At 39.4% G+C, this 288358-nt stretch overlaps 3 protein-coding genes and 1 long non-coding RNA gene across 14 annotated transcripts; all 4 read left to right on the forward strand.

The window, feature by feature from the left end:
* The first annotated feature begins 6617 nt into the window (after positions 1–6617).
* On the forward strand, positions 6618–86111 carry DMXL1 (Dmx like 1). 6 transcript variants are annotated; one of them, XM_071802606.1, is made up of 46 exons: positions 6618–6823; positions 16289–16414; positions 21318–21395; positions 23388–23466; positions 24039–24171; positions 26423–26489; positions 29208–29380; positions 30817–31006; positions 32386–32554; positions 34959–35171; positions 35860–36113; positions 36217–36901; positions 37609–37730; positions 38319–38408; positions 38716–38818; positions 40112–40228; positions 41528–41752; positions 42393–44099; positions 44670–44780; positions 46037–46206; positions 47386–47483; positions 48178–48343; positions 49125–49374; positions 50992–52076; positions 52347–52538; positions 53788–53864; positions 54060–54187; positions 55922–56170; positions 56549–56662; positions 64229–64392; positions 65240–65379; positions 65706–65791; positions 67606–67807; positions 69057–69174; positions 70447–70509; positions 72455–72541; positions 73185–73306; positions 73423–73564; positions 77794–77844; positions 78122–78182; positions 78784–78911; positions 79085–79177; positions 79654–79745; positions 80667–80719; positions 81935–82152; positions 82526–86111. In XM_071802606.1, the coding sequence occupies exons 1-46, from the start codon at positions 6737–6739 to the stop codon at positions 82748–82750; spliced, it is 9303 nt and encodes a 3100-aa protein (XP_071658707.1). In that variant the 5' UTR covers positions 6618–6736; the 3' UTR covers positions 82751–86111. The 6 variants fall into 6 exon arrangements, with proteins under 6 accessions (XP_071658707.1, XP_071658703.1, XP_071658704.1 ...); XM_071802602.1 differs by lacking the exon at positions 56549–56662 and having other exon boundaries at positions 35839–36113; XM_071802603.1 differs by lacking the exon at positions 56549–56662.
* LOC139826534 (uncharacterized) lies at positions 6838–11603 on the forward strand. The gene is made up of 2 exons (XR_011736653.1): positions 6838–8609; positions 9528–11603. It is a non-coding gene; the product is annotated as an uncharacterized lncRNA (long non-coding RNA).
* An 843-nt stretch (positions 86112–86954) lies between the features above and the next one.
* Positions 86955–148452, forward strand: TNFAIP8 (TNF alpha induced protein 8). 5 transcript variants are annotated; one of them, XM_065861676.2, is made up of 2 exons: positions 86955–87057; positions 146614–148452. In XM_065861676.2, coding segments are annotated over exons 1-2 (567 nt in total). In that variant the 5' UTR covers positions 86955–87056; the 3' UTR covers positions 147180–148452. The 5 variants fall into 5 exon arrangements, with proteins under 5 accessions (XP_065717748.1, XP_065717746.1, XP_071658272.1 ...); XM_065861674.2 differs by lacking the exon at positions 86955–87057 and adding an exon at positions 127484–127769; XM_071802171.1 differs by lacking the exon at positions 86955–87057 and adding an exon at positions 139851–139871.
* Positions 148453–161064: 12612 nt separating this feature from the next.
* HSD17B4 (hydroxysteroid 17-beta dehydrogenase 4) lies at positions 161065–221819 on the forward strand. Of its 2 annotated transcripts, none has more exons than XM_065861449.2 (24): positions 161065–161192; positions 164201–164254; positions 168379–168486; positions 169015–169074; positions 170071–170092; positions 170202–170248; positions 170964–171048; positions 172888–173075; positions 174984–175075; positions 175672–175696; positions 177448–177576; positions 184544–184650; positions 185330–185563; positions 185791–185842; positions 186548–186619; positions 187919–188022; positions 191783–191848; positions 203185–203254; positions 206698–206804; positions 207117–207203; positions 208580–208669; positions 210714–210852; positions 219453–219580; positions 221395–221819. In XM_065861449.2, the coding sequence occupies exons 1-24, from the start codon at positions 161135–161137 to the stop codon at positions 221482–221484; spliced, it is 2214 nt and encodes a 737-aa protein (XP_065717521.1). In that variant the 5' UTR covers positions 161065–161134; the 3' UTR covers positions 221485–221819. The 2 variants fall into 2 exon arrangements, with proteins under 2 accessions (XP_065717521.1, XP_071658857.1); XM_071802756.1 differs by lacking the exon at positions 161065–161192 and adding an exon at positions 163863–163956.
* The last annotated feature ends 66539 nt before the right edge of the window (positions 221820–288358 follow it).

Genomic DNA, 288358 nt, shown 5'->3' on the forward strand with positions numbered 1-288358 from the left:
TCACGAGAAAGCATTATCGCTCTTGGGCACATTAAACAGTTTACATCACAAAACCACATGCTGTTTCAGGAAAGTCACAGTCTTCATGAAACACAGTGACACTTCACACTCACAGCTAAATTTAAACAAGGAAATTGCATATTCTTTTTCTTTTTCTTTTTTTTTTTTTTTAATCTAGTCAAAAAGTTATTCTCTTTAGTTGCCAAACAGTTGAAGTCTGGTACTAACAGACAGCCCACCATCCTTTAATATGTCTTAAAATGTGCATGTGTAAATTTTAGATCCTGTAAAGAACTCTATTTTAAAAATCTTACAATTTGTTATTTATAAAATGGAGGATGTTTCAATACCATTCTCTCCTATGAAAAAAACCCAAATATTTTATTACCAGTTAAAGAAAAACAGAAGACATACAGGTGATAAAATGATGACAAAGACAGCAAATTTAGTAGTTTTTTTCAAGGCTCGTTAAGTATGGTTAGTTCTGCTCAAAATCAGTAACTGCAATGCCATTTTCTACTCAGCATATAGCAGCCAACTACGAAGCTACTGCCAGGCTGAAATGTTAGTGTTTTACTAGTCTGAGCACCTTTGTTTCTTATCTTTCTACAGAGCTATGAATATACCACCAAACGATGGAAGGAATTTGCAGTAATACAAAGATGAGTTCTCCTTCCTTTGGTTGCTCTTGCTTTCTCTTCTCTACTTTGAGGGATAAAAGCAATATAAGGAAGGTTATATTAGCATTAAAAAAGCAAGTATGCCTAACTGGTCAGGCACCCTACATCTGTGTATATGAATGCCTGAAGAGAGCAACAAGGCTCCATAACTGCAGTGTAGCAAGCAGAAAACTAAACAACTCATGAGCTTTCACTGTATACCACTGAAACTGCTGGCAAAAAAATCAAAAAAGTGAGACTACCTCACAAAGTGGCTCTAAGATAAAAGGGGGTGTATGCATTTGAGGAGAAAACAGTTTATGTTTGAGTTACACTGCAACAGCAGTGAACAACAGGCTTGTGCATTTCATATTTTTCTTTCCCAACACTTGAATGGCAATCTATTCACATCTGTGTATGGATATACAGTAATAATCACACCGCCATCCTATGAGGTTAAAACCTAACTATAGAGAATCTCAAACAGGTAAAAGGTCGAAAAATATAATAAAATAACTATATTTTCAGGCTAGCCCTGGAGGATCTTAAGCCATGTTAAAGACCTAAATATAAACATCTGTATGCAATAAATTTGTGGAGATATGCTGATACTGAATTTGGAAGCATATATATCAAAACACTTGATATAAACATGAAACTAACAGTAAAGTGAATGCATTATACATCAGATAAGCTTGCTAGGGACACCTATAAAGGGTGTCACCCTTTAAAATATGATATGGAAAATATATATATGAAAGTTCAAAATATATAATGGAATATTCTTTGTTAGAATAGACTGGCAGTACAAACAGAATATTCATTACGTGAATGTGGAGTCTAAATACTTATTTACATACCATTTAACATCATTTTTAGCAAATTAAAAAATAAATATTTGCTATTATACCCAACTTGAAATCAATACTATCTTAGAATAGACTTGCTGAATAATTTAGGGTTTACATAAAAAGGACAAATATGTTCTGGTAAATAGTACTGAATAATGCATATTTCAATAGCCTTTCATGTGAATTTCAAGTAACAGACTATACATAAGCAGCCTAATCAGAGTTCAGTGCCAGCAGGTGAGCTGTCAGAGGAACTTCTCCGAGGCCAGATGGAGTCTCCCAGGTCTACACAAAGAATCAACCAACTAAAAAGGCATCTTTGTATGGGTGGAGACAGCCTGGGTCAGTCATTTCCAGGATACTGACTATTGCACCATGGCACAAAAAGTACCCTGTGTGCAACTAGACGGATGACATTTGGAAATTGACTGACACATCTGGAAGTTGTCACTGTTCAGCATTTGCAGTAAGAGAGGACTCCTATGTGCCATGCAAGACCACTGCCAACCATGTGTGGCAGAGTCTACCAGCTCTGTGCCAAAGCTGCCCATCAGGCTCTCACAGCCCTGCTGCGGTGCAGCCCTGAGACCAGGCAGCAGGGAGGCCATGGGGGATCTCTGAGAAGATAATCTGAGCTTATCACCAAAAGCCAAATAAAAGATTAATTGAATAAATGAAAACATTTTTACTAATATCTTGTAAGAAAGGATACCAGTCAGCATTTATCTCCTTCGCCAAGTAAAAGGTCATATCAGATTGCTGAAGTGAAAGAGAATGTACTGCATGCACTGTACATATGAGGAAATGCAACAGCAACATGAGCTGTTACAAAATTTCTTTCAACGAATGAAAAAGGTACAAAAAAATAAAAGAAGCAAATATCACTGTAACCTGCAGGCTATGGATATAAAACACAGGATACTGAAGACATAACAAAGCAAGTGTTTTGCAAAGAAACGTTTCGAAAGTTGTCAACTCTTCAGGACTGTACTACTAAATGTCAATGTTTATGTATTTCATGTTCTCCCAAGATGCCACATTGTGTTTTGACTTTTTACACTGCTAAAAGTTATAAAAGCTCAAGAACAGAATCAAGTACTTCTTCAAGTGATTACCAGTGTGGGTACAGAGGGGGAACTTTGGGTCTTGGGGAGATCAGTAAGGGTTTTTTTCTCTTGACCTCACTATGGTAAGACTTCTGCCTCGGGTATTCACAAACCAAAGAAACCCTGCAGAAGATCCAGGGCAACAAAGACAATATCAAAGAGTATATGAGGTGGAACCATTGTTCCCGGCAGCAGTGCATTGTTTTTGTAAGAAGCAAGTTAACATATAATGAATTTCATATGATAAATTATTTCAGAGTGGGAAAAAAGGAAAAGAGAAAAATAGGAAAAAAAATAAAAAGCTACCTGCCTGTAGGTTGTTGTTAAGAAACCAGGGAAGAAAACAATATTTTCTAGTGTTGTAGACAAACTCTAAACACGCCACTTAAGATGTCACCTTCTTCCAAAGCTGCCTGTGTATCATTGACATAAGCAAGCTCACTGCTGTTAATGAGTGACTCATGGATGTTTATTGTACAGAAAGAACACAAAGTATGTCATTGTAGTTGTGCAAGTGAAATAATTTACAAATATACATCAATTTCCTACTGCATTACACTGAAGAGTATTATTAATATGGATTTGCTTTGCAGAGGTGCAATTTTGAGTTTAGAAGACACTTGTGGGAAGATGATTTTAAATTCTCATTTGGACTTTCCTCAGACATTACTAGGGAAATACAAGCAGGATTTATAATGAAAAATGCATTTATATACATATATATACACCTGGTATTGCTTTTTGGAGCATTCAAATGTGATGCTGTTGTTGAAAAAGCAGTGCTTTGGTCAATAACCAAAAGCAGTAAATCATTCACTTCCAAGCCTTTCTATGTATGCACAAATGCTGAAATTCTGGCAGACTTTCAGAACAGCCATGGCCACTGTATGTAAAAATATTGGGAAGTTATAGTCTTTCTTGTCTTCTTCTATTCTGATACTGAGAATATTTTGTGTAGTGCCTCTTTAAAAAGCCAAAGGCAAGGACTGAGTGATTATGTTCAGCAGCAGTTGTGAATGACAGGATTCAGCAGCTTGTGAGAAGAATTACAGCTGAAAGACTCAAAGATTTACTGAGGTTAGGGAGCAAAACAATGGAAATAATCTTGTGATGGTATTTTGTAATCCTGTAGGGCAAACTCAATGCCTTTGCTGTTTTTTAGATACTTCTGAATGAAAGGCAAAACAAAGCACTTTTTAGAAAAAAAAAATGTTCTGAGAAGGTGAGAAAAATATGCAAAATGAACAAAAAGCACAGCAAACACTTTTGTTGTGTTTATTAGCTGAGATATTATTTTGCCTTCCAAGAACTGTCAAGTTTTGACATTCTGAGCAAAACCAACCTCTGTGTTTTTGTCAACAAAATAGTGCATAAATACACTTTTAATTGTAGTGATTATTTTTAAGCTGTTTTGTTTTGTTTCATTTTTAATGCTTGCAATATAAAATTGCACAGGCCAGAGTTGAAATTTGTCAGTGTCCAACAGTGCATTCACTTTGATATCATAATAAACTGTACAGTGTGTAATTTGTCTGTAGCTGAATTCATCGATATTGCAAGAGAAGTCAGAAGGGGCTCTATACGGGAATATAGCGGAAGAATGGCAAGGAGGTTGTTTAAATGTAAATATGCTCAAGTGACTTGCAGCTGTCTGTAGAAAAAGCACATGCATCACACTAATTGTTTTATTGACCTTGTATGCTTGAGCAGAATCTCTGTGCTAGATAACATAGGCCTGTGAGAAACTCTAGACACCTTATCACTGTGTCTGAGATTCCTGCTTTGTTGTGAGAAAGAGCAGGAGGCTGTACCTGCTTGAAGCCTTGAAATACACAGCAGTTCAGCAGGCCCAGTGATCTTCTACCGGGGTTGAACTTACCAGCGCCTGTGTCCCCACTTGTGTTACCTCTGCATGGGAGCTCAGGTGCTATTTTGGAGATCTGCCAGTAAAGAGGTAACTGAAATAAAACTTGCTCTTTGGAAATGCATTCATGGCCTCTGGCTCTTTTGTGATGTGCCTGTGCTGGTTCACAGGGGCCTCCAACCAAAGGACGTGTGCCCAAGTCCCACTTGTAGTGGCTATCCTTGTGATCCCTGAGGCTGAGAACTGGGAGGGGCAGAGCGGTAGTCTCAGGAACCAGCAGTGAGGAGCAAGAATCCTGCACGACAGCTCACTGCTGACAGCACATGTGGGAATAGGTAAGTAGTGCCCCACCCCTGTGGGGATGGGACTCAGGATAGGGATGCATGTGCCTGACATGTCATCACGTAGGCTCTCTATCCACAGAGGAGCGGATAAAAGTTGATGTCCTTCTATTATGAAGCAATCCAAATGGATTAATCTGGATAGTCACAAAGATGAAATCTAGTTAGGAAGGAAATGAGAAGCTCCACATTATCTTACCATATCAACAGTTAGGCTGTGTCAGTTGTAAACATATCCTATTGCATTGTCATTCAATAGAGATTAAAAAGCAGTTATCAGTAAAACTCTTCCTTCCATTCTTTTACTTCGTGTCCTGAGTTTCCCCTTCTTCCTGAATTCTTCACCTTCCTCAGGCTGGGGTCTGGATTGCTGTCTACTGTTACCCTGCTATCTTGTCATACTGAAAATCCTATGTGCTTTACACTTGTGGAGTGAATAAGGACTAAAGAACCAATATGGTTCTGCAGGATCTCTGACCTTTTCAGTGCAGCATATTCTGGAGTAGTCCTTGTGGGAAGAAGTATCAGCTGGCTGCAGCCAAAGTGGCTCACAGTCTGAGCCCAGAAGTGGATGGCTGTGCTGAAAATCACAAATAAGGTCCTTTTGCTCTTTTTAAGTCATAATTCACTTTCTTGAGTAGAACCCAAGAAAAATAATTGTTGTTAACTTAAAAATCCTCTAAGATTGCTTTACGAGATGCTGCAGCTGACAGGAGGTTAAGATCACTTAACAGTCATCAGCGCTCCTGGCAAGATCCCTGTTTATTGATAGGATAATTTCATAAGCCTTTTGATCCTTTGCGAAACAAAAGTGATTAGGGTGATAGTTTATAACCAGCACGAGAAAACCATGGCTCTTTGAAAGAATGCCTATATACATACAGTACCAAATCTGATGAGTTTTTCTCAACTCAGAAGGCTTTAGAAAATAGGAGATATCTTCCATTCGCATGAATTATTGCAGCAACCAGTATTATGGTGAGACACTTTTCAATTTGCTTTTCAAAGGATGCAAGGCTTATATTTACTGAAATAATGTGCAAGACTCCATGCCCAAAAGGATATGAGGTTGACCTTGCTTGTGTGTAAAGCAATACTCATCCTACAAGGCTCCCATTTTCTTTTTTCCTCACATTATGAGGAAGATCAAAAACCTGGTTGCGTACAGCTGATCTGGTGTCCCAGGACAATGTCTTTGTTCCCTGAGTCTCAGGGAACCACATCTTCCAGTGCCAGGTGCTTCCTCTTGGAATGGCCTGTGGAAGACCTGTGGCCAAGTCCCTCCACTCGTGAAATTATGTGGGCCGGAAGGGGGTCCATTTGGGGTCACTGACTCAAGGGTTACCAGCCCCCGTGCCCCCTCCAGCAAGGTGGAAGGTGCAGGAGCAAGCATGACAGGTTCTGAGTCCCCATCCTTCAGCCCACTCCTTGCGTCAGCCACGTTGATGCCCTTGCCACTCGGCCGAAGCAGCATTTTCCAAAGCTATCTCAATTACAACGTTAAACCCCACGGCTGCTCCAGTGCCCTCCAGACCCCAGCCGGGCAGAGCACCGCCCGCCCCGCCCTAACGAGAGGCTCCGCCCCCTGGCACGGGCCGGCCGCACATGCGCAGAGAGGACCCGCCCCCTCGCCCCTCGGTTTCTCCCGTGGCGTCCGGCGCGCATGCGCAGCGGCTGGGCCGGCTGTACGGTGGGCTGGCCGAGAGGAGCGGGGCGGTGCCGCTGGGACGGCCGGAACGCGCTCTCGCGAGATCTGGCGCCGGGGCAGTGAGCGGGCGGCAGGGGGCGGTGCGATTGGCGCCCCGCCCGCCCGGGGAGGCTCCGCCCCGGAGGATGTGTCGCTGCCTACTCCGCCGCCGGGGAGCGAGGGTCGGCCGAGTGGCAGGGGCCGGTGGGCCCGTGGCGCTCTCTCGGCATGAACCTGCACCAGGTGCTGACGGGGGCCGTGAACCCCGGGGACAACTGCTTCTCCGTGGGAAGCTTGCACGACCAACCCTTCACGGTGAGTGCTCGGCCGGGGCCCGGGCGCCTCCACCGGGCCCGCGTCCCAGCGCCACGGAACGCGGCGCTGAAAGCGGCTGCGTCAGGCGCGGCAGACGGCCCATGGAGCGGGGGCACGGTTTGCCCCCAGTATCGTCGTCGGCCGGTAGCGGCGCTGCCGGGGGAGGACTTCACCGAAGGGCCTGCGACACATTTGCTCGGAGCCTGCCCGCGCTGGGAGACGGCGTGCCAGACTTGCCCGGAGCAGCGGCGGTCCCTAGCACGGAGCTGCGGGCGGCGCTCGGGAAGGGCGGCCTCTCCAGCCGGGCAGGACTGGAAGGGGCGCAGGGCGAGCGCGGCGCCCGGCGGAGGCGGGAACGCAGCTGCCGCTCCGAGCCGGGTTAGCTAACGCAGGAATATGGTGGCTTTGACAAAAGGTTACATAAACGGCAGCCGGTACACGCGACTTTCTGTAGAAGATAATTTCAGCACTCGCTTTCAGTCAAATATGCAACTCAAATCCTTACTGGTCATAGCTGAAGAAGATCTTGAAACACTGTGCCTTAGTGTTAAGATTTTAAAACCATTTGTGAACTCCCTGTCGATGCTTATACTTAGGAGAGAAAACACTTGATGTATTTAGTAAATGCTAAAGCCTTTTATTAGTGTTCGTTTTCCTGCCTTTCACTCTAGTTGTGTAAACAGACATCTGTTGTGTTTTTCGTTCCACTTTCCCCCTGAAATATAACCTTCCTGCCTTCTGTTTTGAGCTAAGGAAGAATAAAAAGAAGACATAGCAAAGTTTCTCAGTGCACCACGACTGAGTATTTTTAGCTTTGCATTATCTGGTTGCCCGTTATTACAGTATAGTGTGGTTTTGAGTTTGATAGAGGAATGATAGGTAGGCATGCAAGAATTAAGAAACTGAAATTTTTTGATTACGTCTGGTGTATACAGTTAAATTCAGCTGGATACTTGAGGCTTTACGCTGTGGCAGCAATGCGTTGTCAGTGCTGGAAACGTTGGGTAGCGTCATCGTCTGGATCTGCTTCCCCAATTAGGCTGGCTTCTCAAAGTCTGCTTATCTACAGCCTTGTCTGGCAATGTGCATGCTTCCAAAAAGAATTAGTCCTGTAAATAAGTTAATGTTCGAAGATCGCAGCATTGGGACTTCAAATTCCAGCTTTGCCAAACTTTCTGATTTAACGTATCCAGAAATTTTAAAGACCCAACAGTGGTGGGGAACTGTTTGGTAAGAGACAAGGAAGTTTGCTTTACAGTGAAATGCTAGTGAGCTTTCGAACTATGTTCTCCTAAGTTTCCCATTTTCATATAATTTTTTTTTTGAGGGAAATAGTTTGAGTTACTGGTGTCACTGAAGTGCTCTCTACCTGTTACGGCCTAGCTTATCAGAAGTGTTAGAACTCCGCAGTAGATAAGAGGATTAAAAATCTCTCTTTGGGTAGAAAGGAATGATTGGGAAGTGCAGTTTTCAATAACTATGTCTATGGTCTCTTTCTCACAAGAACTATTTTGAAACAAATACAGTAACAGTGTTTACTATAGACACATTCATCTTCCTTTGTTTTGTCCTTTTCTCCAGAAGGTTATTAATTACTTTCTTTTCCTGCTAACAGAAATATCCTTGACTAAAGTTTGTTGTTGTTTCTGTTACTCATTTGATAATGCCATGTTAAGTTTACAAGATTGCTTAGGAAGATTAAGAAATGGACGATATTGAGGTGAATTTCTGCCTTTTTGGAAAGAAATGGAGGACTTAACCTTAAGAAAATCAAACAAGAAAAATGGTTAGTTGTTTTCCTATATCTGAACTAATGATATAAGCATTACTAAGTATAAATACTGTTAAGTGATATGTTAGAAATGGAAAAAGATATGTCTTGGCAAACTACCTTGCTTCCAGTTTTTGTGGCTGAGAACTTGAAGGAGTTGATATTTCAGGGTTATGTACTGTACAGGTGGGGTGTGTGACCGTTGTCTGACAAGAGAACTTTACCTACAATACTTTGTTGGTTTTTTTGATACAGTATGGTTCAGCATATTGTACTGAATATTTAGGGTGAAAAGTTTTAGAATATTACAGTTTTAAGATGAGAATAAGGGATTCTTTTCCTAAACTCTGAAAAATTGAAAGAGAAACTAGTAAAAAGTGGCTACCCCCACTGCATGCACCTTTTTGAAAGATGGTATTTCAGATACTTGTCCTAATGATGTGCAGGTTTGTTGTGCTGGTATTCTTTTTTTAGGATGCAAGTGGAGCATGTATCTCCTTGGAGAGAACACTGATTAAGTGTTTTTGACACGCCTTTTATTTGTATATAGAAAAAGGCTCAGTCTGTTGAGAGGGGGTGGTAATAATGAATGGTACAATAAATGAATGAGAACTCGGCCCTCAGAAGTCAAAATTTAACTGTTTACTCTCTGTATGCTTCTCCTGAAATCCATTTGTTTTACTTTTGGTGTACCTGTGCACAATGGAAAACAATGACTTTATTTTGTTGTTTTCAGATCTGAAATATTTGAGTGAAAAACTGTTTGTTTAATAAGTTCATGGAGTTTATCACATAGGATACTCATGTACTAGTTGTTACTGAAGTTATATTTAAGTTATTTGATGACCAAAACTGATACTACTTTTGAGATTAATTGGCCTTGTGCTGTGCATCTGCTTCTGTAATATTTTCTTCTTTTTGTTACTTTTCAAGTATCAGAGGAAGAGAGAGAGTCAAAACGAAACACTGTGAGCAATAACAAGTTTACAAGCACAAGTCCCAAGACTGGTAATAGAAGTCACAGAACAACAGTTGTTTTTAGGGATGGAAATTTGGGAAAGAATGATGAATTGAATGGTTTATTTCAGTGCAACCAGAATATTTTTCTGGACAGATTTTCTTTCTATGTGTGATTAAACTTATCTTGGACTTAGGACTTGCTTTGTATGATTGATAAAACTGTGAACTTCAAATGCTAAGTTGAAAAGCTCTTGGAAAATGTGGAGTTTGGATAGGTTGGTCAAGCCGACTCTGTATTTTTCCAAAGATATTGGGTTGTGGTATAAAGATTTCCAGACCTGTAAATTTTTTTTAAAAAGTAGATTCTGTGGCTTAATAAAGTTGTTGCTTATCTGTGTAGAAAATACTTTACGTTTTCTTTGTATTTAGAACTCCATGTGTATCTATAGTCAAGAAAATTAATGGACTGGTTGTAAGAGTTGCTGAAGATGCTACTGCATTTACACCTGCTTCTTGACTGTAATTTAGAAAAAGGAAGGAAATATTTTTGTACTTTTTTTCTTCACCTCCCATGTTCCAGTTAAACTATTCTGAACCTAGGAAATGAGTTGGTTTTTTAACTGAATTAATCTAAAATACAAAACAAAACAGGATAAAACCTCTTTACACTGCAATGAAAACTGCGGTTTCAGTGAAACTTGGTTCTGAGTGCATTGCCGATCAATTTGCCACTTAAAGAAGTATGTTAGTTCAAGCACTTCTGATAGATTAGAAACGGTTTAGTTTTTTTTTTTTCCCCGAAGTATGATCAAAGAGTATCTTTTTCATTTAGAAGAACAATTAAATTTAAGAAATAGTGTTTTAAAACTAAGATATTTAACTGTAATACTTAGACTAGTGTAAGTTTTGATACAGTAATGGAGATGGCAAGAGACCATGCTAGAAAACTAGTGCAAATTTATATCTCCACATGTGTGATTTTTTTTTTTAAGAGAGTGAATCAGTGAGGTACCTTGTGGTTCATGGTGGCTCTGATTTTTGATTTTGACCATTCTGTGCAGTGGACAAAAATATAGACATTATTGCAGTATCACCTGCCTGATAGATTTATTTGCCTTTAATTTTTATCTTTTCATAAGAGTGACCTTTTTTCCTAGATTTTTCTTGGAAAAGAAACCAGTGAGGAAGGGGAAAAATAGAGACGAAAGAAGGAAATATTCCTCTCCCACCTGTACCTGCTTATGGTGCATATGAGCAGTATTTGGCCCTTGCAGACTGAGAATATATTATGTTTATGTGTCCAATCCAGCAGAAGAAATGGGTACCTGATGTAATTAATAAAGACTATTTTTTTGTATTTTTTTGGTAATAGGTTTATATTCCTAATATACAGTGGTTTTCCTTGGAATACTTTTTTTTTTCCTCAACTGGGAAATGAACCTTCCTTAAAGCATAACAGTTGCAAAGGTTGTAGAAATACTTGTTGTAAACTTCCACTTTCAAATGTGATAGAAATATTATTCAACTATTATAGACTTCCCATAAAAGATTTTTAGTTGCTCAGTTTGTGAGCTCTTGCATATTGACCTTTAGGACTTACGTCCCTTGGAAAAGAAATGAAGTATGACCCTTGAGACCCATCAGTGATTAAAATGGTCTTGATGTGGCTTGAGAATTATCTCTGATACAGTAACTGTTACAAAATGAAAGAAGCAAAAGGTAATGTAAGTGGTTCGAGTGGTAAGCTTAGCTATAGCAGGGAGGGAATGTTTCCAAATAAGAAATGTTAAATGTGGTCCTTCAGTGTGCTCTGGCTAGGTGGTTCTCTATGACCTGGGGCCCAGCATAGAGTTATGCATTATCTTTCTAGTCTGTATGTTCATCCCATATGTATTTGCATGTTTTTCTATATATATTACTCTATAAATACATATGCATGCACACACATACTACTGCATTCACCTGTGGATAATAGCTGGCAATTTATGATAGGTGTACTCATGCCCTTCATGTAAGAGATGTAGTTTAAATAAAGTTTGTGGAAGATAATGTGTCAATCCTTATGTAGCTGTAGTAGAAACTACAGCAAAAACTTTGTATGTCAATACAGAGAAGAAATATATGAACAGGGTCAAGTATAAGGGAAATATTTGCTTTAGAGGTGCTGAGCTACATAAGAGGTCAAGACCATTGCTCATTTACTTCTATTGAGAGTAGTGTCTTATTTGCAAGAATTGTGTGTATGAAACTTTCACTTTAGAAATAAATTAGAATAGTTCATGTAATTGTCTGTACTGTTTTCTTTTAAAACTAAAATACTTTTGAAGCACTGATATTGTCAAAATACTGGTTAATCTTCTCCAAAGAAATATGATTTTAGAGATAAGAGCTGACATCCAATTAAAATAAGGGGTAGAGATTATGAGGAAAGGCAGTACTGCATGCAAAATCACATTTATTTTCACAGGCCTGAAACAGCTTTCACTTCCTAATTTCAACTTTGTTTTGCTGTGTCAACAGCTAGTGAAATCCGTGTTCATGCAGCTTGAACTAGTTCTATCTTGGTTTTTTATGTAACAGAAGAACAAAACATTGTTTAATAAACATCCCAAGAACATGGTAATATCAACATTATCTGCTTATCCCATTGTACAAAGACAAACTTCTTGTAAATATTCTAGGACATTCTTAAGGTGAAAGGCATTTATGGCTTGCCGAAATCAGACTTAGAGGCTCTCCTTGCTTTAAAAGGCCTATTTACTTATTTATTTTTAAATTAAGATATATGTAGAAATTCTTTGCAAGTTGAGCTGTATGGCAGAATTTTGTCCCTTTAGGGTGGGTATAGAATGGGGAGGCACAAGTAATGTAGACAAGAGTGCACATATGAGAAATGCTTATACTCTGAAATTGCTTCTTGCCCTACATGTAGTAGAACACTTGCATTATCTCTTTTTCTTAGCTTCCATAGCTTATACAAACACAATCTCAGTAGCTTCTGACAAAGTGAAAATGAATGACATGACTTATTGTGGACAAGTCTTGCAGTAAACAGTAGATAAAGTTGACTGGTAGGCAGAAGTCATTTGTGTTGTATCTGTGAGATTGTTAGAAAGTATCACTCCTGATTACTGACTTCTCATTATACTGTGATAATATACCTCATGTGGTTTTCGAAGGTGAAAAAAAAGTATATGTGAAATTAGCTTAGCAGTTATTTTTGTGCTTATTTTAGAGAACTTTCTGTAGGACACTACTGCTTAGAAACTGCATTCAGAACTAGAGTCTGGATTCCAGTGAGTGTGTATGACGATGTGACTTCTCTGCACAGAGACAATCTAATGGATGATTTACAGTGGGGACTACAAAGAACCAGAGGAAGGACATCTTAGTAGGAAGGGAACACTCCCAAAGTGTCTGGTCAGTGTGAAGTATAATGGGACTGGCATGGCAGGCATCAGTAGAAAAGGGAGGCTCTTGCAGTTTCCTTTGCCAGGCAGCTTAGTTACCTTCTGTGCAGACACTATTTTTCTTTGAAATATATAGCTCCCTTCTCCTCTGCATCCCTTGCCTTTTGTCTTTGAAATTGTGGTTCTCCTGCAGGCAAACATTGACTACATGTCAAAAATAGCCTCCAAGTCATTATCCTTCTGCTTGACTGTAGTTATATTTGGAAGCTCTTTGAAATACTTTTTTTTCCCTTCTACCTCTTTGGGGCCAGATCAGCTATACAGGCTTAAGAGCTAGTCAGGGGTTCTGCAGTTTATTGGAGATGAGGAAGTCAGCATGACCGAGGATGACCTAATCCGTCTGAATAGCCTGATGTCAGAAGTGATTCTTTTTTTCCCAAATGTCAGTTCTTTTCAGGTGATGTAGAGAATTATCAGAATGTAAGGATGGAATTATCTTTTTCTTCCAAGAATAAAATTTTAAAAGAGCACTCCTCTCGTGTTCTCCTGGTCTGTATTCTTACAAGTGCACTTTTAGTTAATTGTTATGACTGAGAACCACCAGAATGAGAAAATGTTCCCCAGCTTCTCATCAGAAAATTCATCCTCAATTTGAGAAACTTTTTTTTTTAAAACACACGACATACGAAGTTGGGCAAAAAAATGAGTATTACAAACAAAAGAAGAGCTGTGTTTAAACAGTAAAAAAGGGGAGAGCTTATGTTCATAAAGGGGACATTATCATGAAATGGCAAGTCTAGGATGTTTGCATACCTCTTTGAGCTGCTGCACAAGCCCGGGTTAGCAGGAGATAGCCTGACTTTAGATACAATTTTAAGTCCTTGTTACTGATACCTTGATGAATATAACAGTTCCTAAAAAAATGAGTATTACAAACAAAAGAAGAGCTGTGTTTAAACAGTAAAAAGGGGAGAGTTTATGTTCATAAAGGGGACATTATCATGAAATGGCAAGTCTAGGATGTTTGCATACCTCTTTGAGCTGCTGCGCAAGCCCGGGTTAGCAGGAGATAGCCTGACTTTAGATACAATTTTAAGTCCTTGTTACTGATACCTTGATGAATATAACAGTTCCTAAAGACTCCAGTACGTTGTTTGAAAGTTACTTTAGAGTTCTTCCAGTGCAAAATGCCAAGTGTATTCATGACTTTTTGTGTATGTTAAAACCGGTCAAGTTCTTGATCCCATTAAAATGAGATCTTCGGGATCACTGCTAATGGTATGAGTTCCAATATATGCTAGTTCTTGCTCACCATGGTGGAAATATTGTAGTATTGTGATCTCAGACTTGTATGTGAAACTAGAAATGGAGAGAACCAAATGGGAGAAATCTAGTAAATCTATAAAATACTGATGAGGTCTAGAGAGGCATACATAAGAGCAGGTGAGCTTCATACAGTCTTTGGCACTTCAGTCTTTTAAAAACTTTTCTAGTAAAGCCGTGTTATCTCTTTAAAGTGAAACACTTTTGTATGGAAGCAATTTTAAGGAAAAAAACACTAATTCAACAAAATGGCTTTGAGAAAAGTTGTATGTATGATACTCCTGCATAACTTTTGTCTGGGGGACTATGGACTTGATCAGTGAGTCACCAGGTGAGATGTTTTTTAACCAAAGAAAAAATCTTCTGTGAGGAATAAGTCCAATGTTCATGTCATTGTGATATGAAAATCACTCTAACATTTGAACATAAAGTAGTACTCAATCTCCTCTTTTGGAATGAGCTTTAAATTAAACTACTTTGGAGCTTGCAGTTTAATATGTCAATTTGTCATAAGTGCTTCCCTTCAGCAGGAGGAATTCTACTGCTTGAGCCTCTTCTTCAAGATGAAGAGGGGACAGGACAGGAAGAGGCTCAAAACCCTGACCAATAATAAATGATCATAAAGAAATATGTGGTTATATTTAGTCTGCAGAAGCACTGTAGGCAGCATTTTCAATATCAGGTTATTTTAAGCATGGCTACTGGTCTGCTGGTTGGAAAGTAATAACTGAATATTGACTGAAAATAGTGATCAGAGTCTTCTGGGCAAGATTGTTTTCTGATATATCACTGAACCCTTTGCGGGGAAAATTGTCTTTGGACTGAAATATCTTGTTGTTGTTGTTTGTTTCAATATATGTAATGATATGATAGTCTAGGTCAGTCTTGGTAAAAATACTCTTTCATGTGAAATATCTGAAGACATGACAAGATTTCACAGTTGTAAATCTAGCGTTTGTTTTTTTTCTGCTTTTTTTTTTAAAGTTGAAAGTGTTTTTAGTGAATATGCTAGAAATTAGTAGAGTTGGTTGTAAGACACAGTCGTTTATGTCATCATACAGAAATCTTCCATCTGTCATCTGCTCTTGAGTCGTTTGACCAACTAAAATGGCATGTTTGGCCCTTCTGTCTTTCTTTGGCTCTCTAACAGAATGCTATTGTTTGTGCTCTTTACTTTGTTGCTGGCTTCCTGGCTCTAAACTTAATGAGTGTGCATTCCTTGTTCTAGGACTTTCAGCCTTGAATGCTATATTCTTATGCTTATTGGATGATTCTGCTCATGATTGTTTCCACAAGTTTCTCCAGTGTTAATCTTTCTCTCAGTTTTAATCTGTGCTCAGTTTCTAGCAAAACTTGTATGAAAAGAGGAAGAATTTTGACTCAGCCGTTGCACTACTCAATCAGCTGGATCTGTGAATGTGTTAAACATATGAAGTTGCTTAGTGACAATATGAATGTAAGACAATGTAAAATTAATCCATGGATTGCAAGTAGCAGGACACTCAAGTCTGAAAGCAGAGTTTTGCTTTTCTATAACTAAGCTTAATTCTGTTACCCTTTTGAAAGTCTCGTTTACCAAGTTCCTTACTAAATGCTTTGTATGATATTTAGCTCCTCAGTTCTGTTCCCCCTTTTCAAAAATTTATTTTTAGATGTCTCTATGTACAGTCTAAGAAATACGTTACTTCTTCCTACTTTCCATGAACTTGTTTTTTCATGTATTTTCTTTTACATGTTTTGTAACTCCATCATTTTTGCCTCTTCTGAACCACTATATGCTTGTTACACAAGTGTTGTGTTGAACTAAGCGTGGAGACGGAGTAATTTGCCACTTCTGTTGCTTGATTTTAAATTGTAGACAGCTATATGATCTCTTCAAATACATACGTACTTCTGTCTTTAGTGTTCTACGTGGACAGGGTACGTGGACTATACTGTTCTATACTTCACTGATACACTGTAAGTAGCTAAAGCTTTACTTAATTCTTATTTCTTTTTTAGGCATATGCATCAGGATGTGATATTGTGGTACTCGGGACTGACTTTGAGAGATTACAGATAATCCCTGGAGCAAAACATGGAAATATTCAAGTAGGATGTGTGGACTGTTCAATGCAACAAGGAAAGGTATGTAGAGCATTGTTTCTAATAATGTTCTAGCAGTGTCATGTTAAGCATATTTTCAAGTGTGTGGATACTTGCAAGTTAAGGCAAATACACAAAAGTGAATTGTAAAATGGCTAATTGCTTCATGTCTTAGTTTGAGGTAAGCAGCACAGTGAATGTGAAATAGTAACTATAGATGTGAGATTGTAGAAGATAAATTGGGCTGCACAGGAAAATGTTAATACACACAGGGCTGCATAGAGGAGATAGCAAGAATTTGTCTAAAATCTAGACAAGTAAGGTGGAAGCAAAGGTAATTTATTCACTATGGCTTCACACTACTGGGCATGTCATTGAAGAACTTTGACACATTAGTGGCTGGCAGCAGACAAATGCTTCCACAAAAAACACTTTTAGGACATCAAGAAAAATGTCACTCCTTTCAAGCAATTCATAAAGGCTTAAAATTACCCCTGGTCGGGGTTTTGTCTTGAATTCTCAACCTTTCTGTTTCTGATGTAGGTAAACTGGATGAGAATTGTATTTTAGAGACTATTAGGTTTCAAGTCTGTTTTTACAGAGGTCTTTCTTAATTGTTCTGTCACAGTAAAAAAGAAATAACCAGGTAACCACCCATTGGAATATCAAAGTGTGATTAAGCTATTCACCAATTCAGTAGGAATTTTGTCTTGGCACACGTTGGCTCATATAAGATAATTTTTTTTTTTTTTTTACTTTGTTGCCTTCTGTGAGCCTGTCCTAGTGAGGAGATAACTCAGCCTTCTGCACAATCACTACTAGCCTTATGACTTGATGAGAGCTTTTGTTAGATTTTGGTGTTCATCTTGAGACAGGATCTCTGCATGGAAACCAGTTCATGTTTACAAGGGAAGTCCATGATGATGATGATCCCCAGCCGCTCTTATGTTTGTGTTCTTTAATGTTTGAGTCGTGAACTCTTGCAGTGATATTGAAGGAATGTAGATGAAAATGAGCAAATGTTTACCTCTGTGTGTCTGGTACCTCATAGCCATAAAGACTGTGTATGTTTCTTCATTAGCTGCTATTAACTTGTTTTTGAGTTCACTGGCCACATACTAACAGATGGTGAAATATACTTGCAGATTATGTATCACAGTTAATCTTACAATTTTTTTTCTGCAAATTTGCAAGGTAATCTTGACTGCACAATAGCAGTTCTGTTTCCATTTAAATGACAAACTCTCCTTAAATTGTGAATCAACACATATGAATATATCAAACAATCAAGCTTACTAAGCTTTTGAGTGTTTTCATTTCTTGAGTAGACCTGTCTGGTCATTTTGATTCTGCAAGTTGATATTGTTTGCTATTAGCAATTATACTAGATCTGTTTGCAGAGTGTTGCAAGCAGTGAATGACTAGGAATCTACTTATTGACCAGACTGATCAATACATTTCCATTTCACTGTTGCAGGGATGGAATTTCTTCTTACAGCTTCTTCATCAGTATTGACGTATAGATTTCTCTTCAGTTTACCTGCAGATTCTCTGCTGTTTAAAATCTATAGGAACAAGCAGAGTGCAAATAATGGAGGTTATTTAGGTTGCAATTTTGAACCTTTCTACAAAGCATCCTGTTATAATTTGTAGATTACAAATTAGGTAGCTTTTTAATATTTTACTTTACGGATACCTGCTGTGAAACATTTTCTCCATAATAACTGGCCTGCACTCGCTTTGAAAGATGTCCATCATTATCCATTTGGATGACAGAATTGGCTTGTAAATGAGTTATTTTCTAGTTATGAAAGTAATGAATTGAAATTTTTCTTCATTCTTGCATCCTAAATCTAATTCTAGTTCTAGTTTGTTGGGAAATTAGTGCCTTGTGAAGCTGCTTCAAAGTAGCAATGGTTTAGAAGTTCATATATGACCCACCTCACTCTTGGCTTTGAAAGGCAGAGGGAACATGGCACCATCTTTTCTCTTCCCAGTTTTGGAAGAGTTTTGGAGGTAAACTTAATTCTCTATGTCCAAGAATGAGATGAGAGGAAAAAATGGATAAGAATTTTTAATCATCCCAAGAAAGCATGTATGTATATGTTTATTTTTACATGTGTTTGTATGTATATGAACTTTTTAAAAAGTCTACCATAGATTTACAAGGTCTAGTTTCACAAATAGGACAATTTAATCTTAGGCCACTGAATCCAGTGTATTGCCTCTGGTTGTAGTTAACCTGGTAGTCAACGATTTATTTGTAGGTGGGTACTGTTCTTGATCTTCTCCCACACAATGTAAGCTACAAGCCTCTTTCTACTTCCTTTAGTGAACACTAAATTTAGGGGCTTCTTTGCAATATGCAGGCATGGTAGGGAAAAATGTATCAATAAACTATTTGGATTATACTAAAGCTTCATAAAATGAGAACCTGATGCTGTCAGTTAAATTCCTACTTTGGACAAAGTGGTGAGGGTGGACAAAGTTGTTGCCCCAAGGACTGATGCTTTTTTCTTGTATGATGGTGCAAGAATTATGGAGTCATAAAATGGCTTGGGGTGGAAGGGACCTTCAAAGATAGTCTAGTCCAGCCCTGCCCCCTATTGTGGGCAGGGTCATTTGTCACTAGATTGCATTGCACAAAGCCCAGTCCAGCCTGACTTTGAGTATTTCCAGCAATGAGGCATCCACAACGTGCCTGGGAAATCTTTTCCAGTATCTCACCATCCTCGTTGTAAAATATGTTTTCATTACATCTAATCTAAATCTACTGTCTTTTAGTTTAAAACTGTTACACCTTGTGCTGTCGTTACAGGCCCTAGTAAAAAGTCTCCTTCTTTCTTATAAGCCCCCTTTAAGTGTCCCTGGAGCTTTCTTTTCTCCAGGCTGAACAATCCCAACTCTCTCAGCCTGCCCTCACAGGAGAGGTGTTCCAGCCCTCTGATCATTTTTGTGGTGTCCTCTGGAACCAGTTCCACAGGTCCATGTGTTTCTTGTGCTATGGACATGAGAGCTGAACACAGTTCTCCAGGTCAGGGAGCCTCACTGGAGCAAGGGAATCACTTCTCTAACCTGCTGGTCATCCTTCTTTTTATGCAGTCCAGGGTACAGTTGTTTTTCTGGGCTGCAGAGTGTTCAGTTTTTTTGTTCACCAGTAGATCACAGGCAGACAGACAGGGTCCTCTCTAGATGCCGGCTATGGTCAAAGAGAACTTGACCCTCATGGTCACCCTCTTATACAGGGGGTATGACGATTATGGGATGGAATACTTAATTGGTCAGTTTTTAGTCACCTGTCCCATCCACACGTCCTCAAACATGCCACCCTCAAGATGGAACGTGGGAAAACTTATCAGTCTTTCTTGGCTACCATAGTAATAAATCTAAATATGAGCTTCTTCAGCATTCCATTGGTCTTCTTATCAGCACCAAGTACAGCATCTGAGGAAAAATATGCAGGCTAAAACTCAGGAAAGTACAACCACCTAGAAGAACTTAGCTGAAAGAAAAAATCACTAAAAGAGGTCTGGTCTTGTTTTTAACAAAACCAGGACAGCATGCTAATGTTAGTTTATCTTACTAACCAATAAAAATTGAGGAACTCTCCACACTTGGAGAAAAGGAAGAAGGAAAATCTACTCAATATGAGTTTTTTATAAACTCGCTGTTGCGGTGTGGAATGGAATTGTGAGGTAGTTAAAGAGACTTATGGCAATTTTTGATCTGAGATGTAAGAAAGAGGTTTCTTCAGGCATTTTGCAACTGACAAAATTATTCTTGTCATTTTTGGGTCAGGCTCATGTTTAGGTTTTCAGTGTGATAGAAGTTTATTTATCTGTTCTTTTAAATACAGTTTGTTTCTACTGAAGCTACAGATCTATGGATTTTTAAAATCTTTACAGATCTGTACATTTGTAGCTCTGTACATTTGTACAGGTCGTGTACATCTGTAATTAATGAATCTGACAATAATATTAACAGCTTAGGTATGACAGTTCAGTGATTTTTTTTTTTTTTTTCCTACAGTTGCTGTGGCTGATACTAAAATCAAAATGTATTTTATAAAATAACTTTCTCTTTAATGTTGTTCAAGGAAAATTGTGAATACTTTCTCTGCCAGAATTTCACAGAATGCAGGATGTCCATTATGCATGACCTATGCAAACTCCTTCATTCTCTAAATCTGTGTTTCAGAGAAGTTTTACATAACATTGCTTTGTGATGGCTCTCTCAGGCTGTCCACCTGAGGTCTTTAACATAGATTTGGCTTGTTTTGGCTCTTAGCAAGTTTTTTAAGCTTCTTTTTATATAGATATCTTGAGATAAAATTATTCTGATTTTGTCTTAATGCAAGGTTGGGGTGGCTGATATCACCGATGAAATAAGTCTTTCAAATGCTGATTAAAGCAGACAGTTTTTTGAAGTATTTTGTGTTAGCATTTAGTAGCTCTTCTGTTTTTCGGTTCTCTGCACTGGGTGTTTAACTTGCATAGCTTGAGTTGTCTGAATTAACTGTTTGTAGTGTAGCGTGTCCTCAGGCTAAAAAGTCCACAAAAGTACCCTGAACTGATGTTGGTTCCATTTCTGAGAATGTGAACTCGGCAGACTTCTTTGAGTGTTTACTTAATTTGATGTGGAAGGAATATTGATAATAGGTCTGACCTTTTTTTTTTTTTTTTAAATATGCTCCTGTCCACCTGTACTCTCAATAGATCTTCAGGACTAATGTGTAAATAAAGAATTGTGCTTTTAATGTTGTCAGCAGTTGCTTCATGATTTTTGCTAGATACTGTATTTTCTGTTATCAAAGGGAATATGGATGTGAGCTTCAAATTCATGTACAAGGAGGGTTAATTGTAGAAGCAACAATTTATATTTTATTCTTGTTTGTTCTACAGCTTGTTTCTTCTGTGTATGCTTATGTACATATAAATTGTTTTAGATTGCAGCTTCTTATGGAAATGTGATTTGTATCTTTGAGCCAGTTAGCCTCTTGAAGCACAACAGCAGTCATCATAATGTAAGTAATTTGTCACTCCTTAATTTACTCAGTTATAAAACCTGACTTGTTTTTCTCGTTTACTTTGAAATATGACAAAGAAATCTTCAACTTTAATGCTGCAATAAAATTGAGGTATAAGATGATCCTTTGGAAGTGAAAGTGGTAGATGGAAGACAAAGACATGTTACTTGAAATAGTTCTAAAAGTAATAGGTTTTGCTGTCGTACTTCGTATTACTGATTTATCTAACCCTGCGATTCATAACTGAAACATTCCAGAACCATAAAAGATGTGCATGCCCCATTTTTCCAAAGGGTAGAACCGTGAAAAAAAGGAATTCCTTTTTGAACCATCCTGTGTAGCCATTACATTCTGATGTGGTTTACAATGCTTTTTTTAACTTTGGTTTATGAAATTGCATGCTCTTGGTCAAATCTGTAGTTTCAGAAAGTGATGGCTTTCTTAGTCAAATTTGACCGAATGCTTATATCTCAGTATTATAATGGTGAATAAGAACAGTATCTGCTCTTTTGATATCATGGCTTAGTTTCAGTGGCAGTGGTTTAGTGAATTGGTGGCCAGAATCTTAATATCTGTCTAGTAATAAGATATAGAGCAAGTTATTCAACTATGCTTCTTAAATGGAGCGGATTACTCTTATAATTAGAGTCTAGCTGCAGTCCGTTTGAGAGCTTTGGCGATTGCTCAGGAAGCTTCTGTCTCCCTCTTGAGAGCTCTGGTCTCTCCATTTGTATTAATTAATTTAGATGGCCATATAGTGAACTCCTTTACACTAACCAACTCAGTCATTTGGCACCTGGTCATTCATTAAATAGCTGCTATATTGTGTGTGTGTATATATGTGTGTGTATCTATCTATCTAAAATATTTTATACCAGTGGAAGGCAGTGGAAAAAAATTATGGTAAAATGTGACTTCTTATGCTCATATGAACTTGTTAGAAGTACTGTTTTTTTATCGTTGGAGCCATTGAATTCATCCTGAATGTTTTTCTATACTGCTAATCACTATGCTTACCTTGAGACTTTGAATTCAGTGTAGTAACTGTAAGCAATAGAGGAAGCATTCTCCACCCATGATTGGCTTTCATATATTTATAATTGAAGAAACAGTTCATTCATTCTTACAGTTAACCTCTAGTCAATTATTTCCAGCACAATTAAGTTTTGTAGGATCGTCTCTGTCTTCCATTTACTAGAATGTGCAGCTTCAGAAATATTTCATTTAGATCCTTGTCTGCAAGTACTTTACTGTTTTCTACCAAACTACTGAACGATTTAGTTGTTACATTTTAACTTTCACATATATTGATTTGATATATTTTTGAGAGTTGGGGATGATGCTTTAAAAATGTTTGTGTCTCTGTGAATTAAGAAAATAGTGTTGACTCTCTATTTCCTGTAATAATTTCAGTTTCTTTTATAACTTAAAGTGTCAAAGATTTGCAACCTATTATGAAAACAGACCAGATAAATATTTTGTGAATTTAATCCTCGCTTGTTCCAGTGAATGAAGTGGTGATACAAAATCTAAAGATAGTTGACTGTTCTGTTGTACATTTAAAAAGGACAGAAGTATCATGGGTGTTATCTTGACCTTATTGAAATCCTCTAATTCGACAAAGCTACTGATATAAAATACTAGATGCATATAGTGTGTTTCTTTTCTCATACATATTTTTTCAAAAATAAAATCAGACTTCCCTTTAAAAAAATCTTAGATTCCAATGATGATTTTGTGTACTGAATATTTTTCAAGCTATATTTTTAAGATAGAAATTTAGAAACATCTGCTTGCATGATCAGATTAATGGAAAACTATTTTGTTTTAAAGTCAGAATGTATCTGTTTTTATTAGTCATTTATTTTTAAAAATATTATTCATAGAATCTGGAGAGTGCAGTGAAGGTGTACTATTTCTGTTATAAAAGGGGAAGGGAGGAGAAGGAAACATTTTCATGCTAATGTTTGTGAATACTTAAAATTTCAGACATTACATTATCAGTGGCAAAAGAATGCTCAAATCTTACTGGAAGACATAGCACATAATCTAACATGGGATCCCACAGGTAAGATGAGAATAAAATAACTTACTATTTGGTACTGCAACTAATTTTTTATTTGAATTTTGCCATTCTTTGGGGGCAAGAGTAGGGAACAGCCAAGGGGAGTGAAATCTACTTTTGTCACTTGTTATAGCAGAACCAAAGTATTAGGTGCATCTGTACGGTCTTACGTGATTATCCTAATCTCAGTAGTATCTGATGTTTAAAAACATGACTTAAATGGTAGGTATTTGTTGTGAAAAAGGAATGCCTACAGTAGCTCTAGGTGTTTATTTTAGATAATAACTACTTTGATTAATTTTCACTATTTGGACTGTAGATACTCAAATCAAACTGTCTTACAATCCCTGAGATATCTTCTTGCAAGATTGGCCCAGTCTATATCCATAAAGGGGAATGCATAAAAGGCACACTGCTATTATGGTAACTTTGCTGTAGTAAAGGTGTTAAGATGATATCTGGCTAACTTTGTTCTGCAGTTTTGGCCTCGCAAACTGTTTTCTTTCTCTGTGTTTATAGAAGTCCATATTTTGCTAGTAGTTCTGTAGTTATATTGTTAAAAATATTTGTTTTAGGCACTCGTCTTTTGACTGGTTCCAGTTGTCTTCAGCTTTGGTCCAATGTTCCTTTGGAAAACCCTTCTGACAGTGATAGTACTGAAAGAACAAATGTTGGACTTGGAGAGTGGAGGTGTATCTGGCAGTGCAAGTAAGAAACTAATTTAAAGACAAGTAATTCCTTTTCCTTGCTGATTCTTACTTTTCAGATTATATACTTAGTGTATTTCAATGCCAGCTTATTCTGTACTGTTATTTGATAAACATTATTGATAATAAATTTGAATAATATTCCCCTTGAATATGTGACATTTCTTTTTGTATAAGATCAATTGTAACTTGTTTTGGGGTAGTTTATGTTCTTAGGCAGTTCTTCAGTTATACTGAACACTGGTAAAATACTGAGGGAAGCCTGCTCTAGAGTCTGTTCCAGTAGCCTTTGTTTCTTGTGCAGGAAGTAAGATGAAAGCTGCATATTTGAAAAGCATTGTGCTTGTAGCACTGCTAAAATAAACTTCCTTCTCTGTCCAGTGTATTATGCCTCTTTCCTTCTTGCACATTGCCCCCCTCTCATACCTTTTTCCATGCTTATTCTGTGTATTTGGAACAGTCATGCAAAGATGGGTGCATTCTGGTTTACTGCTTCTCTGAATTATCTTATTGTATTCATGCTGATTAATCATTTTAATCTTTGTGTCTGTGTATTGGTACATTCAGAAGAGTTTCAGTTTAGTATTTGGGTTTATAAGACAATTTAAATCACCGTCTGTCCTGCTACAAGAAGATTTTACTAATGCATCCGGTGCACTGTTCACTTGGGTCCAGCATACCATGTGGCAGTCTCTTTGAAGAAGTGTCTGGCTGGAGGAACACACCTGACATTATTCTTTATGAGGTGTTAAATATTAGTTGGGTAGTTCACTGGATATACCTGAAAAAAAATGCTTTTCTAATTCTTCCGTTGTTCCTTTTTCTGTGTACTCTCTAACTTTTATCAATGATGTCTTTGAAATCCCACATCATCCAAAGGACAACTGAAAATGTTTCCTTTGAATATGATGGACTTATAAATAAAAGAAGTTGAAGACTTACTCCATTTATTGAGACACCTGCAAGACCCTCTCAGCCTACTGAGAGGTGGAGCTAGCCTGTAGATAGAATGCCATGGGCATGGTTTCAGAGTCTGGAGTTGTGGTATCAGTAGTCAAGATCATACTGCTTTTCCCCTCTCCCTTCAATAATATGTTCTACACTTGTATTCTAAACCTTAAAGAAGGCTTCATAGCCCTCCAGCTGTTTCCCTCTTTTAAACTCTTTCATGGAGGAGAGCTGATTGTTACATGTTTTGAACTAGTATGCCCTAAAAAGGGTCCACAGAGCTTCCTGTGTCAGTTCACCATGTATGTCTTCTGGCATTTGTACTTCAGTTAGATTTAGAATAGGCTTTCCTTAAGGAGAAGTTTGAAAGATATGGATTTTGCGGTACTGTCCTTTGCCAGAATAATTGTTAATGTCCAAACAAAGCATTCCCAAATGTTTTTATGTTGGCACTGCTAAGAGAATGTTGCTGAAACTTCAGTGGAAATTGACTTCCTTTGATGCATGGCTTTTGTAATTTTCTTACTACTGTTACTGCATACACTAAATACATCATGCTTTTGTTTGCCTCATGGCTAACTTAATAGTTCTTGAAAGTGAGGTGTTGCAACTTGTTATATGTGTCTAATAAATTCAGGATGGAAATGTACACTGTATTTGTGCTGCAAAATTCTTCTGTGTTCTTGTTGCTGTTAATAGGGCTGTTGCTTAGGCAATAGCTTAGTGCTTCAAAACCTGTAGAAGAAGCTCATTTATTAGTACTTCCCATGAAAGTAAAGCACAGCAGAAATTAACCACGTACTTAGGTTTAGATTGTTTTGCTGCAGCATCTTTTACCGATGTGACTGTTAATGTAGAAACTACTTTAACCTACCTCATAACTCCATTTTTCCTTTTGTTTTACTGAGTTAGAGCTGTAAGAAGTATGAGAAATTGAGATGTTACTGGGGTAAGTTGAAAGACAGCAGAATTCAATCTGAAATACAAATGACTGTGAGGTGGAAGTAGAGCATATCTGCAGAGTTTAATCTGTTAGCAGCCGCTCTCCTCTTACATTTTGGAATACTGGATATTGTAGCATCCTCAGCTGCAGCTTTTTAGTTTTGTGTTTTTTCTATGTGAACACAAGTATGTGTTACACACACTCCTAGCCCTTCCGGACTTTGCTAAAGCCTGAATTGTTTCACACCATACAATGAGCACTTGCATGGAGGAGTTAAATCACTTTCATGAGTACAAGGGGAAGAAACTGTTCTTAAAAAGTTCTTAAAAACTTGTTTCCTGGTTTTGTCTTTATTTCGTAGAACTGCTTCTCAAGTTTGTTTAATGAAATTCTCGCCAGATGGGGAGTTTTTTGCTACTGCTGGAAAGGCAAGTATTTTTTCTAATTGCTTTTTACTAATTCAGATAGGCTATTAAAGCAAACAAATGAAACAAAACCAGTTGTTTGTTTTGTTTGTTTGTTTTTAAGGCTTTATAATGGATTTTTAAAAGATTACTAGAAATATTATGCAAAAAATAGTTATCTCCTATGCATCTTTACATTTTGGTAAGTAAGAATTTGCGAGAAAGGTGGTTTGGGGGGAGCCCAATGAATATTCTCTATTCTATTCGGTAAACATATCTGTATACCCATTTATGAACATAGAAGAGAATTCACATTCCATAGGTATATTCTCACGTAGTTCATGTCAGTGTTTGTGGCTAATCTTACAGATTATTTCTGTATGCTCAGCATTTAGTGGTTTGTCAGCAAAAGCAATAAAACCCGTTAGCAAAATAAGTAAAAAAGTTAAAGCAAAATGTCACTGTCATATCTTTGCACTTCCCAAAATAATAAGGCTTATCTCTTGTTTGTACTACAAAACTTGTTTTTAAGGGTTTTTTTTTTAAGAGAATAGTATCCTAACAAGTCAAAGGAGAAGAAAATGAAAAAACGTGACAAGCCCATATAAGAATGTATATTACTTGTTCAGAGATACGAAACAAGTAGTTGTTTTCTGTAAATAATACTGTTGTATTTATTAGAGAGTAGAGTCACATTGACATGGGTCTGTACATTCTTACCAGAACTTTTGGACCAATCTTGTGAGAATTTATGGGTTGTGGGGGGAAAAAAATTTTTTCAGGTTACTGTTTTTAAAAAAGAAACAGAAAACAGATGCATGTAGGCTTCAAGTCTGTGCTACTGACTAAAGAAACTAGCAGACACTGCAGAATTATTAAAACATGCTAGTATGTAAGGTTAATTGGGATGGTTACTGAGATTATTGAAAACCTGGTTTAAATGTCACAGAATCCAGAACAGTATTAACCTGACAGAATGAGTTTCAGACTTAAGAATGAAAGTTGGTTCTGCAGTTTGGTCTAGTCCATCTCATGAGTGTGAATGAAAAATTAGTATGTACATTATAAAGATTACTTAGAACAGTGTTTGATGTATTAGTAGTATAGGGAACTTTGCTGTTGCTGTTTGGATCATAATGTCCCTTAATACATGCTTAAAGCACAAAGATTTGAAAATTGTTCAGTCTGCAAATAAGTCTTGCTTTTAAAAGGTAGATGTTATGCATATTTTTGCAATTCAGTTATATACATCAAGAACAGATGAGTAACAAACATTTTGTGTAGTTGTTTTGGTTTTCCTCTGAAGCATGCAATTTCAGATCATTATGCTTGCTTAGAAGATTAAGTTAGGCATTTGCTATCTTTAAGGAAGAGAAAAACATGTAACCAATCTGTAAAATAATCTGAATTTCTAGTTAAACTTTATTCTAGTTGGCTATCACTTCCAACACATGAAGCAAAATACTAGCCTTTCTTGATTAAAAAAAAAAAAAAAATACTCCTTATAATACCAAAGTTTTCGTGGTCCACTCCTGTTTTGCTTATGTGAGATGTCATATTGCTTGCTGTATGTCCTGTGATGTCTTTAGCCCATTTACGGTCTGAAAGAAGTTATTTCAGTGATACTTAAGATAACGATTACTTACCAAATTGGTTGAGTTGTACAGGTTTCATATTAAAAGTGTTTTGTCATTGTTGTCAACATGAACTATAAATGTATTTTGCTGTTTTTTGATGGGTAGGAGTTAATATTTATTTTAAAAGTCACGTTTTAGTGGATTCTAGTGTTATAGTGTGACTGAATTTTGAAAAAAATAGATTAATCTCCAAATACCCCCTGTGAGGTAGTATGCTTGCAGAGTTTTTCACTGGAATGTCTTTTGTCCTGTTGCATTAACTTACATTATAAACTCATGCAAAGCACAATTACTAAATAAGTAGGAAGAATTACTAAGTAGGAAAATTAATAATGTATTTTTTACCATAAATTACTAAGTTAATTACTTGGCTTTAGAATTTTTAAAATGCATCTTTGTTTCTGTGTCTTCTTTCTTTGTTTATTTTTTATGAGGGAAGATGCTGGTCAGCAAAACAACGTCTCCCCATTAGGGTCAAGTTAAGCATACTCAGGTTAATACAATATTTTGGTACCATTCATATTTAAGAATTGATCAACAACTTGTGAATCTAGATCCACATTAATTTATCTGTCATAAGGACGAGGACACTAGGAACATGTGTTTTTCAATTTGTATGTGTGTATCTAAAGAAAGCAGAATGTGCAGTACTGAGCTTCATTTTTTGAGGTATCATCTTTGACCTTTGTTTGTATTCCTAGCATTTAAATCTCTGTGTGTAGGTTTTGGGGGATTTCTGTCAAAGTACAATAAGTTGTATTAACACTTGAAGTTGCAGTACAATAAGTACAGTAAGTACAACAAGTTGTAGTAACACTCAAGCTGGTACTGCTTGTGCCTTTGTGGTTAGAAACTGGCAGCTAATTAGGAGGAGTGAAATTACATCCAAGTTAATAATGGCAGGAGAGTTTAAAAGGAAACCCTGCTACCGTGTTTTCTTTATGATTGGGTTTTGAAGTTCTATTGACTGAACTGACTTCGTGTCGTTGGAGAAGTATTTTACTTTAAAGAAAAACGAAAACCCAGGAGACATATCAGAAGTACTACAAGTGCATTATATTCTTATGCAAGGTAGTTTTATTTACTGTCTTTTTTCTTTCTCCAGGATGATTGTCTTGTGAAAGTATGGTACAACACAGACAGCTGGCGGTCAACAATAACACCACCTGGCCCAAGTCCAGAAAAACAAGGAAAAGTTGACTTTTCATTTGTTTATTTGGCTCATCCTCGATCAGTAAATGCATTTTCATGGAGGAAGACCAGCAAATTCATGCCACGGTCAGTAGTCCTAATAACCTGAGTTCTGTAAATTACCCAAAAAAACCCTCAAACTGTGCAGTCTTCCCAGCTGTACAGTCAACGGTTACCCAAGTTGTACAGTTGACTTCAGTTAATATTTGAATTTGCACACCTTGTTTATTGCTTGTGTGTGTTCCTATAATGCCTTCACACTGAAGTTCTTGAGAGGATGGGAAGAATCCTTTTAACTGGGAAGGAACTGCCAAGATAGAAAGGGAGTCCCACAGACTGGATTAGAGATTGGACTAAATATGAAACCAGCTCTTGCAAAATTACGTCTCCTGCAATCCTTTTCATTGCACTGTCTTGAATGACCATTCATGCACTTGGTAATAGCTTGTTTCTCTCTTTCTGCTCTAATGGATCAGAGCAATTCAAAAGTCCTTTCAGTTCGGCATCTTCTCAAACATTTGAATAATTCTATGTCTTTTCGTTTATTTATTTAACTAGTACAAAACAAGACCTCTGTATGGAAATTGAATTAAAATGATCATTTGGAATTGATATTTTGGGTTTGATATTTTTTTTAGTGTTCTGACTATTCCTAAGTGGCCTGTTCCTAGTTTACACAAGTAATTGCAGTCTCAAACTGAAGTAGCATTAGCAATTTTGTGCCCTGCAACAATTTTTTGCCACGTTTTTCAAAACAGCGGACATTTGAATTAGCATACCTTTTATATGCATGACAAACAAGTTTATGCTGTCTTTTATACCAGCTTTTAAGTAGAACACTCTTCCTAAGACCATTACTGTAGTCCTTAGTTCAGTTTTGAAAGTCCGTCTACTCCTTGATGCCAAAAGGAGTTTGCTGCTTGACATTTGAGTTAGATGATCCATATAGTTTTCAAGTCCCAGCTAACACTAAATAGCGCACTTACATGAACTGGACACCTGAGGATCTGCATAGTTTTTTTCAGTGCCTAGTTTAGGTTAATTGGATTTTTTGATATATATTTTTCCAAATGCAGTTTGTATTACTTAGAAACCAAGCAAGTTTTTCTTAATTACTTGGTTTTGAACATATGATTAAGTGCTATATAACAGTAAGATCAGGAGAACTGAGAACAGGTATCTGGAATATGATTAGCTTTTTATATGAAGGACTTTGAAAAGAAAAACCTAAATTTTGCTGTTCCAGCTATGGCATTCTGTAAATTGAAATCCATGATTTGGTGTTGCATAGTTCTGTAATGAACTTTGAGGTAATTTATATTCAGATATTTTAATTGATATTAAAGCCTTTCATACATCATTTGTTTTCCTAAGAATGTATTGTTGAATTTTTTTTTGGTATGTTGAAGTTACTTGGTGCAATTTTGAAAACTTATATTGGAAAACTCTTTGGTACTGTTGGCTTATTTTGGTGCTATGTGATAGTAAGCATCTTTTTCACACCATAAATTTTCTTTCTTTAGCGGTGCTGTCTGCAATGTACTCCTGACTTGCTGTAAGGATAACGTTTGTCGTCTCTGGGCAGAGACTTTATTACCCAGTGACAGTCTGTTGTATGGTGGAGGATACAACAATTGGAGTGAAGCAGTGAACTCCACAAACAACTTTAAGAGAAATACTTCAAGTAAGGAAAAAGTGCAAAATGCGTTAGAGGTAAGAAATGAAATTGAACAGTGAGAATAAACACATATATGCATGTGTAATTTTAGATGGGATTGTGATTAGTAACTTAAACACGTATCATAAACTGAAGTCCTTTATGCCATAGATATGTGTAAAATGTTATGAAAGAGTCAATTTACTTTAGATCTTCCTTTAGAAGACACACAGTCCTTATGTCACTGTCACTTCTGCGTATTTTGCTTTGGTGACTGAAGCAAAGTGCTTTGCAGCATGTAGTTCAAAGGGCCTGGAGCAGTGTATTAAGCACATATTGTATATGGGTTATGTGAAACCCACTAATGATGCTGCCTTAAAATGTATAGTAGGGGCTCATTTGTTAGTTATCTCTGAAGTTGTGGGATGTTCTCTGGCTTCTGCAACTGGAAAAAACGTAGTAGTATGGAGGGAAGAAATATAACCTTTGTTGCCTTTCTGCTGTAATCCTCAAGTAGAGCAGACTGCTAGTGAGCTGTGTCTCTAAGGCAAAGGATTTTTATGGATAGTGTTTTCTAACCAATGAGAAGCAGAGGGAAACTGAAGCATTAGTGCTCTCCTGCAAAGTTATGTGGAGAGTACGTAAACATTGTGCTCTGATGTTGATGGGAAGGGAAGTTGGAGGCAGTTCTGGGTTCTTCTTGAAAAAAAGAAGCAGCATTATAGATCAGAAATAGTAGTTATGTAAAAATTGGGAGAAAACTATTTTACATGAGCATGCTGTGGTAAGATGCAAAGGATAGCAAATCAGGAGGAGTGCCAAGAGTGTAATACCATCCTTAATAAAAATAGTGTACCATTTGGTGCCTATACAGGTATCTACAGCACAATGGCTTTAAACTGTGCAGTATGTGGAGTGAGACTTTTTAATACTGATGTAGTCAGTCTTAAAAATAGATGTTTCCAAGGGAAAAATAGTCAATTTGCATAAAGAGTTAAGACCTTAATACTCATTGGACTGTTACCATGGGAGTGGAAGCACTGATCCAGTTTTTCAGTCTCTGAAATGAGATTATTCAGATTTGCTGCTTTTTTTTTTTGTTCTGAGTCTTGAATAAGCATGGTATACATTTATGAAACACAATAGTATTTTCTGCTTAAGTATAAAAACTGTATGAACGTTGTTTGCCTGCTGAAATGTGAAGCACTTACTATGTCAAGGTACTGTATGGGCCTTCACGAATTAATCTGAACACACTGGTATCGCTCTACTGCAGACACAATGTGAACACTGTGATTTTTGTGAGAAACTATTCTGATGATTCAAAGTAGGTTTTAAACAGAATAAATATTTCATGAGTATCTAAATAAACACAGATGAAATCTGCTTCCTTGTTTTGAAAGGAATTTAAAATGACACCTTATTCTTCACGCAGCTAAACCTGAGGCACTTTCGACGAGGACGGAGGAGGTCGAGTGCTGTTGTAGCTCATACTGGATATGCTCCACATCAGCAAGATCCCCACGAAGTTCACAGGAACGTCCCTCCTCATGCAAATGCACTTTGTCACTTCCATATTGCTGCCAGTATCAATCCAGCCACAGGTAAGAAAGGTGGCAAATCCTTGCTACAGGGTGAGCTATAATTTCTGGTATGTCTATGTTATCTTTAACTTTAACTGGCTCGAGTGTATTCATACAGTATTTACATGACCATGCAAAATTGGTAGTATGTTGGTTTCATTCAATGCATGGAAGAACCTTCTACTGTAATGAAATTATTTGAATAAATTTCCTTTACTGTAGTCCCATCTTTCCTTTTTAGTCATCTTTTAACTGAGATTCAAAGTGGTCTGAGATGCAGAAGGCTAAATATTTGTAACTGGAGTTACAAATTTACTGGGAATTATGGATGATATTGGGAGCATACTGAAAAATGTGAGATTTCTAAGCTTCTTAAAGTGAGCACCTGACACTAAGTGTGTGAAGTAACCACAGATTCCTGCACTTCTGGTCTGTCTGTGAACCAAGCGAAACACACCCTCATTCTGAGTTCTGTGGACTTTAAATTTCTCTTGCACTCAAGCAATGTGTTGATAGACATTAAGGAAAATCCCCTGTAGTCACTAATATTTCCATCTTCATAATCATTTGTGTATACTGAAAATGAAGTGAATGTCTGCTCATTGGAAAACTGTATAGAAATGCAATGTTGAGTGGCCTTTCATTAAGGTTTTATTGCTGTGATGTGATTTTCCTGTGTCTAGAGTTAATGAGCAAACATGTATTCCTTTTCTTAAGCTAGTTAAGATTTGTCCTCTAAATATTATTTTTAATTGCTTTTTTGTTCCTACCAGCCCTTGTTTGAAAGACCAATTTTGTCCTAAAGGCATTTATGATTAGTTCCTATTTGTAGCTGTACAGTCGTTTGGTATGATTGTAAAGAACTATTGGTGCTATAACATCAATACTGTATTCTACAAGAAATGTCTCCAGTCATTACATTTGTTACTGCTCAGTGTTATAAAGGAAAATTTTTCCAAAGCTTTTTGGAGACTTGTATCATAGTTCTTCTCTCTGCACTGCTGCATCTTCAAATTGCACAAGGAGATAGGTATCCTTTTCATGTGGTTAGCACATAATCTTTAATCTTTTTTTATATCTACTCAGAATGCACTTCTTTCCTTGTTTGTTTATATATAATAACTAAGTAAACTTTAATTTTGCTTTTAATAGTCTTTGCAATATAAATGTACCCAACAACAAATTCACAGAATGGGTATAAAAATAGTTTTGGAAAATGGTAGTAGATTTTCCTAGGTGTCTTAACGTTTATCTTTGGCCTTTTTAGTTGTGTATTCTATGTTATCTTCTGGGTTCGTCTTATTCATATTTACTGTAGCTTCATCTTCTGAGGAGAGGTCAACAGAATTCTTCCTTCCAGGTTCTGTTTTTGCCACATATAATATATTTTTGAGACTGGCATTTATTTGGCTTTCTAGGAAGACAGACTATATTTCTTAAGTGCTCTGTGTTCCTCTTGTCCCTCTCCCCTGCTGCGTCTCCTCTCCCCCCGCCCTGAAAAAATTTCTGGTAGTCATGGTGGTCCTTTCTTCTATCTGTGTGGTCTCAGTTATCATTTGCTTGGCCTAGACTGCAGGGTAAGTAGTTAACTGGCTTTGGAAAAACAGACAAAACAAGAATAGGAGTTAAAAGTATTTTCTCTCCCAGGGCATGGAATTTAAATAAGACTGGTCAAGTAGGGAGCAGAAGGAGAGAGATGGAGACATATATGGAGACTTCTAGGTGGGAATTAAATGCAGGTTGAGCTTTTAGTGTGTTGGCTGTATGGCCCATTTGAAGAAATTGCAGTAAATCACCTAGGTGCTTTTTAGCCACACTTAATTTAGATGTTACTCTGCAGCAGTCTGATATTTGCTTCTGTCACTTGCATTGTGATTACTGCTTTGTTTTTCACAGCCACCTGGGACACAAGGTAACATAGGAGGGCAATAGAATCTATAGGAGTCAGAAATTCTGGATTTGTGTGATGGCATTACACAGGACATCATCTGGTTGCTGCCCTAGTTTTTGCTGTTGTAAGCCCTGTCATATGTGGCCCTTGATTGCAGTGTATGCCTCCTGCAGCCTCCATTGTGGACTGAATGTTGGGAAACTATGCTTAAATCATTTGGTTCATACTGCACTGAAGTAGTACAAGACAAGGTAAATGAGCCTGTTTGAACAGTGTTACATGAAGATGTAACAGTGCAGGGCCGTACTATAATCCTAATGTCACCTTACCAAAGAGCTTCCCTGTGCAGTGTCTTGTGGTAGCAGTCAAGTGATTTCGTACTGAAAGTAGGTGATGTTGAAAGGAAAAGGAAGTGGCAATGCACTTAGTGTATTTTTTTTCATGGTAGGGTTTCTGCGTGAAAACAATTTATCTAAAATTATTTTTTGACCAAACTACTTCATTTTCAAAAATGTTAACAAGTTTTTCTGATAGATATTCCTCTGCTCCCTTCTATCACATCGCTGAGTCTTGGTGAAAATGAAGAAAAAAGTGGACCTTTTGTTGTGCACTGGCTAAACAATAAAGAACTTCATTTTACCTTATCCATGGAAGTATTTTTGCAACAACTTAAAAAGAGTTTTGAACATCATTCTCCTGAGACTAACACTGAGGAATCTAATCAAATGGATGGCAGATTAGAAGAAGGTAAAAGACTTATCGTAGACAAATGGCTTTCATTTTATGAAGTAATTTGTAATGTTCTTTCATGTGAAGTAAAGAGGTGGGGAACTTGTAAGGATACAGAGAGATTACAGTAGTATTTCTGTGCGTTTTTCCCCTACGTTATGCTGACAGTACCTAAGTGACTCTTAAAAATCTGTATCTAGAAATTCTGAATTTGCTTATGATTATTCCAGAAGTTTCGAGTTATTTATGCGGAAAATTGTAGTATTTACTTAGGCTGACCTGGACGCTTTTATATGAAAGTGTGTTATTTTACCATTTTTTAAGGAAGCAGATGCAACCTTAGAATTCACGTTTTTTAATATATATTAATGTACACCTAATTTAAATAGCTTTGTTCTATAACATAGTTAATTTAAACATATACAGTTTGGATACCACTGTATTTGTTCTGCCTGTGCATACAAAAATTTTTTCAAATTGGGAAAATAAAAGTATTTCAAATTAAGGTGCGATACAAGCTATTTTGCTTTGTTAGTCATTGACCGAGGTCCACTAGAGAATTTCTCGTTAAAATGTTCATTATTTTTAATTTTTGGTTATATGGGTGGCTTATGAAACACCTGAAGGGTGCTCCAGTGCCTGAATATCACTGCTTGCTGTACTTCTCCTTTTGAATACAATGCAGATATATCTGTGTGTGTTCTAGAAGCTGATGAAAATGGAGGTGAACAAAAGGGAAATCAAGAAAAGAAGGAGCTGGGTGATGATAAAACTACTGCAAATTCAAGCCTTGTTCCTTTATCTTCTGCTATTATTGATCATGAAATTGAAGTACTACTTTCTGAATGGAGTAAAAATGCTGACATGCTATTCAGCATACATCCTATGGATGGTTCACTGCTGGTATGGCATGTGGACTGGATAGATGAATACCAGCCTGGCATGTTTCGCCAAGTGCAGGTACTTTAGTTTTTCTGGATTATGCATTGTTATTCAATGAGAAGTATGGTGAGAAAAATAACTTTAATACTTTTTTTTTCCTTTCATTTCTTTAAAATTCCAGGTGTCATTTGTCTCAAGAATTCCTGTTGCATTTCCGACGGGTGATGCAAACTCTCTTTGCAGAAGTATAGTGATGTATGCTTGTACCAAAAATGTTGACTTAGCTATTCAACAAGGCAAACAAAAACCTCCTGGCCTTACATGTTCTTCATCTATGCTTATCTCTTCTGGACACAGTAAATCCATGAACAGTTTAAAACTAAGTATCTTCACGCCCAATGTTATGATGATTTCCAAACATGCAGATGGGTCATTGAACCAGTGGCTAGTGAGTTTTGCTGAGGAATCTGCTTTTTCGACTGTACTCAGTATTTCACATAAATCCCGATATTGTGGTCACCGTTTTCATCTTAATGACTTGGCTTGCCATTCAGTATTACCACTGCTGCTTACAACCTCACATCACAATGCTCTAATTTCACCAGATGTTGAGAGTGCAAAGCAGGTGAATGGTTCTTTCAAGTCTCAGGAGTCACCAGTACGACTTCAGAGTAGAGGCAATGCAAATGTGACATCCCAGGATCCCAATGCAGTTTACAGTGAACTTATTCTTTGGAGAGTTGACCCTGTTGGACCTTTGTCATTTTCTGGTGGAGTTTCTGAACTTGCTCGAATCAATTCTCTCCATGTTTCAGCTTTTTCTAATGTGGCATGGCTACCCACACTTATACCCAGCTACTGCCTTGGTGAGTTTGGTTTCCTGATTTCTGAAGTATTATAGAATAAAAGTAATATAACCTAATAAAGCTATTAAATAAACAATGCAGATATACTTGAATGTATTGGAAAAGTGTTAAGCATGAGGCGTTTATTTCGCAAGTTTCTGAGCTGCTGATCCTTGGAAATCAGTTATTTCTCTGTGAAGAATTGCTGTGTTCTTCTGCCTTAATTTATGTATTCAATATTTTAAGAGCTAATGCAGTAAAGTTCTTAGATGATAGTGCAGTCTTCAAAAGAGGTAGATTTTGCTCTGATTTGCAAATGGGATTGTCATTTATTTTCATATACAGAGTGTTCAAAAAGATGGACCCAACATGTTACAATTACAGAAAAATTTCTAAACTGTTTAGTGAATTACCAGCTTCTGTAAATGCCCTGTGTTCCCTCTACCTGCTGTATAGACTGGGCGAGTTTCATTGATGAGAGATTTGTGATTACAGAGCTATAGTGATTTCAAATTGGGTCCATCTTTTTTAAACACCCTATACTTAGATTTGATTGCTGAGAGCAGCATTAAGCTTTGTAGTTCTTGCTTGTGAACGGAAGTTAACAAGAGAGACTTTTTCTTATGCTATATTGCTTTCTTTCATAACTTTAAAATTGTCCTTTGCCTAAAAAAGGGAGCAATTTGGTGTTTGAATATTTGACTGATTTTTGCATTCATATTGTTTAGGTGCATACTGTAATTCTCCAAGTGCCTGCTTTGTGGCCAGTGATGGACAGCATTTGAGATTATATCAAGCTGTAATAGATGCGAAGAAACTTTTGTGTGAGCTCTCCAATCCAGAAATTTCTGTAAGTGAAAAGCTGTCTCACATTTTTGGAGTTTCGAACTTCATTCAGTAGCACTAGTTTCAGACTTATTTGTAACTAAGTTTGTTGCTGAGGATTTAATAGATTATGGTAGTTTAGCTCTACTTATAAAAGCAGATATAGTAAATCTTTTTAGCATTGTATTTTATTATTAGCATTGTATTATTAGCACTGCATTCCATTTAACCTCAAACTGTGCCTATTGAGGCAGGTCAGTGTTTGGTTGGGAAGTACCTCTGAAACACTTGTACTACAAGGAATAATAATAAACTGTGTGTGTGCATTGTCCATCCTAAGGGAAATTTCAGATGACAGTGCGGCTTGGGGAAAGGACAATAAACTCCTGAATGTGAGACTTTGCAGATGTTCTCATCACCTTTCAGCCATTGAAAACCATGGGGCTCTTGATAAAACTGGGAGTGTTACCTGTGTACTAAGCAGATTGTGACCACTGTATATTTAATGATGTAGTTAACATTTGCTTAGTGATTGCACTTACCTAGCAAGCTGTGCCACAGAAATGCGCAAAACTGGGTTAACAAGATCATCACCCCGATTCTTTTTAAACAGAAATATGTTGGTGAGGTTTTTAACATCATAAGTCAGCAATCTACAGCTCGCCCAGGATGTATCATCGAACTGGATGCTATCACAGAGCTTGTAAGAACTTTTTTCTGTATTCATTTTATACCATAATTGTTTAAAAAGTGTTAATATTAAAGCCTCTACCTGTAGCTCTCCATCAGGTGAAGATGAGGTATTTAAGATTAATTCTAACATACTTGCTTTTTGTCTCATAGTACCTGTAAATGAAAAGAATGTGACTAATGAAGTTGCATTTTCTTGAGAAATCTTTCATTGATGTGTTTAACTTAACAATCAAGTTAAAAGTTCCCCGTATTAGAGAGCAATCTTCAACAGTACGCTCCATGATGTTAACTTCTTTTGTGTGATTTTACTTTTTTAGCATGGAAGGAAAACACAGTTATTCCATGTTTTTCAAGAAGACTTCATTTTAAGTAACCATGAGAAAGAAGTACCTGAAAAGAAGAACAATTTATCAGACTCCGGTAAAGAATTCTTTTTGATAGAACATCAAAGACAGAATGTTATATTTTTCATTCCACAGAGGAAAAATAACTTCTTATGTAGCTTTTACAATGTTAAGGTCAAATAACTTACTTTATTTCAGATCTCTACATAACAAAGAAGAAAGTCTGGTCTAATGAAACTTGTGGGTGTTTTACTTCCCGTAAGAGTAGCACACAACCAAATTTTAGATAAAGTAGCTTAAGTCATGAGATACGCATCATGTATTGTATTAAACATTCCATTGCTGATGCCTTTATTACATGAGCAGGAAGGGGTTTTAAGTGTAGAACCTGTATCTGTAGAGTAGGACATAGACGAAGCTTACTTGCATCCTTTCATGAGGGATGTTCATCCTTTGTATCAGCTAAACGCTAATCTTCAAGACTTGAGTTACATAATAAAAGGCAGGCCAAACAAATCCCCCAAACCACAACTATAAAATACAATACTATGATTAGTGTGTGGATTTGTACATTTTAGGGCAGATTTGAATTGCTCTGGAATAAGTGATCAGCTTTTCTTGGTGGACTGAGTCAGTGGTTGTGTTACATAGGCATCTCAGTTTTCTTTTGTTCTGTTCAAATGAAATTATGTGGAAAACAAGGGTCAGAGTGATGTTTGTGATACCAAGTCATCTACAGTAGTAAAGGAAATGCTGAATAAAAGGAAGCAAAATTGTGGAACAGTGTCAAAATGTTGCATAATAACTTGGTATACAAAATTTATTGTTGTTAGAAGAAAAGGGAGGTACCTGAACATAGTGATCAGTTCTGAATTAGCTATTTCTAATTGAGAAAGAGATTGGAGTAATGGAGATAATATGTGAAAATGCTAACCCAGCTCTCAGTAGAGTTCAAAAAAATGCGAATGAGGTGTTCAAAATTAGGAACAAAACGGGACAAAAAAGTGTTACTCTACAGGATAAAATAATTGTATGATTGCATCTTGAGTATGATATATATAGAAAGACAGGTTTGTAGTGCCGATGGTACATTCTGGGCTTTAACTTTTAACACAAATTCAGGCAAATCTTTTGTCCTCTCAAAAAGAAAATGTTGACAGTTCTTCATGTGTGTACCTGTATTTGTAGTGGTTATTGCTTGTGATAAAGTACTGGAAAAAAAAAGTAATACAAGAATTGGATGTAATCAGACCATTGCGTTTGAGTATTAGTTCACAATAGCTCGGTGTGATTATTTACTAGCCAGCAAAATTTAGTTCTACTTTCAGGTGAATAAGCCCTAAGATTTTCCTGTTCTGAATTTCATCAGGAAACCAGCAGAATGGATTCTCTGAAAAATTCTACTTAATAGTTATAGAATATACTCAAAGCCATTCATTACTACATATGTGGCATTTACATTTGAAGTCAATTCCTGTCTCAGTAGGTAAGCCATCTTTCTTGTAGTTTCAGTTTTATTTTGTTTTTTTTTTTAAAAAAGTCACTATCTCGTGAATATATCTGCTATTCAACATGTTGTAAATTATATTTCAGCTTTTTGAAAAGAATTTGCAATTCTTCTATTACCAGTTTTTATCACAACTCATTCTTTCTCAATTACTTCTTAATCTTGAGAATACTGAAGCTTCTGAGTTCAGCCTGAGCCCAAAGTTTGGTATTTTTTTGTGCATTCTAGCCACAAATACCTTTATCTGAAGTGTTAGGCTGTATTAAAACCAGATGTTGTACTTCTCAGAAGTTTATTTTCTTCAGTTTTTGAGTTTACATGGAAGTTCTAAATTGGGCTGTAGTGTGAAGCACTTAAACATCAGAGGTAAAATTACAATTATGAACAATTTGAAATTCTGAAATCTGCTGGTTCTCTTTCAGACTACCAAACTACCACAAAAACCATAGAACTTTAAGTAACCTAGGATATACTTCAGTAGTTTTCTGTTAACATGTAAAGATTTTAAAAACACAGAAATCTGGTGTTCAACACATAACAGAGGAATCTATTATAATGCATGTTTGTCTTTTAAAAGAAGTTGTCTTACTGTTGCTTTCAAAGGCAGAATTTCTTCAGTTATTTTAACTATTATTGTGGTTAGTTTATAAGTGGTGAGAAGACTTTGAAGATATAAGACTTACATTTAAGACGTATAAGTAAAGATCCAAATTTTCTGATCTATTGACATGATGAGGACATTACTGATGAGACTTTTCAGCTAACTTGTTGGCAGTTTCCATGTTTCAAATCTATCAAATTCGTACTTCAACTGCTGATTTTTACTAAAAAAAAAAAAAAAAAAAAGGTGTTCATATCACATAATCTCCAAGACCCCTCATTTTAAGCAAATATTAACAAAGCTTTTCTGAAAAATAACTTTTCCCAGTTTGTAAGGTAAGACATGGAAGTTTTAGTTTTCTGTAGCTGCAGATATTTTGTGCTTCATGAAGCACTAATTTCTGTGGATTACCACATACATACCTCTTCATCTGCAGTTTTGTTTTTTCTGGTTACAGTTTGATTTCAGTCTAACGAGTTTAAAGCTATAACTTCTCAACAGTTCTAGAATTTCAGAAATATTTAATCTGAGGTGTGTAGCATTTTTCTTTAAATCTGAATTTCAGAATACTTTTTTTTAATGAAAGTAAAATTTTAAGTTATACTTTATTTGTCTTTTTGGAACTTTAAAGGTGAATGTAAAAGACATAATTGACTTTAACAATGCAAACTTTTTAGATGACAAGATAGATTCAAACACACCTGAAGCAGCAACACAAACAGAAGAATTCTATGCTTCACCAGATCCAGAGAAGATCCAATCCCCTTTCACTCAAAAGTATCGGGCTTGTAGAGCAAACCTTCAGAGCACCAGCTGGCTTACTCTGTCTTCCAAAATGGTGTATAGTCAAGAGTTGAATTTGCCGGAAGGAGTAGAGATAATAAGTGTAAAGCCATCAGCAGGTTTGTAATTTTTTTTTTTTTTAAGAGTGAAATAAGGAATCCTTGCCTTTGTGATGCTGGTCTTAAAAGAGAAATAAAATAATAGTGAGTTTGTTACTGGTTAAAATTAAAACACCTGTAGGTGGGTCCAAAAGGTTTGCTAAAACTTGCTTCTCTGACTTTATATCTTGATCCTGGAACTAATACTAAAATAAAGCTTTTATTTAACCTGTAATACTTATTGGATTTAGATTCTTGCAATAAAAGGAATTATAGAAACACGGATTTAGTTTTAAAGTCATTCATTAAATTTTTGTAGGATGTAGACTTAATATTTAAGGCTTCCATCAGTAGTCTTTCCAAAAAGACTTTATAAAGATTTGTAGATTTCTGAATGGGAAACATTTGTTTCATGGGAAAGTAGATAGATATTAGTATTTGGGTTTAAATCATACAATTTGACCTCTCTCTAGAGCATGACTGGAAACAAAAATACTGTGAAACTATTTTACCTTCTGTCACATTGTCTCCTTTGTGAGACTCTGCAGACAATCATGTTAATATTTTTTCAGAACAATAAAATAACTGAATAAAAACAAGTTTAATTTTTCATAAGTTTTTAATATTTCTCTCAGCAAAAGTATATTCTATTTAATTTTAGGGCATCTGAGTTCTTCTTCCATATATCCTGTGTGTCGGGCACCATATCTGCTGGCAACTTCATGCTCTGATGGAAAGGTTCGATTCTGGAGATGCAGAGTTACCACTGAATCATCACCTTCTTCATCACCTTCTTCCATACAAGAGTGTAGTGCCCATACTGATGTTACATATATATGGGAAGAATGGCCGTTACTGATTGAGGATGGACTTCTTAGTAGTAGCGCTATTAGTGTTCCAGGAAGGCCAACTGAACTTAGCTGTGCACACACAAACAGATTAGCAGTAGCATACAAGCAGGTAACATCTACAAACAGTCATCTTCCTCAAGACTTTATAATGCATGTTAGTATTTTTGAATGTGAATCTACAGGAGGTTCTTCTTGGATTCTAGAACAGACTCTACATTTAGATGAGATAGGCACCATGTTAGACTCTGGTGTTAGTATTGATAGTAATTTAGCAGCACATAACCGACAAGACATGTCTCTGTCTCATGGTGGGAATATTATGTCCAGCACTAAGCACTTGGTACACTTAGACTGGATGTCTAGAGAAGATGGTTCTCATATTCTAACGGTGGGAGTTGGATCAAAGCTTTATATGTTTGGTCAGCTGTCTGGGAAAATGCAAGACCAAAATGGTAAGGAGATTGTAGCAATCTCCCACAGTGGCAGTACAAAGGCTGCAACTGTTTCTAGGTTTGTTCTGCTGCGTTGTGTTGACTTGATTTCATCTGTAGAGGGGTCCCCTCCATTTCCAGTCTCTTTGTCTTGGGTGCGTGATGGCATTCTTGTAGTTGGAATGGATTGTGAAATGCATGTTTACTCCCAGTGGCAATCTCCTTCCAAGCAGGAACTAGTTAGTACAGATTCCTACAGTGGAAGTACGCCATGCATACCTAGCTTAATGAAACAAAGCCAGTCAGCTGCCTCAGGTCTGCATCCACCAAAGAGAACCTTGACCAGATCTATGACCAGCCTTGCACAGAAACTTAGTGGGAAAAAATCTGCCTCTGATCTGTCTTCAGAAATGGAAGATTCTGGTCTTTTTGAAGCAGCTCATGCGTTATCTCCCACTTTACCTCAATACCATCCATATCAGCTATTGGAACTCATGGATCTTGGTAAAGTACGAAGAGCAAAAGCTATTCTGTCCCATCTGGTGAAGTGCATTGCTGGAGAAGTTGTTGCTATTAATGAATCTGAACCTAATCACGATAAGAGGCTCAGATCTCTGACTATCAGTGCTAGTGGAAGTACTGCAAGAGATCCCAAAACATTCAGCAAAACTGAGACTACAGACTATATCGAAATAGACTCTGTTCCACCATTGCCTTTGTATGCTCTGCTTGCTGCGGATGATGATTCGTCTCATTCCTGTTCAGAGAAGTCTAATCAAAACAGTCAAAATAAAAAAGATATGCCCAGTGACAATTACGAGGAACTCTTTCAAAATTCTGTTGTAAGTACGAATGAAATTGTTACATTTGATGCAGATGAAGACAGTTCAAAACCAAAAGTCATCGATCTTTCTCAGTATAGCCCAACTTGCTTTGGACCAGAGCATGCTCAAGTTCTTTCTCGTCACTTGCTTCATTCAAGCTTGCCAGGTCTGACTAGGATGGAGCAAATGTCATTGATGGCTTTGGCAGATACAATTGCTACTACCAGTACTGACATTGGAGAAAGCAGAGACAGGAATCAGGGTAAGCTGTCTCTTCCAAGTTAATAATACTGCTATGCTTCACAACCCTTTTTGGCAGTTTTTCCTGTTTTAGGATATTTTTGTGGCTTATGAAAGCACATCATGGTCTTGTTTCATAGTCTAACCTGTAGTATTTACTGTGCTGTAACAGTTTTTACTGTTTAATGCAAGTTTCAAGACTTCAGACTTCCATAAAATCAAATTTTGTTTTGTTAGCTGTTAATGCCAGTGTTAGTTCATCAGTCCACATACTGTAATTGTTTATAGTTCACTTTTGAAAAGACAACTTCCTTAATGACTAGTGTTTGCACTGAGAAATTGAGAAATAGGTTTATAGATTTTTTTTTTTCATATGATAACACTTTTTCTTTCGTTAAGAACAAACAACTTTGAAACTTTTTATACTTGAAATTTTCCTCTTTCCTTTTCCTTAAGGGGAAGGATTATGAAACAAGTCATTATTAATGTAAAGCATTAGTTGTCACAGAATTGTAAAGTATTTCTGTTGTTAAACACCTTTAGCCACTTCGGGTAGTTTCTCTAAAGTACATATAAAAATGTTTAATTCTAGGTGGGGAAACTCTTGATGAGTGTGGTCTAAAATTTTTATTGGCTGTTCGTCTTCACACATTTTTAACAACTTCACTTCCTCCTGTACCTCGAGCTCAACTGCTTCACCAAGGTAACTGATGTTTTTTCTTAGATGAGGTGAATCTTACTCTGTGATGTTGCTGTACATACAATTGCTGTTTGGTTGACATAACTCTGCAGAACGTCTGCTTTATTTTAGATAGAGGTCTTGAACGGAAGTGATTTTTTTTCTAACAATTTTTTCATGTTTTGAGTTTTTTGTGTGTGGTTTTTTTTTTGTTTGTTTTTTGTTTTTTCCATATCAACTGCTTTTTCTGTACTTCCAGTACCATGTTGTTCCAATAACCTTCTGCAGGAATAATGCTGTAGAAAATAGAGTATATATTTCCTTAATTTTTTAATACATATTTGAAAAAATTCTCTTACAGTCTACTCAGACTTTAAGTGTTGCTCTTAATATACATACTGTAATTATTCCATGGACCATTTCAACTAGTTTTCTTTGGTATAGTTTTAAGTAGTTCCAACCTGATATTGCAGATAGCTGTGATAGCTTTTTACCTTTTCATTAGTAGTCATGACAATTCACTGCATTTCCAATCTCATGGTTTATCACCTCTCAGCTGCATCAGAGACTGGAATTTGCCAGTACTGCCACAACAGAGTATTGCTAAGTTAACTCTCTGGAATGCTTTTAGTTGACATACCTCTCTGCTGCTGCTGAGCACAGAAATTGGTGAGAGTAAGAAGTGCCACCAGGGCATTTGTGGAGGTCTAGTTGCGTGTGCTTCTGTGCAAAGAAGCGTCTCCTGGCCCTTGCTGGAGTTGCACAAATCCATAGCAAGCTTTGGTGCTGCTTAGTAATTGTAATCTTCGTCACGTGATTGATTTCTTTTTTCCTTCCATTTTTTTTTGTACCTCTATCCTCGAACTTGTTTTCTACTGTGATTATCTGAAACTTTTCATTTTCCAGTCCAAGTCAAAATACTGAACCTATGTTTCAAAACTATGAAAAGATTAATCAGTGTATTGCATTTTGTATCATGACTGAACTTAATGCCACCCACTATAAGTATATTTTAAGCGTCAGTCAGTAACTCTGTCTTTAAAAACTGAAATAAAGAGTTTGCAGGTGAAAACATGGTCTCATCCATATGAGCTTTCATTAATATTTGGTATGCAGTGCTTACAAATATTCTTAAATTTCTGTTCGTTCATCAGTAACGCCCTTAGAAATCCAAAATCAACAATTCAGCGTTCTTCCCTTTTCCCTTTCTTCACCCCTTTGACTTCAGATTCTGCATGATTTTTATTAGTGAATTTTTTTTTTAATGTCTTATTGTGTAGGTTTATCTACTAGTCATTTTGCCTGGGCATTTCATTCAGTAGCGGAAGAAGAACTACTGAGCATGCTTCCTGCAGTGCAGAAAGGAGATCCAACATGGTCAGAACTCAGAGCTATGGGTATAGGATGGTGGGTTCGAAATATCCATAGCCTGCGGAAATGCATAGAAAAGGTAAGCATAGTATTCCAAAACAAAATTGCCAGATTTTTTTAAAACAGCTGTCTTCTGGTGTTTATCTTCTTTTTATGTGGTTTTATATTTTTACATATGTTCAGTGTTTCAGAATGTTTCATCCTGCTGTATGTTTTTGTGCAGATAGTTTATTGTATGAATTTTCATTTTGGGTTTTTTTAGTGGTGGTTTGGTTTTTTTTTTTTTTTTTTTAGTACTTCAGGTTCTAGTGTGAATTACAGGTTGGGCTTTTAGATATTCCATTTTGAAGGTTGCGGTGTACAGTGCTTATCATGGATGCTCAAGATACACATTGAGCATATAGTATTCTATAGCAGAATTAGGAAACAAGTTACAGAAATAAATCCTTCTTAGAAACCTATCAGAAGTGGGGTCAACTAAGATATTGTACGTCTGTCTTGCAAATGGATACATTTCCATAGTAGAAACCCCTGCTTTTGTTTCGACTTGGTGTTTTTTGTGGTGGTGTGTTGCTGTTGTGTTTTTTTAATGTATTGTAATCGTCACAGAAGTGGCAATAAGCCTAACCTTATTATCACTTATTTTAAGCTCTTGGAAAAGCCAAGTATGTTGAGCTAGAAAGTGACATGCACAAGATACTTTGACTACAAAGCACAAAGTGGTAAAATGCATGTCTCTACTTCTACTTTTTAATCTTCAGTAATTAATCATCATGTGATGAAACTTACCTGCCTTGCATTTAAAAAATTCGAAGTATTCTAGGCCTGCATTTAAGGTTACCTTACATGAGTCTTGGGACTATTCTTGCTGCCACTTACCCCATTTTCCTTTCTAACCTCCAAAAGTAATCCCCTGTAAACAACTTTTCTTCCATTGTGATTGGTCCCAGCCTATTCTTCCAGACTCCGTCTGTCCTTTGATTACCAGAGCAACTAATAAATTAATTTTATTATGACTTCAGGTATAGGCATTAATGCCAAAAAGCTTCTAGAACTGGGAAAGCATAAGCTAAGTGATATCAAACAAAAAAAAGGGTGGAGCTGTGATACCTTCATGTTTTGGATGTGAAGAGGCGGGATCCTATATTAAAGAGAACTTCCAAGCACTATGGGGCATGGAATACCAGAAGCAACAGTAATCCCATCGAAGTTTCATTTAAATCTTGAGGGGTTTTTTTCTGTTGAACTGTCTTCACAGGTGGCTAAAGCAGCCTTTCAGAGGAACAATGATCCACTTGATGCAGCAATTTTTTACCTTGCAATGAAAAAGAAGGCTGTGATCTGGGGATTATACAGGTAGGAGACATGCAAGCTGTTACAAGGGGTTTCATACTGTCTGGTATAATTTGGGAAAAAAGTTGAATGTGATGGTAATCCAAAAGAAGCACAAATATTACCATTGAAAGCTGAGATTTGATTTCTAAACTAGTCACTACATTGAATGGATAGTTTTTAAGCTTCTTTTATTTACTGAGGTGATTTAGTTGCTGTTTCAAAGTTGGATGCTTCAAGTTTTAGTCTCAAATGTACTGAAATTTAAATAACTTTTTTTTTCACCTTCCTGAGTTACTTGTAATGTGTGGAATGACGTTGACTATCTCTTGGAAAAGAGATTTGTTTACAGATCTTTACCTTAAGGTCAGAGGACTGAATTAAGTCTGTCTTTCAAACTGGCGTTCCACAATATAACATACCACGTTGCAAACTTTTTAAAGTGTAGTTTTCATTGTCACTTACTCTTACAAGCTCACCTGGGGAAAATGAGCTTTTCTGTATTTGTATCAGGTTAATTGAAAATAATCTTAGTTTTTGTATTTACTGAAGTTTCTTATTCTTAAATGTGGAGCTTCCTGTGTTCCCACTGTGATGAGAGCCTCTGCATTTCATAATGGAAAGATCTGTGTAAAATTCTGCTGGCGTATGAGGAAATAAAGAACCATAATGCATGTAGTAGAATTTAATGTTGTTATTAATTCTGTTCAATATGCAGGTCTAAAAAAGACACTAAAATGACACAGTTTTTTGGAAACAACTTTGCTGAAGACAGATGGCGTAAAGCAGCATTAAAAAATGCTTTCTCTTTGCTTGGCAAACAGCGTTTTGAACATTCTGCAGCATTTTTCTTGTTGGCAGGACACTTAAAAGATGCAGTGGAGGTAATAAAATAATGCATTTCTTATGTTAAAGAGTGTCCTGTTGTCGCAAACTTAAAAATATATGAAATGTGACTTTTATTTTGCATTAGTGTGACCCCTGAAGATTCTGGTTGGTTTGGGCTCTTTTCCTACCGTCCTCCCCTCCATATTAATGACAAATACAAGTCCTTGATCTTTACATTTTCATTCTGTTTTATCTCTCATATCAGTGATACTAAAAACTCCCATAGTTAATTTCTCCATAATAATAGCATTAGGAGACCTACTTACCATTAATTTGCTTTCGAACTGCCTACCTTGTCATAGATGAAGACAACATAATTTTTCCTTAGAAAGTTCCAGATCTGAAAATGAAGGCTTTTTGACAGCAGTGTGGGGTAGCTTCTAGAATCCCTTCAAGAAAAAAAGTTATTCCCTGAGTCTGTTTGAGTTGAAAAGTTGGGAGGAAATTAATCTCTTTAACGAAAGATTTGTTCTGTAAAGCTTTGCAATCAAAACATCCAGCCTCAAGATGTGGCATATGCACACTGACGACGATTTATTGAAGCCAGTTGATTTAAAAGAGCTATTGTCATTTTAGTCTTAAACCGAAGAAATTGCAGGTCAGATCTTGCATAGGATAGTTGGCCACATTTATTCTGTATAGTTCCTGCTAATTTTTTATGGGATTGATAGACTTACTTATTAGTCTTAACAGATTGTCACTTCCTGTCTTCTGATCATTTTAACCAGAGGATGAATTATAATGTTTGGTCTTGTGAATATGTTTATTTTCAATTAGGTCTGCCTGGAAAAATTGAATGACATTCAATTAGCTCTTGTCATATCAAGACTTTATGAGTCAGAGTTTGAAGTATCTAGTACTTACAAATCTGTACTCCAGAAGAGAATTTTGGGAAGTGTGTTTCCTGGAAAGGAGGGCTCAGGAAACATGTACTGTGACCCTTTTCTGCGAAGCATGGCTTACTGGATTTTGGAAGACTATAGCAAGGCTCTTGACACTTTGATTAAACATTCTTTTGAAAATGGAGGTAAGAATATGAGTATTTTACCTGTTAGGTTGGTTTTAACTATTTGCTCATTTAAGTAGCAGTTTCTTAAAGGATAGCCCAGACAAGACCACTGCTGCATAGTTGCTCACCATTGCTAATAAACAGCTTGCTGTAGCAATGTATGTGATTTTTACAGTAGATGTGGTGATTGTGTTGTTACTGTCCTATATCACATGTATGGATACTTAATTTATCCTTTGAGTATGTATCAGGATGATGAGCATGGCCCTTCAGTGATGTAACTTTTTTCTAGTAGCAGCTTAAAGATGATGAGGCAAATTAACTTTGTTAGGTAATTTGACTCCATCACAACCTAGGAACAAATTTCCATGTGCACAGTCAGATAGCAGAGTCTGGAAGACATGCTGTTTTGTAACCTTTAGTCCTTGGGAAGAATGGTTGACTGCAATGATAAACTGCCATAGAAAAGGTTTTGATATCTACTGTGACACAAGGATGCCCACATGGTGCCTGAAATAGCATGTAAGTCTCCTAAAGTGATTCTTTTCCCTGTTCTCTTGCTAGATTTGTAGACCTAAGAATCGATTGTGTTGTTTTCTGAAGTTAATGTTCCCAAGGAAGTTAGATATTTCAGGTTCTTAGTAATTAGCATGCCAACTGGTTTCAGTCCTGACTACTGAGAGAAACTTGATGGGAAAAAAATGAAGAATCAAATCCCTAGAGTTGTGTAATTAATTTTAGAAATTATTTCAGTAGAGTTTACATACCTCAAGATAGTTTTGAGCAAATGAGGGATATAGCGTTTGGTTGTTTGCATCTTGGTCACATCCTGGGCAAAATAGTGTTTAGATTATATGATTCTTCTTCAATCAGTTCAGTGGCGTGTTTGTGGTGTTTTGCTTTATTTCCTTACTTAAAAGGTGCTCTTTCTTGTACCTTTTCCTATTATGTGTAGTTAGTTATGCTATAACTCCTAATAGAGGAAACAGTAAGGGTATTTCGCAGCTAACCCGGACTCTTTGAAAGCTCTGTGAACCACCTTGCGCTGATGCTCGTATCTTCATGGTTTTTCATGTTGTAGTTTGGACATGAAAATGAAATATGCACTACTCTATAACTCATTAATTCGTATGTAATACTGATTTCAGCATGTATAAACGTTATGAATTTCCCGATTTTATTATAAGTTTTATTTTTGTTAAGGTGTACACAAAATAAATATTAATCCAAAATTTTCAAATACTCTTAAAGAAAAAAATCTTTACTGAGGTGTAACATCTTATTGTCATTTAGCGATGGAGACTTCAGAAATCTAAACTGAAAATGTGGTCTTGTTTGACTGCAGTGGAACTGTCCTGGCTGCAAGGAAAAGAAATGACAGCTATCGTAAATTAAAGGTCTTACCTGCTCTCCCACTTAAGATTCTCTTTTTAGTAGTGATTAAGTTTGGCAATATCCTCTGTACCAAGGTATTCAGTTTATAAAAGTGAAAAGCAAGCTGAAAAGGGGGATGCAGTGAAGTAAACAACAGAATGAATGTTAAGACCTGATAGCCTTCTAATGAACTTAGAACTTTGCAGATGAATTATTTAATACAGAATGGTAGATTTTTCTCATGATGCGATATCTTTTCAGGTGAGGAAGATGGCTCATCAAGTTGTAACCCTGCAGTGTTTAACTTCTATAACTACTTAAGAACGCATCCCCTCTTGCTGAGACGTCATTTTGGCTCTTCTGATACGTCTTCCACACACATTTGCCTAACAGTAGAAAATGGATTAGCTGACAAAATCAATCTAGGTGAAAGACGGCTATTTTTCACCACTGCATATGCTCATCTAAAAGCTGGATGTCCTATGTTGGCCTTGGAAGTGTTATCAAAGATGCCCAAAGTTGTCAAGAGGTCAAATTCATTCTGTAGATCCTCTAGTTTAATGGATACTAGTAAAGATTTCTCACCATCTTCTCCACTTAAAGAGTTGGAAACAAAAGACCTGTCTTCTGGTGTTGATTGGTCACAGCCAGTATTCAATGGTCTAGGTTCATATTCAGATTGTTCATCAGGAAAACATTCAAGTTCATCTCTTTCCTTTGACTGGAGCCAGACAAGTGTGGTAATCCAAGATGAACACTTGAAACTACAGTCAGACAGTGATGAAAGTGATGAGAGTGAAGATTCTTCCCTGGTAATGAAAAAGCTAAAACCTCTGAAGAAAACTGAAGAGTTACATGAAACAAATTCTAGCTACACAGAATCTTTAAGTGTAGTTGATGACAAAGATATTCTAAGTCCATCAGAAGATATAATATCAGCACAGCTGAAGTTTAGAGCATGCCTGAAAATTCTTACTGTAGAGCTTCGTACGCTGTCCACTGGTTATGAGGTAGATGGTGGGAAGTTGAGGTATCAGCTTTATCAGTGGCTTGAAAGGGAAGTGATAGCTCTTCAAAAGACCTGTGATTATAGTGTTGAAGACATGCAGTCAGGAATTAGTGTGGTGCCGGAGGAAGCTACGTTACATGAAGACACTGAAGACTTAGCTGACCAGCAAAAAAATATGCTACAAAAAGACTACTTTCAGAAAAGACGTCAGTGGCTTCTGAAATACCAGTCTCTCTTAAGAATGTTCCTTAGTTACTGTATACTTCATGGCTCTCATGGTGGAGGTTTGGCATCTGTCAGAATGGAATTAATTCTACTGTTGCAGGAATCTCAGCAGGTATGTGGAGGAGCTTAGCTTGTGTTTATTCTGCTTCAGGTTTGTTGTAGAGTTTTTTCTTTTTGTTTTGTACTGTTGTTGACATTTTCCTATTATAGCATGCACCTATTGTACATTTCTTAAATGTAACACTGTTTTTAACATGTTTTCTGCAGGTTATGTTTTTTTGTTGTATAGAATCTCCTTCCGCTCTTTTGAAAATTCTTATGTTCCCTTTAGGAAGCTGTTCTATCACTTTGTGTTTCTTGCTTTTTTTTGTTTTTTTATTAGGAGCACTCAATACAGATACCTTCCAGCTCCCTACCAGAGCAAAGCTCCATACCTCTCCTATTTGCTTGCACAGCTAGTGCCAAAACAGTGGTGGCTAATCCATTGCTACATCTTGGTAACTTAACTCATGATATATTACATGCCATAATAAACCTGGATTCGCCACCTCATCCAGATACTCAGAACAACAAGGTGCGTATTTTTTTTTATGGTTGATTTGGTTTGTTATGATTGTTGTCATTGTCCAGCTTGCTGTGGTGATGAATCTTTTTCTGATGTCCTGAAAACTTTCTGATGTGCCTACCTGTGACAAGTAATAAAACTGTGGAACATAAATATTTTCTAGTACTTCGGGCTAAAATAATGTCCACTAATTATTACTTCTTGTTGATGCTCAGCATCTGGTTCAACAAGCTGAAGTAGGTTGACCTCTCTCACGACTGGATATTTGTCCAAGGTGACATCTGTTACGGAAAACATGTTGTACTACACTATCGGTATCACATTTGTCTTTATGACAGTATGATCAATATATCTGTTATTTTAAAGGTGAACTCCACATTTTAGTCCTAGACCTAAGTAAAATTAAGCTTTGAAGTAAAAAAACTGTCAGCAAAGTGCAGTAAATCAGACTTTTTTTGTGAAACAATATATATGTTCATACAGTGAAAGGTAATCTGTTTATTAAGTTATGTTTTTGTAAGGTTTCTTCTGTATTGAACCTTGGACTGGAAATCAAACTTAGAGTTTTATGCTGAATCTTTCCTGAAGTTTTGTTCATGTTAGCTCCCAAATCATGTTTACATTTAGTAGGAATTTTTAGAGAACACTCAAGAGATTGCTCAGTTCCTAGTCTGTGCTTCATTTCAGAGGAAACAGACAAATAACTATAACTCGTTTTTTTAACTGCACCTTTTGGATCAGCATATTCTCTAGCTCTTTACATAAGTGTGTTTTGTGATAGAAAAGAATCACCTATAATAAAAATAGTGATCACTGTGGTACTGAGTAAATCGTGTGTGTGTGAGTTTTGCACAAGAATTGGTCAAAAACGCAGCTACATTATAATTTTCATTCTAAAGGAAGACTTTCTATTCTGAGCCAGCATATTACTACTGTCTTAGGGTATGATCACTTATAACTATTGTATAGAGGTTTAATATATTGCTGTTTCTTAATTGAAAATATTGCAGTTAGAGCTGATCTGCTATTATGGATTGGTGAAGTGAGTGCTTCCCTATGCCTTTAATTTCAAAGTGAATTGTTTATCTGAAATGAATTCAGAAGAGAAAGTGGCTTTTTAAGTGATTTTTGCCGTAAGTGCTTATACCTGCTGTATGCAGTGCTTGTTCCACTGTTACAAATCCGTATGCATGAAAGCTGTGGTACAAAGCACTGTTCATCTAGAATATAATATGTTCTATAAAACTTTGTCTTACAGATATATGTTATGCATACCTTAGCAGCATCACTCTCTGCTTGCATCTACCAATGTCTTTGCGATGGCCACAGCTACAGGTAAAGGTCTACAAAAAGTACTTTCTAGAGAACAGTCAACACACTGTCTCACTGGTAGTGATGGTATAATAGATGATGCACCAGAAGGCAGTGCTCACATCTGCCTACATCTAGAAAGGGCCATCACTTGAATAGTTTTAAACATAACTGTTTTTTTTTTTAATAAAAACGACATCCCACTTTTCTGTTTCACAGCTCATTTCAAGCAAATCAGTTCACTGGAACAGTGTATCAGACAGTGCTATTAACTCAGCGCCATTCTTTAAGGACAGCAAGTTTAGAAGAAACAGTGACTCCCAATACATCACCTGCTCAGTGGCCAGGTATCTAGAGTTGATTTGTTTCTTTCCTCTTAAGGAAAACTTAATTGTCTGGATCCACTGTAAGAGCATGTAGCTATGCTCTGGACTTTCTAGTAGTGTTTGTAACAACTGTGTGGAGAAAATAATTTTGTATAATGAAATTTTATCTTCAATTTTCAGAAGCTGTAAGATAGGAATTCTGTTTATTCACTAACACAAGTTGATTTATCATTCTTTCTTTTGCTAAAACAACGTTAATGAAGGCTCTAGTAAAGGGAAAGTAAACAGAAAGTAGAGTGTTGTCCTGTGCTCTACTTGCTCCCTCTGCAGGCAACAGATCAGTCTCACCGTTATTCTGCGTCCTTATTCTTGAAAAGGACTTGAAAGGCTATTGTAGTTTGTGCTCCATCTCAGAGTGATTACATCTTTTGGACTAACTCGAAACTGTTGACAGTGAGAGGTTTATAATTAATTATGTTTTGCTGTAGTTCTAAAACCATGTAGGACTTCAGGTAACTCTTAAAGTGTGCTAATGAAGCTACATGGGTCACATTAGAGGATGTCTAACCTATGAAAAGTATGTCTGTAGGAGTTTCAGTTTACACCACTAATTTTAACGTCAGCGTAACCAAGAAATCTGCTTTCATATTATGCATTTTTTTTTTTTTCCAATAAGAAAAAATTCACATTTAAAAAATCTTCTGGAGAACCTTAAGCAGTCTTTGCGTTTGATCCTATACTGGTTTTCTTTTCCATGGAATGTTCTGTCACTGCATCTACAGATTTTAGAGAGAAATCAGATTGTCATCTGTTTTCTCCTTGTTTCATTAGCTGCAGTGTTAAATTTCTAGTAAATGAGACGAGATTGTTCGCACTTGTGCGTTTAAGCGGTATCACCTTGAGCTGATTTCTCTGAGGTTTTGTGGTAGCTTCATACACTTTCTATGCAAATAGGAGAGTATGACACAAAGCAGAATTGTTAAGCTACTGCTATTTGTATTTTCACTTAGGTGAACAAAGTGACACAAGTTGAAGCCACATATGAAACTCTTCACAACTTTTTGTTGGAGCATAAAAACACTACAAGATGTTCAGTACTTGTCTGACAAGTGTTCTTTCACTCAATATGTAGTTTAAGGTGATACCCATCATTGTTGGTTGCTTTTACCACTGTAAATTGAGAATATAGAATTTTAACTTAGTGTTATGCTGGAGTTATAAACCCAACTGGTGAAACAGGCATCATAAGAAAGTCTATGAGCATATTAGTATTTTAATCTTAATATTTGTATGCTGTGCATTGAATATACTGTGATGCACTGGATTTAAAGTAGAGAATAAAAAGTTTACCCTTTACTGAAAGAATTGAGGAACCAGAAAAGAGAGATTGAGACATGGGGATGGGGAGCTAGATTCATGTAAGTAATGTAACTAAATGTTGTAACTTAGAGTTTCAGTACAAGGGAGCTGAGAGTGTGTTATTTAAGATATATCAAAAAATGTGAGCACTTTTGTGATTTTTCTTTTTCTATTTTTCTTGAAAAGTTGCCATGTATTTCTTTAGTAGTCTGAAACAGGCAACTGAAAAGCTGTAATAAACTGTTAAAAATAAATAGCATGTCAGTGTCTTGTGGAGTTTTCAATTTCCTCTAAAACTTAGAATTTTTATACACTAGAAGGTACTGAGTAACATAGGTTGCTAGTGATAATCCAGAGTATGTTCACACACACACACTTTTTTCTTTTTGCAAACAGGAATAACAGCTCTAATACGTCTCTTGAATTCTGCTGGTGAGGAAGCCCAGCCAGGTCTCACAGTTTTACTTTGTGAAATTCTAACTGCAGTCTATCTGAGTCTATTCATCCATGGCCTAGCAACACATTCTAGCAATGAGTTGTATAGAATTATGGCTCATCCACTTAACATCAAAATGTGGTCTGCTGTTTTTGGAGGAGGAACTCATACACCCAGCAGAGGACAACTGCAGTTAAAGACAAAAACTGGTTAGTTCTGTTGTTTTACTTCTATTTGTCTTCTGGGTTTTTTAAGAAAATGATGTGACTGCTGAAAGCTTAAGAGTGATTGAAGCAGTTCATGTTTGGTAAGAATTCAGTATGCGTTTAGGTCTGTAAAGAGAAACAAGGATCTAAAACTTGGCATAAATATTATGTAGAAGAGAGTAGGAAGCAAAAGTGAATGTTATTGAAATAAGCTTTCCAAGTAGTACAACTGTAATGTGAGGGGGGTAAGCTTATCTTAAAGAGAAAATGTTCGTGTTAATACAGCTTAGTTTTTAATGTTCATCTTAAAGCTTTCCAGTTCTCTCATAACAGGAATATATTCCCATTTTACAAATACAGTATGTTTTCTCTCTTTGGCAGGTAGGCACTTCCAAATGCCTAGCCCACAGCAGGTAGTAGTGTTCTCCATGGAATGCGTGGGGTTTTCCAAATCCCTTACTGCCTTCAGTACTCATAGTCCTACCATATCTTCAGGCAAGATACTAGATTTAGTAATAGGCTTCTACATGCAGTTTGCTATGTGTGATGATTTTTTTTTTTGCATATGTAGAAAGAAAAACTTCTGTTTGCAAGCCATGACATCAAAATTCAAAGTGAAGTTCTGTAGTTGAAGCAGCAGTAAAATTGGGCCATTTTAAAAAAGAAAATTGGCAGTGCTGTTGTATTCTTACTGCACTTAATTTGAAATTAATGTTAAATACAAAATTACTCTGAACATGGTTTGAAAGGATCAGAAGTGTTTCATATCTTTGGAGAGCTGCTTGTTTTGCTTTTTGAATATAAGCATTGTTACGCATGTGGTTTTTTAAGTGTTCATTCTAGACATTACAATGAAAAGGTGTCTTCTTGATATTAAATTTTCATAGTATGAGAAGCCTTTAGAAAAGCAAACAACCTTCACGTTTTAAATTCAGATGATTATAAATTATCCTGAGGTCCAGAATGAATTCTGTAATGCTTTTCTTTTTGGTACAGATTTGTGCTTTGTAATGTAATTGGACTTCAATGAGATTAACAGTACTAAAGATCATTTGACTTTTTTTTTTAAGAGGAAGATTTTTTTAAAGATAAAGTTAGTTAAGCTTTGGTCACTTTGTATATCACATCTGAATATATATAAAAATATAACTATTTTGTTATTATTAGATGTATGTTACACATAAAAATGTCTTACCTTGTGTATATGGAAAGCTGAAAATATAGTTCAAATACAGACCTTATCAGACACTTAGAGTATTTTCAGAGTAGACATTTTAATCAAAAGCAAGTTCTTTTTCTACATCTGATCAGTTTTCTCTGGTATTGAATAAATATTTCTAGTTTTTTGTGTGCCATATTGGAAATGTTGGAAGGTACAACTTGGCTTTTATCCAGGTTTCCTAGGTGTTGGTAATTGTATACTGAGGTGTGTTAATGCTGCTGTTACTGCTGTTTTAAAATTGTTTTTACATAGAAATGTGTACTAAATGCCCATCTACTGCATGTTTGTCTTAAAAATGAACGCTGGCTGGCTGATGGTGGAATTAGTAAAACTGTTGCTGGAAGAACCAATAAGCTGAAAATGAAAATTTAAGGGAAGAAGAGACCTTTCCAAATACTATTTTGTAGGGATTAATCAAACACCAGATAAGGGACCTAAAGGAGTTGTGGAGTCTCCATCTTTGGAGTTATTCAAAACCTGAACAAACTAGGCCCATTGCCTAAGTCAGCCCAGTTCTGAGCAAGGGGTTGGACCAGGTCACTTCCAACCAACATAATTCTAAGATTCTGTAGGTACATTACTTGGTTTTAATGTGTGTTTATCTACAACAACTTCAGGCAAAAGAATTTTGGAGAAACATCTTTCTCTGTCACTTCAAACTAAAAAGAAAAAAAAAATTAAAGCAACAGACTTGCAATAAAGCAGAGTAGTCGGATTAAAGTCAGCTATATTTTTGTGCCTTTACTGTCATATCTTACTTTCTCTTCTGATATTCAGAAAAAATACTGAGAAGTGACTGGAATGCTTGTTCCAGACAACTATAGCATGTTCTTCCATAATATGATTTAGACTATGTATAGCTTCCCATTTTGTTATGCATAACTGCCCTCTTTTTTTTCCAAAGTTTGTTTTTAGATTTTTGTGGAATGTTTTCACTCTCAAATTATGATCAAACCCAAAATTTCTTGACAGTAAAGATTCTAATATAGTGACGCTGTATGTCGTGCACATTGTCATCTTCTTGCTCCTTCCACAACCCTCCAATCCTTGAGCACTTTTCCTGAATGTGGATGTTGATCTCCAAGTTTGAAGCTCCTTTTAGGCCAATAAAATGATGTTATTTCCCCTTCTGTTTTGAACTTTAGGTGACTTAGGCATACAATAGCTTTGGATATAAAATTTCTTTTAAATAAATACAGTCTTTCATTTAGAGACAAAAACAGAAACAAAAATTAGTTCCTGGTAGTCTTGTAAAATCCTGATGTCTATTAGGAATTAGTTTGCATGAGTGAGTTGGTTTTTTTTTGCCTCTCTCACAGTAAAGATCAGACAAAGCATAGCAGTTTGAATGCTTTTAGAGGTACCTGACATCTTATATCTTTCAGATGTGTTTCTTATTTTGCAGTTGCCGAAGAAGATTTTGACAAACTGGGCTAGCGTTTGAGAACTTACATTATATCTTAAAATTGTGGTAGATTTTGTTTTCAAAGAGGCAATTAGCATTTGAAATATAACCCTATTGTTGATTATAGTAAATCTTTTCAGAATAATATTTACCATATAGTTTATTTTCAATACTACCTCAGAAAACTCTTCTGTAACTTAAGTCTTTATAGAGATGGTACATTTTCTATAATCCAGAGGGTTCTTAAGGAAGACCTTGAATTTTACTTTAAAAATTAGAAACCATAATTTCATATTTAGTTATTCCATGCTACAAGAGTAAATTAAATGCCAGGCGACTTCCAAAATTTGAGTATTTTACAAGTACAGTTTATAGACTTAATGTAATTTTAGGTTTCAGATGTAGAAAATCAGAAAGCTGATTATACTTTGCTATTAAGATGAGTTATTTTTCTCTGCTGATTGTCCTAACTTATGAAGTAATTTTAGAAGTTTTAACACATGTATTATTGTCATTGTTGTAGTTTGGTAGGGAGAAATGATAAACTGTCAGCTCTTACTGTGATGAGTTTCACTTAACATGCCAGAGGTTTTGAGAAACAGATGTCCTTATGATGTGGATATGGATATAAAATTTATCTGTAGGATCTGCAGTTCTGCCGTCAGTCTCATGCATGTATTTTCCTTGTTAGATCCTCTGAATTAATTTGTGGGATTCACTTGCTTTTCACAAACCATTGTTCATGACCTAGAAAACATACTGCCATTACAGATTTTATAAATATCTGTCTTAGAGTAAACCAGTATCTAAGCAGAAGATGAATTTAGTGTTTGGCCAAGTTTTCCTTAGGCAATTGTAAAAAAACCCCAAACACTTAGAACTCTTTATTGGCTATTCCTACTGTGAGGTAGGTTTTATACAGAATCTAAAACAAAATAACAAAACACTGAGTTTGTCTAGACTAGAAACTTTCTGCTTCAGACTGGATCCAACAGTGCTATGTATGTGCTACTCAATTGCACCAGCAGATCAGAAACAGCAGTAAAAACTCTTCGTTTCTTGACTTTATTTCCAGGTAGTGCTGAATCTCAGAACAGATGAAAGGATGTAGATTACTCAAGTTCTGGAGCCTTCAGCTTGTGCAAGGACCTTTAACAGCCATGCCAAGCTGTACCTTTTTAATGAAGAATTCCATGCAGTATTGTTAGTAATGGAAACTTTGGCATCGATTTGAGAATAATTGCCTTGAATTTCAGCTCAGAATTAGAAACTGGAATGTTAGGCTTGTTTTCCTATGGTACTTTGGAGTACTGACTACTTTGTTACTCGTGGCCTTTCTATTCTGTGTTGAAGTCTTTGTATTCTCGCTCTTACTGTCTCATTCTTGCTTAAGTCAGGCATTAAATCAGAAGTTTGACTTGAAGTGTTTGCACTGTGCATGATGTAGTTATTTTGAGTCAGTAGAAGAAGCCTTAATCAGTCAGAACAGGAAATGCCAACAAACTTTGTGTATGTCACCAAGTATTTAATTGTGCTTATTTAATTTTTTAAAGGTTTCCATTCACTGATTATTGAAATATCCCCAGTGTATAAAATGTCTTCAGAAACATCTGAGTGTTTAATATATAAATGCTTTGAGCTTTTCAGTGAATCACTACTCATTAAATGGTGCATAAATACACCAAAGAATTTGCAGCCTTGTGTACAAACAGGAATCAAACTACAGCTTACAGAACTCAAATGCTATTGCTGTGGTAGAGCACTAATTCACTAAATTCATCACCTTGGCCAAATGGGCTGTTGCCCATGAATAAGCAGAATATCATGTTGAAAACTTCAGGATTTGTAACCTTGCAAATTTTTTTAAACTTTAAAGTCAAAATGTACAGCAGTGTAGACTGACACCAGCCTGCTGTTCTAGTTGGCTTTCACAGTTTCCCAAAGGTTATAGGAATCTGTGCAGGGCTTTACACTTACAAAAATGATTCGAGCTGTGATTCAAAATTTTACATTTTTTTTTTAGGGAAGACTTGCATTTGTCTTAGGGTGTTGGAGTGTTGATGCTTCATGCCTGTACCCAATATTCAATAAGACACAGTAACTACACATTTTAGGTTTTTTTGGAAACTGAGAGATCTGCCTTTAGCTCTTTCTGGGAAGGTAGAAGGGAGATGACGTGGGCAACACATTTAACTGTCATTATGCGTGTTAGATCCTGGTAGAAACAGAAGCATTTTCCTTGTTTGAAATATTCCAGTATTCTTGAAAAATAACATTTTTACATTTGTCTTATAATTAGACTGAATATAAATGATATGAATGTAAAAAAAAAGTAAAAGTTTTAACTAGAAATACATGAAAAATTTGAAAGTTAGTGTAATCGGTGATCTGAAATCCCAGTTGACAAAGTCAGATTTTTAAAGAATTCATTAATTTATTTAAAGATTTTTAAAATGAAAAAAAAAATGGCATTAATAGTACGTATTCCCAACTACTTATATGGTTGTACTTTCATTTGTCTTAAATATTAGTTATTTTTTCCAATGACTAGCCTGCAGTACTCTTAAAAATGCGAAGAATGATCCAACATAAAGCAAAAGAAATACTATTTTAAAGTAAAGTATTTTCTTCGCTTAGAAAAACAACCTGCAAGCATATACTTGCTTATTTGTATATCATGCAACACTTGCTCCTTATTTTTATGCCTAGTGAAGTTTTTTTTTATGCAATTGCTAAAAAATTCATTAAGAGTTATGCATGTGCATGCTCTTTCTTAGCTGATGAGCTTTACATAATGAAATGAAAATGCATTGTACTGCAGTTTTTATATTTGTGACTTTTAATTACAGGTAAGTGGATTTCCAATAATATCCCCAACAGGAAAATAGAAGAGATGTTACAGTATAGTAGTGTAATACAGATTGTTAAAATATCCTGGTTTCAAGATGAAAGATAAGATGCTGTCTTCAGCTTTTATTAGATTGTATATGTTAATTATTTTATAGTTCAGCTGCTTGTAGTGGTAATGCTTGTCTTCATATGTGGTCAAAAATATTTTTGAAAATGCTTGGAAAAATGTAATTTTTTTCTGGTCCAGAAATAACCAGAAATTGTGAAATTATTCCATCAGCCACTGTGAATGTAGATAATTTGCTCATTAAAAAAAAAAAAAAAGTTGTGAGGTATAAAAAACCCCAAAGTTGTATTTTGGTTTGTTTGTTTTTTAAATCAACTTCCATGTTAACCTCCCTCAGGGTTTACAGTTGGCTCAGTTTGTGTTACGAGCATGTAAAGCTTTTATGTGGAATATAAGTGTTCTTAAGTAAGCGCTGTTTTTGTTTTGCCCAGAGTGTTGGACCTTCTGTTTTCAAGTGATTGGATTACCCATAGGAGTTTTGAAGGAAATAGTCTTTCAAGGATCTGTCAAGACTCAAAAGTCTCCTGTGGCTAAAACATGTAAACCAAAAAAATAAGGGTATAGGAAGTACTTCTTACTAGTAGTTCACTCCAGACGTTCATCAGGCTGCTGGCTCTTTTTGTACCATCTCCAGTATTATTAACAGGAGAAAGCTATTTCAGAAGTTCCCCTGTAAGTTAGTTTTGTGGGCCCTTGGTAGCTGAAGGGAATAAGGAAAGATAAAACAATAAGGCACCTATTTGCATTTGTGATGTTCATATTTGTTCATCCTTGCAACTCCTCTGGCCCAAGAGGCTGATGCATTAACTCAGTGACAGAGATGTCTAATCTGCAGATAAGCTCTTTTAGCCTGTAAATTTGCTTTCTTGGAGCCTGTTTGCTACTGCTCTTGTGTCAACCAAAGACTCAAATTATGAGGCAACATGTATTCCCCTTAGTTAAGAGGTATTTACATGAGATCTTTTATGATTAGCTACCTGGTTTCATTATTGCTCAATGCAAAACAAACAAAAAAGCACTCAACTAAATAAAAAAACTGAGAAGTTTTTTCTATATTCTTCTTCCCCACCTGTTTGGTTTTTCTTTTTTGTTTGTGGTTTTTTTTTTTTTTTTAACAAAAAAGAAGACTGCTGTGGGGTGGGGTGGGACTGAAGTGTATTCTGTGATTCTTTTGGGTGATGTCATAGTCTTCAAACATGAACTGGAAAAGAGAGATTTTGAAATGCTTAAGAAAAAAGTGATTTTATGTTTTTTTCAGTGTTTAGTTAAATAGATGTTGAAAGTTCTGGGGACTTCAGAAGGCAGTTTAAAAAAATCTGCTCCCTAAAAACTAATCTTCATGTATTAAATCTATTTACTTGGCAATAAAAATGAATTTTACAATCACGTAGGAAATAGATTCAAATCCATTTTGTCTCTTAATGTAAGGACAGTGAAGGCCACCATGTTGTGTCAAATCTCTAAACGTGATTTCCCCATCCCCACCACTTCAGAAGTGTTCTGGAGAGACAGAACATTAACTTATTGGTCAGGGACAGTGACAGTTGGTGTCATTGCTCCTCTGCTAACAGGCTGCATTGGAATAGAATTCATCTACCAAGAACCAGAATGATTTCATATTATCAGATGGTGATGTGAGCCTCTTTTTAAGTAAGCCATTACTTTTTCCGTGTTTGTGAAGTTGATACTTCTCAACAAGAAATAAGGGATCTGAAACAAGGCTAGCTTGTTCATTCATTTTGATGTAACTGTATTAAGATATTTCTGATACTTTGGATAAGCTGTTTCCTAGAGTACTGTAATCATCAAGAATAAAATTCAAATAAATCTCTTGTAGACACTTGTTATGCTGAAAAAAATCATGTTGGGAGAAGTGAGGGAGCCCCTCAAGTCCTAGGACTTAGAATAGGATATTATTACAAATAATAAGTCCTTTCCTGTTTGGTAATGGATATATTGGATTGTATTAGTTAAAATGGGATATATTTGCTGGAGAAATATAGGGTCAGGACAAATGGATTTATCAGAATTGTTCTGTTTAGAAGAAAGTATAGACCTTGTCTGGAAGCAAAGGCGGAGTTGATACTTGGAGTACAAATGCAAGCTTAGGTATTTGCACTATATATTCTGAAAGACAAGACGCTTAGATTATCTTAAAAACCAAGCATAGTCAGTATTCATTAGTACTTATTTAAGTTTTGCAGTGCTTTTGCTTGAGCAACAATATTTGTCATCTTGATTGCAGGAAGAAAGCTTCTGATGCAGTTAGGGGTGTACTCTACTATTTTATGCTATTTGTAATGGGGGGTTTTCCCCATCTGGAATTCTAGTTATGTATTATTTTTACGTATTGGACCATTAACATTCTCTATGTTTATTTGCCACAGAAATATTAAGATAAAATTCTGAAAACTTACAATGAGGAAGATACATTCTATTACAAGTCCGTTTATTAAAAGCAGTAGGGAGGTGGAGCAGATAATTTAGAGCAACATACTGTGTTTTCTTCCTCCGTAGATGATGGAGAGAAACAGCAAAAACGTTATAGGCTTTCATCAAAAACCTCTTCAAAAGAGAGTTCTCAGTCGCCTGCATTGCCTTTGGTAGATCAAGAATCTCCATCTTCCAAAGAAAGATTTATTCCCCCTGAGCTTAGCATCTGGGATTATTTTATTGCAAAGGTAATTTTTTGCAATTATGACAGTTAACTATCCTCTCTAACTTCTGGAATGGTAATTTTTTTCTTCTTAGCCTTTATTACAGGTATAAATTTAGATGTGTGATAAAAGTTGCCTGTTTTTATTACTCATATTTAGCTTTTTCTAAAATGCTACCTATAGATATTTTTGAAACAGCTTTCTTAAGTACTGTTCTTCTGAAATTAGTTAGTTTTCAGATATTGGTGTGAACAAACGTTGCTTTTTACAGTTGCGGAGTGCAAATATATAGGTAATTATGGATCAGCTGTTTAGATGAAAAAGGAAACGTGAAAAGCTTTTTATCTTCTATTTCAAATGAGAGAAATGAGCTTGTATGCTTACTAGAAGTCAAATTAGCTTGCTTTGTGTCAAGTCTGCTGTAGCAGATCTTTCTTTGTAGAAAGTTACATAATTATACAACAAGGTGGATTTGTGTGGTACATTTCTACAACAAATATTAACCCTATCAGCAAAATAAATGTAAACGGTATTTTGGGAGCAAGCACAAACCAGAAAGTGCAAATACTGAATAATACGGTGGGGCACTGATGGTGGGCTTGTCACTGAACGCTGTTGGCAGAGGTTAGGATTTTCTTGTTCTTTAGTCCTCTGAGCCTTTGAAAGATAGTGAAGGTGTTAAATTATGCAAGGCTTATGGACAGTTACCCTTTTCCTAAGGTACAAACTCCAGATGTTACTTAATTATGTAAGGTGGTATGCCTGCTTTTTAATAAAAAGCATTAAATACTATAATGTTGCACTTTTAAACAACTATTTAAAAGTAGATGTTGGCTTGAAGATACTTAAGGAATATTGTGTAAATTTTTAGCCTCTTCTTCCATCGCAAAGTAGAGTGGAATATGATTCAGAAGAGAGTCAGGAAAGTGATGAAGATGATGAAGATATTGATGGAAATGTGTTTGCATCAAATTCACACAATCAAGAGCATTCTAATTCAAATTCATACAGGTATGTAACTCTTTAGAATGCAAGATGTTCTGCAATTGCTACTCTTGCATTTCTGTCATTTTGATAAAATACACCAATTACTTGATACTTCATGACAGTGTATTACCTAGACTTAATAGTTAATTTTTCACAATGATTATTTTAGTAATGGTATAGTGACTTTGGAATTCAAAGTATATATAATATTCTAAAATATTGTTTATAGTTCAGCAGTTTATAATGCCAAATTAAAGCTCTAAATTTAAATCCTAATTGTGAATAAATTAGAATTTTATTTTCTTATTAGTAAATTACTCATTTACTCACTCATAGTGCTTTCTTATTAGTTGGTCACTGATGAGATTGGCAATGGTTCAGCTGGTACTTCACAATTTGAAGATTTTCTACCCATTGGCTGGACATGATCTTTCAGGTAATAAGCAGCAGAGTCGTCTTTTCATTCTTAACAACCATACTTAAAATCAGCGTGTTGAATAGTATCTATGTTGTAGCTTTATTTTTTTTGTTGTTGAAAAGTTATAATTTTTCCATGATCTGGCAATAATTATTCTGCTACAGTGGATCATACTAGTGTATTTATGAAATAACATGGTGGGTGGGTAAGATGAGTGTGTGAGAAGGAATGCTCAGTGGCTAGCAGAAGTCTGCATACTTGGTTTTTTCTTTGCCTCTTAGTTGTAGAAGAATGTTTACAATACTAGTTCCTTGGTGGAAACCCCATAGTTGTTTTGTAATTAAAGTTACATCTTTCCTACTCTTTGTTTTATAGAAATCATAGAATGGTTTGAGTTGGAAGGGACCTTTAAAGATCATATAGTTCAACCCCCTGTCATGGGCAGGGATATGTTTCACTAGACCAGGTTGCTCAAAGCCCCATCCAGTCTGACCTTGAACACTTCAGGCATCAAGCATCTACAACCTCTCTGGGCACCCTGTTCTGCTCTCTTTAAAACCATTATTTCTTGTCCCGTCACAGCGGACTCTGGTAGAAAGATTTTCTCCATCTCTTTTGTAAGTTCCCTTCAAGTATTTAAGGGCTGGAATAAGCTTCCCTTGGAGTTCCTCTTCTGCAGACTGAACAACCCCAGCTCTCTCAGCTCGTCCTAGTGGAAGAGGTGTTCCAGCCCTCTGATCATTTTTTGTGGCTTCATCTGGACCTGCTGTAACAGCTCTGTGTCTGTCTTGTACTGGTCACCCCAGAGCTGAACACAGTACTCCAGAGGGGGTCTCACCAGAGCAGAGGGGCAGAGTCACCTCCTTTAACCTGCTTGCCATGCTTCTTTTGATGCAGCTGGCTTTTTGGGGTGCATGTGCGCATTGCCAGGTCATCTCCAATTTTTCATCCACTGGTACCCCCAAGGCCTCCTCCACCAGGCTGCTCTCAATCCCATCATCCCGCAGCCTGTATTGATACTGGTGATTGCCCCAACACAGGTGCAGGACATTGTGCTCAGCCTTGCTGAACTGCATGACATTCAAATGGGCCTGGTCCTCAAGCCTGTCAAGGTCCCTCTGGGTGGCATTCCATCCCTCTAGCGAATCAGCTGCACCACTGAGCTTGGTGTGATCTGCAGACTTGCTGAGAACGTGCTCACTGCCACTGTCTGTGTCATTATCAAAGATAACAGACAGTACCAATCCCAATACGGACCCTTGAGAGACACTGCTTATTACTGATCTCCTATTGGACATGGAGGTTTTGACTGCAACTCTTTGAATGCAGTCATTTCCTCCGGTTCCTTATTCACTGGACATTGCATCCATCAGATCCGTATCTCCAATTTAGAGGTAAAGATGTTATCTGAGACCATGTCAAAGGCCTTACAGATGTCAGAAGTAGAGGACAGCAGTTGCTCTTCCCTTGCACACCACAGCAGTCAGTCTGTTATAGAATGCCACCTTATCAGTCAGTCAACATTTGCCTTTTGTGAAGGTGTGTTGGCTTTCCCTTGTCACCTGCCTGTCATCCAAATGCCTTGACATAGCTTCCAGGTAGGATCTGTTCCATGATACTTAATTTCTGTCAGAGTTGGAGAGGTCTGTTCCTCTAGTGATAGCACAAATCAGTTCACCTTTTTATACTTGTAAATACCAAGGTAAGGTTCAAATAAAACTTACTTCTGGAGATACTTGAAATATACTTCAACTTTCAGCTGTGGAATTATCTTTGTCAATATTGTAATGGAGAAGTAAGGTTTTTTAATTATTGTTCACTTGTCTTTCTAGAGCTTCCAGTTAGCTCCCCAATATGCCATGCAGTTCTGAAAACACTACAGCGCTGGGAGCAAGTTCTCCTCCGACGTCTTGTGCTATATGGGGGTCCACCTCAGCATTATATTTCAGTTCATGCTTCTGAAGATGCTCTAGCTGCTGGTCCAGCATTGCTTCGCCATAAAACTTTACTTGAGCCTACAAACACTCCGTTCAGGTGAGTCTGATTTCTATAAGCACCTACTGTCATATCTTTGATGCACATTAAGCATTATGTTGTTAGTGCATATGATACACCATAATTTCGATAACTATGTAATGCAAGTTTCTAGATTTGCTTGAATCCACTGTGAAATTGTGAGTTCACATTAGAATTAATGCATCTCTGGTCCAAAGCAAGATCAGGAAACAGAATCGGTTTTTTTAAGCTCTTTTATTGAAGCTTAGCGTACTAATTTAGAGTGTGTCTGTAGAAAAACTATGGTTGACATTAAAATAAAGAATAACAAATTTTCCCTGAGAAATAATTAAGGATGAGTGACAATGAATTAAATAATTGCCCCACTTTCTTATCAGTATCTTTTCCTAAAATCAGAGAAAAAATATTTAATATTTATGATAATTGCATGGTTGTGACTCCACATAATTGCATGTTCAGCCAGAAAAGTGTGCACAGTTTCTTGAATTGTCACTTTTTAAATAGATTTCTGCTTTTTTAGTCTATCATCTGTGGTTGCAGAATCAAGAGAACCTGTCTTTTTTTTGTAAAATACCTCATGTTTGTCACACTTAATTTCAGTATCTTGAGTTTATTAAAAAGGAAGAGATTAACATGTATCTGCTGTCTGGCATTACTTCCAAATCATGTTTTAAAGTGATTCAGTGTTTGATGGTTTTTGGCCTGCCATAAGCAGCTATGTTTGTCTTTTACAAGTTTTTCATGAGCATATGGTTTCTAGGGATAAGCATAAATATTGAAGTCTGATCCAATTGTACAATCCTTCCAATTTTGTTACTGAAAAGTCATGGTTGTTTCAGAGATGTTACACAGTTGATGATGTGTTCCTAGCAGGAAGTGTTACTCATTCATTGTCCGTGGGATAGAAGCACTCATAGCAATAAACAGAAATTATCCATGTTGTAAAGAATGAGGTGGACAAATAAATAATCTGTATGATGACCTTATTGTTGTGTAATGTCTTAAAGAGATTTTTTTCACGTGTCCCAAGATCTGAGGTGAAAATGCTGTATGTTCTCTTCCTTCTTCCTTTTGCACCTTCTCTCACATGTAGGTTTGTCAGGAAGATGGTATCAGGATGCTTCCAAATAAATCTAGTACAGTGTTTATAGAGCTGTAGTTTTGCCTCTGTGTTTCTTCTGACTATGATTTTCTTAGAATGTAAGGTATTGTAGTCACTTGTAAGTGTGAGCATGATGTAGATATTTGTTTTAACTTTATTTTGTAGATCTAACAGTCATATTGCACTATCTGTGAAGAGACTGTGGCAGTACTTGGTTAAGCAGGAAGAAGTCCAGGAAACCTTTATCAGAAATATTTTTACAAAGAAGCGATGCCTAAATGAGGTTGGTGTGGTATATAAAATGCATAAAATGTTGCAGGTCTATCTGTGAGCTTTTACTTAACTTATTTGTCTGGCTTGTTTACTTTCTAGAGCATGAGTGGATAATACACTTGGCTATGACTCTAAATCTACAGTATTTAATATTAAAAATCTTTGGCAATTTTGTCATTCAAAACAAAAATAGTCAGTCTTTGTAAGTTGACAACTAACACCATTTAGCTACAGTCAGCCTTACAGTCAGTGTAAGAGCTGCCTCAGAAGAATTACAAACTTTAAAATTTCAAAGGTTAAAACCAGTAACCTAATTGAAGTGCTAAAAGTTCAAGTTTTTTGATACTGTAGCCATCCTGGGCTTATTCACTGGTTTCTGTCATGTTATGATTCAATTTTAATAAGACAAATGGCCATAGAACACTTAACATTTCTGACCGTGATAACTTAACCTAGTGGCTAGCTGGATTCCAGGTTCTGGATACAGTTAAAAGTTGTGGTTCTGCGGTGGAGTTTTGTTTTTTCTCCCTCTTTAATTGTTGCTTTTGTTTCTTACCCTATTCCCTATAATTCAAAAGAATCACTTGTATGATAAAAAAAATTGAAGAGTAGCAAAAACATAGGAGAAAGAAGCACATCAGGACAAATGGAGAAGGGTATTCATAACTAGTAAAAACGATGGCAGTGAAGAGTTCTGTATGAGCTAATCTTTGTCCTGTCATGACTAGAATATTAGCTTGAGTATTTGTGGCTAATTGTATTCACTACAGACTGCAGTCAAAAGGAATTTTTCTTTTGTGATATCCTTTGAAGATACATGTTCTCTGATGTGTTACGTTAATGCAGCAATGTTGCTGTGCTGTATGGAAGGTATTTTGGAATATTGTAGACATGCTTCATGTGTTTCCAAGTAGGATCATTGACAGCCTTGCACAGCATGGGTGTGTTGTCTTCAGTTTGTATCCTCTTATTACAGGTAAAATGTGAGTGGAGATAACGTGGTTTTTGTTTTTGTGTTTTTTTTTTTTTTAAATTTACTTTTTGGATGAACAAGATGCTGTTGCAGTATGGAATAGGTACATCAGTGTCTTCAGTACTCCATATAGACTTTTGAATTTAATAATTACGGTTACCACATAAAATACATGTGTGTGTGTAAACATACTGTTGTGTTTCAGTTGTTCTGCATTGGGGTAAACAAGAAATTAAGGATTTCCTGTAAACCTTGTGTGTTATGTCTATCTCTGTTCTTTTTTCTGTGGTGGTTCTTTGCTTGGTGAAGTCATTAGAGGAGCACAATGAAACCATGAAAAATTCTGTGGTGGAGGAGCCCATCATCAATAAGGTACACACTAGTAATGCTCAAGTTAATTAGATCTTGCATTATTATGAAATATTTACTTTTTGAAATTGTGCTGATCTCCCTTAAAAGAAATCTTTGACATAAGCAAGTAAACTTAAATTCAGATTTGCAGGAATTTGAGTTAAACTAGTCTTGTTATAGAGCCTATCTGAAACTAAACATATGTTAGAAAGCTGGATTAAACAAGTAGGTAAAAACAATATGTATTATTGAAGTCCAGAGCTATGCCAAGTGAAGAGCTGAGGTTCACATTTGCCCACATGACAAAAGTTCAACAGTACTACGAGAACATGAGCTTTTACCAGAATGAGGTGGCTAGAATAGTCACCTACAAGTGAAGGTGGTTAACTGAAATTACAGCAGTTTGTTAGCATGATCTAGTTTACTACCAAAAATTTTCACTGAGTCTTAGTTTTAAGATGACAATGAACCCATGTAACAACTTTATAGGAACTCACTTTAAAGATTAGTATGAGAGACTGAAAAGTTAATACTATTCCTAGAAATGCAAACAAATACTGCATTCTTCAGGCTTTCTTTTACGGAACTAGTGGGAAGACAGAAATGAGAACACTCTGATGTCCTTGGGCTACCTTGTTATTAATTATGTGATAAAGCAGTATTATTAAGTAGGTAACTGGAACCGACTGGGGAAAAATGAGCAGTATTATTAAGTAGGTAACTGGAACCGACTGGGGAAAAATGAGCAGTATTATTAAGTAGGTAACTGGAACCGACTGGGGAAAAATGTCTTAGGGTTTGCTCACTACACAACACAGATCATGTTTTTGTATCTGTTGTCACTGCAGTTTCGTGCAGGTTTACATACATCAGAATCCTGGAGGATCAATTTTGTTTTCATCTTAAAGGTATTCTTCTTCATGGTGTATAACAGCTACAGGCATTTTTTTCAGACTCTGAAACATACTGTTTGCACTTCTTTGACGGCACCATGTTACTGTTTTTTGGCTCAAATATCCTTTGATCTTTTGAAGACCAGAGAATTAAGAAATTGAAGGGAAGGGCTGGGAAATGGTAGTTCTGGAATAATTCTTTGTGTTTTGAAGAAAATACATGATTTTACATTTGTAATTCAGGTTTGAATTTTTATGTCACCATTTGTTTGGCAATGCCTTTTTTTCCACTGTAAAATTATTTTGTAAGTACAACAGACTGGAGTCTGTAATCTTTCAGTTTTACTACTTGCAATGCTGAGGTCTTTATTTTTGAACAGGCGTAGTACAGTGCTGGTAGAGATGCAGTTTAGAATTTTATTGTGTGCTGACATATACCTGCATGGATTTCTAAAACATAAAATGTAGACGAGATACAAATACATAATTATGTCATATTAAGAGAGGGCAAGGGGAAAAAGTGATAGTAAATTGTTCGTGGTACTGGTATGTGCAGGATTCCAGATTTATTTAGTGGTAAAGAATGGTTAATAGATAAGTTGCAAAATTCAGATTTGTTTTCCTGACAGAGGTCTTGTCTGCACGCTTTTTTGGACTATTTCATTAGTTTCAGTTGCAAAAAGTGTTTGCTAAAAGTATGAAATGACTTAGTAATCTTTTTAAGAAAAAAAACATAAAGACTCAGTTTTTTATTATCAATACCCCCAAGTGTGGATGTAAGCTTGCTGGTTTTCAGCCTCCCTGAAAAACTGGAGAATGAACACAGTACTGTGACTTCTGTGCCAGATTGTTTTCTGTGGTGCTGTGGTAATCCCATCGTGGCAGTGGGAAGCTAGAGTATTGCACCTGACACACATTTACCATAATTCTTGCACGTTATATTTTTCATATTTTCTTAGAATTGAGAAAAAATATATGAAATTCCTATGATCTAGTGTCTGGTCTCTACTTCCAGTAAAAAGTGCTCCTGCATAGAAGTTTGCATTAAAATATGCTTTACTTTCTGCATACAGGTAGAAACAGATTTGGGATACCCAGGAGGCAAGGCAAGAATAATCCATAAAGAGTCTGACATCATTACTGCTTTTGCAGTCAATAAGGTGAGTATAAAGGAGGTATTGTACTTCCACCTGATCAAAGATGGTAGTCCCATAGTGAATGGGTGAGATATCCTTTGTCAGTGATCCTGCTACAGCATAAACTCTTAGTGCTCCATTCTCTAAAACACTTCATAATTATCTTTTCATAATTAAACAGTTGTCCTACAAATGGTCTTTTTTTTTTTTCTTTTCTGTTGTGCAATAGATTGAGGGAAGGGAGAGTTGCTTTCCACTTCAAGCTTTTGTGTAGGTGTATTTTTCCTTCTCTGTCAAAGACAACCAGGAAGTAATCTTTTCTTCTCCTGTTTAACTACTTAAGCCTTAAGAAGTGGAGGTGGGGAAGCTTGGTTGCAAGCAGTGTAGTGTAGTTGTCTTCTGTTAAGCATCTGAGGAAAGCAAGGAGAAGCTAGAGCTGCTTGAGAGAGGTGTGTGATGCTATCCCAGATGCAAATTAACTTTTAAAAGGGAAACATCAAGTTTAGACAGTTTAAGTATCTAGATTTGTAGGCATTAGTATTTGGGTTTTGTAAATTAAATGTATGGGTTTGTAAACAACTGTACCATAATCAGATAAAGTTTTTAAAAAGACCTTTTTGAGTTTTTCTTTTATATCTGCCTTTGTGTGTGTTATTTTTTTTTTCAGGCAAATCGGAACTGCATTGCAATAGCATCAAGTCACGACATTCAAGAATTAGATGTTTCTGCGATTTTAGCTACACAAATCTATACCTGGGTTGATGATGATGTGGAAATAGAAAATAAAGGGTATACTTTCTATGTTTCCAATATCACAGCTTGACTATGTATAAATCAGTGTAACAAAGCACAGTATTTAATGTTTTTTGTTTGGAGTCTAACTTATAATGTTGTTTCATTTATAGGGTCGATGATTTCTTAGTTATACATGCTCGTGATGATCTGGTAAATGTTCAGGGAACCACTCCTTATACTCATAGTAATCCCGGCACACCTATCAATATGCCTTGGCTTGGTAGTACACAAACTGGCAGGGGTGCATCTGTGGTAAGTCACTTGTAAGAGATTAGCCGTATGTACTCTTTTTACTTCTCTTCTTCTGTCTGTTCAGTATTACTACTTATATTTTACAATTACTGTATAATTAAATGTAGTTTTTCTTTGTAATCAAGGCAAGCTGGGTTTTTATTATTGTTCAATTAACAGGTAAAAATACTGCACAGAACTTAAGATAGACCAGCTAAGCAAACAAAGTTTTGTTCAAACCATATATGCTTTCTATAGTTCAGATACATTGTTGAAAAATAACAAATCAGGGTTCAGGTAAGGAGTTGCAGCTTAAATTGTTCTTGAATGACTTAAAAACAAATGTTGTATCTAAATAGGATATATTCAAGAGATTTCAGAGTAGAAATTCATAAAGATTGGGTAGAAATATTTGTGTGAAATACAGAGCTATCTTTTATTTGAAGCATAATCTTAAGTTTTGTTTTGAGTTCCAGACCATTCCAGCTTTTATTTAAAAGTAAATACCAACTTTGCTCTAGCACAATGTATAATACCATTGTAGTGCACTGCATATTAGTATGAGCCTTTATTATAGAAAAGACAGCAAATGAATTTTATAGACAGGACAGAGGCTTCAAATGAAACTCTAGAAACAGAGCAACTTAAATGTGGGGATGGAAAAAAGAGATGCTTGGTTTCATAAGAAAAATGAGGAAAGCAATACTGCAGAAATACTACCAGCAACAAATATCATGCATAGTTGGAACTATACATCGCACTGATGTATAACCGTTTATCTCCAAAAGCTGTTGTCAGCTCTGTCTTCTTTGAAGTGCTGCACAGTTTGCCATAGCTCTGCTTAGTAGCATTATTAAATATCTCACTTATGATCATGTTTTAGAGGAGATAATCAGTTTTGCTGTGTGGCATTTCTGAAATACACTAGAGTGAGGGACACCCCATAAAGTGTGACTGCGTCCACATGAGCAAATTGGTCCTTCTGATCATATAGGTGACACCTGCATAAGGGTAGCTCTTATTTTTAGAAATAGCTTCTGTGTCTGGAGTGAAGCTTGGCCCTGAGCAAAAAGCTGTTAGCTCAGACTTAATTTGGATCAAATGATAATTCTTGTCTGGCCATTGACATACTTACTTTAGTTCCTATGCAGCATATATGCTCTCTAATAAAGCTGATATGTTAAGTGGGAGATGCTTATTTGGAGTGACTTATCTGGGCTGAAATTGTCATACAAGATACTTGTGTCTCAGCCTGTCGGCGCATAGGTATGGAGTTTTCACGGATAACGGAATGCATTAAGTCTTGTGACTTGGCTGCGCTTTGTGGCATTTAACAGCTGAAATCAAGTCCATAAGTGGCAGCAGAATGAGAATATCATATGTTAATCTATATTGTAGTTGATTTTTGAAAATATTTGATGATTAGGAGAAGCAGATAAGAGATGAGTGTTATAAGAATGAAAATGTTATCCACACATAGAAGTGGCTATGATGCCAGTACCTATACTTCTCCCTTCTATTTAGGAACTACTGATCCTAGTTGCCAGTTTTGCAGCTCTGATATCGCAATCAGGTCTCTTCTGCAAGTATAGTTCGAATTACTTTGCCACTTTCTCTTCTCACTATCTATGTATAGAATTTGTGTTTTGTGTCTTTCTCAACAATTACATGATCTATTAATGTAGACTCTTTTTACATTACTTTCTATTTTATATGTAGTAAAACTTTCTTACCTTAAGATATATGGCTATGCTTGTGTTGAATGCATTTGCTGTTAAACTTTGGACCTAAATTTTGTTTGGCATACTATTTAACTGTGGTTGAGAACCAACCACAGCATGCAATGACACTTGCCCATGAGGTAGGGGAGACAAAGGTACTGAATGAAGGATAAAGTAAATGAAGGAAGATATAGGGATTCTTGAGAGAATATAGTGTTACTGGAGGAAACTCGGCTTCACCCAAAACCTTTCTGTTGCTACTATTTGTCACTTTTTTCCTTTGGATACTACTTTTGATCCTTGCTTCCATCTTGGCTTTTCCATCATTTGCAGCCCATTTGGTAGATATAGTCCACTGTTCTTTACTATTACTGGCTTTTCAGTGTTATTGTCTCTGATTCACTTCTGTCAGTAAGGGAAGCTGTTGAACGTATGATACTTGGTCAGCTGACAACATTTTATCAGCTCAAAGTTGGGTTTTTTTGTTGTTGTTAATTTTCTTCAGTGTTCCCTGATATGCAGTTCATGAAAGGTAAGTAATGAGGCTCACCACCAGGTCCTTTATACTGTGTGTTTACACAGTTCTTACAGGAGGTGTTTCTAAGAGAGCTCTGAGTTAGATAGTACATACTGTCAGCTTTGAAACTCAGGTAATGTTCAACAGCTTGTCTTCCAAACCAGTATGAGTAATACCAATATTCACCAGTTTAATAACTGGTGGTGCAGATTTTAAGCATTTTTATTCTTCATTCTTACTGTATCTTAGGCCTAAAGCACCCAGCTCTCCAACAAACCAATCAGTGTTCTTCCCATCAGTTATTTCAAAGTTATTTCATTTCTGTAAGCGTGCATTTTTCCAAAGTGTAATCCAGTAGGGGTCAGAAGATGATGATGCATGCTTATCTGTTGAATGAAAGCCTATGATTTCCATTGACTTCTGGCTGCAAGTTAGTGGTTATAAAACTCAACGCAACCCTCCATTTTGGTGAAGAAATAGAATGACCATGAATAATTCTTCTTTCACTTACACATAGAGAAATGGTAACTTTAGAGAGCAAAGTATTGCATTTATTTACTGATTGATGTATGCACTGATGTTTGAAGAATATCCTTCTCTGTTGTCTTAAATCTTATAGTGTCTAAATTGTTTTTTTCACAAATATTTTACCAAAACTTTCAGGTTTTTTTTCCTTGTCATTTAAAGTACTTACAGAAAAAAAGGAAAAGAAGTATTTGAGAAAATCTTATTTTTTATCTTCAGTAAAGTATTTTGAAATCCACTTGGGTAACCAAGGGTCATAAGGCTTTCTTTTTGACAAATAGTAAAGCTTTGAGAATTGAGAGATCTAAATCTGCTTCCAAAATGTAGTCAAGAGAATTGCAATTACTCCCCTAATCCAAACCCCAGGGAATTTTAGCAAGAAAATAGATTTCCCATCCAACTGTTTTTCCTCCTTTTTGTTTGCAAACTGAAAATTTGAATAACACTTTGTTTCAACTCTTTGGATCATATTTAGTAATATGAATTACAAATTTTACTTGCTTCCTATGTTCTTCCACCTCCCACCTTGATATGATTGGAGGCCAGGTGAGAATAGTGTGCTTAAAATACTGCGTTTGCTATCTGCTGTTTTGGTGACAAAGCAGTGGCAAAATGCTGATCAAAATTAAAGCAGTTGAAAGTCACAGCTGGATTTTTGATGATCCAAAAGTTCTCTTCCAACCTAAAAGATTGTATGAAAGTAGTTCTGTGCCAGCTTGCTACTGATGTATAGTAAGTGGTCAGCACTGAAAGTGAGTGCTCTGGCAACAAACTTTCATTTGTTATCATTTGAAGTTAACACCTGGTGCAGATATAAACTTAGGCCCTCTTTGCTCTCAAATGTTCTGGTAAATAATCTGTGGATGAACACACCTAATTAAAAAAATTTCTGAGCGGAGAGAGTCTTCAAAGCAGCCAGATAGTTTTCAGGGGAACTAACAGGAAGTAAAAAAAGGAAAACTTAACTTTCACATATGTTAATGGAAAGAAAAGAAGGGAAGAGACATGAAAGTAATATGCAGCTGCACTTTGTTGAAAAATCCCTACCGTTTCTTTGCAATTGTGTTATTGTGGGTTGGATTTAGGATTCAATTAGATTGAGGCCTTATCTTAATTGTGTGATGTCTCCAGTCTTCTTCATGTGTTGAACTCTTCAGTTAGGGATTAATCAACTAAGAAAAAGCATTTTTGATACTGTAACTTACTCCAAGCAAAATCTGGAACAGAAGTGCTACTGAAAATCAATTGGATCTGTATTTGCAAAATTAGAAATGCATTTGAGGATTTTTTTATTATTATTATTTACCCATTGCTAGGTATATTGCTTATTCTGGATGGCCACAAATAATCACTTCTCAATCAATGACAATAAATTAACTAGACTTGAAAATAAATATATTCCTTCCTATTTTTTACTTCTGTTAAAGTTTGTTTACCTCTTTCTTTACATGCTTCTGCCTCTCTCTTGCTTATCTTACTATATTCAGGAATTTTCCAATAAATTTAATGGAATCAGAAAGGAATTGGCAAGAAAAGAGGTAAGACTGCAGTCTAAGGAATGTTTGTATTTGGATCCATAAAACTCTGAAGCAAAAAGTTGTTAATTACCTACATGTATAAAGCTGCAAAAGTGTTAACATCTACAGTAGTCTTGGAAGAAACTGACCTCTATGTGAATTTCTAAGCCTAGTGATTGCTTTCAGTAGGAATTTTGATAGGAAATGACTCTCTGCGGTCACTAATTGTTCTAGTTTAATAAGTTTTTTGTTGAGTTGTATTGTTTGATTCTTTCCTATTTTTTTGTATATTGAACAGATGCTTAAGAAGGCTATTAATAATGTCAGAAGAATGGCTTCTCATCCAACATTGCCATATTGTAAGTTCAGTTTATTAAAAAAAGGAAGTTATCTAAAGAATATATCTACTTATTGCCTCTGTTTCTTAGTATGCTGCTATTCTGTACTATGACAGCAATTTATTATATGTTTGAAAAGTTGTTTATAAGCCCTATTTTACTGAAACTATTTTTTCATTTAAAAAATACTGGGTGATATAAAATAGTCTTTAGAAACAGTGATACAAAAAGTGCTGTATTTCTGTTTTATTTCTGACTTGGATGAAAGATGGTAAGAAAAAGATACGTTATTATCTCCAAGTAAATAGCTTCATATTTCAGTACCATCTAAACACAATTATTAATTATTTAATGACTTAGTAGCGTTCAATAAGGTTTGCAGACCATGGGATTAAGTTTTTGTGGTACCCACTACTCCATGCCAGGTACTATGGTGCATATTGTGGCACCAGTTATTTTGAGGATGTTGTGAGCTGGTGTGAGATTTCTTAAAATTTTGGGAAGCAACATTCCTTAACTGCTACACGACCTGGGAATCACAGAATGTTTGGGGTTGAAAGGGACCTCTGGAGATCATTAGTCCAACCCCCAAAAGATGTCATGTAAATATTTTCTGTTGCAGACCTGACAGGCGCTCAGGACGGTAGTGTAAGAATGTTTGAATGGGGTCATGCACAGCAAATCACATGTTTTCGGTCTGGTGGCAACTCAAGGGTAACTCGAATGAGATTCAATTACCAAGGAAATAAGGTAACTGACAGAATGCTTCTGTACTTGCCCTCTTCTCTCTGTCCCCCTGCAAATGATTGTAAATTAGCAGAAACATCACATTCTTCAAATCTAAGGTAGTTTCACTGAATTGTGGATAATTTTTCTGTAATACATACATGTGTATTTACAATTAATATAACTTTTTTTTTCAGTTTGGAATTGTTGATGCTGATGGATATATAAGTTTATATCAAACAAACTGGAAATGTTGTCCACTTACCGGCAGTTCACCTAAACCATATTTGGTAAGCTGAAATCTAAATTTGCTTTCATAAACATTTGTTATGCTCTCTTATTTCCTTCCCCCTTTAGAGTAGTTAGGATAGGGCACGGATTGTGCTGCTAACCAGTGTTAATGAAGATTTAATAATAGATTGTTGCCATCGTGTGATCTGTGTGACAGACAGGTTCTTAAATCCAAATCATGCTTACTAACGTAGAGAGTAGAAAATGCAATGTTAGATCTGAAATAACTTTAATGTACTTTGAGACTTGTCAATAACTGTCAATTGTTAATTAATTGTTAATAACACAGGACTAGAAAGTATACTTCTATGAAATTTAAAGACTATCCGAAGGCATACGCATACTCTTCTTTTACATCATCTGTTCTTTAAATTGATTTTGAAATAGCTTGCCTTCTTGAGGATGTTTAAAATTTCATGCTTACGTAAAATCCATTTCTTTTTTAAATAATAATTTCTAAACTGCAATTTTTCAGACCTGGCAGTGTCATAACAAAACAGCCAATGACTTTGTTTTCATCAGTTCATCATCTTTGATAGCCACAGCAGGGTTGTCTTCTGACAACAGGTAAGAACTGCTGTGATAATGCATAAAAATGAAGTGTTGCTGTTTTCTCTCCTTCCTTGGCTACACATCTGCTTTTTTTTTTTTTTCTCCTTAAGCAGCTTAAGACCAATGTGAATACTCATGCTCTTTCTTTATTTGTGGGATGGGGAAAGAAGCAATGTAGGCAGCTAAATTCCATATGCCTGTTAAAGGGGGTTCCACAGGGAAGTACAGATCCTCTGTTCATGCTTCGCATGAGGAGGGGAGGTGGAGACAGATGTGCTGAGCTCTTCTCGCTGGGATCCTGTGACAGGACATGTGGGAGTGGTTCAGAGCTGTATCAGGAGAGGTTTAGACTAAACATCAGGAAGCATTTCTTTATCAAGAGGGTGGTCAAATGCTGAAATAGGCTTCCTGGAGAGGTGATCAGTGCCTGAAGCCTGTCAGTGTTTAAAGAGGCATTTGGAAAGTGCCTTTAATAACTATTTAACCTTTGTGTCAGCCTTGAAGTGGTCAGGCCATTGGACTGATAGGTCTTTTCCAAGTGAACTATTCTGTTCTACTCATATGAACCTGTCTTAAATTATTTTTATGGACACAAGGAGTTGTGCATAGTTCTTCATTTCACATGTATTTTCTTAAGTAAGTTTTGATCAAGAAGGAGCAAACTCTGCTAACATTCAGGTGAATTCAACTACAAAAGATTGTAATCTCAATATGAATCATTTGAGAATAACCAGTCATGGAATAATTGTACATGGTGTGTCCTTGCATTATATGTATAGTTATGGAAGTAACTTGGGGTCTGCTCAAAAGTAATAATTGGAAGTCTGTTTACAGTGCCTTTATGCCTGAAACAATCTTTTTAAGGTTCACATGACTTTTCAAGTGTGCAAAATACTATAGAACACTTCTCACTGAATTAAAACTTTTTTTCTACAGAAATATTTGTCTTTGGGATACTTTGGTTTCACCTACAAATAGCTTGGTGCATGGTAAGTAAAAAACAACCAGCAAAGTATTTAATCACAGTAAAAAATGTGTATGTCTATCTTTATGAAATAGTTATGTGGGAGGTGATTTTAATATTAGCTGTAAAGCATCTTTCCCTATCCTGTTTGAGTGTACCAGCAGGAAAATAAAAACAGATTCTTGAGAAATTATTTAGTGTTACATGTTAATGACTGGCTTCATGGACATGAGCACCTTCCTTTGCATACCTTGTCTCTTTGCACTGGAAGTACAAACACTGACAGCCTGACATCTGTAATTTCTGTTCATTTTTAAAAGATTCTGAGCAACTCCTGCTTGTAGTGACTAGAATGTTGAGAAAACTATAGCTTATGCCAATGTCTTATGCCAAATGCTGTGGAATATTTTAAATGCTTTCTGTGTGTGCATGTGTAGATATCTACATACAGTATTACAAAAATGCTTTAGAAGGATTATTCCTTTAAGTACAAGTTTTGAGCTGTAATAAATTAATAGGGTTTCATTAACTTCGTTACTAATATTTTGTGGCAGTGGTAAAGAAATACATTTCAATGTCTGGAATCCAGAAATAAGCTCAGAGGGAGAGCTGTGAACTTTGAAGTATGGTGAATACTTAATTGTATGTGTGAGATGTGTGGAGTTTCTAAATGTAAATTTAGAGAACCCTTTGAACTACAAGTACAATAAACTGCATGCCATGTGTTAGGATTCATAGAGTCTAGTCTCAAACATACTGAGCTTTGTCCTGATAATTGTCATCTCCATTCACTTCCTCCACTCATTTTGGGGAGCAGACATTTCCAAATAAACATGGAAATCAGCAAATTAGAAGTAAAATAATCACTGGAAAATTGCAAGATATTTGGGCAAGGAATTTAGGAGGACACTTCTTATGGGAAACATATGCCTTAAAATAACAAGCATTAGAGCATTTGAAAGGATCTATTTCTGGTCAATGCTTAATAGAAGGGTAGAAAAAGGATATACATTGTTTTTTATACAGATTGTAGCTGCTTGTTTGAAAATACTGCAACTTCAAGATGTCTGATGTGAACCTAGGCTTGCATATATATGATACTACAGTAAATGAAGTGGTTGTGGTCAGTTGGATTACAGCATCAAAGTCACTGTTGCTACAATCTTGAACCGTTAGAGGTTGATGGAAAATAAAAGTTAGTACCGTGTGTTTATTTAAATTACTTTGCTTTGTCTTTCAGCTTTTATCTGCCATGATAGTGGAGCAACTGTGCTAGCATATGCTCCGAAACATCAGCTGTTAATATCTGGAGGCAGAAAAGGCTTTACCTGTATAATTGATCTTCGCCAAAAACAGCAGCAACAGTTACTCCAGAGTCATGATTCTCCAGTCAAAGCAATTGCTGTTGATCCTACAGAAGAGTATTTTGTCACAGGATCTGCTGAAGGCAACATAAAGGTATTAAGGAGCGGGAGGGAGCAGAGAGATAAAGATGTGTAAATTCAAAAAGAATCTTGCATAGGTGTGAAATAATCAGATATAAGTTCTGCATTAGTTCAGTACTCTTTCACATTTACTAATGTAATTATGAAACATTAATCTTACCTTGCAGTCTTTTATTTAGTTAGTCCTACCTTCGTCCCTGTATATTTCCTTATTACAGAAAATGAATATTCTATAACTGTGTCATTAGATTTCTACATTTCTTTTACAGTTAGTATCAGAAAAATGAATGCAAAATGTAGACCAATTTCTCCAAGACTCATTCCTGGTGAATTTTAAGGTCATGCTAATTACCCTTTGGAGGATTGATGTTTTGATGCTTTTTCAGGTATGGAGTATGTCAACATTTAATCTTCTCCACACTTTCATCAATGAGCATGCTCGACAGTCTCTCTTCAGAAACATTGGGACAGGAGTCATGCAAATTGAGACAGGACCAGCAAATCACATATTCTCCTGTGGTGCTGATGGAACAGTGAAGATGAGAATCTTGCCTGATAGATTCAGCCCTTTAAATGATATGTTAAAAAATGATGTGAAATTTATGATCTAATATTTTTCTCAAAACCATGTATAGCATTCCCCTACTACCATCCCTGAAAATATTTTTGGTTTTTTTCCTGGAACTAGCCAACAAAGCAGATACACAATGATAGCTCATGCTACAGAGATGTTCTTCCCTCCCGTATTTATTACCTGGAGCTTTTAGTTCATGATGCAGTGATGCCTTAAAGATTAACAAAGTCCTTCCAATTTTGATTGTTGCCTAAAAAAAAAGCTATACATGACTCCAAATTATGTACTTATTATATTATTAAGATGTTGGTGAAGTTGTTTACTTTTCCTTTTGAGGTAGTTACACTCCCACCTGGAGTGTACCATCTGGGCCTGGCCTCTGCTTGTATTCAACACCTGGCCGCCTTCTAAAAGCAGGTCTGTCCAGATGGAAACCTTAGATAATGTTACTCTTTTGTTGTGGCAACCATAACTGTAAAAGTAAAAATCTATACCTATGTGTAGAAGAGAAACAAAACCTATATGAGTAAATACTCCTGGCAATGCAAGCTTTCATATAATGAGCCACTATCTGTCTCCATTCCTGGAATCCAGGCTGTTTACCTCTCTAACTTGCATGATGTCCTTCCTCTGATCTAGGGTATAAGAAACTGAAGATGTTCTGTAACTTATGTTCTATAGCTTGAATCACTGCCATCAGGATGGCAGGCTTACCTTTAAAAAATAAATATATTTTTAAGCCTGAACACTCCCTTTACAAAAATATGTAAATATTAATGGATATCTTCCTAGTAAAATAGTAGAGATTGTGTGAAGCTTTAGTCTTGATCCAAAAGATAGAGGAAGATACTGCTTTAGGATATGGCACTAGAATTTCTTCAAAGAATATTTATTTACATGTCTGTAGAGGAAAAAAAGATAATTTATTTTTACATTTTTTTCCAGCAAGACTTTTATTTAGCCCAAAGATACTCTGTTAATTCTTAGCACTTACATTCTTGTTTGTCTGCTTTTCCTAAGGACTTTAAAAAAGGAAAAAGAAAAAAGTTCAACAGCAAAGTACTTAAATACTGTCAGCCTTTGTACTGTATGTTTACATCTAGTCTAAAGTGAAAGAAAAAAAAAATTGGAAATGATAGATGGATTTTTTTTTTTGCCAAAATACTAAACTGCATAACTTCAATGTTTGACCAAATTATTAATGCACAGAACCTTGATTTTTTTTTTTTTTTTTGTCAGCTAAAAACTGTTTCTGTAAGTATTTTGGTTTACTCTTTCTGACTTGAGAGCTTGACTGAGGTTTAATTTGTAAATCAGTTGTGAGGCTGGATTACTTGAATGCCAATGGTGTACTTTTTGCTAAAAGATATTTTGTGAAATATAGCACCAAAATATTAACTGTAAAATAAACTTGTCAAATTAGGAACTTATGGGGATAAATAAAGCATAGCAGAGATGAAGGGCTTTTAAAACGAACTTTGTAACATTCTCAGGATGCTTTTATCTTAAGAATATAGAATAGTTTAAAAAGATTTTGTAAAATGTATTAAGGTCATTTTAAATGTGTTCGCAAGTTGCAGTGCAAACACTATGGAGGTTTTTATGCACATAACCTGAATTTTCAAATTGTGCAATAAAAAGAATGTGAATATTTTGCCATGAAGAAAACACGTGACAGCATTTCAAACCGGTACAGCTGTTCAGTGATTCAATTGTAATTGTTCTTCCACAACACTTATAGGTTGAAATCAAAATTTATATTGAAACAGTTTAAGTACAGTGATGGACCAGAAAAGTGACTAAAAGTGACAGCACCTTATAAAACTGACTTGCCCAATGCGTATGTCATATCTGCTCAGTGGCTGAGTTTATAATATTCCTTATGAAAGAAGGAAAACAATGGAGTTAACAGTACCACACTCATTGAGAACCAACTGAAACCTGACTTTGTAGCTGCTTATGTACATGTATCAGTTTTATGCACCCACTGAACTAACAAAGTTACATTCACAAAAGGAAAATGTGCAAAAATCATGGCAACATTATATAATTATGTCCTTAATGTTTTGTCCTTAAATATTGATATCTCATTAGCTTTAATATTTCAAGCTCAGTTTATTGTACCGGCAATCATGAAGAGCTGTCCTACTGTCTGCGGACTGAGCAGATTTTATATGTTATTTGCCAAGACATAAAATGTTATCATTTTTCTGAGTAGTGCTGCACTTTGAATAATCCTGGCAAATTTATGCTTATACCAGAAAAGTACTGACTGTGAGCAGGCATTTTCAATAATGTTTATAGTTACCATAAGCTACTCACAAAACTAAATTACGTAAAATCAGTGTATTTGCCACACCTTCATAATCTTCCCAATAAATCCTGCAGAAAATGAACCTTCTGGAATTCCATGTTGCTGCTACTTCATTTACAAATCAGTTGTTTGCTTGTATAATGTTTGCTGATGTCTAACAATTATTCTAAGTGAAATTATCAGTAGTTTTCTTGTAATGATGGAGTCAAAATCAGTTAACTTCTGTTGTATCTGAATCTTGTAAAGGGACACTCTCAACTTTAAATCTAGTCATTGAGGAAGAACTGAACTCAAAACTCTGCTAGCCATTGCCCTTAAGACTTTCACTGACTCTTGTCCTCCTGTAGTTAAAGCTTACTCCCTGTTGCTATGCAAGTTATTCAACAGAATAGTGGATAACCAGAGTTCTGTGCTTGAAGTAGCCATGTGCACAAACTTAACTTAAAATATGCATTTACCAGTGCTTAATTGACAGTAGTTCCATGCCCAGACAAAACTCAGCTTGTAGTTGATAATGTCCCTTTTATAATAGACTAGCAGCTGTGACATGTTTTTCTATGTAGCAATACGTAATGCAATCAAAGTGTCATTCTTGTGTTGCTAATTGATTCAGTTACCTCAAACAGATCCAAGTTCTTTACTAGTACTTCAGTAACTTGTGGGAGTTAAAACTCTGGCCATCTGGGTACTTAAGCTGGCTTGCTGTGTGACTTAACCAGAACAACATTCTCATCTGACAGATCATGTTGGAGGATGTTTATGGAGAAAGTTGAAGAGTGGAATAGATGCAGATTTTGTACCACACTGCTGTGGCACAAGCACATGTTCTACTACCTTTTAGGAACCTTGTGACCCATTACAGGAAATAAGCTGTTGAGAGGTACCACTTCCTTCCTCTTTAAGAGCACCTAGTGTTAGATTAGTTGCAAGAGGTGTGAGACAAGCAACAGAAGTAAGCTTGGAGACAAGATGTTCTCCAAGGTAGTTTTTTTCAAATGTTTATTTTTACTAAAAATAGCAATGGCAGGTTCAGCACACTGATCAAACTACTTTATGTAAAATAAAGATACTGATTTACCAAGTTTCTCGGTGTTTCTTATTCCTCTATATTTCGAGGTGTAAGTTCTGTGTAGTTTTGATCTCTCTTCTGCCTCTTTTTTTATTTTTGGCTTAGAGTTTCATGCCTCAGCTTTTTTTTTGTTTTGTTTTCCACCCCGTTTCCCATTTAATTCAGTGCATAACTATCAGTTGTAATAAGCTCCAAGTCATTTATCAGCGGAATAAGGCTGATGTCATTTTCTTCCACAACTATAATAACTTTAACTCCTTGTCTGTTTCATTTGCATTGGAAAGCCTGTGAACGTCTTGCAGAACTCCACATTTTTAATTTTGTCACCTCTAGAAGAGGTCCAAAGGTGAGTGTCTATGCTGTAGTTAATACTAGGTAGCAAGCTGCTGCCAAAATTAAAAGTACTTTGACATACAGCTCAGTAGAACGAAAGAATTTTATTTGGGGTTTGCCCTTGCAAATATTGTAACTATCGTAACTTCTCCTTTGGTCACAAAGCAAGGAAAGAAGCGAAGAAAATATGTACCCAAGATCTAACACCGAGACTGATTTCCTTCGCGGGCGGCTTGAACCTCCTCTTCTCCAACTGGTACTTTCCCCCGTTGCGCCCCGAGAGGAGGCGATCTGACCGCGCTGCCTCCCGCTGCGCGCCTCTGCTGCCGCCCGGGTTTCCCGTGGCCGTACTGGGCCGCTGGCCCAGGTGAGAGCTGGTGCTGAGTTGTGAGTGGGACTAAGGCCGCGGGGGGCGGCCCGGCCTTCCCCCCCCTCTTCCTCCCTGGGACGGGCGGCGGCGCCGGGCGGGCAGAGCCGCCCCCTCCCGCCCGCCAGGGTCGCGCCCCGCCCCGCGGCGTGAGGAGCCGGGGCTGCCTCTGCCGCGCCCGCACCGCCTCGGCAGCGCCGCTCCCGCTGCTCTCGCCGCCAGCCCCGAGGAGGCGCCGCCGCTCCCGCCCGCGCCCACACAGTAAGTGCCGCCGCTCCGCGCTGGGCAGCCCCCTCCCCTGCGCGCCGGGGGAAGGAGCGGGGGGCGGCAGCAGCTGCTCCGCCGCAGGGTGGGCCCGCGCCAGCGGAGTCTCCGCGTCCGGGCGGGCTGGGGCCTGGCAGCCCGGTGGCGCTCCGGGAGCCTCCCCGCCGAGGGGGCGGCTGTGGGGGCCTGGCTGCCTGGCGGCCGCGGGTGGTGTGTCCCGGGCCGGCGCTGGAGAGCGGAGCTGGGCTTCCAGCGGCGCCACGGAGTTACTCCGCTTTCAGCGTGGGTCCGAAATGCGGTGGCCCGGACGGAACTGCGGGACCCCCCGCGGGGCCGGGGTGCGTCGCTGCCACCTCCTGCCCCGGCGGCTCCCGGCGCTGCGGAGCCCGAGCACCGCCTCGGAGCGGCTCTCCAGGTGGGAGCTGCTCAAAACACTCGTTGAGAGTTTCGTCACGCAAAAAATGTATTTGGGTGAAAGCTGTGCGTGGGTTTCTGTGCAAGGAACCCTAACTGCTTGTCTTCCCGATGTCGCTCTTGCGGGGCAGCTTTCTGCTTTTTTTCAGCAATATTTAGGCTTTCTCCAGAAGGGAGCCGTCCTGCTCGTCAGGGTGTGCTTGAGCACGCTCGGAACAGATCCGTAGCTCTTGGAGCAGAGGCAGCAGGCGTGGTAACGCGGCTGGATTCTGCATAGTGCTGGTGGAAGACAAACTTTTCTGAGATATGAGAGTTTGTTTCTCAAATACTGGTACCAAAATTCTGCTAGTAAAACTAGTTTCTATCTTAATTACATACGGCTAATTAAGTGAGAGACATATCACGGTTCAGTGTGGGATTTACCTTCAGAAGCCTGGATGGTCAGGACTTCCCATGCTGGAGGTCTCTGTGTCCCTAGAGGTGTATGTTCACAATCTTGAGCACACATATGCACCCATAAAGCAAAATGCAGTCCAAATGGTGCTTCGCTCTGCACATGTCTTGTTTCAGTTATGCTCCTTTGCACGTTATTTCACGTAACTGACTAGTGAAACTACTCACGTTACAAACTGCCTGGTCGAAACTTCTCCGGGCAGTCGGATTCACCAGATGAGGAGCTGTCGGCTGCACCCACTGGCTGGGTTAACTGCTGCCAGCTCTGCTTGTCTCTTGCCAGCTCTGAAAAGGAAATTTTCTTTGGAAGAGCACTGTTAGCGTAGCCGAGCGCTTGCAGCCCTTGGGAGAGCACGCTGGCCTTTTGGCTGCCACAGACCACAGGTCTGGTCTGAAAAGCATTGCTGGTCTGAACCTCATCGCCTGCGGGCATCGCTGTGCGATCCAGAGTCACTGTTCCTCATCAGCAGACCCAGGGCGGGTGTTGCAGCGGCAGCACAGGCTGTGCCGTATCTGGAAAGGCGCCGCGCCTAGACGGGTCCTGATGGTGCACACCCTTCCTGTTCCCATGGTGGGAAGCACGATACATTAGATGTATGCTGTTTAAAAACACAGTGAAAAGCCACTGACACTGCATATTGCTTATAACTCTTCAATTTAATGGCTTTGGTGGAAATCTGTATTTCTTTGTGGCAGAAGTTTCTCATTGTTATTTCTGCTTTCAGTGATTAGCATTTTACTAAACTTTTAAGATTGTGCAAGTCTGAGCTATTATAACTTGAAATTAGACTGAATGCATTCCCTTCCTCATCATGATACTTACATTGTTGCTATGTGTTAGTGCAAAAATGGGTTAACTGCTGCCAGCTCTGCTTGTCTCTTGCCAGCTCTGAATAGGAAATTTTCTTTCGAAGAGCACTGTTAGCGTAGCCGAGCGCTTGCAGCCCTTGGGAGAGCACGCTGGCCTTTTGGCTGCCACAGATGTGTTTGCTGCCCTCAAGGTTTTAACTTAATTAAGCAAGCATATGATGCATGTACTGCATGTTACATGAACAGGATACATTTTTACCTTGTTTGCATTTAAAAGATGGTAATGAGGAGGGGGGAGAACCTCCTCAAGGGAATCACCTACTCAGGCATTAGGAGGTGTTCACATGTTCCTTGCTGCTTCATCCCATAAGTCTGTTTTCTAAGTGGTGGGAATCATCTGCTGTCTGTCAAATAAACCATGTGAAAGTTGGCTCTAAACAGGAATTGGTAGGAAAAGAAATCCAGAGAGAAAGAGTTTTGCAGTGGGAGGAGGCCCGAGCCTTTTATTTGGAAAACAAAATTTGGTGAACTTGGAACATGCTTAGAACCAGGAAGAAGGAACTAAAATGTTTTGGTACATTTACATAGTTCTTTTTTTTTTTTTTTTTTTTTATCTGGAAGGGAAATTCACATGGAATATTATAAAAATAAATGTCGAGGTGCAGATACTTGCAGGGGCACAAAACACTGGAGCTTGAAATGGAAGTCGCTAGCTGTTCGCCCTGACAACAGGAAGCTGCTCATTTCCGTTAAATAGTAACTAGCCTAATCTGACTAAACCTAGATTTCAGTGTACTTTGTAGGTTAATTTGCCTATTTTGAGTTTTCTTTAGATATTTTCTGCTACGCAAAGAATAATAATTGTTGCTTCAAATGGCTGAGGAAATAATCAAATGGTTGAGAAATCTCAGCCTTGGTCAGCTTCTTATTTCACTATGTCAAGACGAGTCCTCTAAGTGTTGGACAGTAAAATGCCTAATAATCCTTAAAGCAGATAATGTGTCCCTACAGGTTATTTTTATATGAATAACAAAGTATGGTATGTCAACAGTAGCTGATCTGAGAGAAGTTACATGTTCATGACGAATTTTGTGTCAGGTTGCAGATGGTCTCTCTTTATTTTACCTCTTAATATGGGTTTTGACCTAGCATTTTTTGTTTGTTTTAAATTTTATTAATTCCTATATATGAAACAGTGAAAAGATAAAAAGGGGAAAAAAAGTTACCAAGTGATATTCATCATGACCTTAACATTGGATATATCCATGTAAATTACCTGCTTAATCTAAATGGTTGGTAGTGTGTTTTCCATAGTTTTTACTGTATTGACTACCTTCTAGCAGCTTTGTCTACTGTCTGGGTAGATTTGGTTTATAGCTTCTTACACCAATGAGATATAATACAAGACATTTGGATTGTATTTTGTTTACTTTGTGGGGGTTTTTTCCTTTCTCTGCTTCCCTTCCCTCTCTTCCCTCCTTTTCCTCTCTTTTTTCCTTCCTCTCTTTTTTCCTTTCTCTCTCTTCCTCTTGTTCTTTTGTTTTGTTTTGTTTTTCCCTTTATAGGTGCACTTCTTTCAGTTCCTTTTATTTCCCACCTTCAGGTAGATCAAACTTCTTTCATCTTCCTCCCACTGACAAATTCCATATGCTTTGTTTAAGTTAGGTTTTGTGGATCAGAGGAACAAAACACAATTTAACTGAAAATTAAATATATGGCAAGAAGTTGCTCACAGGAAAAGTACACCTTGTATACAGTATATCTTGAACAAGCATCAAGACGTTGCAGTGACACGTATCTCAATTTAACAAATTCTAGTACTCTTGTCTGTTGTTTGGAGTATCGATACACAGCATGTGATGCTCTAGGAGCTGATGATTTAATGACAAAGTAACTCAGGGACTTTTTAGAGTTGGTTTGGAGTTTTTTACTGTCTCAATGCTCACAGCCATGAGCAGCCATGTTGTGTATTTGATCTGTAATAGAAATGTTTGCAACATATTTTGACTCTGATGTAGTGGAAAATCTAGCCTTCTTTATTTGAGACTGGGTTTGTTATCAAAGAAAGTGAGTATGGCTTGAAATTAGTTACGGGTTGTATTTTTTCCTTTGCCTCCAGTATTTCAGATCACAAGACCCAGAATAAACACTATGTGTGGTCAAGTAGACGTCAAGATGGCTTTTTGTCAGTTAGTCAAGCAAGCAAGAAGTTTCAGTTGGCATTTTTACACTCTTTCTTGAGCAATGCTTTGCTCAAAACAGAATTTCCCTTTTTTAACTTAAAGATAGACTGACCTCAACCTGTTAGCTCTGTGCCGAGAGGCTGAGGTATGTATAATTTGCAGAGCAGTAGCACATGCCCATTTCATTAGCATCTCTAACAATCTCAAAGAAAAGTACAGAATACAGAATTTAAATCAGAAGCTGATAATCTTGTGCTCCACGTGCCGTTTTCTGAACTGATCACTGATGCTCTCACCTGGAGACAAAACATTACTTCTTTTTCTTTATTTTACTGTGATGGTTCCTAGCATCTCTGCAGCAGCCTTGAATTTAATAAGGCAGGTGTGTGTGATAGAGTATCAGACCAAATACATACCCTTTAAATGATGCAAGTTACAAGTATTCCTCAATTTCAATTTTGTTTCTGTTTAGTAATCCAGATGATGAAAAGTAAGAGTCTCAGCTCTTGAGCAAACCTTACAGAGACTTCAGAGGTGTTACATGCCTCTTAGATGATAAGACCATTAGTTGTCATTGGTAAATTAATAGGATGTATGTCTGGGATTAAGTCCAGAAGATATCAGTACTAAAATCTGTATTTCTTTCAATGCTTTCTCATTAACTAAAAGCATATCTCCTAAGAGGTAAATTTTAGTATTAAAGTGTTAAATATGTCTGGCTTAATCCAAGATCTCATTTTTCCGGCAGAAACAGGGTTAGGTATTTTTAAATATCTAGTTTTGAAGTCCAATTTGTACTATCAGATCAATGAAACTAGACAGATATAAACCCAGCATTTTCTTCCAATTTATGTGAAGAATACAGTAGTGCTATCCTATGGAAATTGGGTTGAGTGCAGTTGTTGCTAACAGTAGTAGTTTGGTTACATGTCTGACCATGAGTGATAGTTGTTAAATGCTCTGGAGAAGGTGTGTGTGAGCAAAGGGCTGAGCTCTTTACAGCTGCACCAGATTATGTGGCCCGTTTCATGTCTGTGTCTGGAGGCACCAGAATACAAAATGAACTGGTGGAAATAATGTCTGGCTTATGAATTTGATATTTATTAGCTGGATCAATAGCCACATCTCTATTGTGTGGTGTTAAGTCTTCCTCAATGAATGGCTCAATTTTTGCTTTAGTATCACAGTTTAATGGGAGCATGTCTGAATGCTGTGTCCTTGCTAAGGAGCTGTTCTGGGGAGCAATTCAGGAAATGGAAGGGCAACGCATGCTGTTTTAAACAAAAGTGACTGGTGTTGAATAGTTGAAGATTTTATGTGCTTACTTTCTTTTAATGTTTTCATCAGATATTTAAAATCTAACTTGCTGCTAATAAAATATTTTATAGAAACAATGTGTTTTTTCTTGTTTGGTGTTTTGTCTTTAAAAGTTAGTAGGGCTCAAATATATCCAGGATTGACTGTCCTAAGTAGCTGAACTGAAGAAAAATCTGTAACTGTAGCCCATGGTATTCCTCTGTGTAGCAAATATGTGTAAAAGGAAAGAATATATTAAACTGCGAGGTACTGAGAAGTGGGGAAAATAAGCACTAAACTGAGAATGCGTACGTGCACATGGTTATCTTCAAACAGGTTTGTCTCTTGAGCTTTGAAGCTGAATATCTAATTTGTGAAGGAAATAAAAAACCTCTAGTTATCAGTAACTGATTTTTCAAGCCCTCTGTCCTTTCCAGCATCTGTACAACACACAGATTAAGGTCAGAAAACTGTCTGTGTTGAAAAGCACTTTAACTAATAAAGTAATAAGTGATCCAGTAAGGCAAAGACAGTCTTTCATCTGTTATGGAAAAAAAGTGTTTAAAAAGGAGACAGTAATTTTATATGAAGACATGCTAAGTGGAGTTTATCAAACCAAATGCTGCCACGTTTCAGTGGTTGATTGGAAAACACGCTGCCTGTAACAACCCTGATTCTCTGGGAAAATGAATTTTCCTTTAGTTTCTAGCTGAAGTTGTTTTGGACTCAATGCCCATACAGCAGTGTCAACCACTTCCACTTTGATGGGTAGTACTGAATTATCAAAGGTAAGTTCACATTAATGCAGAATATTATACTTGCCTGAATAACTTGCTTTAGCTACACATGCAGCTGAAGTTCTGGAAGCTAATCTGGAAATCCTTAAAAAGAGGTGTTAAAAAGTAGGTTTAAAGTGATGAAGAGTGTTCTCTGTCAGCAGTCTGTTGGTTTGGTGTGCTAGCTATCACTCCAGCCATAAATATATTGCTGCTGTGACTCAGTCCTAAAAGAAACGAAATCTTCACTTCCTGCTGTTGCCAGTTCTGCAGAAATCTAAGACATAGCGAAGTTGTTGGTGTCACTGTAATACTGATGACAGGAGCAGGGAGCAAATCATCTGTACTTTATTCTTTTCAACATGGGCATTGAAAATGTCTACCTTCATATTGGAGGTGGCCACTAAAATAGAAGGTTTGTCTGGGCTCATAAATCTTCCACTGTGCTATTCTGATTTCAAAACTTGTGTTATGCAGCAGATAATTTTTATCCATAAATGGCCCACTGTGTTGGAGAGGCCTTATCCTATCCCCACCAGACATAAATACTGAAATGCTCCTGAAATATGATTCAACTTTTTTGTTACAGTGTCTGAAGTAAATAACTGCCTCTTGACTTACTGGAAACATTCTAGTGTTATTTTTAGACAAATAGTTATGAAGGGGTTTTGGGTGCTGCCTTGCTTTGAGTAATGAAGAGGAAGTTGCTGCTGTGTTAATTACTATTAAGAAAGCATTACAGTTTAAAATGAAGCAGCCAGTTTTTAGAGCTCTCTCTGCTGTACTGTGATTTACTAATATGAAATATGCAGCAAAATTTTACCTCCATCTCTCCCCAAACACTTTGTAGATTTTTGGATTACTTAGTGTGGTTTCAGAATGTTGTAGAGAGGTACCAGTCGTTACTGGAATGTACCTTTGACTTTCTGACTCAGCTGCTGCAGAAGGTGCTCTCCAAGTGGTGAGTATGTGCAGGCATAAAATGCCTAGAATAAAGGTATAGTTAAATATCCTGTAATTAAGCCCTGATTATTGAGCCAAGTTAGAGTAGGCATAATTAGATACACATTTATTTATGATATCCTTACACTTTTTTTTTGGTAGAGGAGTATTTGTTTTGTATATTTGCTTAGGCTACTTTCTTTAGCGTATTAAAGTAATTTTCAAGTACTGTGGATGAACCTTTGCCCAGCTTCAGCTCATCCCACATTTTTTCTCCTCAATCAGGAGCATAAATGATGTATTTTGTCTGCTGGACTTCAGCTGAACTTTTTATTTTGTGCTTCTTTGTACAGTGAAGCAAAACTGAACAAAGATTGTTCAACAAATATATTGTGTTTTGATTTTTTTTTCTAATTCCAGCTCATCTTTGTGTTTTATAGTCAATAAATGTTGATATCAAGATATTACCTAATCCTACTGTGTGTGGCACTGTCTTTGTGACTACTAACTGCAGATCTGTTTTATTTAAAAATAAATCCGTTTTCAAGGATATCTTTCCAACCTGCTTAGAGCTTCATGCTCCTTGATATATTTTAATTGTTGAGTTTATATAGAAGAAAATAATTTGCTACCTTTGGGTCTTTAACTTGCAGTGTTTGGGGTTCCAGACATAAACGCTGTCTCTCAAGTAGTCTAGACTTGGGCTTATTTATGGTATTGCAAACACTTTAAGATGTTTTATCTTTTTGGTATGATTGGAATGATTTTGTAAACATCTGGGGGGGGGTGTCAAGTGGCCTGTGGAGCTTAATTATGCTTTTCATGAGATTAAGAAGTAGAAGCCTTTTGGATAAGATACGGGGAAGAGAAGAAAAATGTAAATAGAGGGAAGATCAAGGGAGAAAAAGCTGAGTTCATTTTAGGGGCTTTGCAGTTTGCTTAGCTGTCCAAAACTTTTTAAGTCAAGTTAGAAGAGGCAGTTGATAACCTTTATCTTTAGTTGTTTAGTTATGGCTATTATTACAGTGAAATATGGAATAATACATCTCAAGGGCTTTTTTGTATCTGTGCTATTCTTGAAAGTTTTCTGTAACAAAAATCAGCGCAGCACTTTTGTGTAACAATATCAAGAAGCTGTGTTGTTTTATTTTAATGTTAACCTTGTGGTGCAAACTGACTCTCTTGAATTTGAGCTGAAGGACATATTTGCATTGGTGGGCTAACACATCTAATATTTCATATTTCCCCCCTCCCTTACTTTTCTTAGAAGTTAATATAAGCAATTATATAAAATATGTGAAGTTCGTGTGTAGGGATATCTTCTGCTGAAGTCTTAAATGGATTCAAGATGATCGTAGCAAAGTTTTTTTGGACACCTTCCTGTGGTTTCCCAGATTTTCAGAAAAATTTAAACACACAGAGGGGGAAACTAATGGCTTTTTTCTGTATTCTTTTCTTTTATTGCTAAGTAATATTTAGTATCAAAAATAATGTGGCTAAATAATAGAATGCTTTAGTCTCCTGTCAGATAAAATAATGAAATAATACAATACAGATCTGTTACTGCAAACAGTGTAATGAGAATCTTCATACTTTTTTTTTAGTTGCCAGCCTTTTTTTTTTCCCCAGTAGCTGACAACATATTGATAGATGGAATTATTTCTCCTTTGAAGATGTCATTCTAGAAATGGTTTAAATGATACTTCTGTATTTCCACAAATTTCGCATCAAGGTCTTATTTGCTACTTTATGTGAATTCAATTGATTCTTTCCAGGCACATTCACTTAATTTATTATCAGTTAAAATGTTCATTGTAGTACTTCGGTGTACTAGATTAGCATCATGTTATTGAAAAAGAGCTCTGCAAATTGAGTTTTGCAAAACTTATTTAAAGTTACATTTAGCATTAAATAATAGCTAAAATTGGATTAATCTTCAAATTGTAGAGAAATCTGTGTAATCCACACTATGAATTTGTGTTGTATTGTGAAACACCATGCTGGTTGGTGATGCAGAAAGTGTGCTGACTGCAACAGAATGCTTTTGTGCAGCTTTGCTAGCAGTATTTCCTGTACAAGTGTTATATGCAGGAGGATGCTTTAAAGTCACTTGAAATGTGAGCTTTGTTGTTAATACCAGGAAGATTAGTAGGGAATAAGTGAGGAGGAGTCCTGAATGTGAAGTCAGTGATGGGCAATAAAATACTGTGTTCATTTTTCTTTATTCCTGTAAGGTGTTCAAATACAATCTCAGATGATAGGCAGTTCATACATTTCTGCCGCTTCAGATACTAAGCTGGCTAGGAGAGAGTACTGGAAGTCTGGATTATTACAAGAAGAGCTATCTTTTGAAAGCGTGTTCTAGGTGACTTCAGAAGATGGAGAGCACAGGATGTGGTCCTTAGTATTAACTACAGTTTGTGCAGTGCTGTCTGCCTGATCTCACATCCCTAAAAACTGGTTGTTTGCCCATGGTTTCCATTAAGCTTTGTGTAAGTTATTTTTAGTTACCTGTAGTTTTTAGAAGGTTCTCACTACTTCAGCATACTCATTTTTAATGACTTGCTTTAAAATTTAAGACATTTGAAAAAATAAACCCCATATTTGTGTATAGGTTCTGCTTTACAAGAAGTATCGAGTTCTATGTATCAAGCCAGGTAATTGGTTTTAGTGATCATAGAACATGAAAACCTTTTCAGACCTTTTGGGTCCAGCTGATGAGGAGTCAGCAATTGAAACCTATAAAACCTGCAAGGGCCTAAAACCAGTGTATGTGCTGCTCTTATGTACACAGGAAACCATGTCACAAAACCAACCCTATTTTCTGATCAAGTACGAGAGATTGTATGTAGGTGACTGTTTGGGGAAGGAGAGTGTGTTGCTACTGTGAACTTTGAAATTTAGTGATAGGAAAGCAGACCTCCATACTAGCCAAGTTTAAATTAAGCATGCACCATTTAACAAGCTATTAGTTTTACATGTGAGAAAAACAGCACAGGAGTCCACAGCTAAAAAATGCCATTGGGACCAATTTCACCTTTATTTGCCTTACAACCACAGTGTTTAGAAAGTGAATAGTTGTAGCACAAGCCTGAAAGTTGTTGTTCTGTGTCTTGATGGCAGTAAATACATTGATGGAGAAAAATGGCAGTTAACAGGCAAAGTGATAATTAAATAATTAGCTAGGAGGACTAAATTCACAATTTGATCCAATACTGGGATAGGGATAAAAAGAAGTCTTGAGGAGCTTAAATGAACTTCTTGACACCAAAAAAAGACTGAAAATAGACCTTCATGTACATTCAAGGTTTTTTTTTTTTTCCCTTAATGCGAAGAGCTCAGTAACACTGTAACAATGTAATGTGAAGGTAACCAAAAACGTTTGACTACAGTGCCAGGCAGAAAAGAGGTCATTCCCAAAGCCTCCTCATGCTACAGAGTGGTTTAGATATTCAGTTTGACAGTCTGAAACTATCTGACAGTGCATTTTTTTCTGTGCTCAGTCAACTAAGGGCTTGCTATGTGAAAGTGGTACAATCAGTGAACTAAAGTTTTCCTAGATATTACTTCTGGTTTGGGTGGATATGAGTTGAAAACAGTTCAGGGAGTTTCATTGCAGTACAAATGTGTTGAAGATACATTGGCTGTAGAGCACACGTGTGCCTCAAGAAAACAGGCATACCCCATCTGTAGCATTAATTGAACCTCATGACTGGGACACGACTCTGTGTGAGGGTCAGTAGCCATGTGGGGCCTTTGACATGTGGAGCAGAAGCACCTGATGTGCTGAGACTGCTGTGAGGAGCCCACAACATTGAGAGGTGGCCTGCACGGGGGCAGGTGCACCATGTACAGTGCCTTGCAAAGCTGTCACACGTCATGAGATTGTGGTTATCTATCCAGAGCAACCATCTGTAGCCTTCCAGTATCAGACAGGGGTATTTGTGTCTCCTGTATTCAGGAGCGTAACCAAGTACAAATTTGAGGTTATGCTGCACAGTTGAGGGAAATGAACATTTTCACTGGGGCTGCTATACGGACGGCATGAAGAGTGGTGACCATTGCTTAATTTCATCCACTCAGGTAAATTCAACTGAAGTTCCCTCAAGGGCAACGCTACTGTGCCTGACTAATTTGGAGGCAGTTTGTTCAGATGCTTAGTGTAGCTGCAGGGTAACCCTGAAAATAGTATGCCTTAAGCTTGTTTATACCTTCAACAAGACCGTATTGTAATGATGATTTTCAAGCTATGGAGTGAGTGCTGCTTGCTCAAAGCTATGTGACCTGCTAACAGAAACCTTTCGTAGTCAGAGCTGGGGAAATCCTGTACTCTGAACAACGCCCATCCCAATCTCAACCTCTTTTGTTGAAAGCAAGTAGTAGGAAAACAATAACTTTCTCCAAAATTAAACATACAAAGATCTGTTAGACCCTGCTAGAGTTTTCATTTAAAAAGGAAATTGTGACATTGTCCACTCTATTCTCCACATATGTCCACAGAGCATTTTTGACCTCTTGTTCCAGTCACCAGTGCTGGTCACCTCAGTTTGGCATTGCAGTCCTTTGTGAGCAGCTGAAGATCAGATCACCTAAACAGATCTACCTGAGAAACAAATAGCTCTCAAACAACAGTTTAATGGTATTTCCCTGGCATGTACATCTGTCTCTATGTCTGTTCAAATAGCATGGTGGTCAAGTAACTAGCTGTCAGAACTTGACATAGCGAAGTTGTATCTAAGTATAGCTGATTCGAGAGCTGCAGCATCCGTTTTGTCTGGTAACAGTTTTAGGAGATGTACTGGTGAATGCACCCACGTAGAAGATGAGGGAGACATATGGTGGGAGATGGCAGAGGATTGTGGGGTACATCTGAGCATGATGGGCTCCCACAGCTCCCATTACTGCTGACTTCTGGGATTCCTGGTGTGTGCTGAGCCTGCAGCAGAGCATAGCACCAGATTATCACATCCCAAAAATCTGAAAATTTCAGCTGAATACAGTAAGGATTGAAATAGGAAATCACTGTACAAATATGATTATTGTGCAGCAGTTATTCCATAATACTTAATGTGTGGCAGCTTATAGAAAAACTAACTCTTGTTTTGGATTTGAATTTTGAGATGAAGCTTTCAATGCAGGATTGTTTTGAGAGAATAAAAGTCAAGTGCTTCAAAAACATGACTTTTTTTTTTTTCCTTTAAAAATACTTCAGAGTGTGGTATTTATGCATAATTTAATTTTTAGCTGTAAACAGGCATTGACAGAGTAGTTCTGATAGTTAAAATGGGAATCCCAAGGCTATTCACAAATCCCTGTAGTTTAGGAAAAAAGTTAAAACAATGATCTTTTGGCAGCCCATCTTAACAACCAAAAGAAAATGGAAAGATAAATTAATGAAGTTATTCCGACAAAAGCTAGTGAAATAACAAGATGAAATTCAGAAACTGTGGAAAGACTTCAGGCCTGTTCCCTTAATACTCCCTTTTTTTTGTTTGCTTGTTTTTAAGTGCTCTAAAGGAAGTATAATAATTTTATACCTATCTATTCTTGTAATACCTTTGGCACTATACATGTGCATGTATATGTGCATGCAAATGTTTAGTCTGACTTGCAAGTTTTACAGTTCCTCTTGTTTGTGTAATCCTTCCATAGAGGACTCATACTAAATTCTTCTTTCCTGTGCTTTTCTTCTCCAGAAAACACCTGGAGATATTTGAATAGTGTAAGATGAAAGCAGCCCAAGATGACCCAGTAAGAAATAATCATCACAAGAGGAAAACGGGTTCCTCTTTGAGTACATAAAATATTTTCTTGACAGTAGAGGTGTGTAAGTGAATTAACTATTCCTGGTGGCAACAGAGCTGGTTGTTTGATCCAGGGTAAATGTTTACAGATGTTGAAGTGTTGGCTGTTTCGAACAAATCTAAACCAAGCTGGAAGAGTCTGGTGGAAGAAAGCATTATCTGGGAAAATTTAAGTTTCTTTTATTTAACATGACTGGAAGAGTTCAGACTTTTCTTTTTGGTTAAAACTTCCATATTACCAAATAGATGTATTTGATTTCTATTGTGTTCTGCAATCATTCAGATGAGGAGTTTTCAGTAAGTGGTAATTTTGATCTTGAGTATAATTTGACGTAGTTTTCTTACATAACACACATCTATTTTTATGCACAGTTTAACAGGTAACTGCTAGGTAATCGATACAAAGCTAAACATTGTTATAAGCAGGGAAGTTTCTCAGACACTTGGTTTTGATGCTTGTTTATTGAATTGATTAATTAAATTAAATTAAGTGCTTCAAAATTTATCTTTCTCCCTATGATACACATCTATTCTCTTGATTTTTTGGAGAGTGCCAAATCCTCTGAATTTCTTTGTAACAGCTGTGTATAGTTACACATGCACCAAGTAAGTGTAGTGTGTCTGAACAGTGTTCTTTGCTGCATTAATAAGATACAGAAATTACTGTGATTAAAGCTTTTCAATGCTTGGGACCACAAGGTAAATTGCTTCTCAAAACCTTTATTTTTTCTTCCTGTTCTCTTAATGTATCACAATAGGACTGAAGAATGTTGCTCAAGGTATTCAGACTCTGCATTGACATTCTTAACTCTTTGAATATTTTTTAATCAAAACATAAACTTTGAATTTTCTTGACAAAATGATTAGTATAGCAATAGTCACAGCATACTGTCATTCTTTTTCTTCCTAGACGGTGTCCTCCCAATTTTATCAGAATCATAGAACCACGGTTTGGATTGGAAGGGACCTTCAAAGTTCAGCTAGATCCAACACTCTGCCATGGGCCAGGACATCTTACACTAGACTAGGTTGCTTTCATAGCCGCATCCAGCCTGGCCTTGAACATTTGCAGGCATCATGAGGCATCCACCACTTCTCTGGTCAGCCTGTTCCAATGTCTCACCACCCTCATTATTAAAACATTTCTTCCTTATATCTAATCTAAAATTACCCTCTTTTAGTTTAAAACTCTTGCCCCTTGTCCTGTCACTATGGGCTATGGTAAAAAGTCTCTCTCCATCTTTGTTATAAGCCCTATTTAAGTATTGAAAGACTGCAAAAAGGTCTCCTCAGAGCTTTCTCTTTTCTCAACTGAACAACCCCAGCTCTCTCAGCCTGTCCTCATGGCAGAGGTGTTCCAGCCCTCCGATCGTTTCTGTGGCATCCTCTGGCCCCTCTTCAGCAGGTCTATGTCTTTCCTATACTGGGGGCTCCAGAGCTGGGTGAAGAACTCCAGGTGGGGTCTCACCAGAGCAGAGCAGAGGGGCAGAATCACCTCCCTTGACCTGCTGGCCGTGTTCCTTTTGATGCAGCACAGGATATGGTTGGCTTTCCGGGCTGTGAGCGCCCGCTGCTGGCACGCATCCAATGTTTCATCAACTGTTTCATCATCCAAGTCCTTCTCTTTTATCCTACTGTAGTTTTGGTGGGAATTCCCTTAATCGTATTTAGTAGTCTTAGGTGTTCTTATTTAGTATTTAGAAACCCAAATACCATTTTTGCTTATGTCTAATACTTGTAAGTACAGAATGTTAACTTTAAATTGTTCATTTTCAGGGACAGTGTTAAGCGACACATTATAGGTGGTTTATTTATTCAGGAGCTGAAAATACACAGGAACTGTCTGTTTAAGCTGTTTTCATAGCTACTGTATCATAAGAAAGAAGGTACAAAACATCTTAAGTTTTCTAGTTTTCCCTGTTTTTCTTTTAGATTCCTTGTTATGTATATGAATATATTTATGTTTCCCACCTCAGTCCTTAACCTGTGCAGCTAAAGTGTTACAGGTAGGCAATAGCTGATTCCAAAAAGAAAGGCCCTGTAATGAAAGTCACAAGTTATTCTGCTTGAAAACCTGCCAGTCTGTATTATTTTCAGGGAAAGTAGACTTAGTTTTGTGAAAAGCAATGCACAGCCTTAATCCTCCAGAAAGGAAAAGCAAGGTGAGAACAGTGAAAGTGGTCATTTAACTGTGACAGGTGACACCCTCGATGGCTTTTACAGCACTGAGACATATTCAGAATTTTCAAGGAAGTTTTGATTATATTTATGATATTCTCCTTTTTAAAATGATGTACCTGCATATGGAAGAGAGTCCCATTTCCAAAAGGAGACCTTCCTAGCTAATGCAAAAGAAGATGCAGGTTGCATAAGGCTTGATTCATATAACATTTAGCTACAAAACTTCCAGATCCTGTTGTTACTGTATGGGTTTTGACTTGTGGTATCATGTATGTGTTTAAGAATTTCATATTTTCTTGTGAAAAATTTTCAGATCTATGTAGCTTCTGGAAGCTTCAAATAGAAGACTGTATTCTATTGAGATAATTTAGAAGAAAGAAACAATTCTGTACACAGTACCACATAGAATTGTTTTTTAAAATTTATATACACAAACTGCATTTTTTCATTGGTTCTGTCTATTTTTATATGTATTACTTATTTTGGTGGCTTTTTTCCTATGATACCCGTTCACATGTAAAGCAGAGCTTGACTGCAGAAATGCAGGCAGTGATTCCTGGTGTTTGACATTCACAGGTTCCACTTTATAGAAGGTGCTGCTTCAGGGAATGTGCCTCTCCTGTCTTGCAAGAACACCTTTTTTGTTTGTCAGCCATGGGAAGTGAGCACTTTCAGCCCTTTTATGCTTGCTTGGGTAGCATATGTAGATTGGCAACCTGTTTTTCAGAAGAAGAATTATGGAAATTTGTAACCCTGCAGACAAGTTATTTGCGTAGCCTGGAATGAAATTCTAACAGTAACTCAGAGTAGCAATTAAAGCATCTCCTTGTGTTAACTACAACGTCTGGCAGAGGGTAGCTGTGAGGAAGTGTACTTTGTCAAAAGCTATGTAATAAAGAAATTTTACAGAGTGTCCTTCAGGTAATGTCAGTTTTGGTTTTGAATGCATTGAGCTTTGCTAACATTACCTGGTGGTAAAAATGACTAGTTAGAGCACATTCCAGGAAGTGCAGCTGTTTGTCCTCTTGCAAAATAATGAATGTATTTGTTGAGGACACTATGCAAGGAGATGAATCCCCTAGTGACTAATACTATTTTCTTTACTGTAGAGCTTGAAGTCAGGAATCTGAAGTGTTAAGAAGCTGCTTCAGCCAATGCATATTTAAACCAGCACAAGTTTTCCCAGTCATAGACTGAACTGTCCTGCTGCAGTCATCTGCCACTTTCACTCAGATTCTTCTCTTTCATTGTTTTTCAAATAGAAACTTCAAAAAATCGCTTCTCAAGCTTCTTTCCTTAAAGAAGAAACTAAATTTAAAATATTTGAAGCCTGTTAAAATAACTTTTGACATGACAGAAATAGAAGAGTGTCTATGACTTTATTAAATGTGGATAATTTTTTTTCTTTAGTAGGAGGATACATTTAAATAAATTTTATATTTAAAAGTGATATTCATAATATGAAGTAAATCAGAATCAAACTAATGATGGGCAATTTTGTTAGTGCCAGTGGCTGTGCCATTTTTAAAAACAATGTTATGTCTGTGGACATAAGTGTCATTGCTGTTCTTCCAGTAGTATTGAATACTGTCTAATTCAATTCATAGAGAAAATTTTCTAGTGTTTTATCACTAATTACCTTGCAATGCATGCTAAATATTTTTTTGCTACTGTTTGTGCTGTTAAGTTCGAATCAGGTGACACCTGATAGAATTTTTGCCTTGATTATTACGGCATCCTCTCATTCTTTTTTATAAGATATGGTTTATAAGAAAGAGGCCTTCTTGTTTTTCTGATTCTGTACATACTCATGCCAGTTTCATTAGGCTGGTGGTGGAGTGTTTTAGGAAGAGGTAACTGGAAGAAGCCTGTCTTCTGTGTCTCATATTATGGTCAAACTTTATTTTAATTTTATGTAGGCACTTGCATTCTCTGTACACAGTGGAGTATTGCTCTTGTACTGGAGGTTTCTGAAGTTTGAAGTTTCACTTGGGTTTTTTTGTGGCTGGTCTGTTCTCACATGTTTTCATATCAGTTTGTAAGCTGAAGTAATTATTTCCATTACCTGCTGTTCAGCCTCTGGATGTCTTTTATGCTGAGGTCTTCCGTAATGAGCTTGCTTGTCAGAAGAATAAATAAGGCAAATTCTTCTACCTGCTGCTTCAGGATGGGCACTCCTTCCCCTTGACTGCCGCGCTCTTCCTTTGCATTTCCTCTGGTTTGAATTCTGAACAGTGCAGGTACATACATACTTTGATTTACATACATACATATATGTGTGTGTCATAAATAGCATCTCTAGGTAGAGTTCTGACTCTGCTGGAATTACTTCTCAGGATTTTTTTCTTTTCTTACTGGAGAGAGACTGGTGTGTTCCTCTGCTAAGGGTGTCATGGTGCCACAGGTATACACATTGGCATTAACATACACATGGGCATTAACTGTCACATTGTGGCAGCATTTCTGGTACATCTTGGAAGAATGATCTTCAACATGCAGGCTCATCTGGCTGTGTTACTGTTGGATTGTTATGCATGTTGTTAGCAAACATACGACAGGACATGTTTTTCTTCATGCTTAGGTGCGAAAGCTGCTCCAAGCAGAGTGTGTGATGGTGTAGCAGACGTTCTTAGAGCTCAAGGGCCTATTGGGCTGTGAGGCCCTGGGTAGATTCAGCCCTGGTATAAGACATGCTCAAGGCTGTGAAGCCTGAACAAAGCAAAAAGAGATGCAGCATGTTTAGCCCCTTCACTTTCTGCGTGTGAGAAACAGTACAGACTGCTTCATTATCAAATGGCAAGATTCATTCAGCTGAGCTAATTGCAAGAATGGTGGAAAATCTGTGGAGGAGTGAAGTTATCCTTCTTTCAAGCAAATAGAGTTAAATCGTATTTGTTCTGAGCACACACTGCCAAGGCAGCTGCTCATCTAGAGTTGGCTTGAGGGTGCAGAAGACCCAGTTTAATAATCTAAATACACAGACACCCGGAGGGAAGCTCAGGGATATTTGTTTATATGGAAAAATACAACATTTCAAGCATCTATAGGTGATGAGATTGTCAGTATGTGAGCCTCAAAGAAAGTCTGTGATGTAAGCATTGCACTGGTGCCATCCAAGGCTGTTGTGCGAAGGGGTTCTGGTGTTGTGTTCTTGTCCACCTCCCCCAGCAGAACTGGATACCATGCAATGGAATGGATGATTGCTGAATTTAACAGGATCACTCATTGATGCTGACAAGGTGTGTATGATGCAATGACAGCTGAACTAGAGACTTTGTCATGGCAGGCCTGAATTTGGGTTTTGAGATGTTCAAAAAGCTGGCAGGTTGGATGCAGGGTGAGTAGATAGAAAGAAATGCAATGTAGCTAGAAAAAGCTGTTGAGGGCCAGTAGTGACCATTGTTTATTAAGCACCCTTAATGCCTGAGTGAATGTAATGGAAATTTGGACTGAGAAACAGGCTACCAAGAGTAGCATTTCTGGAAAAGATGATGTGTTACTTCAAATGCAGGGGTGCCTGTGTAATCAAGCAGTGAAGAATTAGCCATGACAGATACAGCTAAAATGCTGGACTGGTAGCTGTGGTCAAGGGCTGAATAATTGAAGGAAATACTGTAATGTGAGTTAATAAAGTTTCAACCTCAGAACAAAAATCAGAGGTGACTGGAACCATTTTTTGACATCTGTGGTCTCTAACTGGTTAAAGAGATTATGATATTCACTTACCAATGGGTATGGGATAAGAAACAAGGCATCCTTAACCTCATACCATTCAAACTTTTTGTGGGTTTCTGTAGAAGAAATGAAGTTGTGGTTTATTGTTTAATTGCATTCCAAGTGTCTGTGTAATCCTTTGTATGCAGATGAAAGTGTGTTCACCCACCATTGTTGCCTTATCTGTTACAGAGCAGTAACAGATTTGTTGATTTGTCATGATCTTGTGGCACAGGACCTTTTCCTTTTGTTTCCAGTTGTTGATAGCCTCTCTTTGCTGAAGGATTCAAGTGAGTAAGCACTAATTTCACACACATCTTTGTCTGCCAAAAAATGTCATTCAGCCCTGCTCCCGTGCTTGTATTATTTCCCTCCTTGTGTCAGCAGAAACATTCATGTTCATCAGACTGAGGAACCTGATCAGGAGATTGGTTAGCCTTTTTTTCTTTTTATTCCCCAGCAATTTTTTTCCATGAATCAGTGCTACAATCTGGTGTGCCATGCAGCTAAACAGACATTTATGCTACCACAGGGAGCACTCAGGCTGGGGTGGGAGGAGAAGACAGAGCTGGTGTAAGATCTGAGGTTTGGGAATGGTGCAACCACATCATTTGGAGGTGTTGCTTAAAAGTTTTCTTTCATAAACATTTCTAATTTCTCTTGCACTTAGAAATACTGTGATGTATCCCTTTTCACTGAAACTAATCCTGCTCAGCTTTGTTTGCTTTTTCCTGCATGGTTTGTCTTTCTGTGTTAAGGCTGCCTCTCAGCTTTGTGGGAGGCATCACACAAACTCTCACATTCTTTTGAGGCAACTTTTATTACTGAAGTATTGGTTAAATATGTTGCAAGGTTTAGCCCTACCTAAACTCTAGAAGAAACCTCCTTTTATCATGATATTTACCTTTCCAGCATTTCCTGTTACCATTTTTCCTTTAGCAAGTCCACTGTCCAACAATAGCTTTCCATATAGTAAGTCTAGACTGGGAAAGATAGCAGGTCATTTTTCATGTGGCTTTTGAGATAACCGTTTCTGAATTATGTTTCAGTTTAATTAACCTCTCTTTCTTTAAAAATGTTTCTATAACCTGAAATGCTGCCATAAACTAACAGGCTTGTAGTTGGTTGGGTCGCTTTTTCCTTTTTTACATTCTGCTTTGTTGTTTACAGTTTTACCATTTTCCTAACTTATGTCCAGTGATGTAATTCTGTAGTGAGCTCTTACGAATATCTGTCTTCTCAGTGTCAGCACTGGCAGGGTTGCATTCCAGGATGTATATGAGAAGGCCAAAGCACCATCTGTAATCCATGTGTGTGTATTGTGTTTTAGATAAACCCTTTGATGTATAAACATCTCAGTAAATAAATGTGTAGCTGACCTACATATCCATGTCAAAATATTCTTATGTTTATACTCGTAGCCATGCAGAATTTTAAAAATATTCTTCTTTAGCAGTTGTTTAATTGTTTCTGTACAGCTTCTCAATGCAAATGGCAAGTCAGTCCATGTGAAGGAAGCACTGGGATTTTAGAAAATATTTTTTTAAATAACTAAGGGAGGAAAACTGGTAGTGCTTAAACCTGATCTGCAGTCCATTTTTCAAAATAAATGAAAAAGTTTAAACTATATTATTACTTAAACTGGTAGGACTGAGTCCTCAGTTATTTGCTGCAGTTCTTATTTTTCTGCTTCTCTAAAAGCCGTAATACAGATCACTTAAAATAGCAGTAGTTGTGACAGACAAACAAATCAAGACAATACACAGAAGCCAAGGTGCTGTGACTTGCTTCCCTGTTACAGTTGAATTTTGTTATCTGCTGAACTAGAGTGCTGGAGGTTTGGTAGACATAGATGTCTCATTTTACTGTTCAGGATTTTTTCCAACTTCTTCAGGAGACAGCTGAAGAGTACCTTGTTTAAGGATTTGTAATATCTTTATTGAGCAGACTAAGGTATTTACTGATGGTAGTTTAAAAATAAAAAGGAGACCGCACACGCAATTGTAGCCAGCAGTGAATATCTAGATCATGTAATCTGTAATCAAGCTCAAAAGTTAATGTTTTCTGACCAGATACCCTTGAGTTGAAGAGAAAGTAGCTGGTGAAATACAGAACAAGAAGCTGGATTGCCATACATATTTTTTCATGCTGCTGCATAGACTCACACTGCTAGTTTCCTCATCTATCACCATTCAGATAAAATAAAAAATTAATGCAATAACAGGAATTATTTGAGTGATTAAAACAGTCTGGTTTTTGAGGGGTATTCCTTAGGATTTTTTCTTCCTAATTTTTAACTACAGTTATCTGGTAGTATACAATATTGTGCTGACAAATTTATCCCTTTTTTTATATGAATGTAAGTCTTGTAACAATCCTGTTCTGCCCTACCCCAACCTTGTCAAAAATAATAAGGGGAACAAATGCCCTAGAAGGAGAGAGCATGTGCTAGAAAGTGAAGGAGATGTCTGGATGAATTTTGGCTTAGAAAGCAGAGCCCTGAAGAGCTGATCTGTAGCAGATGAAGTGGATGGAGGTAGTAGTAATAAAATGAATTTCTGCTAATGGAACTTCTTGGTCTTTCCTGCTTGGGGTGGGGTGATCCTGGCCAGCAGGTAAGCCACCATCTTGTCACTTGCTCAGTGATAAGGGAGAGAATCAGAAGGACAAAAGTGAGGAAAAAAAAACCTCATGGGTCAAGATAAAAACAGTTTGTTAGGTGAAGGGGCGAGGGAAGAAAGTAGTAGTGCAAAAGCAATAATTTAGTGGCAGCAGACCAGTGCTCAGCCAGTCCCAGAACAATGGCTACTTTGGAAACCACCGCCCCCCCCACCCCCGCCTTTTCAGTTTTAATGCTGATCACCACTACATCGTATGGAAAATACCTTTGATCAGCTGGGGTCACCTCTGTCGGCTGTCCTAACCTCCTGCCCATCCCCGACCTATGCATGAGGAGGAGGGCAGAGTGAGAGACAGAGGAGGCCTTGAGCTGCTCAGCAATAGCCAAAACATTGGTGTTATCAACACTGTTTTGGTCACAAATCTGAAACACCCTAAGGGCTGCTATGAAGAAAGTTAACTCCATCCCAGCCAGACCATATACATCTCTATTGACTCACCTGTAAGGAAGCAAGTACAGTAAACCTTAACAGGTTTACTAATTTTCCTCGGAAAATCCAAATATTCTACAAATTCATGATAAAGGCAGCACTCTGTCTTTCTCTAACAAACATTTTAATTTTACTTTCCAAATTGAGGATTAAGTTCTAGTGCCCAAAGTAGACTTCTCTAGAGCTTATTGTCAATTGTCAGGTAATTCCCCATAAGCTCAAGCCTCATACCTGAAGCCTCATTAAATTAAAATAATGGAAGCTTCTATGAATGAAGTAACTGAATCCTCTTTCTAACAACTAGACTTTCTGTTTTCTTGCTCATTAGTTCTTGAGAATAAGTTTTGGAAATGTTAGCTACTTCTTTTTTTTTTTTTTTTAAATTGCCAAGAAGCTTAACTCTTTCGTTGGTTAGAATTCTTCTTAAAAATGTTCAGTACATTCCATATCTCAAAATTTACTCATGTTTTTATGAGTAAATAACTCATGACAGTAAATAGCTGAAGACATTCAGAAGCATTTCCAACATAAATGCAGTGAGGCTGTGGAAGTTTGCAGTACTTAATCAGCAGTTAGAAGAGACAGGTACATGTAATAACTGCAGCACAGTCCTAAGACAAACTGCCTTAATACATAACATCAAGGTAGTATTTGGAGCAGTTTTCTTGTTAAAGCATAGTAGTTTTGGTATCTATCTTTTTTTTTCTTTTTGTTAACATAAATGAACAAAAGTAGATCTTTTGAATGCTTTACAAATTAATATAGCTTTTCTTCTAATTTCAGGTTTACTTTTACAATATAAACACATAAGGCCTATTATTTTAGAACCCTTAATTACTGCAAATTAAACAAAATTATTAAGTCCTAGTCCTTAGAGACTAAGAATAAATTTGGTCTAGTACTCTAATAGGTACTTCTGCTTAATTCCACAGAGGAGTAGTATTTAAGAAATGTAGACAGGTTGATACTGGGACTGGATCCAGCAAATAATAAATAAAGCATTTATAAATTTAAAACATAAAAAAATTGCCCAGATGTTTGAGTACACGTTCCCATGTAAATCCTTTAAGTGAATGTTGTCATAATACTTAGTGATCCATATGATGTTGTTCTCTGTTATTTACACAGTAGTATACAAGCTAAGAGCCATAACCTATTGAGTTTTGAAATGTATTTCCGAAGTTACAGGTTTACGAACTCTTAAATGTGTTTCCTGATCCTTCCTGTTTATATTTTTCCCTATTTTTGTTTATTAAATCCAATGCTTTCTCAAATTCTTTTGTATTGTACGTGATTATCTACAAGCCGTCTCTGCCTCCAATGGATCCTGAGCTTCGGATGGTGGGGAGGGTGGTTGGTGGCAGTATGGTTGCACAGGCCTTGTGCTCTTCCTGCTTTTGGCCATTGTTGGAGGTAGAGTTCTGAGACAAACAGATGACTGGTCTGGTCTGGTGCAGCTTGTCTTTATGTTCAAAAGTGATTACTTAAAGCAAGGAAAACTTTTAGCTACGTTTTAACATGGAAATTCACATTGGCAAAAGCCGACAATCCATATGCCTCACTGGTAGTCTTAACTTTTCAATCACCCAGGCAGATCTTCAAGTTTGAAACAACGCATGAACTGGGAGGTTTCTGGTGCTATAAGCAATGTGTGTTTTTTTTTCTGATGAAGAGCCTAATGTGTTCTGAGGTTTAAAGGCAGGGTAAGGGAAGAGTGCAAAGGAAACCTGCCTCCTGGCAGGTTTTTTCTCCAGTGTCAGACAGATACTGACTGACACATACCACTGGATCTTTAACTATCACGAGGAGAAAAAGAAAAAAAAAAAGTGCCTTATGACAAGATACTCCAACTCCTTCAAGAGCAGGTAAGGTTAACTCAGATAGAAGAGTACCCCAACTTGTCCCATCTCACAGACTGTGTTATAGCATCTCCTTAAAAATCCTGGCAGTCCCACAGATGGTGGTGGTAAAAAAGAGCTACCTAAGAAATTGAAAAAATATGTGCAGCCAAAGGTCTCTGAGGTCAGTGTATTTGGCATTCCCCCTTCACAGTCAGGGGAAGCTTTGGCTGCAGTGACCTTAGGGGGGTGAAGTTCAGGATACCAAGAAGAGAGAGCAGAGCAAAAAGTAGGACCATTGTCCTGTATTTCTGGAGAGCAGACTTTAGACTCTTCAGGGATCTGCTTGGAAGAATCCCATGGGATGTGTCCGCAGAGAGATGAAGGGTGCAGGAGGGCTGGCCAGTAATCAAGGATCACCTCCTCTAAGCTCAAGAAAGGTCTGTCTCAACAAGCAGAAAATTGGAAGAGACAGCAGGAGGCCTGCATGGATGAGCCAGGAGCTCCTGACTAAACTCAGACATAAACAAAGAAATGGACAAGAGACAGAAGCAGGGACAGGTGACCCAGGAGGAATACAGAACTGCTGTCAGAGCATGCAGGGGTAGCATTAAGAAAGCCGAGGCTGACCTCAAGTTTAGTCTGTCAAAGGATGGGAAGGGTAACAAGAAAGGCTTGTACAAGAGTTGGGGAGCGCTTAAACTGGATGTACAGAAGTCTGTAAGGTCTAGCAAGTTGCACACATGTGTGGCAAGGGAGATGGCTGATGCTGCTGTGAGGCCAATCTCAACTAACATCTTTCGTGGTAACTGAAAGAGGTTCCTGAAAACTGGAAGAAAGCAAATGTTACTGCTGTGTGCAAGAAGGAAGATCTGGAGAAATAGAGACAGGTCAGCATCACCTTAGTTCCTAGGAAGATGATTGGGAAAATCCTCCAGGAAAGCACTTCCAAGCACATGAAGGACAACAATGGAACTGGGAGCAGTCAGCATGGATTTACAGACGGGAAATCAAGCTTGCTGAACTAGATGGCCTTCCACAGTGATGTGACTTGGTAGATGAGGGGAAAGCAGTGGATGTCATTCACCTCAACTTTGGTAAGGCTTTTGACACTGTCGCAGTCTCCCATAACATTCTCTAAGAAAAAGTTATGAAGTACTGCTTAGATGATGCATAGTGAGGAGGTGTGAAAACTGGTTGAACAGCCAGGCCTATAGATTTGTGGTCAGTGGCACAACGTCCAGTTGAAGGCGAGACACTAGTGGTCTACCATAAGGGTTGATACCAGGGCCAATACTGTTTAGCATCTTCATTAATGACCTGGATGTTGGGACAGAGTGCACTTTCAGCAAATAGTGTCCTCCCTGCTGTCTCAGTCAAGGCTGGCATATTCCTCCAGTACCTGCTGCTATCATGAAAGATCTCACAGCCTTTCCCAAAGTCAGTGAAATGTATCATGACAAGTCTGTTTGATCTGATAAAGTCTTTCTCCTGGTAGCTGATTGCTGTGGAGACTGGGGTAGGCTGCTGCCAGGTGTCAGAAGCAATAAATATTCACCATGTTCTACTTATATGAAATTCTTGGATAACACAAATTTTACATGATTTTACTGCTTAATTTGAGGGCTTCTTCTTTATCCATCTTGAACTGATTCTCCTCATTGCCGTTCACTCTGAAAATTAACTGACAGCTTTGTTCTGTTTTTTGGCAAAAATACGTATATGTCCTGATGCTTGTGACAGAACTTGCATTTCCAAGATACTCTACAGATTAGCACAGTAAATTGAAATTGTTTTTGTCAGCATTAACTGTTTATATTCACTAGATTTAAACACTTTAAATAATTTCCTTTTCTCTAAGAAGTAATCTGACTTTATTACTCTTCCAGAAGATCATCTTGCTTTGAATTTTCTCTACAAGAGCTGCTGGTGTCACAACAGCAAACACTTAGAGCTCTGTCATTGAGGAGTTCATCTTTCTTAACTGTCTCTTAAAGAAGCTTAAACAGAATTTAACCTTCTCTAGAACTGCAGACTCTGCCTCTGTTATTTAACATTACGACCACTCATGCCTATCCATACATTCAGAAAAGGAAGCAGTGCTGTTGCTGATAGAGACTGTCTTTCTGTCCTTGCCTCCAACTGTATCTCACCACCACATCTTAGAATGCCTGCCAGAAGTGATGTTTTTCTTCTTCCTCTCTTCTGCATTTGGACACGGATTTTACATTTTAAGCTGTTTCTTCTGGAGGAAGCGGAAGGTAAACATGAAGGAGCATTCACCTGAACGAGAAGTGAAGGTTGTTTATTAATCACTAGAGGTTATTCCAGATATATTCCGTATTCACATTCATTGTCCTCTGTCTTATTGCCTCAAGTGTTGTCAACTGATTTTGAGATTCAGAGATTATAAAACAATTGAGAATGTGTCCTCCTGGAAGGAGGCGATGTGAGCACATCTCCTGTCGCAGCAGCTCAGGTCATGCTTAGTCATGATGTGGCTGGACAGCATCTCTTAAAGGTATTGGTTACTGGTAACACACACGTTTAGGAATAAAGCAGCTGGATTTGGAAAGCAGCATGGTGTGTGGATGAAGTGTGCATGTTTTAAGATTATTTCTGGACTGTATACCAGGTAGGCAGTTGTTTAATATTACTGTCTCATTTTATAATACATGAAGATTTTTACAGACCAGAATGATAGCACACACTTGGGGTAGGATGCTGAATAAATTCACGGAGTGTTAACAGTCAAAACAGCATTTGACCTAAAAGTGAATTCTTTAATTTTTGTAATGAAAGTGGTCCCCAAAACTTTGTAATCGCTAACATGCATGTGAAAATAGAAATAGGTATTTAATTTTAAATGAATATAATGAATCACAAACACAGTTAAACAAGAGCCTAGGAAGTGCCTTCAAAGATGCTGTTGATGTTTTTTGTCACTACCTAGACTTTATCTTTCATAATGCTGCTAACCTTGTGTTTGGTGGAGGCATATCAGCCCCTTCGATCAATATCTAGTCTCTGGTTCAGTGTGGAAACTGATACTATTTATTTGTTGGGGGCTGGCAGTTCTCCTGGGGTACAGAAGATACAGTTTCTTGTTTAGTCAAAATAACATTTATGCCTAGTTTGAGTTTTAGTATAAAACACATGTGAATAATTAACTTCCCTGTACAGCCAATTTTAGAGTAGGCATTTGTAGTTACAGTGTTTTTACCCTGTGAAACCAGTACTATGTCAAATCAGAAATTTGTTACTATATACTTGAAGGTTTTGCCACAAGAGGCTTGGGGAAGAAAAAGCTGCTGTCTTATTTACTGTGGGATTTTAGCACACAGTCAGGTGTCAGGGTCCACGAAGAGAGCTTGCCAGTTTATGTGGGATTCACAGCCACCAGCAGGTTAGGTAAGGGCTTGCCTCACCATCAGTAGGAGAAGCTCAAATGCATGAGGTCGCCTTTCTAGAGAAAGACACTCTAATTCAAAAGGAAAGGCAGCGTCTGTTTGATCACAAAATATGTATCCAAGAGCTTTCACCTCTGAAAGAAGGCCCTTAAATGCATGGAAGTTGCTAATACATGAATTCAGTCAAAATACCAGTTGTGGCGTTTGTTTTTCTTCTTTATATACTGAGGTTAGGAGCAGCTTCAAGATGATAAATTCTTACTTCAAGTCTCAGTCAAGACTGAGCATCTCAAACCCACTTCAGTTCTGATTTATTTTAGAAACCATTTGGTGAAAAGCCATAAGTAGCTCCAAACCAACAATCAGATAAGATGAGCATAAATCTTTGTGGTCATCAAATACCTTACTTTCTTTCAGATCTTTGTTGCACCAACACTATTAAATAAGAGTGGTTTGTTTTTTGTTATGCATATTGGCATGGGTACATCAATAGTTCTGCAAATAATTTTTAAGCTGTATTTAAAGAAAGGAGGTAGCATCGATGTGTAACACTTCTTGAAAAGTAAGTATTTGTAGATACCAAATTTCAAATTATCAGGAAAAACAGACAGAGAATAGGTACCCCAGAGGTGCTCTGTTTTTGTGGGTACTTGTGCCTATTCAGTGAAGGCTCCACAGAAACTTGTGTTGCCCAGAGTCATGCAGGGGACACAGGCATTTGCAATACCTTATGATTTAAAAATGCAACTTTTTCACACCGAGTCTACTTGCATGCTTCTTAAAAACTACATAAATAAGAAAATGCACCCTGTTCACAACTCTAAGACAAAGCAGCAGTGTCTGTCAGCAACCAATCATCAAAAAATACCAGATTTGATTAGAAGTTATTTAAAAACTTGTTGACAATGTGTTTATCCAGACATTATATTAAGACAGATTTCTTATTGGTGATAGATATTTCATATTTTAGTGCAGTAGGTTCATTCACTATTAAGTGTTTGTATTTCACCTGTTTCTGATTAGTATTGGAATAAAGGTCAGAAACCTAGTATAACAGTTTGGAGTTTCTGTTGCTTCCTTGCAGTCAGCAGGGTCAAACCCCCGTAACTATTGATGAGATGCCTATCCATGTGTTTTTTGTCTTGCCTGTGATTTTTGCAGTGAAATTTTCTGTTCTTTAACCCTGATTAATTTTATTTGATAAAATGACTTCAGGTACCCACACGTGGAGACTGCTGTGTTTAAATTCCTGAAGAATTTTGAAAATAAACTAGATTATTTGTCCAGCAAATGTTGAACAGCTATCTTGAATTGTAACTAGCTTGAAGGTCAGTCTGCATTTACAGTATAAACTGTGGGGTAAAAACCACAGAGGATTGTGAAACCAAACTCTCAGGAAATGGAGAAACATGGTGGCTTATTATCATGTTGCCCAAACACCTTCACTATTTACTGTCAGGTAAGCTTGTGCTGGCTTTTTCCTGATGCTACATTGTGTTATTAGGTGTTGGAATAATCTGTTTTGGGACAGCATTGTATTAGCCCTGAGTCAAATATATTTGCAGCCTGGCCTCAGAATGTTACATTTCACCTCTGCTTTTCTGCTCATCAGCTAGACTTTCTACTGTTTTCTACCCGCAGTCAACTGTGCTGAGATCAAGTAAGGCTGTTAAAAATCCAGTTTGAATAGAACAGCTGTATAGCCAAATGAACATATGAGCTTTCTGCTGAATAGATGTTGTTTTACTGCTTTCAATTAATGTGTTTTTTAATACTGTTCTTTTAGTTTCAGAGTTAAGACAAGCATGTCGTGTCTAGTATCCAATAAAGAACGGAGATTTATTTTTTCAATTTCACTTATAGAGGTGAAAAACTTGATAAATCTACATTGGTTTAAAATATGGATCAAGATGTTGGGAAAAATCTTACCTGCTTAGATAGCATTGTTTAGAATAATGGGAATAATTCAAGTGAAGGCAAGTCCTGTTTCATCTTTTTTTCATGAGGAATGTGAATGTGTTTGTACGGACATTTAGGATGAAATGCTTTAAGTCAACCAGGAAGTAGAAAACATAGACTTACTATTTGTTTCATTTTCTTAGACTTCTGAAAACATGATAGGCAGGTGTCTCTACTCAACACTGATTAAACTAGAATATTTTAATTTGTCTTATTGCATCTCTGTTACTATAAATTAAATGTATTTCTGAAAACAAGTCTGCTAGGGTTTTAATTGACATGCAGAAAAAATGCAAGTGACAAATACTTCGAAAAAAATATTACAGGTGGGTGGTCTCCAGATAATTGCAGTTTTATAGTGTACACAGAAATGACTACTTGTATATAATTTTATTTAAATGATCCTGCCTCCACTATTTGAGTTCTTTCGAATTTTTGAATTCTCATAGAATTACTGAGTCTTTCTCTTTTCCTGGAAGTCACACAGAGAAAAATGTAACACTTCAGGGTGTTCTGCAGGCTAAGTGAAGGTCGTATGTGCAATTTTTATCCATGGCATACCTCAGTTATGATGGGTATTTTAATTCTGATAGTAGCAATATTTGTGACTTTTTGGAATTGGACCTTGTATTGCTACCACACATCAGGTGAGAGGCTGTCAGTATTCCCAATGATTAGATGAGGGCTGGGGCTCGCTTCTCCATTCCCGCACAGGCCTGCCTGCTGCTCTTTCACACCGTCTGTACCTTGCTGGGGACTTGGGGCCTGTTCAGGTGTGACCTCTTCTTCACAGAGGTGAATACAGCATGAAGAGTCCCCCTTCTCCTATTTGAATTCCTGAAATAGGGGAAGCCTACTCCAGTCAGACCCCTTTTTCATCCACTGTGCCGCTGAATTATCCATTATCCCCCTGATTTATCCGCTGTCTCCACACATAAAACCATCCTGCATGTCTGGTGAGAGCAAAGGCTACCGCTGACGTTGGATCTGGGAAGCTAAGTTGCTGGTATCTCAAGACCTTCCCTCTGGGAGGAAAAAAATAAGGTTGCATTATCCCATTTCTGGAAAGGCAATGGCAGGATAAGGAAGGGAAAAACAGACAGGCAGAGCAGGGCTAAACCGAGTTGTTGCAGGCAGAAACTGGGTGCAAGGGATGAGTATCATGAGTAGCGCAGTTGTATCCACACCTTGAAGTGATACTTGAAATTTTAGTATGCTTTTAAATTCACGGAGCCAAGTTGTTACCACTATATCATCTGTTACCTTGCTGTCTTCACATAAGCCTCCTCTAGATAAATTTGAGTATTTTTCAAACATACCTGGGGTTTGGGTTGGAAAAAATGATGCACATTTTCTGCTGCAGTCTGGTGTGTTGACAACCGATTTCAGGTGACGGCCACTGCATCAGAAGAGCTTAGTTCTCCAGATCTTCCATTCCAGCATGTACAGATGAAATGCAATTTCAACCCTTCTGTGTGAGTAGCAACATGAAATGTTAATGCGAGGCTGTACGTGAAGTCTTTTTTACCTGCCCGTTGTTGCTGGTCCTTCTCTTCCCTGGGCTGGAGCAAAAAAAACAGTCCTGAAGACGGTTTTGTTTGTCGTTTGTAGGCTTCGGTTTTGCGGTGGGCTTTTTTTCCTCAGGGCGCTGTCGCCACCTTGTGGCAGTGGCCAAAACCAGCAAGAAATGCTTTGTGACATGCCTGAGCCGCTGGGAGATGTCCCGAGTGAGGTGGGCGTGGGATGCGCAAGGGGGAGTGCGTGGATCTTGTTCGATGCTTCACCTCTATGCAACACTCAAAAGTTTGTTAACGTGGGATTTCTGATAAAAGTGCCCTATCCCGTCCACGCCAACAATGACAGAGTTGGTGGTAGTCTTTGTTCTTTTTCTTGCTGTGTTTATTTTCTAAAGTGGGCAAACATCCTAATTGCTGTCCATGCTGAGCCCCAGATTTTGAAAACACACTGTAAAGTCCTCAGCCTTTAGGAAGAACTGCAGTAGCACAACCCTGACAGACCAGCCACCTGAACAGTGAATCAGCCTAAGTATGTGCCACAATGCAGCTTTCAGCAAACAAGATGTTGAGCAAAAAGACTAGGAAGTCTTGTTCAGATCTTGTTATCCATGTTTCTTTTTTCTCAAAACCAAATACTTGAAATAGTTCATGAAAGTCGTGCAGTAACCCTGTGAAGCGGTATTCAGTTTGGCCTAGCCCCAGAGTGCAAACCTGGTATTACTGTTGCTAAAGCATTCTAAGAGCTGAAGTATGAATTTCCTGTAAAGTAGACAGAATGCTTGAAAGGTTAGATATAGTTCTACTAAACAAACTCTTTTGGACTCCAGTTAAAATTCTGAGGGTTGTTTGTTTGTTTATTTTTATTGGAACTCAGAGCAATCCATAAAAATCCAACACCGAGTTTTTTATGTAATGCTAAAATGCTAAGAAGTTTACACTTGGAATTTGCCTACATTGCTCACCATTAAGCCTGCTTAATTTAGGGAAAAATGAGCAAGCTATGTATTTTCTGTTGTCATAACTAGATTAAAATAATCCAAGCCCTTGGTTTGTGAAAGAAATACCTTTAGCTTCAATTAATTTATTAGATAATTATTTTTTAAAAAATAAATATGAGAAAGCTGGTTTAGGTTTAAATTCTTCTAGCCAAAAAAAAAAAAAAATTAAAAGTTATCTCTAACTGGGATCTTCCTGCAGTGAACACCACATGCTGATGCTGTCAGGCTAGGTGGAAAAGAAAAAGAGGAAGATGGTGCTCCTCTGTTAAGACAGCAAGTCTCATTTGGAGCAGCCTAAAGTGCTGATCTCCCACGTGTGCTTCAGTTATGAAAATGTCACCATAGGTGGGGGAAGCAAGTGCTGAAAATCTTCCCTCTAAGGCTGCCGTAAATGATGAGCTCTTACATTTGTTTAGATATTCAGAACTGATTTCTTAGCACTTGTTCAGTATAGTCTTAGTTAATATTTTCCCCAAACACATCCAGTTCTTGCAAGTACTTTTCCAGATTCTTAATGTGGCTTCACTCTGAGCCTTAGGCAAATAATAAACTGATTTAAAACCAATTTGGAACATGAATAAATCAATATGGTTCTTTGAATGAACACCACATAATTAGGTACATCTGGCTTGTCAATGTAAACTATAGCTAAACTGAATTTTTAAAGAGCAAAGTCTGCTTAGGTTTAATATCCATTTAAATCTGTCTTTTAATCTCTTAATTAAACTTGAGCTAAAAGGAGATTATTCTCATAGCTTAGTATTTTTTAGTTTTGTTTGATTTGAAATTTTATCTAGCTAAGATTGCATTTGATATGCAAGTGGTGTTTTGACTGTTTGCATGATGAATGGCTTTGGCATCTAAAAGAAAACGAGCATAGTTCGATTGTTACGCATTAGCAAAATACTTGGATTGTTTGCTTGGGAATGGAACACAGCCCTCGCAAACCAAGACACACGTGTTTTCCCATATGGACACTGCTTTTATACAAACAAAAACCTTCCTTTTTTAAGGTAATATTCTGTTTTCTGTTCTGTCAGCATGACCACCACACCCTTTTTTAAAAAAAAAGAAGAAAAATGTACCTTATTAGCCATACACTCCAGTAGCACTGTTTTAAACATACTGTATTTAACACTGGTTCAGGCACTTTGTTTTCAAGTTCTTTTCGATTTTTAGCTATGTGATATTAAATTTTCTGGTTTGAATTAAAAGACCCTTTTAAATTAAAATTGTTTCAGTACTGTATTTGGATGCATAAATATCTGGTAATACCTTGTTTCCTACATCTTGGTGAGAGTGGATCTGGTGTAGGTATCTCTTCTTATGGCCTGTGGTGACACTGTCAGTCCCTGTGTGGCATGTTGACTTCACACTTATCTGGCGAATCTGTGATGCTTTTGTGTAATTTCTATTTCTGAGGCATGTTCTTTTCACCTTTGTGTTTCTGGCATTCTGCCCTTCAGATTTCTTCTCAGACCTTTTATGTTTTTGTAAAGGGTGCAATGTCATATAATAACACAACCATTTCATGAGAGTTCTATCATAAACTATCTCTGGGGAGCTTATTTTTCTATGTGACGACACTAGCTCAGATCTGCTGTACTCTTTACAAGACTGGAGGATTACACCTTCCTACCTCTCTTCATGCGAGTCTCTTTGTCACTGTCTCCTTCGCCTCAACGTGGCCTTTTGCTTGGCACAGCTATGTTGGCAGTGGAAATCTGTGTGTGTTCCTTTTAAAGGAAAAACTAAAATAATGAGTGAAATTTTTGGTATCTGGATGAACAGTGCTATAAGCCTGTATCAGTACCTGTTGCAGTCCTTGGTGCAAAGCCCTCAAAAGACAGCTGACCTTGACTGTCTTTAACTGCTGTCATATCCTTTATGAACTCCTGAACATTCAGCAACCACCACTGATTATCACCTATTTGTGGACAGCAGCTAAGTCATGGAATGTTATTGGACATGTTTGCTCTTGAGAAATTGTTTTTTACTTGCTCCTGCACTGGAACTTGTCCTCAGTAACTGGTAACTGCTGGATAAATAAGCGGATCTCAGTGCATGGTATCTACATGGTTACACTAAAACAGTTGTTATTAGTAGTGGTCTTCTACAACATGACACCTGTGCTCAAGGGAACAGAATTAAATCAGAATTCATTGTATTGCTCTGTGTGTGAATTTGCAGAGTCATTTTGAAAGAAAAAAGGTGAGCCAGTAAAACCCGGTCTGAGCTGTGAGCAGCCTCGTGCCCCAGCAGTGTGCTGTTTTGTGACAAATTCTGTTCATCTTGAGGCCAAAAGGACAGGATCAGTCTAAGGTAGCATCCCAATCCTGTGCTGAGCCTGTGCTGTGGCTGAAATGTCTGACAACTAGTGGCAGATTCAGATAAAGCTTATAATGAAAACTGTTTTAAGGCTACGTGAAGATGTTTCCTCTTCTCTTAACCACACAGCATTTGAGTAGAGGCAACAACTTAAAAACAACTGTTGTTGCTATTTGGAAACCAACAATCTCAGCATGTTTGTAACGGACACGGGTGTGGAAGATGCAAACTTCACAGCAGTCTTTACGACTGGCAAGGTGGTTACTGTTTTGTTGTCTTCTCGGGCTGTCAGCTCTGAAATACGTAGACGTGATTGTGGGTGTTGCACGGAAGAACATTGTGAATCATACAGATGAGACTGAAGGGACTTAAAAATTTCATAGCAAAATGATGTTCAGTATTAAGCAGGTTCAACTTCATGAAGCCTTTTGTGCAAGTATCTTCCTACCCTCTCTCTATTTTCTGTCTCGGGGAGAAGAGTTGAGGTGAGGAGCCTCAGTAAGGCAAGTTTTATTGCATCTGTATGGAAACCATGATCTGTCCCATACATGCTGCTTCTTCCTATCCCTAACCTGGTGGGCTCATTGTGAACTTGTTTGTCTTATTCTGCTGCTTATTCTGCCAGTTTGTGATCACGAAGAAGGTCTTCAGACATTACAGCTTGCCCTGTGGTGAAGCCTTAGGCGTTACTTACTGAGTCTGAAGGCCACACCAGCAGTGTGGTGTGGGTTTGTACGATTCTAGGTTTGCCCTATATTGCTCTTGCCATTTAGAGATGAAAGAATTAACAGGTCACAATAAATCACTAGCAGGTTGGAGAATGGATGCTGAACAGGAGTGGAGGACAGCAGAGGGGAGGAGGGAGAATGGGATGAACTGCTGGATGCCAAACATGGTGCAGAAGCTGTTGAAGGATCACTTGATCCTCCGGGGATGGACTTTTTATAATTCCTTAATCGCATGGTAGAAACATACTCCAGAGTATCATTTGTGGGTATGCCCAATAGGTGGAGGTATTGTGAGTGTTTCAACAAATGCCACAAGCAGCATCTGAATTGGTCTGAAGTCTGTTTTACAAAGGGGACAAAATGAATTAACAATAAGGAACAGCAAGCAGTGATGATCAGGCCAAAACCCAGGAGTACCCGTGTTTTTCAGATCTGGCTTACAGATCAACCTGCTAATGTTTTGGCTTATTTTGTCTCTCTAGCTTTCAATGGACTGAATTTTCCTAAGGTGAAAACAGTACCTGGCATGTGGTTCATGCACGTAAAGATAAACTGAAAATTCTGCACTGTAGATAACTGAGAAGTTAGAGTAGTGCTGGTAAATGAAAACACTGAAGTCTGAAAACAGTATTTCTGGCATCAGTCAAAAGCTAAGCACAGTCTAGATTATCTTGATACATGTGTGTGATATGGTAGAAGATAATAAAACAAACAGAAATCCTGAGTAAAGTCCGGCTACAGCAACAACAGGTGAACTATTGTACCTAATCCTTTTAGTTACAGAACTGTATAAACACTGCCACTAAAATCACACAGCTGATCAATAGTCCTCTTTTTACTGTAAAATAATATTAAACCCCAAATTAACAAAGTTGCCTAAGAGTTGGAATTTGGTTTTTCTGCACTCACACTACACAGTGCCTATTGCACTCTCTTTTGCAATAATGGAAATAACTACAAATGGTGTTGCTCTACTTCTGAGTTAGGAAATAACTTTAAAACAGTCTCTTCATTTGCTAATTTGAATGTCTGTGTGTAACTGTTTAACACAAGAAAACTTGAAATATAACTTTTTTTTTTTTTTTCTGTGACTCTGTGCCCCTCCCTGCACAGCTTTCCTCTTTGTGTGCACCATCATGCACATGTGATGTCTGCATGTGGCAGCACCACAAACAGCAGGTTTGGCACCTGGGAGGATGCCTGGCAGGTGGATTTCTGCATCCCAGGAGATGGACAGTGCTGGAGGAGGCAGGAGCTTCTTGCTTTGTGCTGCAAGATCTCAGTTTTCTGTACATATGCCAAAGAGCTCATCCATTTGTCTAAATTAATAGGGAAGGGCTAGAAAACAACATCTCTTGTTTCATAAACCTGTGCATCTTGAAACTCAGAGCAGTTATGATCTGCTTGCCTGAAAAAAACGTTGTAGTGGTACTGGCTGAGATGCAGAATAGGAACAATGGAGCAAGTCAAGGGCATGCTTCTATGTTGGTTTTGACTGCTTACTCAATCAGGAACTTCCATAAAAAAAGATCTTTCTGGTAAAACCTACAAGTTAACAAGGCACCACTTGCAGAAGAGGTAGGTACAGTTAATTTCTTAATGATATTGCAGTGTGGCTTCCAGGCTTTTGAATGTAACAGTTTGTCATGTTTTTTCCATGAACTATTCTCTTGTACCTTTTCTCTGAGGGACTCTTTAAGCATCTTGTTCCCCTTCTGATATGGCAGCATGTCTGGAGATTCTACAAGTGCGTGCAAACAAAACATGTTGCACTTGTTTATGCTCTGGAGATCTTGGATTGAAATATAGCAATCTTGTGTCTTGTTCCCTTTCAGAACATTAGCTTGAGAAAAACTCAAATATTTGAGAATCGGTGAAATCCATTTATAGTGACGGCTGCATCACATCATTTCTCATTACATTTTGCAAATGGTACATATGAAGAAATAACACATGTCAGTGCTTCAGGACAGTATGAAATGTCTCTTTGTCTTGTGTGAAAACTTGCATTATCTACCTGTAATCCACACCCATTGAAGAGTATCAGTTTAAAATTTGTGAACCAAAACCCCTTTTATCAGAAATAGGTACAAGTTGTTAGAGCTACAGAAGAGGGATGGCATGAGCTTTCCTTATATTACTGCATTGTTGCTGAATGACGAAGTTTACATAATCCCTAGGTTATACATTTAAGTATATTATGTTTGAGTTTACTCCATGAAAACAGCTGATTGAAGAGCTCTGTTTGTAGCAGTACTGTGAAAGTCAGCAAGGAGTTGAAGCTGGGGATGGACCTTATTTTAATCGTTTAAAGATTTGCAGTCCATTCAATGTGACATTCTGGAAGAGCAGAAGTTATTACTAGACAACTTTAGTTATGTTAACCAAACATTGGGAGGTGTTTTTTTTAAAACCTCATGAGTATGTAATGTCTGAAGTGTTAACATTACCACTTCCTTCTCTAGAACTGTTCTAGGGCTACACAGGTTTCTGTCACTGTAGTTTTTGTTGGTTGGTTGGTTGGTTTGGTTTTTTGTTTGTTTGTTTGTTTGTTTGTTTTTTCCAGTTTTGGTTTTTAGTTTTCTTCTTGTTGTTCTTTTTTTTCCATAGGAGATTTATTCTTGTGTCCATGGCAGCTCCCTTCTCTTTGAAGCATACTTTTAATGTAGTCATGCTGGTTCCTCCTTTTTGTGAACCAAAACATTACAGCCTTTTTTGACATTTTAGCATTGACCTTCAGAATCTTCTTGGCAGTAATTTTAGCACCATTTTTGGGCTGCTATGATTTTTATTATTTATTTTAAATATTTATAAAATATGTAATAGGGTTTGCCACCTGTGTATCTAAGAAGAAAATGCTTCTGTAAACAGAGCTGTCTTAGTGTGCACCAAGACACAAAACATGGGCCAGGTTTTGTGCTGGGCTGGGGACGTGCTGACACAGCTACCCGTCCTTTCACAATGCCCCGTGTGTTGCTGTAGCAAGCCAAGGCCTGGCTACAGCCTGTTCTTTCTGTGGCAACCCTGCCTTAGTGTTAGCAGAAATGAGGACAATTTACAAATGATGAGCAAACAAAACAAACCCAACTTTTTTGTTCAGTAAAACCAGAAGTTTTTTGTTTCAGCAGAGAAGGGTATAAAGGACGCTACTTCACTGTACCCCCATGTCTTACCCAGCTCCATGGGTTTTAGACTTTTAGCCACTAAAACTTAGTATGTAAACCCATGTTTTTGTGTGCACCACATGAAAGACTTTATTTTTCATCTGGGAATTCTGGCCTTCCTTCTGTGACAGCATCTGTCCAAATGTATGGTGGGTTTTAAGCCCTTCATTTTAGGAAGTTACTTTTCCCTAGGAGAATCTACCCTGTGAAATTAAACTGTATCTACTGATTTTACTTTCAGAGTTTTTGTCATTCATCCTTCCTACTACATATCACATGCACAGTTTACAAAGAAAGAGGGTCTTCTTAAGCTTCCAGGCTGTTTACTTGTCAGGGGATGAAAAATCAGTCTGCATGCTTCAATAACTGGCTCTTTCCCGCAGGTGAGGTAGTATCATCCCTTACCTGGGCTCATGTGTTGTCCATGGACTCTGTTTAATTTTTTCCTGCTTTATTCTGCTACTTTTACTGGCCTTCTAAATAAAATTATTGCAGTTCATAGGATGCAGACTCTGAAGAATGTGATTATGTCCTCATGATTGAAAGCCATTACAAGTCACTGCTTAACCTAGGATCAGAAAATTACCTACCTAAACATGCTTTGGCCTGGTTAGGGTCTCCTCAGCCAATGCATGTGTTTTTAAGCAGCATAACAGCCAAAATGAAACATAAAAAAATTATGTCTCAAACGTGCATTGCGACACTGTAAGCAGGAGGAACACGGCTGAGTGAGGAGATGTGATCTTGAATCTGTAGGGAACAATTATATCAAAATCATTAGGTTTTTGGTATCTGTCCAGAGATACCTCAAGTTTCTGAGAGATTTGAGAAATCTTAATTTGCAGAACTTGCTCACTTTTAACCACAGGGCTCATTATCTCACTGTGTCTGTCAAAATAACAAAAGGCATCCATCTACTGTGTAAATCTGTCCATGCAGGGCTCCTAATACTGTCTTATATACTGGCTATTTTATCTCTCTACCAGCATGCACTTTGATTAAAGGACCCCAAAGGCTGTTGCAGTTCATCTTGACTAACAGTATGTTTCTTCCTGTTCCTCCTCTATTTTGTGTGTGGGTTTTTTGAGAGGTCTCAATCTACTAAACAGTAAATACCCCAAGTTACCCCCAAACCAGTTTTGGTTTTTTTTTGTTGGTTGTTTTTTGGTTTGTTTTGAGGGCGTGTTTTGTTTGTTGTTTTTGTTTTTAAGTGTTTGTTTTGTTTTTGAAGTGAAAATGTGGCTTCTTTAGCTAGTCTGGTGTTGTAATTACTTTTTCTTCTGTGATACTGCTTAGGGTAATACTCACTTTTATTCTCTGTGCTTTGAAAAACGTAGCTGCTGTGGTTTGCCACACCACAGGAGATGATGAGCCCTGTAGAAGACAGCCAGCTTCTCAAAGAATGTCCTTAAGGGACCCATGATGTTGGGCATATTGCAAGATAAAAACTTGCCAGTGTCACCAAGAACCTTTAACTAAAATGAGATCTGTCTGTCATAGGTATGAGAGAAGTACATGGCAAAGGACAGTCCTTACAGTGAATGAAATCACCCACAATAGGACAAAAGTTGCTCAAATTCTGAAGTATTATCTACCCCAGTCCCCAGTGCAACTTTGCCATGGCTGAAGCATTCATACTGCCCTTCCTGACTCTGTACCTTTAACTAATGAGAGCAGCCTACCTGCTTACGGTATTCCCATAAGCTTTAATGAATACGGCTGAATGTTAAAATCTGAAATGCTTTATTTTTTTCTTCCCTATGTGCCCCAATTTTGTGCAGCTGACATCTTTGGCTCTTTCTGACTTCATCTTGAAATACTGGAGTAAAGTAGAAATAAGTGTAATAGACTTCATAACTGTTAATAGTTAATAGTGTTAGCCAGGAAGACCCTGACAGCCCTTGAGGCACATGCATTTAACCCCGTGAGGGGGAGGCAGGTAGGAATTTGGTTGTATGTCAGAGCTGGCAGTGCCATCAGGACTTCTCCTGAGAGATCATGCCTCTGCTTTTCTCTGACACGCACGTTTCCACTGAGGTTTTGGCCACTGTGCTAAAAATACATTAAATTAATAAGTCGGAAAAGATGATTCCTTTTGACACTGATTTTACTGGAGGCTGTGCCAATTGGAAGAAAGGCTTGCAAATAATTCCCCCTGATTTTTCTGTGATAGTGTGTATAATACATGGAAGTTGGAGGGTGGCTGAAAAAGATCCCTGTTCTCTTGTGGTGCTGTAAAACAATGTCATGTAATGTCATGTTGGTTTGTTGGGGTTTTTGTTGTTGGTTGGTTGGTTGGTTTCTTTTCCCTAGGATACAAGGGGGTCTGTAACAAAAAGAACACAAATAGTTTTTCAAGACTGAAAAGTGAATTGCTCCTTTCAGGATATATGGTACCATGCACTGTGCATAAGTGAAAGAAAAAAATAAGTAATTATTTAGCTTAAGCTACTTGAAAGAAAGCTACTGCTTCTCATGATTTAAGCATGTATTTAGTCATCCTGTATTAGTCAGTGTAATTATGGAGGCTACAGAACTAATTCCAGATAGTAACCAGTGTTGAAATCTACAATTTAGGCTTAAAAAAAATAGTTGATTTAAATTAGATTTTCCTGCAAGTTGAGAGAGCCCCAATCTGATTGTCGTTTACCACAATCAGACGCTGCTCTGCAGTCACGGCTTTTTTGGTCTCCCTGCTCGCTTTCTCATACCACGTTGGCAAGCTGCAACAAGTGAAACTCCACCCTTCCGACAGACTGGGGAGAATAAAATTCATAAACGGCGACTGCTGGCAAGTAAAATCAGAGTTTCTCTGAAGGTGCTGGTTTTCCAGACAGTCTCTGGCGTGCAGCTTAGAAAGGGGCGGGATCCTTTTCAAGTAGCTTAGTTGTGATTTGCTGAATCCATAGACTTTTCCCCTTAAAATCCCAGCCCCCTCTTTTCTTTTTTTTTTTTTTGTTTTGTTTTGTTTTGTTTCTGAGAAGTTGACTTGTGGCTGCTTGTCTGCAAGCGCATCAGCTGTAGTCGGGTCCCCAGTGCCTTGTGCCGACACCATGAGTTCGGAGGCTGATGAACCCAAGGAAGGTATGGTTTTTAACCGTTTTCACAGGAAACGTCCGTGCTTGTGTCTCCAGCACCGCGTTTGTGAGCCTGGAGGAGAGTTTCTGCTTGCTTTTGTGTTTGAGTATTCAAAGGGGAGGGAAAACTGCCTTGGCAAAACCATCCAAAGCCCCGTCGATTTCTCTGGATGTGAAATTACTGAAGTGTTGTCACCTGGGGATGTTGGTCTGTCTCACACCTGGAATGTTGATAAGTGGAAGAAACAGTGTTTCAAAACACTGGTGGAAGAATATTTAAAGAGGAAGATTTTTGTTTTAGTTTGGAAGCACTGTATTTTTCAGCAGAAGAGGAAGTTGCATGGGGAGAAGTGAAAGGTCATTATTTTGGGAGCAAGCCTGATGCTCACTTCCCTCTCTGAATGATTGTGCAGGCGTGCGTGCGTGTGTGTGTGTGTGTGTGTGTGTTAAAGCTGAGAGGAGTGTGCCAAAGCTACAGGGTTTCATTTACTGCTTCAGGAGTGGAACGTGTGGAGGAGCTGGAAGTGCTCCAACAAAAATACAATTATTCCCTAGTGTTGATTGGGGGGGGTGCGAGCCAGAGTAGGACAGTAGGGAGCAAGTGGGGGAGGAGGAGGGCAATTTCCTGAAAGTGCCTATATACAAAAGAGCATTTATACAGAAGAGGGAACAGGGCAGTCGTGGGGTTATACACTGGGTTTCTTAGAATTGATGTTTCATGCTTACAAATAGCCCTTAGGGAGATTCAAACTTACAGAGATCCAGTCTGCCTCAGAAAAAATAACTGAAAAGAAAAAACCAAGCACAACAGATCAGCAAGCAGTAGGGCAGCCTAAGCATTTTATATTTGGTGAAAAGAAGGAATTTCAGAAGATTTTAGATGTTTTTTCTTCTCATACTCTGTACAACTTCCCCACTTGAAAAACATTACTAGGGACCACTGCCTGCTTACTTCCATAAAAAGTATTTTGTTGATTTGCAGAAAAGTCAACTTAAACTGAATCAAACTTAATGCCAATAATGCTGATAGAACCTGGTTAGTAATGAAGCATGATGGATTGTTTTGAGAAGATTTACAAGGATACTCTATGTTTTTTCATTTTCTCCTTGAATGAACAGATGAACTAAAAGACAGCTTTTGGTTTTTTTCCAAGAAGATTCTGTAGGACAGATTTATTAAAAAACAGAACTGAAAAAAAATTCTGTACAGAAACTGTTTGAAAAACAGAATATGTGAATAAGAACATGGCAATGTGACCAGGCTCCCTGAGTTTCAGAGCAGGACTGATCAGCATGCCAGAGCATGAAAGATCCTCTGGTTTGTATACAGGAAGCTCTAGACAATTTTACCAAGTTGGCTATACTTGAAATGTAAATTTCCTTGTTTAAAGAAACCTCTTGCCTCCTTAGATGATTCAGATTTTTAAAATCCTCTGAAAATATTTTTGCCTTTCTGTATATTTCTTTTGAAACAATTTGAGATGCCAGGATCTTCATGCTGAAGAAAGCATTTGGAGCAGGTGGCTGAGACAGAAAATAAAGAGTAGCTTTTGGCTTAGTTATTTTTAGCTGCGAAAATATTTGAGTTTTGCCATCCTATGATTTTGATAGGTTAGACTGGAAAATAAATAACAGTAGCCATTGCTACTACTTATAGATATCACTGAGAAGGTTTTTCAGTCAGTCTGTAAATGTATGCCTGGTCATATACTCTCATCTGTAAAAGAATAATTTAGAAGATACATGAGAAAAGGGAGTTTAGTGTATATGTGAATAAAGACTGGGATTAACAGGTGAATACAGAGAGCTGCAGCATTTATACTACTTTGCCTAGTCTGATTGAACATGGTATGAAAGATCACTGATCAAAATACTGAAAAATACAAGCAAATACCTGTGTGTTTGTAGTGGTTCAATTTATGTGGCATAAAATAGGCATTCAGAGTCTTTCAGCTTACTGGCTCTGTTTCATCAAGAAACTGTGCTTTTTGCATAAAGAAAATTGATGCTTCACAAATTTTAACTGAATTTGGGGCTCAGGCTTTTGACGTTGAGGATACATAACCTTTTAAGTGGTTGATATTTCCTTTAGGCACAAGACTGAATGTCACTCTCTGACTTACCCAAAAATTATGATGCCCAGACAGGGAATTAATAGGTTTGTGACTGATTATCGAAGGGGCAGGGGGCACATTTGGACAATTATAAAACAGTTGTTTTACCAAATTCTGTACATTTCAAGGCCAAAGCTAGCAATGAAAGTATAAAGTGAGAGAAAGAGAAAGCTACAGGAAAAAGGTTCTTTTATTGTTGTTTGTAAGCAAAGGCAGAATTTTCTGTTTTCCTCAAAGCAGAGATGCTCAGGTGCCCAGGGGAGCATCACTGGCCAGGAGCTAGTGAAGGGATATGTGAGGACCTCTGAAATTCAGCTGCAACTTCTAAGCATGACTCTTGGACCACCTGTTGGAAGATGAGCCTGAAGGAAAATGAGGGTTGAGGGCAGTAACAGCATCAAACATCATATATGTTCTGATAATTATCTGATGTTGAAGTGAGCAATACTTCCAGTTACTTTATGCAAGTGAATTGCAGTACTTGGAGAACACTGGGGTGTCTGTAAAAGAGGCTTTAATGGATTAATGTATATTGTTTTTAAAATCTGCATTAAAAAAAATTAATCAATGACCATATGTTTAACTATGGTAAAAATGAACTATACCCATTGTTACAGTGGAACCCAAAATCCAAGTTAATTTTGAAAGGTGAACTCCTGAAGAAGTTCTTTTTCATAATTAATTGAATAAAGGTGAAGTCTGTGACTTCAACTCAAATCACATTTTTTAGCAGGAACTGTGAGTAAAAAGGCATTGCTAGAAGACAATCATTACTTCACTGTATTTTGTACTAATTGCTGGATGGGGGATATGCAGCAGTGCATCTGGGATTTTCAGCTTCTGCCTTTGATCTCTCGCTCTGTGTTAGAATGGTAGCATGAAACAGTTTATTTTCTCCCATCATGCTGCTTGGTAACACTAGAACAAGCTTTGTATTCATCTGTATGCCACAATGCTGTGGTAAGTATATGTGTGTGTGTGTGTGTTAGCGTGTGTATGGCATCAATCTGTATTCCACTTAAGAGATTCCAACAACTGTCATGATATAAATAACCCTGGCACATTTTCCTGTAGTTACTTTTGCACTGGATGAAACAAAGAGCATGGTAAATTCAAGAAAATACTATAGCATTTAACTGCATAGCATAATTCCAGTGTGGTGTTGCATGGTGGCATGTTGTACCAAAAAAGGTTACAAATGGTTTCAGGCTCTTGTTTGACTTAATTCCTTTCCATGATCTGAAGGAAATGGCTTTGTTGCTGTCATATAAAAAATATGTATTTCAAACATACCTTTTTAAACACATGCCAATACCAGTTAAAATTATTGTGATGTTAATGGATTCCTGACGTAGTATTTCTTCAAAAGATGGAAATAGTAATTTATGTAAATCTTCAGAAAACTTCAGCTTCATTCTACAGGTTTTATGTTGTGTATTTAGAAAACATCAGGAGATAACTCTGAGGTCTCAAAGAAAAACTAAAATAATAACAGATATCAGAACTAATGTAACACATAGCGTATGAAACTAAGGATATTGTATTACAAACTTGGAAGCAGTGGGAGCCTGCATTGTACTTTTATCATAGTTTTAAGTACTGCATTGCATGGGAGAGTTCTCTGCATTCCTACAACTGCTCAGAGCTTTTTTAGACACAATTAGCATTTTTTAATCCAAATGCGATTACTGAGGAATGAGCTCACCTGTTGTGTTCCTCAGAACAGAGACACAGGGGTTATAAAATCACAAAACACTCACTGTTTTGAGAAGTCAGTACTCATAGATTTGCTACATTTTGCAGTCACCTCTTGTGGTGTGAAAATTTTCCATGGTAGAACCCTGCTCATTTAGATAACTAATTGTCTGGTTTTATGCTCCTACCAGCCATTTATTCCATCCAAAACATCAATGGGAATCTGTAATGTATGATTTTCCATCTGGCTGTATCCAAAACTAATGTTTGTTAGAACCTTTTATGCTTTTATGGCAGTGAACAGGAAGATCCAAACTGTGCAAATAGACCGTTATCCAAATACAAATGCAACATGTACCAGGTGATGACAGTCCCGTTTCATGTTAACTTTTGAAGTTAGAGACTATTGTCAAGCATAATTAGAATGAACTGCATGAAAACCATATGATTAAAAAGAAATAGGATATCTCAGTGTCCCCTTTTGTATGCAAATCTGAATAGTTTTGTGTGACTTGTGGTAGCTCTGACAGCTGCCAAAGTTAGAGATTGTCCCCTTCTCTTTTGTGGAGCTCACTTTTCCATATGGAGCCACAGTGAAGCTGCACAGGCAATCAGTATGTAGCCCACATTCAGACCACCTTCTGCTCTCACCTTGAAGTCTACAAAATGTGGGCTTCCTTTGTTTCACTGGCTGTTTGCCTGCACCCCCCTTGTCAAAACAACCATCTCCATAAAACATTAAGGCCAGTGAAACAGGGGCTTTTTGTTGAGAGTACTCTGAAAAGTTCAGTTTTGAAGCAGGAAGAATGATCTGGCCCCAATGGATGTGTCAGATCAGTGGAATGTGTGGATTAGTCAAACTGAGGATTTTTTTTTAATTTCCCAGATAACTTGCCTATTGCTTAATAAAGATCACTGGGGTCATATGCATCATGTATGCAGCTCTATAAATCAGAGAGATGCTTAACAATTTGGCGTTTTGTGTTATCCATTCTGTAGATTATTAGAATTCAGGATTAATAGGACAAGCTAAAGGCAAAATGTATCACTTTAGTACAGGAAAGAAGGAAAAAAAAAGTAAGTCCATGAGAAATTAGAAAGAAAGAATTATTACTGACAGGATGCTGTAATACTGTATCACACATGCATGTGGAAAGCATTGCCAGAGGTGAAAATAGAAGAGGTGGAAGGAAAAACAAGAAGCTAACGCCTTAATGAAGAAGTAGCAGTGGGAAATTTGGAGGAAATAAGATCATGGTACACAGGCAAGTCAGAACTGCTAGGTTTTTTTTTGTTGTTTTTTTTTTTTTTTTTTTTTAAGATAGTTTGGAGGATTTTATGTTCAATGAAGTTAAGATACAGCAAATGGATAAATAGCTTTGAGGACAGGAATATAACTGCCATGGTTTGTAGTACAGCTGCTGTTCCTCCATCTAGATGTGGGCACTTCAATCTCTCAGTAAGAGCACTGATTTAAGGTTCTTAAACAATAAGACTCTGGAAGCAGATCTGCATCTCTCCTGTTAAAAATCAAAAGAATGGATGGTTTTATTTTCCAGGCCAAATCAGCATAACCTTTAAGATAACCCATCTGTAAATGGATTAGGTGGCTGCTCTAATTGCTTCTTCTACTGCTCAGAATTGAATGGGTTGAACCGGTGAGGTTTTTTGTATACCGTGTTTGGAAGTCTATATGGAGTTGTTTACTGCAGAACACTTCATACCGCATGTATTTAGCAATCCCTTGTGCAGTTGGAGCAGATGAGGAAGCTGGGTGGTAATTTGAGCAGAGGCCATGGGACAAGCAGTAGTTGTAGCTGGTAGGTTACTTCAGAGAATCACTGAGACTCTTAACAGGTTAATCATTTAGCTGCAATTGTTGGGCTGAATATTAGGTTGCTTTGATAAATTCCATTAATATAATTATAGTTATGCAATCAAATCTTTTAATCCGTAGCAAACTGCAAGACTCGTGTTTAATGACAATTAAGATACAGTCCCTTCAGCCATATGGTCAACAGAGAGAATCACAGATTAAGTGAGGCTTTGGGGAACTTCTGGAGGTTGTTGGGCACAACTTTGCAATTGAAGCAGAGCTAGCTTAGAAGTGGGATCCAAACTTGAAGTTAGATGAGGTTGCTTAGGCCTTTTCCAGTCAAGTTTATAGTGTCTTCAAGAGTGGTGGTGCCACAACTTCTCTAGCATCGTAGTCTGACATTTGACTTGCTATTAAGGTGGTCATTCCCAATGAGAATTGCCCTTGTTGCTGGTTGTGTCTGTAGCCCCTTAGTCTTTTGCTCTATGTCCTCAAAAAGACCCTAGTTCTGTCTCCTCTGCAACTCTTCAGTAACAAGTTAGATGTATGGGTGACATCCACTATTAGTCTTCAGGGTGAGCAAACCCAGCACTCTCAGCCTGTCCCCTGTATCGCACACTACTGCTCCCCCAGACATCTCAGTGGGTGGCCGCTGGTCTTGCTTCAGTCTGTCAGCTCCTTTGTTGTAAATACTGGGAAACCCAAAACTGGACGCAGTACTCCACATATTGGAAAATAGTACTCTTCCTCACCCCCCCCCCCCCAATTCTACCAGTATTTTCAGTTTCACATAATTAATTGTTGTCCTGGAGACTTAAGTTTCCCTGTCTTCCTTCCATTTATCTGTTGATGACAGCATTTGCTATATTATAGTACTTCTTAGGCCCTCAGGTTATTTTCTTTGAGGAATTTGCAAACTGTTCACTGTCATAAATGAGGCAGAGGTTAGAGATCAGGGAGCAAAAGTCAGTCAATCTTTGGAGAATCAAAAGAAGTATCTGGGTAAGGGGAGGGCCTTGCACCTACATTCAGAAAGGCTGTATTCTTTATCAGTATTATTTCCAAATATAGCAACAGGCTAAATTAATGGCTCCTAACAATAATGGGTATTTCATAATACATGTGCCAGGGACATCAAATATTAATTGTAATTTGTAATTTTTATTCAAAAGCACACATAGTTTCTTTCACCAGTAACAATTCATTATTTGGTCAAATCTTCTATTAAATTGAACAGTTTCACAAGGATTCTTAAATACTGCTTTTTGAGAAGCGTATTGCTTCCTCTCCCCCTTTTCCTACCTTATGCATTTAAAGTCTCTATAAACACATTTGCATAATAAATAAAGCAGTGTAAACTATATTGCAGGTGTTTTTTTGAACCTTCTGGACTGATTTTTTGTTACAATTAGATTACAAAATGCCCTAAGAGGAGAGCATTTCATAAAGAAGTTTGAAAGAGCTACTCATTTTTATGCTACTTCATGAAACAACTTCTGTTTTTCTTTTTCCATACATCACATTCAATAGAAGAAGTAGTAGGCTAAAAAAGGTTTCATGTATTTCGTAATGGCTTTAAAGCCAAAAATGACTTTTCTTCATGTTTAAGGATTAATTTTTCATGTTTGCTTTTTGGGTAGACACTTCATAGATCCAGTAGTACCCAGCAGTGGTACTGTTAGTAGTAACAGTTCCTGTAACTGTAATAAATATGAGTGCTTAAACTGTTTCTGCATTAATAAATAGCACCAACCTGAAAGTTAGTCTTACACATACTGACATGAATATCTTTTTAGTACTGTGAGAAGTTACAGACTTTCACGTTTTCTCTGCATCAGTAGATTTGCTGATTTACTTGTGGCTTTTAGTGGTATGTGTACAGTTTTGTGGATACATCTCCGTCACAATTACTGAACAGGATATAGTGTGGGATCAGTGATGCAAATGCAACTGCCAGCAACTTGGTTATTTTAACCATAGAGTCAGCAAAAGCAAAAGCCTTAAACCTGTTGTCACTTGGGCACGGTCTTGTTTTGACTGAGGAGAAGAGAATCTGGGAAACCGGTCTGTTGACAGCTTTGTTCTACATTGATCCTTTGGGGACGTTTTCTCATAAATTTTGTTTTTCTTCTGAAGATTCCCCACCTGGGTTGGGGTGTGGTTTGATTCAGTTTCATCAGTGGATTCGCTGTCACAATTCTGTTTCGCGGTTCACTTCTAGCACTTGACTGGCTAGCAATGAGAAGTACAGAGCCTGTGCCTTTGCATGGCATGGTGGATGCTGGGTGCTTGGGATCCAAAGTTTTCACCACCGATCTGTTTCAGCAGAAGCAATGTAGAGAATTGAATACAGGCTGTATAAATGTATTTATTTTCCCCTACGTTTTCCTGAATTCAGTATAGGTATTTGTAACTATACAGCTTAGTAATGAAAGATCAAAGAGTCTGTTTTGCATAGCAATAGGGGAAAATTACATTTGAATTTGACACACAATAGGCAAATATTGGGGTGTCTGCAGAGAGTCCTACTCTTCCTGGCAGTTTACAGTAATGAGAATAAATTGCAGTAAAGTGGGAGTAAGCAGTTCATTTGTTTGAGAGCGTTTATCCTTAAAAGGTTTATAATTTGAAATCCAGGGACATGTTCTGAGATGTATTTTATGCATCTCAAAAGGTCAGTACTTGCTGGTTTCTCTAAGGCTTTGGTAGTTGACCTGTGATTTCAGTGGACCTCTAAGAATGCGATCCCCTCAGGTCTTAATCACAAAATGTTTACATTTCACTTCATATGGGAATTAATAAACCACTGAATCAGTGCATGCACAGACAAGCTTCCACCTAATTAACTTCATTGAAGTGTGTAGGAAACTTTGACTTTGAAAAGTGCAAAAATGTCATTGTTTTAGAACTTAAATCTTTCATGAGATCTGTTTTAGCTTTTACTATGTCTAGTTTACCAAACTGTTCGACAAATATAGTTTTACTTATAGAAAGAAGAAAATTTTGGTTATATTTTAGCAAAAACAAGCAAATGACACTGGTGAATACCAGTGATTCCAAGGGCTATTTTTTCCTACTTGTAGAAAAGAAAATGAATGAACGTTTCTGTTCACTTAAAAACATATGTATTAAAAATATTTACTAAGAAATAGTGACTTAGACTTCAGAAACTAAAAAGAACTTGAAACAAAGAATTTTGATTTGAGCAGCTGTGAACAGAAATACTGGATATTTCAGGAAGGGGCTCTGGTGTTTACATTTGCGATGTCTTCATGAAGCTCACAGCCTTTTACACAATGCTGGAGATTAGAGCTTTAGAAGTCTGTGATGCAAGACATCACTGTCCTGGATGTATGTTTAAACCAACCTTTCTTTGCAACAAGCAACTGGTGTTATAATCAACTGAAAGAGATATAAATTGTGGTGGATTTAGATGTTGATCAGATTATTGTGGTTTGTCATGTAATGCCATGCAGTATGATGGGAGATGGTAGCACTGTCATAGTGAGGAGGACAGAAACTATGGACATTTTAATTTCAGTGCAAAAATGTAATCTAAATAATTTGAAATGCAGATTGATGGTGTTCATTTTTACCACCTGAGGCCTTTCCTTCCCTGGGTTCAAATCTGCATTCTCTCCTTCTTCCTTTGGGGTAATAATCCTGAAAATCTCAAGATACAACAACCTTTCCTGGTAGTGGATATCCCTTCATAGTTCACTGCTGTACCATCTGATACCGGTGCAAAGTAAAGAAGCTGGACATTTAAATTCTACAGTAGTCAACAGCTGTAAAAAAAACCCCACAATCTTCTCCACCTTGCCCCGAGGAGTGGATTGTAACATGAAACAGATGAAGGTTTTACAGAATCACAGAACAGCTGAGGCTGAAAGGGACCTCTGGAAACTGTCTAGTTTTAGTGAGTAAATATATTTGCAACATCTAGTGCTTTGCAAGGTGTCAAAGTTCTATATCCACATAATACTGCTTCCTGACATAAAAGAAAATGACAGTGTCACACACATGATGTTTAAACAGAAGATTTAATTTTACAGAGGAACAAGTTACTGACAGTATTACAGATCTAATTTTTTACTTATGCTTTATGTTCTTGGATTTAATGATATTTATGAAAGTAAAATTGAACTCTCAAGTTACATGGGGAGGTGGACCTGTTTGACAGACTTCATTTATGCTGGAGAGTTTGCATGCTGTTAAGTTAAATATTTTTATGGGGGGTTTGTTTTGTTTTTCCAGTGAGTGTTATATATAGAAATACTTTGCATACTTTTTCAGCTGTTTTGAGCATTGGTTTTGAATCGGAGATGCCAGGAATAAAGCTAACCAAGTGGAAACAAACAAGAGTCAAAGCAAAGCCTCCAAAAGATAGGTTGTGCATTTGGGTCTTGGGGAGTGTGTTCTCAATTAGTAATAGGGGGTGGGGGAATGAAGAAGATAAAATACTCCCAACCATTGATTTAATGGCTGGAAGTTTGGAGTCAAGTCCTAGTAGTTGTATTATGGATATGGAGGGAACTGGCTGTGGCTACTAAATATTGGGAGAAAAACTTAAAGCTTGGGGTTGATTTATTTTGCTTCTTGTGGAAGAGGAAAGTAAGAGAACTGCATGTTAGCAGGGACAATGGAAAATACCACTATGGCCACCAAGCGTAGTCTTTCATGATCACAGATACCATGAATGATTGGTGAGGAAGAGTAGACAGAGCATATATTCTATGTACAGCTATGCATTTAATGCCAGAAAACTTATCCTTCATGCTATAAAACATGAAAAGAGGTAGTGAAAAATTAAAAACTGCAATATAGTTGAAGGATGTCACTAGTGTCCCAGGCCTAGAGAAGAGCCAGTATCTGGTAAGTAAAATACTTAGATGGTATATTTTCTTGTGTTTTATAATCTGCATTTCACTGCTGATATTGAAAAAAATATATACTAACCAGACACCTGAGGACTGAGTGTCCTGGGAATCACTACTGGTTTTTTCTGTATCTGGCCTATAGTTGTGTTCATCTTTAGGGCCTCAGAATTTTCTTTAGAAAGAAGACTGAAATAAAGTTATGCGTGTAAGGGGCGGATATCATCTATTTTCTTAGGGCAACCAGTGGAAGATACAAGACAAATATATATGAACAAAGTGCAAGCTAGCAGTCTGGTCTTTATTCAGTGTTACACTGAAAGATAGCGAGGGACTCCTGTCCTACCTGAGGGAAATGAACAAGGTAGCGTACAGATCAACATTGAGAAGAACAGAGAGCCAGAACAAGAAATACAGGAAAAAATGTTATTAACTATTTTCAAAGCTATTGTAAGATCACTTACAAACCTTTTTGCCATTTGAACTCTCTGAAGCCTCTGCTGTGGCTTTCTTTACATGCTATTCAAAATATACGCCCTTCACATTTTGACAGCCAGGTTGCCACCTGGTCTTTGTAATTGAGTTCCCTGTTCCTCTCATGCGAGATTGCCATCTTGTCTCTATCTTCCAGTTCATTGTATTTTTGCCACATATATCTTAAACTTCCTCTTAACTTCTTCCCCCAGCCCCATCTCAAATTTAAGTCTCTCTGTTGGATTCCAAGTGCCCCAGGGCTGCTGTTCTCAGTGCTTTTTGTTCTACATTCAAGCCGGAAGCTCTTCTGTTATACTCTATATATCTAGGTCCTGTGCATGCAGCTTTTTTTTTTTTTTTTTAAGGCAATTAGATACCTCTTTTTAAACTTTAACTTTCGGTAAAACATGCAGTTGTAGTGGCCAGGTAGTTTTATTGGAAGTGCCATGGGTTATGGAGCTTGGCACTCTTGCCTTTCTGCAGTTTGGTACATGTTTCTAAGGCTGGACAAAAAAACCCAATACCTGCATTGCATTTACTTGATCAGAAGGAATGGCCTAAGATACACTTTATTTCCCGTGAAAAGATTAGTGCAGTATTACTGTTGAGTGTGCATGGATACCTGGTAGATGCAGACGAACTTGGTGTAGCCCTGAAATGGCCAACAGCTGAAATATACAGGCTGCATATTTAATACCATGGCACCTGTTACATTCCAGCAAGGATAACAAATGGTGGCAAAGGAGTGAAATACCAAATGAAGTTCACGACCCTCCTCTGTGTGTCTGTCATTTTCTTTGTTTAAATCCAAGATATTTCAAAATATGCTTTTCTAAGAGCAGTCACCAGAAGTTAGTCTGGTTTGGTTTTTTTTCTTATTAAAGCTGCACTGTTAATTAAAATACCTGCAGAGGCTCTAGGAAAAAAGGCTTTTAAGAAGTGTTTTTAAATTTCTAAATCAGCTACAGTGTATGTGTCATGTGATGCACAGGGTTGCTGTGGGAAGCACAGGCATGTAAAACCAGAATAACTTGTTGGCACAGACTGCTCTCATGGGACTGCAAAACTCTGCACATACATTCTTGTTGGAAATAGCATCTTTCTTTGCCACACCACTCAGCCTTAACCTCCAGGTACTTTTTTTTGGCAATTCTTCTCATTTCTTGATAAAAAAAAGTTTTGGTTTGGTTTGGTTTTTTCCATTTTTTTTCCATTATTTGTTTTTCCTTTTGCAGCTAGAGAGTAGGTCATCTTTTGCCCTTGGTCACATTTTGGATATTTTAATATACTAAGGCTAGAATTAAGTAGCAAAATCAGGAAGCACATAACAATATCCTATTCGTTTTGCAAACCCATTGACAATGACTTCTCCAGCACTTTATTGAGTAAAAAAATGCGTTCCAGTGGTGTTTGCTTTTATCTTTCCCACGTTCATGCTGCTGAATGAATGCATCCTTTCAGTGCAAGTATGGAGATTAGACATACTGTATATTTCAAAAAATGCATGATTAGCCAGCTTTTTCCAAAATTGCAGAATTAGCTGTTGCTTCAGAGTGACTAGCAACCTCTGAGCTGCCTTCCAAATCCAGTAAGCCTGCTCATGCAATATTTGCAATGCGTTAGGCTTGGCTTCGAGTTCACTATTTTTTCTTTTGATGGTCTTTCAGAGTAAATGTTAAAATTAGTACACACTGCTTGACTAATTAACATTCTCATAGTATGCTCAGTTGGCAAAAATTATGGTGAGTGAGAATTTAGTACTATTTACTGCACCTATTAAGAGAACTGTGGGCAAAGGTTACTTACCCTTATGAATAAATGCTTTGTATGCATTGAAAATTTTTTGTTTAAACGGTTTTCTAGCTAAAATTGATATTTATATATAAATCTCAGGTTTTAAAAACAAGGTGCCAAATAAAATATTTTCTCTTCAAATAAGGACCTTGTGTACCTGGATCAAAAAAATAGAGACATATGTGGAAGAAATCAGAACTGTATAGAGCCCTTGTTTTTTTTTCTCCTTCTGCACCTACCTGCTTGCCTTCTGGGTTTTCCACTGCCTGATGGTGCTTGCCCCAGCTGTATGTCCTGTTGCAGTCCTTTTCTCAATCAACTCTGTGGCTGCCCTGTTGTTTTCTCACCCCTGCCATCAGCCAGCTTAGAATTTGCAATCCCAGTGTCTGAGGTCAGAGCACTGTCTGGTCTTGCACGTCTGGTACAAGCTTCTGTTTTTATCAGCTTTTTAAAAGCCAACAGGTGAACACATTCTTGCGAACACAGAGACTGGCCAAAATGCTGAAGTGGCCAGCTGGGGACTGCTGCATTTTTTGAATGATTTTTACGTTGCACAGACTTTATCTGTGCTTTTTAAAAGTTTAAATTTAACACATCTTTCACCCAAGAAGCTTTGAAGCACTTAGATAAGAATGAAAAAACTGACTGTTCTGTTTAAAAAAAATATAATACCAAAAAACGTTCTTTGAAACTGTGACTCACTCAGATGGTTATTAAGAAGAAGCTATAAATCATGGTGGCAGGTAGAAAATCAGCCTGCCTTATTCATATCTGAAGAATTCAGAGACTGTGTCTTACCACTAGGTTTTTTTTTTTAATCTTACCATCACATACTTTGAGAAATTGTTGCAGCTCTTCTAACAGGTTTATGACTCTATTTCTGCCTGGTCTGTACTTCAGGACTTGTTAATTCAGTGATGCTGCTCTTGCAGTCTGTCACCATTGGAGTTTTACTGAGGACATTTGTTTATACATGAAGTCATGTATTTATACTCCTCAGTGTATTGTTTAAATGTTTCTGGCCTTTATCATTCCTGAAAACAATGGTAGCCCTGTAAAGATCCAGAAAGCAGAAGGCACAAGAAAAAGTAAAAATTTAGTATTTTTTTAATCCCTTAATACCCAGGCGATCTCATGATTTTGGAGGTGCATGGCCCATGGTCACAGACACTCAGCGTAGCGCTGCCAATCCTACTTCATTTCAAGTTGCCTTCCTCAAGGGCAATGATGCTCTCCCACTGAACATGCTGACTGAACATGCAATTTATACGGTGTGCACGGGCTCTTAGCTGCAGCTCTTGCCTGCAGCCTGCAGAGACGCAGACATGCTTCTCCACACAGGACGCCTGGCAGGAAACTGGCTGCTGCATTTCTCAGAGCCGTGTGATACGTCTTTTAAATGCTGCCCGAAGCGCTCGGTTGGTGCCACCTCTGTCCTCCTGATCACATGTAATTGTTCTTTGTGCCTTGCACAAAACCCCGGTCACTTTCGGATGTTGCGCTCACCAGTTACTAGTGCAGGACATGGTATGGCAATCACTAAAATGAGACCTGGCTTTCTTACAGCAGCGTTGTTATTAATGGCTCCACAGTCACATTTTCTCTTCCGTATGGACTGTTGCATCAACTTACCAGGTAGTATGCTAAAAAAAAAAGAGAGAGCTAAACTCTTGACTTGCCCATGAAATTTAATGTGATTCACTGGAAGTTTTTGCTGCATGCTTATTTTTTGGTCCTTCTTATTTACAAGCTTAAAAACACTCAGTGACTCAAGTATTCAAGACACTCAACTGCAAGTGATGTTGAATCTACCATCAACCCATTAACTGTTATCTTGGGGGAAAAAAAAAAATCAGCCTCAGTGTAAGGCAAATTTAAGGCATTGACATCATCCTATAGAACTTCCCCCCCCATTGTTGTTTGTTGTGTTTTTTTTTTTTTTTAGTTTAAATGGCGTTGAGACATAGGGTATTTGGTAATAGGCATTTGCCACAGTACAGAGTGAGGTGTACTGGTATCCATGTTGGGGAAATGTCAGGATCACAGCCATAAGTAGTAGCTTTCTTGTGCTTCTATACGAGTCTCCTGAGAGCTCGTTAACCCACAATTCTAAATTTTCACTGGAAGTTTATACTTACACCACAATTTTAAAGAAAACATGTGTAAGGTAAAATATTTTGGGGGAAACACATCCAGAATGCTCCATGTCCAGTATTTCCTGACTTTAACACAAAAAATACTAATGTTAAACACAGTTACTGTTGGTTGCAAAAATTAAGAAGTTTCATAATCAATAAACTCCTAGCAACTTGTTTGCTCCTTTAAATCATAAATGTAGAAGACTTTGTAGATGTCTCCATTATGCCTAAGATCCTGTGAATTTTGAAGTAATGGAGGCAGGATTTCCTCTGAGAGCCTTTCCCCTTGGTCTGCTCCACTCTATGGAGGGGCAACTCTACTGAAGATTGTATAGACTGTACAGAAAACGACATCCCATTGATTTCAAAGGTATAGTCTTTTATTATATGCTTTTCCAAAGTGAAGTGTAAAACTGTTCAGGAAAGCAGTAGGAGCTATGAAAAGCAGTTGCGAGGAAAAACTCTCTGAGATGCTTAAAATCAGTGGGATTACCTGCCCAAACTGTGGGTCTACTGCAGGCTGCCAGAGAAATGGCACTATCTCAGGTTAAAGTGCCACGGTAGGACCTCTCAATGCCGTAAGTGTGGTCAGAGATTTATACATCCTGGCCAGCTACTGTACTCACTCTTAAAAGGAGACTAAACACTATCAACCCTAAGAAGCTGATGCAGATATAAGTAGTTGTCTAGCTGTGGGGTTTACAGGCTTATTTTTAGGTGCTCACCAGAGGCTTGGAAGGGGATGCTGGGTTGTCCTCACTTTGGGTAGCAGGGGCTGTGCTGGGGCGTGTGGCCAGTGGCTCCCCCTCACCCCCTGTGCCCTGTCCATCAGGCATCTCCCATACACGCGAGTTATACGCGCCAGGGTCACGGGACCTTTCCTCTCCCTCTGGCCACGCATGGTCCCCGCTGTCCGTTGGCAGTAACGGCTCTCGGTGGTGCTGGCTCAGCAGCACAACTTCCTTTCCGCTCGCTTTTTGAGGAAGTGAAACCACTGCGATGTATTTTTGCATTCTGAGGTGCCGAAGCAAAATGAAGAGCTGTAGGCAAGAGAGGAAAGTAACTGGGAAGAGCTGCTGTTTTGGTGAGGAGGAGAAACCCACCTTCACTCTGTGAGAGCTTCTGACAGCATTTCAAAGAGTGATAAAGTGTGCGCTGGATTGAGTGGAGTAAACAAGCCTCAGGCCAGTATTCACCGTGGGTATTTTGATTCTTTTCCTGTTGTCAGCATTAACAATTGCAACTCCATTTGATGAACAAGTAAGTAATAGTTTTATTGGGTTTATTTTAAAGCACTATGGTATGTTCAGTCTGAAGGAGCTCTATATTCTTACTGCTTAAACACGGTTTCATTTAAGCAGTTGACTGTGAAATACTTTTTAAGTCTTTCTGCCATCAGTAATGAGGAAAAGTTGTGGTTATAAAATACTAACAGTTTGCAAGTTCCTTTTTGGATTCATTGAAATACTGAAGTATGGAATTTTACATATCTAGTAATTAAATTAGAACCCATGTAATAGCACAGGGCAAATGAAGCTGACTTGTGGTGTATTGCCAAGTAGAAAACAGGCCATGCTGGGAAGTCCCAGAACTTTAGCAGTTTTTGAGAAATGACATCAAGAGTTTAACACCTCTTGTAAGTGAGCAATTCCTGTTTTGCTTAGTGGTAATTACATGTTGAGCTTCACTTTGTCAGATGTTAAATTAAATAATGTAAGGTTTTTTTTTGTTGAAAAACTAAAACTTTTAGAAAGCTTCTATGTTTTCAGTTTCTTGAAATTGATACTTCACAGGTTGTTACGTGTAGCTTGTTAGAATCATATCTGAATGTTTGAGTGACTTGCTGGAAGCAGGTTGTACAGATTACAGTTCAATTACCGTGGACCATTCTGTGCGATAATAGTATTTCACAAGAATACCTACAGCACCTTGGGAAAGAACATTTTAAAATACATACATATTTTATTGTGGGGGGTTTCTACTCAAATTTGTGGAACAGACTTTGAAACAGCGACTGCTGTAGTATGAACATCTATATGTCTTTGTGGAATGTCAGGAAGAAGAAATCATGAGCAATTAGTAAATTGGAAGGCTTCAAGAAATACAGGTAATGAAAGAACTATCAGTATTCCTGTTTAGGAGGAAAAAAAGCTATCATTCATCTTTAGATCTTTGTAAAGCATTGACCACCCTTTGAAATACTTTGATTAGTTTTATTTGAAGAGTAACAGTTCCAGTTTTGTATTTAAAAACACAAGAAGTGAATCAGATATTTTCGTTTCAGATTGACTTCTTAGCGTCTTTAACATCTTCCTGTATCTTCGCAGTTGAGAAACACGTCTGTCTTGTGATCTTGAGTGCTTTGCCCAAGAAAGCTAACAATGGATTCTTTGGGTTTTGGGTGTCCTTATATAATAACGATTTTTTAAAATGCACTCAAACACTTCATTCTTCAAAACAAAACACAGGTATGCACTGAAAGTCTTAATAAAGAACATGTTCAAAGGTTTCCCAGATATCAAAAAAGGAACTTGCTACTAAGTTTGGCAAAGGTATTGTTGAAAAAAAAATACAGATTTATGTCTCACATGTCCTGAAGTACAAGTTCCTTCTATTTGCTGGAACCCCAGGGGCACCCTGCATCTGAACACACCCAGCTACCCAAATACAAGCAGTTAAGAGGAAACCTTTTCCAAAGTCAGAGACTTACTGTTCAGCATCTGCAGACTTTATGTTCTCATTAAAATTAAAAAAAAAAAAACAAACCAACCATGCACACAAAACCAAAACAAACACGTTTCCAGGCCCTGGGTTTGCAAAGCGAACCTTTTATATGTGAAGTAAACTGATGGAGCTTTCCTTCAGCCTGAGACTCCAGGAAAGCTGCAGTTAAAGGCAGCTGTCTCCCACACTGTTCAAACTGGACATAGGAACTCATGCGTGCCTTAGTGTAGAAGGTGCTGCAAAGAGAATGTGCTGTAAATAGTTGTTGTTGGCAACAGAATGTGAGCAGCAGCATTTCACAAAACAACTTTCTGAAAGATTGTTTGGGATCTTTTAAGTATCTGAAGAAATTGCAAACTAGTCATTGGATATATTGGTGCAAGTAATCATATTTTTAGTGGTGGAAATCTGTGCTAGGATCTACTTTGTTGATCACAGGAGGTTTCCTTTATAAGGTTATGCTAGCAAGTGTTATGGCAATCCCTACATTCTTCAGTTTTGGCTGTTTCTGCATTAAGTATAGGACATAGCAGTGTTAACCTATACTTGCTTGTTTTTTGAAAACTAGCTTCTTCAGATTGTATGCAGAGAGTCTCAGTACTGTTTGTTGACAAAGGATTTTTATGTTTGTGTTACATTTTCTTATATAAAAAAATATATATACAAAAAATAGATGTGTGGGATCTGAATTTATTGATCAGGTAAAATGTGAAGCAGGAAAAAGTTTTACGGAAGTTGATTCACTGAATTACTATCTCTAACTGAGTAGCAGCGGCAATTGTCATGACATTGCGATAGTCATGGTTTAAGATTTCATTATGAATATGAGAAGCTGATCAGACTTACGACTCATCAAATATGGCAGGTTTATTGCCTCAATTTGAAATCTCATCTGTATATATATATATATGTGTGTGTGTGTGTGTGTGTGTGTGTATATTTTAAACCATTTTTGAGCAAGTTCTGTCTCATTTTGTCCCTTTTCAAAAGTAAACCAGTCTAACAGAACGTAAACCTAAAGCCAGCAGAGTTTTGGGGATTGAAAAGGTGGGGTTCTCTCTAACTACATACGTAAGTTTGCATTATTTTTTGTGGCAGTTAGTAGGACTAGTATGAATGGACAGGCATGGAAATATTCCTTCACTTACTGCCCTTAGTGTGTCTGTTATGAAGTATTGATTGCATTGTTTGTGTTTGTTTGTTTGTTTGTTTTCCCCAGTGGCCACAGATGTCTTCAACTCCAAGAGTCTGGCCATTCAGGCCCAGAAGAAGATCCTTGGAAAAATGGTGTCCAAATCAATAGCAACTACTTTGATTGATGATACAAGCAGTGATGTTCTAGATGAGCTCTACAGAGTGACAAAGGAGTATACACAAAATAAAAAGGAAGCAGAGAAAATCATCAAAAACCTCATTAAAATAGTCCTTAAATTGGCAATTCTCTACAGGAACAACCAATTCAATCAGGATGAAATAGCGTTGATGGAGAAATTCAAGAAGAAAGTTCATCAGCTGGCTAAGACCGTGGTCAGTTTCCATCAGGTGGATTATACCTTTGACAGGAATTTTTTGTCCAAACTGTTAAATGATTGTAGAGAGCTACTGCATGAAATTATTCAGCGTCACCTAACTGCAAAGTCGCATGGACGTGTCAACAACGTGTTTGATCACTTCTCTGATTGTGAATTTTTGGCTGCCTTGTACAATCCCTTTGGACCTTATAAGCTCCATTTGCAGAAACTTTGTGAGGGCGTCAACAAAATGCTAGATGAGGGGAATATATAAATACTTGTATTAAAGTTGACTGGCTGTGCATTATTGTAGATGGAACACTGTTGATTTATGAAGGAATAAGGGAGCATGCAAAAAGTTTTGGGTTTTTTTTACATTATAACAAATATTTCTAAAATATCTTTATTAAACTGATTTCTTATTATGAGCTATCATGTTGCTTTTCACTGTACATCTAGAAGAAAGACTGCACATGACTTTTTTTACTGTGCTTTGCCTACAGAAACAGCTGGATAAAGACAATAAAATGGAACAGTCCAAGTACAGTAAGAGTCTTGCAAGACAAATACACAAACCAAAACAATATGCTGTCAGACAATCCATATTTTTCATAGATTTACAGAGTTATTTCTAAACAATCAGAGTCCAGTAATGTTGGTAACAGATTATCATGGTGATGGTACACTCTATAATTTCTTTGATTTATTTGTAAAATATATATGTTTGATTCCTTTATAGCCTTCTATGCCCTCTGCACAGATAACAGCTTCCTAGTGTTGCCCTCGTAAAGTATTCAGTTTTAAATGACGTCAGCAGTCACGTAGAGTCTTAACAGGCTTGTTCAGTGGTGAAAACTTCCTATTTGCAAGGCTAACAAGTATAGATCATTATAGACCTGCACAGATGTTTGCTTCCTTTGATTATATGGGGATTATTTGAGGAATAAGCTACAGTAAAATAGCCTAACTGGGAAAGTATTCCCTAGAAACCACCTGCGGTACGTAATTTTAACTTTGCCTATGATAGGGTAAAACACAGTGACTTATCTGTGCAATTCCTGTAGATATTTAGAATCCTGCTAATAGGTCACAATTCTTTTTGGAAAGGTGCAAGGCAGTGTATCTTCTACACTAGGCTGATGTGGATGGTGATGTGAATTCAGAAACATCAGAAAATAAATTCCAAGCCAATTTGCTTTGTGTACAATGAAAACAGAAATTGGTTTTATCATTGTGTTATATGCTATTTAACTAATGGAAAAATGGAATCTCAAATATTTTTTTCTTCGTTTCTCCCCTCCTGTCTTTCACCCTTCTTTTTCTCCTTCATCTTCTTCCTGCCTTGCCCTTTGGGGATAAAAAAATGTGACTTTCTAGACACTGTAATGTACTTAAAAGTATGAAGTTAATACATTTCAAACAACTGAAGATTTTTTTTGTCAGGAAGCATATAAAGATTTTTTCTGTTTATTTAATTGCCAATGTTTTTGCTGTTTGCTGTGTCCTTTCGTTTTAATGAGTAAACCAAAGAGTATTTGCACTCCGAACTTTTCGTGCCTTTTTTTTCTCTTGTTGCAGTTTAAATTATGAAGAAAAAACTTGGCCTGTACCAGCAATGAAAGCATCACAGCCTCTGACATGTGGCTTCAGTATTATTTGTGACTTTTTTAAGAGAGAAAATTAACTTTTATTAATGTTTTTTTGGTCAGTAGGCTCTGAATATTCCCAGAAAGGTGCCGGAGAAATGTCTTCAAAATGTGAACTTATTGTATACAATTCACTGGTGTCCAGCAGAGAGAAAAGATCAATGTAGTACCAGGTTGGAACACCTAGGAACTGATGTAAGGATAGTACATCAGAATTTTCCAGGAAATAGGTTATTAGGTTGACATCTGAAGGAATATCATTTAAGATCCCTTCCCACATTTTACTTAAACAGTAAATACATTGTACTTTTGTCCATCAGAAATCATGCGTAGGAACCCAGTATCATGAGGAAACCCCCATAAATGGTAAAGGGCATAGTTTCTGTTGTGTTTGCTCCACTTATTTCTTTCCTTTTCCCACCTAGAAAGAGAAAGCTGTTTGTTTTCTTTCCCAGTTTTTCTCTCTGAAGTGAGAATAAAAAGGAGCTTGACTTACGTAACTGGAAACAGTTTTCTTAACAAATCCTGTTTCTAAGTAATGTTCTGATTCTCCAAAGTAGCGTAGTTTATAATGAATGGTAACAGTTACTGAAAGGAGGATGGGACAGTACCTTGTCTAGAACCAGGTGTATGCTGTGTGAACCATGAAAGATTTTCTTCAGCCATGACACAGAGTATTTTGACTGCTCAAATTCGAAGTTCCTCTGGGAGAAAAATTGCTTAAAATCGTCTTCATACATTGTTAGCAAACACCTGCTTACACGTATTTGAGTCATGTTGTAGCATTTTCATATTGTATATTTTCAGTAACACAGTAACTTCTTAGTTGAATTGTCTGGCCATTTACGTTTTAGAAAAAGATAAGATTGCTCGTGGAGATATGCACAAAAACCTGTCAACTAGGAGAAGTTATATTTAGCTCACAATAGAGTTACATTTTTCTGAGATGCCATAACAATAGTTACTCTCTGGCATTCATTTTCAATTACAAAGAAGTGAATTCTGTAATTATGGAAGTAAAAAATTGTGCTGGATTTCCGAAGACCTACCTTTATAAATAACATAGCACTGAAGTTCTATACTTTTGCAATTAATTTATTTTTCCTGCAGCATACATAAATAGTGCCTTCAATTATCAAAATTCAGAAATAAATTGATAGTATCAGCCTCTAGCAGAAACTTGACATAGTCAACAGTTTAATAAAGGTGACAGTACTACTGTTTAATTATGAGTAGGATAGTACCATTATTCTGTGCTGTAAAACTGATGCAACACTGTGTTTTAACAGTGTAAAAAATATTAATATATTGAAATCCATTCATCGTGGATTAATTTCACATTAGGTTTTTATTCTCACTACCTTAGGCATTTCTTATTTGTATCATCCTTTCACTGTTTAGTTAATATGCCGTACCTAATGCCATCAAAACATATGTTGGTGAAGCTGTGAAAGTTAAAACTAATGTTATAGCCGTCAAGAGGTATTGGAAAAAGTGGTGTCAGACCTTGGATACCTTTTCCAAGACACATCAAACAACTGTGATCTCAGCCATACAAAGAAAACAAGATGTTGGGAGGTTATCATGGCCGTTTTGTGTGTGCCATCTTAAAAGGGACTCACTAGAACTTTTGTGTACCCTTTAATTATGTTTGTATGTATTTGCATATATGCATAGGCAAACAAAAAGAAACAGTTGGGTAAGTTACAAGCCTTATTCTTGTCCTTAAGCCCTCTTGAGATTGATGTCCATTTAGAAGCTACAGAGATTATCAGGAATCTGGAAGTTTTCAGCAACTGGTGTGGTTTGGGGTTTTTTTTGTCCTTAAGAAAATACTAAATCGTGTCTCTTCTAAAAAAAGATTCAACCCCACCCATAAAGCAAATTCCTGTAAAATAAAGCAGTGAGGAGATTGCCAGTTGCTTTCTCACATCTCTCCCTAAAAAAGATTGTATTGTCCCAAGGAAGAGGTGAACAGATTTTGATGGCAGTTGGCTTCAGTTGCTTTCTGTTGTAGCTGTAACAGCTATAATATGGCTATTTAAAGATAAACTGGAATTGTGCATGTAACTCTTTGAGGAAACAAAGTGTGCTTATTTTCCTGGTCTAGCAGAGAGGAATCCACGCTATTTGTAAGTCCATCATTGTCAAAGATGACAGTGTCATGAAGACAATGGGTAAGCTGCACATTTATGTAAGCTGCACATTTATACGACGAGTGTTCATCTGGTGACCTGCTACCAGAGCTTTCCTTTGGCCCTACATGCTTTTCCTGCCCTTCCCAGTACCAGACCGACTCTTCAGACAGGTCTATTCCTTCTCTACTGTTACATTACATTGTGGATGCCTCTAAGGAGGAAACGGAATAAAAAAGCAGAGCACAGTACCAGTTTCCTGGGGTTTTTTTGCAATGTAATTTGAAATCTGAAAGAACAATCTACATCTTGACTTAGTTGTGAATACTGTTTTGGTTATGATCTATACCCTCATCAGTATAGTAAGCATTTAGCTGTGCTTTGAGATTTCTGAGCCTTTAAAAAGTAGTGGTTTGCATGCATTACACAGAGTATACTTTAGCTTGAACATGAAATGCAGATTCCTGTTTGTATAACCATTTGTAGAGAAACCTTCTTGTTACAACTGTTTTTTATTGAGATTTGGGCAGGTCAGCCAACATTCATGCTTAAGTGGCAAACATCTGTGCTCTGGATAAAACAACTGTCAAAAGATACTACAGTTGTCCAGAAAAGTTCTGTAATATCTTATTTTTATATTTTGCACATAAATTGAACTTATTTTGGGAAAGTTTCCTATCCATCTTAAAAAAAACAAAACCAAAAAACCTACCCAAAACTACACTGTGGATACTACTCAGAAAGTTTAGATTAAGCAATGTAGTTGTTCTTTTCAATTTGTTAAAAAAAACTAACAAACCTTCCATTTGTTCTTACAGAGAAATAAATTCTAAAAACCTAATCCGTGCTAATTTATGGATCATTTGTGCTGATGTTTGCATGCTGCAGCTGAAATGACATTGCAACTTGGGCATTCATATATCTAGTATTAAATATTTTAAGTTAGCATGTGATGTGTTTTCCTTCTATGAAAATAAAGGAGTAGTATCTTCTTACAGGCTATGTCTGAGAGCTCTCTCTGTTACAACAGTACTTGGTTTATATCACAAATCAGGATTTCTGAATGTTTAAATCACAAATTGGTGAAGTGACCTCTCTTTTCTTACTACTCAGTTTTAATATTTAGAGTTTCCATTGTTAAAGCTGCCATTCCTGCATCAATAACTACTTTTTCTTGTGAGCTTGGGAAATACAGGAACTGATGTATGTCTTCTAACAATCTATAAATTTCTACTTGGAATCACACCACCAGTTTCTGGAGGAACGTCCCTTACGGCATTTCTTTCTATTAGGGAGCAAATTGAAAAGAGGCAGCTCATAGCTTTGGGTTGTCCCATAATTACACGGTATCAAGCAAAGAAGCAGGCTATAACTATTAAGAATAATGGAATTAAGGAAGTATGTTACTTGTCCAGCTTTCCCAAGCAACCGAAAACTGTTTGCTGTTTGTTGTTCTCCCCTGTGGGAAAGTTTTGGTGTGGTAGGTGGAGGACAAAGGTGGAGCTTCCTATAGTTACTGTGATTTAGATATAAATTAGTGTTACCACTGCATGTAAGACCTTCCACTGTCTAAAAGTTTTAACACTGGGTTTTAAAATCATACTTTGCATTGGCTTCATGACAAGTTAATTCATATTTCAGATTGTATTAAATATTTGGGGTTTAAATGTGTTTTTATTATGCATATAAATATGAGTTGAAACAAAATAGGAGTCAGCCTTGTGCATCATATAATTCTTCCTAGATGCCTTGTCTCATGTGCTATAAAGAAACTTCTTGGTGGATATAATTCTGAAAGTTTTGGTAAATGCATTTGTTCAGGAGAAAATTGTTCTCCACTTCCTGCTGGCACCTTTTCAGAGTATCAGGATATTACCCCACTGGTCTGTAAATATGGCAACCTAAAGCACTTAATTTGTGACATATTTGTGGGACATTCTGAGTTATGTTTTTCAGAACTCACTTATTGTTGGTTGTTCTCACCAAGCCACAGCTAATAGTGGATGAAAAATAGTTGGATTTCAGTTGTGTGAGATTTTTTTTTTTAATTCAGAGAGTATGATGGTGTAGATGGAATAAATCAGCCCAAGCAGCTCTCACATTACATCAACAACCCTTCTTTTCTTGTGTGGTAATGGCAATGCACCAGTTCTACTCGATTATGGAACACTGTTTAAATTTTTTTTTTTTTTTTTGCTTCCTTAAGCAGAATTTAGTCCCCTTTCATGTAAGGAATCTATTTCAGTAGCTGGGCTTAACTTGGGTCCTGAGAAACCCCCTGGCTGTTGATAGACTACTGTTAATTAAAGGTTCCTGTGACATGAAGGGACAGCCTTTCTTGATTCCAGAAGCACTTAGCTGATACTTTCAGTTTACTTCACTGATTTGAGATACTGTGGATTTTGCTTTGCTTGTTCGGGTTTTGGTTTTATTTTGTGAAGATCCAAGACCTACAACTGTGTATCATCTACTAGGCTTGCTAAGAGATTCAGAAATAAACCAGACTGAAGCAGTGTGCTGAGCCAAAGTGGGAATAAGTGCTTTGGTCCTGGGACATGACATGAGATCAGCTGTTAATTTCAAGAAAGCTGGTTCTGTATCTCAAGAATCTTGATAATTCAGCAACACAAAAATGATCTCATCCTTGGAGCTAAGGTGAGTCTCTGTTCCGAACTGCAAAGCTGTCTCAGGTACCAGCCGCCTAACTTGATTTCAACGGTATGGGCACTCCCAAAGATATATTTGCTGTGCCATCATACGAGAAACTATTATGGAAAAGTGGAAAGAAAAGCTCAGCACTTTTCTGGGAGAAAGGGCTATGATCAGACAAAGATCTCATTAAGTTTGCTTTGCCATCTTCACTGTGATAAGGTCTACTACCTACCATAAGCATAGGCATTTGGCTTTGGCTAAGTAAGACAATACATTTAAACTTACAGTTCCAGTATCCTATGACATGGCAATCTACAGTTTACCCCAAAGCTAGAACTGGGGAACTCAGGCTTCCCACCTCATTCCTGATTAGCAAAGCAAACGCTGACGAAGAGTACAGGCTCCTACAGGAAAAAGGATTTATGTTGTTACTTAGTTGACTGGCTGTTCTCTATCCATCCATCTTGCTTCTCAGTTAGCGGGCTGTTCCATACTTCATGTATTCTTGAGTAAAATTGCTCTTTACTGCAGAATGGAGAAGAATTATCACCAGAGATTATAGTCAATCTGAACCTGTGGTGTTTGGCTTTCATCTGCATTTTTAGGGTGCTGGAGTGGGTATTTCTGAGAGACAGCTGGAAGTCATGGTCAGAATGAACATTTGTGTCGTCTTGTGCACAGAGAAAGCTGTAAAACTGGGAGTAAGAACCCTAGAATGTAGTTGGTGGCAGGTTGATAGAAGAGGCCATTTTAGGAGGCTAAATATGGCCATTAACTCAGGAAGCAACTGCACTGAATCAGTTTTCTCAGGAGGTATTTCAAGTCTTCCATCTATTCAGTAAAGATTTAGCTCATCTGTAGAATCTATTTATGCATAACTTGTTAGTAGTGCCAATATGCATCTGATTTCCAGAGAATGCGACATATCGACATATGGTCATTTGCCAGTCTTTTTACCTGTTAGTCTAGTCCACATGGTTTTTATTCTCCTTTTTTTGCCTTCAAGGAGACCAAGTTAATGGATTTTTCACGAAGAATCATTTAGGATGAAATGGAGTGGTTGTGTTACAGGACCAATGCCACAACCTTTTGCTGTCACCTCCCTAACTTCTCTCCACAGGATGTATTTTCAAAGCTGTACACGTGCACCTAGTTTCTGCTTGATGCTTGATTAGTTCTGCTAACATGTTGTTACATACCAGCTCAGCCGTCTACCAAGCCCTGACTGAGCCAGGGCTTCGGTGTCCCTTAAACTGTGAGTCTCTGATGGAATCAAAGGGAGAGCTTCCACAGCACTCTGCTTGTACCCCCAGCATGGATTTTCCACTTAATTGAGTGGTATGTGCAACAAATGCCAAAATTAATGTTTCTTGCCAAAACAGGGACATGGAACCTCCTGTGATGTGGGTTGTTGACAAGAGCTACAAAAATGTTTTCATTTACATTTGGTTCCTAAGAATATATCCACTGTTAACTACACAGTAGCTTGCTCCTCAGCATCACATCAGGAAAGCTGCTTTTCAAGGTCTGAGGGTGACAAACAATGCATTTAATGGCAAGAAAAAACCCACTCACTAACTGCTGTAGGCTCACAGAAAAATAAAAGAACACAAAAGGATGCAAGTCAGAACTGAAATAACAACTGTTTGCTGTTCTTGCAGAAGAAAATAATCAATAGAAACACTTTATACTAGCTATGAAGAATTCTTCAGTGGAGGTTTCTATCATGTAAGATTGTATACCTGATCGAAATAAATAGTTTACTTTAACAGCTTCCACTGAGAGTAATTAGTACGGTGATCTGGGCTATACAGTTTGTTTGTATGAGATGAACATTTGTGACCAGCTCAGGCCTGAGACCTCTCAGTGACCTCTCTGGACTGGCAGCCAGAGGGTGGCTGTAGAGTGACAGGACATGGAGATGATGACCTGGCTGCAAGTGAGGCCTCTTTGGTCACAGCAGAAAACACTTATCTTCAAAACTCAGGGGAATTCTGGAGCACTAAGGCTCTGGGGAGATAACATCTGTTGTTGTAGGCCACGCTTTTGTAGTGCTCAGTGAAGGGTGCCACAGCTTTGAACATGGATTCAATATCCAGTTGCTGGTCATGGCAAGAAACATCTGGTTGCCTCCTTCACTCATGTTTGTGGAGAAATCTTTATTCTCAGTGAATAGTTCTCCCTCTACCAATCTCTATGAACAAAACCATGTAGAAAGCAAAACAAGCACTTGAAAATGAACCTTATGATCCAAACAGATCTTTCATCAATATTAAAACATATGGAGAAAAAGCAAGTCAATCAATTATTTTATTCCCCCTGAATAAGTTCAAGAATAAATTCAGGAGTGCTCACCATCTACAGCACCAGACAGTAGAAAACATTTTCAATGGGATTAAAACTGCTACAGTATCCACAACACATAACAACCCCAAGTTTATAAAAGACAAAAAGCCTAAAATCCCCAATTATCTAACATGTTATTAGAAATAATGACTTTAGAACACACACCGAATTTGTTTCAGTGCACAACATGAAAATTCACTGTTTGTAAAAGAACTGACCCGCTCTAGGCACTGAAGCGTAACAGAAAAAAAAACAAAATCATACTCAGTATTAAAGGGTACTGCTTGGGGTTTTGGGCATTTTTTTTCTGGTATAAAAAGGTTGCTATGTCAGTAAAAGATAAATATGTACTTGTTCATACTGGTCCCTAAGAGACAAAGTAGATTTGGTCTTCCATTTTGACTCACTTATTTTCTTACCAGTTTCAACCACTTTAAACTCTGTCTGGCTGAGTTTGGAATCTGGATATCCTGCTATTAATCTCCCTCTATGGCTCACTCATTCAGAACTCAGTTTGACACCCGCTATTGATTTGTGGCTTGACACCTACTCCATTCAAGCTTCTACCTGACATCACCCCACTCTGGTTAACAGTGGTAGTGTTTTGCCCTTGTACCTTGTATCATGCTGATGCAATATTTTCTGATAGCTGTATGACTGTCAGAACAAATAACTTCTGACTGCTAAGGGAACCCATCAAACCCCCTTTCTATTCTGAGTGGTTCTTTGTATTTAGGATCTTTTTAATACAGACAGGTTTCACTTTAAAAACATAAAATGTAAAAGTTACTTACTTTCACTCAAGTGCACTTTCTGTTGTGTTTTCCAGAAAAAAAATCTCTTGAGGAAACTCAAATTTATTTATTGCTTTTCAGTGTGAGTCCTTTGCCAGTTCTAATCCCAGTCTACACACCAAAATGAGTAAACTATAGAAGATCCTGACTTGTTGACAAGGCCTGTTTGTTAGCTACCTAAAGAACAAATTATGCTATAGAAGTATCTTAGAGTCTAATGTTACTTGGGACATGTAACCACTAGCTTCCAGGCAAATTAATAAGTAGAGTCCTTTCCTTGAATAGTCCATAATCTAAAAAAAACCAGAACATGAAAGACTATGCAACCTGAAAGGCTAGAGCTTAAATGGCCTGTTCAAGATCATGTAAGAGGCCAGAACCAGCACTGAAAATTAAAGAAGTTCTCCTGGGACTCATTTATAGCCATACACACAGAACTATACTGCTTTAGACAGATATGATTATATACGGCATTATGCAAATAAATTTGGTGGTGTAAGGATGACCACATAGCTCATATGAGTATTTCCAGTCTGAACTAGATGTTTCCGGAAGTGTATGTGCACTTGACTAAGTTAGGTACCTGCACTATTAGCATTTCCCTACCCTAAAAAATTACAACCCAAACTTACTGAAGAGTGTAGAAACAAGCCTCTAACCCCCCTAAAAAGTGCATGTGAGGAAATAAGGGTATTTAATGCTCAGCAGATAGCACGCTAGCTACACGCTGCATCAGCACAAGGCTCTCTCCTGTGCACTGTATAGGTACACCGTGTGTCATGGTCACCTTACAGAGCCAAGCCAGGTGGCTCTTGCAGCAGCCAGCACTGTTCTTGTCCTGGAGACTTCCCTCTTCTGCCTGTTGGGACCCCAGTCCCAAAGTGTAGCAACAATAAACAAAATACTGAGTGTTGAGGCTGAAACAAAGCCCATGGACAGTTCTGAGCTCAATCTGTTAACTTTCTCAGTAAGACTGCAAATGGACTCGTATCTCTGCCCTCCTGGAAAACGGCTTCCTCCTGCTCCCAGGTGCAGACAAGTTGCAATCAGTGATGTTCTCTTTGCAGTACTCACTCAGCTGCACCAGGCCTCTCACTGCTGGGAAATTGGCTCTTGTGTTGAGCTGTTCAAATGAAATATGGAAACTTTGGAAGTGTAATTAGTTGTGAGGGTATTTTCTGCTCCTTAGTGTACTGTCAGAACCCCACACATCCAGTGTGAGGGCTTGTTTCTGCACACATTCAACAATATTTTCCATACTTGAAACTCGTTATATTTTGTAGACTATTTATCTGTCCAGTGTTCTTCTGCCTGTCTCCAGAACAACTTTTTGTAGCTTCCAGTGCATACAGATAACACGATACAGATATGCTGCCAGAAGAATGCCACCATGCCAGTGAATCTGTTGGCTAACTAAAATCAGTGTATATTAAAAGCAGTGTCCCTTTGACTCCATCTGTGCATAAGCCTTTTTTTAGGTTCGTCATATAATAATTACGTTACTTTTGGTGTGGTATCTGTAAATGTAGGTATTTCAGTCAGTTTTACGGTAGCACAATTCTCCCTCTCGTGTCCAAACTGTAAATTGCAATTACAGTATTCAATGCAATTTATGTTTAGCCTGAACTACATGTAATAAAATTACTGGCAATACATCTCTGTTCCTCATACTACTAAAGCAGTGAATGTTACAGATTCCTTGAGGTCAGAAATGCCAATTTTTTCGAGTTTGGAAGTCTTCAAATAGCTATCACTTGGCTAACTATCACCTCTCTTTACTGTAGAAGGTAAAGCACTAACAGCCAAGGACATAATTTGCAGCAAACCAAATTTTTCTTTCGACTACCTGTACCGAGGGAGTATGTAGACAATTTCCTCAACAAAACAAGCTAGTCAGCTGTTTTGAATTCTGGGCGCTTTTAATACCACCCTCTGTTCCCTGAGTACCTCCTAGATCTCAGACAGACAATGCCAAGAAGCAGGGAGTTCACGGCTCCCAGAGGCTCAGGCTTATGGAGCTCTTAGTCAGTCCTGAGAGTGAGCAAGCAGGAAGGAATAGCTCCATGAGATCCTTTTGCACAGTTCAGATAAAGTCTGCCATCACTTGAACTGAGTGGTTGATACTGGAAACTCCTAAATCTACTGCTGAGATCTAGAGCAGTGGCCCTATGAAACTCCAATACAATTGCACTCTGAATGACACCGTCTCACACTACACGATGCCTGCAATGAAATAACAGGCATGTTCATTCCTACATAACCCACCAGCTGGTTCCACAAAATATAATCATCTCTACTACTATTTCCTCCTCATGCTGTTCCCTGGTTCACTGTGGAGTCACTCCCACAGGCTGCAATTCTTCATGAACTGCTCCAGTGTGGGTCCTCTCCATGGGGTACTGACGTCCAGGAACAGACTGCTCCAGTGTGGGTCCCCCATGAGGTCGTAGCTCCTGCCAGAAAACCTGCTCCAACATGGATCTACATGGGCTGCAGAGGGACAGCTGGCCTCACCACAGTCTGCATCATGGGCTGCAGGGGTATCTCTGCTCTGGTTCCTGGAGCATCTTCTGGTCGTCCTCCTTCACTGACCTGGGTGTCTGCTGTCTTTGTTACAGTTTTTTCACTCTTGCACATGGGACACACACCATGTTTTTTACACTTTCTTAAATAACTTTCATGCAGGGGCACTGTTTCAGCTGCTGGGCTCAGCTGTGTCCTGCAGTGGGTCAGGAAGGGCTGGGTGGAATGGCTGTGTCTCGCATGGGGCAGCCTCAGCCTCTCTTCACAGGGGTGTCCTGCAGCCCCCTGCCAGCATCTGGACATGGACACCCACTACAGCTTTACAGACAGGCAGAGGAAAAATATGGAGTGGAGGGAAAGGTGGTATATTTCACGAGTTGTTTGATCTAATGAACTCCCGTGACCAGTGAAGCAACAGCTGAAAGCAGTGATTTGGAAATAGTAAATAAGACAAAAAATAACACAACAGAAATAAAAATGTGGTGGATGCACTCGACCCCCTCAGCCAAACAGCAGCAGTTTGGTCCAGGTTCCAGAGGAAGTAGAGGCCTGAGCTGCGACCACACCAAGAGCTCCTTTTTGGAAACCCACAAGGAAGCAGAATGGCAACCAAACACCAATAACCTGTGGGCGTAGGGAGCCTCGTGCAGACCTTTCTCACTGTATGCGATTTGACTACGAGTCAACCACTTTTTTCTATAACCATGACAGCCTGGGTGAGCCCACTTTGAGCTCTCTCTGCTAAATACGTTGACTGTATGGCAATGGTTTTACTAATCACAGGTCAGTGGATGAACCCAGTTTAAGTTTCATGTCAACCATTTAACTTACGTAAAAGTATACTGAAGATAATGAATCATCTAGAAGTATAAAGTAGTGTGATTTTTAATATATTCTCTGCTTCATGTTACATAGTAAGCTGGATTTCCCAAAATCTTAAGCTGTAAAGTTATGCTTATCTGCAAACTACACTGAACACCTGCAAGATAAGGTCCAGTTTGCACTTTGCTGGGAAGAACAGAATTGACTGGGGAATAAAAATAACAACTTCAGTGCTAACATGAAGACATTAAAGACATCTGCAAAATGGGGCCTGTTTTGCACTTCACTGAGAAGAAAGCAATTTATTCTGACAAAACAGCACCAGCAAGGCTGTGGACCATAAACAATATCTACAGCTAAACAAAACAAAGGCACATATGCGATTAGTGAAAAACATCCAATGAGAAGCAAGAAGACCCCAAACCGAAATATTGCTATTGGACCGAATCACAGTATTAAAGGTCTGTAAAGATATAGAAATCTATGGTTTTCTCTGCTTATCTGGACCCCTGTGCAGCTACCCAGCTTGAGCCAGCCCTCCTGCTATTCCACTCCATTAATTATTTTTTTCTTTTAGTTATGTGAATTCTGATGCCTGTAAGTTTGCTCTCTGGTTATCAGGACTCACCTGAAAGTTTGCTTCTGGAGTTCTGGAATACAGACTTGGGAGTGATTGGTTGTCAGGAGAAAAGACACCTGAAACTTAGCTCTGTGAACAGGTACAGGCTCCTGGAGAAAAGGTCAGCAGCAATTCAGCTTGGCTTATTTCCCCCATGCAGGAAATAACAGAGTGAACCGGCCACCAAACTCTTTTAAGTCACACTTTTCGTTGAGAAATCTAAACATTGTTCTGCAGTAAACAGAACCCTAAATCACTCCCTCACCACATAATGATTAACTTTAAATAGAGGCACGATGTCCACATTTAGGCAACCTGATCTTGAAATCCACCCTGCCCTGCTGCGGCCTCTGTTGGCACCTGTGAAGATGTGATATGCCTACCGCACAGCAGGACTGGCAAGCTCGCCTGTTCACATCCCTGTTATTTCACAAGCAGCTCACCGTGCCTGTAAAGGTACAGAAGGGGAGGCGGGGCTAAGCCCAAAACCAGCCGCCTCCCCCGGCCCCGCGGCCCCTTCCTCTCCGCAGCTCAGCGCCGCGGGCACCAGCGTTGCGGGCGGGACTACATTTCCCACAGGGCGCCGGGCTCGGGCCGCGCATGCGCGCTGCGCCCCCCCGTCCTGCCCCTTCCTACCAGCGGGGGCGGTCGCGGTCGCGGTCGTGCAGTCGGGCGCAGGGCAGCGGAGTGCTATGGCGGCGGGGCTGAGGTTTGACGGGCGGGTGGTGCTGGTGACCGGTGCCGGAGGAGGTGAGCAGCCCCGTCCCGGGTGCGGTGTGGCGGGGACTAACTTCTGCGCAGGAGGCGGCTGCGCCCGTGGCGGGGCTTCCCGCGGGAGGCCGGGCGAGGCGGGCACTTGGCAGCCGCTGCTGCCCGCGGCCCTGACAGATGCCCCAGTGCTCTCCGGTGACAGCCGAGGACGTCCGTGAGGGCTTATTTCGTTAAAAACTTTTTTTCTTTTAATGCCGCCCCCCCCTTTTTTTTTTTTTCCTCCCGCAGCACAGAGAGGTGTTGCGGCGGGTAGAGGGGTCAGCACGCCGGCGGAGGCCGGGCCCGGGCCGGCCCTGTCAGGTGCCGGCTCCGCCCGTCAGGGCCACCGCGGCAGCGCTGAGGTTGCGCAGGGGTTGTTGCCGTGTTTCTTGCAGGGCTGTGGAGCCACTGCAGTTTGATTTGAGCCCTGGTGCTCCTGAAAGTTAGCACGTTAGTACAGCCTCCAAATGCGTGCTTTCTTTGCTTTGAATACAGCGGAAGGGTCACACCGCTTCACACCAGACAGTAATGCATGTCCTGCACCGTGTACTGTTTTGTTGTACTAATTCCTTCCAGTTTTGCCTTGGACCTGGCAATGGACGCTCGTAACCTGTGTGGTCTGGCACAGTCTTTCTCCAGCCGTGGCTTGACGTGTGCTAGCGATGCTGCAGAAAACAGTCTCTGACCCGCTGCTGCCTTCCCTGACCCCCTTCTGGGAGGCAGCCTGAAGTCACAGGGGAGAGGGCAGCAGGGAGGTGGACGGGTGGGGAGAAATTCTTCAGCAAAAGGGCTGGCCTGTGCTCTTGCTGGGCCACGGGCCTGACCACCCCAGGGGAGGTGGTTCTGCAGTGGAATGCTTGGTTGTGCCAGGAAATGCTTTCGTATTTGTTGTTGTAATGTGGGATTGGTTGTTTGTTGTGGGGTGTTGGTGTTTGCTTTTTTTTTTCTTTGGCTGGGGTGGTGGGCCTACTTGTTTTGTTTTTTTTTCTTCTTCCTCTGAATGCGTGTGTTGACCTTTGCCTACTTTGGTACTTCCAGCGAAGATGTGAGCTGTTAGGGTGGACAAGAGAGGGGCAAAGTTTGTTGTGATGAGCTGATAAAGCGGGTTGTTCTGCCATCTTCTAAGATGCTGTCTCTCAACAGTGAAGTTTTGCTCTTTTTTTGTGGAGCTGCATGTAGTCAGAGGGCCTAGATTATGTGATGTCTTGCAGAGAGAGGCCAAGAATATGGGATTTTGTGTAAAGCACTGAACAGTCCACTCATACCAGCTGAAGGCAACAAACCTGAGAGTAACTGAGGCCAGATCTTTGTATGGTGCTTTTCATCTTCTACCAGACCTATATTTATGTGCTTGTCTCTATATAACAAGTCTCACTGAACACAATAAAGACACTTTAGCAGTGACAAAGCTCATAAAAAGCACTGCATGGACAAAAGTACAGTACTTTTAGAATTAGGCTGCTTGAAAATGGTTTGTTAACAATGAAAACTGTCATTGAATGTGTTCTTTCCTGATTTTTTGATAAGTGGTTGATTAAGCCAAAATAAAGGGAAGCCCTATTGACTTCAGATTAATTCTTATTTTACTTTTATTTAGTTTACAGCACTTTAGTTAGACTGTACTGCTAATAGTATTGTTTGTCAGCTTTGATTTTTTAATTGGATCAGAACTGGGAATTTATCTTAAACATCTGGATCCCTAATTTGTTTTAAAGTGAGACCTGTTCTCACATACACAGGCATCTAAAAATACAGCAGGTTTTTTATCAGTTTGGGCAAATCCTTTATGAAGTATTGTTCCTGCCTGTCATGCAGTACTTTCATTGTTTATGCAATGCAAGCTAACTCTGTTTGTTTGTTTATTTATGTATTTATTTAAGATTAGTTTTGATTCTTAAGCATTCAGTCTTTGCTTGTCGTTTTAGAATACCAGCACATATAACATGGCCTGGCGTTTGTGTACTTCTCAGTTATGTGGTTTCTCAAAACAAAACACAGAAAGTTTTCTTGCACTCTGGTTACCTCAAACGGTGGATGTAAATGCACCTTGCATGTCATACCACTGCAGACGCTCATAGGAGTCTTAAGGAAAATTCTGATTTGTTGGTGTGAGATTAGTGAGTTTAATAATAGTCTAAACAGTTCTGATTTTTTTTTTTCACTTTTGATTTTGAGAGCTAGCTTTGAATGTTTTGGTGTGGGGCAAAGAGATACTGTTTCACTCTGAGAATTTTTTTCTGACTTTGATAATCTTTTGGTGGTTCAAATCTGAGTTTCCTTTGGTTGGAATGGAAAAAAAAAGATTGTGGTAATTAATTTCAATAACTTTTGATGGGTACAGTGGATAGTATCTCTGTAAATCATCTATTATAACAAATAATTATTGTATAGCGCACCTAGAATCCAAGCTAGAGTACAGGTGCAGTAGTCTAGCATTTGTATGTGAGGCAAAAGTGACAGTCTAGGTAAACTACGAGTGCATCTGGTTAGCTGTGATATTAAGTGGTTCTTTTACATGCAAATAATAGGAGGGGTTTTGTCAGTACATCTTCAGTTACAGTTAAATCTTGTTCAGTTTCTTCTTTAAATCTTAAAAACTGACTTTAACCGGGGAAGTATCTTATTCACTTAGAATGTAATTAATTAACTTGAAAGACATCAAGACATTAAACTTTTTGCCTTGCAAATGTGTTTTTCTATCACAAGCACAAACTCAGCAGCAGACAGCTTTCTGTGATGGTTCTGTTGAGTGCAATACCAAAGAGTAAGTGTGGGGATTTTTTTTTTCCCTTGTGACTGGAGGCTTGTCTACAATTTATGTTTACTTTTATGTTTTGAACTTATATGAAATTTTTAAGTGCTGGGGGAAATAGAGCTTTATTTTGAAACTTAGAGATGTTTCTGTTGAGTTGTGCATTTTTTTTCCTGGAATTCATTTTTGTGTAGCTTTTTCATTGAATTGTGATCCAGGAGATAAATTGACTCTTACTTTTATTTTTTTTAACTAGGTTTGGGCAGAGCATATGCTCTGGCTTTTGCAGAAAGAGGAGCTTCAGTAGTTGGTAAGTTTAATGCTAACTAACTTAATCTAGACAATAACCTTTGCCTTTTCATGTGGCTCCCATTCGACAGTTCATGCCCTTTTTGACAGTAACCTTTGTTTAATGGTTTTCTATCTTATCTTTTGCTATTTAAATTTTGCTCCTAAGCTTTATTTTCTTATGAAACAAGTTGCCATGTTTGTCCAAAGCCTTATCTTTGCTAAAAAGCCAGTTTGAATCAGATTGTTTCATGGACTTGACTTTGATCCATGCACGCCAGTCTTTACTGTGAGTTGTGGCCAGGGAGGTTGTTGCCTTGGGTGAATACTGTTCAGAAGCTTCTGATATGACCGTTTGAAAATGTGGATATATATCTTCTAGTACATTCTACCAGGAAACTAATTATTGGACTGTAACATGGTAGAAGTAGCGCTCAGAAAACACAGAATGTGCTGAATGTGCATTACTGCTTTCTGCAGCACATCACACAGGAGAGCCATCTGGTCTCAATGACAGTGCCAATCCTTAGTAAAGGATTTATAGTAGTTTTGTAATCATTTGTTGAGCCTTATTCAGGAAATATGTAGTTGTGCAAAATGCTGTATCACAAGCTGGTTCCGAAGGTTAAGTTATATTCTTGGGCACTCTGGCATTTGTGGTCACATTTGTCATCCTCTGGATTAATTTGTGCAAACTGATGAGTTCAAGGTTAAGGGTTTAAACAGATTATGGATAATAACTTGCTCACTGATTTATTTTTTTTAATAGCTTTTTTTCTGTAAAAATTCCAAATTTACTCTACAAAATTTAATTAAAATTGTTTGGTTTTACTTTGTTGACTAAATGTGAGATGTCTGTGTGTAGACAACTTAAAAAAAAACCTAATTTTTTTTTCTGGTAGTTGCCACCTTTGATATTTACCTTATTTACTAGGAACATTAGTACTTCATCTCAAGTTCTTATTTAACAAAAGTTGTGTTACATTGCATTGATTCTCTGTAGCTAGTGATGTTCTGACTTTCCATAACAATCTGAAAGATAATATATTACATTGCCTGATCATAGCTAATACTCCTTTATCTCATGGCTGTATTACACAATAGCTGAATCAATAAGTTAAGAATTACCTGTCCGTAAGGGAAACTTCTTGTTTTCTTTAGGTAACTGCACCTCACTTCACCACTTCCTATAGTAGTGCTTTGCATTTACCTCTATATGCTTGTATTTATTTTCCTTACTCTTATTCTCTCATGGTTCTGACTTCAAAGAATTGAGAACTTACTTGTGTAAAGATTTGAATTTTTTAAACTAACGCAGATATAAGACTCATATCTTGTCTCCTTAAAACAATTTCCCTTTTTTTTTTTTTTTAAGTTATGGAAATGAAGGCATGTTGTAATAACAGTGATCCAATGTTCTATTTGGAGGAATACCAGAGAGTCCCAGCATAGGAGCTTTTTCTGGCCACACCCTCATCTCAATGTACAGTCTCTTATTGATTGAGTTGCTGTTGGTGTGGTTAGACTTGACCAGTTTGGCCTAAGTGGAAATATCCCCATTCACCCGAAGGCTGCCTGCTGCCACCATTTTGTCGTACTTCATCTCTTGTGTGCTTCACATCAGGAAAAGTTAAAAGCAGGAGGAAGGGAATGGCTTGTTTTTGTCTTGCAGCCTGTATTATGTCCAGACGTTACTGTTTCTTCCTTTTTAGCCTACCTGAGGGGGGCTCTTCTGTGTTGCTGTTTCAGTTTAGATTAGAGTCATGCTTTTGAAGCATCTCTCCTGATTTGTATCTATTTGTATTTTTGTTTGCATTGTGGGATGGTATTGAAGTGCATGAGTGGAATTCCTTTAAAAACCAAACTGGAAGATGCAATTTACCAGTGCACCTGAATTGTTCCAAATGAGTGTTTCATTTGTGGTACCAAACTAAAGCAAGAAATGAGCTCGTTTATATATATATAAAAAAAGCAAACAAACAAAAAAACCCTACTTTAATTGTCATGTTGTCAGCACCATTTCATTCTACATATTTGCTTCTGCTGCTCTGCGCTACTGCTTACAATGCATTCGTAGGCTTCAAGGAATTCTTCTCTATGGTTCAGATTGTAACTGTACTCTGTCACAACTCCTACAGATTTTTTCTGTCTCTTTTATATTGAGTATATTGAATGTTTTCAACTGGAAATTATATGGTGTAAAGCTTGAGGTTAAAATAATGTTGTCATCAGTTTTTGCTTGTTGGTTTTTAACTATCACACTTGTGGAGTTATTTTATAATTTCCAAAGCCTAGGGTAACTCTCTTCTTTCTTGTGTACTCATTCTTGCTTCAACCATATTAGTGCCTGCTCCCAGCCTAAGGTGCTTTGCTGCCTCTGGAAATTTTCTCAAATGCTTAATTAAGCTTTTGTCAGCAAATTACTGTTGAAGTGAAGGATAAACATATATAAGCATGTCTTCAGCAAAGAGTTGTAATGTCTTAACAAGATTAACTGAATGTTTTTGTATAAATGTTTACCATGAAATAGTCCACTCTTCCAGGACAGACTAGAAATCCTAGTGCTGTTCCTGGCTTGTTTTCTTTTAATGTCGCGTTAAAGACCTTTGATGTTGCAGACTGAGCAGTCTGCCCCTGTTACTTATTCTAATGCTTCACTGCACTTGGCAATTTTCTCTAATACCTCACCTGAATTGTTCTAGCTGCATGTTTGAACTTTTAGATATTGATCTGTTTAACCTGGCGATTTTGTTTCTTCTGTTTTTTGCATCAGTGTGTTAATGTACTTGAGCATTTCGTAATGTTCTGTTGTAATTCGTCCTGCTTCAGGCTAGGAAGTTTTTGGATCTGATTTGATTTGTTATTGGCTTTTCTTTGCCTATTATTTACATGGCTTACTTTATCTAGGCTTTAGCATTTTCATTTACTCATTTGAATTTTCTGCAGTGTTCCCACATTTCTCTTGAAGTGCTACACACAAAGTTGAATAGAGGATTCCAGATGTGACTTTCTTGATCTGAGTAATAGAGAATGGTGTTGTCATGTGTTCTGAAAACTATGTTCCTCTTTACATGGAGAGTTAAAAAAAAAGGGGGGGTGGGGGGGCACAATATATGTTTATTTCCTTATATGGTGAGGTGATACAGCATACTGTTTAGCATCAAGAGAAGCAAGAATATCTTGAGTGTTTTGTGGATTGTTCTATGGCTGGCTTCTTGAGGACTTTATGGAAGTTAGAAGGCACAAAGCTGGAGTTCAACTTAGCAGAAGACTGTTTAGCAAATACCAGTATTGCATGTAAATCCACAGTAAATTCTGATTTTCTTACAATTTCGTTTTGCACCCATTTAAACGTCTTACAGTTTTTTAAAATTCTTTGTCGAAATGTAATGTGTGTATGTTTTTTTGTTTGGTGGTTGTTGTTTTTGTTTTTTTGTTGTTGTTGTGTGTTTTGTTTTTTTTTTTTTGGGGGGGGGCCTGTTCTTGGGATGAATTTTGTGAAACTGTGGGACATGCAAATACAGCAGTGTGGTAAACTGTGGTGATGACACACTGCAGTTACCATTAATGATGCATGTCCCAGACAGCAGCCTGAAAACAAAGCAGTTCTGTCAGGTGGGCCTCTTACCCTGCAGGAGCAGGATCTGGAGCTCCAGAGTAACTCTTCTCCCTCTCTTCAGACCACTTCCTCTATTCCATGGTGAAGGTTACTAGTAGATTTTAGCCACTCTGTTAAACAGGAACAAAGTATTCTCAGTCTTCTTTAGTGTTCATGAAATAGCTATAGCAGTTTGACAACAGAGTAGAATCAGTCACCTGTGACTATGTAATCTTGTTCTTAATCTCTGAACTACAGTAAGGTGGTTAGAGAGGTAGCCTGGGAAGGGCAAGTAAATTGAATGCATAGTGGAGAGAGAAAAAAAAGTTGTTTCCTATGTTGTTTTAAAAATTGATACTTCATGTTATGCTACTCTTTAAAAAAATAATGTGACCTACTGTTCTCTAATTATTTGAGATACTCAGCAGGAATCAGATGCAGCAGGTTTTATTAATACTCGTTGCAACTTCCAATGTGATAATGACAAAAGGAGAGACCATGAAGTCTGAGTGTTAACAATGAAAAATCCACTTCTTTTTGATGCACAGTGAATGATCTCGGAGGCGATTTCAAGGGATATGGCAAGAGCTCCTCAGCTGCTGACAAAGTTGTCAATGAAATCAGAGCAAAAGGAGGGAAAGCAGTACCCAATTATGGTATGTTCTTTTTCCAGACTACTTTAATACTTTATCTGTAGGAATAGTGGATCCATGGAATGAAAAGTTGACAATGCGTAATAAAGGACTACTGCCAGCTTGCCAATACCATATAAATTGAATAGGTAGAATGTAATGTGGAATATGAAGGGAGAGATGCTGGAAACAAGTACATAAAATATCTTTAAGTAATACTTATATAGTAATGTGCTTTTCTTTCATATGCTTTCCTAACATCGAAATACAAAAAAACTGTCCATCTACAGTTGTCAGAGACAAAATGGGAATGGATGATTCTTACTTGTTTTGCTTCTGATTTTTCTTGCACTGGCAAACATTATGCCATTTAGACTTACTGTGTGGGATTTGCTTTAGGCCACATGCAACTAGTGGCTGAATCTGAATTTATTTTGTATTGGGGTTGTATGCAATTAATTTTTGTTATCTCCATTAAATTTGCATTCAATATCTTGGAAGTGCAGTGTATCCAGTTCATTTTATTTCATAATTTGTACTTTTTTCTTATAGATTCAGTGGAAGATGGTGAGAAACTTGTGAAGACAGCACTTGAGGCTTTTGGGAGGATAGGTACAGTTGCTTAATTGTTGTACCTTTGTTGCAAGTGCAGAGCCATTAAAAACAGAGCAGTCAACAAGTACATGAAGCACAGTGTGACAGCAGTAGAACTCACCAGCCCTTCATGCATTTAGTCAGTGAAACTTGAATCATGGGCTTTCAAGAATTCTGAATGGGCAACTTTTCTGCCTTTTTGGTACCTTTTAGTAGAAATTTAAAGCTCAGTATTCTTGTTTTCCTGCCCTTGAGAATTTTGGTACTTCAGTAATGGTTGACAATTTCTGTCTCAAAGTGCAGAGTTCATAAAGGTTTATAACTAGCTGCATAAAATTAGGATAAATAATGTTGGTGAAGAGTCAGAGATGCTCTGTCATGTTTTGGAAGCTCTTTTGCCTATGTGAAGATCAAAATGCTTTAACACAAATAAAAATGCTTAAGGTATTCTATCCAACAAATAATGTTCCTTTTTGCTGTATGATTGCCGCTGTTGGTTGTGAAGTTTATGTGATTTTAACTCAGGGTTAAATGGCTAAAAGTACACATGATCAAAGCCAACAGGAGTAAAATATTTCACAACAAAATTGTTGATTCAGGTTGCTTCAGTGCTTCTGTGACTCTGTGGTTCATTTGATCTTACTGCAACAAAGTTAATGGCATAATTGGGAGCACTCTGGAATTCAAAGCAAACTGCAAAACCGTGCAGGATGGCTGCATCCTGCAGGTGTTGTGTTCCCAGGTAGCCAGTGCTTCTCAGCTCTATGTCTCTGCCAGGCTTTTTGCTTTTCATTGGCAGGCTGAGACTTGCCTGTACCAAAGTATTTTGTCTTGCCTTAATTATTGTCCAGTGATAGAGTTCCACTATTCAGGACAAGGTGCTGTAATATAGTAACATGATGTATGTGTGCAGTGTTCTGGTTGTCCATATATACTTTTAGAAATGGGAGAAAAATAGGAACAAACTTGTATTTTATCAGTTTATTCACTTAGTTTATTTTCTGTTTTTTTCAGATATTGTTATAAACAATGCTGGGTGAGTACACCTGAAGGTTTTTTCATATTTGATTGGGGGCTGTCACTTTGTGTAAACAACTGTTCATCTTTTTTTGTTTCTTTTGTTTTGTTCTAATGACACTTTTTAGGATCCTAAGAGACCGTTCATTTGTTCGGATAAGTGATGAAGATTGGGGTGAGTAGATAAACTTTAAAATGTACTTTCTGTGTGAAAGATGAAAGGTACATCCCTTCCGTTGGTACAGAGAAGAAGAGGTGAGGAAGGCTGTCTATGCCAGATCAAAGAATTACCTTTTGCCCTGAAAGCTTAGTGGTAAGCTGCCTTGGGTTCAGCTTGCAAACCAGATCTGTGCTGCAATGCATGGTAGGTGTATGTAGTTCCAGAGGAGAAGGAAGCCTGTAGCTCCAACTCCTCCTTGCTGAGTGGAATACAAAAAAAGAGGTGTATGAAACACACACAATAGTTTTTGTCAGCAGAACACGTTCCTAGTGCCAGTACTGCCTGGCTGAATGCTAAATGGGATAAAAAAAGACTCAGAACTAACAACAGAGGAAAGAAAGCTGATGTGCCAAGGGACAGAAGAACAGGGGCAACCTTCAGTGAGATGGTAGGTGGTGATAGGTCAGTTGAGCAGACTTCTGCTTAAGCACAGGAAGTTTCAATGCCTGTGAGTTCTATAGAGGAGAGCCTCATCCAAGAGGCAGAAAAAATGAGCAGTGTATGTTCAGGCAGGCACTCAAAAATGAAAATAAAATGCCTGCCACTTTTTTAGTAATAATTTGAGAGTGTGCAGGGAGTGGAGTTTTTGTCTTGAAGAAAAGATGATGTTGTATTTCAAGTTGGGAGATGAAATTCTGGAATTATTAAACTGCCATTAATTTGTTCCTAGATATAATTCATAAAATTCATTTGAGGGGGTCGTTCTTGGTCACTCGAGCTGCGTGGAATCATATGAAAAATCAGAAGTTTGGCAGGTAAAAATTTATCTTTTTAAAAATTTTTTCTTGTTGGTGCTTTTTTTCAGTAGGGTATAGCAGACTGATGCATACCCTAACAGTGAAGGAGGAGTTTTGTGTCCTTTTCTTTCGCTATCCCTGCAATGAGGAAAAAAAACAAAACCAAAAACAGTCTGAATGTGTAAGCCCTTATTGTTTCAGTTCTGTCCCACTCTGCGCTTCCCCAGCCAAATGTTTAAAGGTTTTTTTCCATGTAGATGCAAATATCTGAGACAGGAGCTGTAGGGTTATAGAAATACCATTTCTTTTCATGAGGACTGTTCAGAAATCTTTGCTACATGTATGTTACTGCAAGTCCAAAGGCTTATTCTCCTGCTCTTTCTTGTTGAAAGGACAAGTACATGCAGTTCTGCTTGTGGGTCTTGGATTTTTGTTTTGGTTGTTGATTTTGTTTGAGGTTGTTTGCCTTTTTTTGTTTGGTTGGTTTTGTTTTGTGTGGGGTTTTTTAATATTCTTTTGCTATATTTATTTATTTCCCACTTTGGACAAATGTACATGTCTCAGAAGCCATGGGATTGTTCTAATTTATTTTGGTATGTGCTACCGTTAACTAAAAGAGTGCAGCGAATTCAGACCTTTACATTTTTTGTCTTTTGTTGTTTTTTCCTTACCAAAACAGTGACATGATTGTACTAATCTTAACCATACCCACATGTTGAAAGTTGTGTGAGCTGCTTTGTCTTTCTGTGACCAAACTGACATTCATTCTCATTCAAGTAACTGAACTGTAAGGATAAGGGGAGGGATCAGCAAGCAGAATACATGTCTACAGTCTAGGAGTTACATCCATTTAGGAAAATGCTTCCCTTGGCTCCTTTTCTGTAATTGCTCAGGTAACCATGGTAGTGAGTGCTTCTGCAGTTTATGTATAGATTTGTGCCATCTGCAAAATACCTGCTTTGTGTAGGTTTTGCAGCTTTTTTCATCTTGATCATGTTGAGTCAGTACTTTTAACACATCTCTTTATTTAGATTAAAAACTGTGGATCATTGTCAGTGAGGCAAATAATAACAAAAATGAAATAGATTTTGATCCCAGCTATGCAGTGTGTTTACAGTAGATTGGAACAGATCCTGGTAAGTCATCTTCTAAAAGTGAGGGTGTAGACCCTTTCCTTTTGAATTCCAGTTTATGAGAAGACATGCAGCACAATGTTTTCTTTCATCAACCAGCTATGAACTGGAGTGGTTTTAGAACTTTCTTGTGAGCAGTCATCTCACAGCAGTAATGCTAAATGACAGCAAAGGGAAAGACTTTGATATCTTCTTCCTTTATGTGCGTAACACGCATTAGGATTCTTTGAAAGTGAACTCTGTAAGAGTGCGTTTTCACGTATTACCAGATAGATACTAAGGTAAAGTAATTTTGAAGAAAATAATTTTCTTCTGACCGCTGAAGCGGTTAGTTATAAGAATAATGCTACTTAAAGTGCCGTTAGAACATGCACACACTTTTCTCTATACTGTACACTGTTATTACAAAATGTCAGTTCTAGTTTTGTTGTATAAATCAAAAAGGCTCACAACTTTTGTTAGTTTTCTGCAACTATGACAATGCTTCACGATTTGTCAGATGTTTTCTATCAGTCAAACACAAAAAAGGCATCTGTTTTTTAGCAAAAACAACACATAATGTTTTCTTACTGGGACACTTGAGTTTTGTGGAATATGGAGAATAATAATGCCAAAGCTGGAAGATGCTGTTGGGTAGAAATAAACAACTTGAAGAAATGATAAAATTTGTTGAATTTGTTTGTTTTTTCTTTTGTTTTTTCATTTGTTTTTTCTCTCTCCTAAGAATAATTATGACTTCCTCAGCTGCTGGAATATATGGAAACTTTGGTCAGGCAAACTACAGTGCTGCAAAACTTGGCCTTTTGGGTCTTTCAAACACAATTGCAATTGAAGGCCGGAAGTATAACATCCACTGCAACACAATTGCACCTACTGCAGGATCCAGACTGACCCAGACTGTCATGCCACAAGGTGAATCTTTTAAGGTCCACATGTACTGATATTTTTTAGTGAACTTTCTTATCTCTTAGAAAATGCATATCCTTTACACTTCAGACACTGCTCATTCATTACTCCTGCTGTCTTTTTGTCTCTGAACTGTCAACTTGTTCTGTTGTAAGAAATTCTTATTTTCTGCAACAAGATAAGAAGCAATTTTTGTAATTCACAGAAGCCATTTTATCTGGCAAAGCTCTTTGATTATAGTCGCTTCCAAGATCTTCCTAGGGTAGTGGAAAAGCTTGTTTGTTTCATCAGATGTGGAATCAAGTATGTGCATAAGGTGTTCACACTTGTTATAATACTATCTAATTGCAAAATACCATTTTTTTTTTGCATATCACACTATTTGTACTTTGTCCCATGATCAGTGGAAGATTATAATGAACTCAATTGCCTAATACTTTGTGCTTTTCTTTATTGCACAGTTATTAATCTTGGAATACTTTAACAGGTTTTGACAGAGCACTGTGTTGGGAACTCAGTATAAAGAGCAGTGTAGGAGACAGCTGTGTGTAAAGTGTAAATTTAGGATAAACAGAGTGATTAATTACTTTGGCAAATGACCAGATAAAGCAAAAAGAATTTGGAAAAAAAAAAGTCTGTGAAAGGAAATTGTTCTCAGAAAGCCTTCTTGAATCAGCCTTTTTAATTTCCCTCCTGCTTCTCTTTTCTCTAGTGATAACAGAATTCAAAGCCAGGGGAATCATTATATTTTCAAACTGATATACAAGATATTGAAGAGTAATATATTTTATACAGTTATGCATGGATTGAATGCATTATTTGGTTTGATTAATTAAGTTCTGTGTAAACTATTGTGCCTTAGGTCTAAGTAGTCCAAGTGATCAGGAAATCTAGCACGTCTTTACGTTCTAGGTTCAAGGGATTTATTGTTCACAGGAGAGTAAAATGCATTAACCTTGCAGCTCTCAGTGGAAAGTGGTGCTCAGTAGCTGAAATTTCCTGAAGATATTTGCACAAACCGATAAAATCACCCACTGATTTTCTTTCTGAGTCATTTTAAAATGGGTGAGTTCCTTTGGTCTCCCTGTGAGATAGTAACAGTTCTGATCATTTATTTCTTACCTCAACTCCCTCCTGTCCAGTTTTTCATATACTCTTAGAAGCTTTGGACACCAGAACTTAAAAACATTGTCATGTGTCTTATGAAATTATTTTTTTATCTTAGTCATTACTTTCCTGTTCATCTTTAGCTGTCTGCAAACAACTGTACTTTAGCATTGCCACAGTTGTGTATGTTCAGCTTGGCTCACTTAGTTTTGTTCTTGCTAGAATTCTAAATGCAGTTTACATCTTTTTACCAGATGGCAATGAAAATCCCAAAATACAATTGATACATAAATTTAGCAGAGCTGGTAATTCCCCATGTCTCATTTGGAAACATAAGCATCTCCAAATGGGATGTGTCTAAAATATTCAGCAGCTGTAATTCTTTTCATACTGTCTTTTCGTTATAACTGACTAGCAAATTAAAAGGAAAGTTGCTCAGGTACATCTCTGTCATGATTATGGCTAGCTGGCTCATCCTAGTTTCAGGCTACCTGTCAGGAGGAAATTTAGGAAGGTACCTGCCTTTGCAGTCTGCCTGTTATGGTGTTCCCAATATTTAGACAGTCTTTCATCTGCCTGGCTGAGAACCAGTCAGTGTCACTGGGTTTGAAGGCATACATGTGTCTCATGAGTTGTCCATGTTTAATGAACCTTCAAATGTTTCATTTCATTTGTCCTTTCTTTTCATGCCAGAACACTGTTGGTTATATTCTCCTGGGCTCTGCTGATCATCAGAAAGTGTTAGAATGACTTGGTGAAATCTTACAGTATTTCTATTTCATGATACCTCCCTCCAATTTGCTCTAGATCTGGTTGATGCTTTCAAACCAGAGTATGTTGCTCCTCTAGTTGTTTGGCTTTGCCACGAGAGCTGTGCGGAGAACGGCAGTCTATTTGAGGTAACTTTTTTATTTTCTCTGTCTTCCCCCTTCTTCCGTCCCTTTGCTTTTCCCTGAAATCAGTCATTTGCTGTAGCCTGTCCAGCTTTAACCTTTTTGCTGAAACTGAATGGTTATGTGAGATACTACATACTCAGCACAAACAGAAGACATGTTGACCCTGTTGTGCTGTATCCATCAGGCAGTAACAACCTTGTCCTATTCTGGTGTGTCCTCAAAATACTACTGATCTGATTGTTACAATTCTTATTGTTGTACCATTTGTAAGTTTTAATAGGTACTAAAGCAACTACTTCAAAAGAAGCTTTTGTTTTCTAAGTCATTCAAGTGACAAAAGCAACTTGAAGGAAGGATGAATTACTTAGTTGTGGAATACATTATAGGTAGTGTCATCAAACTGGTATCTTACAAATTGCATGGAAGCTGTTCTCTTGTTGCTTATGTTCCAGTGCTTAATCAAACTGTTAAATACAATCAGCAGTAGTTCAGAAATTTTTATTACGTTGAGTTTGTTCTGAAATACAGTTTTATTTCCCTAGATTACCAAAACTTTGCTTTGTAATGTGGTAAGCTGATAATTTTTTTTTTCTTGCCAGGTGGGAGCTGGATGGATTGGAAAATGTAAGTACTTTATGTTGCATTGTTGGTTGGTTGTTTTCTTTTTTTTTTTTCTTTTTAATTGACAACAAAAGCGTGCAAATCATCTTTGCAGTTCACTTCTGCTCAAGACATTTTTGTATAGGGAGAGATTAGCGAAAGTCTAGGGTTCTGAGGAGACTGCTTATTTTAAGTAAAAGTCACAGATTTCACTATGCATGGGGGAAACTTGTAAATTAAGTACATGCTTTGTTATGCCTTTGAGCTGATTAACAGTCACTGAAAATCTGCCTAAGTGACCTTAACCCTTGGATCCCAAGGGCATAATTAAAGTCTAGAAGAATCTTCATTTTTGGTGCTAAGTATACATTGCTGCCTTTTCTTGAGAATTCAGTTTTTCATGGTATAAAAGTAGCACATGCTGGTAAACAAGCTGCTTTTTAATTGCTTTTCACCTGTATAAATACTTCTAGAAAAACACTAGTGGTACGCATTAACATGTTGAGGCCATCAGCTGCCTTAATAAGCAGTAGCTGTGCTAGCTAAGTATTTTCTTCAAGTAACTCCAGTAACTGGCTTAAATATGAATGTAAAGAAAACTTGCAGACTATACTGAGAGCTTATGGGATGAAAAATTTAATTCAGTGTGTGAAATGTCTTAGGTTTTTTTCTAAATATGTTGAACCTAATATCAACATTCTTTCCCTGAACTGTTCAAGGACTTTTCAGCCTACATGAGCATCACAAGTGGGTTGGAAGTAGGGCCATTAATTCAAGAAGTAGTTCCTCCTTCTTCCAAAACATGTGGGGTTTTTTTGTGTTTTTTTTTTGTGTGTGTGTGTGTTTTTTTTTTTTTGTGTTGTTTTTTTTTTGTGTGTGTGTGTGGTTTTTTTGGGTGTTTTTTTGTTTTTTTCCCCACTTGATGAAGATTTTGTGCATTTCAAACTAACTGTAAGTGTTCTAGTGCCACTGGAATGGCTTTTCCCAGGTAGTATATTGCAGAGATTAAGCAAATTGGGACAGCAGTGTAAAACCTCTTGCTGCTCTCCAAAGGGAGTTGAGTTTTACTACATCTGAAAACCTGTGGCTTCTCCTCTCTCGTCAAAAGAAAATACCATTTTTTGTCATGATAATGGCTACTGTTGAGGCCCTCAAAATGAAACCAGGTTGTTAGTGAGATACCAGTATGGCCTTTTTGATTGTCTATGGCTGATCAAGAGTAAACTGAACATGACAGAGTGAGGATTAGTTGTAATCTAGGAAGTCCTTGTCCTTCCAGAACTGATTTCACATTAGCATTACCCATTTCTTTCAAGTACCAGTATAGAAATACAACTTCAGGGACCATTTGGAGATGCTGGCTACTGGTATTGACATTTTTCATAGTGATTTTCACATTTTTCCTTTAGTTTTCCTAGACTTTCAGCAGATTCTTAACCATTAGTAGCCAAAATCATATCAGAAGAGAATGTCAATAGATACATTCTAGCTACAGTTTTTCACTAGACAGAATCCTAAAACTGGTTGAATATTTTCAGAGAGCAACCAGTCTGTTGTGACTTTACTGAAATTTAAAACCAGTGCTGTTCCTTCTCTAAATGTTAGTTAAAAACAGTGAACCCTTGTAGCCCAACTTCAAGTTATACTGGTGAGTTAAATTGGAGTACTTAGAACCTTTCTTTTCTTGCACTGACTTAGTGGCCTAAACGACAATGATCTAAAGAACCTAAATGTTTCTTTGTTACTTGTACTCTCTTGCTCATGTGTCTCATTAGTGCGCTGGGAGCGATCCTTGGGTGCTATTGTCAGAGGAAAGAATCAGCCAATGACGCCTGAAGCAGTGAGAGATAAGTGGGAGAAGGTCTGTGACTTCGAAAATGCCAGTAAACCTGGAAGTATCCAAGGTAAAGGTGATTTTGATAATGTGGATAGTTTGGATAAGCAAAGATTACAAGAAAATCCTTTTTTGTCAGACATTTGCTGAAACTGTATGTCAGAAGTCCACAGTGCAAACATGTAACATTAATCATTTAGTGTTTCAGCATGGTCAGACCTTCTTAAGGAAACTTTTGTGTTCTTACCTGTGGAATTAAGACAGGTTTTCTTAAGAGTTTCTAGGGAAGTGACATCACCGTCATTTTGTGTATTACAGCCAGACTAATGGTAGTGTTTTACTTGATTGCACCTACATACAGGTAGTAGCAGTGTAACAGAAAGATTGTATTTTCTTTCAGCCCTGGCATCTGGTTTTTTGGTAGATGTTTCCATACCAAAAACCTCTCTGGTTAAGTTGTTCGGTACAACACAATAAATAAGTTCTTCCTTAACGCCTTGTGTTCCTCGGTAACGTAAGCCCCTTGACTGGTGACCAAGATGACTGTCTCTTTCAGTGCTTTGTTTACTTTGTTTCATTTTTTTTTTAACCAAAATGACTGTGATCTTTCCTGCTGCCATACTTGCTTCTCTTTTACCTTCCAAGCTTTCTCTTTGTAGTCTTATGTCTCTCTTCTTTTAGATCCATAGTTGTCATAGTTCATAAATGCACAATACAAACTGATATTCATGACTGCTGTCCAAGATTTCTTAATACATTACCTTTAGTTTGTTAATGTGAGTTATATGTGTATAGCATCACTGGTGGTTTTCTTATTATGCATGCCATTATTTAGGTTAAAGATTGGACATTTGTCAAGTTAGGAAAAGCCAGCATTTAAGTGTCTGGGGCAGGAGAGAAAGAAGCATTCTTATGTATAGTGCCAGTTGAATTTTAAATATACTTAGATACATAGTAGATATTTAAGCTCTTGGTCCTGAAATCCATTAGGACATTTTTCTTAAACTTTGGGGATGTGTTTTTAGATGCCTAAACCAAAACCAGAGTAGGACATAATATGTCCTTCAGGTATTGTTAGAGGAATTTAAGTGCCATACCGCAGCTTTGTATCACCGTACTGACAATTTTCACTGATCTTTGGCTTACAGATGTCCCATTTCCACATGTGTGTGCATCTAAAAATGTTCTCTGTCATGCTAAGAAACCATAGTTGTAACGGTATAGTTCTGGCTTCATAGTTTCTGATCTGTTCTCCAACCTGTCACATGTACTGTGTTATTTTTATGCTTTGCTAGCAGAAAAATGTAGAAAAAAAAGTTGTAGATGGGAATTTCTTTTGGAAGTTGCTTCAGCATTACAAGTGGTATTCCACATCTGCCTCTTGATGCTATCAGGAGAAAAATTTGGCAAGATTTTTGACTTTTGAAGTAAGCTTACAATATGACATATCAGGTTCCTACAGTCAGGAAATTGTAAATACTACATTAACATGAGTCTTCCATGCAGTGTGCATACCTTAACTTCTGTTCTGTTATGAACTTAGCCAAAATACAGCACTGTCCTTTCAGTGACATCATGCCATAGGTACTACCAGGCTGAATGAAAATCCTTAAATTGATTTTTTGTATGTGAGAATTAGCAGCAGGGTTGAGGAAAATTCTGAAGAAGTTAGCTGAATAGAATTTTCAGTTCTATATTAAAAGCTTTTTCCTACCGTCAGAGTCTCTATTGCTTGAAGGTATTCAACTATTAAATAAGGGAAACTGATCAGAGTACTTGCATTAAAAATGAAAAGCTACAGTACCGAATATCTGCAAGTTAAAACTCTTGCAAAAGATTTCATTAATGTAAGTAATTTGATACTGTGAAGAGCAGTCATGTATTAACCATTAGGTATAGTTATTAAAAAAAACAATTAGATAAAGTATTTGCTTGTAATGTAGTAGAAAATTCCATAATCAGAGATATTAATCTTTTTTCATAGTTTGGACATACTGAGAAGAGAAGTTTGACTTTATTCATTCTAGATTACAAAAAAGCAGAAGCAGCATCTGTTGTTTGTTTGTTTGTTTTTTTAAAGGTAATTTTTCTTACATGTGTAACATTCATATGTAACTTAATACTTGGATTCATGTTTTACATTTTATTTAGAATTCACTTTTTTTGCAAGCGTAGGAGAAAGTAATTCTCCTAAATAAAGTGCTCCACATCTAATTTCTGAATAATCATGTATTTAGAACCCTGCCTAGCAGAACACTCATTTGGTGTTTATCTAGTGCAGGTTCATAATTGTGTATTTTAACCAAGGTCATTCTACTTGAGATGCTGAACTCTTAAGGACTAAATGGAAGTACTGTCTTATCTTATGTTTTATTGGTGGCGTTTTAAGAAATGAAAACATTGAATTATTTTTCTTAAATCCAGTTTAAGTAAAAAGATATGAATTTTTCTTTCCATGTTTTTTTTGTGTACCAGAATATGATTTTATAGGGTTTGTGTAATTTTAATTAATAGGAAATAGCTAATTGTCACTTGATTTGGAAGTTGATGTTAATTCAGTAACTCACTGAAGTTTCTCAGATACTATGGTAATGTGCTCAGTAAAGCAATCTTTCTTGGTCATTACCCTGGATTTTTCTAAACGAGCAGCTGCTGATTGTGCAGTACAGTATTTTGCGCAACCTCTTCCCCCAAAAGTGTTCTGACATGGTTGGTGTAACTGACTATGTCTGCCTTTCACTTTCCTTGTAATGCCCCAGGGGTCTTTGAATGTTCTCTGCAGTTATTCCCTAAGCTTTACAGGCTTACTCCTTGATGTACATGGAGAAGTTCTGGCAGTTCCTCTGTACTCCCACAGAGTTTCAGGTATAGTCCTGATAATTAGCAAAACATTTGGTTACTTGTGCATTCACTACAAAGTATCTTTTAAACAAAAGAACAATTGGAGAACAGATTACTTGTTGTGTTGTTTTGTTTTTTTTTTTTTTTAAGAAGCTGTGTGAGAATTTAAGCTGTAGGAAGTTGAAGAAGTGGAAGATGTAGTTTTGCTGGCATATATTCTCTTAGATTCCCTTTACCAGACATGAAAGGTAACCATCTACTTAATGCGACATGAAAATGTCACTGCCTCTGAGGCAGCAGTGAGTCTACAGTGATTTATGTGTTAAAGCTTTTTGTGAATTTACATGAAGATGTTATTTTCTTACTAATGATTAAATTGAAATAATAATTTCAGCTTACTTTATACCACTTCAGAACAAGCTAGAAGTCTTTCAAGAAGATAATCAGGGCATAATCAGACCCTTAAGGTTAGGACAGAGAATCAACTTACAGGATACCTCAGTGATTCACTGTAACTGGCTCCCTGGATGCCCTTAGGCAGTACCGATTACATAATAATGTGATTTGGCTTAACTAGTTCTAGAAAAGAATTGGTCAGGTTCTCATTTGCAGCTGGATCTGGGAGCTGACATACTTGTCATGGTAACATGATTCTGTATTTTGAGATACTGCTAGGTTCTGGGCTCCTGTGCCTGTGCCTAAGCAGAAAGTACAAATTGAATGTGACACAGAAGCTTGTGAATGTGTGGTGTGTGTGCAGTAGGTCACAGTTGCATGTTTCACTGCATGTTGGCATCTTGCCTCCTTGCATTCCCTCTCAGTAGCCTTTGCCTCCACAGTGCACTGCCTGCTCTTGAGTCCTAACCTGATTCTTCGTGTTATGCAAAGGAAGAAATTGAATTGGGTTGAGAGATAGGTGGAAAAGAACCATCCCTGTCTTGCATGTTGTATACTGTATACAGCATTCTGTAGTATGTATTGCACAGCTTAGTATGTTTAGTTGTTTAGTTATCCAGGAAAACAGAATTAATTTTGTCTGTTACCCATATGAGGCAATCTGTCTCTATTTCCTTGGCTGTGAAGATGCGAGACAGTTTCACCTAAATCTAGTGTGCTAGAATTGTGTAATCTGCTGTTATGGTCACATGCATTTTTAATTCGCTTAGAAGCTGTCTAGGTACAGAAACCAGCTCCTGTATTCCCACTAGATGATTTCTGGCACATCTCAAAAGCTTCTCTCTGGTGTAGAGCAAATTAATGCAAAGCACATAGGTGTGTATGCATGTATACTTTTTGTGTTTTTATTAAAAAAAAAATTGCATAAGAAGAAAACTGTTTCAGCTTCAATTTCAGCTTTCTTCATATATGTTTAAAAAGGGTGTAAACACTGGTGCTGTTTCCTCTGTAATTAAGGAACATGGTTCACATGATATGTTCCCTAATTGGGAAGTGAGAAGAATACTTTTGGAAAGAGACAAGCGTTGCCATGACTGTTTTCAACCTTTACTCTTCAGGTTAATCTTTCCCTGCTGTCATCTAATCATTTGCTGTATAATAGCAGACTATACTGGAGTAGTGGACATGTACGGTTTTAGAGTTCACTGACAACGTAACAAGTTAAAAAAAATACCCCCAAACCAATATTAAAAATAATTATATTAATGGAAAGGTTTCCTGTTGAGTTTGTTTCTGCCAAAATGATACTCTTTGAGCTATTAATATTTCTTGGATCTTAGAAGAACCTTATGCATCTTGTAGAGTCAGATATTAAAAAAGTACAAGTTGTAATAGATAAGTCTACTGCTGAAACATTAATTTCAGACATCTTTGTGGGTTTACATGACTGGAAACTCATGTACCAGGCTGTGCTTCCCTCCCTATCTCTTTTACTTTCAGTACTCAAAATGAGTACAAAATAAAGACCTGTGAAAGCATCCTTATCAGTGTCCAAACCTCGCTTACCAGTGATTTTGTAATGTTTCATCTTTCTTTTTTTGCTAGCCGGCTAGTCTCTTTTCTTGTGCCAGGCAGCAGAAGAACAGTGAAGACTGAAAAAAATGAATACATTCAGGCATTTCAGTTGCATGCTGCTGTAGCAGTCCCTGGAAAATAAAAGAATATGTCAGCACTGAGATTCCTAACTGGAAAAAGTTCTCTAACATACTAATTCAGGGGAAAAAAAGAAATTTATTTTTTTTTTTCTCTGTCATTAAAAATAAACAAACAAAAAGAAAATTAAAAAAAAAAGGAAAAAAGCTTTGCTCTCTATATGTGATGATATTCTAATAGCTTGCTTAAGCTTTTCAGGCACTCCAAAGGGGTAGCATCGTAAAAGTAGCTTTGATACTAAAAGCATGCAAATCACCTTGAAATGCAGAGCATTACACACACTTTCTGCACATACCTCTCAATATTAGGACTCAGAACCACAAAAATATCTCTTGTGGTTGATGTCTGTTGTAGAGCTAAAGAAATAAACTCAGGAGTCCTTGAAAGAACATTCCATCCTTAAAAACAGCTTTTTCTGCATACATATGTTTTGAAAATCAATAAAACTGTTATGAAATGATCCTGGTTTAATCCAGGTCAAGTGCTGTTGCTGATCACAAGTATAACAGAAGGCCAAAGTTTAAAAAACCAATTTTGGTGAGACCTTTGACATTAAGTTTAAAGAGCAACACATCACATTTGAAAAAGTGGGGAAAGGAAGACCCTGGGAAGTACTGACCTGTCAGTGTCACCCTTGTGCCTGATAAGATCATGGAACAGATTATACTTTTTTTTATAAATGGTGTAATTGCATATAAAGTACATGTTGGTAATCTTCTTTTCAGATTTTACCATTAAGAATGATAGTTATGTTCCTGCACAAAAATCAGTTATGGACATGAAAAGTTGAGGAAACATTCAGGCTTACCTGGAGTTCAAAGCTGTATTTTCTCTTGAAGATTTTAAAGCAATGTGAAAGTCTTTCTATGGTTTGTGCAAGAAAGGTAGAAACTGTCTGTTACTTCTACCGGCAGCTCAGTATTGCTCTTCCTTCATTTCATGAATGAAAAAGAATAAAATGGATTACCTTTTAAAAAGTTCTTATCAATTACAGGTCTCTTGTTTTATGCATTTTCACATTACGTAAATATCGTAACCCCATGTCATGTTACGACATTGCTTGTACCCAAAGATAAAGAAGAGGCGAGATTCAGACCACAAATAAAATATTATGATGATTCTGGCAGCGAGACTGGGAAGCAAGAAATACTTTAGAAAATCAAGATTCTGCAGGAGAGTATTCAGCTAATATTTGGGATATTTAGGGGTGTGCTATGCAGTAGAGCAGCACGGTGTTAGTCCCAGCAGCAGTGCCAGTCAGTATGGGCATAGGGGTCTTGAAGTGGAAGGGTGGAGCTCCAAGGTAAATGTAGTTACAAAAAGATTTTGTGATCCTCCGATTTAAACAATTTTTATTTTTCTGTGCATGATTCTCATCACTTTTTGTTTGATTCTATAACACACAACTGTTTAATACTGATTTTTATCCCTATTGTACTTCAAGGAGCAAGCTGTTCTTGATGGTTTGCCTTTGCCATAGCTGAGTTCTGTATCTCAGCCGTACATCATCTCGCTTGTAATCTTGTCATTGTTCAAGCCTCAGACTTATTTATTGATCTATTTATGTATATATGTATGTATGTATATATGTGACTTGGGGAAAAAAGGTAACTGTCAGGAGATAAGATCTGTTACTTATATTGCAAATATTTTTCAAGACAAGAAAAGGGATACTAATTTTCAGATGTTTACTTCTTAGACAGTTGAAACAGAATGCCCATTATCTTATGCTTAACACTGGGGTTCAGGGAATAAAACGAAGTATTTCTTGACATATTCCTCTTGGCTTAACTGGTGGTGTATAGCACCAGTTGTGTTTCAAGCACTTGAATTATACAGGAGACATGGCTGACTGCTTGATGCAGAACTGGTGGAGATGGCATAGAGCTCAGTTATCATCAGTTGTTGTGTAGATGCCTGTGAAATGTAGCACTATGCTTAATTTTCAGGTGTGTATTTATTTTGTTTAAAAATGCATTGAGAAGTACCAGGCTATATCTCATTTGCTGGCACATTTGTTGTGTGTCTAACTGAATTGTCTCATTTATGGCTTTTTATATGTGATTTTTTTCAATAACATTTTCTAGAGTCCATAAGTGTATTGAATGATGCTCTAAGTCAGATAGAGTCTCAAGGGGATGTTTCTATGAATTCAACAAGCTCTGGATCAGTGGCCTCTTCATCTGTTGACACGGTAAGTAGCTCTGTGTACCACATGCACTCAGGTGAAAACCTTGAGCAGAGACTTGTGTTTCTCATCACCTTCTACTCTGGATTGCTGTCTGTCAAAAGGTGAATTTTAAACTGTGAAGTGAGCAAGCAGAATAAGAAACATCTCCAGACTCCACTCTTTATTTTTCTTATTGATGATGGGAAAACTTGAGGCTAAATAGACTGAATAATGCAGAATGCAAGTGCTTGTAAGTTCTGCAAGTCTCTTTATTTAGGGTATTGTTCAGAAAAGGGGCAGGGAATGAGTCTTGCTGTGCAATATGATTTTCCTCTGGCTCTTTCTCTATAGGTAGGTCATTTTTCCTCATTTCAATATTACTACAGTGCTAGTTATTTCATTCATGTTTTGTTTTAGAAAAATTATTATGCATTGCTGGGAGTGGATCTGTATGAAGTTATATTACTTATTTTTGAAGAAAATAGCTTGCAGCAAGGTATAATGCATTACGTTAGGGTTGCTTATACTGCAACAAATTCAGTAATATTATATGGTATATTTATGACTCATACCTTATGTTTACATATGACTATAAAGAAAATGCTCAAATGTGAATTTTGTTTGATACGAGAATTATAGAAAAAATGCAAGTTCAGTATTAACTATTACGAAGTTTTATTTTATACTGACTTTTAATTTCCAGACAAGCATTGTTGGCCGGAAATTGGCTACCAATGTGTATAAATATACTCATTTGGAACCTATTCTATATGCTCTTGGTGTGGGAATGTCAACTAAGGATCCAGATCACCTAAAATTCCTCTTTGAAGGAAGTGAAGATTTCTGCTGTTTGCCTAGCTTTGGAGTAATTCCTGCTCAGACTTCAATGTTTGATGGTGTTCCTTCTATTCAAGGACTAAATATTGACCTTGCAAAGGTATGGAAGATTTAAGTATCTAATTTTATTTGTGCTCTATATAACTATAAGGTGACTTTAATTAATATATTTGTAATACTCCATTTATTCTAGAAAAGGAAAAAAATCCTTTTTATTAATTTGTTTGTTCTGAACAGTTTCTAAAATAACTGTATATTGCCTTGCAGTTGTGATTGGGAAAGGAATAGCATGTATTGATTGTTATAGTGCTGCCTTTCTTCACACAGATGCTGCATGGTGAGCAATATCTGGAACTGTATAAACCATTACCAACCTCAGGTCAGTTCTTTTGTGTTGCTGATTTGCTTTTCACTAAGACAAATCCTGTAGCCATAGTATAAATGGAAATAAGGAAGCTCTTGTTTCCAACTGGATTTTTTGCATATTCTTTTTACAAGAGCTGGGGTAGAGGAGAGGCAACCTGTTGCATTATTGAAGGGCTTCTGAAACACTGTTCTTGGTATCAAGTGTTGCCTTGCTATAGTATCCTTAGTAAATTCATGCCTAATCTTTGATATAATAAGCAAATACACTACAAACTGGATTTTACTACTATAATATGATATTACCAAGCAGAACTTTTAATTCATTCTGTAAGGCTGTATCATAGAAACTTTGGGATATTCACCTAAAAATTCTTCAGCATTGGTTGTGTCTGTGTGCCTATAAGAGGGTAAGATTTAAATTATGTATATAAAGGAGGAATGGACATCTCTGTGAGGAGGCTGAAAAACAATTACTCTTCTTTACGTAATCTATACTAAGATTCTATTAATAAAGAACAATTCTTTACATTTGCATATCCAGATTTGCAAGGATTCCTAGACACTATTATAATATTGATGATTGTGATTACTGTGACTGTTACTATGATTATTATGACCATTATCATTATTGTTAGTAAGGAAATGTAAAGAGTGGTCTATTGACTTCTTTCCTGAAGCAAAACCTTACAACGTGTGTGTGTTCTTCGTTTTTTAACAGGGGAATTAACTTCAGTTTCAACCATTGCTGATATTCTTGACAAAGGATCAGGAGCAGTCTTGCTTATAGATGGTAAGAAGTTTCGTAATTTTGGAGGGGATGCAGTGAAATATGACAGGTCAGTTTGTAACTGACTGTACCAATAACTGCCAGCCTTTCCACAGTAAAGACTATTAGCTTAATAAATCTCAATGAGAGCTGAGAAATGAGCTCTGTAGCAATAGATGTGTAATGCATATAAGTGTTCTGGGGCAGTTAATGTACTGAAATAAGAGCGCTCTCTTTGGAGAAAGATTTCAGAGAGGGTTTGTGTTTTTTCCTTTGTAGGAAGAATAGTACACTATGCACACTGAAAAAGTTTCTTTAATAGTAATACTTCGTCCTATCTGAAGGCAGCTGTTTTAGATTCTGCCACCATTCAGCAAGAGGGCATGTGTGCACTTGTGTGTTTTGTGGGGTGTTTTTGCAAAAATTAGTCATGTGTCTGTTGTGTAGACTCATCTGCAAAGCAGCCATCTTTAAGAGCACGTCCTGCTTTCTTTTTTGATGTTTATGTTATTCTTTTCTAAACAAAACAAAACACCATTTCCTTCATCTTGTATCCAAGTTACAGGGAATGTCTTTTGAAGTCGATAAATTGTGATTTTCACAATTTTGATATCTTTAGGTGTGGTTATACCAAGGTCCCTTGGGAAATAAGGCTGCAAGAGGAGGTTATAGGCAGCCAGTCTCTAAATACTCTTGAGTTTTTACTTTTCTAGTGTACAGATAAAATTGTGAAAAGATCTTTACTGCCCCTTATCTCTCCTAGCTGTGTTTTGCTTCCATTCTGGGCTAACATTAAGCTTGTCTGTTTCTGTAACTTGCAGAAGTTATTTTTGAGACCATAGCTGTAGTGGTGTTGAAATTTCTTCCTGAACTGGAAATGAACATTATTAACAATACTGTAAATTTTAGTCTGGGGCTTAAGGGAGTGGAATAGGTATGAACTGGAAATAAGAAGCTGAATCTTGATTCAGTGTAAGAAGTTTAACTTCTTCAGAAAAAGGAACAGGTGACCTTAATCTCAGGACTCTTTTCAAACATTTTCAGCACCTTGAATGTAATCAGAATTTTGATGGCTCATTTTTTAAAATTTTAATACTTTCATATAGACAAAATTCATGATACTATTATTTGAATCAGATAATTAGTCCTCCCTGGTCAGAAAGTGACTTGCAGTAATGAAACATGAAAGTGTGACCATTGTCCTTTCAGTTGTTAAAATGAGCTTTGTCATGTTTGAAGCTGAGCTTTTCTCTTGTAACATAGTAGATATATGTAAAGGAGATAGAAGACAATATATGACCTTTCTTTTTTGTTGTCTTTCAGTGAATACCTATTGTGGAAAGGACCTAGTGTGTTATAATCAGTTCTCTTTGTTTTTTGTTGGAGCTGGAGGATTTGGTGGAAAACGAACATCAGAAAAGGCCAAGGTAAATTAATGTATATTCATATTTAAAAAAAACCCACACAAAAACTTCTGTCACCACTGCAAGAAAAATATTTGTTGTATGAACTAGCACTTCAGCAGTGTGGCGGTACAAACACAAGCAGAATTTAAATGCTTCTGTTCACTGAAAAGCCTGACCGGAAAGGTACTGTTCAGGGTCTGGGAAACCAATGGTTTTGTTCTGACAATTAGGGAGAAAAGTGAATTACTGAACATGCAACTGATGAGATATTCCTGCATTCAAATATTTGAAATTACAGATATGGAATATCCTAGTGGAAAACAGAATAGGAGATTCTGGAACATGTTTAGAATCTAAATCCTGTGGATTTGGAATTATAAAATTATGTCCAAAGTTAAAATAAAATGGAAATTCATATGAAATGCATGATGGTGTGGACAGAACACACTTGTAGAGGATTCCTATTAGATCTTTTAGAAGGATGTTTTTTGAAATCGACAGTGTAGCAGGCTATAATCTCACCAAATTTGACCCAATTAATTCCATAGAAGTGATAAAATCTACTACATGGTTGTACTTTGGGATTTGCTAATTTCATTTAAATCCTACTTCTGTAGGTCAGATGGAAGGCTGTATCAGTTCAACTGCCTTATTGACTTTTGGTTTTATGAAACCCAAATATAAGCTTTGCAAACAGTAGAAACTTTCTGTGTTTTGATTTTATATATCTAGTTACTCTCAATCATGCTCTCCGTAAATGAACAGATAAGGAAAGTTACTAATTTCTTGTTAAAACATAGTTTGGGACAGGTTTTATTTTCTCAATCTACTTTTGATCTGAAAAATTGTAGACACCTCTTAGATCAGAAGAAGTGGCTTTTAATTTTAAGTGTTTGTTTTCTCAAGCAGATTTGGAGATCTTTACCTCTCTTATAGGTAACTTTAAGAGGAGACTTTTTGGCTGCTCTTATTTTAGCATAGACAGCAAGGAGGGTGACAAAGAAGTTGAGATGTTGAATATTTGGTCTAGGGCCCTGCTACTGAGCTGTTGATTGTGTCAGCTAGACTCAGAGTCTCAGTTTAAACCTGTCTCAGCTCTGCTGTCGTGATCACATTTCAATTTCTGCCTCAGTGCTTACAGCTCCAGTTGGGAATATGTGATCTGTGTGTCATCAGTGTGGCATTACAGTGTGTTCTGCTGCTCTATCTCAGATTTTTTTTTTTTTTTTGCTTGTACTTAAGGGAGTTGGGGGCTGCTATTTATACTTAAAAATAAATTGATACCTATACAGAGAATGTTCATGTTTAGTTTTAGTAGCTTGGTTTTCATGTGTTAGATTTGTCCTGATAGGTATGGTGATATGTTAAAATTGCAAGTTCTTGCTCTAGTGAAAAGGCTAGCTTACTAAGAAGCTGAAAAGTACTCAAATGTGTAGTGTTAGGTTTGAAATTGCAGTTTCTAGAAGAGATCTCTAGGTGTAGCTCTTCATAAATCCGTGTGTTTAAGTGAAAGATGTTTGGAAAGCATAAAGAGGAGAGGAAAGGAGAGAAGCAGCATTTCACTTTCTCACTTCTGCTGTCATGAAACTCTTGCATTTTGCGAGAGAGTTAGCAGATGACAGTGTCACGTGCATGAGGCAGCTATTCAGGTGCCTGATGCATAATTATTTTCTCCCTCAATACGATGTTTAAGGGTAATGCCAGCTATAACCAAATGTTGTTATTGTGAACCAGAACCTTAAGGCACTACAGTAATTAAAAATCAGTTAAATAGAGGCCATTTTAAGCTCAGTACTTTTAAAAAATTATAGTGAAATACCTAGGTTTTTTTTACATCTGTAATACTATAGGTAATATTCTTTGGGATTTTTTGATATAAAGTTACAAGGTTTTTTACATAAATCAATATGAGTTATATACAGGTTTTCCCACATGTAACTTTATAAATCAAATATTGAAATGCCTGCCACTTGATTGAGAAATTAGAAAAACCTCTGTGTAGTATAACAAATTCACAGAATATTATTGTAGGTAACGTGTAAAAGTCTTCAATGGAACCCTTAATTCTTCTCTTATCAGATTTTATAATAGTGCATGTAAAGAAAATAGTGCTTCAAAGGAAATATTGCTTATCTATAGCGGTAGCATCAGTGAGTCCAGTGTAGTGCCTTGTCACTTTTTAGTTAAACATTGCACTTCAGGCAACTGCAACTTCTTCACTCTGTCTTGTGAAATATGAGAATGCTATATAAATGTCTTTACACGTTAAAATATTATTATAAAATTTACTGTTTCAGGCAGCAGTCCTTCATGTGGCAGAAGAAAACAAAATGTAGTCTAGTTATGACAACACAGTGATAGCAAATTTAACAGAGGCCTCTGCGTTCAGTAGTCCAGTTTCAAATCATAAATTATCTTGTTTTATCTTTGCAAACATTGCTGATTAGAAAGGCTTTCATGTCCCTGAGTGCCAAAAAGAAACCCAAGCTGATGAGACATATTTTATAATGTGTCTTTTTGTCACTTTACACATTTATGGTATCTGCAAACTAAGGAGAACAAATTTCCAAGTTGGGGTCTATGATGAACTATAGGTTGTGCAAGTCACATCTCTCCTCTTGAGTTGGGGTTTTCTTGCCCTAGTGGCAGAGGGGTTTTCTTACTTATTCATACATTGCTTAGTTTTAACATCTTAATGGCTCACGAGGTCAGGTTGAGTTTCTTTAAACCAACTGGAAATGGATTGACAAGCCATTCTTGTTTTGAGAGCATGTGTTGCTATCAAGCTGATTAATCTTTAGGTCCATTGTGGTTCTCTAAAGTGACAAAAACAGGAGTGATGTTATGAAGTCTTCTATCCAAGAGGTGGCTTTGCTATGCTGTTAATAAACAGGAAAGAGCCTTTGCTGTTAGTGGATGTGAAACTGCATAACACTTAATTGCTTTTGATTTCTCTTTTCTTTGATAAAAATCTTACACAAACTAAGTAGAATTATTACAGCTGAGAGTCAAGTTGCTTTCTTTCATTTTAGAGCTTGCACTACTTTGGGGATTTTTTATTTGTTTGTTTTGAAAACTGAACAAGGAGAGGGGAAAAATATTTCAGCTACTTCAATAGTTTTGAATTGGTTATCGTGATCTTTCTTTTTATCATCATCTAGGATGTTCTCTCTCCATCTGTTGGTAAGGTTTATGTCTTCAAAACTGAGCAGTGAAGCTGTAGATTGCATAAGGAACAGGTTGTTTTACAACAATGTGGGGCTTAATATGCAGCATGTAATTGCAAAAACTAAAGAAAAAAATTGAAAACAAATAAAAAGAGCTGAAACCTCTTCCAAGGGAAAAAGTTATGTACTCCATAAGTGAGGTAGTAAATAATTTTGTAATCTGTTGCACTTTTTAGAGTATTATTTTTAAAGCTTCATTTTTGTGTTCCAAAACACTAATGTTCTATCAGACAGTGTTTTTCTGAGTGAGTGATGCTTGCTTGAGCTTTTTTGGATAGTTTGGAAGAAATATAATCAAACTGATGAGTTATAAATTGTAACTGTTAGCCAGATCTGATGCCTTAGGATCAATGTCTTTGTAAAGTAAACCTTGATAAGAGGCTTTTTCTGGCCCAAATATTTTTTTCTATTTGTCTGTAAAGGTAGAAGGCGTAGGAGGAGCCCTAGCAGCTTTGTAAATACTGTTTCTTTTTATACATTTCTGACATACTCTGGCATGGCCATGGATAAAAGATTTTTGCGGTGAAATATTTATACTACTACTTTTGCTTTAGGTAACAGTGAATCCACCCAGAAGATTCCCTGATGCTGTAGTTTCTGATGTCACAACAGCTGATCAGGTAAAGTTTTGCATGCTCTCAGTGTGGGAATGTTTGTTTTGTTTGAAGAAAGGAGTCTTATATGATGTCCACTAATATTTGAATGTATGTAGGGGTGTACCTATATATTTAGGTATAATATTAAGCTAGGTTAAGTTATGACAGTGTGTTCAATGTGCTATCTAAACCGTTCTTTTCATAAGGCTAATGCAATTTTAAAATAATTTATTACAAAATTCTACATAGGAGTAAATGAACATTTGCATTCTGTTGTAGTTTAAAAAAAGAAGTTCAAAATCTGTGACATTTGCAACAAATGGTGGAAGCAAACACATTGTGACTGGAAAAAAAAACCAACCACCAACTCTTAAAGTTCACAATTTTGTAAAAGTTAAATTTCTGTAGTAGTAGTAGTTGTCAGGGAAACCTGTAATTCTGACAGATGTCTGTCCAGGTGTGTTTCTGTCTGTTTGCAGTCTCACTGGTTTACAGGCATCTACTTCCCATAGGCAAAAATCTGAATAAATAAATATACCTTCCTCTGAAGCTGAACATAGGCAGGTGTCAGACAAATATGACAGGACAGTCTGGAGCTGCCTGTACTAAGATGTAGTATTTTCAAAAGAAACTTAGTCATGACAGGAGGCTGTAGGTTTTGGAAATGCAATTAAAATGCTAAGTATCAGCTGAGGTGTGGTAACTGTTATATCTGCTAGCCTCTGATGCTATATGGAATAATTAAACTTAAGTCTCCTCCAGCTGATTTGTGTGCTTTAAGGCCAAGTTAGCCCTGCCCACTTAGATGAAGAAAGAGAGCTTAAATCAACATTTCTCTTTCTGTCACTAATGTACTGGCTACATCCTCAAATACACACCATTGGTCTAGGAGGTACAGATGTCTAATTTTTATGAATAGGCTTAATTGAAAATTGTTCTTGGGAGGTGGTTAAATGCAGTGGAAGGTGCTCTCTAGCAGCTGGCACTTTATTAGGTAAGATCCAGCAACCCTACTGGCCCAGTAATTAAAAGTATTTAGTTCAGATTCTCCTCTGAGTCGTTATACCAGAATTGATTCCAGGTCCCTCGATTTTCAGATTACATTTATGATCACCTTGTTCATATGGTGATCTTAGTTTCTGAGCCTTAAGCTCTTATATCTAGAATTGTTACTGTGTATAAAATGCTAAGTTCATGAGATAAAAGATAGTATTGACCTTATAATCAGAAGCTGGAAAACCTTGCGACTGCAAAATTGATTTTTGGAAACAAAGTGGCACAGAATAGCCACCACACTTGTTTTATTTTAAGATCTACTCTGACAGGTATATAAAGAGAATATCTCTCCGATTAGATCTCGCAGGAGCCACTGCCAGTGGACTTTGAAGATTGCAAGAAGGCTTATCTGCCAAATTATTCAGTAGCATCTGTGCTTAAGTGATGATTCCTGTGCACAGGAGGGGAAATGTATAGAACTTGGAAACTTTATGGGCAGGAAGATAGACTTTCATGTGAAGGACAGCTTGGAGAAATGTTATCAAGATTTTACATTTATGTGTCTGTGGAATGACACGTAACTGCTTAAAATCCATTTTGAAAATGGAAGCTGGCACACAAATTGCATAGAATTTCTGAATTTTCTTTTTTTAGTGTTTAAATGAAAAAGTGTTGGCAGAACTGTCTGTTGCCATTCAGCTGTTGATTTAGCACCGAGTATGAGACAGACTGAAAGAGTCATTTTGTAGATTACATTTGAGTTAACTTGAACTGTATTAATTTCCCATGATATTTGTGGTGTTCACCACTCAGTTTTTGTAGTACCACAAGTAGATAGCTAAACCACTCTTCATAATTAGCATTTTTCCCCCTTAATATTTCATAGCATGATCACGTACTAAACTTGCTGATAATTAGATCATCACAAGTATTTTACAGTGATGACTCCAATCTTTCACTGAAGTAAATGACTGTGGTTATTTTGAAAGTTATATTCAGTTCTAACTCAGCTATACTGGCTTAGGATTTTTTCAAGAGGAAGAATGTTTTTTCATGTTTTCAGACAGAAGTGAGTGCTGCCTAGGGAAGAGGATACTGGGAACAAAGGGCTAATAGCCATTTTTCCTCTCACCACATGTTCAGTAGAATGGAGGGTACAGCCACCTACAGTTCCTTGAAAAATGGTTGTGTTATGTCAGTCACCATTGATAGAACAAGCCAATCCTTTTACTTAGTGATATCAAAGACTAATAGCAGGTAGTATAATAAACGTTTATCCCATTTAAATCTGGACCCATTCCTGAGAACTTCTTTAAACAGCAACCAGTCCTTAAGAATGAATTGCAGTACTGTGGTGTAAGCTGCTTAAAGATGAAAAACGGTTAAGGTAAGTTTAACAGAAGTATTTGACCTTCTAAAAGGCTTTGAGGCTTAAAATTTGCATCTTGCTGAAGAAGAACATAAAATATTTCTTCTGTGTGTTCATGAATTTTTCTGCAAAGAACTAGGTGACATTTTGTCTGTGTTGCCCTGTAGAGATGTGCCTGTGCTGTGGTATTTTTCTAGCTTGTCCTCTCTCTGTAACCTGAGCTATGCTTTACTAGATATACTGCCATAAATCTTTTGAATAAAATAGACCTTTTGACAGAAGATCAAGAAGTCTAGAGGGTGTTTGACTATTAGCTGTTTAGCAAGAAATGAATCATTCAATTTCAACCCTGTAGGGAATATTTAATGTAGTTACAGAGCTTCAATATCATCTAGCTACTGTTGTCCTGCTGGTTTTCAAACCAGGGCTATAAATTAATCAATCAAAAGATTTTGCTGAATGGTTCCTAATCAAAAGCAGTGAATCCAAAGCAGTGAATGACCTGTATCTCTGGAAAATGTTTTGTCTGTAGAGTTTTCTTTTCACTTTTTTCCCAAATGTGTTGATTTCTTGGAATTTCCTTTTCTGATAGTGCACAAAATAAGTTGCAGTAGGTATTTAAAGTTAATGATGTTAAAGTGATGCAGGTCACTTTTGAGGAAGGAAAATAATGTAGACTCTTTAATTTGTTGGGAGCTTTCTGTGTTTTTTGGTTGGTTGGTTTTGTTTGTTTGGTTTTTCTGTTTGCTTGTGGAAAAACTCACAGCATTGTAATATTGCACAGTTTGCCTCCCAAGAAATAAACTATTCTGTCTTCAAATAGTAGAATTAATATTCAGAGTACACAATTTTATGACAATAAATAAACAGTATAACAGTAGCCCATAAAATGGATTTATTTGAGAAGTTGTTTCAGTTTTACTGTTCTGTGTCCTCCTGCTTTCTTCTGAAAGCTACCTGTTCTGTTTGCCTGTATGGAAAAACTAAAGCTGTACCATGTGGAGTTTGCAGGACTTCCAAGTTTTTGTTAATGTCAGCTAATTTCAGTAAAATGTCTAATAATGTTAAGAAATGGTTGCCAGTTGAAAAATTCTCTTTGCTTGCAACAGTATCAAATATTTCACCAAAGCATTCTCTCATTTTGAGTTCTGACTGTTGTATATTTTTTACTCACATTTATAGGGCGAAATAGACATGACGAAATATAAAAAACCCCTTTTAGATAGACCTTGAAAAACATGGTGTTTCAGTCTACCATGCTTTGGGACCAGCTGTGTACATGCAAGTGTGCTCTCTATTAATCTCTGCAAAGCAGTGTCATGTGAGCTATCACATGTGACTTTCTTCCAGGGCTAGTCTTCTGTGCAATTTGGGTATCTCAACCCCATAATTCTTCTGCTCTGTGGTTTCCAGAGTCAGGAAGTCAGTTTTCCTGTGTTATTTGCTGCAAGTTGTGTTCTAAGAAGGAGCAATGAGAGGAAAATGATATAATGGTTAGTGACTGGTTGGAGCTGCAGTTCTTCAACAGTGGATTTTCTTTGCTTTTTCTGTAGAATTCTTCTGGCCTGTGGGCAGGGCAACTGCTACCCAAATATCCCAAAGTACTCAGACACAGGTGCTCCTTAATCAGTGGCTGGTAGGAGAGGATGAGACGATGGAATTTGGAACGTGAAATTGGGAGCTGGGCAATCAGTGAATGAAACTGAAATTCATCAGAGCTCTGTTCTGAACTTGTACAGTATACTTCAAGAATGTGATGCACTTTGAAGAATTGCATCAGCAAATGTGAAATTTGGAGAACTATAACTGGTTTGTGGTGCTAGCAATTACGACCTTTTCTGCTGTCTGATAGTTTCCAGTCTATAAAGAAAGGATGTTTATGAATGTTTGAGACATTTGTTTGGAGAGTGTTTAGAGTTACAAATAGCATCTGATGGTGATTTTTGAGAATGTGATATAGTGGGCAGCATTAAAAAAAAGTGAATTTAGGGAATATTATGGTTCTATACTTATTCAGAGATTTTTAGAGAGAGTCAGTACATTCACACCTAAACTAATCTGATAAGATTTAGAATGTACAAGCTATGTAAACCCTTCTGTTCCAGGTACAGATCAAGCATTTACTGACAGGCTGAGAAGCAAATGCTGCTTTTTAGAGTTGTGGGTTTGTTTTTTGGTCCCTAAAATACAGTTATTTTCAGAAAATAATACAGAAAATAATTTGCACCTGCCATGTTTCAAGTAGTGTCATCACCATCCTGTGACTAAGACTGCAGCAGTGTCCTTCCCTTCCTGAGTCATGCTTTATTTTGAGAGTGGTGTGCTAAGACCCATAGAAGCTTCTGCATAATTGAGATGTGGATATTTACATGTGGAAAGTCATCTTTTATTCTCTACAGATTTCATTTGTGTTTTCATTTTAAGCATATTTAAATATTTGTGTGTGTTTTTAGAGAACACGTATAGGTATAATATCAATGACTACTTATTCTATGAGAAAAAAGTTATTTCCAGCTTATGTTTGTTTCCTTGGAGAGATTTTATGCTTATTTTAAAGAGATTAGAAGAAAAAAATTATAGGAAGGGTAGTGTTTTGAGTTAAGGTCATTTTGGAATGAGTGCAATAAAGTCATGTGAGAGAGATGGATGGGGAAAGTATTGTTACAGAACAAATGTTTTTTTGATGTCCTCCTCTCTAAAGATTGTAGTACAACATTGCCTGAAAACATGTAAATTTAAATTAACTTCAGAGAATAGCACAAGAGAGCCTCCTGAGAGCCTCAGGTGATTTTTTCCCCTGTTTGTAGCATGAGTAATTTGTTTCATAATAGAGAAAATGAAGTGCTGCAGTTGGTTCACAGATATGCAGAGTACACTAGAAAAACAGTGCTTAACAACAAAAGCAAAACAAAGGGATGTGAAGCCATTGCAAGAATTTGATAATGTTTTCCTAATTTGTCTGGAGATTTCAGTATGCAGAGATGATACTGTTAGAACCCTTGAAATGGTATAGTGAGTGAGCATTTGTAATAGTAATTACTTTAAAAGTTTTTTACATGTTATGATGGTAATTTCAAGACTTATACACGACACTTCCCACACCATTCCCATGTTTATTCCTGTTGTGAGAATCAGAATGTAGTTTTTAATCATGACAATTTTGAAAAATAGTTAAGGGTTTGAATAGTACTAGAATTTTGTGTGGTAAGATGATAAAGGAAGAAAAGGTGCTGGGCTGGCAGTCATTTAATTTAAACAAGATGTGCTTCCTTATGAAAAGTTTATTTCTTCCACCTATCTATGCTTCTCTTAGTAAAGGATATAAAAATTATTCTCCTGTTCAAAGTTCCCAAACCTAAAGTGCTTTGTTCTTTTGGTTTAAAAGAGGCGCACTGGTAAAGGAAAGTCTTGTACATTTGCCATGCTACTGAAAAACAGCTCATGTTCTGTGAAGCCTGTGCCAGAAGATATACATTGGTTTTAAATTTGAGAAACGTGTGGTAGGAATATACAGTAAAGACATGAATAATGTGGAGTGAGGAAGGAGAAAAAATGTAGTGCCGTTTTATATGTGTTGTACCTATCCCTGTTTATGGCTGTACATGTGAAGGTGTTTTAATTGAACATTTTAGTAATTCTTATTCTTGAGGGAGTCAAAGGTATGTAGGGAATAAGGTAGTGTTCGGATAGTCCAGACCACTAAGAACACATAATCACAGTCCAGAAACCATACACTTATATTCGTAGTAATGATCTTGTTAAAAAGTAGAATCATTTGTGATTCAGGTTTCCACAAAATATATTTAGGCATTGGAAACTATTATGAGCAACTTAAACTATCTGTTGTGTTTATTTTCTGCATGCGCCTACTTTGAGAAAAATAGTTGGTTCTCTGGAGGAACAAATAAACCCCTTTATCTTTCTGTATGTTGGTTTCTACCAATTGATCTTTCCTTACCCTTAAAGAGATGATTGATTTTAAAAGAAGATATGGCAAATGGGAATCTCAGTCAAAGGGTAGCTCCTTAATTTTAAGTACAGTGAATTATTTAAGTGCTATGCTGGATTTGACCCCTTGAAGCATCAGCACTGCAAGTTAACTGAAAACATTTGTTGTTGCTTATGTAAGTCAGAGCTCATTGGAATGTGTAGGTGAGATTTGTGGCTGTTTTTCCTTCATAAGATTGCTTGCCTGCTTGCTCTTACTTAAAGAAGCTGTTAGGTAAAGTATACCTACATACATGCGCACACACATCCGTATGTGTGTATGTATACACACATATACTTGGTAAGATAAACTCTTGGGGAGAGCTCTTTTTCTTCCTGGTTAGAAGGGAAAATACATGGATAGTTGGCTTCCTTTTCTGTTAGCTTTATCACTGACCTTTATTGCAGTCTGCAGGCAAGACTGAAAAATTGGCACAGACATGTTGGATATCACTTTTCCTTTTGTGGTCTGGCAGAACTCCTAAATTGTTAGGAAATGAGACTTGACAGCTTGTGTTATTAATTGGAGAACAATCTAACCATACTATGACTGACTTCAATCTAATGTCCCACATCAGTTGACTCCTGTCATCCTCCAAGGATGCATCACTTTTTTTTTTTTTTTTTTTTTTAGTACTATCACTCAAGACTTCAGGAAATGTCATTATTCTAGGAATATAGAAAGTAAAGCCAACAAGGCTTTAAAACAAATTCTTTTCTCATGTGGAATGTAATTTATATAATGAAGCAATACCGAAGAATGTGGTAAATGAAACAAAGTTTATTGGCAGACATGACTTGGCTGTGCTGAATCTGAAATATCCTGCTGTGTAATTGTTTTATTCAGTTCAATTTATGTGTTTTCTAACTGTGACCAGTACCACTCCAGTTGTTGAAAGCACAAAAAAAGACAAATATCATCTCCTATATTAATGTGTCAGACTTTTAGTTAAATATAGTGATCACACTTAATTCTCTGAACCTAATTATTTCCTAAATGCTATGTTTATTTTGTTAGTGAAGCACACATATTCTTTTACTACAGTAAAAAAAAAAAAAAAAAAGGCATTTGGTAGAAGTATTGTCTCCCAAGTAGTGCTTATTATCATCCCCCAAGATATCTGAATCTTATTACAACTTTAGTAATCGACAGCTGCATACCTAGATTAAAGCTGAGATTTGAGGTTAAACCAGGAATTTGTTGTCTTTTGTCATACATAAATAGCATTTCCCAGTAACACAGCTATACGTTATTTAGTTGGAATTAAAATTTATTACAAAAACTTCTTCATGAAAATAGCGTCCTGAAAGCATTTGTAAAAATTAAAATCAATGGAAAAATGAAAGTGAGACCTTAGAATTTTAATGTGGTTTAAAAGTTATTGAATTATTTAATTAAATTATTCGACATCTGGCAATATTTATTTTGTAGTTCTCAAGAGTAGCAATTTGCTGTTAGATGTTAGACTTTCTTGAAAAAAACTTCAGTAATGGAGGGGGATACTCTGCTTTGTAGAATTCTGTCAAAAGCAACTTTGTTTAAATTGTCAGTTTTCTACTTTTTTTTTTTTTTTTTTTAAAGAACTAAGGTCTATTCCTCACTAAGAGTGTCTTTCATAGTGTTGCAACTTTGACATTAGTGGCATTAAGGCCTTAGCTCTTAGCAAAGACGCTAGTGGTACATCAGAGCTGCTCATCTCTATCTTTCAACAGTGGAAACGGTTTGAACAACTACTCAGGGAAAGCATGGAGACAAGCGAAGACATAGCACGTTTGAAGAGCAGTGTCTGCATGTTCTGTGAACCCCTGCTGCTGGGTTTTTATGTGTGCAAGTAGGAGTGTGATGCCACTCTTAGTTTCCCATTTTTCTTTCATTTGTTTGAGAACTGAGGTAAGAGAGAACAGTAAGTGAAGGGAGCTGGTGCTCTCCACGGATGATAATAGTTAGCCCATTTCCAGCTGTCTCTTCCCACTCATCACTTCACTCCAGCTGCCTTAGACATGTTGTAGTAGATTGTAAGTATTCACATTATCTCAGTTTGCTTTCCTGTTCCACCCTCAACCAGGACTGTGTGTTTCACCACACAGTCCTTGGATGTCCTCTGTGGAATGGCCTCTGTGGCACAGGAACACTTGACTGTCCACTTGGCTTGCTCTATTGGATTTGATTTGGCTTGTAGATTACAGAATCACAGAATGGTTGGGGTTGAAAGGAATCTCTGGAGATCATGTAGTCCAACCCATCTCCTAAAGTAGGTTCACATAGAGCAGATCGCACAGGAATGTGTCCAGGTGTGTTTTGAATGTCTCCAGAGAAGGAGACTGCACAACCTCTCTGGGCAGCCCATTCCAGTGTTCTGTCATGCTCAAAGTGATGAAGTTTCTCGTCATGTTTGGGTGGAACCTCCTATGCTTCATTCTGTGCCCGTTGCCCCTCATCCTATCACTGGACACCAGTGAAAGAAGTCTGGTCCCTTCTTCTTGACACCCACCCTTGAGATGCTTATAAACACTGATGAGGTCCCCTCTCAGCCTTCTCCATGCTGAACAGGCCCAGTTCTCTCAGTCTCTCCACATAACAAAGATGCTTCAGGCCCCTAATCATCTTTGTAGCCTGATTGCTAGCTAAGAATCCTGGCACCAGAGTATGCTGCCTTCAGCAGATCTTGACTTTATTCTTCTCACTAGGTGAGATATCTTAGCTATTGCTGTTTCTTGGTGATGCTCTAAGTTTAAATTCAGGTTATCTGTTCATTCAGCAAAGTACTTGACCTCTTCTTTGTCCCTTTTGGGAAGTCAGACTCAGACTCATCTGCACTAGTCTTACATTAATATGGAATTTCTAGTCTTTATTATTTTCCTAAGAATTTATGGGATAAATTAGAAGATAATAATAATAAAAAAAAAGGTTTAAATAAATGTGTGATTTGGGCAAAAGTAGAATTACAGTTAGAAACTTCAGATCCAGTGGTGGCATCTTACTTGTATGTCTTTGTTTTCAAAAGGAAAAACGTTTCAAAAATAGCAAACAATGTAAGGAGCCACAGACAAGTATTGCCTTTCTGAGATGTGTGCTTTAACTATGGCGCAGTTTAGGATTTTCTTCTTACCATTTTAGTTGCGCATATCCAGCTCCCACACACAAAAGCAGTAACAAGCTCTCCTACATTCCACTGTAACTGAGACTCAGAACACTTGCTGTATTCATGAAGACTACCAGGACAAATAAGAGAGCAATAGAGTTTATTTTGAAAGCTGTACATGAAGAAACAGACCTGAATATTAACAGATTAAAAATGGATTATGGACTAAAATGATAATATGAGTTCAGAACTTCTTTAGTTATAGAGTAATTTGCTTCAGATTTGATAGAAGAAATGGTGTTGGACATACATCACAGAATCACAGAAAGTTAGGGATTGGAAGGGACCTCAAGAGACCATCTAGTCCAATCCCCCTGCTGGAGCAGGAACACCTAGATGAGATTACACAGGAATGTGTCCAGGCAGGTTTTGAATGTCTCCAGAGTAGGGGACTCCACAATTCCCCTGGGCAGCCTGTTCCAGTGTTCTGCTACCCTTGTGGAGAAGTTTCATCTCAAATTTAAGTGGAACCTCTTGTGTTCCAGTTTTAACCCATTACCCCTTGTCCTACTGTTGGTTGTCACTGAGAAGACCCTGGCTCCATTCTCATGACACTCACCCTTTGGATATTTGTAAACATTAATAAGGTCACCCCTCAGTCTCCTCTTCTCCAAACTAAAGAGCCCCAGCTCCCTCAGTCTTTCCTCTTAAGGGAGATGATCCACTCCATCATCTTTGTTGCCCCTGCGCTGGACCCTCTCCAGCAGTTCCCTGTCCTTCTTGAACTGAGGGGCCCAGAACTGGACACAATATTCCAGATGTGGTCTCACCAGGGCAGAATAGAGGGGGAGGAGAACCTCTCTGGACCTACTTAACCACCCCCCTTCTAATACACCCGAGGATGCCATTGACCCTCCTGGCCACAATGGCATAGTGCTGGCTCATGGTCTCCTACGCTGCTCTCTAATAGGTCTTTCCCCAGTTTATAATGGAACCTGGGGTTGTTCCTACCCAGATGCAAGGCTCTACACTTGCCCTTGTTATATTTCATTAAGTTTTTCACCGCCCAACTCTCCAGCCTGTCCAGGTCTCGCTGGATGGCAGCACAGCCTTCTGGTGTGTCAGCCGCTCCTCCCAGCTTGATGTCATCAGCAAACTTGCTGACATTGCACTCTTTTCCCTCATCCAAGTAATTGATAAATATATTGAATAATACCGGCCCCAGTACTGACCCTTGAGGCACTCCACTAGATACAGGCCTCCAGCTAGACTCCACACCATTGACCACGACTCTCTGGCTTCTTTCCTTCAGGCAGTTTGCAGTCCACCGTTTTTAATATTGGGACCAGCTACCCATGAAGCTGCGAAGGGAGAAGTGTATCACAATCAGTCAATTATTTTGCTCTTAAAATGGAAGAATAAAGATATTTCTGATCTCTGTAAGATTAATCATATCTTGAAAAAGCATGATACTGTGTGTGTTTAAAAAAAAAAAAAGTATGTAATTATTTATAATTTATGGATTAATCTGTCATGGGAGACGACTCTCTAAAATTACTCCTAAAGCAAAAGAACCTGTGGATAAATTCTGGAAAATGCATTACTTCACTTTTGCCAAGTTTTAGTGGAGCTGGATCTGTATGTCAACACAGCAGGTTGTTTTTTCCTCCCATTAAGCAGTTGTATTGTTTTCTTAGTTACCAAGACCACACACAATTTGTGACACATTTCACTGGAGCTTTGACAGTTTGTCTGCACAATAACTTTTGATTCTATGTTAACTGCTTTATTTTAGAGTATGGTATCTGAGGACTAGTAAAATAGATTGTGATCAGTTTGTTAATCTGTCATATATTTTTGAGTGGCTTCTGCTTGTTTCTATCAGGCGTGGCTAGCCTCCCACTTTTATTTTTCTGTTTCTACAGGCTGCCTTATATCGGCTGAGTGGGGATTGGAATCCTTTACATGTTGATCCAAGTTTTGCTGCTCTTGGAGGTGAGCTGAGGGATACCATTGTATTAACGTTTAGATGAAGGATGATGTAAATGTATTTTTAATTTTTTTTTTTTTTTCACTTAGGCTATAAGTCTTCAACAACTTGGAAGAAGGTGCTTTTTTATAGCTGTTTTTAGTCACCATTAGATGTTTTAAAAGTTCTGTGTGACACTTCACCTTAAAGCATTGCTTCTTGTAGCTGGAAATGTGGAATGATGCTTGGATTTTGTCTACAATGGAAACCTGTCTACTGCCCTGTTGTCGTTTTAGAGCTTATTGGTTGGCACTATCCCATATGTACAATCTCTTTTTCATAAGCAAAAGTAATTGACTATCAAAGGCTTCAGAAGAAATTCTGTAAATTTTTTGATATATAGTTATTTCCATCCGAATAATTTTGAGATTGTATTGTCTCAGTAGAACTTTATGTACTTTCCTGTAGTTTTCTCAGTCCCAATACATCTCAGGAGGACAGGCGACAGCAAGTTTCAAAACACTGATTTCCAGTTAGATTGTTTAACTGCACCTTTTGATAGCACAATAGTTTGGTCATTTGTGTAATAGTACATGCCAAAGTGAGAGACACTAGGCTAAATGAATTGATTCTTGCAGAGATGTAGTTACTGAAGAAGGGTCTGTTTTCTTAAATTTCTGTTTTAAAAGTGTTTTAGGAGTCGTTTTCAGGCTTTACTAGTAGTATAGTGTGATTACTCCAGGCAGACAGCAATTTCATTTGCTTAAGAAATTTTCCTAAATATTTATGCAGTCATGAAGACACTGGTCTGTAATAATTGGGCTGCAGTTTTTCAGTTATTTCCTTTTAATGTAGAAGTATTGTAATATGGTGTTCTTACCAAGAGAAATAAAGCACAGCTATGCTTCTTTGTTCAGATCACGCTTAAAATACTTCCACAAATCATCTCCTTTCTATAAATGCATACTAATTGCTTGGTTAGCTCTGTTTGGTATGATTCAGTGTAAACTGATGGTAATAAGTAATCAAATACCAGAGTCCATAAAGAGATTTCCATGGTTATTAAATCAGTGTGTTTGTGTGTTCAGCTGATAATTTAGGATAAATATTTAGATGGAATCACCTAATTACTCTTGAAGATGCTGGAGGAGAAAAATACAGGTTTATAATTGAAACCTCAGTGTTTAGTATAATGATGATAATCCTTTAAAAACCTTACAAATGAAGATGAGTACAAGTTTTCTACCTGCTCACACAAAGAGCACTTGAATTAAACACAGCAGAAAATGAAATTAACTCTATAGATAAGGCAATCTCTATGTCTGAACAGAAAACTGCCACACTGGGTTCTGGAACTGTGGCTGTCTCCTATTCATATACCTATACTAAATGTAGGTTTAAGCAAAGAAGAAAATTACTGTAGAGCTCTTTCACAAGTATTTTTTCTAGTTCTACAAAACGTTTTTTTCTTTGCACATATTCACACCCCTTCTTGACTTCAGTCCTTGTAAATGTTCTCTTTGGCTGGCTCTCACCAGTGTGCGCTGGAAGGAAGCATTCAGTGTAATGTGCTCACGTCATTCCAAGGTTATTGTTAAGATTTCCTGTGGGTAATGTTTCAGGGGACGTATAAACACGTGTTTTCATGTAGTATATTGTTGTGCTTTTATTCCTGTAGCTTGTGAGTATTTCCAAGATATTGGAAAGTAAAAACAACATTTACTTTGTTTTCATTTTAGTCTAGACAAAAAATTAACTTGATTACCTTATAGATTTTATTTGATTATGCATTAGTTTATAAAGAAAATAATGGGGAGAATAGGACTGAATATATTTGTCTGTTGCGGAGTTCTGAAAATAGTGGTTGTTTCAGTTCTTGCATGGTGAATTGAGCTAAGGTTTTAAAGAGCCAACTGTCATGGTAACATTCTGTATGAGAGATGTTGAATACTGATATTTTTACAGTAAAGCCAGTAATCTGATTTAAAATTGACTGCACGGTATCTTGTACTTTCAGAAATAGTCTGTGCATAGTGTAAAAAAAAAAAAAAAAAAAAAGTGCTATATAAGTGTGCATATTCAAATACTTCACAGAAAAGAACTCACAGCAAGAAAATAGACTCCTGTTCCTTTTAGCCTATCTTTCTGTCATGTCTCCTCTCCTAACCTAAAAAGCCAAAATTTCTGTTTCTCGTCCTGGCTTCTGCTAGTCTTGTCATCCCTTTGGAACACGTCTGAGAATTCCCATATTTTCCAGCATCGAGTCCTAGTGGCTTCTTTGTCTTTGTCTTAAAGGTGGTTTCTTGTTCTATGTCTTCTAATTCTGTTTGGGTCAGACTTTATCCTATCTCCTCCTTTTTCTTTTTTTTCTTCCTTTTTTTTCTTTTTCCCCCCCCTTTTTTTTTTTTTGGTTGGCTTTGGTTTTGCTTTTTCTTTTTTTCTCCGAGCTGTTGTTCGTTGTGCCAACTTTTTGTACTGTGTAGATGCTACAAGGAGTTGTTTAATGCTCAGGAAAAACACACTGGCAGCTGAAAGTGACAGATGAGTTCCAGGCAAAGCAACTGGTTTCAGAGCCAAAGCTGGACATCTGCAATTCATGGGGTCTGCAATTCATGTGCTGTTGCAAGCGTGATCAATTATTTATTGTTTGCATTCCCTGTCAGGTCAGAGCAACCTGCTAAGGGATTAGAACATACTCAGTACGAGCAGAGCAGCATCTTTAAAACTTAACTGTTGCATTTTAGCAAGTCTCAGACCAGTTTTCAAAGGATTATTTAATTGGGCTTTGATGGAACTGGAAAAACATTTAGCTTTAATACAGAGATTATCCTCTGCCAAGGTTCAGTTCCTGTTCCAAAGGACAGAAGTGTGAAGCAACCTGAGCAAAAAAGTCAATATAAACAAAACACTGTAATTTTATTTTTCTTTTTTGTCAGGTGTGTTCAAAATGCGTGAAATCTTTTCAGGGCTTTTTCCACTTCTAAGTAAAGTGAATCCTGAAGTGTGTCATATGTGTGAAGATTTTTGCCAATTATGAATAGGAATTAAAAGTGGGAAACCTCAAATAATATTGGTATCACCTCTTTTTAATCAGTAGAAAACCTGTTACCCTTAATATGCTTACTTCTGTGTAACTGTGTCTCTCATGTGCCAATGCATGTATACGAAAACAGTCCATCTCCTTATTTTTAGTTTTATCACCTCTGCAGACAGAAACTAATCTTACTTGTGAGTCTTACATAGCATAGGTAGTATTGGAATGCCAGTTCTCATTGAGCACATTCCTTTTCCTTGAAGTAGAGGAAGCAATGAATGGTAGCAGACATTTTTTCAGTGAGATAATCCTTTTCCTTTTTTTAAAATCTAATCTAAGAGCATTATTGGAGGAAAATACTATGATTATACCCATGTAGAAGAAACATGTGTACTTCTAATATTACAAATGCTAAAATGTTACTCTTTGAAACAGGATTTAAGAAGCCTATACTTCATGGACTATGCTCCTTTGGGTTTGCTGCTAGAAACGTTTTGAAGCAGTTTGCAAATAATGATGTGAACAGATTCAAGGCAATCAAGGTGTGTGTCTTCCTGCTTTGCAGTTAATTTTCTTGATTTTCTGGTCTTAATGCAAAAAAAAAAAATCCTTTGGGATGGGAAAAGGCTTTTGCCCTGTGTCAGTTGCCACAATTGCTTTTACTTATTGCTGCATACGTTTTAATCCCTCTATCTAGTATGTTTGCTTAAATATTTAGCCTTTCTGCATTGCTAGTTGACTGATTTTTCTCTTTGTTTTTTCTCATTTTGGTGGAGGCTATGCTTTTAGGCTTTGCATGTATGTATGACAGATCTGTTCACAACCCCACCCTTTTTTTTTCTCCACCTTTTTAGGTTCGCTTTGCGAAGCCAGTCTTTCCAGGTCAAACTTTACAAACAGAAATGTGGAGGGAAGGAAACAGAATCCATTTTCAGACCAAGGTCAGAACACAGTCACCATTGTGGGCTCTAAAGAAGAATATGTTGGTTAAAAGACTGGGGATACGAGGGGAAGTGAAAAAAGCAGCTTGTCAAGAACAGCATTGAAAAAGGTTTTGTAAATAAATGAATAGAATTAAATATTCGTACTTATATTATGGTGATTTTCTGTGTGATTCCAGTAAAAATAACATTATTTTCATCAGAATCGATACAATTCTGATAGTAAGTAGAATCAGAACTCATTTCATCATGTTGCATTGTCTATGTTTGTCCATTCTGGACAAAGTCATTCTCCTCAGCTCAGCATAGTTTGTACTTGTTTTCTTCTTGTTTTTCCACAAGTGTGGAATTAACTTATTTTGGAGAGAAATTGTAGTGTTTAACAGGATTATAGAAAACTATGTTGTTCCAACAGTTAGGAATTATGCAGATTTCTTTGTGGCCTGTTGGCTTTGTTTGAAAGAAAGCCATCTTTGTACTTTTGATAAACTGAGGTTAAATCATACTGAAAGCAGACATGTAACAGTGATATGATGGATTAAATAAATTTCCAGCATTTTCTGAAGTGCAGTGGCAGTGGTGACAAGCAACTAGACATGATTTGAGTAATCTTTAATATCTAGTCGTTCTGTGCAAGAAGCTAGGCTGTGATATTGGATATTCTTCCTCTTTGGCTATTGATAATGTAACTCTCTATATGCATTGTTAGTGAATAATTTTGAGACCTTCTGTTTGATGTCCTAAGTCAGAACAGTTTATCAGACTCCTTAAAGAGACAGTGCCAAAATGAAACCCAGCTGCTCTTCTAACTTAACTGTTTTTAAGAAATAGAACTGAAAGGAATTGAGGTGGTTTTCCCCTTTATTCTTCTAATATTTCTGATTTTACAATGTTTAAAAAAATGTTTGCAGTCCAAGTTGCAGTATAAGACACCTGGAGATATCAGAACCCTCTAGGCGAACTCTTGGTAACTGTGTCTCTCCCTTCAAGAAGGACATTTTAGAACAATGTTTTTCTCAGAACTGTTTATGAATTAACATTTATAGTGACTTATAAGACTGGAGGTTAATTTTCAGGTAAATGAGGTTTATATACAATTTTGTGAACAGAAAAAAACAACAATATATTTTTATATAATTTCTCAAGAAGCAAATTATTATGTAGTTTGAAGAGCTGTTTACGAACTACAGTATACTAACTTGCCTCAAGACTACAGTGCATGAATGGGGTGTTCTTTTTCCCATCTGGAACTTTTTTTTTCTTCTTTTCTTCATCTCTGATTTTAAAATGTAAGGAAGACTTCTTGATTGCCTTTCTGTTGTGACTGTTTGTGAATATGGTACCTGTTTAATATAATTTTTTTTCTACCACTACAGGTCAAAGAGACTGGAGAAATTGCTATTGCAGGGGGATATGTGGATATAATACCAGCCTTGGATAAGCCAACTGCTCAGGAGCCTCGGAAGGTAGCACAAAACAATAGAAAGCTTAACTTTCACAACAGCATAGTTAGGCTTTATTTTTGTGAAAAAAATGTGCGAAAAATGTTTATATCACCAGTTTTATTTGTAGTAATTAGATGACTATGTGGGTTCTGAGATGTGAATACACACAATATGTAATATACAGAAGTTCATGGATCTGTTTGAGGGGAAAAAAAAAAAAGGCATTTTAGGATATGCAGGATGGCTGATGAAGTTTGAAGAGCTTGATACCAGTTCAACTGTTACAAAACACCACTGGGGCCCACAAATTTTGAACACTTGCGTAACTTCAGATTGAAATTAGTCTGTATAACTTGGGGCTGTACCTGTTAAATGAGCTTTTTTTTTTTTTTTTAATTTCATATGTGTTGAAGATCCAACCCAGTGTGAGTTGTAGAAGTGTGTGATCTCAATTTTTTCAGAGAGACATGGAGAGGGTGGCAAGAAAGTATTAAAATGAAAGAATTAGTGAAAATGACATCGTGTGCTCATAGAAAAGAGCAGTTTTGGCATTGAATCATTTCAAAAGAAGGGTCTGACTGCTTCTTGCACTTGTGGTTTGACCTAACATGTGATATGCATTTTATATTTTAAAAAATCTTACACATGCATGAATTAATCCTGGGTTTAATTAGTGGTCACTTACCACAAAAGTCAGAACTGTACATACAGTGCTGAGGATGCCCTGGGTTCTTAATGTGGTCCAGAAGACACAGGTGCACAGTGCATTGCCTTAATAAACTACATTTTTTTTTTCCTATAGATTCCAGCCTGCAAAGGATGAAACTTTAATGCATTGAAGTTTATTAAATACTGAGATAGTAGCAATCACATAAAACTTGTGGGATATTCCTGGAACCTGTTTCTTTTTGCTGATTGTGCTCATTACTTCGAAATTCTGAACTGTTGCCAAATCTGTATTCAAAGTTCAAACATATACACATTTGAACTGTTCATTGAAATAATTACAGAACGTGGTGTGTTTTTGTTTTGTTTGTTTTTGTTTTGTATTTTATTTTCTTTCCTTTTCTGTGTGTTTTGTTTTAAGCTTACTCTGAGAAATTAAGGTGCTTTGACAGAAGTTTGCTGACAGAGGCAGACATTCAGCAGGGAAATTAGCCTGAGTGACTGAAGATTGGCAAATTTAGATGTTGTCAGAAACTCTGTTATATAGTGAAGGATGTTCATCTTAATGAAAGAGGTGATAAGATAGCAGCATGAGGAGTATTGCAGCCTGGTGTACAGATAGGCACAGCAGAACAGCAAAAGCCATGGGAACTTCTTTGCTCCAGTTCCACCTAGGTGAGAAATGTCACCGAAGCAGCTGCTTGAAGAGTAACATTTTATCCAGTACAAATATTTGTTGAAGAAAGACAATGAAAGGCGTGCAAAATAATACTGGAAAAGTTAAAAATGTGAATGTAAATAATCCTAGTTACATTTATACAGTCCTAAATTACATTCAGCCCTTTGAAGGTAACCATGACGCTGATGTGGCCACCAGTGATATGAGTTGGACACCCCTGACTTAAATGGTAAACACCTTGTGGCTGCACTGGAGTTCTGACAATGTTCATAGTGCAGTATGTTTTGAATGTCTTCTGTGTCAAGTTAAAGTAATATATTGGTAAAAACATTTACGTATTCTAAAGACTAACATGTCATTTGCCCTGGAAAAAGTGGCCATGGTTATCCTCGAAAGGGAATAGAGGGCAACTTAGAAGCCCATAAAGAACTCTAATTATAAAGCATATCTCAAACTGTAGTGATAAATGACAAAAACTGTAAAAGCAAGATTTGAAATAATTCTCAAGGAAGAGTCCATGAAGCATTTTCTGCTTGAGTATACTATTTAATGCTGTGACAATTGCTAGAGGTGATTATTTGTGGTGGAAGAAATCTCAATTGCATTTAATAATTCTGCAGGAGAGATTTTCCTGAACACAGTGCTTGAACTAATAGATGTATTTAGTACTTTTAAACAGTTTCAATTTTAAATTCTTTACACTCACTCTCTTATTTTAAGACTGCAGGGCTGCAGAGTGACCTTGTGTTTGAAGAAATCGGTTGTCGCGTAAAAGAGATGGGAAATGAATTGGTAAAGAAAGTAAATGCTGTATTCCAATGGGACATCACTAAAGATGGAAAAACAGCAATGCAGTGGAGTAAGTCGTGGCTTTTACATAATGCCTTGATGCATTTTTTTAATGAAGTGAGATTAATTATACTCATTCTAATTAAATGGATTTCTTGAAAATAAGCATAAGATAGTAGATGCATATTCACTGGGACCTAAAAATTTGAATGCATACTGAATGTACAAGTGACAAGGAGGTCAGATAATCTTCTGTAATGGCGGTTACTAACCTTTCTAGGAATACACTTCTGTAACTTGCATATTTAGATGTAGTCATATCCAAACCTTCCTCTAGAACAAGAGTGCAACTCTATTTACGTTTTCCAGAATGGATCGTGACTGCACTTAGAGATACAAGTTAAATTAACCAACTACGAGTTCTGTGCTACAGTAATTAGTCTGCTGGTGATGTACAAGCTAACTAATCTAAAGTATTTATTTCTATTGCATTGTTCTTGTTACTTTATTGAAAATCTGGCCAAATTTGTTTCCATTTAAGTTTTCTGAGACTGAGGTTTAATTAAGGTGTGATGATGCTTAGCCATCTTTGAAACATGGGACTGGGTTGATGAAGAGAAGCTAAAGCTTGTGATAGCAGTGTGTCAGAGGGGAGGTGTTTCCTGGTAAGGTGGGTTCCACAAGTATGTGAAACTTTCTAATGGCGCAAAACTACTACCTCAAAAAACTTTTCTTAAATTATCTTTACGTAAATTCTCTTCCACTCAGTTTCTAAGGACTAGTATTTTTTCAAAACAGTCTAATTTTTGTAAATGCATATGTTTCATAATATTTGGAATTGCTCTTTGGTTGTTGTTGTTTGTGGTTTGTTGTTGTTGTTGTTTGTTTGTGTGTGTTTTGTTTTTTTTTTTCTTTTTCTCCTGAGATGTCCTAGATGGTGTATTAATAGAATGTAAAATTTTCCAAAGGGTTAAGCCATAGTCAGGTTGTAACTTGTAGGCATATGCTTTTTTGTGGAGAAATGCAAGTCATGGGTCAAGTCTGTCACTTAGACTGCTTCATTGTGGTTGGTCTCAATGGTTTTGGGGAGATAGCGCCGAGGTGGGCTGCCCATTGACAGACTGAGGGGAGTTAGTGGCTTGTTGGTAAGTTGGATCTGGTCTGCATTGTGTTTTTTCTCATAGACTGTGACTTTTTAAAACTACTGTTAAATCTTTGCAATGTGTGTTCTGAACAAATGGTTACTGTGTTTAAGAAACTACTCTTTGTTTTACAGAGCGGTTTAGAAACCTGTAATTTCATTTTCTTTTTTTTCCAGACAATAACCAGCAGAGATTCTGAGCAGCAAGACTGCTTTAAAAGGTTTAGGAAAAATGTCATACATAGATTGATCATGATAGATCTGTTCTACCTCTCTTTCCTATTAAGACTTTTTTTGAGAGATAAAGGGTGATTTCCACTTGGATAGCAGTTAATCAATATATTGGATATACATGTGTAGATTATGTAGGCTGAGTACTCATACATCAATATGAGAGGGGGGGAAATACTGTATAATTCAACTCACAATGTCTGTCTTAAAACTCATTACTGCTCTTAATTATTCCTATGGTCTTTACAGTTTTTCACTTTTATGCTCAGTAATTTTAATGATAGTCCTGTGTAGAAACTGAACAGAAGGTTTTGAAGTCTTTTTAGTGTTCTTGCTTATATTTTTAGAAGTTATTTTAGAAACACGTAAACTCTTGAAGTGGATGCTTGGGTTGTAGTGATTCTGTGATCAATCAGTCTTGTCTATTGTTACATGTGTAACTAAATGTAATTTAAGTGATGGTCATGTTTATAGTGACAACCAGGAAACTACTTTGTCTTCAAGATAGTTTATATTTGTCGCCTAAACTCAGTATTATGTATGTTTGAAGAGTGAAGGGGCAGATCAATGGAAGAAAAATCTGGTGATGAGTGTTCAAGACACGAATTAAATTTCTGACTCAGGAAGACCTTAAGCTGAATGCAGAACAGGCACACTTTTAAAGACTTAGGCCTGAGCAGAGGCCTTGCCTGCTTCATGAGACAGGGTTTCATTAGTGGGGCAACAGGTGGGTGTTTCTGCCATTGTATCGAGAGAAATTTTAATCCTGCTTTGAGTAACTCAAGAGTCAGCCTTTTCTGTTTTTCAAATGAAGCTTGTCCTCTCTTCTGTTTCTTGCTGAAGCAGTGGGAGGAAAGTACTGTCTTCTTCCAATGCCTATTTCCCTAGCTAAAAGGGATTAAATAGGCATAACTCTTCTTTGCCCCATTCCCTCTACTTCTGTTGCAATACACAATATCTGTACTTTTGTATGAATTTGGAACTACTTAATGCTCCTTGTGGGATGACGGGTGGAGGAAGAAATCTAATATTTTAAACATTTTCTGCAGTTTACAACTGTTAGGAACTTAAACCAAACATTTCCAAAATCTCGGAAAAGTTACTGCAAATTTTAATGCAGCACGAGGCAATTCTTTCAAGCTTAGGTGTCAAAACAGTGACTAGTGTTTATGAATGACTGTAGTCTCTGTGGTGTCACAAGTATGTAAGGCTGAATGTAAATATCTAGATGACAAGAAGGGTGTGTTTGGCAAATTTAGGTGATATTTCTCATCAGGAATATTGGCATGCAAGTACTACCTTTGTATATTACTTTTTCAAATAATGTTCTGTGTCATTCCATGGTTTGCTGAATACTGTTGTATGTCTTTTGAGATTTCAAGTAGTTAAACAAAGCCAGTCTTTTCCAACAAAGGAATGAGAAAGCAAGACTTGGTTAAAATTAAATATTAATATTTTAAATATTAAATTCGAATGTCAAAATATTAAAGTACTTGTGTAAACTTATTGGCAGTGTGCTAGCAGTTGTGATAACTGTAGTGTCAACTCTTGCATTTTGTCCTTAAGTGTATTAATAGCATACTGCTATTGCTGTCTGCTTAGTAGATTTCTAATGGCAAGGTATATCTGCATGATTGGGTATGTTTTTAAACACTACTCTAGTAATTTAAAAAAAGAAAAACAAACTAACACAAAGCAGAAAAAGACCTTCCAGAGACAAGCATTTAAGATTATTAAGCTTAATTCTTTTTGCTTTTCTGCATATGTTATTATTCACCCTTCAAGAGTATCATAATGTACTGTCTCTTCTACAAGATGCTGGCATAATTCAATTTGCTAGGTGAATGTGGCTTTGCATTCAAAGGACAGCTTTCTTGCAGTTGAGATATTCTTGATAACCCTAAAGATTTCTGACAGAGCTTTGTATGGTCATCACCAAGACTTCTGTAATGCACATGAAAAATGACAGCCAATTTAGAATATGTAACATTGACGATGCCATTATGTGACTTGAATGCTTGACTTTTTCTGTTGTTAATGGAATGGAAGTTTCTGTACATAATTATAAATTTTAGCCTTTGACGAATTAATTGTTTACTTTTGAAATTGAAGATGATAGTAAGATGTTACCTTTCCTCTAGCTTGAATTTAATTGTGTCACTATTTTGACCAGTTTCAAACCTGCTTGAGATTTTAATGTTAGTCATTAGAACTGCACTTCTTTACACTACATTTAAATATGACCAACTGATTATTAGTTCATCTTCTGTGTATACTCATTTTAAATCTGTTTTCTAAATGCTATGCTAAGTTAGATTATAACGATTTTAAATTATCTTTTCTTAAAGTCGAATTGCAGTATCGAGAGCCATAATGTACCTAGCTACCATTAAGCAAAGAAGAAAATATGACATGAAAATTACTTTAGAATTTTGTTCAAGTGGATAAATATTGTGTATTCCTCAGCGTATGGTCAAAATTCTTGACGTTATTACTGAAACTGAAATGTCAGGAGGTAGATTGCTTCAGGGAAGACTTTTTGTTTGTTTTAAGCCTTGAGTTGATGCTAATTGTTTCATTATCTATCTTCTTTTTAGGTCTCTCTTATGAGGGCCTCCTAGGCCTTTACAAGCAGTGTTTGTTGTTCTTTTGGGCTATCTGCTAGACCTCTTTATTGATTTTTTTTTTTTTTTTTTGCATAGTTGTGCAGGTTTGACTTTTAATTTTTTTACTTGTCACTTTTGCACAGCTTTATGCTGTTGTGAAAACCACAGCAATTGACAGCACTAGAAACAATCTGGGCCCCGCGGCTCATTACTGTCTTACTCAATGATTGTAGCTACAGCATCTTCTGCTAATGTCCTTGAGCCTCTTAAGATCTGGGAAGAGGCTGAGAGGGAAGCAAATAAGAGAAAGCAGGAGTATGAAAGACTGCTGTGAAATTTGTTCTCGCATACGCAGTTGTTCTGGTGGTATTTGTTGTTACAGAGACACTTCTTGATGGTATTGTTAATATTAGTAACATCAGTTTGTTTAATTAGCAATGACTACTACTTTTATGCAGTTCTCTGTGGATGGTGTGAAGCCATGGGGAGGTGTAGAACCATTGATGTTGCACACAGGATGTGAAATTTAGCTCATTTGCTATCTAAACAATGTTGAACTGTAGCCACTGACAACTGGTCTTAATTAGTGGTATTTCTTTATAGAAGCAAGCTGTTCTAATTTAACAGGATGCTGAAAATCCTCTTAAGATGATAAAGCAATATGATTTTGGGAGTATCAAAACCTAAGGAATAAGATAAGTGGTACTGGAGCTATCTTTTCTTATGTTTTAACAAAATTCTTAATTGAGATTCCCCAACTTTGACTCTTTCAGTTGGCTTTACTACCTAAAGTATGCTTTGTTCTCTTCTGAGACCTCATTGCAGCTTTTCAGTACCTAAAGGGGACCTAAAAGAAAGCTAGGGAGGGACTTTTTACAAGGGCCTGTTGTGATAGGACAAGGCTTAGTAGTTTTAAAGCAGAAGAGGGTAGATTTAGATTAGATATAAGGAAGAAATTCTTTGCCCTGAGGGCAATGAGGCACTGGAGCAGGTTGTCTAGGAAAGTTACGGATGCTCCATCCCTTCAAGTGTTCAAGACCAGGTTGGATGGGGCTTTGAGCAAAATGGTGTAGTAGAACTTGTGCCTGCACATGGAAGGGGGTTTGGAACTACGTGATCTTTAAGGTCCCTTCCAACCCAAACCATTCTGTGATTCTATGAAGTCTCCTCCTTACAGGGAATGGAAAACTACCCCCAAAACTTGCTCTCTTTTTTTTTTTTTTTTCCCCCACCAGGAGAAAAATATAAAAATAGTTATCACGTGTGTCTCTAATTTTTCTTGCTTCCTGATGTACACCTAGCCCAGAGTATTCAGATGACAACTGAGACTAAACTATGGCACTGGTACAGGAACAAATGGTTACAAACTAGCAATGAAAAAAATGAACTAAATACCAGAACAGATTCCAACCATCAGAGCAGAAAAATTCTAGCTTTCTAAAATGATTGGGGGGGTGCCTTCTAGTAAAGTATAACTTTGAGATAAAACTAGGTAACAGTGGCCTGCTGTAGCAGGGAACAGTCTTGATCCAAGTGTCTTCTACATATCCCGTCACTGCAGCTTGCATGCTGCACTATGACAGCAGCAGCCAGCTTGATAATAAGTTGGTACTGGCATAGCTGTGTCACTGCTCAGGTGGCTGGTGACCTGGGCAGCTGCCTGGCAACGACCTTGTGCACAGCTAGTGCCGATCCACTGCTAGCAGTAACAGATGAGCAGCCTAAAGGTGTCTCTGGTGTTCTTTGTTCCAGCAAACATGTAGCCCTCCATAGCTGCTGCAGGTACAGCTCTTCCAACCATTCACATTCTGCCCACCTGACAGAAAAGAAGAATCAAAAAGCTTAAGTGGAACAGTAGTTATTCCTCAATTTTTTGTTTTTACTTGTATACATTCAATGTTACATTATAGTAAATAAATATCGATGAATTTTTATTGTTCATAAGATGCTATTGTCAGAGACATAATAAATAGGTCAAAAAATTTATATATGTGTGTGTATATATATATATATATATGTATATCTGTCTAGGCTAAACCAGTAGACATTTAAATTATATAGCAGGTAGCCAGTGAGCCCAATTTGGGGCAGTGGTTTTGTTTTGCCTTCAAAGAGTGCCTTACCATTTCTAGGAGAGAAATACCAAACAGTCAGATGATTTGTTGGTTGGTTGATTGGTTGTGGTTTTTATTCTGCTTTACAAAGTCTAAGTAACTGTAGTACAAGATTCTTCCTTCAAAACAAATGGAACAACATGTCACCCAGTCTTCGTTGCCTGAAGTCATACTGCATCATAAATTATTAAACAGTTTTGTCATAATTTGTCAGATGTTCCCAGTCAACTACACATAATGATTTCTTTCCAGTTGTCCTACCAAAGTTTTATTCTTTCAAGAACTGGAAAACAAGTATCTTCTGCCTTCAGCGGTGCTTTCGAAAGAATAACGAAAAACAACAGATTGGTAAAATCTTCTGAGTACTGCTCTAGAGAGCCATTGACTATCAGCTAACAAACCTCAATGGCAATGTCTTTGCGGAAAGAGATGCTGAAATGAAGTAGCTTAACTCTAAAAAAACAATAAGTATTTTATAACCATTGAAAACAAAGGTGGTTTAACAGTAATAACATACTATTAGATTTATCTTTTTGCTTTTTTTTTTGTTGCTGTTGTTGTGTTTTGGTTTTTTTCTAATTTCTAATTTCTAATCAGTTTTAATTTGAAATGGGTTAAGGCTTTGATGTGACTAAACATAAGACAGTTTTACCCGTGGTACCATGATTATTCAATGTTTACAGGCATATTTGTGCTTTGGGAGCTTACAATTAATTATAGATGTGGATTGATAAGCGGTGCTCTTGAGACTTGGATAGGAAATGGAGAAGAACAGGGATTGTAAATATGTTAAGGATGTACTATATTCAGATTAAAATCTAGGAGCTGCTAGAACTTGCATAAGGCATTACACCTTTGTAATTCTGACTTTTTGTTATCTAAATTTTACACTGCTGAGACTGATGGATGAGTATTGTCAATGAGATATATCAAAACTGTTTTACCAGCCAGTGTTTAGTGGAGAAGAAGAGGGTCTGCTTGGTCTTGGGAGATGTCAGGTTTTCAGCATCTGGGTTCCCTTCTGGAACAGTCTGGGAAGGGCAGGGACAGCCAAAGATACAGTGCATGCAAAATGAAACACAAGGGACTCATGCTCTTTTGTTTTGTGAGGTCCAGAAGTAATTAAAAATAAATAATTAAGCACTATAGGAAACTTGGAAAACCACGTGTGTGTTTTGTAAATTTATACCTGGGGCTTGCTGACCCATGCTGTTTGGCTCAAAGAGAGCTTGGTTTGGCTACGTTGGTATGGTTTGTTACATTGCTAGCATTTGAGTAGAGGTGTATTTTAAAAGCACATTGATGGTTAAGCTTGGTCAATTTAGTCTTAGGAGCTGGTATCCACTGTGAGACTTGTTTGTTTGGTTGGTGGTTTTTTTTAAATATTAGCCTGTGCCTGTGTAACTTGCAGTTCATTAAACCTGTTCCTGAAGATATAAATTACCTGAAAATCGAACAGATAATAATAATAATAATCCAGCATGTCGTTGTACACTTAATTCCCCTTCTAGTTCTAACTGGATAGATATTACTTAGAACAGATTTCAAAAAATGAAAGGCTGTACAGACCAGGAATAGTTTTTGTCTCTTTGAGTTTAATTTACCTTACCCTTTCAGAAAAATTATTTGGAACAAAGTACTTTATGTAACTTATGCAGAAATAAGTCTCCATAGTTAGGCCAGTGCCTTAAAACTTGGCAACTAAGAGAAACTGACAGTATTAGTATTGGCTAGGCAGCCGTGCTTCTGTGATTAGAGATGTCATGTCCTTACGGGAATGTCCACTCGAATAATTTTGTTTTATGGTTAAAACAGGGGCCACCAAGAGGAAAAGGTGTAAATGGAAAGACTGGGAATTTGCAGACTCTGAGAACTATTCAGCAGGGCACATCCTGTCAAAATAATCTTCTAATATTCTTCTAAAGAAATGACACAATACCTGATAGTGTTAGCCTTTTAATGGATTATTTTGGCAGGTCATTTGGTGTGGGAAAAGAACACTCTGAAGCTCCAGACACTTTGAGGAATTTTTGGCTTTCCAGAAGGAAAAGACAGATATTTGGCAAGGTTTTAAATATTCTTTGCATGAAGAAGAACAGCAGGCTATATTGCCCATGGGGCAGAACAGGGAAAATGCTGCATGTTTGAACACCACCATATTTGCCTTCTCTGAATATGAGATATTGTTTTAAAACATTAGAGACTTATTACTAACTTAAGCATTTTTCAGTAATTGCATAGATCAATATCTTCTGAATCTTAAGGGTTGTTTAAAAATGATTTTTGCCATCTATACAAGAACAATCAAATGACAGTCCTTGCTGTAAACCCCCTTCTCCTTACTACAGGAATATTTTTTTATTTTATTGTAATCTCAATTATTTTATTTCATGAAAGATGAAGAATTGAAAGCTTTTCATTTTCTAAGTGGCTGTTAGCTCAAGATTTATGTTTATATTGGTTGCTTCGGAGTAATTGATATGGTTGTTCATAGTAATAGGTAAGGAAAGTTGTGTTCTTCAGACTGAAGATTTTATTTTAATTTTGAAATAAAATTATCTTTGCTGCTTCTTCTCAGCAATTGACTTGAAGAATGGCTCTGGAGCAGTGTATCAAGGACCTGCAAGAAGTTCTGCTGATACCACCTTCACTCTCTCTGATGAGGATTTCATGGATGTGGTACAGCGGAAGACCAACCCCCAGCAGGTAAAACATGGGTGTCACAGACATACTTGCATGCGGAAATATTACTTGCCTTAAATCAAGCTCTGGTTGATGACTGCATTCTGAAATTACAACACTGGATATTTTGATAGTGCAAACCAGATTCAGATGAGGTATAAGCACATCATTGCCCTATACTGAATTAGTCAGAAGATATGGAATTTGTTCCATCTTTGTTATCTTGAGACAAGGATACCTCAAATGATGTAAATCTTGGCAGTACCAAGTTATTTCTATGTTTATTTCCTGACACTTCACAATATGTGATTTGCAGTGTTAGGGTTTGTCAGTTTGATTGCTCAGGGTTTGCCAGGGTTTGTCAGTTTGATTGTTTTGATTGGCCACATTGCAGGAAGTTGGTATTTGTTGCAATATCCTGATTTACTGCTACTACTGCAGCAAAGAGAAATCTTGGAACAGTACACGCATGTAGATCCATTGAAACTGGTCAAAATTTGCCCAAACTAGGTAGATTTTTAAGGGAAAGCAATGTTTAAGAAAGATGTGTAACCTGGGTCTTTGCTTTTAGCTTCTTAGAGTAGTCAACTACTTAAAACTACTAATGGTACTAACAAAAATGCCTTGTGTAAACGTAAATTAAACTGTCACAAATTTAATATGTCAGCTTTCAGATTAAAGCTTGAGCAAACGAAAACTTTAATTAAGCTCATCATATATCAAACAGTTCATTTTCTTTGATCCCAAGCAGAAGTTGTTGGAGACTTTGATTGTAAAATTGGAGACGATGATGCCAAACATTTGTTCTAAGTCTTGCATACCACATGACCCTCTATATAGCACAGGCATAAAGCATAAACAAACAAGATGTTGACGTACAATCTTCAGAGTGCTAAAGAACAGTGATTGCAATTCCAGAACATTATCTTTTCTTAGACATTAGTATTTTCTTTGAGTTTCTGTGAAGCTTTTAATCTAAAGAAGCTCAAAGCATCTATTCAAATTCTTTTCTGATGGCTTTATCTATTCCTTATTTGAAGGTATTTCAGGTTGATGGAACTATGCAAAAGCACATTGTTTCAGAACTTGCAAAGGGCTTTCAAATTGCAAAGCTGCAGTGAGACAAAACTACTAAAAAAATATTGAATTAGGTTGAAAGAGGGTATACAGTTCTTTGAAGTAGGGACAATAAAAATTTAATATACCAGCATTTCAGTGGAAATACTGATTGATCCGTGAAATGCAATGAAATCGTGATTCATTCCTGTTTGTTTTAATATGCTGCGTATACAACCAGTGCATTTCTTTTGAATATGTGTGTATGAACATTACGCAAGTTCCTATTTGGATTTCTTACGAATTTGAGTGAGTAGCTGACCTTTTCATTAGGCCTTGGATTTTTGTTAAATGGCCTTTTCATTCAATTTCCTTATTTCATATAAGGATCTATAGGTATCTATAGTGTAGGGAGGGGAGGATGGGGAGCTTTAATTTTGTACCCTGGCGAAGTTTCACTATTAGCTTCTGTGAAGTAGTGTCATACCCTACATGTAGAAAAGAAATGGAGGCCACTGAAGTTGTTTTGTATTTATTTCCCCCCCTGCTAAATGATAGATTTGACCTTGCCTGCACTCTAGATAGAAAACTGTGATTCTGGATGATATTAAAATTGAACTTGCGTGGTTTTTTTGTTGACGACCAATGGGTATTGTGCACTGAAGGTTTTCTCCTGAGCGCTAAACAACCACATTTATCTTTGGCTTCTTGTTTGGTTCTAGCAGCTCTTTGGATTGTGGTTGAACAGTTGAATATATTCTTTTCCCCTCTGCTTTTTGTAGGCATTCTTTGCTGGTAAGCTAAAAGTGAAGGGGAACATCATGCTGAGCCAGAAATTGGAAATGATCCTGAAAGATTATGCCAAACTCTGAACTGCTTGTTGATGTACCACAGCAGTGAAGAACAACAGAAGATAGAAACTTCTATTAGTTCACCTTCAATGATAGAAACATTTACAGACTACTTAACATGAATGTGCTGATTTACTATGCTACCAGTATACAACCTGTTTTAATTGCTGTAGACAGATGATTATTAAATGACCATTAATATTGTCCCTTTTTTTGTTTCTCAGCAGTGGTGCAGAATCATACTTCTCTCATTGCACACTTTTATCTAAATAAAATGTATGTAGTTCTTACAAAGATGAATATATATCTATATTAATTCTGAAGAAAATTAAACCAACACACTTCTTTGATATCTCCTTCTGTGTGTCTGTCAGTCTTCATTTATATTGCCTTAGGTACACTGTCTGATTTCAATGAATGTAGCTGGTTTATTATTAAAATGAGCATTATATTTTGTCTTAAGCTCTCATGATCCCATTAAAACACCTGAAGGTGGAAGTCAGTGCTGTTTATTTACATCTTGTAATTATGTGTTTTTTCCTGTATGGGAAAAGTCTCTTGAACTTTAGGTCTGCCTGCCTTATTTAAACAGTCATTTTTATGTAAGTTACTCGTATAAATTACATGGGAAATGGTAAGCATTAATTCTTTAGGGGAAACATTTCAATCCGCGACAAAACCTGTCACTGTAGCCAAATTGTTCTTCATGTAGATTCATTCTTGTCAGGGCCAGCATCATGACAACAGGAAAAGAATGAGTAATTCCTAATTTTGTACCTATGGCCAGAACTAAGGTAGCAGCTGTGGCCATATGTTTTCCTAAAAAAAGTATGCTCTTAGTCTCTGAATGTCACATGAACACCTGAAAGTTTGATTTCACCAAAGTAACCAACATTTTGTGTGCTCTATAATTTTTTTCTTGTTCATATTTGTTCTATGTTGATACCTCTTGAAGAATTCAGGCCATGTAAGACTTGTCTCCTCCCTCAGAATGACAAAATCATTTGCTTTATCTAAGGGTGGTGGGATTTTTTTGTTTTGTTTTGTTTGTTGTTGTTTTTTTGGAGTTTTTTTAAATATTGCAAAACTGGAAGGTACATCACTGCCCTGACTGTATAAGTAGACTGTAGCCATTAAAGAGCCTTTTGGGGCTGCAGATAAATATGATGGTTTGAGGACAAATTCTACATGCTGTAATACTGAGTCAAATTCTCCACAAATTTATTTCTTCACAGCTGTCCTGTCAGCCATGCTTTCATTCAGGCAGAGAAATATGAATCTGAAGCATGTCAAGTATCTCACATAAATTACATCGTGAATAGATGTGAGACAGAACAAATGTGATGTTCACCACCTCAGAGAAGCCATCCAACAGAAATGATTGAAGAAATGTCATTTAACCACTTAACATTTACCTTTTTCACAGCAGTCGTTTCTGTATATGTGGGAGCTAATCATTGCCTATGCTGCCCAGCTCCTATTTACTGAGCAACTTTGTGACAAATACATAAAGGTGCCTTCTGTTACTTTCTCTTAAGAATTTGTATGAGAAAGGCAAATTGATTGCAGCTTTGTATCTTTATGCATGCGCATGGTAGGCCCCAAAAAATCAGTTTTCTGTATGTATATTTCCCATCTGTAAATCTATATATAATGACATAAGAATATGTGTATTAAGAAAAAGGAACTGTGAGGAACTAACTTTGAGTCTAGGAAAGCGATTATCAATACATCCACTTAAGCATATGATATTTACTTAGGTCACACGGTCTTGAAAATTCACAACACGTGATCATTTTTCTCAGCCCCGTAGATTGTCTGAAGCCTTAAAGCACTGCACTAGAAGTTGGGAACTGACTGCAAATAAGCTTGCTCGCCTTTGGAAGTGGGAAGCAAAAGTGTTCAGGAAAGCAAAGTTGGTTCTATTGAAACCTGTTACCGTTTAGCATGTTGGAGTTCAATGTACTAAAGAACATCTATCTGCTAAATGTATTGGATGAGGATGAAAGGATAACCCAAGAATCATATCAATTATAGGTACTCTGGTGATTTCTATCCTGCATAGTTTCAATTGGACACAAAATACACATGCTTCAGTTCTATCCCTAATTAAAAACACAGAAGGCACACCCTAAGATGTATATGTTGGACATATACATCTTAGACTTTAGCCTGACTTCAGCTTTTTCTTGCACCATGACTTGTTCATAGGTGTTAGTCTTGGGTGGAACAGAAAGTCCTCCCTGCTTTACTGTGAAAGGCTCTTCCTTTTGCTCTCATTACAGAGGCTACAGAGCACACCTCTAAAGCGATAGACTCTGTTTTCTTGAAGTACAGTTCAGGTGTTAAGTTCTTTAATCTGTTTTATGGCCTGATTAGCCGCTATTAATGATCTTGGCATGTAGGTTTCATCCCTACACCTAAGTATTTATCTTCAGAATGTTCTAGTGAGCTCACACTAATAATGTAACCTGTTACTGTTGAAGGTCACTTTGCGATGTTGAATATATACCCAAAGTGTTGGGTTTTGTTTTCTTCCTACTGCATGGAAACATTCTGTTCATGGTTGCTAGCTTCTACGAGTAGTATTCTCAGAAACAAGTAATAAAACCAAGTATCTTTAAGAGAATCCATGTGAGGGAATGTTAGCCAGTTTGGCAGGTGGTTGTTTCAGTCTGAATGATTCTCAGCTGCTTTCATCCATTAACAGAACAGCATCATTCTCTTTGAGGCTCATGTTTCAATCCTTTCCATATCTGGAGCATTTTGGGGAGTTTCGTGTCACTCAGCAGCGGCAGTACCGGAGTGGTATTGCATCCGTTTCCACACAGGACTTAGAGACATGCAACAGCAACACACCACATTTTATTTTTTCAGAATATCTGCTGCTTTGAATGTTTTTCCTTTGGTAGGGATAAGTGCCATTGCCTTGGATTCCAATGTCTCACTTATTTGCCACACATATCAGATATCACTCTTTAGCGATATCGCTAAATTCTATAGCAAATAAGCAGGCTTTTACAAGCACCTTAGCAGTAAAATTCTTAATGATGCATATACTATATTTAATGTAGAGGAGAACAAGATTGTCTGCTGTTTATTGCAATGTGTGCTTTATAGTGTTTTGATTAATTCTGCATATGTGCAAATAAGGTGCTGTCTGGACATCAGTGTAAAATCTGGACATCATACCTTGTAGCAGTTGAAGGTAAGAATTCAGTTGTTTGTCTTTCTGGGATAACTGAGTTAGTGCTAAACCTGCTAGTGTAAATTGGTGTGATTTTTAATCATGGTACAGTATTGTTTTTCTCTTCTTCCTTCTCCGTATATTCATTACAGTCTTCCTGCTGGCTTGCAATTATGTCCATTCTCCAAAAACTAAATTGCAGCTCCACTGACGTATGTCCTCTTCAGTCACTTACGAGTCCTCTAATTAAAGCAGGAAAGCAGTAATAACAGATAGGGAAAGTTTTTTGACTGTTAGTACTGGCTTCAGAGAAGCCTGTGCTGAATTTCGTGCTTTCTGGTCGCTGGGTATGTTCTTCATTATTTTGTGTCAGAGGAGTTCAATGTACCTTCAAGCTGTTGTGAATAATTACAGATAACAGCTCTTTAAATCAAGTGCATTCATAATCAGAGAATATTAAAAGAAGTAAAATGGGGGAGGAACGGAGGCATGAGAAAGAGGTAAACTTGAGCAATTTCAGAGAGAGAAAGTTACATGCTATCTCCTCTAAGGTTTATTCCCACAAGCACCACACTCCTAAGGGTTATTTGTATTCTGATGGGCTGTGCTTCTTGTAAAGAGGCGACCCTTTGTATCTTCCATTACCCTCCACAAGCCTTAGAGGCAGAGCAGCATTTGGAAGGGGATGACTTTGCCTTTACATAATATTGCGTCCTCATAGCATGGATGAAGATCTGTGTAAAGAAAGGATGTCTCACTGCCGTGTTTTCTTTCTGATCATAATCTTTGAAAGAGTAAAGGGAGAAAGGCAATACTAGTATCTGCCCCTTCCTGCAGTGGTTTTTTTCTTCTGCTTCAGTTGGTGCAGATATTTTTCTACTCCTGTGAGAATGAGTTCTCCTTGCTGATCTATCTCCAATAAGAAATTCTGTCCTTTAGGCCATCGGCTGTATCTCCAGCAGACTGACCTCAACAGCATTGGACATCAGCAGACCTGAAGTCAATTAGGAAAAATATAGTAAGCTATGGATGCAGTTGCATATCTATGACTTCTAGATCATTCTCACGATACAACTAAAATGTTTCATGTGTCTAAAAATCAGTGTGCTAAATTGGCATGACAGGATCTGTAGATCAGTGGATAGGCTGAGGTCTGTAAGAGTTGAATCTCTCTGTGTCTTTCTCTGAGTACTATCAAAGTTCCCATAGTCTGCTAAGTTCAATCACATGTACTAAGGTCATTGTGTCTCAAAGACAGAATGAAGCAAGGCACAGTTATATGTAAAGTTGTCCAAATTATATGGTGTCAGGTGTATCCATCTTGCTAAGACCTCCTTTAGAATGTTATTCCTCCTCCTTCCCCTTTACCTTGTTGACATTAAGTGCCTTTTTTTCATTAGGATTAATACTATTTTAATCAAAAATTGGCATCATATGAGCTGAAAGAACAATTGTAAATATGCAAATTTCAACAAATATTTAGGTTAAGGTTAAACTTTTTTTGATTTTCTAATATAGAAGCATATGATCTCATACAATATTAAAATATTTTCTGCAAGTCACTGTTCTGAATGTCATCTTTTTTAACCACTTCCTTTTTGCCCTCCCCAACCTATGCCCTCTTCTGTTTTGCCAGTTCTCTTGTGAAGGCGTGTCAGAAGGACCACAAGCGTAGGTTAGCGTAGCAATATCGGTAGTTTATGAAGACTTGGATTTGGAATGGAAAGGAACAGGTTGTTGTGGCACCTACATTTCATCTGGGTCTCACTCAACTTTGAGTCAGGACAGAAATGAAGCTGCCAGAAAACTCTTGCAGTTGGGATTCCAAGACTTCTGTTGTCTAAGAAAAAAATTGAATGAGTAGGTATAAGTTTATGTTTCTATCCAGGTTTGTGTTTCTGTCTGCAGCCCACTCAAAAAAAAGCCTATATTACTATAAATGTTAAAAAAATGATCACATTGAATTGCTGAGGTTTGGTTGCATCCTCTTACTTTACCAAAATAATTTCTTATTCCTGCAGGATAAAGAAAGAAAAAAAAAAAAAAAGCATTAATTTCAGACTTGAGTCTAAGAGTCTGCAGTCTGGTTAGTGTTTCCAATGTTATTAGGACAGCAGGTTCCCACACAGAATAGTAATTGAATTGCTGCTTGCATCAGTCAATGTGCCTAGCTTAAATCTCATAGCACTTTATAAGCGTTTATCTCTTACGTTGCTTTTTTGTGTACTGTTCTTTACTTCTACTAGTCTCTCCATTGTGAGGAAGTACAGGAGACTCATGAAGCTGCCTGACCTTTCCATGAATCTCTCTGACGCTCCTGTTCTCTGCTTCCCTATGTCTTTTTCTTTTTTGGTCAAAACTGGTCTGTGCTCTGCACAGTTCAGCCTTCTGCTATGTGAAGCTTAGCCTGATTTTTATGAACAATGGGCAATGCAATTTTGGATATCTACTGTAACCTTATCAGAGCTCGTATTAGCTGTGGTGCTGAAAGCATTGTAATCCTGTTAGAAAACAATGATGAAAGGTAGCAGAGTTTCTGATGGAATGTAATACATGTGGTTTTTCAGGTGTTTCTTTTTTCATAAAGATAAAGTGAGGGCACTTGAGTACTACATCAGGGAAAATGTAACCTTCCTAGCTCAAAACATATTTTAAATGACTTTTTGATTATGTGATTCTTCAGTGCTGTTTTTCATATACGGGACCAAGCAGAGCAGGGAAAACTATAAACATAGAAGAGAAGAAGAAGAAAAAAAACAAACCCAACCAACCAAAGACCTCAACAAACTTTTCTGTTATTTTTGTTATTTTCTGAGGAAAAAACAAAATATTTAAATGAGGAAATACGTTCTTTTTATGGTCTGTGAACCCACGTCACCGATTCATTTGGGTTAAGCAAATGCCCAGAATACATGCGTAAGTGAGGCTGGTAACAGTCAACACTGACTGAGCTCCAGTTTGGCTTTAGGAAATTCTTCTGATAGATTATGTTACTCACATCTGAAGTAAAAACAAATGTCTCATCCCTTGCTGTCATTCTAAGCGTGGGGTTTTTGACGGTTTTGTTCGTTTTCAAGAGAGATGTGTTTATCTCAGTGCCTTTTGCAGCTTCAAGCTTGGTGATTAATTCCAAGCCACTGAATGAGCCTGCAATTTCAGTAGTTTTCATGGTCAGCCTGAAATCTGAGACCAATGTTGTCTGTTATCAAAGTATCTTATTTTGTAAGGAAATAACAATTTACAGTCAGAATGGCATGCGTTTATTTAACTTTTCACTATTCCAAAAGGATTGATGAAGTTGCTCTTCAGAATCGTAGCAGGATTGTGATTAGCAAAGGCACGTTCATGGTTATTTGTTGCAGTTCCTGTAAGAATAGTACCCAGCCTGACTAAACTAGACTTTTGAGAGTCTGCAGCACAGAGATATTTGGGGAAACTTTCTAATGAAGGTCAAGGAGATCTAAGAAAAGTTAACTTTTTTGTCTCCAGTGGCTTGGACACCAGAGGCTGTAATGTATCTGATACTTAATACATCAGAGCCATTAAAACATTAAAACAGAGCCATTAGGTAGCTTTGGACTCAATAGTTTGTAACAAAATATATATATATAGATGTGTTTCAGTTCTTCAGAGCTGTTTGCAACACTCCACAAGTGTGTTGCTACAGCCAAAGTGGTTTTTTAAGTGCCTTCTCCATGTCATAAGTCTTTAAGGAGTTTTCATGGTTAGCAAGATTTTGTAGCTTGGGGAAAAATTTACATAGACCATATTTTTCTTGGACTGATAAAATACTGTTTGTAAGTAGACCAAAACACAGACTTTAACCCATACTGAGCTGCGGAGAGCAGTACTCCCACACAGTTCGCTCTTACCAAACCATTCCACCTTGGAAGAGGCCACAAATGAAAGGGGCATTGGGGTCCGGGGGATGGAAATGCTGCTGGGTGGTAGATGCAGAGTCTGTTCTTTCCATAAAAATTTAACCATCATGAAAACAGAATCTGGCTGTAAACATCTTGACTGTTCTCTGTACTCCGAGAGTTTTAACATGTATATTTAATAGAGCACTCTCTCACGCTGTTGCTAAGTGATTGACAGAGGCAGTCAAAAGACATACTACATTATGTCTTTTTCACTTATTTTTAAGTAGTTCATGAAGGAGCTAGGCTGTATTTCAACTGTGTGGTCACTGGTTTGATCACCATAGAGTTGTTTTATGATGGAAAAAGAAAAGCAGACCACAAAAGATCATAATGATTCTGATCAATTTGCACACAACTGATAATGGTTTGAAGAAACATTTCTCTTGAAACCAGCTGTGCTGTTTCTGGCCTCTCAGTCCTGCCCCCGAAGAGGACCCTGCACTGGCCACACATCCCACAGGCACGCTCAGGAGCAGAGAGCCTGACTCCAGCAGGCTGGCGTATGCTGAAATCGTAGGTTTAATGAAGACCGTGGTTTTGTAATGCGTTGCCATTCCCTTACAATATGTCTCAAGCAACTCCACAGTGCTCTGCAGGTAGTAATTACTTGTGTCTCTCCCTCTAACCAGAGGTAAAAACTTGACATGTTTGTTAATAGCATCCCTTTATGCTCTGGTAGTGCCTATCACCATTGTGTTCCAGGTACTCTAATTATCATGGCTGCATTAATCCAGAATAATTATTCATGTTCTGCATTTAGCTCAAAATGACTCCTGGTTCGTACATGAAGCAGCAAAATGTGCTTGGATGCGGTTCTGGCTTTTACTACAGGTACTGGTTGGCTAATGCAGGGTTTCTACTAACCTCAGCTGTTAATTGGTGGTTAATTTCCTATTTTGATGTATTCAGATGAATTTGTGGAATTATTGCACTATGCTGCTTATTGATGTCCCTTTTCACAAGGATTATTTGTCCTCTGTTACATACAACAACTAACAAAATCTTATTCTTAGGGAAAACTCATCTGTGAATTTTAGCAGCTCTAATTACATTTTGCACCAGAACTTAGCACATGCCTTTTAAAAAATTAAAAGCTCTCATGGGGAGAAAAAAAAAAAAAAAAGCAGCTATCCAGCTATCAGTACGCTGCATCAGTGTCGTCGTTTCATTGATCCCTTCTGTTCTTGGCTGTGAACTGGTGTTTGGAGCCCATACAGTGTTTTCAACCTCCTTGGTGTTACTGTCAGTACCTGCATCTTCCTGAGAGCAGCCTTGCTATGCCACTGATTCCTCCCCTGTAATCAGTGATTTTTACCAGACATAGAAGTTATTCTGTTCACCTTCTCATTCACAATAGTAGTTTGAAACTCCTAATGCTTCTTGTTTGCGTTTTTAGCATTTATCTGTTTTTTATGGTTCTTCTGGAGCAAGACAAACATTGTGTCAAGTAGCTGAAGTCACCATGGCAGTACAAACTTCACTTTGAGAAATGCTTACCAATTTAAAAGTTCTCAGTTGGCAAATAATTCTGTAAGATAATTAATACTTAGTGAAACTCTGCTGATACAAAGATGGGCATGGATATTATCAGTAATTAATAAATTCTGTGCTATAAATCATGCTCAGTTTGCTCATCACAAATACTGCATTATCATGCTTTAACTCCAAGCAACAATGCACGTTTAAACAATCTATTGTTTTGCTTTTTTTGTGGTCATGAATATGCAAATATATACACAGTTTGAAATTCTGATTTGATTAACAAGCATTGTTATGTAAACTGGAATTAATTAAACACTACATTAACTTTCTGCACACCCTGCATCTTGAAATTGCTGATTTCTCCTTTGATGCTTATAATATGAAGAAGTGGCATTCAAATACACATCAAGAGTTTTGATAATCTCAAATGGCTATCTCCAGTTTAGGCTGCCAGTTAAAACCCATTCTGGTTCATCTGTTTGGTTGTCTCGGAGCTCCTCTGGGCAGATGAGGCAAGGGAAGGAGCTGGCAAGAAGCAGGGTGTGCTCTTCCAACAAGTGAGGCTGGACTTTCAGTTGTTTCATTCACAGATCTGTTGTCCTACTCTACTGTGGTCCTGCTACCAGTTCATGATGTGTGGAAAGCAACAAATAAATTGCTTAAACTTTCAAGATCCATGTGGTAAAACCACAACAAAGGTATTCTAAGACATAGATCTTTTAGACAAATATACATCTCAATGCTGCCTTCTGTGTAACCACTTCTTTACATTGAAATGAAGATGGAAAATGTGTTGCTTGTTGAGAAATATTGTTCATATCTTGTGCAATTTGAGTATAAATATTGTTTTCTTGGTATTCTTTATGGCCAGATAATGAAAATGATGTTCTGATTGATAAAACCGAAATTACAGGCACATTACTACCTGTCGTTACCAGCCAAAAAACGTGTTATGTGGAGGCAGTGCTCTGTAATCCAGAAGGAAGGAAAAGCCAGAAACTCCAGGTAACCTAATTAGCATGGCAAGTGGTTAAGCACAGTAGGACTGCTCAGCAGTATAAATCATTAATACAGATGGAGTGTTTTAACAATATTATTTAGCTACAAGGATAATTGAAGTTTTAAAGGGTCATAAAATCTTGTGTTTCTCTGTGTACTCTATTATAAGTGTAATTGCTTTCATTGATTACCAGAACTGTTACAAAATAAGTGGAGTGATGCTAATCAATCATTTCAGAAAACCAGAAGAATACACTCTGATGGTAAGTTCCTTGAGATTTTTGTTTAATTAAAAATCCAGCCAGACAGGAAGGAGAATGAAATCATTAACAGTGCTGTAGAGTGCTTCTTACAGATCTGTAGGTGAATATTAACTGAGCTCTGGCAATAGTCAGATGAATGCTTTCATTGGGAGGCTCAAACATCAGTATCTTTCTCCAGTGCTTCTAAATGTAATTATGCTAAATTTCATTTTAATTCAAAGACAGCAAGAAAAAGTTCAAGAACAAAAAAAAGGTTGAAGATAGATCTCTCTTAACTTGAAGAGTTATTTTTCTAGGCTAAACTTAGAGCAGTTATTTTGCATTGTGAGTTTTCTATAGTATTTGGTGTCAGAAAATCTTAAAATGAATGGTGTCTAGGTTTTTTGGTTTTGTTTTTGTTTTTTTTTTTTTAAAAACAGGCTCTTGCATGGAGATTCTGATTTGGTACTGATGTGTTCCTTGGACAACACTTGCTCCATACCTATCTTCCTGATGGTATTGTTTATGTAACCTCTTGTTTTTTGTGACTTTGAAACTCATCAGCATAATGGACACATTTGGCACACAGATGCTACCTGACTTGCTCATGGCCACATAATAGATGAGTAGAGCCATTTCTTAAATTAAACCTCCAAAGTTCTGATGTGCAAACAACTGAGAGTTTGTTTTCTCTTTCCATTTCTCATTTCCTTGGGAGAGCTGTAGTCTAAAGATACGCAAACTGGAACTATGTAAGAATTCCAGTCTTTTATAAGATTGGAGGTATCTAATAGTTCTGTAAAACTGGGTCTAGAATATCTGAAAATATCAGCAACACCTGGACTAGAATTTCCTTCTAAGAACGAAAAAATAGACTTCTGTTTCAATGCTGTGTTTTTACGTTACTCTGATCTTAGTTGTTGCATTAATAATAGTCTCTTAAATATTTAAAAATATTTCCCCAACATGCCGATGACAGTCTCCTGCATGGATGTCTTTTTGAAGTTATGCACAGACATCTGTCACAGAAGAACTAATTTAAAAAAATCTTCAGCAGCAGAATGAGTGAAACCTGAGGGAAGTGTCATAAATCATTAATAATGTGAATATATTAAATCTCCTCTAAGAGCTAAAATGGAAATTCCCTTGTTAGACATAAATGTAATGTTTATTTAGCGAAGGCAAAGATGATAACTACATTGTTGGGAAGACTAATTTGTTAACAATTTGAGAGTAATTTAAATGATAGATCGATTTGCAAAAATCTTCATGTATTAGTCAAGACGACTGGCTTGGCTTGGTGCTACAGTGCTCCAGTAAGTCTTCCTGCTGCATATATAGTTGTTGGATTCTCCTCTCTCAGCCAGTATCATAGGTGCCCCCAGGTAGGCCATAATGACAACTTGTTCCATTTTGTCAGTTTCTCACTGAAGGAGAAATTAATTATTATTTTAGTTTTCCATCTTACAACCGAACCCAGAGTGTTAAAATGGTGCACTGAGATATACACGTTAAGTAATATCTGGGTCTTGGCATACCCACCTGCATATCAGCAGGAAATTCGACATTTCTCACTCTTCTCCAGACTTGGTGAACAATAGTAGTGCACTTCATCTGCATTCACATGAGGCAAATAAAATTTAGATAATGAGATCAAACTGGAGCTGGCATGTTGCTGAGCTCAGAAGAATTCTCTGTTAGATCTTGGTAAAATTTAGACAGCTTCAGCTTACATGCTTTGTGAGTCAGAGGGAAGATTTTCACTTTTATGGCATCTTTTATAGAGTCTGTGGCTTTTCTGTCTAGTCTTAGGCATCCGGTTTTGTCTGTTTAAGATTCAGTGCCTGTGCGAGAGAAATCTGCTGATAACCAGTCTATAATTTTATTGCACTAAACTGAACAAGGTAGAAGCTGCCGTGGGGAATGAAGAATCTTCCCATGAAAATAAACAAACATGCAACCTTATGCTTTTCCAAACACTATCCACTAATAACAACATTCCTTTTATGTTGCAGAATTGTGAATGTCTTCCTAAAGACATACTGTATCAAACCCCACAGTGTCTTAATGTCCTGAGTGCAATCAGGTTTTCTCTTCCCTTTTATCACCTTACTGAGAGAACCTGAGATGTGCCCCTGTTATTCCTAGAGTAAACACTGTAGATCATGCGATCTGGTGCTTTGCCTGTCCTGACAAAGCTGTGCCAACAAGACCTGAAGGTATCTTGCCAACATTTTACACTGCTCTTTTGAAGTGATATTTGGTCTTTCTGATAAGGGAGATAATGATGCGCTTTTTTGACCTGCTGAGGTGTTTTCAGAGCAAACTCTGTGTTGGTAATTGTCAGACTTATGAAGCTGCAAGTAACCTTTTGTATAATTACTTTTCTCATTGATGTATCTCAATAGGAGATTTCTCTCACCATGATAAAAGCTAAGGATTAAGAAATATGTTGATGACTTTAAAGTCATCGAAAGTTCATGGCTTCCAAAGGTCTGTCATGAGACAGCACTTTAAAATGAGAAACAGAGGGAAATCCTGATTTGGATCAAATTAAGAAAGCCCCAAAACAAACAAGACAAGGGTATAACAATATGTCATGAGATGGTGTTTAGTTACTGCATGGAGCCATGTTATATTGGTTTTATCTCTACAGTGCTATTGTTCTGACACGGTAAGTACTACTATTCCCTTACTCTGGTAACATCCATTTAGTTTATGTATGTATTGAGCAAAGGAAACGATCAAAGTAAAACTGCTGTTTGGCTTTGGCATGAGAGTATCTGTGCTGTTATCATCCTCTATTTAGCTATAATCACATTTACTAAAGGCACTACAGTTCCCACAGCTAACCATATCAAATAGAGGAATGGTTATATTTTGCCATCTTTGATTCAGAATTATGTATAGAACATTGCTTTCATGTTAACTGTTAAATTACTTGAGTCATCATTGCCTGAAAGAAAAGGCGCTTACCTGAAGGAGTGAGAAACCATGAAAATTATATGCTCTGTTTTAATGCCATTCCACTTCATATTTTAAATACTTCCATTAAGGAACTGTGTTCTTCATGAGAAACATTACTGAACCTGCACCCTGGCTGGTCATGATAAACATTTCTCTACTGAACAAGGTCAGATTTGTTCTGCTGTGTGTCACAGACTTGGTAATATGACAGCAGGTACGATTAAAATATACCTTTCCGAGATCCTGACAGAGAATGGGTACGGTTCATCACTGATGTAAAAATCCAAGCAGCCATCAAGAAGACCTTAAAGTCTTTATGTGATAAACATATTTTTATTGCAGTATTATACATCTTTTTTACTCCATTTTTCTCCAAACTTCTTTGTAATAGATCTTCCATATTCAGTGCAGGATTTTTTAAAAAACATTAGGTCATATAAAAAGGTGGTCTTTATGAATGAATCATTTTCAAATGCAAACAGATTATTTCCAGCATCTCTGCACTAGTTTGGTGACAATTTTGGAAGCCATTAGAAATGTTTTTTTTAATATTCTGATCTGGATTATCAATCAATTTATAGTGAATATTTTTCAGCATTTTATGAATTTGTTTGCATTCTTTACAGGAGCAGAATCAGAATCATAGAATCATTTATCTTGGAAAAGACCTTTAAAATCATCGAGTCCAACCATAGATGTAACACTACCAAGTCCACCTCTAAACTGTGGGAGATTTGAGGGATTTTCTTGAGGTTGTTGTGTGGATGGGCTTCTATTAGATGGAGATTTATTTCTGAACGAGCCAAAGGAATCTCAAGGCCAGCCCGCAGGCTGAAAAACAGCACCCTGAAAAACAGCAGTGAGACTCGGGCGCGTGGGCAGCTTGTTACATGGACAATGTCCAATCAGCTAATGCATGCTTGGAGCGTGGATGCGTAATCAGGAAATAACTGCATATATAAGGAGGCTTGTCTCTGTAATAAAGGGCTTCGCTTGAATTCATATTGGATTGTGTGGAGTCCTTGCACTAAACCGTGTCCCTAAGAACCTCATTTGCACGTCTTTTAAACACCTCCAGGGATTGTGAGTCCACCACTTCCCTGAGCAGCCCATTCTAATGCCTCGCAACCCTTTCCATGAAGAAATTGTTCCTCGTATCCAATCTAAACTTTCCCTCTCATCCTATCACTTGCTACCTGGGAGAAGAGACCAACACCCTCCATGCTACAACCTCCTTTCAGGCAGTTGTAGACAGCAATAAGGTCTCTCCTCAGCCTCCTTTTCTCCAGGCTGAACAGCCTCAGTTCCCTCAGCTGCTCCTCGTAGGACTTGCTCTCCAGACCCTTCACCAGCTTCGTCACCTCCTCTGAGCTCGCTCCAGCATCTCAATGTCTTTCTTGTTGTGAGGGGCCCAAAACTGAACACAGGATTCGAGGTACAGCCTCACCAGTGCTGAGTACAGGGGCATGGCTGTGTCCTTAGTCCTGCTGGCCACTGTATTTCTGATACAAGCCTATGGACATATTAATCTTCTTACTGACTCTGTCAAAATTAACTTTTTAAAATGCTATTGGAAGTCAGAAGTTCACAAATATGTAAGGCAACAAAGTAAGTATTTCATCAACAGTCTTTCTTTTCTTCTTGTTGTATTTTCTGGGTGTGGAAAAAGTGTAATTTAAATCAGCTCAGAGCTGATTTTTAAAACACGTTTCTTACACACATCCGTACGATCTCAACATTGAAGTGAAATTCTGTGAATTGACTGAGAGGCAAAAAAAGTACCGTCAGTGCCAACCTTGTATATAGTGACAACTACATGGCAATGGAGTCTGATATCCAATAGCATTTACTAGCAATTTGTGATGGTCTTTCTTTCCAAGGGACTCATTTCAGGATCTATTGCAAACCTCTTGAGTTTTGAGGTTCTCATTCAAATTGACTGTGTACATACGGGATTTATTTGTGCCTACCCTCTTCTGCTTACCTGGCGCTGTCCTCATCTGTCTTTTCAGCAAGTCACAACATCGTAGCTGGGTATGTATAACTAGTGGTGTGTGTACAACATAGCTTTTGTGTGTCCATGACTCTGGTTCTTTAGTCTAAATCTGAAGACATGACTCTGCCTGTAAAGTTAATTTCTCAGTGATGCTGATTTCTGCAGTCATACTGCACTGCCAGGGTTTGGTTGTTGATATTTACCTCAAAGATGACTCAGATGACAAAGATTAATTATTTTGGGCTTGCCTAGCTCACTAGATAAGAGGAAACTGTGGAATTTGACTTAAGGATTTGTAGAAAAACTTCCTTGAAATTTTAATGTAAATTGATACTGAGAGGGGGCCTCAGTAAGACTGGTGTTGGTAGCTTCAGACTTCCTTACATCTTGTGGTATAGTGTCTTTCACTCAGAGCAATCTTTTCTTCTGTGTTTTCTGTTTGAACTCATAGGCTTGCAGGAAGACCAGGTTCAGTTTCAGAAGATGAAGCTTTGCACTCGTTCCCATAGCCACAGATCTGCCTGGCAGAGGGACTTCACAGTGCATGGGGGCTGGTAGGAAGTAGAGCCCAAAATGGGCCATGAAGCTCATGCTGACCTCTGTACTTCTGCAAGCATCTGTGGCAGCTCAGTTAAAGCTAGCCTGGTGTCTTTTTGCCAAACTGCCATCGCTATAACGGCTTCAGTGGAGGCTTGTTCTGAAAACACAAAGAAGCTTTTCTGTGTAGAGATGATGCGATTCACATGCTGTGTGCTTTGGCTCTGTTCTTCTGCTCGACTATGGAAACTGCAGTTTCATCCTTTCAGCATTAATGCGTGTGCATCTGAGGTACTACCTCTTATATCTGTGAAGTAACACAGAGCTTTAACTCAACAACTGTGCTAAACTTCCTACTTGCTACTTGGAGGACAGAATGGTCAATGTGTCATCTGACAGACAGGGATTTTTCCAGAGACCTGACAATGGGAAGAACGGGTTGTTTTCCATTATACTAATTTTATTATTTGTTATAACATTTTAACTCTCAAATTTTGTTAGTAATTTTTTCCTTGACATTAACCATTAAGGAGAAAACCTTTGGGAGGACCATTTTACTGTGTTAAATTCCTCGCCTGCATTCTACTGACCAGGTGGACATAAAAGTCTCTTTTTGTCTTCTGGTCTTTAAACAATGGAGATAAAAATATTGGTTCCTAAAGATCAGTAGATTTATAACATTCCAGCAGCTCTACTGTTGAGTTAAGTTGTACAAACCTTGAGCAGTGTCAAGAAGAGAAGTGGTTAACTATGGCACTGTAGCCTGGGAGATACTGATGTAATTGTCAAAACATTTGGGGCATGCCCAGCAGACAAAATGACTAGCTCAGTATTGTTCACATTGTGAATGTAGGACCTTGAATATTACTCAGATTAATGCATTTCAGTGACGAGTATGATGGCAATTTTTTTCCTCTAAATTAAATAAATGATAGCATGTTGAGTTCAGTGTAATTGTAGGTTGGAGGTACTTAGTAATAACAAATAGCATGAATTACTGTTGCTTTGTTGCAAATCTAGACAATGTCTTTTGATTTAGAAACACTTAGAAATATTTCGTACAGCACCAGCAATAATACACAGTGTATTTTCCAATTGTTAGTTGATATGCACTGTCAGTGAATTGAGCTACACCGTACTTGCTCAGATAACCAAAGAGCAAACTTACAGTCTTAGTAGCAATTTTTGGGCGGACTGCTGCCTGAGAGTGAAGACTGACAGCTCCTCTTCACTTGCCTTTCTTGGATTTGTTTGCTACATATGTCTGTGAGTTCCTGCCTTTCTTCTTGGTTAGCCCTGCTAAACCTCATAACAAAATATGAGGTGTGGTTATAGTGTCAGGTTTTTCTGGAGTGCCTCCTGTTGCTTTTGGTCTCAGGCTTGTGGCACAGAGCTGCCTGAATGTCCTTTGCATATAGCAACAGCTACACATCCCACTGATTGTGTGAAGCCCAACACAACCCAAATGAATGAAATTAATGACATCTCCAGCTCCATATTGAATTTTTTGATACAGTTGTTGGCTTTCTTTTTCTCTCCTCCAAACCGATTTTTGCCAAAAATGTCACTTTTTGTTTATTTAAGGGCAGAAGTTGTGGATACGTTAGAGCATAGACCTTTGTGCCTGAGATCAAATGAACATAAAAATTGTTTAGAATAATTAATGAAAATTCAAGTCCTGTGAATTAGCTGCATTTATTTGAGTAGTCCTGTGCAAGTGTTTACCTAATGAAATTAACTATAGTATTATGTAGCAGTTATGTCTGTGGTAGATGTAGAATAATATAAATAGTTTCTGAGAAAGGAAGTGAGAGGAACCAAGTCATTTATCCTAGATATTTGACTGAGTTAAAATTAAGTGCATTTATACAGGGATTGTAATTTATTATATTCCTATCCCAAGCCTACCACAATGAGCTCATGCTTCTTGACAGCCTAAGTTTTAAACAGCAGTTAAACACAGGTTCTTGATTATAAAGGGCCTGTAAAAGCACATAGATTGATACAGACATTTAGCTGCTCTGACTGTCAAACATACTTAAGAACTACCCAGACTGTGGTAATTGTTTACAAAACAAAAGCACATGTTAAGCAATTGAAGGTTTCAAAACACTTTAAAAAGGAATTTGGTGTGATATGTAGGATAAACTAGTATTTAAGTGCTTAATGTGGATTGCTCAGCAACAACTTCAATGCTTGGGAAAATAATTCAGCTGGAATCCTTTAAATGTCTTAAAAATTTGGTTCTTATGATGAGATTAGCAGTTTTTATGGTTGTCTTTTTTATCCAGGCTTTTCTTTTAATTATTTTTTTTTAATTATTAGTACCTCAGTAGTCAATCATTTACCTAGAATGTGATTCAGCGTCTAGTGAGAGGAGAAACACGCAGATACTTTATTAGTGGAAGAAAGTCTACCTACAGCCTGTGTGGTCCATATTTTGCTTTATTCACAGCAGAGAGGTGGTGGTGCTAGTTCAGTTCTGTGCCAAATCTTGCTCACTTTGTCCATCCAGCAGTGAAGCAGAATGTTCAGCCTGGAGGAAGGTTCTGGGTGCAGAGCTGGGTACCAGATGTCTTTCTGATCCATCATGTTACCTTTTCTGATATTTGGAATGACTCCTACAAGGTTCAGAAGATGTAGCTTCTGCAAAATCTGGTGGTTAAACACCTTTCTCTGAGCAGTCTTACACAGATACAAAGGCTGTAGAAGTCATTCTGCAGTGGATGGTAACTGGGCCAGCTGCTGCATTCACTGCTGTCTCCAGTTGCACAGCTGCTGCAGATGAAAGCCATTCTTTCTTTTGCTGCCTTTTCGCTACTAACCCTCTAAAATACTTGTGGATGCTTAGGGTTTATCTCATGTGCAAATACAGTCATCTTAAATCCCTGTGTTACTTGGGAGCATTGGAACATCCAGTCACCCTCTCCTTTGCTAGATGACCCAGGCAACTGAAGGCGAGAGGGCCTGTTTTGCCATCCCTGGTGTACAGGCACAGCCAGTGGTCCTCTGCCTCGCTTGTCTCTGAACTCAGCATCAGACAACCATGCAGCAGAAAAGGAGTTAGATACAATAAACCATTAGCCAACGAGGTGATGCTGCTGCAGAAAGGTGACTAGCAGCCCAGGATGGGCAAGCAGGACTGTTAGGCATGTGCAGCTGTCTTACCTCGACCCTTGTAAGGCCTCAGTGGGGCTGATGTGTAGGGTTGTGTTGGTTGTAGAATCACTGTGATAGCCATGAAGTAAAATTTGTTAACAATGAACTCCATCCAGAATGGACAGTATTTTATTCAAAATCTTAGAAAAGTGGTTATATTTAAAACAATATTTGCAACAGGTGCACTAGTGATAAAATACGGCTTTGAGAAGAAAAAGTTATTGGTGGAAGTTACTTTTAATATTGACACATTACCTGAAGGCCAATATCAATGAGTACATTCAGGGGGGGAGGTACTTTTTCTTAACAATTTATTGTCTTTTTTTTTTTTTTTTCTTCAACCTCTATATTCTTTGTCTTTGTGTCTTCTGCTTTTCATGGCTTCTGCTTCTCTCTCTTGCCTGAACTATATTTTTTCCTCACTTTTTTCTTACTGCCTCCAGCCTTGACAGTGCTACTGTGTTGATCTGTGTACACATGTGTTAAAATGCTAGCAGGTTCATTTTTTCTGAGTGCAACTGGTTACTTGCTGTGTAGGAATGAGCACTATTAGTGCTGATCTAAGCAGGACACTGTTAAGGTTCATAATAGTATTTCAGATTTTTTTTGCTTCTATCACCCTGCGCCACTGCCCCCCCCCACAAATGGTTTATTTCATGTACTTAATGAAGATAATGACAAAGAATAATAAATGTAATTTCTGTTAAAATACTCAATTTTCAATAAGTCTGTGACAGCACAAAATATTGTAATGGAAAGCTTTCTTTTAATAGGGGAAGATTTTCAAGGGTAAACCTATCTTCCCTTACAACCACTGCAGAAGCGTATGGATGACCTTATTATCTTCTTTCAGGTGTTTTTTTTTTTTTCTCATGCTTTATTTATTCCCAAGAGATTACATAAAAAGAGATTTTTTTTCTTATCTATAGTAAAATGTAAATGTAGATTTAATAAATTCTGATTGAACCATCTTTTAATTTGGCTTTGTTTTGAATCCTGGGCAAGTCCAGTTCTTGCAGAATAATACTATTCTCCCTGCTGATCTGAAAAAGATGCAAGATAACTGTATGTGTGCTGTAAATATTGTTTCTTTTGGAAAGGAGAGATCAGTGAAAGGAGACAATATCCACTGTTAAATCTGTGTTCAAGTAGAAACAAGAAGCAAGTCCCTCTAGGCTTCTCTTGGTGCAAGGCCAATAGAGAGACCAATAATCTGAGACAGTTATTGAAGAAGGTGAATCCCAAGCAAAGACAGATTCAGCATGGCAGGGGGAAATAACCAATGGATGCAGGGTGGTTTGAATGGGACACGCACTGCAGGCAGTAACAGGACAGTAGTCCAAAGCACAGCAAGTGTGCGTCTGTCCCTTGGGTTGCTTTCTGCCATCCTAAATAAACTGGTTTGTCTGTTGATGGCAAGGAACAGGGTTACTTCAGTGAGTGAACTGGGGTGAGAGAGACTATTTCATATGTTGCATGCCCTCAGGGTACTGCTTACAGGTCATCACCACCTGATGCCAGAAGGGTGACTGGCTGGGTGTGTACCTCTGTGTGCAGGTGTGCACATCTGGATCACATTGGTGATCCGATTTCTGCTGTCTTCCACTATGCATGCTTTGTGTACTGTGTTTCATTACACAAACAGCTCTATCACCTTGGAGGAGTGGTGAGTTTCCTTTCCTTCATTATCTCTGCAGCAGAAAGCCAGAACACCCCAATTCCATGAATTTTACAGCACTTCAACATGGCTGAGTTACTAGTTACTAGTCTTAACTTCCTTGCAGGACATATATATTCTGTATTCTGAGTTTTTAAACTCACAGGCGTGTAATGTTTCCATCCCTAACAGAAGCATCATTATTCTTACCCCATTTAGTTGGAACTTCGTATTTATTTGAACTCATGCCAGCTGAGAAGCTCATTATCACCAGCCATCCCTGCAGTGCTTCCTGGCAAAACCTTTGACTCCTTCTAGCTTCCTTGGCCATGGACAGCACTGGCAGTCAGAGCTCCTCAGGAACTTTTGACTTCCCTAACCCTTCATTAACCAGTTATTTTCCTCCTTATTCCATATCCATTATGTTTCCTAGGCAGTATTCTTCTCATTTATGATTAAAGTAAAAGCTGTGGTTTAGCTGAAAACAATTGTGAGCACGAAAAACTGTTTGTGTCACAAGAGCACGAAAAACTGTTTGTGTCACAAGTGCAGTGTTTATTTTGGTTTCGTTTCCCTACTAATTATCTCTTTGATGGTGGATCTCAGAACTTTTGTTATATTTCATTCTTGTTATCATAGTTTACAGCCTGACATAGGTGACAGGATGATTGCTTTCCCTTTAGAAAGTTTTATCTTTTTAAAAGCTGTTATATTTGATTTTTAAAAATCAATATGTGTCTCCTGACTTGAAGCTGTACTCATAATTGGTAATTGGGTTAAAACTATCAAACTATCAAGCTGTTGATATGAAAAATGATTGTTTCCTGGTTAGAGGTGAACCAAAACATTTCCTTCAACAGTATTTTTAAAAATATAAATAACTGTGGTAGAACTTCATAAAAGCAGAAATGAGTGATCTTGACTGTATTTGTTTTCTCCCTCTTCTGCAATCTTTGGAAAGCTGCACTAGGCCAAGATCTTTTGGTCTTCAGAAGAGAGGAAATAATAAAAAATGTCGATAGGAGCAGCACACTTCTTGTTTCCTCTTCCATAAATGTCTGACTTTCTAGACAACTGGCAAAACAGCCTCTGATGTCTTCCAAGACAGTTAATAGCAATCTCCTCCACTGTCACTCTGCAACCTCATTCAGTATTTCAGACCTGGTATTGTTCTTTAATCTGGTATCATGCAAGAGATAAGGTGTTTTGATAAGGTGTGGAAAATCCATTCACAGGAATTTCGTGCTCTACTTGAAAATACTAGAATATTTTTCTCACATCCCAGAGGGCAATATGTCTTACATTGCTTACAACATCTGTTTCAAATATTTTTGGAGATAGTTCTTTTTACTTTTATGGCAATGTGTAACAATTAGCATTTCGTGCATGGATGTTTTTATGGCAGTAAACTAAGGGATGGCATGTCTATATAAGTCTATGTCAGCTACTGTTAAAAGCTACAGCTTGAAGTATGAGTTGTTTTTCTAAATCTGATACCTGACCTTGATCTGTGATCATAGCTGAAGTGTTTAACCTCACTGAGTATCATGGCCCCTCGGTCATTCAGCACTGAGCGATGTTTTCTAACACTGAAATGTTTTTCTGTAATCCTCCAGATTAAATATTTTTAGTTTTTCCTTTCACTTAAAATAGTATTGGTTAACATAATCTATTTACCAACCAGGTAGGTTCATCTAGATTCCTGGAGATTTACAAATGGTGTAATCATTCCCATTTCTAGGTATTTAATGTTGTCATGGATCAGTAGAAATAATGCCATTCTCAATTTATCCACTTTTACCCGATAAGCCTCACTGGAGCCTCTCAACAGTGAAAAGGTATTTTTCATAGTGCTCTGGATCCGTTTATGTTGAAAGTAGAGGATAAGGCAGCCAGCAGGAAGTCCAAATGTTTCACAAAGGTGATAAGAAGCACCTTTCTTTTTAGGATGAAGAAACTGAATGACAGAAAACCAGCACGGAGACCAACCACATGAGTGGAGTCCACACTTGCTTGATTTATCTCTGTCACTTCTAACCGTCACATTTAATGTTCATCTAGTGTTTTTCAGAGACCACCACAGGGAGAAACATCATCTGTCCTGACTTTTCCTTGCTGTAATTTAGATGCACCATTTCATTTCTCCTCTACCAGGGATTTTGTGAAGTATTCTACTGTAAGGGATGGTGATTTCATTGATATTTGTTTGGTTAAATTTCTAAGTAAATTGAAATTATAGAACCTGCTTGTATTTACTGCAATTAGAACTGAACCTTTTTTAACACTTTTCTTTATATCATACATACAGTTTCAATAATGTTGCTTTGATCAATAAAACCTCCAAAAAATTCTTTAAAATAATAAGTGCTTTTATGAGTGAAGCATTTTGATATTTTAATTTGAAAGCTTTTGGGTTTTTTTGAAATTACATGGAAAAGTTTTAGTAAACCCAGCTTATTTAATCAACGTAAAGGGCATTTTCAGTATATAAAAGTGCATTTGTTTGCATACCTCTTGTTATTGCCACAAGATGTCTCTGACCTTGCATTCCCTATGAACATGCTATGTTGTGAAGTTACATCTGTAAGACAAGAAATTTGGTGGAACTTAAAAAATGTTGTAAAACATAAGCAATCTTCAGGTTTTAATTACCTCTTGATCCGCTTTGAGCTACAAATCAGCAGGATGTTCATCTATACTGTGTGTTACTCACTGACATTATTATATAACTAGCTGGGAAACTTAAATGTAATATCTCATTAGATTTAAAAGCAGAAGACTGTAGATTGGTTTTTGTTTGTGCTTTTATCATGGAGATTTCTAGATCTGTTGTGCAATGACAATCTTTTGTTTAAATAAAATGAAATAAAGCAATCCAAATAAGTAAACAGGAAACAAAATTGAAGGCATTAGAGACAAAAAAAGTCTCTAGAAGGAACACTAAAAAACAATGGGACAAAGGAGGGGAAACTGGTGTGGTGCATGATCACGTTCTGAGGAACAGTTTGGAGAAAAAGCGTGATTGCATTTAGTTATCCTGTAACATGAACTGTATCTCTTTCAGATATCAAAGCCTTAAAATTAATGAAAGCCATAAAATTAATATGCAACTGTTTTCTCTTTTTTTTGCCTTCTCTACTTAGGGAAGCCAACTTTGCGTCCTTGCCCATTTCAGACTGACTGGTATTCCTGTTCTGGACATCACAGATTTACAATTTAACAGCTTTAGTCTCATGAGATGCAATTCAAGAAAACTGTAACAATTTGCAAAGTTTAAGAGATCCTAGTGAAAGCTTTCTTTAAATAGATTGAAAATACTTCCTATGCTACATAAAATAGCTTTACACTGAAGAAAAATGAAGCTAAGTGTCTTACTACTACTTTTTGAATGTCAGTGCTGTAGCAAAAGACTTGACCTTTCTACTGCCTGCCTCTGTCAGGGAAGCTATCCAAAACCACATGAAAGAAAGGATGAAATTCCTAAAACTTAGAGAGAAGCTAAGCAGTCTCTTCCTCTGGCACCTTTCCAAGTCTTGGATTTGACAGTCAAGTCCCAGGGTGAGAACTGTTTCTCAACATCTGCCCTTTTAGACTGCTGCGCAAAGGGGGAAGGATGCAGATCTGAACTTGAATGCTGCAGCAATCAGTTTTCCTTTGCATAACAGATGAGGCCTGAAATATGTTGTGTCCAGAAATTTTCAGAATATGGCTTTTCCTTGCTCTGCTAATCAGGTATTAAGAAAAGAAATTTGAGACTCATAGCTGTTTAAAATCTCAGCAAATACCACAGTATATGTGTACACTAAATATTGGCCATATTTTTCTGGGGAGACTGGATTTTTGCAGGAGAGAGTGAAGAATATCTATCCGCTGTAGCTTCATGACCCTTTACTCCTCGAGCTTACGAGCAGATGTGTGTATAGCTTTTGATCAGTGACAGCGTGCTTCAGGAAGGATAAACTTTCTGAACGATGGAAAGTATTTTAGGAGTCTAGAGCCCCCATCCTTTTGCCTTTTTTGTTTTGGCTTCATTGACCTATAAATGAAACTCTATCTACTTCCAAATATCTGTGTGTGTGTTTATTGGCTCTTGAGTGACTTAAAAATTTATTGCAATCAGTTTCTTGCTAAGACTTCAAGTTTTCTTTAGCTTCCGTCTTCTGTTCAGTAGGTATTATTCTCCTCTGTCTGCAATCTCTGCCATCTTCTAGCTTGTCTATAAAAATTAGATCCTTGACCAACTTGAGCTGCCTTCTCTGTATCTGTTGATTCTTTGCCTCATCATGCAAGTAGTACTTCTGCATATGTAAACACCTTCATCAGAGCTGATTAATTAGTTTTAATGGGATGGTATTTCCACCAGATGATAGACCCCATCAATATAACCAGGCAGGAAAAACTCTGTTTAAGCTGTGCTACCCAACAAGATATTGTCTTCTAAAACCCTAGTAGAACTTTGAGGTTCATCTACCTAAGCAACTGCAAGAACACAGGAGGGGGTTTAGGTTGGACAGAACAGATCTGACCTACAGCTGCTTTTATCTCTGTCAGATTTCTCTTTTCAACTCCTGAGACCAAACAGAGCCTGGTTTATTTGGTATGCTAACTTGAACAGTGGGAGAGCTATTACAAGCTTGGTTTTTACTTAACTGATTGACCAACACCAGGTTCCTATAATAATTCTCTTGTACTAAAAAGGGGATGTTTTCTGCTTTATTCTTCATTTTATAATTTTAAAAAGAAAATTCCTAGCTCATGAGGTAAATTTAAACACATTTAAAAGCAGATTAAAGTAACCATTAGTCTGTCAAGCTTTCTTTAAGGAGCAATTAAGATACTTGCCTTGTAGAAAAGACTCATTCATACCTTGGCTGAATCTACAGGTTAATATTGTTAAATTGATTTGATTTGAACTTCTAATTTGAACTGCATGCATTTTATCTGCTCACAGTATTCTAGTCAATTTGCTGATGCCAGATTCTGTCCATCCAGAGCAGCAGCAGGATGTGTCAAGCAGCATCTGAGCAGTCCCAGAAGGAGTTTCATTGTTCTCTGCTCTTTCTTATTTCCTAACAGAGGAACTTGCAGCTGGCACAGATCCTCCTCATTTCCAAATTCTTGCTCACCACCTCTTGCCAGTACAGAAGCCATTAGCTTGAGGTACTCACTGTGACCATTCATTCTCTTTTCAAGGGTCAATAACTATAGGAGGGGAAAAAAACAGAGGAAAAAAAAAAAGATAATACAATATTCCACACTGAAATTTTAGTGAGCCTTTTTGTAGAGACAAAATCTTTGGAGTTTTTTATACTTTATTATGAGCAAAGACCACAAATGAAATGAAACAAAACACCACTAGTATTGTGAAAGCCTGTGTTGTTAAGTTTGCCTATAAGAAAGCCAAGGGGGAAGGTATATTTTGTCAGACCTGCATGTGACATCCTTGAGAAAAGGTTACATGAAAATGTCTTCAAATAAATAACTATTTTCTTAGCACATTCTTTCACTTTTCATGGAATCTTAAATGTCAGCATATTGAAAATCCAAAGCTGCCAACAATGACACATGGTTAATTTTGTAGATTTACAGCCGGTAAGATCTTGGGAAATTCGATAATTTAGTCTGAACAGTTGTTGGTATAGACTAAAGCAATTTTCTGAATTAGATTTTAAATATTAGGGGAAAAGACCTGCTCCCAAGTTAAAATGGCCAGTCAGGGAGACTCTGTTATGATTTGTAATGTAGCTGTGTACTGTGTGATCTGACTTCAAACAGCTTCACCTTCCATCCACTTGATGATGTTATGTCCATGTCACTTATGCTATACAGAAATTATGGAAGATTTTGCAGGTACACATCACCTTTTATCCTTCTGTATGAGAAGCAAAAGAAATTGAAATTCTGCAGTTTCTTATAAAGCTTGCTTTACAACTTTAGAATTTTTGGTGGCTTTTCAAAGTTCTCTGACTTATGAACTTTCATCTTGACATCAAATTTGAATTTAATTTTAGATTGCTTGCAGTGGGTGACTGAAGTTCTTGGGATTTCTCTGTTAATCTAATCGGGAAGAGCACTTGTTCTCTTGACCTAGGAACTGATGTTTGGCTTTTTACCTACCATGATTCGTAAGTCCTATTTGGAGTTGCAGCTTCCTACAGTGATGCTCCCTTGTGTAAACATTTACTCATATGCCTTAACTTTGAGCTAACATAGAACACAGGCTGTGTTAGTGTCTCTGTGGGAGCAGACAAACTCTCCATAATACCATACAATCAAGATGAGGTATTCCTGCATGATGATATTTTTCTTTGTGATGTCATGGGCTGTCATTCAGTTTTGTATCTGTTTAATTTCTGTCATGGTATTTTTTAGCCTTCTAGTTTCTTAATTTGGAATTTTTGTGGTGTTATGTTAGGTGTTGTATGAAGGCCTAATTATATTGCATAGATCTTACTTTGTGATGGGTTGACCTTGGCTGGTTGCCAGGTGACCACCAAGCCACTCTATTACTCCCCCTCCATCAACAACACAGGGGAGAAAGATATGTTTAAAAGCTCATGGGTAGAGAAAACTACAAGGAGATCAATCAACCAATTGCCATCATTGGCAAAATGGACTTGATCTGGGGAAATTAATTGTCCTAGTTTCAGCTAAAGCAGGACCAATTTCCTTGTAGTGAATTTTCCTTTCAGCTAAGTTCTTCTAAGTAACTACGCTTTTCAGAAGTCGGCTGCATGTTTTTCAGACAATGTCCACTCCAGAACTGGTAACACTCAATGGTTACTGTTTTGCTGAGCTTATGATAGGGATGGTGTGCAGGAAAGGCCCATGTTTATGCTTATTGCATAAACCAGCCAAGGTCACTGATATATGTCTTGTGTTCCACAAGAGAGGGATTGTAAAAGGGTCATACTCACAGGGAGGGGCAGACAGAACAGCTAACACAGGTTGACCAGTGAGGTGTTACATGCCACACACATCATACACAGTTTAAAGCTGGGGGATCACAAGAGTCCTGCTCTCTTTGTTCATGGCTGTCATCTGAAGAGGATCATGCCTGTTGCTGTCCTGCCTGCAATCCAAACCATGCATTCCTGAATTTGTTTCCCATCCACTGTGGAGTCCAGTCCAGGACTTGCTGATGTTTGCCCTGCCAGGCCCCATGACATAAAATTCTGTGATCACCTGGGAGATTCAGTATTTGTTTTGTATATTTTGCATGATTTTTCTTATTATTGGTATCATTAGTAAAGCTGTTTTGATTTTCCAACTTGTAACTCTCCATTCTCCTTTTCCCTTTCCTTAGCGGAGAGGGTTGGGGTTAATAGAGAGTATCTGTCACTCCATTTATTAGCACTGTGCTTTAAACTGTGACACTAATGGAATTTATTGCCAGTGAAAAGCAAGAGCAGGATAGTGAGAAATAAGAACAAATCTAAAAACCACATGCCCCCCACCCCTCCCTTTTTTCTGGGATCAACCTCACTCCCAGTTCTTCTTCCCATGATTCTTAGCCATTTTACTGTTGTTTATGCATCTTCAGTCACAGATGCTTTGAATTATCACATTATCATTTTTACAACCCTCCATTTTCCACACTATTTTATCAGAGCTCTGTGAAGGATGCTCAGATTACTGGGATCATTTTGTACCAGGGGCACAGAAAGCTGTAATATTTATAATAGGGCTAGCAGCTAATGGTATACTATTTGCATTTGTTTCACTAGTAGAACAATTTGTTCCTTTGGCTCCCTGTTAACACTATGCTGTGAATTCCTTCAGTCATTTGTTGGTTTCATTCTCAAATCTGTTTCATTTTCTAGGTATTCTTTTACTATCAGCATTTTTTTCTAACCTTCTTTCAGGAAATATTTATTTGTTATAAAGAGTGTGCAAAATTGAAGTAGAATCTCATCATTGGCAGTTGAGCATTTCTCTGTGTTGGATCTTGTTTCTGGTAGACTTTAATAATTGCATGATGTTTATTGTATAATGTTTATTGTATGATGACATGGGAAAACAAGAGAAATATGTGTTCTATGCAAATGCGCTAATAAAAACAATGTACAATTCCAAGAAACATTTATGGGTTTCTTCTTACTGGTGTTTCCACATTAGCCTTTAAATATTTTTTTTTCCCTGGTTCAGTTTTTAAGGCCTTTTCCTTTCCAGCTGTAAATTAGAGAAGTAGAGACACTGACTTATTGTAAAACTGTTCTGAGTTTAGTTTAATGCCATAAACAGACAGTTCCTTTCACTAATTTAATTTGGTTTTGGTTGTGTGGCAATGCACAATAGTGTGCAATGATTTGCCATTGCATTTTGGTGTACGGGTGATAATATTGGCTATGATTCCATGCTTATTAGTACCAGGTCTGTCCATCACTGGGTCACTTGACTGCACAATTAGATTTATATCAGCCATAAGCCTATGACTGAAGTCCTGTAGGTTATGCAAAAGTGCAAGCAAAACCATGATGCTTGTGGGAGAATAGGAAACATGCTGGAAGAAAGTTCTTGTTAAGCAACCATTTTGTCAAAACTCTTTCAAAATGTTTTGAACATTTGGACAGATTGAGATCATACTGATTGAGTGCTTAATTTGGGCTACTTAGATCAGTCGTTTAAGCCCTTTGTGAAATAATGGCCTTGTTAAATATGCCAAAATGATCACAAGTGATCAGCTTCTATAAATCTGTAACATGGTCATCATAGCTTGTAGAAAATCAAGCTGATGTTTCTGTGAATATATATATATATTTTTTTACTTGAGTTAAGAGCTAACTGCTTAAGCTTCTTTGGGCTTTTTAACAAGATTATTCAGCAGGTTTTTTTGAAGAGGAAGCATTGACCAGGAGACAGCTATTTGTATCATATCACTGTCATTTTCTGGAAAAGTATGTGCTGTGTTGTGGGAGAGCGATCGTTGGAAATTAGCAACAGGGTGTAGGAGTTCCTGGCAGGGGACAGAAACAGGCAGGGAAAACAAAAAGTAAAGGAGATGTTTTGGGGCACACTGAAGTGATGACTGTGTGCAGTTTACAGAGTTCAGACCAACCTGTGGAGCCTGTTAATGTACTGGTTTGTACTGCATTGTGCCTATGTAAGAAAAACCTGACTTATATGTTGAATTGTTGTGAACACTTGAAAACTTGCAATATGTTTCTAGTTCAAAGATTTGATATCCCAAATGGTATTTCAAATTCCTAAAAGATTCTGTGTAACATTTCAGAGTTACAGTGTCATTCCCTCTGATACCCAAAATGGATTTGTTTGATTTTCGCTTCGCTTGGGTTACATTGCACTGTTTTTGTAATGGGATAATTTCATACTTTGGATTTGTGAAAATGTGAAAAGAACTCGCATCCTGTGATTTTGAATTTGTTAATTCCAGTCATCTCTTGCAGACCAGCACTCTGCTCTCTGGAGAGGATCTCCTTTCTGTGTTGGCACTTTCTTCTGTGTTTTTCACACCATTACTTCTGGCTCATGGACATCAAAGAGTCAGGAAAATGCCTGGCAGCTGTTGCTTTATGTGACTTGACCTTCACTTTGTTCCAGAGAGGATCTTAAAAGTGATGAGGAGAGGAGGCTTTTAAAAATCTCTCACAGCCTAGAAGATGTGCTCAAATACTTTCTTGCCCAAGAGGAATTGCTCATCTACTCAGGTATTAGATGCCATCCTATTCATTTGAAAAAATAAATGCAGTTGATTGCTTCTAAACACATAGGAATCAAATGTTAGGAAACAGTAAATTAATAGTTCAATTTTTCTTGTAGTTCCATGTCTAAGTCAACCAGTACACAGCACCAGAAATCTTTTCTCACTTTCCTCAGAGTTACTCCACCTCTTTTTTCTGACATGTCTCATGTCTTATTGTTTTCTTACTACATCTCTTTTAGTTTCTCTGCACACGTGTACAGTTGTGAAAGCTGTAATCAAGTCAGTCCTCCCAATTTGGCATTTAATATCAGCCCAGATAATTCAGGTTCATCAAGGGCTCACAGTGTTTGTGTGATGGCTTTTATTGTTTCACCATCTCTAATCAAAGGGCATTTCACTGTTCCCTTGGGCTTCAGATAAAAGGTGTTTCTATGTACCAGTTCCAGTTTGATTTCTCCCAAGCCATAACATTGTTATTTTCAATACTTTATAAAACTGAAGATTCAGAATTGAACTGTCAGTCCTGATCATACAGATGTTATGGGTAGAATGAAGTAGGGAAATGTATGTGCTTTTTAAAAAATTTTTAAAATGTGGTTTTTAAAAATGAGAAAGGAATTATTGGTGAAAGCAATTCTGTAGTCCTTTTTGCTTTCCCAAGCCTCAGAACAGTAAATCAAGGAGAAAAATTATTTTATTTAGTTGGAAGACAATGAAGGCTTTGCTGCTAATTCAAGAGTAGAATTTGATGGATTAGAATGAATGTTCTGCATAAGTAAGAAAGAAATTTAAACCACAGAGGGAAGTTTAACTCTCAGGTGAGCTCAACTACCACAGTCCTTGCTAAAAATTTTCTGTAACTCCATATATGCACTCAATATTACTGCTGCTACATGATAGTTCTGCACAACTAGAGTTCTAATTATAGTATAGGCTTCTTCTACATATAATATAGGAAATCTTATGTATGCTGAATCAGGTTCTTTGAATAACATCTAGTATTTTATTTGTTTACTGAGCAATCAAGCAGCAGTCATAACAGTATATGTGAGGAATAATTTTTACTTCATCCTAGAAGAGTTTATGTAAAGTTTATTACTTCTCTCTTCTTTTGCCTTGATAGGAGCTTGTCTTAGTAATTAATTGTTTACTGAAAATATTTCTGAAAAGAAACTGGGTAACTGTAAGTTACTTAGTCTGGCCCTTGGATAATGCATCCATTACAAACTGTGCTGTGTTTCAGCAGGATTAACAAAGACTGTACACTAGCCACAACACTTTATCCTGATTAATACAAAAATGCAACCAGGATAATGTCACAAACACTAATTCCTTTATTTTTAAAAAACCTGTGTGTGTGTTATGAAGAGCAGTGTTTTGGGGGGCTGTCATAATTTGTTGAAAACCTTGTAAATAGTGTGTATACTGTTAGCAATATTTCTTAACTTCTCTTATTCTAATAAGGATGCTACTAAGGCAATCATTTTACTGTCCTATAAAACCCTAATGAAATTACTTTAAAAAAATTACTAAAATGTCAAGCTGCCATTAATTTTCATTATTGTCTAAGAACTTAAAGGAGTCAAGATAATGTGCTGCATTAATCTGGTGCCTCATTTTCTTTTATATTTGCTTTGGTGCTTATTAAGACCAAAACGTTTAAAAATCTATTTTTTTACTATTTTTTTCCTATTTTTTTGTAGTCAGTAATGGAGTTAAGTCTAATTTTATGATGCAGATTGCAGCTTTTCTGCTGTATGCACAGAATATGGGAAAAACTCTCAATAGACTGGTATAAAAAATGGAATTTGGAAAGCAAAATGATTAATGGAGGAATTTCTTCTCTTCTTATGTTATTGTTGTCACCAAAAATATTTTGCTTCCTGAGATGAAGCACCAGGAATTTTCTGGGACTAGAAAACTTCTCATTTATAGCCAGATTATCTCTGAACATGTTTTAGGTTAATTAGAAGAGCAGTTACAATTGTTTTTTCTAGTAGGTAGAAGGGCTGGAGGAGAAACAAAAAAGTACAGTTTAAAGGCAGAGCTGGCACCTTAAGCATTGACAGAGATGACTTTCTTTTCTTGCTGCTAGGATGACTTGCAGGATCTAAATATCTGTACCAAAATCATTACTATGTGTTGTCATTCATTTAATATTTGAAAGACTCTACCATAGCTGGTGTGCTGGGCACTCTTGCATGTTGTCACACACTTCTTCAGGGTTAGGCAGAATGTTGATTAAGACAGGTCTGTTCCTTATCCCCTAACATTGCAGCCTATTGAAAATGTAATCATGTAGTGTTACTTATATTTCATTTTCTGCTCTACATGGCCACTAAATGTCTCTGAAAAATATCATTTTTTTTTAACATTCTGTGTGAGAAATAATGGAAAAATCAGGAAAAGACTTCCTTGTGACACTCCTGCAGTCTCGTTGGCAGACAGAACCATGCTAACAATATCTGTGATGTCTGAAAAAGGGTGATGGTTTGGAAAAAAGAACCATTAGTGGAAGGACAAAAAGAATTCAGTAATGGATAATTCAAGTGTGTAATATGGTCATCTAGAGGAAAGGACAGGCCACATATTGAGAGATTGTTGGAAAGAACAAATGAGCTATATTTTTTTTTAATGTAATTTTCTGCGGAGCTGTTAGAACTTATATTTATTGATCATATTCAATATTTGCACCAGAAATACTACAACATTTGCCAGACTGAGGAACCTATGTGCTGAAGGAACTGAATTGTATTTTGAAACCACTAAAAATTCCTGTCTATTTGCTTAGATAATTAGGTTCCCGTTCTCTGACCAAGATGCTTTTGGGTATGCTGTTAGTAACCACTTGAAATTCACCTCATACAGTGTTTCACATGTTGTGAGTTGATCACTGCTGGAGGAGCTGTACTCAGCTCCTGTCCTATTTTTTTTTTTCAAAGATCTAAATATATTTTAGAATAGCTGTTAAGGAAAATAATTTGTTAATATCCTGACTCTAAGACTTGGAGAAATGTCAGTCTGTCATCCTGTTTTTCAGGACATCAGGGAGAACCAGTTAATAGAAGAATGAAGTTTTTTTCTTCATCATCTTATTCCTCGTAATGACTCAGTGATAATTATGCGTGTGAGCTGTCCTGACAAAGTCATGTCCTGACAAAGTCACATCATACAAAACTTTCTGTCAGACTGTGAAATAGAAATTTACTCTGTTGCTGTTGTTGTAGTCATCTATGGATTTTGTTTACAGCGTTTTCATTCCTTTGACCACTGCCCAGACAAGAAAAACCCCACAAACTGGAACCTGCGTAGCCTAAAACTTCGTAATTCACTAAAGCCAGAAAAATCAATAAAAGAAACTTTTGTTTGACTAGAGTCACCCTGTTTGATTATCCCCTCATTCAAAACCTATTTAATGTTTTCTATATCCATCTGCTACTATGCCTTTTGAAGAACTATTTGATCCCAGAGAAAGTGCATCCTTTTATCAGTAAGAAGTTTCAACCTAGTGAAAGACTCTGTCAGAGCCAACCTATCAATGCCCAGTTATCTAGTCCTAACATTTGCTTGTATGGAACTGCAGAAACCAGATACTTTATGTTGGGTCACCGTCACATCTTCCAATCAAAATTTAGTGCTGTGTTTCACAGGAGCTCACTCATTTGCATTGTAAAAAGCCTCACAACCTTATTATGCTGATAGATACAGCTACTTATGTTTAATTGATAGAATTAAGTAATTATATTCTATTATTTTGTGTCAGAAGTGCCTACGCTGAAAAATCAATGTGCCGCAACATGCTAGCATGTATTTTTGAAGCACTGAAGAATCTAGCTAACATGGTACTTACAAGAAACCATTTTTATTTACTGTTTAGGAGTTTCAAAACAAGCCCAGAAAAGCAACAAATAAATTAATATCCAGGCACTGACATCTGATCCAGTTTATGATAACTCAGCTGAGAATGGCTTTATGTGAATCTAAGGATTTAATATCCATTACTTGGATCTGAAATAGTTAATGTTTTTGTGAGCAAAGATCAAATATAAAACCATCATGCAATTAAAAGTTTTGTTATTATGGCAAAGGTACTTAACATGCTATGCAATCTATATGTAGTTTGATTTCACTCTGCTACCCCTCAGCTGAAATGAGAATGCGATATATGTGCTATGGGATGTGGTCTAGAATTTCTCACCTGTGATTACACAGCATTTTTCTACTGAAATTGGATTTATTCTGGCGAAGAAGAACTGGATTCAAGAAGACAACTTGAATATGAATATTCTGGGCCATTCAGATCATCTTTATCACATGTAAAACCAGCAGCAGATCTTTACTGTGTCCTGTACAGCCTGAGAAAATAATTGGCATGCTCATTAACTTTTATTCATGTCAAGAGCTTAGTGATATTTACCTGTATGTACTATATGAAAAGGATGGACATATGGCTTTTCTTGACTCTGTTGTGTCTTTGCAGAAGTCTTTATCACACTGTTTCTTCGCAAATTTTCCCCTCTAGCTATTTAGAAACAAACAAAAAGTTGTCAAGTTTTTCCTCTTTCCAAACAGAAGCTTTTGCTTAAGATTTGGCTGCTTTGAGTTACAAACATCAGTGAAAAACTTGCTATATAAAGAAAATGGCTCACAAGCAAAACATAAAATAGGAACCAGTCTAAGCAAATAATCTGTTAATCACATTTATATTTGTGTTAATTCTACTTTCTAACAGTTGCTTGCTGTCATTCTTGTGGCATTCTTATTTCTAGCCTTAAGAAATTATTTTGATATCTTCCACAATGTTTTTTATTTTATATTGACAAAGAAAAAATAAAACCTGCACCAGACAATTTCTTAAGCATTTAGGTTTTAGGAAGATGAAAGTACGGCTAGGTATTTTCTTCCATTGCCTGTCATTCTTAAGCTACACTGGATATAAAAGGTTTATATATATATATATTTAAATATAAAGCTTTCGAAATTTTTGTAAAAGCACTGTATTGGATACTACCAGTCTGATTTTAAGATTATTGTGAATTTTAGCAATAGATATAACATGAGTTTTTGAATCATAGGAATTAAAACTGCAACTTTTGTTGCTTTTTAAAATACATGAGAGATTCACAAAAAGCATGAACCTAAGAGGGGCATAGTTTGACAGTTATATGACTGAGTTTATGGTATCTAAAAATGAATGACAGATATATTTTGAATTTCTGGGGCAGGAATTCTCTCTGTATGAGGTGATAATTGTAGGCTCTTCATTAACCTATCTGAGAATGTGGACATATGACAGACTTCAAGAGAGTGGACCCAAGAAGGGCAGAAGCAACTTTGCAAATGCATGCATTGATCAAATCAATCTTAAAGGGAAACTTAAAGATTTGACTTCTCCATGAAGTGTAAAAGTGAACATTTTCCTTGCTGGTGAAACCAAAAAAAGGAGGGAAAATTATCTTAAATAAGATTTTTTTTTTAAGAAATTAAAACAAATGAGTCAGATATATGGTAAAACTGTGGTTGATTTGGGGCCAAATAAAACAGTTTCTATTAAAACAACATTTTTTTTTTCCCCTCTTTAGCACCTTCCAGGACATAAAAGTGCGAAATGATTTTGTCTTATTTCTTAATACTGATTGATTGTGTGTTCCTCAGATGGACTATTTCCTCGCCTAACTGGTGAGGAGATTATATGCTTTCTATAACACAGTGAAATATGTGAAGGGTACAGAGGGCACAATCTAGTTCTGTTGTCATTGCATCTGAGTCACACTCTTGTCATAAAAAGAAGATATCACAGGTATTGAGAACTCTCTCCTTCCAGTTCATATTGTGATGTATAATTTTCTCTTCTTTACTAGTGTTGTCAAGGGTAGAGATAGATAGGTAGAGCTACCAATTTCTTACTGCCTGGCCTTTGAATACCATGCCGGGGTTTTTTTTGTGTTTTTTTTTTTTTTTTTTCTTTTTAGCATGCTCTTAAATTTAAATCTGTTCACTTTTTCATTCATCACTTGTATATTGTATATATTGTACTATCTTTTCCCCATTCTATTAAGGGATTGTATTTTGAAAGCAAATTATGAGGAAACAGGCAATTTAAACAGAGCAACATCTTGCACTGCGACTTCTATAAATGGTCCATATACTCTAAGCAGTAAGCAGGCTTACCAAGAAAGTCCCCATCACTGTGACAGGAAACTGAAATTATGTGCATAAACCAAGAGATAAAATCCTAGCTGTCATCAGTGTCTGAAAACCATATGGCAGCTCTGGATCTCTGGATCTGACCCTAGTGGGTGTCCACTCTGAGCTCAGTAAGACTGCAGGGTGATGCAGCCCACACTCTCTGCAGGTCATTTATTAGCTTGCTTTGTGCCCTCAGAGCATCAGCCCTCTGTTAATCCCTACTCTTTTGCACAAGAGGCTGAGCTGGGTTGCTTTGTTGCTGTCCTCAAGGCAGCCTACATTAGCTTACAGCTGCTGTACTGTTAACGTTCTGAAGTAGATGAATTTTCTGCTGTTCTGTGGTTTGATAACACGATGATTATATTAAGAGAGAATTCACATCTGAATTGTGTAAATTAGTCAGTGCTGACCACTCAATCTCTTTATGGCATGTTTGTCCTCTTTTTCCCCTTTTCCTTCAGTAGAAATTTAATTTAAATCAGACAGTTGTTCCTTGCAAAGAAAACACTGAGGACTCTCGAATTTTATTTGACATTTTCTTTTTGTTCATCCTGATCTGACAATTCTGTAAAAGCCAGTTTCTTTGTAGATCTGAATTTTATCATTGCTAAAGAACAAACAAGTCCAGAAACACACAAACAAACAAAACATTTTGGCTTTTGAGGAATATAGACAGGTTAATGTCTCATAATAGCTTAGTATTGTTATTTTTACATTAGTATGTGTCTGCTTATGTCTTTGCCTCTCTCTCTTTCTCCCTGTTCCAGAAAAAGCCATGTCACGCTCTGATATTTATTCTTTGTTTCTGTAATTTTGAGAGAGTTCAGGCTAAGCTGAGAACATACTGCTGTTCATAGGGCAGACAGACATTTTGGCTGCCCTGTCTCTGAGACCTTTCATTAATTCCAAACTGTCTTTGGAAGAGCACCCTCAATTAGCTGTGATTCTATAACAAATACACTTAAATCTCTGCATCATCCCAAAGGGTGCTCCTTGGTAACCTTTCCTTGTCTTTGGTTTGTCTGCTGAAACTTATTTAAAGCAGTCAAGTGTGTTTCTTCCACTTTCATTTGGGAAGCAGTTTGCAGCAGTTCTCCCCAGTGTGGACCTGACTGCAGCTAACCACGTCTTTGTTGCTGTTGGATTAGAAAATTTCTATATCCTGGAAAATGCTCGAGCACATTTTTGTTAGTGCAGGATGAAGAGTGGAAGGATGCTGTCAGGTGATGATTTATATAATGCGACTGGCTCAGCCAGTGCTCATAAAGAAGCACAAAAGTGTGAAAGAAGCTTAAGTTATCCCAGGTGATAACCCAGAGACAGGTAGAGAGCAGACTGCTTTTAGACCCCTGAAGCTTCTGCAGACAGAGCAAACAACTTTTTCTGACTCTGAGATCTGTGTTGACTTGATAACTGCGTCAAACAGAAGTCTTTTAATCCTTCAAATATAAGAAAATACATCAGCATCCAGACACTTGTTTACTTGCTCATGTTTCTGAAATACTTAATATGTGGTGGCTATGCATATCCATGTTTTTAAGCTTTGCCTGTTTACCTAGAGATGTCTTCATTGTAGTCAAGTCTACAGAAGGTTCCTTGCTCAAGCAATTCAGTTATGTCTTTGGAAGTCGCATGTCTCTGTTGCAGCTTTTGACATAGTTTGCTTGCACACTGAATATTGAAAGCAACACAGAAACAATCACAGTCATGCTGTCATCTTCAGTCTGTCATTTGGAAGAACAATGACATCTGAGATGCAGTTCTTGTTTTCAGTAATTGTGATATTCCTAGACAGGTAAGGCATGGCTCTTTCAGTGAAAATGTGAATTTTGGTCTATTGCATGAATCTCTGAATCTACATACACTGTCAGAAAGTTTACTGTGTGGGAACAAAGTACCTTATTGGTCATAAGAATGACTGTATGTTGGCGGTATGGAATTGTTGCCGTTGCTGTTAATTCGTCTGCATCCATAGCACAGTAATTTCTTCCATGGAAAACTATGGATAGTAGGTGATGACATATTAAAAACTTATAGAAGCAATCACTGTGTCCTCACTAGCTGTCCCTTTTAAATAAAATTCATTATTAAAAATCCAATAATAGTATTCCTTATTGATACGGACAAAATCTTTAACCAAAATCTTTAACCAGTGCAATTTCTTTTGTATTTGGTTTTGTTATATTAAAGTATATTTTTCTTCTAATTTGTTTCTTTAATCTCTAGCTTTCTGAATTTTTCTTTCCGTATTTCCATACATAATCTCTTTTTTCCTTTGTTTTATATATATATATATATATATATTTTTTTTTTTTTTCTCATGTGAAAGGTGATGATTTCGACCAAAATCACCAAAATGATATTCTATGGCAATGGCTGATTTTATTTAATTTGAAGTGTGTTGATGGACAGTGATTTAAAGGGTTTATAGCCTTACTAAACAATAGGAAGATGAACTTTCTTTAAATTACAGCTGACATCACTGAAATTCCAGTGTGGTACACAAATTTGATAAAAATAGAGAAGTTGAACAATTTTATTTCAGTTTTGTATGTAACTAAATGGAAAAGGAAAATCAAAGGCTGTAGGGGTGGATCCTGAATTTGCAGTATGAGTAAAATTTATTGTGTTGGAAAATAATTTTTTCTCTTTTTCTCCTCAAGAGGTTAAAAAAGTCTTACTGACAGGGACTGCTTTGCTTCACTGCTGTGAGAAACAGATCAACTATTTTAGAGAAATAGAGTATCTACTTAAATGACTGTCAGTTTGCTTTAACAACTGTCTTATATTCTCATAGTCTCTGTTTAAATTCTAGTTTGCTAGTTTTATCCATAGCCATTCACACATAAAAATGTATTTGTTATTTAATTTAGCATGCTTATTGAAAATGGAAGTTAATGGCAACGGTTTCCCAAGTTGTCATAACGGAAAATGGTAAATTGCAGCAAAAAATAGGAAAGATTTTTGGTTCATTGGTGGTTTGTTTTATTTTGTTTTGTTTTGTTTTTTTATTAAAATGGAAGGCTCTTGGAAGTAAGAACTTTATAAATTTTCAAATAAATATTAACAGCAGATTAGCATTTAAACAATGTTTTGCCGGTCAGCTGCGATTGTAACAAGGCTGATGTCACCTTGTTTCAAATTCAGCAGGAGTTCAAATTAGTAGTAAAATAGGTAAATAAAATTTTGTGGGGGAATTTGTTGTAACAAATTCAAGAACTTTGTAATTCTTTTGGTATTTGAATTGAATTAGTACAAAACAATAAATTTTCCCGATGTTTCTCGTCCTCTGACCCCCTACCCCTGAATAAGTGTCCTCAAGAACATGGGAATGCAAAAAAATCCCAGGTTCTTGCTAGCATTTTGATACCAGAGCTTAGCTGCAAAAAAAGTTAAACCTTTGTTGCACAAGCATAAAGTCTTTAAATCTGCTGGCAGAAAAAAAGTAAAGTCTCTACAGGAAGTGAGTTTAACTTGTTTACATACTTTCTTTCAATTGTTGAAAATAAGATGCATTGTAAAGTGTTTTGAGTGTCTTCACAGAGAAGGAAAGATGTTTCATTTGTAATAAAATTCTGTTTCTTACATAAATAGCCTGAAAACACAATTCTTATGAATTATAAGCATTAAATTTGAACTTACGAGTTTTTTCTTTCACATTATAGATGTAATAGTCAGGTTCATTTAGTATGGCTCTTGATACATGCATATACATGCTGTATATCTCAGATACATACTAAGAAATGTAAAAGAGCATCTTACAAGTAAAACTAAGGTAATGGAAGTAGTTTTCTTTTAAAATGCAAGAAAAATTGATCAGATCATATGACCAAAGAGTATTCAGCTAGGAGAAATAGGAATAGCTATTTTATAACAGTGAGAATATTCTCAAGATATGTAATTACAGGAGGGGAGCTACACTGTCATTGTATTTCTCCATTGATTTTATGCCTGGCAGATTTACATTATCTACAGCATTTTGTTAGAATTTTTTTAGACATTCTAACTGCATTTCATCTGTGGTAAGTATTCTTTTTCTTGCTTGAATTCTGCTTCTCTCTGAAGCAGTTAAAGGAACTTTGCCATTAACAGAATTAATCTGAATGTATTTAAATCTCAGTTAATCCTTGTGATTTTTTTTTTTTCAATTAAATACTAAGTAAATCACAAAAGATAAAAGAAAGAGCATACACTAATTTTGCATGACATTCAAATTATTTGCACTAATCTGAAGGCCAGACACCAAGTAATTGCCTTTGCTCCCCAGGGGACCCAGGACACTGGGGTCACTGACCTGCCCCCCTGGCTGCAGAGGGATGCCCTGCAGAGCCCTGAGCAGAGCTCTCCAGGGAGTCCTGAGGAACCTCGAGAGGACAGTCCCCTGGCCAGTCCCTGGAGGGACCCTATGACGGACTCTCTGGAGTCCCCTCTGCTCAGCCCCCTGCAGGAACCCCTGCACAGCCCCCTGGCCAGCCCCTCGCCTGCGTCCCAGCCTCAGCCGCCCTCCACGGCCCTCCTCATGGAGGAGCTGCAGCGCAGGCAGCTCCGGGTGCTGCCCATCCACCTGCCCCTGCCACCGGGCACCGTCACCTGCCGGGGGCTACCGGGACCGGGAGCTGCGGGGCCTAGGAAGACCAAGCGCCCCGCACCAGCGAGAGCTCCCAAGGGCCGTGACACCGCTCCGCGCCACACCATCCCGCGGAAGCGGAGAAGAACATGATGGTGACCAGGAGCCCCCACCGGCCACCACGACCGCGCTGGCCCCGAGACCGCCAAGCGCCGCTTCGCCACCTCCACCTGGCGACCCTGCCGGCCCCAAGCCTGGAGAAGAGGCCACGGTCCTGCCCGGCACCTTGCGGTCACCCAGGGGAACCAGCATCCGTAGCCAGGACTCCCCGGCCTGGTACCACCAGCACTGTGACCGCCACCTCTACCCCTTCCTACTGCTGACAGCCACAGCACCGGCATCCCCAGCACCCGCTGGGACCGGCGGCCCCAGGAGCAGCGTCCCCACCCGGGCTGCGGACGCACCCACAGGGGGACACAAGACTGAACACTGGAGGATCCAAACCCCAACAGCTGAGCTGGCTGTGCTTGTGCCCACGGGGACAATCCCAGCGCAGGGACTGTGGCAGCAGCTGCCCGGGCACCGCGGCTGCCGCGCCTTCCGCCGACTCCCCGACCCTCGGGCCCTGGGGCCGCACAGCCGCACCCACCGCGCTCAGGAGCAGGAGGACTCATTGCCCATCACAGCCCAAGAGCAGCCACAGCAGCAGGCCTGAAGAACTTGGCTCAGGAGGAGCTGGACACTCTGTTGATGTCACTGGGCAGCTGCTGGGTTTTGTACAGAGGCAGATGGACATGGAAAAAGCCACCGGTACGGCCACATGTAACCCACCGCTCCAGCACCGTCCCCGTGGCACCCACAGCCAGAGGAGATTTGGAGGCAGAGACCTGCACCCACCCAGCCTTTCCAACCCCAGCCCCTCTCAGATGCCGCTTTCCTGCATCATTCATTAAACTAGTTGGGTGTCGGCTTTGCAGCGCCTCTGCCTGTGTCATTTGTGTGCTGGGAGGGGGTGAACGCAGCCCCTGCCCACCCCGAGGGTGGCTGAACTGGGCTGGGAACGGACACACAGAGAGAGGATGGGGATAGAGGGAATCGCTCCAGGGGATGGTCGCCCGGGGGAGAAATGACGGTTTAGGCAGCAGTGCTGGGATTACCGAGGCCTCCGTCACTGCCCCAGCGACATCGTCACAGGCCCCAAGCTGCTCTCACAGAACATTCGCACCCATCTCGTGCCGACTGAGGCGAGAGGCCAGAGCGCAAAGTAGGGAATTACAAGGGCAGACGGTTGTTCACGTGCAGGCCGTGACCCAGCACAACTGAATCATCCCATATGGGGCTTTACAGGGGTTCTGATGCCCTTCAGTCCTTCACGCTTCACGAATCACCAACACTCACAGCACCCATCACTGAGCACACTCCAACTTGGTAAAGCAGCTCTAGTGTTGTGCCAAAAGCCTTAAAAAGGAATGCTGCGACTACAGCCGAGAAAATTTACAGTTAGAACTAGCCAGTGTTCCCTCCTTGATCGGCACCACCTTCTCCATCAGTTCTTTCAATTTCTTTAGCTCCTGTGGAGGACACGCTAAGCTTTTCCTCATTCAAACAGAGGAGAAAGAGCAGTCACAAGCCTGCAGAAAACCTGACATCCACACGCACGGTGCCCACACAGGAACAGTCTCAAGGCCCCGCAGATGCACAGAAGACTGAATTAAGGAACCGTTTTCCTAAACAGGGGGAAGTTAAGGATCAACTGGATAGAACCACCACTTGTGGTTACTGTTGCTAGCTAGGAAGTGGAAAGAATGGAGAACTAATGCTGTTCCATCAGGGGCATCAGGACCGTGAGGAAGCCTGTGTGGCCTCCCACCCCAAGGCCAGTCCAGAGCTGCTCCTCACTTCAGCTCACCCGTGAATATGGGACGTAGCTTTTGACTTCTGGCCACAGGACTGTTTCAGTTGGCAACTTCATAGACATGATGTGGGGGGGGGATGATAGCAGGGTCGCCCATGACAAGGGGTGGGACGAGGTGCTTGTCCAGACGCCACACATTCTTGGAGTTTGGCATGTCCAGACCACTCTGGACAGAGCACAAGATTTGTTAGGGACACATATGGCCTGCATGATTTCAACGGTTTCAAGTCCTCTTGCTGGTGTGTTCAATAACATGAGCCTGTGAACAAACTGGCAGGCCAGGCTTGGTGTTTCGCTTAGAATCGTAGAATCACAGAATCGTAGAATGATTTTGGTTGGACTAGACCCTCAAGTTCATTGAGTCCAAGCATTAACCCAACCCTGGCACTAACCCTTGACTTTTTATGTCACAGTTACTGGCTTTCTTGCTCATATCTTCTGGTGTCAGTGTCACAAACAATTTTTAAAAAGATAGGACAATAAGAAAAGAAAAGAAAGGGAAGAGAAGAGAAGAGAAGAGAAGAGAAGAGAAGAGAAGAGAAGAGAAGAGAAGAGAAGAGAAGAGAAAGAGAAGAGAAGGAGAGGAAAGGAGAGGAAAGGAAAGATAGTAAGGAGTAAGCTACGCGATGAATCCTGCTCTATCTATACCCCAAACTCCCTTCAGCTTTATGAATCACAGTCCTAGACAAGCAAACTCTGTTCCCACCTCCTGCTCATCCCGACCCTGCACGGCCCAAGTACCCGCTCATCTCCACTATTTTTATTCTGTCACAGAATCACAGAATGGTTTGGGTTGGAAGGGACATGCAAAGCTCATCTAGTCCAGCCCCATGCCATGAGCTTAGAAACAAAGAGACAAATTTCCGGGTTCTGGAGGATTCGAGTCTATTAGTGGTATGGAAAGGACAAAAAAGGGGAAAAACAAGAAAACAATCTGTTTCGGGCTGGTGTGGATGAACACGAGGAAGCAATGTTCTCGTTCAAGTCACATCTAAACAGCTGCGGAAAACCTTCTGGAAAATTCTGGCTCCCAAGGCCTCTGTGATGTCACCGTGTGTTGCCATGACGACGCCACGCTGTCCCCAAGCCCATCTGGCCACTGACAGCCTGCCTGTCCGGTCGGACCTCCCCGCGCTCTCACGTGTGTTTCACCGTGAGCAGAGCACACGCACCCAGACTCACCCTGATTGATCCCGATCCTCGCCCACCCTGATCCTCACCCGTCCTCTTCCTCGTCCGTCCTCTTCCTCGTCCGTCCTCCTCCTCTTCCGTCCTGACCCTCGTCCGTCCTCCTCCTCGTCCGTCCCCATCCTCGTCCGTGACCGCCCTCCTCGTCATTCCTCACCAACCCTCGTCCTCATCCCATTTGATCGCTGCAGCTGAGCCAGGTGATGGAGCAGGACTCGTCCTGGGGGAGGTTTCAGAGCTTCCCTGCCGCAGTTTAGCACCAGTGATGGGCTCCACTGGGTGTGATGGGAGATTCATCACCAGGCTCAAAGCACTTTGGACACAGGGAGAAATTCTGTCGGGCTGCTCTTCATGAGGAGCCAGAACCTCCGTGCTGGCAATCCCCCTCCTGTCTGGCCCAATTGCAGGGAAAGCAGCACGTGGGGAGCACAGGGCAAATGACCACGTGGGTCTGAGGCAAACATGAGCCAATTAGCCCCTAGAGACTGCCCCTGATGCAAAAAACAGGATAAAAAAACCCTAGGCGATGAAAAAAGCGACATCTTTCCTTCCCGGCCCTCCTCACTCCAACAAATCGGGGTGAGGAAATCCACTTCCCCCAAAAAATGACGCTTGAGATGAGAAATCATGGGGACAGGAGACCATCACGACAGGAAACCATTGCGGATCTGAGAAGTCGTCACTGGGAAATATTGTTGGGATGGGAAACCACCAGTTAGGGCAGGCCAGGCCAGGCAATCACCAGCAGGATGGGAAATCACTGAGATGGGAGGACGTGGTGTGAAAACTCAACCCCTCACAACACTGAGGCTGATGCTGGCGGAATCGTGGCCATGGGGATGGAGGTTGTTTGTCCTCAAGCAACCCCACACTGACCAACAGACACGTCCGGGGCAGCAGCAGCTCCCATTACTCCTGCTGCTCCTGCCCTCCAGGTCACCCCAACGGGCTGTGACCCCCAGGATCTCACCCCATCTCCCCTCTGTGCTTCCCCCAACAGAGAGGATCCCTCGCCAGCTGTTCACGGTGTCGCAGGCACGAGGCAGGATCTACACCTTCCCGGCCATGGCAGCACCCGTGCCTGCCCACATGCGGCCCAGCAGCCAAGGGCTGCTGGTGCCCCGCCAGCCTGCCCAGCGCTACCCTGTCACCTACCACCTGGGACAGGGTAGCGTCTGGCAGGGGGTGCCGGGCACCCCGGGGCAGCTGATGCAGCTCCCGCAAGGGATGCAGCTGCAGCAGGTCCCCCAGGTGGTGCAGCTGTCCCCAGGGGTGGAGCTTTGCCAGCGGGTGCAGCAGGTCCAGCTGCCCCAAGGGGTAGAGCTGGTGCAGGTCCCCCAAGGGGTCCACCTGCCCCCTGGCCCTGCTGCATTTGCCCCATGCTACCCCTGGGGCCAGCAGCTTGTGATGGGCACCGCACTGGCGCCACCGCAGCCCGTGGGGCCGGGGCCATGGGCCGTGGTCCGGGGGCAGCCCCTGTACCCCGCGGGCTCATACCAGCCGCCCGTCCCTGCCCGCCCCGGCGCCCCGACACCCCATGGCCACGCGGCTCGGCGGGTGCAGAGCCGCCCTGTGCCCCGCACCCTGCCTGACACCACCAAGGAGCCAGCGGAGGCCTCCGGCAGGGACGGGGTGGCTGTGGAGCTCGGCCTCCCCACTGCCAGCCCCCACCAGCCCGCCCTGGCTGCGCCAGGGGACCCCACAGGTGAGTGCCGGGGCTGGCAGAGCCTGTGGGCAGGTGGCCAAGCTGAGGACAGCTGGCATCACTCACCTTGGGTGGCTTTGTTTGCTTTGTCAGCAGCGGTGATCACCAAGGCAGCCCTGGGGAGTCCAGGGGACCTGTCCCAGCAGGAACCAGCTACCTGCACCAGGGCTGCTGAGGAGCCGGACCCGGGCACCGTGGCGGACAGCTTGTCCACCTGGCTAGAAGCCACGTTTGCCGGGGACGGCGTCCCTGAAGTGGCGGTCAGCCCCGACCTGGCCAGCTTCCTCTGTGAGCTCCCTGACCTCTCTGGGTACGTGGCACAGGGCGGCTGCCCAAAGCAGCCTACGGTGGGTGGCACTGGGGTGGGGAGACAATGAGGACACCAGCCCCCATGTCCCTGACACCACAAACCCACCACCTGCCTCAACGAGCTCCCCGATCTCTCTGAGCGCAGGGCAGAGAACACCAGCCCTGGAGAGCGAGTGGCGGCGGTGGCGCTGGAGAATGGCGAGGACACCGGCCATGTCCCCAGCGCTCCCACCTTCCTGAGCGAGCCGCCAGACCTGTTCGAGTACGTGGCAGATGGCTGCTGCTCCAAGGATTGAGTGGTGGCCGTGGGGCTGGGGGACAGCAAGGTCACCATCCCTGACGTCCTTCCTTGCCCCAACAGCCTCAGGGAGCTGGATGGTTTCTGGGAGCACGTGGCCGAGAGCACTTGCTCCCAGGACCAAGTGTCGCTGGCACAGCTCGGGGACAGCGTGGACGCCAGCTTTACGACCTATGGCCCCCGCTCGACCGCTGAGGTCCTCGAGGAGCTCCCAGACCTCCCCAAGTACGTGGCAGAGGGCAGCTGTCCCAAGGAGCTAGTGGTGTTGGGGGAGCTGAGGGATGGTGAGGACATCGTCACTGATGTCCCTAGCATCCCTCACTGGACCCCCTCCCTCAACAAGCTTCCCCACCTCTTGGAACACAGGGCAGAGGGCGCCTGCGTGGAGGACCCAGTGACAGGGGAGATGCTGCTGTGTGGGGACGCCACCTTCCCCGATGGCCCTGACAGCCTGGCCAGCAGCACCCCTGTCACTGAGGACTTCTGGGAGCACGGGGCGATGGGTGACAGCCTGGAGCAGCGCCTGGCAGCGGCCATGAGGGGGGACACGAACCCCTTCTGGGGGGTGATGGCCTCTCCATCGCCAGCTCCCCAGGGGACCCAGGACGCTGGGGTCACTGACCTGCCCCCCTGGCTGCAGAGGGATGCCCTGCAGAGCCCTGAGCAGAGCTCTCCAGGGAGTCCTGAGGAACCTCGAGAGGACAGTCCCCTGGCCAGTCCCTGGAGGGACCCTATGACGGACTCTCTGGAGTCCCCTCTGCTCAGCCCCCTGCAGGAACCCCTGCACAGCCCCCTGGCCAGCCCCTCGCCTGCGTCCCAGCCTCAGCCGCCCTCCACGGCCCTCCTCATGGAGGAGCTGCAGCGCAGGCAGCTCCGGGTGCTGCCCATCCACCTGCCCCTGCCACCGGGCACCGTCACCTGCCGGGGGCTACCGGGACCGGGAGCTGCGGGGCCTAGGAAGACCAAGCGCCCCGCACCAGCGAGAGCTCCCAAGGGCCGTGACACCGCTCCGCGCCACACCATCCCGCGGAAGCGGAGAAGAACATGATGGTGACCAGGAGCCCCCACCGGCCACCACGACCGCGCTGGCCCCGAGACCGCCAAGCGCCGCTTCGCCACCTCCACCTGGCGACCCTGCCGGCCCCAAGCCTGGAGAAGAGGCCACGGTCCTGCCCGGCACCTTGCGGTCACCCAGGGGAACCAGCATCCGTAGCCAGGACTCCCCGGCCTGGTACCACCAGCACTGTGACCGCCACCTCTACCCCTTCCTACTGCTGACAGCCACAGCACCGGCATCCCCAGCACCCGCTGGGACCGGCGGCCCCAGGAGCAGCGTCCCCACCCGGGCTGCGGACGCACCCACAGGGGGACACAAGACTGAACACTGGAGGATCCAAACCCCAACAGCTGAGCTGGCTGTGCTTGTGCCCACGGGGACAATCCCAGCGCAGGGACTGTGGCAGCAGCTGCCCGGGCACCGCGGCTGCCGCGCCTTCCGCCGACTCCCCGACCCTCGGGCCCTGGGGCCGCACAGCCGCACCCACCGCGCTCAGGAGCAGGAGGACTCATTGCCCATCACAGCCCAAGAGCGGCCACAGCAGCAGGCCTGAAGAACTTGGCTCAGGAGGAGCTGGACACTCTGTTGATGTCACTGGGCAGCTGCTGGGTTTTGTACAGAGGCAGATGGACATGGAAAAAGCCACCGGTACGGCCACATGTAACCCACCGCTCCAGCACCGTCCCCGTGGCACCCACAGCCAGAGGAGATTTGGAGGCAGAGACCTGCACCCACCCAGCCTTTCCAACCCCAGCCCCTCTCAGATGCCGCTTTCCTGCATCATTCATTAAACTAGTTGGGTGTCGGCTTTGCAGCGCCTCTGCCTGTGTCATTTGTGTGCTGGGAGGGGGTGAACGCAGCCCCTGCCCACCCCGAGGGTGGCTGAACTGGGCTGGGAACGGACACACAGAGAGAGGATGGGGATAGAGGGAATCGCTCCAGGGGATGGTCGCCCGGGGGAGAAATGACGGTTTAGGCAGCAGTGCTGGGATTACCGAGGCCTCCGTCACTGCCCCAGCGACATCGTCACAGGCCCCAAGCTGCTCTCACAGAACATTCGCACCCATCTCGTGCCGACTGAGGCGAGAGGCCAGAGCGCAAAGTAGGGAATTACAAGGGCAGACGGTTGTTCACGTGCAGGCCGTGACCCAGCACAACTGAATCATCCCATATGGGGCTTTACAGGGGTTCTGATGCCCTTCAGTCCTTCACGCTTCACGAATCATCAACACTCACAGCACCCATCACTGAGCACACTCCAACTTGGTAAAGCAGCTCTAGTGTTGTGCCAAAAGCCTTAAAAAGGAATGCTGCGACTACAGCCGAGAAAATTTACAGTTAGAACTAGCCAGTGTTCCCTCCTTGATCGGCACCACTTTCTCCATCAGTTCTTTCAATTTCTTTAGCTCCTGTGGAGGACACGCTAAGCTTTTCCTCATTCAAACAGAGGAGAAAGAGCAGTCACAAGCCTGCAGAAAACCTGACATCCACACGCACGGTGCCCACACAGGAACAGTCTCAAGGCCCCGCAGATGCACAGAAGACTGAATTAAGGAACCGTTTTCCTAAACAGGGGGAAGTTAAGGATCAACTGGATAGAACCAGCACTTGTGGTTACCGTTGCTAGCTAGGAAGTGGGAAGAATGGAGAACTAATGCTGTTCCATCAGGGGCATCAGGACCGTGAGGAAGCCTGTGTGGCCTCCCACCCCAAGGCCAGTCCAGAGCTGCTCCTCACTTCAGCTCACCCGTGAATATGGGACGTGGCTTTTGACTTCTGGCCACACGACTGTTTCAGTTGGCAACTTCATAGACATGATGTGGGGGGGGGATGATAGCAGGGTCGCCCATGACAAGGGGTGGGACGAGGTGCTTGTCCAGACGCCACACATTCTTGGAGTTTGGCATGTCCAGACCACTCTGGACAGAGCACAAGATTTGTTAGGGACACATATGGCCTGCATGATTTCAACGGTTTCAAGTCCTCTTGCTGGTGTGTTCAATAACATGAGCCTGTGAACAAACTGGCAGGCCAGGCTTGGTGTTTCGCTTAGAATCGTAGAATCACAGAATCGTAGAATGATTTTGGTTGGACTAGACCCTCAAGTTCATTGAGTCCAAGCATTAACCCAACCCTGGCACTAACCCTTGACTTTTTATGTCACAGTTACTGGCTTTCTTGCTCATATCTTCTGGTGTCAGTGTCACAAACAATTTTTAAAAAGATAGGACAATAAGTAAAGAAAAGAAAGGGAAGAGAAGAGAAGGGAAGGGAAGGGAAGGGAAGGGAAGGGAAGAGAAGAGAAGAGAAGAGAAGAGAAGAGAAGAGAAGAGAAGAGAAGAGAAGAGAAGAGAAGAGAAGAGAAGAGAAGAGAAGAGAAGAGAAGAGAAGAGAAGAGAAGAGAGAAGAGAAGAGAAGAGAAGAGAAGAGAAGAGAAGAGAAGAGAAGAGAGAAGAGAAGAGAAGAGAAGAGAAGAGAAGAGAAGAGAAGAGAAGAGAAGAGAAGAGAAGAGAAGAGAAGAGAAGAGAAGAGAAGAGAAGAGAAGAGAAGGGAAGAGGAGAAGAGAAGGAGAGGAAAGGAGAGGAAAGGAAAGATAGTAAGGAGTAAGCTACGCGATGAATCCTGCTCTATCTATACCCCAAACTCCCTTCAGCTTTATGAATCACAGTCCTAGACAAGCAAACTCTGTTCCCACCTCCTGCTCATCCCGACCCTGCACGGCCCAAGTACCCGCTCATCTCCACTATTTTTATTCTGTCACAGAATCACAGAATGGTTTGGGTTGGAAGGGACGTGCAAAGCTCATCTAGTCCAGCCCCATGCCATGAGCTTAGAAACAAAGAGACAAATTTCCGGGTTCTGGAGGATTCGAGTCTATTAGTGGTATGGAAAGGACAAAAAAGGGGAAAAACAAGAAAACAATCTGTTTCGGGCTGGTGTGGATGAACACGAGGAAGCAATGTTCTCGTTCAAGTCACATCTAAACAGCTGCGGAAAACCTTCTGGAAAATTCTGGCTCCCAAGGCCTCTGTGATGTCACCGTGTGTTGCCATGACGACGCCACGCTGTCCCCAAGCCCATCTGGCCACTGACAGCCTGCCTGTCCGGTCGGACCTCCCCGCGCTCTCACGTGTGTTTCACCGTGAGCAGAGCACACGCACCCAGACTCACCCTGATTGATCCCGATCCTCGCCCACCCTGATCCTCACCCGTCCTCTTCCTCGTCCGTCCTCTTCCTCGTCCGTCCTCCTCCTCTTCCGTCCTGACCCTCGTCCGTCCTCCTCCTCGTCCGTCCCCATCCTCGTCCGTGACCGCCCTCCTCGTCATTCCTCACCAACCCTCGTCCTCATCCCATTTGATCGCTGCAGCTGAGCCAGGTGATGGAGCAGGACTCGTCCTGGGGGAGGTTTCAGAGCTTCCCTGCCGCAGTTTAGCACCAGTGATGGGCTCCACTGGGTGTGATGGGAGATTCATCACCAGGCTCAAAGCACTTTGGACACAGGGAGAAATTCTGTCGGGCTGCTCTTCATGAGGAGCCAGAACCTCCGTGCTGGCAATCCCCCTCCTGTCTGGCCCAATTGCAGGGAAAGCAGCACGTGGGGAGCACAGGGCAAATGACCACGTGGGTCTGAGGCAAACATGAGCCAATTAGCCCCTAGAGACTACCCCTGATGCAAAAAACAGGATAAAAAAACCCTAGGCGATGAAAAAAGCGACATCTTTCCTTCCCGGCCCTCCTCACTCCAACAAATCGGGGTGAGGAAATCCACTTCCCCCAAAAAATGACGCTTGAGATGAGAAATCATGGGGACAGGAGACCATCACGACAGGAAACCATTGCGGATCTGAGAAGTCGTCACTGGGAAATATTGTTGGGATGGGAAACCACCAGTTAGGGCAGGCCAGGCCAGGCAATCACCAGCAGGATGGGAAATCACTGAGATGGGAGGACGTGGTGTGAAAACTCAACCCCTCACAACACTGAGGCTGATGCTGGCGGAATCGTGGCCATGGGGATGGAGGTTGTTTGTCCTCAAGCAACCCCACACTGACCAACAGACACGTCCGGGGCAGCAGCAGCTCCCATTACTCCTGCTGCTCCTGCCCTCCAGGTCACCCCAACGGGCTGTGACCCCCAGGATCTCACCCCATCTCCCCTCTGTGCTTCCCCCAACAGAGAGGATCCCTCGCCAGCTGTTCACGGTGTCGCAGGCACGAGGCAGGATCTACACCTTCCCGGCCATGGCAGCACCCGTGCCTGCCCACATGCGGCCCAGCAGCCAAGGGCTGCTGGTGCCCCGCCAGCCTGCCCAGCGCTACCCTGTCACCTACCACCTGGGACAGGGTAGCGTCTGGCAGGGGGTGCCGGGCACCCCGGGGCAGCTGATGCAGCTCCCGCAAGGGATGCAGCTGCAGCAGGTCCCCCAGGTGGTGCAGCTGTCCCCAGGGGTGCAGCTTTGCCAGCGGGTGCAGCAGGTCCAGCTGCCCCAAGGGGTAGAGCTGGTGCAGGTCCCCCAAGGGGTCCACCTGCCCATTGGCCCTGCTGCATTTGCCCCATGCTACCCCTGGGGCCAGCAGCTTGTGATGGGCACCGCACTGGCGCCACCGCAGCCCGTGGGGCCGGGGCCATGGGCCGTGGTCCGGGGGCAGCCCCTGTACCCCGCGGGCTCATACCAGCCGCCCGTCCCTGCCCGCCCCGGCGCCCCGACACCCCGTGGCCACGCGGCTCGGCGGGTGCAGAGCCGCCCTGTGCCCCGCACCCTGCCTGACACCACCAAGGAGCCAGCGGAGGCCTCCGGCAGGGACGGGGTGGCTGTGGAGCTCGGCCTCCCCACTGCCAGCCCCCACCAGCCCGCCCTGGCTGCGCCAGGGGACCCCACAGGTGAGTGCCGGGGCTGGCAGAGCCTGTGGGCAGGTGGCCAAGCTGAGGACAGCTGGCATCACTCACCTTGGGTGGCTTTGTTTGCTTTGTCAGCAGCGGTGATCACCAAGGCAGCCCTGGGGAGTCCAGGGGACCTGTCCCAGCAGGAACCAGCTACCTGCACCAGGGCTGCTGAGGAGCCGGACCCGGACACCGTGGCGGACAGCTTGTCCACCTGGCTAGAAGCCACGTTTGCCGGGGACGGCGTCCCTGAAGTGGCGGTCAGCCCCGACCTGGCCAGCTTCCTCTGTGAGCTCCCTGACCTCTCTGGGTACGTGGCACAGGGCAGCTGCCCAAAGCAGCCTACGGTGGGTGGCACTGGGGTGGGGAGACAATGAGGACACCAGCCCCCATGTCCCTGACACCACAAACCCACCACCTGCCTCAACGAGCTCCCCGATCTCTCTGAGCGCAGGGCAGAGAACACCAGCCCTGGAGAGCGAGTGGCGGCGGTGGCGCTGGAGAATGGCGAGGACATCGGCCATGTCCCCAGCGCTCCCACCTTCCTGAGCGAGCCGCCAGACCTGTTCGAGTACGTGGCAGATGGCTGCTGCTCCAAGGATTGAGTGGTGGCCGTGGGGCTGGGGGACAGCAAGGTCACCATCCCTGACGTCCTTCCTTGCCCCAACAGCCTCAGGGAGCTGGATGGTTTCTGGGAGCACGTGGCCGAGAGCACTTGCTCCCAGGACCAAGTGTCGCTGGCACAGCTCGGGGACAGCGTGGACGCCAGCTTTACGACCTATGGCCCCCGCTCGACCGCTGAGGTCCTCGAGGAGCTCCCAGACCTCCCCAAGTACGTGGCAGAGGGCAGCTGTCCCAAGGAGCTAGTGGTGTTGGGGGAGCTGAGGGATGGTGAGGACATCGTCACTGATGTCCCTAGCATCCCTCACTGGACCCCCTCCCTCAACAAGCTTCCCCACCTCTTGGAACACAGGGCAGAGGGCGCCTGCGTGGAGGACCCAGTGACAGGGGAGATGCTGCTGTGTGGGGACGCCACCTTCCCCGATGGCCCTGACAGCCTGGCCAGCAGCACCCCTGTCACTGAGGACTTCTGGGAGCACGGGGCGACGGGTGACAGCCTGGAGCAGCGCCTGGCAGCGGCCATGAGGGGGGACACGAACCCCTTCTGGGGGGTGATGGCCTCTCCATCGCCAGCTCCCCAGGGGACCCAGGACGCTGGGGTCACTGACCTGCCCCCCTGGCTGCAGAGGGATGCCCTGCAGAGCCCTGAGCAGAGCTCTCCAGGGAGTCCTGAGGAACCTCGAGAGGACAGTCCCCTGGCCAGTCCCTGGAGGGACCCTATGACGGACTCTCTGGAGTCCCCTCTGCTCAGCCCCCTGCAGGAACCCCTGCACAGCCCCCTGGCCAGCCCCTCGCCTGCGTCCCAGCCTCAGCCGCCCTCCACGGCCCTCCTCATGGAGGAGCTGCAGCGCAGGCAGCTCCGGGTGCTGCCCATCCACCTGCCCCTGCCACCGGGCACCGTCACCTGCTGGGGGCTACCGGGACCGGGAGCTGCGGGGCCTAGGAAGACCAAGCGCCCCGCACCAGCGAGAGCTCCCAAGGGCCGTGACACCGCTCCGCGCCACACCATCCCGCGGAAGCGGAGAAGAACATGATGGTGACCAGGAGCCCCCACCGGCCACCACGACCGCGCTGGCCCCGAGACCGCCAAGCGCCGCTTCGCCACCTCCACCTGGCGACCCTGCCGGCCCCAAGCCTGGAGAAGAGGCCACGGTCCTGCCCGGCACCTTGCGGTCACCCAGGGGAACCAGCATCCGTAGCCAGGACTCCCCGGCCTGGTACCACCAGCACTGTGACCGCCACCTCTACCCCTTCCTACTGCTGACAGCCACAGCACCGGCATCCCCAGCACCCGCTGGGACCGGCGGCCCCAGGAGCAGCGTCCCCACCCGGGCTGCGGACGCACCCACAGGGGGACACAAGACTGAACACTGGAGGATCCAAACCCCAACAGCTGAGCTGGCTGTGCTTGTGCCCACGGGGACAATCCCAGCGCAGGGACTGTGGCAGCAGCTGCCCGGGCACCGCGGCTGCCGCGCCTTCCGCCGACTCCCCGACCCTCGGGCCCTGGGGCCGCACAGCCGCACCCACCGCGCTCAGGAGCAGGAGGACTCATTGCCCGTCACAGCCCAAGAGCGGCCACAGCAGCAGGCCTGAAGAACTTGGCTCAGGAGGAGCTGGACACTCTGTTGATGTCACTGGGCAGCTGCTGGGTTTTGTACAGAGGCAGATGGACATGGAAAAAGCCACCGGTACGGCCACATGTAACCCACCGCTCCAGCACCGTCCCCGTGGCACCCACAGCCAGAGGAGATTTGGAGGCAGAGACCTGCACCCACCCAGCCTTTCCAACCCCAGCCCCTCTCAGATGCCGCTTTCCTGCATCATTCATTAAACTAGTTGGGTGTCGGCTTTGCAGCGCCTCTGCCTGTGTCATTTGTGTGCTGGGAGGGGGTGAACGCAGCCCCTGCCCACCCCGAGGGTGGCTGAACTGGGCTGGGAACGGACACACAGAGAGAGGATGGGGATAGAGGGAATCGCTCCAGGGGATGGTCGCCCGGGGGAGAAATGACGGTTTAGGCAGCAGTGCTGGGATTACCGAGGCCTCCGTCACTGCCCCAGCGACATCGTCACAGGCCCCAAGCTGCTCTCACAGAACATTCGCACCCATCTCGTGCCGACTGAGGCGAGAGGCCAGAGCGCAAAGTAGGGAATTACAAGGGCAGACGGTTGTTCACGTGCAGGCCGTGACCCAGCACAACTGAATCATCCCATATGGGGCTTTACAGGGGTTCTGATGCCCTTCAGTCCTTCACGCTTCACGAATCACCAACACTCACAGCACCCATCACTGAGCACACTCCAACTTGGTAAAGCAGCTCTAGTGTTGTGCCAAAAGCCTTAAAAAGGAATGCTGCGACTACAGCCGAGAAAATTTACAGTTAGAACTAGCCAGTGTTCCCTCCTTGATCGGCACCACTTTCTCCATCAGTTCTTTCAATTTCTTTAGCTCCTGTGGAGGACACGCTAAGCTTTTCCTCATTCAAACAGAGGAGAAAGAGCAGTCACAAGCCTGCAGAAAACCTGACATCCACACGCACGGTGCCCACACAGGAACAGTCTCAAGGCCCCGCAGATGCACAGAAGACTGAATTAAGGAACCGTTTTCCTAAACAGGGGGAAGTTAAGGATCAACTGGATAGAACCACCACTTGTGGTTACCGTTGCTAGCTAGGAAGTGGGAAGAATGGAGAACTAATGCTGTTCCATCAGGGGCATCAGGACCGTGAGGAAGCCTGTGTGGCCTCCCACCCCAAGGCCAGTCCAGAGCTGCTCCTCACTTCAGCTCACCCGTGAATATGGGACGTGGCTTTTGACTTCTGGCCACAGGACTGTTTCAGTTGGCAACTTCATAGACATGATGTGGGGGGGGGATGATAGCAGGGTCGCCCATGACAAGGGGTGGGACGAGGTGCTTGTCCAGACGCCACACATTCTTGGAGTTTGGCATGTCCAGACCACTCTGGACAGAGCACAAGATTTGTTAGGGACACATATGGCCTGCATGATTTCAACGGTTTCAAGTCCTCTTGCTGGTGTGTTCAATAACATGAGCCTGTGAACAAACTGGCAGGCCAGGCTTGGTGTTTCGCTTAGAATCGTAGAATCACAGAATCGTAGAATGATTTTGGTTGGACTAGACCCTCAAGTTCATTGAGTCCAAGCATTAACCCAACCCTGGCACTAACCCTTGACTTTTTATGTCACAGTTACTGGCTTTCTTGCTCATATCTTCTGGTGTCAGTGTCACAAACAATTTTTAAAAAGATAGGACAATAAGTAAAGAAAAGAAAGGGAAGAGAAGAGAAGAGAAGGGAAGGGAAGGGAAGGGAAGGGAAGGGAAGAGAAGAGAAGAGAAGAGAAGAGAAGAGAAGAGAAGAGAAGAGAAGAGAAGAGAAGAGAAGAGAAGAGAAGAGAAGAGAAGAGGAGAAGAGAAGAGAAGAGAAGAGAAGAGAAGAGAAGAGAAGAGAAGAGAAGAGAAGAGAAGAGAAGAGAAGAGAAGAGAAGAGAAGAGAAGAGAAGAGAAGAGAAGAGAAGAGAAGAGAAGAGAAGAGAAGAGAAGAGAAGAGAAGAGAAGAGAAGAGAAGAGGAGAAGAGAAGAGAAGGGAAGAGGAGAAGAGAAGGAGAGGAAAGGAGAGGAAAGGAAAGATAGTAAGGAGTAAGCTACGCGATGAATCCTGCTCTATCTATACCCCAAACTCCCTTCAGCTTTATGAATCACAGTCCTAGACAAGCAAACTCTGTTCCCACCTCCTGCTCATCCCGACCCTGCACGGCCCAAGTACCCGCTCATCTCCACTATTTTTATTCTGTCACAGAATCACAGAATGGTTTGGGTTGGAAGGGACGTGCAAAGCTCATCTAGTCCAGCCCCATGCCATGAGCTTAGAAACAAAGAGACAAATTTCCGGGTTCTGGAGGATTCGAGTCTATTAGTGGTATGGAAAGGACAAAAAAGGGGAAAAACAAGAAAACAATCTGTTTCGGGCTGGTGTGGATGAACACGAGGAAGCAATGTTCTCGTTCAAGTCACATCTAAACAGCTGCGGAAAACCTTCTGGAAAATTCTGGCTCCCAAGGCCTCTGTGATGTCACCGTGTGTTGCCATGACGACGCCACGCTGTCCCCAAGCCCATCTGGCCACTGACAGCCTGCCTGTCCGGTCGGACCTCCCCGCGCTCTCACGTGTGTTTCACCGTGAGCAGAGCACACGCACCCAGACTCACCCTGATTGATCCCGATCCTCGCCCACCCTGATCCTCACCCGTCCTCTTCCTCGTCCGTCCTCTTCCTCGTCCGTCCTCCTCCTCTTCCGTCCTGACCCTCGTCCGTCCTCCTCCTCGTCCGTCCCCATCCTCGTCCGTGACCGCCCTCCTCGTCATTCCTCACCAACCCTCGTCCTCATCCCATTTGATCGCTGCAGCTGAGCCAGGTGATGGAGCAGGACTCGTCCTGGGGGAGGTTTCAGAGCTTCCCTGCCGCAGTTTAGCACCAGTGATGGGCTCCACTGGGTGTGATGGGAGATTCATCACCAGGCTCAAAGCACTTTGGACACAGGGAGAAATTCTGTCGGGCTGCTCTTCATGAGGAGCCAGAACCTCCGTGCTGGCAATCCCCCTCCTGTCTGGCCCAATTGCAGGGAAAGCAGCACGTGGGGAGCACAGGGCAAATGACCACGTGGGTCTGAGGCAAACATGAGCCAATTAGCCCCTAGAGACTACCCCTGATGCAAAAAACAGGATAAAAAAACCCTAGGCGATGAAAAAAGCGACATCTTTCCTTCCCGGCCCTCCTCACTCCAACAAATCGGGGTGAGGAAATCCACTTCCCCCAAAAAATGACGCTTGAGATGAGAAATCATGGGGACAGGAGACCATCACGACAGGAAACCATTGCGGATCTGAGAAGTCGTCACTGGGAAATATTGTTGGGATGGGAAACCACCAGTTAGGGCAGGCCAGGCCAGGCAATCACCAGCAGGATGGGAAATCACTGAGATGGGAGGACGTGGTGTGAAAACTCAACCCCTCACAACACTGAGGCTGATGCTGGCGGAATCGTGGCCATGGGGATGGAGGTTGTTTGTCCTCAAGCAACCCCACACTGACCAACAGACACGTCCGGGGCAGCAGCAGCTCCCATTACTCCTGCTGCTCCTGCCCTCCAGGTCACCCCAACGGGCTGTGACCCCCAGGATCTCACCCCATCTCCCCTCTGTGCTTCCCCCAACAGAGAGGATCCCTCGCCAGCTGTTCACGGTGTCGCAGGCACGAGGCAGGATCTACACCTTCCCGGCCATGGCAGCACCCGTGCCTGCCCACATGCGGCCCAGCAGCCAAGGGCTGCTGGTGCCCCGCCAGCCTGCCCAGCGCTACCCTGTCACCTACCACCTGGGACAGGGTAGCGTCTGGCAGGGGGTGCCGGGCACCCCGGGGCAGCTGATGCAGCTCCCGCAAGGGATGCAGCTGCAGCAGGTCCCCCAGGTGGTGCAGCTGTCCCCAGGGGTGCAGCTTTGCCAGCGGGTGCAGCAGGTCCAGCTGCCCCAAGGGGTAGAGCTGGTGCAGGTCCCCCAAGGGGTCCACCTGCCCATTGGCCCTGCTGCATTTGCCCCATGCTACCCCTGGGGCCAGCAGCTTGTGATGGGCACCGCACTGGCGCCACCGCAGCCCGTGGGGCCGGGGCCATGGGCCGTGGTCCGGGGGCAGCCCCTGTACCCCGCGGGCTCATACCAGCCGCCCGTCCCTGCCCGCCCCGGCGCCCCGACACCCCGTGGCCACGCGGCTCGGCGGGTGCAGAGCCGCCCTGTGCCCCGCACCCTGCCTGACACCACCAAGGAGCCAGCGGAGGCCTCCGGCAGGGACGGGGTGGCTGTGGAGCTCGGCCTCCCCACTGCCAGCCCCCACCAGCCCGCCCTGGCTGCGCCAGGGGACCCCACAGGTGAGTGCCGGGGCTGGCAGAGCCTGTGGGCAGGTGGCCAAGCTGAGGACAGCTGGCATCACTCACCTTGGGTGGCTTTGTTTGCTTTGTCAGCAGCGGTGATCACCAAGGCAGCCCTGGGGAGTCCAGGGGACCTGTCCCAGCAGGAACCAGCTACCTGCACCAGGGCTGCTGAGGAGCCGGACCCGGACACCGTGGCGGACAGCTTGTCCACCTGGCTAGAAGCCACGTTTGCCGGGGACGGCGTCCCTGAAGTGGCGGTCAGCCCCGACCTGGCCAGCTTCCTCTGTGAGCTCCCTGACCTCTCTGGGTACGTGGCACAGGGCGGCTGCCCAAAGCAGCCTACGGTGGGTGGCACTGGGGTGGGGAGACAATGAGGACACCAGCCCCCATGTCCCTGACACCACAAACCCACCACCTGCCTCAACGAGCTCCCCGATCTCTCTGAGCGCAGGGCAGAGAACACCAGCCCTGGAGAGCGAGTGGCGGCGGTGGCGCTGGAGAATGGCGAGGACATCGGCCATGTCCCCAGCGCTCCCACCTTCCTGAGCGAGCCGCCAGACCTGTTCGAGTACGTGGCAGATGGCTGCTGCTCCAAGGATTGAGTGGTGGCCGTGGGGCTGGGGGACAGCAAGGTCACCATCCCTGACGTCCTTCCTTGCCCCAACAGCCTCAGGGAGCTGGATGGTTTCTGGGAGCACGTGGCCGAGAGCACTTGCTCCCAGGACCAAGTGTTGCTGGCACAGCTCGGGGACAGCGTGGACGCCAGCTTTACGACCTATGGCCCCCGCTCGACCGCTGAGGTCCTCGAGGAGCTCCCAGACCTCCCCAAGTACGTGGCAGAGGGCAGCTGTCCCAAGGAGCTAGTGGTGTTGGGGGAGCTGAGGGATGGTGAGGACATCGTCACTGATGTCCCTAGCATCCCTCACTGGACCCCCTCCCTCAACAAGCTTCCCCACCTCTTGGAACACAGGGCAGAGGGCGCCTGCGTGGAGGACCCAGTGACAGGGGAGATGCTGCTGTGTGGGGACGCCACCTTCCCCGATGGCCCTGACAGCCTGGCCAGCAGCACCCCTGTCACTGAGGACTTCTGGGAGCACGGGGCGACGGGTGACAGCCTGGAGCAGCGCCTGGCAGCGGCCATGAGGGGGGACACGAACCCCTTCTGGGGGGTGATGGCCTCTCCATCGCCAGCTCCCCAGGGGACCCAGGACGCTGGGGTCACTGACCTGCCCCCCTGGCTGCAGAGGGATGCCCTGCAGAGCCCTGAGCAGAGCTCTCCAGGGAGTCCTGAGGAACCTCGAGAGGACAGTCCCCTGGCCAGTCCCTGGAGGGACCCTATGACGGACTCTCTGGAGTCCCCTCTGCTCAGCCCCCTGCAGGAACCCCTGCACAGCCCCCTGGCCAGCCCCTCGCCTGCGTCCCAGCCTCAGCCGCCCTCCACGGCCCTCCTCATGGAGGAGCTGCAGCGCAGGCAGCTCCGGGTGCTGCCCATCCACCTGCCCCTGCCACCGGGCACCGTCACCTGCCGGGGGCTACCGGGACCGGGAGCTGCGGGGCCTAGGAAGACCAAGCGCCCCGCACCAGCGAGAGCTCCCAAGGGCCGTGACACCGCTCCGCGCCACACCATCCCGCGGAAGCGGAGAAGAACATGATGGTGACCGGGAGCCCCCACCGGCCACCACGACCGCGCTGGCCCCGAGACCGCCAAGCGCCGCTTCGCCACCTCCACCTGGCGACCCTGCCGGCCCCAAGCCTGGAGAAGAGGCCACGGTCCTGCCCGGCACCTTGCGGTCACCCAGGGGAACCAGCATCCGTAGCCAGGACTCCCCGGCCTGGTACCACCAGCACTGTGACCGCCACCTCTACCCCTTCCTACTGCTGACAGCCACAGCACCGGCATCCCCAGCACCCGCTGGGACCGGCGGCCCCAGGAGCAGCGTCCCCACCCGGGCTGCGGACGCACCCACAGGGGGACACAAGACTGAACACTGGAGGATCCAAACCCCAACAGCTGAGCTGGCTGTGCTTGTGCCCACGGGGACAATCCCAGCGCAGGGACTGTGGCAGCAGCTGCCCGGGCACCGCGGCTGCCGCGCCTTCCGCCGACTCCCCGACCCTCGGGCCCTGGGGCCGCACAGCCGCACCCACCGCGCTCAGGAGCAGGAGGACTCATTGCCCGTCACAGCCCAAGAGCGGCCACAGCAGCAGGCCTGAAGAACTTGGCTCAGGAGGAGCTGGACACTCTGTTGATGTCACTGGGCAGCTGCTGGGTTTTGTACAGAGGCAGATGGACATGGAAAAAGCCACCGGTACGGCCACATGTAACCCACCGCTCCAGCACCGTCCCCGTGGCACCCACAGCCAGAGGAGATTTGGAGGCAGAGACCTGCACCCACCCAGCCTTTCCAACCCCAGCCCCTCTCAGATGCCGCTTTCCTGCATCATTCATTAAACTAGTTGGGTGTCGGCTTTGCAGCGCCTCTGCCTGTGTCATTTGTGTGCTGGGAGGGGGTGAACGCAGCCCCTGCCCACCCCGAGGGTGGCTGAACTGGGCTGGGAACGGACACACAGAGAGAGGATGGGGATAGAGGGAATCGCTCCAGGGGATGGTCGCCCGGGGGAGAAATGACGGTTTAGGCAGCAGTGCTGGGATTACCGAGGCCTCCGTCACTGCCCCAGCGACATCGTCACAGGCCCCAAGCTGCTCTCACAGAACATTCGCACCCATCTCGTGCCGACTGAGGCGAGAGGCCAGAGCGCAAAGTAGGGAATTACAAGGGCAGACGGTTGTTCACGTGCAGGCCGTGACCCAGCACAACTGAATCATCCCATATGGGGCTTTACAGGGGTTCTGATGCCCTTCAGTCCTTCACGCTTCACGAATCACCAACACTCACAGCACCCATCACTGAGCACACTCCAACTTGGTAAAGCAGCTCTAGTGTTGTGCCAAAAGCCTTAAAAAGGAATGCTGCGACTACAGCCGAGAAAATTTACAGTTAGAACTAGCCAGTGTTCCCTCCTTGATCGGCACCACTTTCTCCATCAGTTCTTTCAATTTCTTTAGCTCCTGTGGAGGACACGCTAAGCTTTTCCTCATTCAAACAGAGGAGAAAGAGCAGTCACAAGCCTGCAGAAAACCTGACATCCACACGCACGGTGCCCACACAGGAACAGTCTCAAGGCCCCGCAGATGCACAGAAGACTGAATTAAGGAACCGTTTTCCTAAACAGGGGGAAGTTAAGGATCAACTGGATAGAACCACCACTTGTGGTTACCGTTGCTAGCTAGGAAGTGGGAAGAATGGAGAACTAATGCTGTTCCATCAGGGGCATCAGGACCGTGAGGAAGCCTGTGTGGCCTCCCACCCCAAGGCCAGTCCAGAGCTGCTCCTCACTTCAGCTCACCCGTGAATATGGGACGTGGCTTTTGACTTCTGGCCACAGGACTGTTTCAGTTGGCAACTTCATAGACATGATGTGGGGGGGGGATGATAGCAGGGTCGCCCATGACAAGGGGTGGGACGAGGTGCTTGTCCAGACGCCACACATTCTTGGAGTTTGGCATGTCCAGACCACTCTGGACAGAGCACAAGATTTGTTAGGGACACATATGGCCTGCATGATTTCAACGGTTTCAAGTCCTCTTGCTGGTGTGTTCAATAACATGAGCCTGTGAACAAACTGGCAGGCCAGGCTTGGTGTTTCGCTTAGAATCGTAGAATCACAGAATCGTAGAATGATTTTGGTTGGACTAGACCCTCAAGTTCATTGAGTCCAAGCATTAACCCAACCCTGGCACTAACCCTTGACTTTTTATGTCACAGTTACTGGCTTTCTTGCTCATATCTTCTGGTGTCAGTGTCACAAACAATTTTTAAAAAGATAGGACAATAAGTAAAGAAAAGAAAGGGAAGAGAAGAGAAGAGAAGGGAAGGGAAGGGAAGGGAAGGGAAGGGAAGAGAAGAGAAGAGAAGAGAAGAGAAGAGAAGAGAAGAGAAGAGAAGAGAAGAGAAGAGAAGAGAAGAGAAGAGAAGAGAAGAGAAGAGAAGAGAAGAGAAGAGAAGAGAAGAGAAGAGAAGGGAAGAGGAGAAGAGAAGAGAAGAGAAGAGAAGAGAAGAGAAGAGAAGAGAAGAGAAGAGAAGAGAAGAGAAGAGAAGAGAAGAGAAGAGAAGAGAAGAGAAGAGAAGAGAAGAGAAGAGAAGAGAAGAGAAGAGAAGAGAAGAGGAGAAGAGAAGAGAAGGGAAGAGGAGAAGAGAAGGAGAGGAAAGGAGAGGAAAGGAAAGATAGTAAGGAGTAAGCTACGCGATGAATCCTGCTCTATCTATACCCCAAACTCCCTTCAGCTTTATGAATCACAGTCCTAGACAAGCAAACTCTGTTCCCACCTCCTGCTCATCCCGACCCTGCACGGCCCAAGTACCCGCTCATCTCCACTATTTTTATTCTGTCACAGAATCACAGAATGGTTTGGGTTGGAAGGGACGTGCAAAGCTCATCTAGTCCAGCCCCATGCCATGAGCTTAGAAACAAAGAGACAAATTTCCGGGTTCTGGAGGATTCGAGTCTATTAGTGGTATGGAAAGGACAAAAAAGGGGAAAAACAAGAAAACAATCTGTTTCGGGCTGGTGTGGATGAACACGAGGAAGCAATGTTCTCGTTCAAGTCACATCTAAACAGCTGCGGAAAACCTTCTGGAAAATTCTGGCTCCCAAGGCCTCTGTGATGTCACCGTGTGTTGCCATGACGACGCCACGCTGTCCCCAAGCCCATCTGGCCACTGACAGCCTGCCTGTCCGGTCGGACCTCCCCGCGCTCTCACGTGTGTTTCACCGTGAGCAGAGCACACGCACCCAGACTCACCCTGATTGATCCCGATCCTCGCCCACCCTGATCCTCACCCGTCCTCTTCCTCGTCCGTCCTCTTCCTCGTCCGTCCTCCTCCTCTTCCGTCCTGACCCTCGTCCGTCCTCCTCCTCGTCCGTCCCCATCCTCGTCCGTGACCGCCCTCCTCGTCATTCCTCACCAACCCTCGTCCTCATCCCATTTGATCGCTGCAGCTGAGCCAGGTGATGGAGCAGGACTCGTCCTGGGGGAGGTTTCAGAGCTTCCCTGCCGCAGTTTAGCACCAGTGATGGGCTCCACTGGGTGTGATGGGAGATTCATCACCAGGCTCAAAGCACTTTGGACACAGGGAGAAATTCTGTCGGGCTGCTCTTCATGAGGAGCCAGAACCTCCGTGCTGGCAATCCCCCTCCTGTCTGGCCCAATTGCAGGGAAAGCAGCACGTGGGGAGCACAGGGCAAATGACCACGTGGGTCTGAGGCAAACATGAGCCAATTAGCCCCTAGAGACTACCCCTGATGCAAAAAACAGGATAAAAAAGCCCTAGGCGATGAAAAAAGCGACATCTTTCCTTCCCGGCCCTCCTCACTCCAACAAATCGGGGTGAGGAAATCCACTTCCCCCAAAAAATGACGCTTGAGATGAGAAATCATGGGGACAGGAGACCATCACGACAGGAAACCATTGCGGATCTGAGAAGTCGTCACTGGGAAATATTGTTGGGATGGGAAACCACCAGTTAGGGCAGGCCAGGCCAGGCAATCACCAGCAGGATGGGAAATCACTGAGATGGGAGGACGTGGTGTGAAAACTCAACCCCTCACAACACTGAGGCTGATGCTGGCGGAATCGTGGCCATGGGGATGGAGGTTGTTTGTCCTTAAGCAACCCCACACTGACCAACAGACACGTCCGGGGCAGCAGCAGCTCCCATTACTCCTGCTGCTCCTGCCCTCCAGGTCACCCCAACGGGCTGTGACCCCCAGGATCTCACCCCATCTCCCCTCTGTGCTTCCCCCAACAGAGAGGATCCCTCGCCAGCTGTTCACGGTGTCGCAGGCACGAGGCAGGATCTACACCTTCCCGGCCATGGCAGCACCCGTGCCTGCCCACATGCGGCCCAGCAGCCAAGGGCTGCTGGTGCCCCGCCAGCCTGCCCAGCGCTACCCTGTCACCTACCACCTGGGACAGGGTAGCGTCTGGCAGGGGGTGCCGGGCACCCCGGGGCAGCTGATGCAGCTCCCGCAAGGGATGCAGCTGCAGCAGGTCCCCCAGGTGGTGCAGCTGTCCCCAGGGGTGCAGCTTTGCCAGCGGGTGCAGCAGGTCCAGCTGCCCCAAGGGGTAGAGCTGGTGCAGGTCCCCCAAGGGGTCCACCTGCCCATTGGCCCTGCTGCATTTGCCCCATGCTACCCCTGGGGCCAGCAGCTTGTGATGGGCACCGCACTGGCGCCACCGCAGCCCGTGGGGCCGGGGCCATGGGCCGTGGTCCGGGGGCAGCCCCTGTACCCCGCGGGCTCATACCAGCCGCCCGTCCCTGCCCGCCCCGGCGCCCCGACACCCCGTGGCCACGCGGCTCGGCGGGTGCAGAGCCGCCCTGTGCCCCGCACCCTGCCTGACACCACCAAGGAGCCAGCGGAGGCCTCCGGCAGGGACGGGGTGGCTGTGGAGCTCGGCCTCCCCACTGCCAGCCCCCACCAGCCCGCCCTGGCTGCGCCAGGGGACCCCACAGGTGAGTGCCGGGGCTGGCAGAGCCTGTGGGCAGGTGGCCAAGCTGAGGACAGCTGGCATCACTCACCTTGGGTGGCTTTGTTTGCTTTGTCAGCAGCGGTGATCACCAAGGCAGCCCTGGGGAGTCCAGGGGACCTGTCCCAGCAGGAACCAGCTACCTGCACCAGGGCTGCTGAGGAGCCGGACCCGGACACCGTGGCGGACAGCTTGTCCACCTGGCTAGAAGCCACGTTTGCCGGGGACGGCGTCCCTGAAGTGGCGGTCAGCCCCGACCTGGCCAGCTTCCTCTGTGAGCTCCCTGACCTCTCTGGGTACGTGGCACAGGGCAGCTGCCCAAAGCAGCCTACGGTGGGTGGCACTGGGGTGGGGAGACAATGAGGACACCAGCCCCCATGTCCCTGACACCACAAACCCACCACCTGCCTCAACGAGCTCCCCGATCTCTCTGAGCGCAGGGCAGAGAACACCAGCCCTGGAGAGCGAGTGGCGGCGGTGGCGCTGGAGAATGGCGAGGACATCGGCCATGTCCCCAGCGCTCCCACCTTCCTGAGCGAGCCGCCAGACCTGTTCGAGTACGTGGCAGATGGCTGCTGCTCCAAGGATTGAGTGGTGGCCGTGGGGCTGGGGGACAGCAAGGTCACCATCCCTGACGTCCTTCCTTGCCCCAACAGCCTCAGGGAGCTGGATGGTTTCTGGGAGCACGTGGCCGAGAGCACTTGCTCCCAGGACCAAGTGTCGCTGGCACAGCTCGGGGACAGCGTGGACGCCAGCTTTACGACCTATGGCCCCCGCTCGACCGCTGAGGTCCTCGAGGAGCTCCCAGACCTCCCCAAGTACGTGGCAGAGGGCAGCTGTCCCAAGGAGCTAGTGGTGTTGGGGGAGCTGAGGGATGGTGAGGACATCGTCACTGATGTCCCTAGCATCCCTCACTGGACCCCCTCCCTCAACAAGCTTCCCCACCTCTTGGAACACAGGGCAGAGGGCGCCTGCGTGGAGGACCCAGTGACAGGGGAGATGCTGCTGTGTGGGGACGCCACCTTCCCCGATGGCCCTGACAGCCTGGCCAGCAGCACCCCTGTCACTGAGGACTTCTGGGAGCACGGGGCGACGGGTGACAGCCTGGAGCAGCGCCTGGCAGCGGCCATGAGGGGGGACACGAACCCCTTCTGGGGGGTGATGGCCTCTCCATCGCCAGCTCCCCAGGGGACCCAGGACGCTGGGGTCACTGACCTGCCCCCCTGGCTGCAGAGGGATGCCCTGCAGAGCCCTGAGCAGAGCTCTCCAGGGAGTCCTGAGGAACCTCGAGAGGACAGTCCCCTGGCCAGTCCCTGGAGGGACCCTATGACGGACTCTCTGGAGTCCCCTCTGCTCAGCCCCCTGCAGGAACCCCTGCACAGCCCCCTGGCCAGCCCCTCGCCTGCGTCCCAGCCTCAGCCGCCCTCCACGGCCCTCCTCATGGAGGAGCTGCAGCGCAGGCAGCTCCGGGTGCTGCCCATCCACCTGCCCCTGCCACCGGGCACCGTCACCTGCCGGGGGCTACCGGGACCGGGAGCTGCGGGGCCTAGGAAGACCAAGCGCCCCGCACCAGCGAGAGCTCCCAAGGGCCGTGACACCGCTCCGCGCCACACCATCCCGCAGAAGCGGAGAAGAACATGATGGTGACCAGGAGCCCCCACCGGCCACCACGACCGCGCTGGCCCCGAGACCGCCAAGCGCCGCTTCGCCACCTCCACCTGGCGACCCTGCCGGCCCCAAGCCTGGAGAAGAGGCCACGGTCCTGCCCGGCACCTTGCGGTCACCCAGGGGAACCAGCATCCGTAGCCAGGACTCCCCGGCC

The sequence above is a fragment of the Patagioenas fasciata genome, chromosome Z, assembly GCF_037038585.1.
Source record: "Patagioenas fasciata isolate bPatFas1 chromosome Z, bPatFas1.hap1, whole genome shotgun sequence".
NCBI lineage: Eukaryota > Metazoa > Chordata > Aves > Columbiformes > Columbidae > Patagioenas > Patagioenas fasciata.

What these genes read in the sequence shown, in the direction of transcription:
- TNFAIP8 (XM_065861674.2), top strand. Translation starts at nt 127,739, where the DNA reads ATGAGTTCGGAGGCTGATGAACCCAAGGAAG. An exon ending in GGCTGATGAACCCAAGGAAG is followed by an intron (nt 127,770 to 146,613) that starts GTATGGTTTTTA and finishes TGTTTTCCCCAG; the next exon opens with TGGCCACAGATGTCTTCAAC.
- HSD17B4 (XM_065861449.2), top strand. Translation starts at nt 161,135, where the DNA reads ATGGCGGCGGGGCTGAGGTTTGACGGGCGGGTGGTGCTGGTGACCGGT. An exon ending in AGCAGTCTTGCTTATAGATG is followed by an intron (nt 186,620 to 187,918) that starts GTAAGAAGTTTC and finishes GTTGTCTTTCAG; the next exon opens with TGAATACCTATTGTGGAAAG. An exon ending in GGAAGACCAACCCCCAGCAG is followed by an intron (nt 219,581 to 221,394) that starts GTAAAACATGGG and finishes TGCTTTTTGTAG; the next exon opens with GCATTCTTTGCTGGTAAGCT.
- DMXL1 (XM_071802606.1), top strand. Translation starts at nt 6,737, where the DNA reads ATGAACCTGCACCAGGTGCTGACGGGGGCCGTGAACCCCGGGGACAAC. An exon ending in AAGCAGAGACAGGAATCAGG is followed by an intron (nt 44,100 to 44,669) that starts GTAAGCTGTCTC and finishes GTTTAATTCTAG; the next exon opens with GTGGGGAAACTCTTGATGAG. An exon ending in TCTAATTCAAATTCATACAG is followed by an intron (nt 65,380 to 65,705) that starts GTATGTAACTCT and finishes CTTTCTTATTAG; the next exon opens with TTGGTCACTGATGAGATTGG.